The sequence below is a fragment of the Ictidomys tridecemlineatus genome, chromosome 2, assembly GCF_052094955.1.
Source record: "Ictidomys tridecemlineatus isolate mIctTri1 chromosome 2, mIctTri1.hap1, whole genome shotgun sequence".
NCBI classification, from domain to species: domain Eukaryota; kingdom Metazoa; phylum Chordata; class Mammalia; order Rodentia; family Sciuridae; genus Ictidomys; species Ictidomys tridecemlineatus.
In genome coordinates this window covers 107,452,232-107,711,658 of record NC_135478.1, presented here as the reverse complement: position 1 = coordinate 107,711,658, position 259,427 = coordinate 107,452,232, and the positions used below count along the sequence as shown (strand labels likewise).

General features: G+C 40.0%; 2 protein-coding genes, 1 non-coding gene and 7 pseudogenes across 15 annotated transcripts; 4 read left to right on the top strand and 6 right to left on the bottom strand.

Annotated features, from left to right (window-relative positions):
* Positions 1-28,587: 28,587 nt before the first annotated feature.
* On the bottom strand, positions 28,588-29,916 carry LOC144368335 (KH domain-containing RNA-binding protein QKI pseudogene; annotated as a pseudogene).
* A 48,302-nt stretch (positions 29,917-78,218) lies between these two features.
* On the top strand, positions 78,219-97,955 carry LOC144368330 (putative ribosome biogenesis protein RLP24 pseudogene; annotated as a pseudogene).
* Positions 97,956-132,499: 34,544 nt separating this feature from the next.
* On the top strand, positions 132,500-133,790 carry LOC101968949 (MKI67 FHA domain-interacting nucleolar phosphoprotein pseudogene; annotated as a pseudogene).
* Positions 133,791-144,903: 11,113 nt separating this feature from the next.
* Positions 144,904-181,247, bottom strand: LOC101968667 (uncharacterized). Its single transcript, XR_013434949.1, has 3 exons — positions 171,008-181,247; positions 146,428-146,549; positions 144,904-145,222 (listed from the first exon to the last, which is right to left on the bottom strand). It is a non-coding gene; the product is annotated as an uncharacterized LOC101968667 (transcript).
* A 3,377-nt stretch (positions 181,248-184,624) lies between these two features.
* Positions 184,625-191,503, bottom strand: LOC144375294 (uncharacterized; annotated as a pseudogene).
* A 4,241-nt stretch (positions 191,504-195,744) lies between these two features.
* Positions 195,745-200,752, bottom strand: LOC144364774 (zinc finger protein 268-like; annotated as a pseudogene).
* Positions 200,753-201,045: 293 nt separating this feature from the next.
* LOC144368328 (zinc finger protein 124 pseudogene) lies at positions 201,046-202,420 on the top strand (annotated as a pseudogene).
* Positions 202,421-213,373: 10,953 nt separating this feature from the next.
* On the bottom strand, positions 213,374-251,000 carry Znf10 (zinc finger protein 10). Of its 13 annotated transcripts, XM_078039515.1 has the most exons (9): positions 250,749-250,995; positions 245,969-246,103; positions 240,564-240,718; positions 239,836-239,913; positions 234,996-235,122; positions 234,603-234,695; positions 225,638-226,989; positions 224,273-224,372; positions 215,152-216,349 (listed from the first exon to the last, which is right to left on the bottom strand). In XM_078039515.1, the coding sequence occupies exons 4-9, from the start codon at positions 239,866-239,868 to the stop codon at positions 216,303-216,305; spliced, it is 1,752 nt and encodes a 583-aa protein (XP_077895641.1). In that variant the 5' UTR covers positions 239,869-239,913; positions 240,564-240,718; positions 245,969-246,103; positions 250,749-250,995; the 3' UTR covers positions 215,152-216,302. The 13 variants fall into 13 exon arrangements, 7 of the variants coding, with proteins under 7 accessions (XP_077895640.1, XP_077895641.1, XP_077895642.1 ...); XR_013434942.1 differs by lacking the exons at positions 240,564-240,718; positions 245,969-246,103; positions 250,749-250,995 and adding exons at positions 222,371-222,467; positions 240,167-240,515 and having other exon boundaries at positions 215,152-216,515; XR_013434943.1 differs by lacking the exons at positions 240,564-240,718; positions 245,969-246,103; positions 250,749-250,995 and adding exons at positions 222,371-222,467; positions 240,167-240,515.
* On the bottom strand, positions 219,090-220,325 carry LOC110599231 (diablo IAP-binding mitochondrial protein pseudogene; annotated as a pseudogene).
* A 4,514-nt stretch (positions 251,001-255,514) lies between the features above and the next one.
* Znf891 (zinc finger protein 891) lies at positions 255,515-258,927 on the top strand. The gene is given in 9 exon segments (XM_078027151.1): positions 255,515-255,544; positions 258,005-258,067; positions 258,069-258,242; positions 258,244-258,377; positions 258,379-258,411; positions 258,413-258,498; positions 258,501-258,587; positions 258,590-258,641; positions 258,912-258,927. Coding segments are annotated over 9 exon segments (675 nt in total).
* The last annotated feature ends 500 nt before the right edge of the window (positions 258,928-259,427 follow it).

Genomic DNA, 259,427 nt, shown 5'->3' with positions numbered 1-259,427 from the left:
GTCTAACTCATTCCATCATCATTTTTACCCCCAAGACTTCTCCATTCTCCTCCCTTCCCTTTGCCCTATCTAAAGTTCCTCCATTTCTCCCAAGCCCTGCTATCATTATTATGAGTCAGCATCCTCATATCAAAGAAAGCATTTGGCCTTTTGTTTTTTGGAACTGGCTTATTCACTTAGACTTATATTCTCCTACTCCATCCTTTTATTTATAAATTCTATTATTTTATTCTCTTTGGGTTCTTAGTAATATTCCATTGTGTATATAAATAAAAATTTCTCTATGGATTCATCTACTAAAGGGCATCTGGTTTGGTTCCACAATTTATCTAATTGTAAATTGTGCTGCTATAAACATTGATATATCTGTGTCCCTGTAGTATGATGTTTTTCAGTCCTTTATGTCTAAGACAAGGAGTGGGATAGGAGGGTCAAATGGTGGTTATATTCCAAGTTTCCAAGATATCTCCATACTGACTTCCAGATTGGCTACCACAAATTACATCCTACAAGCAATGTCTGAGTGTGCCTTTTTCCCCACATCCTGGTCAACTCTTATTGTTGTCTGTAATCTTGATGGCTGCCATTCTGACTGGAGTGAGATGGAATCTTAGAGTACTTTTGATTTGCATTACATCTCTACCAATGAATGACAGTCTTCATAGAACTAGAAAAAGGAACCACAAAAATAATTTGGAAAAATAAGAGGCCTAGAATAGCCAAAGCAATCCCTCAGCAAGAAGAATAAAGCAGGAGGCATCACAATACCAGAACTTTTAAACTATACTACAGAGCAATAGTAACAAAAACAGAATGCTATTGGTACAAAAGGACACATGTGGAACAATACAAGACACAGAGACAAACCCAAATAGATATGCTTTTCTCATAGTAGACAATGGTGCCAAAAATATACACTGGAGAAAACATAGCTTCTTCAATACATGATGCTGGTCAAACTGGAAATACATATGTAGCAAAATGACCTTCAACCTCTGTCACTTGAGCAAAAATCAACTAAAAGTGTATCAAAGACTGACAGTAGAACAGAGACCATGCACCCAATAGAAGAAAAAGTTGGCCCAAATATTCCTCACATTGGCTCAGGAAGTGACTTCCTGAACAAGATTTCTAAAATGCAAGAAGTAAAATCAGGAATCAATAATGGGATGGACAGACCTAAAAAACTCTTCTCAGCAAAGGAAACAAACAATAACATGATGAAAGATTCTACAGAATGGGAAAAAAACTTTACCACACAGATCTCAGATAGAGCACTAATCTCCATGATATATGAAGAACTTAAAAACCTTAATACCAAAGAGCCAAACAACACAATCAATAAATGGGTTAAGGAACTGAACAGACATTTCACCAAAGAAGAAATACATCCAATCCACACACATTGGAAAAAATGTTCATTATTTCTAACAATGAAATAAATGCAAATCAAAACTACTATAAGATGTCATCTCACTCCAGAATGGCAATGTATCAAAAATACAGGAAATAACAAGTGTCACAAAGGATGTGGGGAAAAAGATGCAGTTCATATATTGCTAGTGGGACTGCAAATTGGTCCAGCCACTATGTGAAGCCCTATGAAGATACCTCAGAATACTTGGACTAGAAGCACCCAGCTATCCCACTCCTCAGATTATATCCAATGGACTTAAAATCAGCATTCCAGAGTGTTGCGGCCACATCAATACTTATAGTGGCTCAATTCACAATAGCTAAACTGTGGAACCAACCTAGATGCCCTTCAGTAGATGAATGGAGAAAGAAAATGTGGTACATATACACAATGGAATATTACTCAGCCTAAAGGAATAATGAAATTATGACATTTGTAGGTAAATAGATGGAACTAGAGAATATCATGCTAAGTGAAATAAGCCAATCCCAAAAATCCAAAAGCTAAAAGTTTTCTCTGATCAGCAGTTGCTGATCCATAACGGGGCTGGGAGGATCAGGCAGAATCAGAAAGGCACTTTGGTTTGTGTTGAGGGGACAGAAGGGAAAAGTGGGGCTGTGGGGGTGGGAAGGACAGTAGAATGAGACAGACATTATTGCTATATATATATATATATATATATGTGTGTGTGTGTGTGTGTGTGTGTGTGTGTGTGTGTGTATGTGTGTGTGTGTGTGTGTGTGATTACACTACTGGAGTGACTCTGTCACATGTAGCACCAGAGGAAAAAGTTGTGCTCAATTTGTGTACAATCTGTCAAAATGCATTCTACAGTTAAAAAAAGAAAAGAAAGAAAGAAAAAGAAGGGAAACCACAACATTTAGAGGATAAATAATTTATTTGTATTCTCAAGGTTTCCTACATCGCAATCCCTAAACAATTGACTCCATTCCTTTGGTCTTGAGACATGGGTGAATATCATGGCAGAGGACTATAGTAGAAGAAATCAGTTCAAGACATGGTCAGGGGGAACTGGAAACTTAAGCTGTTCTGGAATCTGTTGTTTGAGCCTCTAGGGGGCATTCACTGGAGGGCCACTGGTGCAGGTGGCACTGACAGGGCCACTCACCTCTGGGCACCCCACCTCCCCAAGGTTGTGTCTGCTAGTGCCCTCCTTGTCCTGCAGGCCTAGCATGGAGCAGGAGGTGTTGAAGAACCTAAGAACAAACCCGCTGGTTGTTGCCTGGGTGGAGAAGCTGAGTTGTGAGGGCAGGACTGACAAACACTGGAGCCACCACCAGGAGATTTAGCTTCACAACATAGGGACCTGGGCCACATGGGAAGTGCTGCCTCTGCTAACACCAAGAAGCTGTGGACACAAAGAGCTAAAGGATCTGTATAGGAATCAGATCTGGCCTCTGCTTCTGTGAGTACCAGCACCCAGCATATTCATTGGCATGGCTGTCTCCAGAGCAGAGTGATGATTGTAGCCATCTGTCCCAGAGCAACTGACACCAAGACCAGCTGTGTCAACTCAAGACAGTCACAGAGCCTGTAAGAGAGGAGACAAGAGGGTGCCTGAGGATAAAGGACCCATTTCAACATTCCATCCTGAGGGTCTGCCCGGGCTAAGTCAGGGTGTGGGATGGGTCCAGTTGAGGAGTGAGACTACGAACAGGAGTAAGCATGTCACCTGTGCAGAGCATGATGGAAGCAGAATGGGGATCCAGACTTTGTAGAAATTTCCCAGAGCTCAAACACCTGATGTCCAGAGCACACCTGGTCTCCTTGAATCATCTTATGCTCTCTCAGGATTATGGAAGTGACTAGCATTTGGTGATTTTGCAAACTTGCTTCTCTCATGGAGCAGCTGACATAGGAGTACTAAGGAGCCTTCTTGCAAGCATTGATGTTCAAGACAACACAAAGCAGGAGGGTTGAAGCCTCAACTTCCTCCATTTGCTCTTTTGGGCACACAATCAGCCTTAGTCTCCAGGGACCCAGGTGTTGACCCATGACCACTTCCCTGACCCTCCTGGTCTATTGTATGCCCTATGTCCAGCTCAGTAAAGCTGTTGACCTTCATGGAGCCTATTCTGGATGGAACTGGGCAGCTGAGAACACCAATAAAATCTGACTCAGCAGAAGACTCACCTTGTCCTCCTACACTAGGTCACCAAATTAACTTGTGTTCACTGATTGTAATTTTGTTGCAGTGGGACACTGGACATTACATTAGTTTTGTGAAATGAGTTAATAAATGGCATTCTGTTTAATTAACAATCTCCTGCTTTTGTTGATTTTTCACATTACCTAGTGTAATTTCATAGGTGGATTTTGTTCCCCCTCTTTGAGAGCCTCCTTCCCAAAGTAGACTATTAAGGGGCACTGGAAATTCCTTTTTTTTCTTCTCCCATTGCTTCAGTGTTGTATATAATATAGTCAAAATGCAAGAAAATGGACTTGCTTAAGGACTGCATTGAATCCCCATGGGGGTTTTTTTGGGGGGGGGGGAATTTTGTCAGCATTGAGGTTGCACAGAGCTGAGCTCCTGAGGTGAGTAGTCAGGCATCCCTCCAATCAGAGGGATAATGTTAATGTCATGAAACCAAAGAAGCCTCATGATCAAGTATTAACCAGAGGCAGATGAGAGTCCATGTTGCTCTATAGACTGACAACAATCACTTTGACTAAGCAAGGAAACACATGTGGCCTCAGCAAGGATATATGTATATGGTAAATACAAGCCAGTTTTCTGCTGTCCACCAGTTCATCCCACTGCCTGTGGGGGCACTGCCCCAATCAAACCCTAGGTGGCTCAGGGCCTGGGAGGGTGGCCGGATCTGTGCCTTTGCCTGCTCAGGATCTATCAGCAGAAATACTCCAGATTTAATCAACTAAGGTGGCCTGTTTGTGATCTTTTCGTGTGTGTGCTTGTGATGCTTGATTTATTCATTTTTTTTTAAAAAAAAAGTTCTTATGTACAAAACAAGCAGATTTATGTTTCTAAGAGTTAAAAGGAATCTTGGAAAATTAAATAAAAGTCAGAACATGAATTAAATGGAACTGTTTTTTCTCATAAGCACTTAAGTAAGTGAATGCACAACAAGGAAGCTATCACATGCACATTGGGATACTCAGGACTGCAGCTTCACCCAGCAGAGGATCACTGTGGGCAGGGATCTGCACTTGAGCACAGAATTGGGTTCCTGTTTATACTCAGGGGTGCAGGAGGTGTACAAGATTCACATCCATGTTAGAATACCAAGAACATCCTCTGGCTGCAAGATAGACTCTGCCTCACAGCTGAACCAGAGTTGCAGAACTTGAGCTGACTGAAGGAAACAATGTCAGCGCAGCCTGGCCCCACAGTGGCCATGGGTACCTTGGTACCACAGGAAAGAATGTGAGGAAACCAAGACAGTAACACTTGGCCATGACTCAGGGGACCAGAAGCCATAGGCTATTACCAGCATTCTTCAGCCCCAGGAGGCAGCAAGAGGCTTTGACAGCACTGGCTCTGCCACTGGTCATACCCCTAACTGGGCTGCAGCTCCTGGATGACAGGTATGGAGATATGCAAGGCTTTTTCCAGCACTAAAATCTGGCCAAGTCATCTGGGGTCAAAACCACCTAATTGCTTTGCTTTTTTTACTTGTGTGCTTAAATCAAAAAATGGAGAGTTAAAACAGAAAGCATTCCTTCTAAAAACTGGGACAAGACAGGGATGCCCTCTTTCACCAATTCAATTCGACATAGTCAATGAAACTCTAGGAAGAACAATCAGAGAGATGAAAGAAATTAAAGGGATACACAAAGGAAAAAACTCAAAGTATCTCTATTTGCTAAAGACATGCTTCTATGTGTAGAAGATGCAAAAAAAAAATCCCCCCAGAAAACTTCTAGAACTAAGAAATGAATACAGCAAAGTAGCAGGACATAAAATCTATACTCATAAATCAAATTAATTTCTGGATGAAAAAGTAGGAAAACCACCCATTCACAATAGCCTCAAAAAATAGTTGGGAATCCATCCAACAAAAGAGGTGAAAGATATCTGCAATGAAATTTACAGAACACTAAAGAAAGTCATTGAAAGAGAACTTAGGGTATGGAAATATCTCTCATGCTGTTGAAAAGGGAGAAATATATATATATATCATACAACCAAAACTGTTACACAATTTTAATGATATTCCTATAAAAATCCCAGTGAAATTCTCCAAATAAATAGAAAAAGCAAACCCAGAATTCATTTGTAAAAATAAGAGGCCCAGAAAAGTCAAACCAATCCTTAGCAACAAAAGTGAAGCAGGAGGCATCACAAGATCAGACCTTAAACTATACTACAGAGCAACAGCAACAAAAACAGCATGGTAGTGGTACCAAAAGAGACATGTAGAACAATGATACAAAATAGAAGATACAGAGACAAAGCCACATAAATATGGTTGTCTCATATTAGTTGTTAAAAACATACATTGGAGAAAAGATAGCCTCTTCAACAAATGGTGTTGGGAAAATTGGAAATCCATATGTAGCAAAATTAAATTCAACCTCTATCTCTCTGCACAAAAATGCACAAAATCAACCCTGCACAAAAATTAACACAAAGTGGATCAAAGACAGAGAGTAGGACAGAGAATCTATACCCAATAGAAGAAAAAGTAGGCCCAAATCTTTCTCACAATGGCTCAAGGGCCTAATTTCCTGAACAAGACTCCTGAAGTGCAAGAAGTAAAATCAAGAATCAATAAATGGGATAGATTTGCACTAAGTAAATTCTTCTCAGCAAAGGAAACCACCAATAATGTGAATGGAGAGCCTACAGAATGGGAAGAAATCTTTAGCACATGCACCTTGGATAGAGCACTGATCTCCAGAATATATAAAGAACTCAAGAAATTTAACACCAAAAAACCAAATGACCCAATCAATAAATTGGCTAAGGAAGTGCACAAACATTTCTCACAAGAAGAGATGCAATTGATCAATAAACATATGAAAAAATGTCCATCATCTCTACCAGTTAAAGAAATGCAAATCAAATCTACTCTAATATTTCATCACACTTCAGTAAGAATGGCAGTTATGAAGAATACAATCAATAGCAAGTGTTGGTGTGGATGTTGTGAAAAATTTATACTCATACATTGCTAGTGGGACTGCAAATTGGTGCAACCTCTATGGAAAGCAGTATGGAGATTCCTCAGAAAACTTGGATTGGAACCACCATTTAACCCAGCTATCCCACTCCTGAGTTTATACCCAAAATACTTAAAATCATTATGTTATAATGACAGAGCTACATGAATGTTTATAGCAGCTCAATTCACAAATGGTGTATATACATAATAGAATATTACTTAGCCATAAAGAAGAATGACATCATGGCATTTGCAGGTAAATGGATGAAACTAGAGAATATCATGCTAAGTGAAATAATCCAATCCCCCAAAACCAAAAGCTGAATGTTTTCTCTGATAAGGAGATTCTGATCCATAGTGAGGCAGGGAGTATAGGGAAGAATGGAGAAACTTTTCTTTGTGTATCAGGGAGAGTGGGGAGGGGTGGGTATGTGGTGATGGAAAACACAGAAGAATTAGACAGACATAATTACCTTATATATGTGTATGATTACACTCCTGGAGTGACTCTACTGCATGTACAGCCAGAGGACTAAGAAGTAGTGCTTATTTTGTGTATAATGTGTCAAAATGCATTCTACTTTTAAAAAACAAAATAACAAAAAAGATAGTAAAAGACAATAAAAGAAAAATTAGAGGAGGAAAATGTATTTGGATGCTCATGGTTTCATTCTATAAACAGCTGACACCATTCCCTTGGTCTTGAGGCAAGAGAGAACATCATGGTGGAAGAGTGTGGTGAAAGTGATAAAGAGGATGGTACCAATTCAAAAGCTTCTGCATACCAGGGGAAACAATTAGGAGTGTTAAAGAGAACTGACAGAATGTGAATAAGTTTTTACTAGCTACTCTTCTGATGAGATTAAGATGTAGAATATACAAAAGCCCAAAAAACTTTACAGCAAAAAATTTAAAAGCTCAAACAGTAAATGAGCAAATGAATTAAAAGACTCATCTCAAAAGATGAAGTAGCCTACAAATATAGGGAAAAATGTTCAACATCATTAGCAATTAGGGAAATGCAATTCAAAACTACACAGAAATTTTTATCTCACACCAGTCAGAATGGCAGTCATCAAGAGTACAAATCATTATAAATACTAGAGTGGATTTGGAGAAAAAGATGCACTTTTTAACTGTTCATGAGATGGTGTATCAGTACACTTCTATGCAAACCATTATGAAGGCTCCTCAAAGAACAGGCATGGAACTACCATATGACCTAGCTATACCATTCTTCAGAATGTATCCTGAAAAATTAAAGTCATACTATTACAGTGATGCATGTGTACCCATATTTATAACACAAAATTCACATTGAAAAACTATGGAACCAGCCTACATATCCATCAGTGAATGAATGAAGAAAGAAAATGTGATAAATATACACAATGTATTTTCATTTAGTTATAAAGAAAAAATAAAATTTTGTCATTTGCAGAAAAATGGATTGAACTAGAGACCATTAGGATTAGTGAAATAAGTCAGAATCAGAAGGTTAATTATGTTTTCTCTCATATGCAAAAGCTAGAGAAGAGAAAGCAAAACAGAGGTAGGGGTGAATCTCATGAAAATCAAAGGAAGATTAGAAGAAAGGGAACAAGCCAGCAGGTGGCAAGGGAGAAGGGAAGGTCAGGGGAGTGCTATTGACCACATTATATCGTAATACTAACTACAAACCCCATCTGTATATAAAAAATATAATTCACAAGAATGAATTCCTGTAGAATGTTATGTTCTACATATATATGTCAAAATACACTCCACTTTCACATGTATCCAAAAAAAACAAATTAAAAGTAAGTAAATAAATGTGAAAAAACAGTAATGCACCATCAAAAACCTAGAAATGTGGCAAAAATATAACAAGAACTTATGTGGTGAAGGAAACTTATTCAAGGAATCTGGGAAGCTGGGCGGGGACAGATAGGCAGACGGACAGACTAGAGAAATGATAAATCCTTCCAGAGCATTCCATCGCTGATTTACTTGCCCCAACTAAGTCCCACCTGCCAGTAGTCCATTCAGTCATCAATGGATTAATCCACTGATGACGTTAGAGCCCTCAGGATCTAATTATTGCACAAAACCCCATCTCTGTACCTTGCTGCATGGGGGAACTTGCTTTCAACACTTGCACATTTGGGGGAACATGTCAGATACAAACCATAACAACATGGTATATTATTTATTTTAGAAAAAAATCTCATGTCAGTTGTAGAATTTTAAAAGAGTGAAAGGCTTTTCTTTTATCACTTGATATTTTATCTCTGTTTCTGGCCTGCATAGGTTCTGTTGAGAGATCTGATATTAATTTTACTAAGAATCACCTGAGTTTAAGGAGCTCTTTCTTTCTTGATCCTTTCTATAGTTTGTTTTTGTACTTGATTCTAATAGTTTTGATATCAAATACGTAACCTTGGAGATCTTTGATGTGACCTGCTTGGATTTCATTGAGCCCATTGAAAGGAAAGATTAAGATCTTTCCAAATCTTTGGGCTCTTAGTTATTAATTCACAGCACATTTCTTACCACTTCTTTGCTTCTTGTGAGACACACATAATGCATCCATTGCTTTGTTTACAATTGTCCATAGGTTTCTTGCATGCTGTTAATTACTCCATTTCCATCCACTCTACCAGCAAATGCCACAATTTTATTCTTTTTTATGCCTAACTAGAACTCATTTGTATTCCACACCACACTTTTGTGATACATTCTTGATCCATCTGTCTATTGGATGGGCATCTGCTTTGAATTCATAATTTAGCTATTGTAATATGTGTAGCTAGTAATATTCAGGTGGCTGTATCCCTATAAGTGCCAAAACTGTTTCTTGGAAAAGCCAATCTTTTAAACAACCATTGCAGGGAAACTGCATATCTTCATGTACAACAATGAAATTAGACCCCTGCCTCTCACCATAACTAGTTTTGATCTTTTGGGAAAATACCAAGGAGTGGGATAGTGGGGTCATGTATTGGGTCCATTCCTAAACTTCTGAGGAATATCCATGCTGCTTTTCAGGGTGGTTGCACTAGTCTGCAGTCCCACCAAGAATGTACAAGTGTACATTTCCCCACAACCTCATCATCATTTATTGTTGTTTTTGTTCTTGATAATTGCATTCTGACTGGAGTAAGATGAAATTTTAGTGCAGTTTTCATTTGCATTTTCCTGATGGATAGAGACATTGAACATTTTTGTTGTATATTTATTGAATATTTGTGTTTCTTATTTTGAGAAATTTCTGTTTAGTTCTTTTACCCATTAAATAATTGAGCTATTTGTTCTCAGAGTTAAGTTTTTGGAAGTCTTTTTATATTTGGAATATTAATCCTCTATCAGATGAATAGCTGGCCAAGATTTTCTCCATTCCTTCAGCTCCCTCTTCACATTTTTTATTGTTTCCTTTGCTGCAGAATGTTTTTAGTTTGATGGCATCTCACTTATTGACTCTTGGTTTTGTTTCTTGTGCTTTTTGGGATCTGTTAAGGAAGTTGGTGTCAGCATCTCTATGATGGCATCTTGACTCTGTCTTTTCATCTAGCAGATGTAAAGTTTCTGGCCCAAATCCTAAGTCTTTGATCCATTTCAATTTGAATTTTGTGCAAGTGGAGAGACAGGGGACTAATTTCATTTTACTACATGTAACTATCTATTTTCCAAGCATCATTTGTTTAAAATAATGTCTTTTTTCCAAGATATATATGTGTATAATAATATATATTTTTTTGTATTTGAAATTTTATTGGCTGCATTGAGATTGTACCAGGGTATCTGTTTCCACCCATTAGTTCACATTAACAGTCTGTCCAGGTGAGAAAAATCACAAGGAAACTTCATTCTTGGCACAGCCATCAAGTGGCAGTTGGCTTAGAATGTCCCAAGTTCTGAAACAGTTTGTGTGCCCCACAGAACTCTAATGATTTGGGTGGTCAACTACTCATCAGAATGGCTCACTGAGAGGCAGCTGGCAGTGAGAAAATGCTTGGGGAGGATGGCCACAAGTGTAGACTCTACCCTTAACCAACAGCTAACTCTGTTTTATCCCATTTCCTTATTATTTTAATGAAGTCATAATTTTTAAGTTAGTAATTGAGATGAAGAGGCAGGAGCCTGGGTTATGACTTCAACATTTCTCTTTGTATCATTCAATTATCTGCTACTGAAGCCTCTTTCTAACGTGGCCCCAGGGGAGGAGTATTTCAGAAATACTGAGAAGAGTTTTGGGTTCCCGTTTCTAGAGTATCCACTAGAGGACTCAAGTGCTCAGGGATTTCTGGTCCCAGGTAAGTAGCTACATTTCCTCTCCAACGTCCAGCACTCATCAGTAATGTGAATCTGGGCAAGTCACATAAAATCTCCAAATTTCAAACACCAAAACTCAAAATTCTGGTGGACAGACTCTGCTCCACTCATCCCTTCAGGCTGATGAGTCACAGGAGGTCACAGATATTCTCCATGAGCTTTACAGATATCCATCTGTAAAAAAAATGAAGAATAGACTTTCTTCAACCATTGCCCTGGAGGATGATATGTTTCACACCTCTCTGTTCAAACACTGTCAATGATTGAGCTTATTTTCCACACATTTAATTAAGTGTCCTATTTAATGTCCTATTTAATGACCAGTTTTAAAGCTGCCTTATGTGCTCATTGTCAGCCTTATACCATTGCAATCAATCAGATCCACACTTTTGCAAACAACTGAGGGACAGAGGGGTTTATTTAACAGTACAGGTATGTAAGGTTTTCAGGTAGGACTTGAATAAAAGCCACATGACCACAGCCTCTGCTTATGGTCACTGTTTTCTCTGCCTTTCTACGATTCTGCCTTAGTAATTGTGTTTGCGCACACAATATTTGATTGGGTTTTAGACCTCATATGTTGCAAAGTCATCCTAAATCCCAATTTGACTCAGGTGCTTTTCTGCCCCAATGGTGAAAAATGAGTTCAGTAGTGTAAAAGCTAAGAAAATTTTAAACCCTCCTTCAAAATTTATTTTAAAAAATAGATTTTGTTATTTTTTATCATTTTTGTTAGTCATTCATGCACATTTATTTATTTATTTATTTATTTATATGCTATGCTAAGATTCAAACCCAATGCCTCACACATGCTAGGCAAGCACTCTCCAAATGAACCACAACCCCAGACCCAGATTTTATTTTTTTAACTCTACTCACAGACTGTAATAATTAATCAGAACTTTTTTCCTAATGATAAATAGTAACATTGTCTCCACTGCTCGGCTAACTAATATTCTACTCTCACCTTCTATGAGATCAATTTTTCAGTCTCCATGAAAGAGTAATATTATGTAGCATTTGTCCTTCTGTGCCTGACCTATTTCAGTTAACATAAAAAAGACAATAAATATTTAAGTTGCTGTGCATGCTGCTAGTGCATAATATATAATTGAATTCAAAACTCAAATTATACCTTCAGATATTTACAATTATCACTTATCAATTAAAACTGTTTCAACTGTTATTTGAATTACTATTGATGACCCTATGTTTTCTTACTAGCATGTTGTCGACAGCTAACTCTGTTTTATCCCATTTCCCAGGCTTTTGCTGCCCATGTAAGCATTGGAAGAAGTCCAATTATGCAGACGACTTCTGCAGGCCTTGGTACAGATGAGTCCACCTGTGGCCACCAAACAGCATTGTGCCCATGGAAAAGTCCAAAAAGGTACTGTAGAAGTCCTGTCATTGTGTCCATTCTGCAATAAAGATTCTACTTTATTCAGAGTTCCAATTCTTCTTTTGTTTGATGTGTACAAATTTATGTGCTTTGAGTCATTCATCAGTGCTTTAGCTACAGAAGTAAAGATCTTGTTACCTTTTAATTTTATGCACTTGATCCATTCAACTGTTTATAAAAACCTGGATTGATCTTACATTATATTTATTATGAATGCTACAAACATTGAAGTGATTGTATCACTATAGTATGCTAACTTGTAGTTCTATAGAATAAGCAGAGAGGAGTGTAATAGCTGAATCCTGTGGGTTCCACTCGGGCTTTTCATGAATCTCCACATTGCTTTCCAGATTTGACATAATAATTTATAGTCTCACCAACATTGTGTCAGTGTACCCTATTTCTCCTATCCTTGCTGGTATTTCTATGCTTATCCAGTTTTCCCAGCTCTATTTGTTTGAACCATGATGTCCTCTCTAATATATATTTTGGTGACCTTGTCAGGTATCAAGTAGCTGTAAGTATCAGGTGGGTTATCTCTGTGTGGAATATTACATTCCATGGATGTTCATATCTATTTTCAGTCAATAATATACTGTTTTGCCACTCATTTCTGTAGTAAAATTTAAGATTGGGTATTGAGATGGCTTTCAATTTACTTTTTCTTGCTCAGAATTGCTTTGGCAGCAGCAGCATCATCATCATCATCATCATCATCATCATCATCATCATCATCAATTTCAGGGCTGGTTTTTCAATTCTGTAAGGAATATCATTGGTAGTTTGAAGGGGATTATATTGAATTCATTGAATCTATATATTGACTTTGATAGTATGGCTATTTTGATGATATTAATTCTGACTATCCAAGAACACAGAAGTTCATTGCCCCTTCTGAGGTCTTCTTCCATTTTTTTTTCAGCGTTCTATAGTTTTCATTGTAGAGATTTTACACCCTCTTGGGTAGATTCACCCACAGGGGCTTTTTAAGATTATTTTAAAAGGAATGGTCTTCCTGAATTCTATGTCAGTGCCATCAATATTAGAGTATAGTCACAGTATTAATTTATGTGTGTTGATCTTTTATCCTGCTAAATTGCTAAATTTATTAGGACTAGAATTCTTCTGGTGAAAATTTTTGGGTCTTCTAAATATAGAATCATGTCACCAAGTAACAGGATTAATTTGATATTTTCTTTTTCTCTTTGTATCCTTTTAATTTCCTACTTTTACCTGATTTTCCTGACTTCACTCTGAAAATGGAATAAAAGTGGCAAAAGTAGACATTCTTGTTTCTGATATTTGAGGAAGACCATTCATTTTTAACTCTGTTCAGTGTAATGTTGGCTTTGCATTTTTCATATGTGGCTTTTATAATATTGAAGTTAAGTTCCTTCTATTCCAGGTTTTTCCTTATTTTTGAAATGAATATTTTCTCCTTTTCAATCAAGAGCTTTTCTACATGTATTGAGATGATTTTATGAATCTTGTTCTTAATTCCAATGATGGGTATGCTAGTCATCTTTTTTCTTTTCTTCCAAACCCCTTCCTACTGCCTGTGGAATGATCTTTCCATGCTTCCTGGGCTTATTGTCTAGGCAGCTCTTCACAGCAGCCCATTTTTTACACCAGCTCCTTCAAATTCTCAACCCCCTTCAGCAGGTCCTGGGAGGCAGCAGACTTATAGGGGAAGGGACCAGGGCTTTCCTTCACATCTCTGACTTGAGTCCCCCTGGGTAGAATGCTCTCCATGCCTTTTGCTCTAGCTCAGCCAGGCAAAGCCTAGGTCCTGTGACAGATGCCTGTCAGGATCATGCATATATTCCTGTTCAGATCTTCCAGCTCCAGTCTCCTGAAATGGCAGCATCATCTTGGCTGTGTCAAGGTGGCTCCTGCCTTTTTCTCTAGGGACAGCGGGAATCACAGAGTTCCCTTCTTGCACCAGTGAACAGTGCAAAGAAACCGCTTCTTCAGCCAAGGTAAAGCTGCCTCTCTGACCCCAGGATTTTCACACTAAATCTGTCTATTTTGTTTCGGTGCATTTTCCCTTCTTCTGTGATCTAGCAGTGCCACTATTGCTGCTGCTGCTGCTACTGCTGCTTCTGGCGCCACCAGCTTGTATCAAATGTACTCTCTTTTTTTTGTCTTTGTTAAATGTACCCAAGTTTCTGATTCTATAAGACTCCCTGGGTGTCCATTATTGAGTTTTAGTAAAATCCCACTTTTGCCCACCTGAGAGAAGGCATTATTCCCACTGTTTGCATTACAGGTTGTGGAGTTACAAGAAATAAATGTTCTCTCTACCTTAAATTTGCTTCCATCTTGTAATGCATTGTTTATTTTGCTTGAGTTTCTAACTTTATATGACTCTATATTTTTTTTCATTCACTATTAAGTTTTGGTGAGTTCCTTTAGTTCCCCCCGCCTCATTGAGAACCAGTCTTCTTGCCTTCTAAGTCTGGCACTGAAGAACTGCCATGAGTCCATCCTTCCTCCAGTCTGCCAAGTTCCCTTCTCCTGACAGCCAATTTGCACAAGAAACCAAGGAATGTTTAGGGCCAAAATATACTCTATCTTGATGAATACCTCATGTGAACATGAAAACAAATTTTATTCTCTCATTGTTGTATGAAATATTTGTATAAATGCCAATTAGATCTATGTGATTGATAATGGTTTTGGTAAATTCCTAGGGTTGCCATATCTAAGTACCAGCTATTTTGAGTCAAAATAATGAAAGTGTACAATCTTCAAGCTCTATAGCCTAGAAATCCAACATTGACCTGTTAGCAGAACCCTGCTCCTTCTGAAAACTTTAGGGAAGAATTTTTCCTGCCCATTCTTAACTTTTACTGGTTTGGTGGCCATATTTGTTCTGCTTAGTATTCAACTGCAGCACTTTATTCTCTACTTCCATCATCATATGGCTTTAGTCCCTCATGAATGTGCCCCAACTTCTTATGAGAACAGATGTCCTATTGGGAGAATGGGTACATCTCGCTCCAAGAAGATACTTTTAATTTCTAAGATTACAATGACTCTCATTTCAAACCTGGTAAAATTTGGAGGTACTGGTGTTAGGACTTAAACATGTATTTGGGTGGAAGTAATTTGACCTCTAACAGAAATGACTAATTCAATAGTATACTTTTTCTTTTTTCCCTGATGGATCTGTCAAGTGGCTTAAAGGAATGCTGAAACCTTCTAGTTAACAGTAGAATATTTCATTTTTCATTGTAGTTCCTTCCATTTATTGTCTAATTTATTTTTTTCTGGTATGCTCCTTCTCCTACCATTCAGAAACAATCATGTTCCAGCAGGAACTGAGCCTGTGTGTGTTAAACAAGCATCTACATATACTCTAGAACCATGACCACAGTAAGGAAGCCCCTGGAGTGTTTCTTCAGCAAACCAATATACTGACAGTTATACTATATTTCCCTAGATTGCTATGAGTTCATCATGTAAGTGGCATCAATTGATTTGGGAGAAGACAAACCAAATTACATTGATGAGGTAATGTTATCCTTCTTTGTCTAAGATATTAGTGTTGTTTTCCTCTTTTTAATTCAAATTCATGCCTGAAAATATGACAGTGATCATTATAGGTGACTCATACAATTTCTTTTATGGTGGAATTAAAACTATACATCTATTACTTGTGAGAATGATTCAATATGACATGAACATATGACAACAACCATTGTCTAATGAGTATAGTGAGCGTTTTCCTCAGCGGCGCTTTTCCTTGATAGAAAATGAATTTTGTGCATGTCATCAAATTATACCTGAGAAATCCCTCATGCAAAGCTCATGTCTTTTCACAAGTGCCCTCTCTGCCTTACTTTGTGATCTTTGCCCCAATTCCTGTTTCCCATCTAGTTATCTAATGTCACCACAGCCAACAGTAGACTTGTGCAAATGATTTCATGCTAACACCATCTTCCTTTCTGTAACTACAGGTAGTCTCTGCAGCAAATGAGAAATGTAAGTATTCTGAACTCCCTAACATGCTGAGAAAAACCTCTGTATTTAGATATGTCAGACATTCCTTCCAGTTTCTATGTAAAAATTATCCTGGATTCAGATTTCTTTTGGAAATGAGAATTGGGATATGGTGACAAAGTGATAATCCAGTGAAGGATTATGGCCATCTACCATTGTGCTAAAACAGCTATCTTTTTGGTGATGTGCATTTATGTGAATGAGGGTGGGAAGGTATCTCTGACATGTCCATGTGTAATAATTGTGTATGCATTTTTGAGGTTGTGGGAGCTTCCTCAGAAATTCTGTTCTAAAATGGCCAGCACAAGTGTCCATTTTCTAAAAATAAAAACCCACACTAATGCATGATTTGTATGATACAATTTCTTCACACTTTATGACACCCAGATCTAAAATTCTGGTTACTAGGCCTACTCTGTAGATAGAGATGATGCTGAGCCAAAAGACCCAAGTTCCTGACTCTGTAAGTGAAAGAAGCAATAAGAATTTAGGAAATTGTCCTGATGCTTTGGGATAGGGAACTGTATTCATCACTAAGTGATATATCACACTCCAGGGTATTCCAATATATTAGTGTACTCATATCTCCTACTGAGATATGAAATATTTGATTATTTTAAAGTGGTGTCACTGGTCATCTCTATAGACACTAGACATATCTCAAGGGGTATAAAATATAAAACATATATATCACACGTAATTTCAGCCTAGCTTGAAGACCAAAGGCTCTGTTTCTCATTCATTCTTGTTCTTCCCTTTGCTGTATATTTTCACTGCTGTCCATATCAAGAAATGCCCTGAACAATTCATAAGCAATAAATCAGTATACTAATAGTCATTTTGCATCTCCTAGTTTCCTCAAATGGTATGGTGGAGTTAATTCCTGGAGAAAGCATGGGTCTGGAATCAACAAATGGGACTTACTTAAACTAAAAAGTTTTTCTCAGCAAGAGAAACAATAAGAGAGGTAAATAAGGAGCCTACATCCTGGGAACAAATTTTTACTCCTCACACTTCAGATAGAGCCCTAATATCCAGAGTATACAAAGAACTCAAAAAATTAGACAATAAGATAACAAATAATCCAATCAACAAATGGGCCAAGGATCTGAACAGACACTTCTCAGAGGAGGACATACAATCAATCAACAAGTACATGAAAAAATGCTCACCATCTCTAGCAGTCAGAGAAATGCAAATCAAAACCACCCTAAGATACCATCTCACTCCAGTAAGATTGGCAGCCACTATGAAGTCAAAAAACAACAAGTGCTGGTGAGGATGTGGAGAAAAGGGTACTCTTGTACATTGCTGGTGGGAGTGCAAATTGGTGCGGCCAATTTGGAAAGCAGTTTGGAGATTCCTGGGAAAGCTGGGAATGGAACCACCATCTGACCCTGCTATTGCCCTTCTCGGACTATTCCCTGAAGACCTTAAAAGAGCATGCTACAGGGATGCTGCCAAATCGATGTTCATAGCAGCACAATTCACAATAGCTAGACTTTGGAACCAACTCAGATGCCCTTCAATAGATGAATGGATAAAAAAAAAGTGGCATCTTTACACAATGGAGTACTATGCAGCAATAAAAAATGACAAAATCATAGAATTTGCAGGGAAATGGATGGCACTAGAGCAGATTATGCTTAGTGAAGCTAGTCAATCCCTAAAAAACAAATACCAAATGTCTTCTTTGATATAATGAGAGCAACTATGAACAGAGCAAGGAGGAAGAGCAGGAAGAAAAGACTAACATTCAACAGAGTCATGAGATGGGAGGGAAAGGGAGAGAAAAGGGAAATTGCATGGAAATGAAGGGAGACCCTCATTGCTATACAAAATTACATATAAGAGGTTGTGAGGGGAATGGGAAAATAAACAAGGAGAGTAATGAATTACAGTAGATGGGGTAGAGAGAGAAGAAGGGAGGGGAGGGGAGGGGGGGTAGTACGGGATAGGAAAGGTAGTAGAATACAACAATTACTAATTGGGCATTATGTAAAATTGTGGATGTATAACCGACGTGATTCTGCAATCTGCATTTGGGGTAAAATTGGGAGTTCATAACCCACTTCAATCTAATGTATGAAATATGATATGTCAAGAGCTTTGTAATGTTGTGAACAACCAATAAAAAAATAATAAAAAATAATAAAAAAAATTAAAAAAAGAAAGCATGGGTCTGAAGGACACATCAAAATCCATGGTAAGTTTTCTTATCTTCCTCTGAAATACAAGTGTTGCTCTTTAGTTTCTATTTCTATTGTACTATGATATGGTTTCCTGGAGATGACAAACACAATTTCCTGAGTGTGGAAATTCTCATGGTGGTGTCTGTTGTCAACTGAGACCTCACTGAAGCAACATTAACAAGAAAGAGTATCAGCTACACACTGTATGATAGTAAGCTTTGTGCCTGGCTGCGGTTTTTTCTCCTGGCCATTGAATTCCTTATTTAACACCTAATATAGACCTGTGACATAAATTCCCCTAGAGAAACTTATGTCATTTGGTGAGTGTACATTTGCTTTGTCCTTGCCTTTGAGTTCCCTTGACTTGACCACTTTCTCATTGGATTTTCTAATGTCACCAAGTTAAAAAAAAAGACTTGTGCACATAGGACAGAGCATGGCTTGACTTTCATAGTGACTCCTTTTCTGTACTTACAGGAGGATTCAAGAGGAGCCATAAACGGTATGTATCCTGGCCTCACTCTCTTACTGATGTAAAATGTAGATGATGCCAAGGGTTGTACAGTCTTTCTTCCTTTTGTGTTCAGAGTCTCAGTGATTTCACTCCTTTTTGAGAATGATAAAATGAGAATTGAGGAGTTTGTGGTCCAAATTGATTAAACACACACACACAAGCAAAAACACACACATACACACAAAAAAAACTATTGCCATTTTTAATAGTTTCTGGAAGCACCTGTGTGAGTTGAATGATATGGTTAGTTCAATGAGAGATTTATACGTGTTTCTCTGTGTACATCCAGGTCTTGATTCTGAGTGTGCCTGTGTGTTCATTTTTGCACATTTGTTTGTTTCTGTATGTATGTGTGTGTGTGTGTGTGTGTGTGTGTGTATTCACCAAGATGCCAATGTCCACATGTATAAACAAAAAAAAAATTCCATCTCCATTAAATCATGATTTTGTATATGTGTAAATAGAGCAAATGATAAACTTTCCATGCATGCAGTTCATTCCATGCAAAGAATGCTTCAGTTAAAATGCAAAATATATCCCATCAAAACCTGGAAAATTTTTATGACACTAAATAAGGAAAAAGCTAGGTTTCATTCTTGTCACTGAAGCAGTAGCAACTTCATTTAACAACAAACCTCACCTGTCAGGCCCTGTATTTAGTCAGGGTATTTGATTTCTCATAATACTTCACTCATGACAGTTTTTCACATTCATGTACATTTTCTGTGATAGGTGTCAGAATTTGTCTTCCAAAATTCATTCTAAGCACAAAGTTCTGGGCAGGGCCAATCCTTAGCAGTGACCCTGAGGTTCTACCAACACACTGTGCTCACTTATGGTTGGCATGAGACAGAGGAGATGCCCAGGTTCATGTAAGTAAGGAAGAGCTTTGTTTGCATGTTCCAACTGACATTGAAACCGGCCTTATTGGGTAATTTTGAAGACACTACTTTGTGAGAAATATGTTTTAACTGGGGGGACTTTCATGGGGCCTGACCAGTGCAGCTACAGCCCATCTAGTTACAGAGCAGAAGATGGGCTCCAGTGAATGTCAAGCTCAGCTCAGCAGTGGTGTCTGATCCCACAGTTAAGGTCTGTGCTGCTCCATGTGTGGCCTGGGGGATATCACAATTACAGTTTCTCTGATAGGTCTTCACATTTTCAGAGCCAAATGTTATTTAGGTCCTTTTATTTATACATATATGGACATTGACCCAGACTACTCACTGTGATGGTAGAACCACTATGCTCATCATTCCTGCTCTTCTCTTAGCTCATCCCTGGGAGAGTCTCTTCATCTTAGTCCTTATCATCATTTGATGAGTGCCACTCTATGCTAAGATCTTACTTATCCAGCATGTGGTGTTCTATACTGATCCAGTTATCCACCTGGGATCTGACCAGAAGCAGCCAGAATTGGTAGGGAAGTTAAGAAGAGAGCATTGTGTCCAAGCTCTGCACCTGCATTTCACATCAGCTCTAGGTGAGATGTGCATGATCTGGTGGGAGCCATCTGGATCTTAATGTTAACTTTGTTGATGCAGAGTCCTCAGGCCCTCAGAGAGTTCCTGACCCTTTTGCATTAATCCATAGTCTACTTATAAATAAGGAGTGAGTTTAGGCTAGCAAACTGCTGTCCAAGGAAACCCTGGGGAAGGAAATTCATGTCTGCTTCATCTTGGAACTCTAGGTCTTAGCCATCCAAATAATAGTCACTATATAGATTTGCTATCTATATTTAATTTGATATAAATTTTAATACAAAGCTTTCAAAGCCTCATCCCAATTCCACATTTCAAGTGCCAGGTGACCTATATGCATAAGGCAGAGAACATTCCCATTCTTTTATGGGCAGCTGCTCTGATGATGGCACAGTGTATGTTCTGTGAGTTTATATTCCTGAAACTCTTGGCATCACAGTTTGCAAGTCAGCTTGGTCTGTTTCAAGGAGAGAGTGATAATGTGCCAATGGAAAGAAGTAGTTAAAATTTGACTCCTTCAGCTCCACTCTCTTGCTAGAAGGTTGGCAATTGTTTGCAGCATCCTGTTTGAGGTCTCTGACTCCCCAGAGCTCAGCAAGGGTCTGAGAAGCCAGAACAGAGATCACAGTGACCCTGACTATTACTATTAGTATGACTGTGTTTTTCTTGCTAATAAGCAAACCCTTGAGACTGAAGAATTTATGCAAGTGTGTTTAGCTTAAAGTTCTGGAGATACAAGAGCATGGCACAGGCAAACACTTGGCTTTAGTGAATGCCCTCTTAGCTGCACTGCATGATTGCTGGTGTGAGCATGGATGCAGGTGAAGGAGGGAGATATCACATGGGGAGACAGGAAGCCAGCAAGGATCAGATGATTCATTTGCTCTTCTTATATAACCAGGATCTAACAAGGGTTTGAGAAATCTATATTCTTACTTCTGAGTCTCATACCCTCAAATGACCTCAAAACCTCCAAGAAGACCCTTCCTCATAAAGGTTTCACAACTCTCATTATGGCCATACTGAGGATCAAGCCTCAATCACACAATCCAGTGTGGGACAAACAACATCCAACCCTAGCAACCATCATGAGCTTAATTGTGCAGAAGAAAGCATGAGATAATCATAAGTAACACTGTCACTGATGTTTGTGTTTCTAAAGGTTAGAAGTGGAGCAAAGATTATGATTCAAGTAGTGACTAGGAGGAGCCTGCAGGTAGGAACAACCCTAGGGGTATGACAAAATGGGAATGGTTTCCTGGTAGGAGTTGAGTTCACCTACTCACGTGAGAAATGAGGAATGGGTATGAAATAGAAATAAACATAAATATATATTGCTTTTATAAAAATAAGAGTTAGTAGACCTAGTGACTTTGAGCATCCAGTTCATAAGAAGACATTTTTTTGCTTTGCCAGTTAAACACAATCTTCCATGTAAGTCTCCTCTGTCCTGAATTTGCCTATCCTAAGCATCAAGTAGCTTGGACTTCATTGTTGGCTATTTTTTGGCATTGTACATGAAAAAAACTAAGATTTGCACTTTAGGTTTGACCCATGCACTTTAGGTTTGACCCACAATGGAAGGAATCTAGTGAGACACACTTTCTTAGAATCACTTTGTAAACCTATAATCAAAGCTCTCACTAGTGCTAAGCAGTGAATAAAAAGTCACAATTCCCCTCTGCATGTTCTCATAACAGTACTTTCTCTTCTGTGTTTTGTCTACTCCTGGTTTAAAATAAACTCCCAAATGTGGGCAACTTAAATAAAATTCTTTCGGTGCTCCCTGGACAATCCCTTGTGTTCTCCTGTAAAAGAGTGGGGAGAAGTTCCTCCTTGAACATGTTTCTAAGGGGGTCGTGACATCTAACCTCCAGTCTTCATCTAATTCCCAAGCCCTGGTCTAGGAGAAAAATCTGAATTTGCTTGTATTCAAGAGGCCTAAGTCCAGAAAACCAGGAATACTGTGGCTTCCTCTTGAAGGAATAGGATGACACAGACATCCCTACTGAGTACACTGGCAGAATATGAACTGGAAAAGAGCTCTTGGGATCCTAGATATATTCCCCAGTGCAAAGGTGAGGTGATGAAGGCCAGGAGACAGGAGTGCAGACAAGAGGAAGAATGAAGAGCTTTGACTTTGTCTCTAGAACACAAGGAGCAGGAGAAACTCAAGTTCTCACCTTGACTTTAACTCTGCCTTTCCTTTTTCTAAGGCCACATCATCACCATCACAGCCCTGGTCCACAGAGGACATAGAAACTGATCCAGAGTAAGAGGGGGAGGATAAAAAGACCATAAATCTGTAAGTAATTGATTTCCTGTTGGTTTTTCTTATTTATCTTTCCTTCTGTAGAGACTCTCTAGCTTTTCCATGTTTCATCTTTCCCACTTTTTACGACTTTTCTAAATATGCTTTCCTTATCCAGATCTTTGAGGTCCTTGGATCTTCAATGTCTGTTAAATCTCTCTGCACTAACATTCTTAGTCTTTTCCTGGATTTTGACTGCAGGCAACACTACTGAATCATGCTGAGCAATACTGCATGGGCATGCACTGAGCTTGAGTTGTAGGGGGCATCAGAAATTCTGAGTTGTTTGTTCCCTGATGTATTTGACACAAACAGTCTGGCTCTGTTTTAGCAACCACTAAACAGTTGGCTTCTCCTGTCTTTGCTTGCTCAGAGCATGCATGAATTTACCCTTCCTTTCCTAAGTCAAGATTACACAATTGGAAAGTAGTTTCCATAACATGATTTTTTTCCAGTGGCCCTCTCCTGATTTAAAATGTGGGCTCAGTGCAGCAAAGTTCTAAAGCAGTTTAGGAAGATGAAATGTGGGTGTGGAAAGAATGAGAGGGAGAGCAGAGGTCAAATAATTCCACATATTCTCCATTGCTTCCTTAATTTTCTTTGTTGCACTTTATGCAATCCATCAGAAGCAGTTAGAGTTCTGAAGTGGCCCCAGTTCCGTGTGAAGATGGCCATGCAGTGCAAGGTACAATTTGGTTAAAATCAGTGCAAGAAGCTGTCTGAGGATGAAAATACAGAGGGTAGGGCTGGAGGAGCAGGGTCCATTCTCTACCCTGTGTCATCATAGGTGGGCTCCTCAGAGTTCCAGATGTGTGTTACTCAGTCTTTACACCAAAATTCCTAGATAACTCTTTTCATTGCCTTACACATGTGAGGCCATGTGTTTGATCCTAAGCACCACATATAATAAACAAATAATATAAAGGCATTGTGTCCATATACAACTAAAATATTTTAAAAATAAGAATGATGGGCTGGAGTTGTAGCTCAATGGTAGAGCACTCAGCTAGCATATGTTTACTCTCTAGGGAAGCAGCCTCAGAAGGTTCTGAAGGTTAATGTCCATTGGAATTTTCTCCTGAGAACATTCATAGAAACTCTCTGCCCACAAACAACACCCTCAGCTGAGGGCAGCATATCAGCCTCAGTGCTCCCTGCCCAGACCCCAGGAGAGATAAGGGCCCAAATTCATCTTGCATATCCTTAGGACAGTTGTGGTCCTGGTAACTCTCTGTGGCCAGCAACTCATCCCAAGTGACTTTTTATCTGATTCTGTGTTATAGACTCTGTAGGACACCTGGGACAGCAGTGATTTTGGCCCTGGGACACAGGAGAGATGATACTTACAGTGCACAGCAGCTGGAATTAGCCTACAAGACTTGGAGTAGGAATTGTTTTACGGTTCCAAAGACATAACAGTTTACATTGTATAGAATTTACAGATTTATGTATTCTTTGTTTAATAATTTAAATATTAGTACTTCTTACTAAATTTTTACATAAAATTATATTTCCTTGGTAACAGTTGCTTTTTAAACTCATTCTATAAAAGAAAACACATCTTAGGAAAATACACTAAACAGAGGTAGATGTCCCTGAGGTAGATCTCAATGAATTACAAAGCAATTACCCTGGTGACCTCCATCATCATCACTCCTCTCCTCCCATACCCCTCAGATTGCTTTTTTGGTTGTTTTTTAGGCTGATATTTAACGTTCACTAAATTAAAGATGTGGGTGAATGGATTCAATAAACAAATGAATAATTAAATTGCAATCTAAGAAAAATCCCGACTAAATTTCATGTTTAATTAATTTATCCATTTATTAGCTAAGTAAATCTCAAGTCAAGACACCCAATATAAGAAAGGGCTGGGAAACAATTGGCAATTTTTCATTTATTAAAATTGTGATTCTGCAACCTGTACACTCAGAAAAATTAGAAATTATAGCCTATCTGATTCAAATGTATGATATGTCAAGGTCATTGTACTGTCGTGTGTAACTAATTAAAACAAATAATATTTTTTAAAAAATGTGGTTTTAAATTTTGTATCATTTTCTTAATCAAGAAGAATTTTTTGTAATATATCACATACATCTAAAACAAATTGGAAACATGTATTATAAACTTGAAACAATGGCTTTAAATACATTAACTAATATTTTTCATTGGAAATCAATTGGCTTCTGAATATATAGAGCACAAAAACTACTAAGATAATAATAAAGTCTAGACAAAATATAAATGTCTGCTCTATGGAAACATATGAGCATCACTACAATCTAACTATGGTAAAAGTTACATAATACTGTAAAAATGTCTTAAAAACTATACATTTTAATAAGAAATAAATTTAATAAAGAATGATAATACAGGGAATGGGGTTGTGGCTCAGTGGTAGAGTACTCACCTCACACGTGTGAGGCCATGTGTTTGATCCTAAGCACCACATATAATAAACAAATAATATAAAGGCATTATGTCCATCTGTAACTAAAATAATTTAAAAATAAGAATGATGAGCTAGGGTTGTAGCTCAGTGGTAGAGCACTCAACTGGCATATGTGAGGCACTGGGTTTGATTTTCAGCACCACAAATGAATAAATAAAATAAAGACCCATTGACAACTAAAAAAATATGTAAGAAAAAAGAATGACAATACTGAGAACAAAGGCATTCAGATTTAAAAATTCAAGCTTCTTTTCCATTGATCCAATATTTTGTCAACTAAGTTTTCCCAATTTATTCAGAGTCAACATTATTCACATATGTTAATCATCTATTATTTCATACATTTACTTTCCCCAAAAAAGACCTTTGATAAACATCCAAAATACTCATGTTAAATATATTTGAAATGAAGCTGAAAGAAATACTTGTATCATTTTTCACTGTCACCTCAAGTGTTTGAGGTCCCACAAATTATTCAATCAACACAAGAAAATTAAAATCATAATGGCACAGCATGTATTGTAAATAAACCAAAAGAATAGCATGTGTAACACAAAGAGCAGTGGTACATTAAATGAAAACTAGATGAACACAAACAACTGTCTACTGCATAGCATAAAATGAAAATGTTTCCAAGTGAGACAAGGTGATGGAGAGGTGACTGTGAAGGTGCCAACTGATGATTCTGATGACCACTCTTTTCCAGAATGAAAATTTTAAAAAATCATATTTGTAAAAACTTTTGTAGGTATACAATTATCTAAGTAATTTTTTTAAAAAATAAGGATTTCCAATGCATAGAATAAAGTTCCAATTTTGTCTGTCAACTGGTGTTTCGATCACACATAATTTTTACCTCTGAAATCTGAACATAACAACAAAAAGTAGTCCATGATGAAGCTTTTTTAAACTCACTAGTCATATATTAGAACAGTTATCAATTTTTTACAGTATCAAATTTGGCAAATATGCATCAAGGTCATGTGGCACACATCTTTTAATTAGAAGTCTCAACTCATTTGTCCCCTTCATGTCTTCTTTCAAATGCTGGTTGACTGAGTAACATGCAGTACCTTTTATTCTGAGGGAGGAACTACTCTCACCATACATTCACTAAATCACCATAAAGGAAAATAAATACATTCCTTTGTTTAAACCTATTCCAATATGTAAAAATATAAAAACAGAAAGGTAGAAAATACTCTTGTCTTATTTCTTGACAACACCAGAAAGAATCTTTTACTGAAATAAAAGGTTTATTTTTTTCTTGCTTTATAACACATGAAAGAATAAAATGCTACATTTCATACACACACACACACACACACACACACACACACACACACACACATATTTCTGTATCAGGACCCTTGTGTAGTAAAATATCCAGTTTTTGTTCATTTGTTTTGATGAAATACACTTTTATCTACAATTTCTTTACATGTATACAGCAAAAAGGCAAGTATGGGTTTTACATCCATCATGATTTTTTTTCTATTAAAAAAAAGTTTTAAAAAGACTTGAACAGTTTGCCCAGTAATGTGACACATAATGGATGTACCTTGTTCTCAAAATTGTATTGAGGTGTAAAATAAAGGGTTCTGTAATTTTAAATCGAATATCCCCATCATTTTAAAAATAGTGCTACAGTTTTGTTCTTTGCATTACTTTTCAAAATTCTTCTCAAGTGTTTCTCACATGGCACAATCTCCTAGTACTTCAGTGGGGCAGGAAATATGAACAAAAGTTGCATCTTCTGCTTGGAGGGCACTGTATGACTGAACAACACATCAAATTTTGATTACTTGTTGAATCAGTTCATCAGTGATTTTCCTGACCACAGAAGGTTCACAAATGCTGTTCATTCAGCAAGAGTGTGACTTCACTGTGAGAATAAAAGTTTCCTAGATGTCTTTTACAGTTACTCCCTCTGTCACTGTACTCAAGGGCCACCTGTCTCCATGGAAGCCTTTCTACCATTCTCTTGGTAAGACTTTGAAAGATGGTGAGTGCTGTGGAATGACTTGGGCCCTAATACTTTACTACTATTCAGTGCAGGTTTTAGAACCCCTTTCATCCACACAGGGGTGGATGAACTTGCCTGGACTATATATCAGTTGCATGCATTGTGAACTATCGTCTGGTGCAGCGAATTGTGGTACTGCTGGCATATTTTTGCTGATGGTGTCACCAGTGATGCAATTTCCTTGCCAGCGCACCCCATGTTAATTGTGGTAATGCTGGCATCTTTGCTGATGGTGTCACCAGTGACACAATTTTTCCAAAGGAGCCGTCAATTGGCTTGGTGTCGTGGCATTTCTGTATCTTCCTCCCTTCTACTAGTGATGGTCTAAAATTTGGGGGCCAACAGAGGTGAGGCAAGAACCTCACCCCCCCACTGGCACCAAGGTTAAATTTGGGGGCCAACAGAGGTGAGGCAAGAACCTCGCCCCCCCACTGGTGCTTAGGCCTATCCACAAGCATGGCTGAATGCTGGACCAGTAGTCAGTGACGGGTTGATCTGGTTGCAGTGGATTCAACCTAAGACAGGAAACTGACGTGTAAAGGTCAGTTCTCCCATGACGGGTAAGAACCATATGTTGAATTGGACAACCTACCAGGCATGGTCCTAAGCCACATTGCTTGTTGTTTAATTAATCAGAAGGGGGGAGATGCTGAGGGCCATTACCAAGTAGGAATGACGCATCGAAATTTCCTTGCCAAGCATATCCCATGCTGCTTAGAGGACATTTGATGGAACATTGCATGCATGCTTTAATAAGGTGACCTTGCTCAAGGACCAAGGCGGATCCAGGTTTAGAGCTGATCAGGTTTGAGGAAGTAACCGGTTCCTTGAGTTTAAGGTGTTGCCAGTTTAAGATAATGGGTTTTAGGGAAGTTAGAGGTTGAAGATTATTGCTGGGATTAGGGTGTTCCTGCTGCTTGTTCCCGTTGAGTTCTCGTGAGATTAAAATGGGATTTGGAGATAGCCTCGTGGAGTAGGTGAATTGTGCGGGAGATGGCAGAACACGATTGCCCCTGGACCTGTGTGGAGGCGGTGTGAGAGCTGGAATAAAGAATTGCTGTTTGAACCTACAAAGGTGTGGTGGCTCGTGATTCTGGTGCCAAGCCGAGATCTTGGCAGTGGAGTGAGGGACAAAAAGCTAAGTTGGAGGACAACAGTTTCTTTTGTCTTTTGTTTAGTTAGATGGTAAGATGAATGGACAAGAGCCTCAGATTCGTGCACTGACCACAGGCAATCAAAGGCAATGACCTATTAAGGGATCAGCAGAAAATCAATAATTGTCAGATCATTATTGATCAAAGAGTCCAGAGATCAGAAGTTCATAGGTTAGTTGCCAGTGGCAGCTCCACCTTCAGTCTCAATCCTTTAGAAAGGATGGACACACATATTGGGCCTTCGAACTTCAGTAGCCACTGTACCTCACTCACCATTGGGTTCAATAGGGTACTCAAGGGCTAAAGTGGCTAGTACCAATGTGTCAGGTATTTTTAGAGGGTGTAGATCAACCCAGCCTCTGGCCCTGGAGGGGCTATCACAGCAGTAGGGTGAGGAGTTCCTTTTGGCATGACAGAGGTCTGTATTTGTCTGATCAAAAACATTATGGTAGGGTCAGCTGTAAAGGAGAAATCAAGGTCACTAGTGAGAGAAAAGATGCAGCCCCAGTTATAATCCTTGGAGCAGCCTGGGCTGTTGCCACAAGAGAAAATGCAAGGAATGGTGATTTAATGTTGGCATCTCTGCAGGTGTCATTCAGAATCAGAAGCTCCATCAGCTGCATCTTCTTCAATTTGCCCAATACAGTGACACATAATGGATGTAACTTATTCTCAAATTTTTATTAAGGATGGATAAAATTAAGGTTCTATAATTTTAATTCAACTTGAACTGTTTTCCCCTTCTCCTGCAGGTACCAGTATTTGCTTCACTTCTTCAACTTCCCTCTTTAGTTTTATTTTTGCTCTATTCTGAACATCATCTACTAGCTAGAGAGCAACAAGAAAGTAAAAATGATGATCACAGGAATTAGAATACTGTAAGAAAATATTTATTATAATGTAAATGTATTTGAATATGTTTTCCTTCCCCTGTCTGAACATAGTGTCATCTAAAATAGGTGTGATAAAAATAGGTAATTATCCAAGCCCTGATTTCAATCCCTGGTACAAACAGAAAAAAAAAGAGATAGTGAAGGTTTTATTTCAACATTTAATTTATAGGATATCATAGATGGAAAAAAATAAACACACTTGAGGTCAAAAAGTGTATTGTATTCTCTTACTTTGAAAAGATGCACATTTTTTGTTGGAATGGTTTGATGGATCATCTTATTAGATGTAGCCTGGATATCATAATTATCTTTAGGTGGAGACTGAGTGGTCATGGAAGTGGCAATGAGTTCCTGGTTTACACAGGTGGAATATGGTGCCTTTTTTAGTTACAAATATGATAGTTTTGGTGTATTTCTCAAAATTGATCACATGTATATTTCTGGTAGTAGGAGGAATGTTTACTGTTGTTCAAGCTATGGAGGCTATAAGTGAATCCCTTCAATCCTGTGCCTCATACCTGTATATCTGTATCTATAGGACCACTACATAGAGAGGAGGGCTCAGGTTGTTCACATGTTCTTGAATTCACCTCCAGCATGCTTCTCATGCTTCAAGCATTTCATAACCCAGAATAACTAGGACATCTGGCTCTATTTTCATTATGCCAAATGCAAGGAATGAGTGGTACTAGATCTCTAAGACCTCTTTCATTCATCTCTGTGATCTAGTACCACTCATTCCATGCATTTGGCATAATGAAAATAGAGCCAGATGTCCTAGTTATTTACCATGGATATTTACCATGGAATTTAGCAGCCTAGAGCAGCTTTCTGATTATAGAATGTCCTTCCTGGTCCATGATTAGTCAGATATGTTGCTGATGTGATGAAAACCCAACAAGAAGAAATTAGAGGAGGAATTATTTTTTGACTCAGGCTTTCAGAGTTGTCAGTTCATACATGGGCATCTCCATTGTTCTGGGTCCAAATTGAGGCAGAATATCATGGTCGAATGACATAGAGAAGAAAAGCATCTTAAATCATGACAATCAGGAAGCAGAGAGATCTCATTCTCTGAGAGACCAGAACAATATATAAACCCTAAAGTCTCATCCCTAGTGACAACCTCATTCAGTCATACTCTACCTGCATATAGTTACCACCTATATCATTAGATTAAACACAGAGTAGTTTACACCTCACAACCTCTTCATTTTTCCTTTCAAGATTCTTGCATTGTCACACCCATGAGCTTTTGTGGAACATTCTATATTCAAACCATAAGATTCCCTGAATGCTCATGTGGGAGTTATCTCTCTTCATTGATTTCTGTCCTCAAATGCATGGCACAGCGGGGCTCTCTAAGACCTCTTTCATTCATCTCTATATATTTGGGGAAGTATGTGTTTGGTCACCATGAAAATTATGAATCCTCTGGGCATATTACTAATAGGAAGCCACTCAAATCAGCCGTGGGTACAAAAGAAGAGACTGAGGAAGTAGAGGTTCAGCATTCAACTTTCCTCAAGCTGCTTTGGGCAAAATATCACCCTTGACTTTCCTGACCTCTGGTTACAGTCACTTTCCAGGTGTTGAACCTTTTGCCACTCATCTAATTCTTCTGAACTGTTTGTTGTTGTTGTTGTTGTTGATGTTGATGTTGTTTGTTTGTTTATCTTGGCCTAGTTCGGATGGGCTGTTGCCCTTCCATGTTCCTGTACACAGGCATGGCAGCTCCCTGCTGAGAGACCATTGATGATAAGTGACTCAGCATAAGGTCACCATGGACCCTCACATTCCTCAACATCCTCTCAGCAGCTCCATGATGGACTTTGGTTTTATCTTTGGCATTTCATTTAATGTTTATCTTGTTGATATGCTTTTATGCATTTCACATGTTATACATTGTTTGCTTATTCACCACCATCTTTTATGGATTTACTACCAATTTTAGCCTCACACATTGTGTTTGATACATCTCATTCTGCAATGTGCCATTCTTAGCCATGTTTGCTCTTTTTTTTTAATCATCCATGTTTTATGTGGCATGTTTAAAAGCACCAGAATTCAGACCTGATGAACTAAACAACTTTAGGTCCCTTACGGTCTGTGAAGTTCACAGTGTCACAGTTTCCAGGGCTGAGCTCTGAAAAAATGAGTTTTCAAGGATCCCTCTAGCAGGGAGGATCCAGCCTCTCAACCAAGGTGAGAGGTTCCAGGTTCAGGACTATGAGCTGAGGCAGGAGAGAGTCAGTGTCACCCTGAGAGTCTCCTCAAGGAGCATGTAAATGCTTTATGCAGGGAAAAGTGACCAAGTGCCCTCTTCCCTCATGCAAGACTGCATAGGAATTTCTTCCTGAGGAAAGGTATGGCTAGAGGTGGAAGGAAATGCCAGAAAGAACTGTACAGGCATCCTTAGAAGACCCTAGGATAGAGAAGCCTTTCCAGAGATGACTTTTGGACAGTGATAAAGAGTTCCCTGAGATTCAAGAGGCCCATGCAGTATTGGTTGTTCTTGCTAGTGTCCTGGGGTTGACCCTGTGTAAGTCTGACCCTCAGAATGTGGTCACTGCAGCCTGAGATACAATTTAACCTTTCCTGATGTCCTTTCAGAGTCTGAAGTTGGACTTCTCCTGTTGGCTCCCAGGGATGGCCTCACTCTTGAACTCTGTACAACCCCAGCTATTCTCCTGGCTACCTCTGAATGCCCCTCCACTGACCCTTGCTGGTTGAGAATTCACAGAGTAGCAGTCCCCTCCTGGGGACCCTAAAGCCTCTGTCACTGGAGAGCCTGTTGTCAGGATATCCAGCCTCACTCTGTGCCAGTAGTGCCAAAATGTACCCTGTCCTGTGTTTCAAATTGGTGGCATTCACAGTGCATGGAAAGTCATGGCAGGTCAAGTTCCTGTTACCAGGGGCTTTGTTCCTGTTACCAGGGGCTTTGTTTCTGTTAGAAGAGAATCCATCAAACTCAAGCCTATATCCCTACATGCAATAGTTTAGAAAAATTGTGTGAAAACTTCTGCAGATACAGGCATCTGAGGTATTTAGAAACCAAGACTCATGTGTTTCTTCTAATGTCATCACAGATAATGACAGACTTCTGCCAACGTGCTGTTTTCTTCATGTGTTTACCTTCTCTTAAGTTCCTCACTACTCCACTACCAGCTTCCATTGTGATTGCTTTATTTTTTCTCCATCATACCACTTTGATTACCTTTCATATCCTTTTATCTATATTTGAAATTTATTTTCATAGTGGCTTCTACATGCTTTACACCAACTACTTTACATCAATACCAACATAGTTTGCAATGATACTGCCTGAGTTCTATTACAATGTTCCCTCTCCTCCTATTCATCTATTCTTGTTTATGATGCTGTTGTCACAAGTATGATGTGCATGCTAGCATTCTTATGTTCATTTCCATTCTTGTTTCAAAATATAAATATTTTTATTCTGTCTTTTAATTCATATGGTAAAATGGTAATTATTTCAGGGGTTTGTTAGAATGATAGAAAGCTAACAAAAGAATGTAAAACCACAGTCTTATCCCTGCATCCCCCCTCCTGTAGCTTCCCCTGCAGCCTTCCACTGGATTCTAGGCCTCCTCCCTGCAGAAGAGCTTCAACTCTTTCTGGGCTTCAGTTCCCTAGTGGGTCTCTTCTGCCCCCATTGGACTCTCTGTTTCAGGGAGCATTCTAAGCAGTTGGATGGAGAATGTGAAGTTAAAGAATTGAAGTTGCCCTAAACAACACCATCTGGTTCGGGGCTGACTCCATCCCAAGTGTCAAATGTCTGGTCCTCCCAGGTCTCTGGCTGGTACTGGTCAAGTGCCAGGACATAGACTTTACACAAATATGCTTTGTGTCTTAACATGAGAAACCCTTCTTCTCTGTACCCCCACTAACTCATCAATAGAAGGAACTAGATCTTTGCCAGGGTGGTAAGTCTGGTTCCTAAGGGAAAGCTACAGAAAGATCTACGTATCTTACCAAAGACCAGCACAGATGCCAGGGTTCTTAGGTTCTCAGAGGCCTCTCAAAGGGAATTGAATTTACAGAGCTAGTCCCTAACTGAGAATTGTGAGACTCAGAACCATTGTTATGCCTCCAGACAAATACTCAGTCATCCTCTGCCTCAGAAACCCCAGATTTCTTTTCAATGGGATTATCCCTGTTTCTAATTCAAATGAGAAGGGGATAATCCCATTGAAAAGAATTCTGTAGTTCAATAGGTAATGAAATCTTTCCCCAGGATTTTAGGCTGATTGCTTAAAAAACATATGTGAGGACTGTGCTTTGAGAAAGGGTCCCTGTATAAATTGTGATTTGTAGTTGGTTGAAAGAGATAGCCTTGGAAAACATGGATGTAATAGACATGTTAACATCAGAAGGGATCTATGACTTGAAGCTTACTCAAGAAATGTTGCAGTGTATTGCTTTGGCATTTAGCTACCCCAGCAATAGAAGTGTCTTTGAGAAATGAGAGCATGGCCGAGTGTATATTTCTTTACCACATTAGGAATATCCATGATAATTTCACCATTATTTGCTATAGAGTCTTCTGCACCAAAGTGAGAGCATGAAACACAGATGTTCCTCTCACTTTGGACCAATTTAACTGATGGAATGTGGCATTGTAGATTTCATGTGGAAAGCCCTCCCTGTATGCATTCTATAGATGTTACAACTCAAAGAGGTTCCTCCAAACTTCTTGGCCACTTTGTGAAACCAAACCCTACCTAGCCTTCTGTTTCATTGTTGAAATAAGACATAGTACACTTCTCAGCAACCAGACTCAAAATTATCCAATTTCCATGACCTGGTACCACTGAAGCACCTTAAGAACTCCTGTTGCTCCTCACCACTGAATCAGACTTGGTCTTCATTGACTGCAACTCATGAAAATGTTGTTGATAACAGTTCTAGTAAGTTTGAGTCTATGAATCAAGGACCTATGATTGAAAAGAAAAGGTGTTTCCAAGGAATATATGACAAGGCCTTGTATCACTGGCATTGGCTTTTAAATAACATGTTCCTAACAGCATGTAGCTAGTAGACTGGTGTATATCAATGCATCCCATTATGGGTATTGTTTGAGATCTATGCTGAGAATCCAGTTTCTAGCCTGAAATAAGAAAGATGTATGTCATAGTTGTGAGGTTGGTGTTTTTTCTTTCAAATCTTGATTTAACACTTATGATGTCACTCCCTCCAGCAATATGCCTTCATATTTTTTAAAGAAAATACAAAATGCCCTGTGGTGGAAGTTGAAACACTGAAAAACAGAGTGTAGCTCAATGGCTACACAAAGTACAAGGAGACATTCAGCCCACCTTTCCCCATAATATACTTCTAGGAAAAAGATTCAGCTGTGCTACTTCAGGCACAATGAAAATAGAAAAAAAAATATCTTCCAGATCACAATGAAAGAGATTCAGCTGTGGTGGGGTTTCTTCAAAGAAGAACAATATTCCTCATACAGACATCAAGTTCAAGTACCAAAAACTTAGAGACATGCTTTAAAAGATGTGTCTTGTGTAAGAAAAACATTCTCAGGACTTATACTTAAAATTGAATGAATGAACAGCTGCTTCTTTTCTGGATGAGGAAGACGTATCATGGGTATTTTGTTGGTATTCCCACTGAAATTTGGCCACTACTGAGTAGGTGTTGGTGCACATTTGAAAAAGATATGTACCAGCTCTAAGAGTTATGAAATGTTCATCTAATGACGTCATGAAGAGACTCATAGCACCACTTTAAAACTCAGGTATCACTGCTGAAGATAAGTTTTTCAGAGGCGAACCAAGACTGCATACATAAATATCCAAGCAGGATGAGCAATAGAAGAAATTCATTGCCCTAGCTTTAGTCTTGTGAAGAACCCTTCAGAGCTTTTGTTATTTGCTATTGCTCAGCTCTCCTTGGTTGAAGGCTTTCTATAACTCAGTGCTCTCTTTTGTAAAGACTCAAGAGAATCACTTTAGAAATTTGCTTGAATGGGATGCATGTGTTTTTAATTAATAAAGCACTTGATTCAACTGTGTGAGATAATGCTTCAGATACTCAACACTACTTAATATCATTAATTATAATTTATATCCAAAAAACAGCAATATTGTTTAAAAATTATTTGGAGAATCATCATTACATCCTGTAAGATTCCAGACATTCATGAATTTAGAACAATGACCCTTTAGGTTCAATATGTTTTATTTACATTTATATATTTGAAACACTAGAAAACCAGAGTGTAGCTCAATGGCTACACAAAGTACAAGGAGATATTCAGCCCACCTGTCCCCATAATATACACTCTGGTTTCTCAGTGTTTCAAATAAATTTTCTACTTATTTACATAAGTAGAAAGGATGAAGGTCTTTGAAGTTTTTTCTAACTCATATTCACAAAACAGTACAAACATAATTTTAAAAACATAGATATATAGAAAAATAAATAAATATATAAATAAAATGAACATTAGCAGTCACTAAAAATCTAATTTGTTTTGAAGGGTAGTATTAACTCTGGGCACTTAAAACTTCCCTGGTACATAGGAAGGGCATCTAGCCAATTGCCCACCAAGATTTTAGTCAAAGGAGATGCAGGGGTACATTTTTTTGAAAGAATCTTGGACTTCTGTGGGGAATATAACCTCCACCAAGGTTTTTAAGATGATTGCTTAGAAGGATAAAAGATTTGGGGACTTGGAATATGAGAAAGGGTTTCTGTATCAATTGTGATTTATAGGTGGTTGAAAGAGATACTTGGGAAAACCCAGATGTGAGTGTGGTGTGAATGTCATAAAAGATCTGTAACTTGAAACTTACTCAAGAAATTTTGCAGTGAATTGTGTTCACATTTTACATACCACAAGATCAGAAGTGTCTTTGGAAAATAAAAACATGGCCCAGTGTGGATTTGTTTACCACATTAGAAATTCCAGTGATAATTTAACACATTATTTGCTGTAGAGATTTTTTGCACCAAATTGAGAGACTGAAGAACAAATGTTCCTCCCATGTTTGACCAATTGCACCTACTGCATGTGGCCTTGTGGATATGATGGGGAAAGCCCTCCCTGCATGAGTTCTATAGATGTTAAAACTAAAGGACATTGCTCCCCACTTCTTTGCCCCTGTTTCAATCCAAACCTTACCTGGCCTTTGGTTTTATTGTTGAAATATGGCTAAGACAACAGCCTCACAATTATCTAATTTTAAAGATCTGAAAGCTCTGGAGAAACTTAGGTGTTGAGGGCCGTGAATCAAGTCAAGATGGCACCTGGCAGTTTGCCAGGAGGAGTAGTTTGTGAGGCAACACCACAGAGCCATTAAGATGGTGGAGATTCCTTATTGGATGATTGCTGTATCTGAATGATGCTAATTGAGTCAAGCTGTGTGTAATCAGTTAGGTATATATGTACTGCTGTTGTTCCATAATAAAGCAGTTCCCGTTTCAACCTTCAAGTTGCTTCTCACCTCCTGGTTATTTGCCCAGCCAGACTGTGGCACTTAGGAACACTTGTTGCTCCTCAACACGAAGTCAAACTTGGACTTCATTGACTACAACTTACAAAGTTGCTGGGGATAACAGCTAAAGTGAGTTTTAGCCTGTGGATTATGAACCTAGGATTGAATATACAAGGTGTTGGTCAAGAAATATATGACAGAATAATCTAAGAAGGGGAGATTCAACATGGCGGTGGGCGCGGAGAGATCAAGTCTCTGACCTCTTCAGCTGAGCGGGCAAAGGGAGTCTTAAACCATCTAAATGCTGTTTGCTCAGGATCACTAGGCAATGCTGAGTTGATGTGGATCTGGGGCAAACAGTCTGCGCCCCTTGGAACACACACCAAGCCCAGAGCAGGTGAATCCAGGCTCCCGTTTGCCTGTGTCTAGCAAACAAATCGCTGTGACTCAGAGCTACAATGCCCCCGCTGAAACAACTCGTGGGCTCCTCCATGAACCTGTGGAGGTTAATACCAACCAAGCCTTCATAGGCAGTGGCCACAGGATTGAGACAGGGCTTGGGAGAGCCATTCAGGACAAACCCGTTGCATCAGACACCCAGCAAAGGGAACGAACTGCTGAACTGGCACCATTCACATGGGATATCACCAAGGTAGAGAACTGACATCACCAGAATGCAGCAGAGGAGATAGCTTCATTAAAACCGGCGACGGCAGGTGTGTAATCCCCTAGCCCTTCCTCTCCCAGCTCTCCCGTGAGCACGATAGTCAGATGGAGGGAATCAGGAGCGGTGGGGGACCAGTGGCACGGGACCCCCAGCTACCGTCCCATCAGCGCTGACAACTGAGGTCTCTGGCACCAGCTCCCGAGAACGTGGCTACCAGAGGGCAGGCAAAATACACTGAAGGTTCTCAGCCCCATGCTCCGCAACCTTAGGGTGTGAGGGAATGGCAAGCAGGGAGAGTGTGCCAGTTGTTCAACCCCCCGGGAGCATCAGACCTGGAGTGTAGCCAGTATTATGGTGAGCATCACTGGTAAGTGGGGCCTGGCTGGAGGAAAAGTGGGGAAGTGACTAGACATGATAAAAGGCCCTAGGCACTCAGGATTGGAGACCCGCTCAGTCAGGGAGGAGGACCGGCTTCACAATGATTGGTTCCTGCGTATTGAAAGGAGAAGCTTGGCCCAATGGGCACAACTCCACCTACTGGAAGAGAAGTTAATCGAACTCTAAGACTGCATTTTTTAATTTTTTAATTTTTATTATTTTTTTATTATTTTTTAAATTTTTTTCTTTTTTTCTTTTCTATTTTTTCTTTTGTCTTTTCATTCCTTTGCAATTCCCTTATTCCCCTTTCCTTGAATTCTACATATTTACTCTCATTCTCTTTAATGACTTCTTCCCTCCCCTTCTAATACCTTTCCTCCCAAGCATCATGACATAATTTACTAAATATGTATAGGTAAATGTTCTGAGGTGTTATATAGTGCTACCAAGTCCCTAGCTGCTCCAAAATACTCCAGACCATTCTCCTGTTAATATCCCTCTTCAGTAGTGCAACATTCCAAGGTTGCCAAGAAATACCAACCTCAATACCATCACATCATTCGACCTAAATATAAGTCCCAAGACCAAACCGCAGACCACTATATGCCATCAGAATCCATACACAGTTTAGAAAATGAATGAATCTACATTAAAGTTCAACAAAACTCATCATCTCTAGTCATAGTCTCCCATCACAAAAGAGAGACCCCAGAGACACACAAATCCAAATAAATTTATAGGAGTAAACAGTAACTCAGCAGTCAAACAGAACCAGAAGTAACATGAACAGCATGAAAAAGCAAGGAAGAAAAGGAGTACAAACAATTCAGGACAGCCTAAATATTCAGGAGGACCTAGAGGCATCAGAAAAAATGGTCAAATAAATAACTCAAGGAATACCTTACAAAGATGGAACGGAATCTTAAGAGGACATGAGAAAGCAAATTCAAACAACGAAAGAACACATTGAAAATGAATTACATAAACAGATAAAAGAAGCAAATAAGCATCTTTATCAGGAGATAGAGATTATTAAAAAAATCAAACAATAATCCTAGAAATAAAGGAAACTATAAACCAAATTAAAAACTCAAATGAGAGTAAAACTAACAGAGTGGAGCAAGTAGAAGTCAGAATATCAGATAATGAAGACAAAATATCTTGAAAAGAGTCTAGCCAACTCAGAAAGGCTGGTAAGAAATCAAAAGAAAAACATCCAAGAGATATGGGATAACATTAAAAAAACAAACTTAAGAGTCATTGGGATAGAGGAAGGTATAGAGGTTCAAATGAAGGGAATAAGCGATCTATTGAATGAAATAATTATAGAAAACTTTCCAGATATAAAAAAGGAAATGGATGTACAAATTTTAGAGGCAAACAGGACACCACCGAGCATACAAAATCACAGTAGACAAACACCAAGACACATTGTTATGAAGATATCCAATATACAAAACAAAGAGAAAATATTAAAAGCTATAAGAGAAAGGAGGCAGATTACACTCAGGGGTAACCAATAAGGTTAACGGCAGATTTTTCATCACAGACGCTGAAAGCAAGAAGATCCTGGAATAACATATTTCAAACACTGAAAGACAATAGATGCCAACCAAGAATTTTGTATCCAGCAAAATTAAGCTTCAGGTATGACAACGAAATAAAAGTCTTTCATGATGAAAAAAAGTTAAAAGAATTTGCAGCCAGAAAACCAGCAATGCAAAGCATCTTGAGCAAAACACTACACAAGGAAGAAATGAAAAACACTAACCAAAACCAACAGTGGGAAGTACCTCAGTAAAGCAGGGGGGGGGAGCTAATAATGGAGAAACAAACCAAAATTTTTTAAAAAGATAAATAATTAAACATGGCTGGAAGTACAAACCATATCTCAATAGTAACCCTAAATGTTAATGGCTTAAATTCACCAATAAAGCAACTTAGGCTGGTAACAAGGATTAAAAAAACAAATCCAACAATATGCTGCCTCCAGGAGACACATCTGATTGGAAAAGACATAAACAGGCTGAAGGTGAAAGGTTGGGAAAAATTATACCTTGTACACGGTCCTCCGAAGCAAGCAGGGGGGCCATTCTCATATGGAATAAAATCGACTTCAAGACTAAGTTAATCAAAAGGGATAAGGAAGGACATTATATATTGTTAAAAGGAACCATTCACCAACAAGACATAACAATTATCAATATTTATGCACCAAATAATGGTGCTGCCACGTTCATAAAACAAACTCTCCTCAAGTTCAAGAATCAAATAGACCACAACCAATAATTATGGGTGACTTCAACACACCTCTCTCACCACTGGACAGATCTTCCAAACAAAAGTTGCATAAAAAAACTATAGACCTCAATATCACAATTAATAACCTAGACTTAACTGATATATATAGAATATATCAACCATCATCAAGTGGATATACTTTTTTCTCAGTAGCACATGGATCCTTCTCAAAAACAGACCATATATTATGCCATATGGCAACCCTCAGTAAATATAAAGGTGTGGAGGTAATACCATGCATTTTATCTGATCATAATGGAATGAAACTGGAAATCAACAATAAAAGAAGGAAGGAAAAAATCCTACATCACAAGGAAAATGAACAATATGTTACTGAATGATCAATGGGTTACAGAAGACATCAAGGAGGAAAACAAAAAATTCTTAGAGATAAATAAAAACACAGACACAACATCGGAATTTATGGGACACAATGAAAGCAGTTCTAAGAGAAAAATTAATTGCTTGGAGTTCATTCCTCAAAAAAAGAAAAAACAAATAAATGATCTCACACTTCATCTCAAAACCCTAGAAAAAGAAGAGCAAAACAACAGCAAATGCAGCAGAAGACAAGAAATAATTAAAATCATAGCTGAAATCAATGAAATTGAAACAAAAGAAACAATTGAAAATATAGACAAAACTAAAAGTTGGTTCTTTGAAAAAATAAATAAGATCAACAGACCCTTAGCCATGTTAATGAAGAGAAGAAGAGAGAGAACTCAAATTACTAGCATATGTAATGAAAAAGGCAATATCACAACAGACACTACAGAAATAGAGAAGAGAATTAGAAATTATTTTGAAACCTTATATTCCAGTAAAGTGGAAGATAGTGAAGGCATCAATAAATTTCTTAAGTCATATGATCTGTCCAGATTGATTCAGGAGAATATGCACAACCTAAATAGACCAATATCAATTGAGAAAATAGAAGAAGCCATCAAAAGACTACCAACCAAGAAAAGCCCAGGACTGGATGGGTATAGAGCAGAGTTTTACAAAACCTTTAAAGAAGAACTAATACCAATACTTTTCAAGCTATTTCAGGAAATAGAAAAAGAGGGAGCTCTTCCAAATTCATTCTATGAGGCCAACATCACCATGATTCCTAAACCAGACAAAGACACTTCAAAGAAAGAAAACTACAGACCAATATCTCTAATGAACATAGATGCAAAAATCCTCAATAAAATTCTGGCGAATCGGATACAAAAACACATCAAAAAAATTGTGTACCATGATCAAGTAGGATTCATCCTTGGGATGCAAGGATGGTTCAATATATGGAAATCAATAAATGTTATTCACCACATCAATAGATTTAAGATAACATAAAAATCATATGATCATCTTGATAGACGCATAAAAAGCATTCGACAAAGTACAGCATCCCTTTATGTTCAAAACACTAGAAAAACTAAGGATAACAGAAACATACCTCAACATTGTAAAAGCTATCTATGCTAAGCCTCAGGCTAGCATCATTCTGAATGGAGAAAAATTGAAGGCATTCCCTCTAAAATCTGGAACAAGACAGGGATGCCCTCTATCACCACTTCTATTCAATTTAGTTCTTGAAATACTAGCCACAGCAATTAGACAGATGAAAGAAATTAAAGGCATAAAAATAGGAAAAGAAGAACTTAAATTAGCACTATTTGCAGATGAAATGATCCTATACTTAGCAGATACAAAAGGTTCTACCAAGAAACTTCTAGAGCTAGTAAATGAATTCAGCAAAGTGGCAGGATATAAAATCAACACACATAAATCAAAGGCATTCCTGTATATCAGTGACAAATCCTCTGAAATGGTAATGATAACTACCACTCCATTCACAATATCCTCAAAAAAAATACTTGGGAATCAACCTAACAAAAGAGGTGAAAGAACTGTACAACGAAAACTACAGAACACTAAAGAGAGAAATAGAAGAAGATGGAAAGATATACCTTGTTCATGGATAGGCAGAACTAATATCATTAAAATGGCCATATTACCAAAAGTAACCTATAGGTTTAATGCAATGCCAATCAAAATCCCAATGGCATTCCTCTCAGAAATAGAAAAAGCAATCATGAAATTCATCTGGAAAAATAAAAAACCCAGAATAGCAAAAGCAATTCTAAGCAGGACGAGTGAAACAGGTGGTATAACCATACCAGATTTTAAACTGTACTACAGAGCAATAGTAACAAAAAGAGCATGGTACTGGTACCAAAACAAGCAGGTAGACCAATGGTACAGAATAGAGGACACAGAGACCAATCCACAAAATTACAACAACCTTATATTTGACAAAGGTGCTAAAAGCATGCAACCGAGAAAGGATAGCATCTTCAACAAATGGTGCTGGGAAAACTGGAAATACATATGCAACAAAATAAAATTGAATCCCTTTCTCTCACCTTGCACAAGAGTTAGGAATCAAACCAGAAACTCTGCATCTAATAGAAGAAAAAGTTGGCCCTAATCTCCATCTCGTGGGGTCGGGCTCCAAATTCCTTAATAGGACACCTATAGCACAAGAGTTAAAATCAAGAATCAACAAGTGGGAGATACTCTAACTAAAAATTTTTTCACAGCAAGAGAAAAAATAAGAGAGGTAAATAGGGAGCCTACATCCTGGGAATAAATATTTACCCTTCACACTTCAGATAGAGCTCTAAACTCCAGAGTATACAAAGAACTCAAAAAATTAAACAACAGTAAAACAAACAGTAAAACAAATAACCCAATCAACAAATGGTCCAAGGATCTGAACAGACATTTTTCAGAGAAGGATATACAATCAATCAACAAATACATGAAAAAATGTTCACCATCTCTAGCAATGTGGAACCAACCTAGATGTCCTTCAGTAGATGAATGGATTTTAAAAATGTGGCATTTATACACAATGGAGTATTACTCTTCACTAAAAAATGACAAAATCATGGAATTTGCAGAGAAATGGATGGCACTAGAGCAGATTATGCTAAGTGAAGCTAGCCAATCCCTAAAAAACAAATGCCAAATGTCATCTTTGATATAAGGAAAGCAACTAAGAACAGAATAGGAAGGAAGAGCATGAGAAGAAGATCACCATACAGTAGATGCGGTAGAGAGAGAAGATGGGAGGGGAGGGGAGGGGAGGGGGGATAGTACAGGATAGGAAGGGCAGCAGAATACGACAGACACTAGTATGGCAGTATGTAAAAGAGTGGATGTGTAACCAGTGTGAATCTGCAATATGTATACAGTGTAAAAATGGGAGTTCATAATCTGCTTGAATCAAATGTATGAAATATGGTATGTCAAGAGCTTTGTAATGTTTTGAACAACTAATAATAAAAAAAACACTCTAAAATACCATCTCACTCCAGTAAGAATGGCAGCCATTATGAAGTCAAACAATAACAAGTGCTGGTGAGGATGTGGGGAAAAGGGTAACTTATACATTGCTGGTGGGGTTGCAAATTGATTCAGCCAACTTGGAAAACAGTATGGAGATTCCCTGGAAATCTGGGAATGGAACCACCATTTGATCCAGCTATTCCCCTTCTCAGACTATACCCAAAAGACCTTAAAAGAGCATACAACAGGGGCACAGCTACATCGATGTTCATAGCAGCACAATTCCCAATAGCTAGACTGTGGAACCAACCCAGATGCCCTTCAATAGATGAATGGATAAAAAAATGTGGCATTTATACACAATAGAATATTACTCAGCACTAAAAAATAACAAAATCATGGCATTTGCAGGGAAATGGATGGCATTAGAGCAGATTATCCTAAGTGAAGCTAGCCAATCCCTAAAAAACAAACGCAGAATGTCTTCTTTGATATAAGGGGGGGGCGACTCAAAACAGAGCATGGAGAAAGAACATGAGAAGAAGATTACCATTAAATAGGAATGAGAGGTGCATGGGAATGGGAGAGAGAAGGGGAATTGCACGGAAGATGGTAGAAGACCCTCATTGTTATGCAAAATTACCTATAAGATGGTGTGAGGGGAAGAAAAAGAGAGAGAAATGTGTCACAGTAGATTGGGTAGAAAGAGGTGATGAGAAAGGAGGGGGAGGGAGAATAGGAGGGGTAGCAGAATACAATAGACACTGGTATGGCCCTATGTATAAACATGGCTGTATAACCAATGTGATCCTGCATTCTGTACATGTGGAAAAAGAAGATTACGTACCCCATTTGAATCAAATATATGATATGTCAAGATCATTGTAATGTTTTGAGCAACTAATAAAAAAATTAAAAATATATATATGACAGGGCTGTGTATTATGGAATTGGCTTCTAAACAGCATGTTCATAATATCATGCAGCTAGTATACTGTTGTATATCACAACATCCTGTTCTGGATATTGTTTGGGAGCTATTCTGGGAATCAGGTTTCTAGTCAGAAATGAGAATGATGTATGTCATAGTTATCACTTGGTGGTTTTTTTTTTCCTGCAAAGTTGGATTCACCACCTGTGATGTTCTGCCTTGAGCAATATGTGGCAGCTGACCTTCATATTTTTTAAAGCAAATAACAACTGTGCTGTGGTAGAGTTTGAACCACAGCAAAAACCAGAGGATAGCTCAAAACCAGAGGATAGCTCACTGCACAAGGAGATATTCAGCTCACCTGTGCCTATCTTCTTGGAAGAAGATTCAGCTATGCTGCCTCAGGGACATTGGAAATAAGAAACAGTGTCTTTTAGATCCCAATTAAAGAAATCCAGCTGTGGTGGAATTTTTTCCAAGAAGAAAAATGCTCCTCAAACCAACATGAAGTTCAAGTAACAAAATCTTCGAGACAGGCTCTAAAAGATGTGTCCTGACTAATGAAAGTATTCCCAGCACTTATTCTGGCTAATGAATGAATAGACAGCTTCTTATGTTTTGGATGGAGAAGACCTAGCTTGTATGTGTATATAATATAATATAATATAATATAATATAATATAATATAATATAATATAATATAATATAATATAATATAATATAATATAATATAATATAATATAATATAATATAATATAATATAGTATTCCTACTGATATTTGGCCACTACTGATATGGTGCTGGTGGATATTTGTAAAAGATATTTACCACCTATAAGTGCTATGAAACGGCCACCTAATGACTTCATGAAGAGATTCATGAGGACCCCATGTAATCTCAGATATCATTGTGCATGGTGTGTTTTTCAGTGGAGAACCCTGCCTGGATACATCAATATTCAAGCAGAAGGATCAATAAAATGTATTCATTGCCTAAGCTGTGGTCCTGTACAAAACCCTTCAGAGCATTTGTTACTTGCTATTGTTTTGCTCTTCTCAGTTGAATATGTTCTCTGCCTCAGGGCTCTCTATTGTTAAGCTTCAGGAGAATCTTTTTAGTAATTTTCTTGATGGGCTGCATGTGTTTCTCAGTGCTAATGCCTTGCCTCACCTGTGTGAGGCACTGTTTCAGATCCTCAACACCACTTAAAACCATTAGTTATATTTTATATCCAATGAAAAATATATTGTTTTAAAAATTGGGTGGAAAAATCATAATTGCATCCTATAAGATTCCAGACATTGATGAAATTAGAACAATGATCCTTTAGGTTTAATGTGTTATTTTTTACCCTTAAGTAGACAGGGTGAAGGACTTTCAGTTTTTCCTAGCTCATATTCTCACAATTATACAAAAAATAATAATTAAATACAGATATAAATAAATAAATAAAACCATTATCGGCAGACACTAAGCATCTAATTTTTTTGAAGGGCAGTATTAACTCTGGGCACTTTCAACATCCCTGGTTCATAGAAAGGGCATGTAGCTCACTGCCCTCCATGTCTTTAGTCAAAAGAGATGCAGGGGTACATTTATTTGAAAGAATCTTGAACTTGTATAGGAATATAACCTCCACCGAGGTGTTTAGGATGATTGCTTCGAAGAAAGAAGATGTGGGGATTTGGGATATGAGAAAGGGTTCCTGTATCAATTGTGATTTCTAGATGACTGAAAGAGACAACTTGGGAAACCTCAGTTGTCACAGAAAACTTCTGTGACTTGAAGCTTACTCAAGAAATGTTGCAGTGAATTGCACTGGCATTTTACATACATCTGGATCAGAAGTGTCTTTAGGAAATGAGAGCATAGCCCAGAGTGGATTCGTTTATAACAGTAGAATTTCAGTGATAATTTCACACTTTATTTGCTATAAAGCATTGGTGCCAAAATGAGAGCCTGAAGCACAAATGTTTCTGCCTCATTCAACCAATAAGACCGATTGCATATGGCCTTGTGAATATGATGTGGAAAGTTTCCCCTGCATGAGTTCTATAGATGTTAAAGCTAAAGGAGATTAATGCCAACTTCTTGGCCCCTATCTCAATCCAAACCTTACATAGTCTGTGGCTGTATTGTTAAAATATGGCTAGAAAAACAGCCTTACAATTGTCTAATTTCATGACTTTGAACCTCTGGAGCATGGTAGGAATTTCCATTGCTCAGCAGAGAATCAACTCGGACTTCATTGACCAAAATTCACAAAAATGCTGAGGATAATGGCTGCAGTAATGTTGAGCCTGTGGATCATGAACCTAAGATTGACTAGAGAAGGTGTTGGTCAAGAAATATATAAAAAGCTGTGTATTCTGGCATTGGCTTCCAAATAATATGTTCGTGACATCAAGCAGCTAGTAGATTGTTGTATATCATGGTATCCTCTTACTGGCATTGTTTAGGAGCTATGCTGAAACACATGTTTCTAATCTGAAATGAGGAATTTGTATGTCACAGATATAAGTTGGTGTTTTTATTCCTGAACAGCTTGACTCACCACCTGTGATGGTCTCCCTCCAGAATCATGTCCCAGTTGACCTTCATATTTTTTAAAGCAAATGACAAATGCACTGTAGTAGACTTTGAACTGCAGCAAAAAACAGAGGATAGCTCAATGGCTACACACTGCACAAAGAGCCATTCAGCCGACCTTTGCCCATAGTAAACTTCTAGGAAGAAGATTCAACTGTACTGCCTCAGGGACATTGAAATTAAAAACAATGTCTTTTATATCACAATTGAAGAGATCCAGCTGTAGTGGGGTTTCTTCCAAGAAGAATAATGCTCCTCATTCCAAAATCAAATTCAATTTCCACAAGCTTGGAGTTAAGATTTAAAGGATGTGTCCTGACTAATGAAAACATTCCCAACACTCATTCTAGCCAAGGAATGAATGGACAGCTGCTTATCTTGTGGATGGGAAAAATCTACCATGTATATTTCTTTATGAATTCCTACTAAAATTTGGCCAATACTGAAAGGATGCTGGTAGATATTTGTAAAAGATATTTACCAGCTCTAAGCACTATGAAATGGCTGTGTAATGACTTCATGAGAAGACTTATGAGCATCCCATTTAAACTCAGAACCCTGCCTGAATACATCAATATTCAAGCAGGATCAGCAATAACAGAAATTCATTGCCCAAGCACTGGTGCTGTATAAAACCCTTCAGAGCATTAGTTATATGCTATTGTTCTGATTTCCTCAGTTAAATGTGTTCTTTGCCTCAGGACTCTCTTTTGTGAAGCCTCAGGAAAATCAATTTAGGAATTGGCTTCAATGGGCTTCATGTGTTTCTCAGTTGTAAAGCACTTGCCTCAACTCTGTGAGTCATTGTTTCAGATCCTCATCACAACATAAAATTATTAATAACCTTTTATACCCAATGATAATAATATTATTTTAAAAATTATGTGAAGAATTATCAATGCATCCTGTAAGATTTCAGAAATTCACAAAAGTAGAACACTGACCATTTAAGCTCATTGTCTTATTCTTTCTCTTAAGTAGATATGACATTGGTGTTTCAAAACTTTTTTAGCTCAAATTCACAAAACAATACAAACATAAATAAATGAATATATAAGTAAGTATGTAAATAAATAAATAAATCCATCAATCCAACATTGGCAGAGACAAGGCATCTAAGGATTTTTAAGTGTAGTATTGCCACAATCCAGCTAGGCACAAATAACTGGGAGGTGACAAGCAACTTGAAGGTTGAAACGGGAACTACTTTATTGCAAGTTAACTCAGCGGGAACTGAGCGAGAACTCAAAGTAGTGGGCACCCAAGGTAGCGGGAGCCACTTCTCTGCTGGATAGCAGAGGTATATATACTTAACTAATTACACACAGCTTGACTCAATTAGAATCATCTAGATACAACAGTCAACCAATAAGGAATCCTCATAATCTTAATGGCTCGCTGGCATTGCTTCACAAACCACTTCTCCTGGCAAAGTGCCAGGCACCATCTTGACTTGATTTGCATCCCCAATATTTCCTCCCTTTTGTTTTATTAAACAACAAGTATGTGGCTTAGGGACCATGCCTGTTTTAGGTTGTCCAATACTACATATGGACCTTCCCATCATTGGATGGTCTGACCTCAAATCGTCAGCCTCCTGTCTTAGGTTGGTACCATTGTAATTGGATCTTACCCGTCTTTGACTACCGGCCCAATACACTTAGCCATACTTGTGGATAATGACCATAGTGGTTTTTACACAAACACCATAAACAACCTGCTACAAGCAGAAGGAGGAGGATACAAAATGCCATGATATCAAGCCATTGATATCAAGCTGTGAGAAACTTCTGGAAAAACTGTACCACTGATGACACCATCAGCAAAGATACCCTGATACTATTACAATTTGTTGTATCAGTTCATAATGCATATAAGTGATACACAGTCCAGGTAAGTTCCAAAAGCAGCTCAAAGCAGAGAAATCCATTAATATGTCTATTTCTTCTCAAAGCAAATCAACTCTTTGATTGAACATTACTTGTTGAGTTACAGTATTCATTGATGCATCACTTTATACAGTTTGTGTGATAGCTATTGCAGAAGCTGTAGCAGCAGTAGCAGAAACTGCAACAGCTGTGATGATAGCAGTTATAATTCCGAAGGCTCATTTAGTTTTCATTAATACTGAAAATTCTTCTATTTTTGTCTTAAGGTGGGAATTCTGGCAATGATGGCTAAAGAAAATTGTGTAGCATCCCAGCAGGCACTAAGAAAACAATTTTCTAAACAATTTACATTATCCTGAACAGAATTATTAGATATAATGAAAAGGAAAGGTGAAAGTAAACAAACAGATCTGTTAACCTCCTTTTTTGTCCACATATTAAAACAATACCCAATTTAAATTAAACTGTTTAAATCACGTGAATAAAAGATATTTGGATCCATTTTTTCATGAGCTTTCCTGATATATGGACATATGCACATACAGACATACAACACATAACACAAGTGTGCACACATAACACAATAGTAAAGGCCTTGTAGCTTTTCACAGGTGAAATCTCCATTGCAATGTTTTAAAACTCCACAGTTGATTAAAAAATAAAACTGATGAGAAAAAAATTAACCTAGGTCTGTATGAGCTCAAAAAATAAAATAGAAAAATTCTTTTTGTAACTTGCATATGGGTTTGAAGGTATTCCCACAAGTAAGCCTTAAGGTATTTTACAATTGAAATAGGCCTTAATGGTGCTCATTAGCCTCCTGGTGTAGGAGAACCATTATCACAAATGTAAGGATAGCTAAACTGAGGTTCTGGATATCAGCTGCTATGGTTTTGAGCCAAATCATCTTCTTTTTGGTCTTAGAAATCACTTTAGTTAGTCTCTCTGGAATCCAAATTGGCTGCTGTTCTCCCTGTGGAAACACACAAACAGACCCCCGACTCCAGACAATCACTGGGTCAGGACCTTTCCATTGTCCAGTTAGAATATCCTTCCAAAGAACCATTGGCTTATGTACATTTTTAGACACATGTGCCATTCCACAGCACTAAGTCCTGATGAATCCAAATTTTAAAAGTTATTAACATAAGGGCTAGGGATGTGGCTCAAGTGGTAGTGCACTCGCCTGGCATGCATTCGACCCAGGTTTGATCCTCAGCACCACATACAAACAAAGATGTTGTTGTGTCCACCAATAACTAAAAAATAAATATTAAAAAATTCTCTCTCTTCTCTCTCTCTCTCTCTCTCTCTCTCTCTCTCTCTCTCTCTCTCTCTCTCTCTCAAAAAAAATTTTTTTAAAAGTTTAACGTAAAAATGGTTATGTTAAGTTTATCTTTGGGGGATTTATATCCCTTCCTAATTCCCTCCTTTTGTTTTAGTAAGTACATTTTAATAGTTTGATGAGCTCTTTCAACTATGCCTTGTCCCTGTGGATTATATGGGATTCCTGTTTTGTGAGTAAAGCCAAATGATGAGCAAAACTGCTTGAAAGAAGCAGAAGTATAGCCAGGGCCATTATCTGTTTTTAACTGTTTTGGAATGCCCACAGTGGCAAAATTTTGTAAACAATGAGATATAATATCTTTAGTTTTTTCTCTGATATGAAGGGAGACCATTCAATATCTGGAAGAAGTATCAACTGTAACATACAAATATTTTAATTTTCCAAATTCTGGCAAATGTGTGATATCCATCTGCCAGATATGATTAGATATTAGTCCTCTGATTAATTCCAAGATTAACTTATGGTAAAAAGGTCACACAATTTTGACATTGTTTTATTATAGGTCTAGCCTGTTCATTAGTTATTCTAAAATACTTTTGCAAGGTATTAGCATTGACATGGAAGGATTTGTGAAAATTTGTAGCTTATCCTAGTATAGAAAAAATATGTATGTCATGTGTGGTTTTATCTGCTAAATCATTGCCCAAACTAAGGGCTCCAGGCAATCGTGTATGTGCTCTGATATGTCCTATAAAGAACGGATCTTTTCTGTCCCAGATTAAACTTTGTATAGCAGAGAACAAAGAGAAAACAGTAGAGGAAGGGGAAATCCTACCAGCATCTTCAAGAAAATTTATAGCATTAACTACATATAAACTGTCAGAAAATGAATTAAATACAGAATATTTAAACATCACAAAAGCTTATAATACTGCATTAAGCTCTACCTCTTGAGCTGATTGTTTGGGTACTAAAAATGTAAAAGCTTAATCAGGGGTAACTATTGCTGCTGTACCATTATTTGACCCATCAGTGAATATATTTAGAGCATTCATGATAGGTGTTTTTCTTATCATTTTTGGAAAAACTACAGGATGCGAGGACCAAAAAGACAACAAAGGATTAGATGGAAAGTGGTTATCAAATGAACAAATAGATTTGCACATAATTATTACCCAAGTATTTAACTCATTAGCTAATTCATTAATTTGATCCATACTATATGGAGTGATAATTTTATTAGGAGAAATTCCAAACACTCCCTTTGCTGCTTTAATTTTCCTTTGAGTATTAATTGTCCCACAGCCTCAGGATACCTAATAAGAATAGTGTTAGAAGAGTAAGATAAATGTATTCATAATAGTCGACCTTCTTGCCAAAATACTCCTGTAGGAATATTTTTTGTTGGTAGTACAATAAATAATAAAGGCAAACTTATATCAATTCTATCCAAATGCATATTTTCCATATGTGTTTCAATGATTTTTAATGCATTTCTTGCTTCAGGCGTTAACATGTGGGGTAAATTTGAATCCGATGGACCTTTTAGGATATCAAATAAAGGTCCCAACTCTCCTGTTGGTATGCCTAGATAAGGGCTTATCCAATTTATGTCACCTAACAACTTTTGAAAGTCGTTAAGTGATTTAAGTTGATCTACTCATATTTGAATTTTTGGTGGACGGACCATGGTGGAGGATAATAGAACTCCTAAATAATTAATTGGAAAATTTAATTGTACTTTATCTATTGCTATCTCTAGATTATAATTTTTAATAAGTTTGTAAGTGTTGCATAACATTCTAGCAATGTGCTTTTATCTTTGTGTGCTAATAATACATCGTCCACATAGTGAAATATTTGTAGTTCAGGATTTTGATTTCTAAGTGGCTGGATTACTTTGTTAAGATAAATTTGACACATAGTTGGGCTGTTAGCCATTCCTTGAGGGAGTACTTTCCATTTATATCTCTGATCAGGACCTTAATGATTCAGAGCAGGGACAGTAAATACAAAACATGGACTATCCTCAGGATGAATTGGAATTGGGAATCCCCGATTGAGCAGGTCCCATGATAACCATCTCATTATTAATAACTCTTAAATCTTGCAATAATCTCCATTTACCAGATTTCTTTTTGATGACAAAAATGGGAGTATTATGGGGAGATATGGAAGGTTGTATATGTCCCTCCACTAATTGTTGTTTGACCAGATCATGGGCTGCTTGTATCTTTTCTTTAGTCAGGGGCCACTGAGGAACCCATACTGGCCTTTCTGATTTCCAAGTAATTTTTATTATCTCAGTGATCCCTCCTGAAAACCCAATCCATGTTTATCTGTTTTTTGATCTATTTGTATTGGTGCCACTATACCTTGTCCTTGTTCTCCTAATCTTTTTTCTTTCCTAAAACCTTGTCTAGCCATAATAGTGGGCACATTTGAATTGATGTTATTTGTTACTGTTAATCCTAATTGATATAGAACATCTCATGCCCATAAATTTATAGGAAGATGATCCAATACATATGGCTGTATATTTCCTTCACATCCTTCAGGATCCTTCCAATATAATACCATCACATTTCTATGGGGATTAGTCACCACTCCTAGGCCTTGAAGCATTTGAGTGGCTTGTTGTAAAGGCCAATGTTTTGGCCATTCTTGACGAGAGATGATGCTAAGGTCTGCACCTGTATCCAGTAGCCCATTAAATTCATGTCCTTGTATATTTAATTTTAGCATAGGGTGATAATCTAAATTTATATCTATATCCTGGTGAAATTACTGATATACCCTTTGGAGAACTGGCTATAATTTTTATTTCACCTTCATATTCTGGATCAATTATCCAAGGACTTATCATAAGTTCTTTTAGAGTAGAAGAACTGTGTCCCAATAATAAGCCTACTGTTCCTTGGGGAAGAGGTCCTTTAATCCCTGTGGGAATGAATTGAACTTCCATCTCTGGAGTTAGTACTGCTCTGGCAGAGGCACAGATGTCCAACCCTACACTCCCTCTGGTTTTTCTGATAAGGGATATAATGGATAATGTGTCCTGGGCACTACCCTGATGGTGTTGCTGGGTTCCTGCAATGCCCTGTATATTTGTGGTCATGGGCCCCGGAGCATTGGGCCACCCTGTACGTTTTTTTGGCAATGGACTCCAATGTTTTCCTCCATAATATCGTGGGTAAACACCTGGTCCTTGTCCGTTTTTTGACAACGAAGTACCCTCTACAGTAGTCTGAGAATGGCATTCATAAGCCCAATGTCTCCCTCTATGACATCGTGGGCAAATACCCAGTATTCTACCCCTTTGATCATACCCATTTTTATTAAACCCTCCTCCTATGGGGCAATTCCTTCTAAAATGTCCTGCTTGACCACAATTATAACATGTTTTTGGCCTGGCACCTAAAGCCTGTTTTACTGCAGCTGCCAAGACTTGCCCCTTTCATTAATGTCTCTACATAATTTATGTATTTAAATCTCTATGTTTCCATGGTCTAATGGCCTCCCTACACCATCTATTGGCTTGTTCATAGGCTAGCTGTTTTACTAATGGCATCACTTGTTCTGCATCCCCAAAGACTCTGGTAGCTGTTTGTATAAGCCTATTTACAAATTCAGCGTAAGGTTCATTAGTTCCTTGTATCACCTTAATTGACCCTGTAAATCTCCATGTCCTTGTAAAGTTTCCCATGCCTTAACTGCAGCTGAAGCAATTTGTGAGTATATGGCAGTATCATATCCAATTTGTTGCTGCTGACCCTCATAAGGTCCCTCTCCTAGCAGCATATCTAGATTTCTCTGAGGATAACCAGCTGCTGCACTTCGCCTAGCCATCTCCATACAAAATTCCTTGTTGGCAATCTTCCATAGCAAATATTGTCGTCTATTTCACACAGCTTTGCACATGCTAGCCCAATCTGCTGGCATCATGTTCAAGTTGGTAATGGATTCGACCATACTTACAGTAAAAGGTGCTTGAAGACCATAGGTCATCACAGCCTCTTTTAGCTGTTTCACAGTTTTGAAATCTAAAGCATGGTGAATTCACTGCCCTCCTGCCTCCTCAAATACAGGGCATGCTCATCTTCGAGGTCCTTTCTCAAGATCCCATCTATCAACTATATGTTGTCTCCATAGGTGGAGCTGTTGGTTAAATACTTACACCCTCTGGTGATGGAAAAGTGTTAATAGCAGCCTCCTGTTGTAACTTTTTCCCTGATAGCCCTTTCTCCTCTAAACTTTCTTCCTCTATCTGACTAGCTTGAGAGACTTTCTCTTTTACTTGATCTAATATGTTTTCTCCTTCCTCTATCATAGTCTGAACTGAAGGCTTTGGACTAAGCAAAGAAGATCTTATCGACATCCACAATGGCAATGTGCCAACTGGCAGAGTTCCTGGGTTTTTCTTTTCCATCGTCCTTAAATCTTCACCATGATAGTCCCATTGTTATATTTTCAACAACTCCTCCTTAAGAAGCCATGGACTACATTTTTGTATCGTATCAGCATATGCCCTAACTGTTCTTGGTTTTCCTGGGGTGCCTCCTTCCTCTAGCAATTTACTTAATACTCTTTTGGCTTGTTTTTTACTAATTTCTGATCCCATATTTCTGCTACAAAGATAACACAACCCAACAAGATAACACAAAACAAAACGAGACAAAAATGGAACAAAAATTCATTGTATCAGTTTTTCTATTTTCTTGACATGTGCATCTGTGGTCTATCTCTATCTGTTCCTCAGGGGCGAACAACTTTTCTCCTATCCTATTTATTTCTAGGGACAGGCAGCTTGAAACAAAAATGAATCAAAATGAAAGAAGATTACACTGTTTCTTGAAATGGTCACCCATTCTCTCGCCCTGCCCTCAGGGGTAAGCAGTTTACCTTGTCACTTACCCCCAAGCTTCAGGCATTCCCCATACGGGCCACCATATGCCGCAGTTCAGCTGGGCACAACTAACTGGGAGGTGACAAGCAACTTGAAGGTTGAAATGGGAACTACTTTATTACAAGTGAACTCAGCGGGAACTGAGTGAGAACTCAAAGTAGCAAGCACCCAAGGTAGCGGGAGCCACTTCTCTGCCGGACAGCAGAGGTATATATACTTAACTAATTACACACAGCTTGACTCAATTAACATTCTCTAGATACAGCAGTCAGCCAATAAGGAATCCTTATAATCTTAATGGCTCGCTGGCATTGCTTCACAAACCACTGCTCCTGGCAAAGTGCCAGGTGCCATCTTGACTTGATTTGCATCCCCAACATAGTATTAACTGTGGATACTTTCAACTTGCCTGGTTTTTAGGAAGGGCATCTAGCCCACTACCCACCATGACTTTAGTCAAATGAGAAGCATGGGTACTTCCATGACAAAGAATGATGAACTTCAGTGGGTAATTAATACTTTGCCCCAGGTTTTTAGGATGATTTTTTAGGAAAAAAAAAAACAATATGTAAGGACTTGATCTTTGAGGAAGGGTTCCTGTATAAATTGTGATTTGTAGGTGATTTGAATAGGTAGCTTTGAAAATCTCAGATGTAAGAGTCATGTTAATGTCAGAAGAGATTTGTGACTTGAAGCTTACTCAAGAAATGTTGCAGAAAGTTGCGTTGACATTTTAGGTACCCCAACATCAGAAGATTCTTCAAGAAATGAGAGTATGGCCAAGTGTTTATTTGTTTACAACATTAGGAATCTCAGTGATAATTCAACATATTATTTACTATAGAGCCTTTTGCACCAATGAGAGAGCCTGAAGCAGAAATTATCTTTCCATTTTGGACCAATTGGACTGACTGCATGTAGCCTTGTGCATATGATGTAGGAAGCCCTCCCTGCATGAGTTCTATAGATGTTACAACTCAAAGAGTTTGCTCCAAACTTCTTGGACACTGTCTGAATCCAATCCCTACCTAGCATCCTGTTTCATTGTTGAAATATACCTAAGTCACCAGACTCAAAATATCCTATTTCCATGACCTGGTACTTCTGTAGCACCTTAAGAACACATGTGGCTCCTCAACACTGAATCAGACTAGACTTCATTGATCACAACTCATAAAAATTCTAGCAATAAGGCCTCCAGTAAGTTTGAGCCTATGAATAAATGATGTATGATTGAAAAGAGAAGTTGTTTCTAAAAATTATATGACAAGGCCATGTATCTCTGGCATTGGCTTTTAAAGAGCATGTTCCTGTCATCATTCAGCTAGTAGACTGTTGTATAACACGGAATCCAATTATGGGTATTGTTTTGAAGCTCTGATGAGAATCAGGTTTCTAGTCTGAAATAAGAAAGATTTATGTCATAGTTGTCAGATTGGTGTGGTTTTTTCTGCACATCTTGATTTACCACCTGTGATGTCATGCCTTCCAGCAATGTGTCTCAGTTAACCTTCATATTTTTTAAAGCAAATACCAAATGCCCTGAGTGGGAGTTTGAACCACTGAAAAACCAGAGGATAGCTCAATGGTACACAAAGCACAATGAGACATTCAGCCCTCCTGTCCTCATAGTACACTTCTAGAAATAAGATTAAGATGTGCTACCTCAAGAAAAATAGAAATGGAAAAAAAATGTCTTTCATATCACAATACAAGAGATTCAACTGTGGTGGTGTTTCTTCAAGGAAAAACAATCCTCCTCATACCAACATCAAGTTCAAGTACCAAAAACTCAGAGGCAGGCTCCAAAGGATGTGACTTGACTAAGGAAAACATTCTCAGGACTCATACTGAAAGGTAAATGAATGGATAGGTGCTTCTTTTCTGGATGAGGAAGACCTATCATGGATATTTTTTGGGGTATTCCTCCTGAAATTTGGCCACTACTGAGAAGGTGTTGAACTTTAGAAAAAGATATTTACCAGCTCTAAGAGCTATGAAAATGCCTTCTAATTATTTCATGAAGAGACTCATGAGCACCATTTTAAATCTCAGGTACATTGTGGATGGTAGTATTTTCAGAGGAGAACCCTGCTTGCATACATAAATATCTAAGCAGCATGAGCCATAGAAGTTCATTGTCCTATATTTGGTCCTGTAAAGAACCCTTCAGAGCTTTTGTTATTTGCTATTGTTCATCTTTCCTCATTTGAAGGCATTCTCTGCCTCAGGGCTCACTTTTCTGAAGCCTCAGTAGAATCACTTTAGAAATTTGCCTGAATGGGATGCATGTGTTTCTCAGTGCAAAAGCACTTTCCTCTCCTTTGTGAGGCACTGCTTCAGATCCTCAACACCATTTAAAATTATTAATTCTATCGTATATCCAATGAAAAGTAATATTATTTTTTAAAATTAGGTGGAGAATCATTATTACATCCTGTAAGATTCCAAATATTCATGAAAATAGAACCATGACCCTTTAGGTTCATGTATTATTTTTTCCCTTAAGTAGACAGGACAAAGGTCTTTGAAGTATTTTCTAGCTTACATTCACAAAACAATACAAAAATAAATAAATAAAGTGAACACTGGCAGACAGTTAGCTTCTAATTTGTTTTGAAAGGCAGTATCAACTCTTGGCACTTTCAACTTCACTGTTCTGTAGGAAGCGCCTCATGCCCACTGCCCACCATAACTTTAGTCAAATGAGATGCAAGGGTACATTTATTTGAAGTAATCTTGGACTTGCATAGGTAAAATAACCTCTGCTGATGTTTTTAGGTGATTGCTAATAAGGAAGAAGATGTAGGTACTTGGGATATGAAAAGGGGTTCAAGTATGAATCATGATTTCTAGGTGGTTGAAAGAGATAGCTTGGAAAACCTCAGATGTATGTTTGTTGTGAATGTCATAAAAGATCTGTTACTTGCAGCTTTCTCAAAAAATGTTGGAGTGAATACCTTTGACATTTTAAGTACCTCAGGTTCTGAAGTGTCTTAGGGAAATAAGAGCACAACCCAGTTTGTATACATTTACTACATTAGTAATTTAAGGGATAATTTCACACGTTATTTGCTATATAGCTTTTTGCACCAAAGTGAGAGCCTGAAGTTCAAATGTTCCTCCCAAGATGGGCCATTTGGACCTACTGCATGTGGCCTTGTGGATATGATGTGAAAAGCCCTCTCTGAATGAGTTCTATAGATGTTTCAACTAAAGGAGATTGATCCCAACTTCTTTGCCCATGACTCATTGCAAAGCTTAATAAGCCTTTGGTTTTATTCTTGAAATATGGCTAGGCCAACAGCCTCATAATTACCTATTTTCCATGACCTGGAACCTCTGGAGCACCTTAAGAATTCTTGTTGCTCCTCACAACAGAATCAGACTTGAACTTCATTGACCACAACTCATGAAAATGCTGGGGAATATAGCCAAAGTAAGTTTGACCTTTTGGATGATGAACCTAGAATTTAATAGAGAATGTATTTGACAAAAAAACATATGACTAGGTCTTGCATACTGGAATTGGATTCCAAAGACCATGTTTGTGACATCATGCAGCTAATAGACTATTGTACATCAGGGCATGTGTTAAAGATATTTTTGGGGAGCTATGCTGAGAATCAGTTTTCTAGTGTGAAATGAAAAACATGTATGTCATAGTTTTCAGGTGAAGATTTTTTTAACCCTAACCCCTAACCCCTAACCCTAACCCCAAACCCTAACCCTAACCCTAAAACCCTAACCCTAACCCTAAAACCCTGACCCTACCCCTAACCCCTAACCCCTAACCCTAACCCTAACCCCAACCCCAAACCCAACTCCAACCCTAACCCCTAACCCCAATCATAACCTAACCCTGACCCAACCCTAATCCTAAGCCTATAACCCTAACCCTCTAACCCTAATCTTCTAACCCTATCCCTAACCCTAAAACCCTGACCCTGACCCTAACCCTGACCCTAACCCTAACCCTAACCCCAACCCAAACCCTAACCCTAACCCCCTAATCCCCTAACCCTAACCCTCTAACCCTCTAACCCTAAACCCTACCCTAACCCTAACCCAACCCCAACCCCAACCCTAACCCTAACTCCAACCCCAACCCTAACCCTAACCTCAACCCCAACCCCATCCCTAACCCTAACCTTAACCCCTAACCCCTAACCCCAACCCCAACCCCTAACCCTAAACCTAACCTCAGTTACTGGCTCTTCGTGTACAGCCCTTTGGTACTGAACATGTAGTCATTAATAGAATTATAGCTCAATGTCTCACCACATAGATTCCAGAAGTCCTGAATAGTTTCCCATCATAGAACCCCACATTCTTCACTCTCCACATAGAATTCAGCAATTCTGTGAATCCTGAAATCCACTTCCCTGACTCTCCACATAAAATCCAGAAGATCTGTTTACTTTCATCATTAGAATCCCAGTCCTGAGCTATCCAAACAGTGCTCAGCAACACTGGAAGTCATGTCATCAGAAATGCCACTTCTCTGGCATTCCATGTATAATCCTGCAGCCTTACAAGGCTTGTCATCCATATAAATCCTTTATACTAGTCCAAAACATAGAGACCAGTAGAACTCCAAATCATGCCATCAACAGAACCACATATCCCTGGCTCTCCACCAAGTCCATTAGCCTTCCAAGCCCTGCCATCATAGAACCCCGTTACCAGCAGTACCAAAATGTGTGCCATCATAGACTCCCTGTTTTTCACCTCTCCATATGTTGTCTAAATGTTCTGTGATTCCTACCATAATAGTACTCCATTTTCCTTGGTCTCCACCTAGCACTCAGCAGACCTCAGAATCCTGCCCTAATAGGTCCCTGGTTTCCTGGCTCCTCACAAAGTACCCTGCAGCTTTACAACTGCTGCCTTTCTAGAACTCTAGTACCCTGGTTCTCCACAAAGAGCTCAGTAGAAAACCAACATCCTGTTTTTTCACAGAGTCCAGTCTTGTGTTTCCTTCCAATTTAGATACCATGTTTTCTGACTCTCCACAAAATGCTTAGCATTTCTACAAGTTCTGCAACTTTATAAAGCCAGTTCCCTTACTCTTCATATACAGTCCAGCAGCTTTCAGTGTCTTGCTAACATAGAACTAGGGTTCCTCAGATCTCTGAACAGACTCCAGCAGCCTTGGGTGTTCTGACTTAATAGATCTCCAGTTCTCTGGCAATCTGTGAAGAGGCTGCAGTCCTGAACATCGAGCCATAATAAACCTCCAGGTTCACCATGTAGAGCCAAGCAGCCCTGTGAATCCTACAAGCATACAACATTAGTTCCATGGAACTCCACATAGAACTGAACATCCTTGCACATTCTGCCATCACTAGAATCAACATTGTCCACCTCTCCATCAGGAAAACAGAATCCCACGAGAACTGCCATCATAGTACTCCAGTTTCCAGCTTGGAATGCAGAGATCACCAGCCCTTAGTGACCTGTTATCATAAAAACATAACTCCCTGTCACTGCACATAAAGATCAGGATCAGTAAAGTGTTCTGCAATCATAGAATCCCATTTTACCAATTCTCCATGTAGATTACTGTAGCCCTTGTAATCTTTCAATCACAGAAGACAAGTTAGTTCCCTGGCTTCCCATAAAGGGCTAAGCAGACCTGAGCATTCTGCCATCTAAAAATACCATTAACATCCCACCTTTCATACAGTCAGCATCCCCATGAATCCTGAAATCTAAAGTACCTGTCTTCCATGGCTCTCTAAGTAGAGTTCATCGCCCTGGGAATTCTGCCATCCAAAGAAATACTGTTCCCTGGCCCTCTTCCTAGAACCAAGAAGTGCTACCTATCCAGTCATCTTAGAATCCCTTTCTCTTCTCCAGGAGCAGAGAAAATCTGTGAGTCCTGAATTCATAGAACACCAGTTCCTTGGGTCTTTCATGTGAATCCCAGCACCTTGAGAATCCTGAAATCATAGACATCCAGTTTCTTCTTTTTCCAAACAAAGATCCTCAGGATCGCAAAACTTGCCATCCTAGAACCCCATTCTCTGGCTCTCAATGCAGAGCCCAGCAACCCACTGTATCTGGTAAGCATACAGTCCAGGTCCCTGATGATCACACACAGGTCAATACTGTGAGTACTGCCATCATAAAAGTCCACTTTCCTGGCACTCCAGGGAGAGCCCAGCATCACTGGGAGTTCCTCCATCATGGTGTGAGCGGAAGGAGCAGCGGAAGAGCGAAAGAAGCAGTGCTTGTGCCTGTGCCCCCACGGGGCTGCCCGCGAGAGCACTTCTTGCCCCCTGAGCCTCAGGGGCGGGTTCTTTTTCCAGGTTGCACTCTGCGCAGTCCCTAGCCCAAACTGGGTTCCAGGTTGACCAGCCCCTGGCCTCTGTTGCTCACCCAAGTGGACTCCCAGGAAAGCTAAAGCCAAGGCTGCCTGGCGTCCCTGCAGCAGGAAGTTCCATAGAAAGGAATAGACTTGAGCAAGTCGGTAGACCATGGAGTTGGCTCATTTGGGTGGTGCTGCTTGCTGCAGACGGTGCCAGCCTTGTCTGCACACCCTCCTGTGAGCCCAAGCAGAGACACACTAGAAACCACTCACGGAGCCTAAGCAAAGCCCAACACATTGACTGTTGAGCATGAGTTAAGGCTCCAGTGTAACAGTATCACATCTCAGTGTCTTAGGAACTTAATAACCTGTGTTTGCCAAGTACAAGTCCTTGCTAGTAACTTATTAAGATGTGGTATTTTATAGAAGCTGACTATGCTACTATTCTCATTGTTAAAATAGAGAAACGAGTTTGAAAATTATTTAGAAGTGAGATAATTATGGAGGTCTATGTTCTGTGTTAGTAATGATGTGATACTTGGTTTCACATGTCATCACCTAAAGACCTCCAGAGCAGCCTCCTGTTTTGTTTGGTAATTTTAGCAGGCCCACCCCATCCATGTGGCCCGCTGTCTTGCAGAGTGATGCCAGTGTGGTGAGTTTTCTAACACTCATCCTTGAACCTCTCCATGCCAAAGAGCACTTACCTGGTCCTATAGCCCTGTGCAGTCACAGCCACACTTTCCACCTGAACATCTTTAGCAACCTCTTCAGCTTCAAGAGCTCAACCCTGAAATATTACTTTCTTAATTCCTCATTATGTCAAATTTTTTACCCTCCATGTGAAAATTATGTGGTTTTTCTTTTTTGCCACAAAATGTTACCAGGACTCTACTAAAGTAACTTGGAAATTTAAATCATATCTTTCTCCATTTAAAAACATGTGGTGAGGGACTGGTGTTGTGGCTCAGTGGTAGAGTGCTTGCCTAGCATGCATGAGGCATTGGGTTCGATCATCAGCACCACATTAAAATAAAATAAAGATGTTGTGTCCACCTAAAACTAAAAAAATATATAATATAATGTAATACAATATAATAAATAAAAACATGTGGTGAGCCAGTGCTGTAGGGCATACATATAATCCCAGCTACTTGGGAAGCTGAGGCAGGAGGAGTCCTGGAAAATTCAAGGTCAACCTGGGCAACCTAGCCAGACCTTGTGTCTCAAAATAACACTAAAATAAAGGGCAAGGAGAGATAGAGACCATGCCTAGTAGCAAAGCACTTGCCCCTAGGCTCAATCCCCAGTACTGCAAAAATAATAAAATAAAAACAACATAGTGGACTAGGGTTGTAGCTCAGTGGTAAATCACTTGCCTTGATGCATGAGGCACTGGTTTGAATCTCAGCACCACATAAAAATAAATAAAGATATTGTGTCCATCTACAACTAAAGAAATATTTTTTAAAACAACATAGTGACACCTTTTCTAATTCATAAAGCCTTTATTAATGTCAGTATGACTTACAGACATTTTGGGACTCAGTGGCCACCATAAGTGGGAGATCAATATGACAACAATAGTTCCAAGGTCATCGTTCACACATACACCTGGTGTCTCAGACAAACTCAAACATTACCATCAAATGTAAAATCCAGGAGCCCCAATGGCAAAAGAGGCCCTTTCAGAGGGTCCATAAAAAGAAAACTTTTCATGATATAATACATTATTTGCCTTTTTATTCTCATCACTTCATATTTGTATAGCAGAATTTGACCAGAGACTTACATTAACCCAAGACACTGAATGAAGAAGCAATTTTCAAGAATCTGATTTTTTATCATGCTAGACTTTAAAATATTTGCAAAAGAGTAAAACAATACTGCTCTTCTCACTTTTTTGATTATTATTTATAACAATTTTTTGTGAACTTGTAATGCATTTATAACTCTGTGTGTGTGTGTGTGTGTGTGTGTTATGGTACTAAGATGTGAGCCCAGGGATGTGGGCCACTGAGCTATATCCCCAGCCCTCTGTTTTATTATGAAACAGGGTTTGGCTAAGTGTCCCAGGCTCTCCTCAAACTTTTGATCCACTTGCCTCAACTTTCCATGTCCCTAGGATTTATGAGTGTGTGCTAATGTGCAATTAATAAATTACTAATTGCGATAAGCAGAATAATGGTCTTTCAAAGATATATACATGTTTCTTCTGTGGAACCTTTCAATATGTTATCTTAAATGACAAAAGGGATTTTGTAATATATTAAGAATCTTTTGCTGGGCTTGGTGGTGCACATCTATAATCCCAGGGAGCTGAGGTTGATCTTGGGAGCTAGACATCAAGAGAATTGCTATCTGGAATACCTTTATTTTAGCCCTGTAAACTCATCTTAGACTTCTTACTACAGGACCCTAGATAATAAATTTTTGTCATTTAAATCACTATTTGTGGCAACTTCCTTGAGCAGCCATAGGGAATTGACACAGTAACTCAAACTTTACTCAATTTTAATTTCCAAAACAATAAAAACCAACTGATGTTATCTTATGATAAAAGCTCTTTGTGATGAATAATTTTTTTAAAAAATGGGATTGTGCTCTGTTGCCCAGAATTTGTCTCAAATTCAAAACCTCTCAAGTGATCCTCCTGGCTCAGCCTCTGAGACAAAAAATTTAAGAACCACTCCTCTAAATAAATCCTGTGTCTTTCTGACTTGCTACCTCTCTTTTTACCTTGGTTCTTGCTGTTCTGAGTGCCTAGAATGTCCCTGCCTTAATTAATTTAATTAATTAAAATTCTCACCATTGTTTAAGGTCCATCTTACTGTGTACCTCATCATCACTCCAGCCAGAAGTCTCCATCAATCCTGTTTTCTGACATTCTGTGAGGAGGTAACCATCTCTGCAAATCCTGCTCTCCACAATTCAAAGTCTCTGGCTCTTTACATAGACCCCTGCTATATTGCCATGATAAAATCCCAGGTTCTGGATGCTCCACAAAAAGCCAAGATTCCCAGTGAGTATTGCTGTCATAGACTCTAATTTACTAGCTCATCATGTAAATCCCAACATCACTGTGAGTCCTACCATCAAGAGAACCCCAGTTCCATTTTTCTAAACATAGGGTTCAGAGGAACAGAGTACCCTGCTGATACTGCTGAAGCCAGATTTAAAGATAGGTAGTTAGTGTAGTTAGGTAAATTGGGTCTAATATGGAGTAAGATAAAGAAAACGGAGACCTTATTAAGAATGCAGTCCAGGAAACCAGAGCCGCACTTGGGGAAATTGAAATGTTAATGTCCCAAATGCTGGGAACCCATTCTAAGGAACTGTTAATGAAACAGCTCCCAGCAAACAGGGAGGTGTTAATCAAACCACCCCAGGCCCTTCCTGCCCAGATTACTCCTCCAGCCATCTGTCTCCCACCTTTTGGCCTTCCCACCTACATTCTATCACTGCAGGATAAAGGGAAACAAAGGACAGAAATGTGGGAGGAATAAAAGAAGACCTGAGCTATAAAAAAGAGAAGACCTCCCCCTTCCACGGATTCCACCTTTTGGGTTCCCTTCTTTCTCTGGGAGGAAGTCTTTTCTGCTATCCTTTAATAAAGCCTTCCACTTTCCACTCTACACTTGCCTCAGTGTGCTTCTCTGGTGTTATACTTCAATGTTCAGGGAAGCAAGTAAATAGCAATAACACTGCTGGTTATCAGTGATGAGTCCTGCTTCCCCACATGTTGAAGTTTGAACATTAGAGAAGCATGCTGAGGCAAGCATATGAACCAGGGTTTATTTTAAAAGGGGTAACATAGACTTCTCCAGCAAAGGAGAAGGGGGCCATAGCTGGTATCCTGGTATCCCAAGAAGCAAGGTGTTCTGCCCTTTTTATATGTCCTAGGATTCCTTTGTTCTTCTGCCTTTTACCCTTTATCTTTCTCCTTCCTGCCTAGTGACTAAGCCCAGGAATGCCTAGTGGGAGGGCCAAAAGGTGGGAAACTGGTGGGCTGAAGGGGGAAGGGCAGGGCAGAGTAGCCAAGGACACATTAACAACATTATAGCTCCCTGTAAGGAGGGGAAATTCCTGGGACAGGTTACCTTGGCATCAATTGGAGCAGAGGCAGGTTCTTGATAAGGTCCCTCAGGTGACAGTTTCTAACTGCCCATACTCACTCAAATTAGCCTCCTAGATCTGACCTGACTTGATTTACCTATCTACACTGACTGTCTAATTCTGGCTTTACTGCTACCAGAGAAACCCACTTACTTGTCTCTCTTTTAGATCCCAGGAGACTGAGAATTCTTCCATAAATAGAACCTCAGCTTCAATGCTTTCCACATAAAGATTAGCAGAACAGATAGTCCCACCATCCTAGAATTGCAGTTCCCTGTGGAGTTTGTTGTTGTTGTTGTTGTTTTGGTACTGGGGATTGAACTCAGGGGCACTCAAACACTGAGCCACATCCCCAGCCCCTTTTTTGTATTTTATTTAGAGACAGAGCCTCACTGAGTTGCCTAGTGCCTCACTGTTGCTGAGGCTGGCTTTGAACTCATGATCCTCCTGCCTCCTGAGCCACTGGGATTACAGATGTTCTGTACTGCACCTGAAAGTTCCCTGAATTTTGAAGAAAAACCCAGAAGCACTGTATATACTGTCATTATAAAAGCTACTTTTGGCTCTCTGCATGGAACCCAGCATCCCTGCCATCACAGAACCCAATTTCCCTGGCTCTCCACATAGACCTCAGCAGGCCTAAGAATCCTGCAATCATATAACCTAAAGTTATATTAAATTAATATTTCACAGTAATCTGAAATTACTGTGCTTTAGCCTGGTGAGTCTTGCCATTATAAAAACCCAGTTCTTTAGCTCTACACCTAGACACAAATATCACTACAAGTCCTGTCATCATGGAATCCCAGTTTCCTGGCTCTCCAGGTGAATTCTCAGAGGCTGCAAGTATTGCAGTGAATAAAATCTGACTGTAGAAACCAAGATTCTACATTCTCAATGTAGACTTCAGCAGACCTATGTATCTTGTCAATATAAACATCATTTTACTCCTCTCCATGTACAGCTAAGCAGCCATACATTCTCTGACATCATAAAAACAAAGGTCCCTCCTTCTTTAGATAGATTCCAGCAGCCCTGAGATTCCTGCCAACATGTAATCCAAGACTCTAGCTCTGCATACAGATCCTCAAAGCTCTGCCATTCTGCATTATAGAAACCAGTTTTCTTCTCCCCATATGCAGATCCGCTGGCCTGGGTGTGCTGCCACCATAGAAACCAAGTTCCCTAGCTCTCCACACAGGATGTAGTGGTCCTGGGAGATGTGAAATTATTGAAATCCCATGATCTGGCTCTCCACATATAGCCCAGCAGCCCCATGAGACCCACCTTCATAGAACTTTAGTCCCCTGCCGTCATAGAACCAAGTTCCCCCTCTGTCTACATAAAGCTCATTTGAATTGTTAATTCTGTTATAAAATCTCAGTTCCCTGGATGTCCAAATAGAAGTGTCCAGTAATATTAAAAATCCTGCTGAAGCCAGATTTAAAGTTAGGTAGTTAGTGTAGTTAGGTAAATCGGGTCTAATACCGAGTGAAATCTAAAATGGAGGCCATGCTGGGAATGACTCAGGGAAAATGCAGGAGAATTCATGGAATGTTAATGAAGTCCCAAAGAGGCCCTAGTCCAAAGTCCACCTGGAAGAAGTATTAATGAATATCCCCCAGCAGATTTGAAGATAGCCCATCACAAAGAAGTGATAATGAAGTCCTTCCTGCTCAGACTACTTCTTTGGCCCACCTGTGTCCCACCCCTCGGGCCTTCCAACCTACATTCCATCACCAAAACTATAAAAAGGGGAAACAACCACACTTCCACGGATTCCACCTCCTGGGTCCCCCTTCTTCCTCTGGGAGAAGTCTTTTCTTCTGTCCTTTAATAAATTTCTAATCTCTACTCTGACCTTGCCTCGGCGTGCTTCTTTGGTGTTATTCTTCAACATCGGGGAGCAAGAACTCATCACTGGTCAACAACGGTAACACTGCCAGCAATGGAATCCCACTTTACTTTTACTCCACATAAAGCCCAGCAACTCCAGGTTTGCTATAACCACAGAAACAGAGTCTTCTGTCTCTGCATATAAAGCCCATAAGTTTGGGAGTCCCTCCAACAATACAACGCATTTCCTTGTTTGTTTTTTTGTTGTTGTTGTTGTTTTGTTTTGTTTTCTTACCAAGAGCCCAAAAGTACTGAGAATCCTGTCATCATATAACCCCAGTTCCTTGTGACTTCCATCAGAATTGAAATTCCTGGAAACATTTTTAAAAATAGTTCACTTGCTTTATCCATGGAGAACAGCAGTCCTGAGAGTCATACAATCACAGAAACCAAGTTCCCTTGCTCTCAATATACAGACCTGCAGAACTGTGAGTTCTGACATGATTGAACCACATTTCTCTGTTTCTAAGGAAGGCCAAGAAAACATGGGAGGTCAGTTTATCCAACCTGTGTTCCCTGGCTTTCCACATATCTCACAGCAGCTCTTGTGTTTATGCTATCATAGAAAATAGTTTCTTTTCTCTACATAAAGCTCAGTTGTCCTGCTGTCATAGAACACCAGTTTTGCATCTCTCATTGTAGATTCCAGGAGCCCTGTGCATTGTGCCATAAACAGAAAACCTGTTTTGTTGTTGTTTTGGTTCTTTATATACAGCTCAGACAGGATGGGAATTCTACCATCAATCAAATTTCATCTTCATCCCTTTATTCTCTGAATGGACCACAGAAGCACTTTGAGTTCTGTCAACATAAAATCAAGATCTCTCAATTTTCACCAAGAGGCCAAAAAAATGTGAATCCTGCCATAATATAACCCCATTTCCCTAGGACACATAAATCTCAACAACTTTGTAAGTTTTGCCATTATAGTGTCAAATCTCAAGTCATGTGATGATAGAACCTCAATTCCCTGGCACTCCACAAACAGTCCTGCAGCATGGAGATTCCTGTCATCAGTACTCCAGTTCCTTGATGCCACAGTCTGGCTGGGCCAATAACCGGGAGATGACAAACAACTTGAAGGTTGAAACGGGAACTACTTTATTATGGAACAACATTGGTATGTATACCTAACTGATTACACACAGCTTGACTCAATTAGCATCATCCAGATACAGCAATTAGCCAATAAGGAATCTCCACCATCTAAATGGCTCTGTGGCGTTGCCTCACAAACCACCCTCCTGGCAAACTGCCAGGCACCATCTTGACTTAATTTGTGGTCCTCAACACCTTGACTCTCCAAATATGATCATGAAGACTTGCAATCCCTGCTATTTTACTTCTCCTGTTCTCTGGATATCCATGAAAACCTAACATTTCTATGAGTTTTGTCATTATAGAATTTGTCATTTTTTGCTCTCCACAGAGTTCCAAGTAGCTTTGGGTGTCCTGTCATCAAAGAAACCCAGTTCTATGACTCCACATTTTTTGAGGAGGCTTTGGGTACTATAAAATCATAGACTGCAATTGACCAAGCCTCCATGAAGAACAATGAAGTCCTTGAAGTCAGCCTTAATTTAAACCCTGTTTCCTGGATTTCAAAACAAAGTCCAGCAGTCTTCAAATACCTGTCATCATAAAACCCTATCTCCCTGACTCCCAAAGTAGAATCTGGCAGTCTTGCATGTCTTGCCATCCTATAATGCCAGTTATCTGTCTCTAAATGTAGACCCAGCAACAATAATCACATTGCCATCAAAAAAAAAAAAAAACTCAGATCCCTGGCTGGCCACACAGAGTTTAGAAGCCCTGGGATTTCTACCATCATAGAAACCCATTTTTGTGTCTGCCCATACAGCTGAGCAGCTCTGTGTGCTCTGACATGAGAAAAACCCAGTTTCCTAGTTTTGGACATACAGTAAATCAGTCATTTTACTTCTACCACAATCAAACCCTATTTCACTTGCTTTTCACATGGAGACCAGCAGATCTTTTATAACTGCCATCATAAGACACCACTTATCTGGATCTCCAAGTAAAGAGCAAGACCTGAAGATCCTTAGAAAATACAACACAACTTTTCTAACTCTCTTTGTAGATACCAGCAGCTTTGCTTTCTTCCTATCATAGATACTGGTTCCTTTTTCTACACTTAGAGGTCAGCAGATCTATGAATCCTGCCATAATGGAAAGCCAGTTATATGGCTCCCATAGACCCAAGATGATATGGTAGATTTGTCATCATAAATACCAAGAACTATAGGTAGATCTCAACAGTTCTGGAAATTCTAACACAATAGAAACAGTAAACTATGTTCTACATTGTGCTCACCAGGCTTGGTATCCTACCATCATATAAGATGTGTTATATGGTTCTTCACAGAGTTTAGGAGCCAGTGAAACTGCCTATAATAGAAGGAAAATTTGGGGATTGAAAGAAAAGTGACCACAACACTTGGAGCAACCAAGAGATCTTTATTGCAGCAGTGCAACAGAGGAGAAAAGAGAAAGAGGAGAGAGAGAGAGAGAGAGAGAGAGAGAGAGAGAGAGAGAGAGAGAGAGAAATAGCAAGAGAAATAGCAAGAGAGATAGAGAAAGCAAGAGAGAGAGGGGCTCGGCAGGAGGGAGTTTTTATAGCCCAAATCTAATGAGGTATCTGGGTCTAAAAGCTGCCTTGTTGGCACAAGGGGGGTTACGTGTTTGGCCTTGAGCAGGGGGTTGAGTGTTCAGCCTTGAGCAGGGGGTGAAGCACTCAGCCTTGAGCGGGGGCTTGGGCATTTGGGCTTGAAGCAAACAGGTGATAAAGAGCCAGACAGAGGGTTTGAGTGACCAGGTCACCCTGCAGCTAACTTTGTTTGGCATGCCCTGCAGACAGCTTACTCAGCCTATCCTGCACCTAGCAGGGATTATATTACCCACAGTTCTTACGAAGTTTCCAGAATCCTCTACAGCAAGAGAGAATTTCCAATGATTAACTTTCTGACAATTCTAAGGAGCAGAAACTGTTGAGAGCCACAGCCAAAGGGGCCCCAGCAAACTTCCAGCTGCCAGCAAACTTCCAGCTGTCAGCTTATGATTGGCTCACAGAGGCCCCAGCAACATCTAGCTGATTGGCTCCTCTGCGGAGCTACTCATTGGGGGACTTCTTTGGCTCCGCCCATGCAACTCAGCCAATCGGCCTCAAGAGCAGGAGGATTGGGGGAGGTGGAGAGGCTGGTGTGTGGGTGAGAGGCTTGTGGAAGCCAGTGGTGGCAGTTGGGCTCTGAGGGTTTTTTCCTGAGGAGCTGTTTTGTTTGGCGTTTGTAGTTCTAAAAATAAAGTTAGTTTCTTTTGACAAGTGGCTCCTGAATTGTGCCCAGCCAGACTGCGGCATTTGGTGGCTTGCACAGGGAGTGACTGAGGGTAAGTAAACTGCTTGCCCCTGAGGGCAGGGCGAGAGGATGGGTAGCCATTCTAAGTTTCCTCTTTTGTTTTGCTTCATTTTTATTTTAAGTTGCCTGTCCAAGGAGATGAGTGAGATGGAAGAAAAACCGCTCACATCTGAGGAAAAACTATATGCGTCTGAGGAACAGGTAGGGAGAAAGGACGGATGCACATGTCAGGAGGATAGAAAGGCTATAATGAATTTTTTTGTTCCATTTTTATTGCATTCTGTCTCAGTTTTGTTTGGCATCATCTTGTTGGGTTGTATTATAGTAGAAATACGGGATCAGAAATTAGTAAAAAACAAACCAAAAGACTGTTAAGTAAATTGTTAGAGGAAGGAGGCATCTCAGTAAAACAAGAACAGTCAGGGCATACGTTGATACAATACAAAAATGTAGCCCATGGCTTTTTAAGGAGGAGTTGTTAAATATATCAGACTGGGACCATCATGGTGAAGATTTAGAAAGAATAGAAAAGAACAACCCAGGGACTCTGCCAGTTGGCACATTGCCATTGTGGACATTCGTATCTGGTTTGCTTAGTCCAAAGCCTTCAGTTCAGACAAAGGTAGAGGAAGGAGAAGACATATTGATTCCAGTAAAATAGAAGGTCTCTCATATTAGTCAGATAGAGGAAAAGATTCAAGTAAAAGAGAAGATCTTTCGAGCTAGTGAGACAGAGGAAGGAAGTTTAGAGCAGAAAAAGCCATCAGGGGAAAAGTTACAACAGGAGACTGCTAATAACACCTTTCTATCAGAGAGCGTAAGTGTCCAACCAACAGCACCACCTCTACAGGAGACTTCTACTAACAGCATTCTATCACCAGAGGGCATAAGTGTCCAATCAACAGCACCATCTCCACATGCTAGGAGGCTCCCAACCCCCGCAGTTGATAGTTGGGATCCTGAGACAGGATCTCAAGTATTAACATGCCCTGTATTTGAGGTAGGAGGGCAGCGAATTTACCAGGGTTTAAATTTCAAAACAGTGAAGGAGCTAAAAGAGGCTGCAACAACCTATGGCCCTCAAGCACCCTTCACTGTAAGCTTGGTCGAATCCATTAACAACTTGAACATGACGCTAGCAGATTGGGCTAAAATGTGTAAAACTGTGCTAAATGGAGGTCAATACCTGTTATGGAAGGTTGCCAATGAGGAATTTTGCAAGGAGACGGCTAGGCAAAATGCAGCAGCTGGTTATCCTCAGAGAAATCTAGATATGTTGTTAGGAAAGGGACCTTATGAGGATCAGCAGCAACAAATTGCATATGATCCTGGCGTATACTCACAAATTGCTGCAGAGGCGATTAGGGCATGGAAGACTTTACAAGGACATGAAGGTTTACAAGGTCAATTTTCTAAGGTAATACAAGGAGCTAATGAACCTTACCCTGAATTTGTAGATAGGCTTATTGAAACAGCTACCAGAATTTTTGGGAATACAGAACAAGCAATGCCACTAATAAAACAACTGGCTTATGACCAAGTGAATCGTTGGTGCAGAGATTTCATTAGACCATGGAAACAGGAAGATTTAAACACTTATGTTAAATTATGTAGAGACATTAATGAACAAGAGCAAGTCATGGCAGCTGCAGTAAAACAGGCTTTATATACCAGGCCAAGAACATGCTACAATTGTCAACAAACAGGACATTTTAAAAGGAATTGCCCCATAGGAGGAGGGTTTAACAAAACTAGGTATCAAAGGAGTAGAATACCGGGTATTTGCCCATGATGCCATAGAGGGAGACATTGGGCTAATGAATGCCGTTCTCAAACCAGCATAGAGGGTACTCCATTATCAAAAAAACAAACAAACAAGGGGTTTATTTACAATATCGTGGACAAAGGCATCGGGCTCCATTGCCAAAAAATGGACAGGGGTCCCCAATGCTCTGGGGCCCCAAACCACAAATATACAGAGCACTGGAGGAACCCAGAAACCCCATCAGGGTAGTGACTAGGACACATTGTCCATCAGATCCCTCATCAGACAAACCAGAGGGAGCACAGGGTTGTACATCTGCACCTCCGCCAGATCAGTACTAAGTTCAGAGATGGGAGTTCAAATCATTCCCACAGGGGTAAAAGGACCTCTTCCCAAAGGAACATAAGTAGGCTTATTATTGGGACGCAGCTCTTCTACTCTAAAAGAACTTTTGATGAGTCCTGGGGTAATTGATCCCGATTATGAAGGTGAAATAAAAATTATAGCCAGTTCTCCAAAGGGTATATCAGTAATTTCACCAGGAGATAGAATAGCACAGTTACTAATAATACCAAGCCTACATGATAAATTTTCCAGTCATGCTGTAGAAAGAAGTTCCAAGAGATTAGGCTCCACAGGTGTAGATTGGGCTATGCTTTCTTTAAATTTAGATTCTCACCCCATGCTAAAACTAAATATTCAAGGACATGAATTTAATGGGCTACTGGATACAGGTGCAGACCTTAGCATCATCGGTCGTCAAGAATGGCCAAAACAGTGGCCATTACAACGAGCCACTCAAAAGCTTCGAGGCCTAGGAGTGGCAACTAATCCCCATAGAAGTGCAATGGTATTAGATTGGAAAGATCCTGAAGGATGTGAAGGAACTATACAGCCATATGTATTGGATCATCTTCCCGTAAATTTATGGAGACGAGATGTCTTAGATCAATTAGGTTTGACATTAACAAATAACATCAATCAAAATGGACCCACTATTATGGCTAGATAAGGTTTTAGGAAAGGAAAAAGATTAGAAAAACAAGAACAAGGTATAGCAGCACCAATACAAATAGATCAAGGAACAGACAGACATGGTTGGATTTTCACAAAGGGCCACTGAGACAATAAAAATTACATGAAAATCAAAAAGACCAGTATGGGTTCCTCAGTGGCCCTTGACTAAAGAAAGGATACAAGTAGCCCATGATCTGGTCAAACAACAATTAGCGGAAGGACATATACAACCTTCTGTATCTCCCCATAATACTCCCATTTTTCTCATCAAAAAGAAATCTGGTAAATGGAGATTATTGCAAGATTTAAGAGCCATTAATAATGAAATGGTCATTATGGGACCTGCTCAATCGGAGATTCCTCAATTGTCTGCTTTGCCAAAAACTTGGTATGTTTTAGTTATAGATATTAAAGATTGTTTTTTTTCAATTGCAATTCATCCTGAGGATAGTCCACGTTTTGCATTTACTACCCCTGCACTGAATCATGAAGGTCCTGATCAGAGATATGAATGAAAAGTACTCCCTCAAGGGAGGGCTAACAGCCCAACTATGTGTCAAATTTATGTTAACAAAGTAATCCAGCCACTTAGAAATCAAAATCCTGAACTACAAATATTTCACTATATGGATGATGTATTATTAGCACACAAAGCTAAAAACACATTGCTAGAATGTTATGCCACACTTACAAACTTATTAAAAATTATAATCTAGAGATAGCAATAGATAAAGTATAATTAAATTTTCCAATTAATGGCATAGTCGGCAGGATCCAGCACCGAAAGGGTAAGCACCCCGGGTTAAGAAAACGAAAGGGGGACTTTCGGGATTCACAAAATATCGAAAGGTATTGCCCCAAGTTGAAAGAAACTTTAGGGGGAACTTTCAGAACTAACAAATATCGAAAGGTATCGCCCCAGGTTGAAAGAAACTTTAGGGGGAACTTTCAGAACTAACAAATATCAAAAGGTATCACCCCAGGTTGAAAGAAACTTTAGGGGGAACTTTCAGAACTAACAAATATCGAAAGGTATCACCCCAAGTTGAAAGAAACTTTAGGGGGAACTTTCAGAACTAACAAATATCGAAAGGTATCTCCCCAGGTTGAAAGAAACTTTAGGGAGACTTTCAGAACTAACATGGGAAACTCCCAGTCTTTAAAGGAACAATATGTGGAGTTACTACAAGGATTATTGTATTCCATAGGTGTGAAAACATCTCACAAGAGACTCAATTTAAATTATAGAATGTCATTGTCACTGGTTCCAATATCAAACTAAGATCCAGTTAAATTTAGGGGAATAGAAATTGGTTCAAAAAGAGCTCTGTAAGCAGCATCAGGCTGGGAATGTTGTCTTTGAAGATTTGAACATTGTGTAGTGCTATTACTCAAGCATTACAATTATTAGACAGCAATAATAAAAAGGGCTCTCTTTGTAAAAGACAAGTTAATACATCAGAATCTGATAATAAGGTTAACAAAACGGAGCCCAAAGAAAATATTTGTGATACTATAGATGACTCTCCTAAATCAGATCTGAGTGATGAGGAAGATTCAGAAAGTTCAGATAGTGACTCCAGTATGAAAGAAATTATGGAGGGCCTTAGTGGATAATATGAAATTTAAAAAGCAAAGGTCCTCTCTTAAACCTACTACTCCTTCTAATATTTCTCTCTTTCCAATGACAGAGTATAGAGTTAATGTGGGTAGAAAACAACAATGTTTTTCATTTCCTCTTACTATGATACATGATGATGATGATGATCTTGCAGCCCCTCCTGGTTGTTTTGTTGATCCACCACATTTGTTTCCTATAACTAAACAACAAAACCTTCAAAATCCCCCAATGATTGATGTTCACTATACTGCTATGGAATACAAGTTTATAAAGGATTTATAAGCTACAGCCTTTCAATATGGCCCTCAGTCTCCCTTTGTGCCAGGGATGTTAGAAAATTTGGGAACTTCTAAATTACTTATTGCTTTGGATTGGGAGGCATTAGCCAAAAAAGTTTTGGAGGGATCTCAATTGGTTACAATTGAGAAGTTGATGGGAAGATGAGGCACAAAAACAAGCTGGAGAGAGTGAAGCTCAAAATCCCCCGGGACTCAAGGAGGATAAGTTAATGGGGGAAGGTAATTACCCTGCCTTTAGAGACAGCCTCTATATACAGATCCAGATCTTCAACAAGTTTAGAGACAGGCTCTATATACAGATCCAGATCTTCAACAAGTTTGACAGGTTTTCTTAAGAGCTTAGAGATGTGTGATACCCACTGGTCAGGCACAACCTTCCTTTATTAAATCTATACAAGGGGCTACTGAAACTTACACGGATTTTGTTGCAAGACCGCGTACTTTTGTTATGAAGGCAATGGGTCAAGATCAAATAGCAAAGGTATTATTAGAAACATTAATATTTGAAAATGCAAATCCTAAATGTAAGCATATTTTGGGGCCATTAAAAGGGCAAAACTCCTCATTGAGTAAATATGTGAGAGCTTGTGCTGGAGTGGGAGAAATTGAACATCAAAGTTTCTGTTTTTGCTGCAGCCATGGCTGGAGCCCTTAAGCCCAATAAATCAGGAACTTGTTTCAATTGTGGATAAACAGGTCATTTTAAAAGGGATTGTAAAAAATAAAATAAAATATATAAATAAAATTTTATGATACTTTCTAATTACTGGCCAGCCATTTTTCTAGGACTCTTACTTTTTCCTAGATTCTGTATTTTTTGAGCTCATAATTTTGACCCTACAGACCTAAGTTAATGTTTTTCTGATCAGTTCGATTTTTGATCAACTGTGGAATATTTAAACATTACAATGGAAATTTTACCTAAAATAGCTACAAGGCCTTTATTGTGTTATGTGTGCACATTTGTATTATATGTTGTATGTCTGTTTGTGTGTATGTCCATATGTCATGTACATGATATAAAGATTGATATATATGTAAAGAGCACTCATAAAAATTTAAAAAAATGGATCCAAATATTTTTAATTCACTGATTTAAATGGTTCAATTTAAATTGGGTAAACAGATAAAAATAAGACGTCTTTAACATGTTAATGACTGATATGCTTTGGTTCTAGGATTTTTTTTTCAACAACAACAAAAAAAATGGCTAACATGGTTCATTATACTTGTCTAATGTTTTGATAAAATAAGTAAATTAATTAGACATAAGATTATTTGTTTATAAATATTTGTTAAATATCTGATTGATTTACAAGGTTAATATGCTAAATGTTAAATATACCATTAAATGCTTTTAACTCCTTAAATTACATTAGATAACATTATTAATAATTTTTTAAGTTGGTAAATAATATAAATAAATAAATAAATAAATGGTTCTTTTTCATCCCTAATATTTAGACACTATATTTTCATAATATGGTAAACAAATGTGATTAATTGTGTACTACAAATAATAAAATATCTCTTAATAAAAGTTTCTAGATATGGATTTAATAAAAAAAAAATGTGTTTCCAGAAGTGAGTAAATAAAAGGATTTAAACAAGTGATAAAAAAAGGTCTATGTATGTTGGCTATATAGTTTTAAGTAAGTGATAAAAAAGGTCTGTGTACGTTGGCTATATATGTAAATTTTTGAACAAATAATTTTTTAAAAATTAAGGATTATACAGATATGGTTAAACAACAACTGTTATTTTGCAATATTCTAATATGTTATTTCTTTAAGAGCTAAACTTAATTAATATAAAAACATCAATAGTAATTATGGTACTATTACTCTCCTTTGTATATTAAATGTGTTCATATTTTCCAGGTATACAAGTCATTAAGATAAAAGCTTTAAAAAAAAATTACATCAAGCTGATGTTCTCCAAAAGGTTGCATGGTAATTTTAGGCTTATAAAAATAACATACTGGAGAATATTTATATCATTTAATGTTCTATAACTGGGTCTATTATCAATAAGATATATAAAGTTTTATGTTACTTTTTACAACACTGAGGTACAATTTAAATGTATTTTTTAAATTAATGAGAGCCTTATCTACATAAAGGTTAATATTATAAAACACAAGAACATTTTTCTATTTTTCTAAATAAGGCTAAAAGCTTTCAGCCTTTCTTTATTTCATGTTTTAGATGTGCTATCATATTGTGTTAGTTTTTACTCTAATAAACTTAAACAATTATTTATATATAAAATTTATAATATAATATTTAAAAAATAAATAAATAAAAAATAAAATAAACTTTAAAACTACAACACTTTACTTAATTTATAAAGATAGCCCTACTTACCTAAGATAAGACTCTATGTCCTATCTGACTACATGTAAAAATAACAACAAAATTAGTAGGCCAAATTTCAGTATATTTTACTCATATTAAAGCACATTCTACACTGCCAGGACCATTAACTAGAAAAAATCAAAATATTGATTAACTATTATTCCCCTTACAAAAGGCTCATCTAGAATATACTTTACTTCATACAAACACTAAAGGACTTTATAATAAATACAAAATAACTGTTCATCATGTGCTAGGCCACATCAGTCATGGCCCCAAGGTGCCTTCAGTCATGATCCCTTCCCAGGTGGGTTCCAAGTTTACAGTTAGAGTTACTTCATTTTGGACATAGCCCCCAGGGGTCCCCAGCCACAGAATCTCCCTGTATGGGTCCCAAGGAGAAGGAGGCTTTTGTCACCACAGTCAGTCCCAAGGTGTCCAGAGCCATGGTCTTCCCTGGTGGACCACAAGGGTGAGAATTAGGGTGGGCTTTGAGGGTTAGGGTTACCACCCTAAAAAAATCACTGTGGACATAGACTCCAGGTATCCCCAGCCATGGAATCTCCCCTGGTGAGTACTGAGAAGGAAGTTTGCTGTGGGCACAGGACACCCATCCCTGGCAGAAAGATGATTCAAGGGGATCAGAAAAAGTCACTCTGAGCACTCCCTGCTGGCCACATGTCAACACATGCCTCCATGTTGCCAGCCATTACACTCCTGATGTGCACCAGGGAAAGTGAAGGTGAGTTTGCAGAGCACACATGTACAAGAATGTTCACAGGAGCCTTCATTGAAATACCCTAACCACTAACATGCAAATATCATCCATAGAAGGGCAGGAAAACAACTTTCATCCACCCACAGAGACCCAGGTGGCTCTGAAGCATCTGTCTCACCCTGGCAAAGTGACTTCATCTGTGTTCTAATAATCAGACTGTCTCAGCAAGCAAAGCATGTGATGTGGTGGCTGCTGCTCCTTCCTCATATATTAGAGTCTGTAAACAAGTCAGGATGGTGCCTGGCATTTTGCCAGAGAAATGTTAGAGTCCGTAAACAAGTCTGGATGGCACCTGGCAAAATGCCAGAGGGAGTGGTTTGTGAAGTAACGCCAGCGAGCCATTAAGTGTGGAGATTTCTTATTGGTTGACTGATGTATCTAGTTTATGCTAATTAAGATAAGCTGTGTGGAATGTATAAATACCTCTGTTGTCCTACAATAAATGGCTCCCACTCCTGCTGTATCAATCTACACAAGTTCCTTGTCACCCCCCAGTTATTTTGCCCAGCCAGCTGGGCTGCGGCACTCACATATTCCCTAATTCTGTTCTCACTGAGCACCTGCCTTGGGTCCCCAGATCTTCAGCTTCAGGATTAGGGAGACCCCTCTATTCCAGGGACCTAGTCCCTGGTGGTCTCTAGTGGAGATAGAACAAGTGTGGTGGTGATCCCCTCTGCACCAGAGAACCCCAGATTACCACATAACATTCCTCCACCCCACCCCCTGTCTCTGCAACCCTCAGCCTGTTTCCCCAGCCTGTAGACCTTCATCATAATTTCTCCACAGAGGACCCCAGACCACCTCACTCCAGTGTCCACCTTGTTTCTGTGGTCTCCTAACTGTTCCCCACATCTTTGAGGTCTTGGTCTATCTCTCTAAAGAGGACCACAGATTATGCCATCACACTGTCCACCCAGAGTCCTTGGTCATCTCTGCTGCATCTTCAACACTCCATAGCTTTGATGTCATCAACAGCAGATTCTCACCTAGACTGTTCAAGACCCTCCCAAATATGTTCAGAACTACAAGTTGGAATATAAAATCAGGATCTTGATGCTGCTCAGAAATGGAGCAGAATTTATCTGAGAAATTAAATGCCAGGAAGAGGCTTCTGGGGCAAGGATGATCTCAGGAGGGAGTAAGCCCTGCACACCATCTGAAAGATGGGGTGCCCAAATCTGATCTGATGTTTGGGGTGTTCTTTCATTTGAAAGCAAAACTGATATTTTAAAAGATGTAGGCTGGAGGGACTATTAGAGTTTTCAGAGATCCTTGAGAGGACTTCATAGGCATATTCTGAGATGGTAAGTCTATAAATTGGTCAATAGCCAACCTCATGTCCTGAATAAATGCTTATCTAGGCTATGGCTCTTGGGATCTACCTGGTGAACATAAATCAGAAGGCTGTGGTGGGAGCTCTATCACCAGAAAGCTGCCCACCTCTGCCACCTCATTACTTGGGGCTGGACCCTCCTCCAGACACACTCTAGTGATTGCTGCTGCATGGGCAGGTAAATCCTGTAAGCAAAGAAATTCCACAACCCACTAAAGAGAGAAGGGAGCACAGTCCACATGTGGTACAACATGGCCTCAATAGGGAGGCAGACACAGAATCCAGCCCAGCCAGCACAGGCCACCTGAGCCAAGTTTATCACCCCTATGCCTCAGACTCCCTCTCTACACAATGGTCTCCAAATAAGGAAGGAGGGAAACTGAGGAGGAGAGATGGCCCCACTTCTGAGGGAATAACAGCACCTGGCAGACAGTGGCCTTGAAATTGTGTCTTTTCCAGGAGATCTGTGTTGAAAATGCTATAGGCCTGGGGATTCTGGCTCTGTAGAGTAGGATTTGGGGTCATCTGGCATTAATGGTTGTGGTTGAGTGGGACAGGTTCCATTGGCTTTAATGGCTCAGCAATTGGTAGGTTTGGGGATGATGACCAAATCTGAGGGTAACAGCAGACTCCTTGTCTGGTTCTGATCCTGCAGAAATGAAGCTTCATCTCATTCACTCAAATATCCTTCAGTAGGAAACAGGGTCCTTGGTCAGCTGTTCCCTGTGAAGAACTCATCTGAGGTGCAGCTGGCCCTATCACCCCTCATTCACTACATGGTAAGAGCCTCCAAGACTCTGCTTCTCCTCATGTCAGTGATCTCCCTTCTGTCATCCTATGTCACTCTTCTATCCTCTCTTGACTACTTGAATTAACTTGTCTCAAAGTAACACTTCCTATAGTCCATCCTGACCCTGATTATCATTGCTTCACTCTCTTTGTACCTCAATGTCACCCTCAATCTCTCCTAGAAGCACAGTGGGCACCTGCCCCCAGCTTCCCTCAATCCCTCTTTACCCTTCATTCTCCTTGCACCCCAATGCTAGGGAGTTCCCAATGCTCCAAGGATCCCCCACAATAAGCAGGCATATCACAGACAACATTACCCATAATCTGAAGTGGTAGAGGCTGTAGGATCCCATGTAGAAATCAGCAAAGGGCAAATATTAACCCGAACCTAGTGCTTGCACTAATCCTAGCCCTAACGCTAACTGCTCAGAATCCTCAGGGTACCAATGCAAGCACAAGACCTTCAGCTTCATGTGACTACTAGAAGAGATGTGTGGGAAAAACTCAGAACTATGTTAACCACAATGACAAAGGGCAGAAGTCAATGGGGCCTTCCCCTTGCAGTGAAGGGGTGAAATGAAGGACTACATTATCCACATTCCCAAAAGGAAAGAATCTCCTAGGATTACCTACAGTGAGTGGGCTAATAATAGGACTTCATTACCCACAACTCTAAATCATGATCCCTAGGAGATAATTGGCAAAATGCTAAACTTTGCTGCATACCTTTAATCCTAGTGGTTTGGGAGGCTGAGGCTGAAGGATCACAATTTCAAAGCTGGTCTTAGCAACTTAGCGAGGCCCTAAGCAACTTAACAAGACCCTGTCTCAAAATTTAAAAAAATTAAAATGTTGGAGATGTGGCTCAGTGCTTAAGCACACCTGGGTTCAAACCCCAGTACCAAAACAAACAAAAACTAAACCTACCATAGCCCTAATTCTGATCCTACTCTACTCAGAATCCTCAGGGCACCAGGGTATGTGGCTTTCAGCTTCCATGGGACTCCTGACAAGAGGTGAGATGGCAAAACTCAGATCTATATTACCCAGGATGCCAACTGATGGAAGTAACCAGTGCTTCCCCTTCCCTGAGCAGTGAGCAGACAAAATGAAGGACAATATTGTCCACATTCCCAAGGGGAAAGAATCTCCTCAGATCACTCACAGTGATTTTGCTAATGACAGGACTACATTACCCACAATCCTAAGTGGCAGAAGCAGCCAGGATTCCAGCATACAACTTACCAAAGCTAAACCTACCATAACCTTTGCCCTGACTTTATCATGCTTATGCAGAGTAAGTATGAGGCTTTCAGCTTCCATGGGACTCCTGGCAGAGGTGAGTGTGCAAAACTCAGAACTACATTATCCAGACCCTAATTGGCAGAAGCAGCCAAGATCCCCAAAAGACAGCTAGCAAAATGTTAACCCTACTCCAGGCTTTGTCCTAATATTAATCCTAACACTAACACTGCTGAGGATCCTCAGGTTACCGGGGTGAGCATAAGACCTTCAGCTTCCATGAGACTCTCAGAAAAGGTGAGCAGGCAAAACTCAGAACTGTTACACACAATACCAAGAAGCAGACATCTCCTGTTAGTTAGCAGGCAAAACACGGGACTACATTGCCCACAATTCTAAGTGTCTGAAACTTATAGGAACCCCAGCAGACAGCAGGCAAACTGCTAACTTTAACCCTAGGCTTTGCAATAACCCTCTCTCTAACAGTGCTCAGAATCCTCAGGGTACTGGGACAAACAGTTTCCATGTAACTGCAGGCAAAAATACGTAGGCAAACCATGGAACTGCACTATCCTAGGGGGATGAAAGCTCTTGGGTCCCCTACATTGAGCAGGCAAACCATGGGACTATATTATCCACAGTCCTAATCCTGGGACTACATCATCCACAATCCTGGCAAGAGGGAGCTTCAAGGGGTCAGGAAAAGTGACTCCAGTTGCTCCCTGCTCGTCACTGTGGGCAGTGCAAGATACTCACCACTCATGGTTCAGTGGTGACCCTCAGCCCCCTTGTGGCAATCCTAGTGAAGTTCTGGAAATCATTGTTTAGATTATTCTAGGTCATGATTTTAGAAATTAAGCAGAAATACAGCTCAGACTCCCATGCCTTGATCAGAATGGATGGAGATATCAAGAAGAAAAGTATAATGCCAATATATAAAGGTTCTTTGATTTCCTATGTACCAGCAATAATACTTAGGAAACAATAGACTTTGAAAACTACAATAAAAATAAAGCATTTCCATTTATAATAGCATCCTCCAAAACTGAAGTCCTTAAATATGTATTTTTTAGTTTTATATGGACATAATACCTTTATATTATTTGCTTATTTATATGTGGTGCTGAGAATCAAACCCAGGGCCTCACATCTGTGAGGCAAGTGCTCTACTACTGAACCACAACCCCAGTCCCTTAAATATGTTGTAAAGTACAATTATACTTCCAGAAAAACTTAAAACACAATAGAAAGAAATAAAATTAACCAACATCACCCTGATTCCGAAACCAGACAAAGACACTTCAAAGAAAGAAAACTACAGACCAATATCTCTAATGAACCTTGACGCAAAAATCCTCAATAAAATTCTGGCGAATCGGATTCAAATACATATCAAAAAAATTATACACCATGATCAAGTAGGATTCATCCCTGGGATGCAAGGCTGGTTCAATATACGGAAATCAATAAATGTTATTCACCACATCAATAGACTTAAAAATAAGAACCATATGATCATCTCGATAGATGCAGAAAAAGCATTCGACAAAGTACAGCATCCCTTTATGTTCAAAACTCTAGAAAAATTAGGGATAACAGGAACATACCTCAACATTGTAAAAGCAATCTACGATAAGCCACAGGCCAGCATCATTCTGAATGGAGAAAAATTGAAGGCATTCCCTCTAAGATCTGGTACAAGACAGGGATGCCCTCTCTCACCACTTCTGTTCAACATAGTCCTCGAAACACTGGCCAGAGCAATTAGACAGATGAAAGAAATTAAAGGCATAAAAATAGGAAAAGAAGAACTTAAATTATCATTATTTGCAGATGATATGATTCTATACCTAGCAGACCCAAAAGGGTCTACAAAGAAGCTATTAGAGCTAATAAATGAATTCAGCAAAGTGGCAGGATATAAGATCAACACGCATAAATCAAAGGCATTCCTGTATATCAGCGACAAATCCTCTGAAACGGAAATGAAGACAACTACTCCATTCACAATATCCCCCCAAAAAATAAAATACTTGAGAATCAACCTAATAAAAGAGGTGAAAGATTTATATAATGAAAATTACAGAACCCTAAAGAAAGATATAGAAGAAGACCTTAGAAGATGGAAAAATATACCCTGCTCATGGATAGGCAGAACTAACATCATCAAAATGGCAATATTACCAAAAGTTCTCTATAAGTTCAATGCAATGCCAATCAAAATCCCAACAGCTTTTCTTGTAGAAATAGATAAAAGAATCATGAAATTCAAATGGAATAAATAATAAAAGACCCAGAGTAGCAAAAACAATGCTAAGCAGGAAGTGTGAATCAGGCGGTATAGCGATACCAGACTTCAAACTATACTACAGAGCAATAGTAACAAAAACAGCATGGTACTGGTACCAAAACAGGCGGGTGGACAAATGGTACAGAATAGAGGATACAGTAACCAATCCACAAAACTACAACTATCTTATATTTGATAAAGGGGCTAAAAGCATGCAATGGAGGAAGGATAGCATCTTCAACAAATGGTGCTGGGAAAACTGGAAATCCATTTGCATCAAAATGAATCTGAATCCCTATCTCTCGCCATGCACAAAAGTTAACTCAAAATGGATCAAGGAGCTTGATATTAAATCAGAGACATGGCATCTGATAGAAGAAAAAGTTGGTTATGATCTACATACTGTGGGATCGGGCCCCAAATTCCTCAATAGGACACCCATAGCGCAAGAGTTAACAACTAGAATCAACAAATGGGACTTACTCAAACTAAAAAGTTTTTTCTCAGCAAAAGAAACAATAAGAGAGATAAACAGGGAGCCTACATCCTGGGAACAAATCTTTAATCCACACACTTCAGATAGAGCCCTAATAACCAGAATATACAAAGAACTCAAAAAATTAGACAATAAGATAACAAATAACCCAATCAATAAATGGGCCAAGGACCTGAACAGACACTTCTCAGAGGAGGACATACAATCAATTAATAAGTACATAAAAAAAATGCTCACTATCGCTAGCAGTCAGAGAAATGCAAATCAAAACTACCCTAAGATACAATCTCACTCCAGTAAGATTGGCAGCCATTAGGAAGTCAAACAACAATAAGTGCTGGAGAGGATGCGGGGAAAAGGGCACTCTTGTTCATTGCTGGTGGGACTGCAAATTGGTGCAGCCAATTTGGAAAGCAGTATGGAGATTTCTTGGAAAGCTGGGAATGGAACCACCATTTGACCCAGCTATTCACCTTCTCGGTCTATTCCCTAAAGACCTAATAAGAGCATGCTACAGGGACACTGCTACATTGATGTTCATAGCAGCACAATTCACTATAGCAAGATTATGGAATCAGCCTAGATGCCCTTTAATAGATGAATGGATAAAAAAATGTGGCATTTATACACAATGGAGTATTACTCTGCATTAAAAAATGACAAAATCATAGAATTTGGAGGGAAATGGATGGCATTAGAGCAGATTATGCTAAGTGAAGCTAGTCAATCTTTAAAAAACAAATACCAAATGACCCCTTTGATATAAGGGGAGTAAACAAGGACAGGGTAGGGACAAAGAGCTTGAGAAGAAGATTTACATTAAACAGGGATGAGAGGTGGGAGGGAAAGGGAGTGAGAAGGGAAATCGCATGGAAATGGAAGGCGATCCTCAGGGTTATACAAAATTACATATAAGAGAAAAGGAGGGGTAAGACAAGATAATATAAATGGAAGAAATGATTTACAGTAGAAGGGGTAGAGAGAGAAAAGGGGAGGGGAGGGGAGGGGAGGGGAGGGGGGATAGTAGAGAATAGGACAGACAGCAGAATACATCAGACACTAGAAAGGCAATATGTCAATCAATGGAAGGGTAACTGATGTGATACAGCAATCTGTATACGGGGTAAAGTTGGGAGTTCATAACCCGCTTGAATCAAACTGTGAAATATGATGTATTAAGAACTATGTAATGTTTTGAACGACCAACAATAAAAAAAAAGAAATAAAATTAAGCATAAATAAGTGCACAGATAGTCCTTGGTCAGGATTGTTAGACTCAATGCAGTTAAGATGGAATTCTCCCAAGCTTGATCTGCTCATTCAGTGTAATACCCAATTCCTAGAAGACTCTCTAAGCCTAGAAGAGATGACACTGACTGCAAGAGGACAAGCCTAAAGAACTCAGTACCTGGATTCCAGAACCATTCATAAAGCTGAATCACTGAATAAAAGGTTGTGCTGTGAAGGAATACACAGAGATGAATGGAAATTAATGGAGAGCACAACCACACCCATGTACATACAGTTCATAAACTCATTATCCTCACAGTATTAAAGTATTTGAAATATGTTGAGAAGATTATGTATCAAAATTCAGGTGTAATTGTATTTGTTGAATTTTGTTAAAGGAACAAAGGCCTTTGATGGAGAAAGGAATTTCTGCTCCAAAGATGGTGATGAGATAATTGAATACAATATGAGGAAGTGGACAAGGGTAAGCTACAAATTACACAGAACTTCACCCACGCAGTCTATAGACTCATATTTAAAGTGTAAAACTGTAAAACTTCTAGATGAAAACATGCCTGACCATATTTCATGATGAGTTTTTAAATACAGTTCCAAAACAAATCCAGAAAAAATTGGTAAACCTTATAAAGATGTTTACTCCATGAAAAATTTATACATAGGAAATAAAAAGACAAGCCACAGAATTGGAGAAATATTTGGAAAGTACATACCTTAAAAAGACTTGTATCTGAAATACACTAAGAAACTTATTAATAAGAAGCACTCCATTTAAAATTGGATGAATATATGGAGACATCTCACCAGAGAAGATGTGCAGATGGCAAAGCTGCATAGGAAATGATGTGAGCACCATTTTTCATGACCAAGGTAACTAAGACACTGAGATGGCACCAAGTGCCTATCAATGGATAAAATCTACATGTTGCAATGTCAATTGTGTGGAAAAATAGGAATTCACATATATTGCTGCTGGAGGGCACAGTATTTCACTGCTTAAGAAAGAGCTTGGCTGGCCTGGGGTTTTGGCTCAGTGGCAGAGTGCTTGCCTAACATGTGTGAGGCACTGGGTTCAATCCTTAGCACCACATATAAATAAATAAAAAATAAATGTACATACACTAAAAAATATTAAAAATAATTATTGACAAAAAAGAAAGAGCTTGGCAGTTTTCCAGAGTTAAACATGGTCTTATCACAGGGCTCAAAATTCATGATCTTAACAATTGACACAACTGTCTCATAAACATCGGTCTGAAAATGTATGTCTAAATGCAGCATGCAGTTACACACAGCAGTTCTGCTCATAGTGGCCAAGTACTCAAGGAATCAGGAGGTGCTCCCATAGGTGAGTGAATAACAGAACTACCAATCATTTGTGCTTTGGAGGCTCTGGGGTCTCTGAACACCCCCAGGCCTCTGTTCTTATCCGCACCTAGATCACCTGACCTGCCCTTACCCTGTGCTCCACAGTGGGGCAAAGAAATCTCACCTGTTTCCACTGGGCCCATACTGACCCTATAGATACAGATGATAAACTCAGGAGAATGCAGGGACAAAGACCCAGGTCTAAATCTTTACCCATAGGAACCTCCTGGGGAAGGACAGCCAGACATGAAGGCAATTGCAGTAGCCCCCAGAACCACACCTACCAGGAAGAACCTGAAGGCAGTTCCTAGGATCCACCTCTGATCAGCTTGGAGGACCTTGTGCTGCACCTTAATTCCCCCAACACAACTTACGCTTGTTTCTTTCCACAGGTAGCAACTGCATTCTGAGCAGGATGATGTTATTTGTTTGGTATTGCATAAAGAGCTGGGCCACTGCCTAGTCTGGAGGCATAACCTCTGAAATTCACTGTTCTAGTTATTCTACAACATAAGTTGGAACATTTAAGCTGAAATAGAGCCCACCATTCCATGCCATGATCTGAAAGAATGGTGCTTAAAAAAAAAACAGACATAAAAAGTAGAGGTCAAGGATTCAAACCTTGACCTCTACTTTTTATGTTTCCAAAGTCCTAGAGTCCAGAAATCCCAGAGATGCACAAACCACCCCCTTGCATCTTCTCCAGCCCCCTATCAGCCATTCACAGTTTGGAACAGCCAAGATGTCCCTGTTAATCTCAGCAGGAAGGGTCCCTCAGGGAGGCATAGAAGAGGATGCTCCACTTGGTCAAGAAATCTCACCTGTGTCCACTGGGCCCATACTGACCCTTTAAGGAGTAAGAGTAATTTGGCTTGGGGCCAAACCTCTCTTCTCAGGAAGACTGAACAAAGCCAGAAGGAGAGATGAGAATGAAGAGACTGGTTGTCAGGACACTAAGAATGGATACTTCTCCCCACAGGGGTTGAGTACAGGGACTGAGGAGGGACCTCCTGCTTTCATGCAGGGCTTCTGATAATTGCATAGAAATACAATTATTAGAGTTTATTTCTCAGGAGGCCCAGTCCCACTCAAGGGTCAGCTTCAGGAACTTTAGTCCATTTCCCCAAAAATGGGCATGATGCAGCTTGCTGAGTCAGGATTTTGACTTTAAGGACTAGCACACTGCCTGATCACCACAGGTCGAAGCAAAATGTCCTCCCACATCCCATGCCTCCAACTGTGCCTCCCTTACACACTTCTCCTTGCTGAGACTCCAGGCCCTTCTGGCTGCAGAAAAGGCAAACACAGGGATGGCTAGGACTCTGCATGTTTCCTGGGAAAGCTGAGGGCTAGCACTCCCCATAGCAGCTGAAGGCAGAGCAGTCACTGCCTCTGCCTCTTGAGTCTGGGGGGAGGGGCTTTCTGGTGGGGGATGCATGAGCTCAGTCCTCCTGAAGCAGGTAAGCAGATGATTGTTCCCCCAAGTCCACACATTCTGCAAATCCCCTGAGCTCAGGAACTCAATATAGTTTGTGCCTTATGTGCAACACTCCACCAAAACAACTGCCTGAGGAAAGCTCAAGGCTTCCAAGAAAACTTACTATGTCCTAACCAACATCTGATGACAGGCCCTCAACCTCCCTTTCTCCAATCATTTACTAGAAAGGATTTACAATTGACAACATGCATCTCTTGTAACTCAGAAGGGACTCTCTCAGAATCTGAGATCCATTCCTTGAAATGTAATCATTTAGCAAGATAAGTCCTCTCTCTCAGTCTCTGTGGGAAGACAGAATTCTTTGACAACTGCCACAAACACAGCTGGCCTAATTGCATTTACAATGACCAAATCTATTTTTTACTTCTCTGACGCCCATGCTCGTACTCTTTCCCATCCCTCACTTCCCCTTTAAAATACCCAAATTACCTCTGCACAGATCATAAAGGAGCTCATGAAGGGAGACCCTCATTGCTATACAAAATTACATATAAGAGGTTGTGAGGGGAATGGGAAAATAAACAAGGAGAGTACTGAGTTACAGTAGATGGGGTAGAGAGAGAAGATGGGAGGGGAGGGGAGGGGGGATAGTAGGGGATAGGAAAGGTAGCAGAATACAACAATTACAAAAAATTAAAAAATAAAAAATAAATAAAAAATTTAAAAAAAGGAGCTCAGGTACTTCCTCTACCATGATTAGTTACCTAATAAAATCTGTTCCCACCACTTTACCTGATGTCTTGTTGAATTTATCTGTGACATCATTGCAAGTGGACATTCAGGAGAGGAGAAAAGGGAGTCAAAGAGACCACCTAAGCTCCAACCTCTGCACTCAGCCCCTCCAAGCACAGATGCAGCCCATGGAGCAGGAAGACAAAGGAACCACATTCAGCAGGTGCACATGACTAAATGCCCAGTCCACAGGGTGCAATGGACTTATCATCTTTGTGCTCAAGGCCTGGGCTGTAGGTAGAAAACAGAAGATTCCACAGAAGCCTCTGGGAAGTGTAATCTTTGAGACAGTTACTTTGCCAAGGACTGTCTCCATTTTAGGATTATGGCCAGTCAACAGTGGCCACTCTCAATTTGAGGAGAATCTACACACAGAAGTGAAGCGCCCAGAAGACTCTAAGAGCTGAAGGCTGCACATCTTCCCTTCCATGCCCCAAGGATTCTGGATAGTACAGTCCATCCTGCCTGTGACCACCTCCCACTCCACTGCCAAGACTCCTTGGATCTGTGGCCCCTGAAGTTTCTGGGTAATGCAGTTCTCCTGTCACTGCCCCCTTCACTGCAGAGGCTCTGGGGAGCTGTGGGTTCCTGAAGATTCTGGGTAGTGCAGTCTGTGGTTTTACCAATGCAGCCCTCACATTCACCTGGACCATGCTCCCCACCTCCAGGAATATGGAGAGTGTAGTCAGTTCTGACCACCAATACCTCCTCCCACCTTCATCTCATAGGAGCTCTGCACCCCTAAGGAAGCTGGGTCATATGCCTCAGTGCTCTACCAATGTAGCCCTCACCACAGAGGCCTCTAGGAGCCACAGAGGCACATTTATCCAGGTACCTACACAGATTCAAGACAGTGGTAGTCCAGTGTCCATGCAGTCCTCACCATGATGGCCTCTGGAAGCTCCTGCCCACTGCTGATTCTGGGTACTGTACTCTTGTTTCCTACCAATGCAGCCCTCACATTCACTTGAACTCTGCGCCCCCTCAGGGGATGTGGAGAGTGTAGTCTGTTCTGCCCATGAAGCCTCCTCCCACCCTCACCTCAAAGGCTCCTAGGAGCTGTGCATCCCTAAGGAAGCTGTGTAGTATGCCTCAGTGCTGTACCAATGTAGCCCTCCACCACAGAGGCCTCTAGGAGACACAGCAGCACATTCATTCCAGCACCTTCACAGATTCTGCACAGTAGCAGTGGTAGTCCAGTGTCTAGGCCGTCCTCACCATGATGGCCTCTGGAAGCTGCTGTCCCCTGGTGATTCTAGGTAGTGTATTCTGGTGTTCTACTAATGCAGGCCTCACACTCACCTGGACTCTACACCCAGGGATTCTGGGGAGTATATTCTGTCATTCTGCCCACTAATTCCTCCTCACCTTCATCCCAAAGGCTCCTGGGTAGTACACTTCAGTGCTCTACAAACATAACCCTCACCATAGAGGCCTCTAGGAAACATAGGAGGCACATTGACCTGGGCACTCCCAGGGATTCTGGACTGTGTTCTGCCCATGCAGGCCCCACCATATGACGTCTGGAAGATTCAGCCCCCAAGGATTCTGGGTAGTGTAGTCTATCATTCTGTCTATTCAGCCCTCAAAGCATAAGGTCTGCAACCCCAGAAGCTCTGTGCCCCAACCATCTACCCAGCTCCCCCTGGGCTCTCCTGGCAGGCATTGAGGGAAGCTACACCCACTACAGGACACCAGTTGGGACTGAGGTGCAGCCTACGAAGTTTGGTCACACAGTGGGTTTCCAGGTGCTGGGGTAGGACCAGGGGCTATGCTGTCAAGGGGTCTGTTGTGGCCTAAGTTCCGAGGAAACCTGCAAACCAGGGTTGTAGAGGGGAAGCTGTGTGGGAAAGGTCATTGACTGGACTCACAGGTCTGGGTGCACACAATCTTGTGACTTATAGTTCTGGACATACAAGACTTGGTGCATGCTGTCCACCATGACAAAAATCCTGGGCACAAAAGGCAGGGTACACATAGTCCACTATGTCTGAGAATCCTGAACACACAGAGCAGAGTGCACACTGTCCACTATGTCTAAAAATCCTGTACACAGAGGTAAAGGTGCACACTGTCCACCTTGACTGAGAGTCTTGGACACATGGGTCTGGGTGCACACAATCCTGTGACTGAGAGTCCCGGACACACAAGGCTGGGTGAACACTGTCCACTATGTCTGACAGTCCTGAACACCTGACCAAGTACACATAGTTCACTGTGACTGTGAGAACTTACACACAGGAAGGATGCATACTATCCACTATGACTGAGAGTACTGGGCATGTAGGACCAGGTACACACAGTCCACTGCAACTGAGAGTCCTGGCCAGAGAGGACTGAGTGCTCACTGTCCACTGTGACTGAAAGTCCTGAAAACAGAGGGCTGGTGCATACAGTGCACTGTGACTGAGAATCCTGAGCACTGGACCAGGTACACACAGTCCACTATGACAGAATCCTATACATACAAAGCTGGGTGCAAAATATCCACTATGATGGGTCCTGAACACAGAAACAGGTGCATGCTGTCCACTGTGACCCAGTCCTGAACATAGAATCAAGAGTACATTGTCCACTATCATGGAATCTTGGACCCAGTCCTAAGTGGAGATCATCCACTCTAGCTGATAGTCCAGAACATACGCCTGGGTTCAGTGAGGTTTCTGGACCCCCAGGCCTGAAGTGATCACTCTTAGGTGTAAGTTGTTCATGCTCACAGCAGCACTTCCCTCCAATTCCATGTGATGAGGACACCTTCATGAAAGTAAACAGAGTGAAGGGATGCCTCAGAGATCTCTAGAAGCAGCATCCTGGGCAGTGACCATTGTCCTCCCTCCATCCTCCTGGCCTGTTATCCTTCTGAACCTGAATTTTAGACCTCAGGCCATTACCTGCCTGTGCCTGCAGTGGCCATGCTGTGGCCAGCCTCGGGATTCAGCAGGGTTATGTGGGGCCTCAGCCTGGAGAGCCCAAGTATCCTAGAGAAACCAGTGGAAGGATACACCCTCTGCAAGGACAGGCAATGCCTGATTTCTGTAGGTACGATGTGCACCTCCTGTGCTCCAGCTGTCAGCTGATAGATGTCTGGGTAGCTGCAGGTAACCAGAGTGAGTTAAGACAGGCAAAGGAAGAGAGCTGGAGGCCAAGCTCTCATTTTTCTCTTGAATCTTCAAAAGTTTGCAGGAAGGCACTTTGGTAGAAAAATTAGAGAAAAGCCATTTTACTTAGAGGTTTTGAGGTTTGTAACACAATTCACATCCATGAGTACAGCATGTGGGGTTTATTAAAATGTAATAGGAGATCAAATAGGACAGAGACAGGAGCAACAGCAGGTTGATACTGGACAAGGTGGACAAACACAGGGTCTCCTAAGCATCTCAGCTTTGCTAACCTCTGCAGCTTCCCTTCTGGAGTGCCTCAAGACCCATACTGACTAGGGCTCCAGCTGTCACTTGTGTGCTCCCCACGTGTATCAGGAAATACAGAGAGCAGTAGGGGTCCAAGGCATCCCTTCTGTCTTCTCCATAGAAATCCTACAGCCCTTTACTCAAAGCTGAGTTGGGTGACCACACCAGAACCGTAATCTTAGATGGGAGTGTGGCTACTCCCAGCACATTGCTGGTCTCTTGTGGCAAAGCAGGAGGGAATGAGCCTTGAGATGATTTCATAAGTTGCTGTCCCACCCACCAACCCATGAGGACTAAGACCATCTATTGATGAACTCCTGGTTCACAGGTCAGTCCTTCCTGCTCAGGAAATCATGCTCTCCTACCTTAGGTATCCACCTTCCCATCCAACTTGCTTGCAAAGCAGTGGCCACAAAAGTACTGTGAATCATTGGTTTTTGACTTGTTATTTAAAAATTTATCTTGGCTATGTTATGACTTAGATATGAGGTATCCCCCAAAAGCTTGTGTGTGAAGCAATGCTAGAAGTTTCATCAGTGAATAATTAGATTATGAGTTTTTACCTAACTAATGAACTAATCTACTGATGGATTTACTGGGTGGTAACTGTAGAAAGGCTGGAGGAGGTAGGTCACTCGGTATGTATTTTGGGGGTTTATATTTTATTCTTGATTAGCAGAACCCTCTCTGCTTCCTATTGCCAATTTCTGAGATGCTTTCTTCCACTGTGCCTTTCCATCATGATATTCCACCTCATCTCAGGCTCAGAGCTATGGAGCATGATAACCTTGGACTGAACCTCTAAAACCATGAGCCAAAATAAATGTTTCCTCCTTTCATTGTTGTTGTCAGGTCTTTGGGTCACAGTGAGGGAAAAAAATGACTGAAACAGGTACTAGTACAGATACTCATGTGGGTGAAGGATCATTCTCAGCCAGCTAGTCCCATCCCCAAGTCATCCAGTTCCTGTCCTGATCCCTGATGGAAGCCCTTTCTTACTTGTAAACTCACCACTGAGTCCCCAGCCAGCCTCAGCTCCATGTGCAACCCAACTACCTAGGATTCAGTCCCCACTTTCTATGGGTCCAGGTCATCAGATGAGGTATCAGAGGGAAGATGTTTCCAGGATCTGAAAGCATTTTCAATCACCATGGAAATCCCAGGGTGAAACTTTGATGGCCTGGGCACATTTGGAAATGAAGCTGAATCTTGTGACTAGGGAGACTTCCTCAGTTGATAATTGGGTGGCTGGTCCCTACAACTAGAAACAGCAGGTCCCAAGGAAAGAGGGTCCTGGGAGGTCAGGCCTTAGGCTGTCCCACAGATAATCTGGGCATGCTCATAGGCAGGTTTTCACCCCTATAGCCAAATTTTACAAATGCAAAATGTCTCAGGGATGGAGAAGGAGTCAGGAACTGAAGGAAAAGAAAGAGCCTTGGAAAGACTCCTGAGCAGAGACTCAGGAGAGGTAACTTGAGGGAGTCCCCAAAGATTTGAGTCACTTGTGTTGATATTCCAGGGAACTCAATGTAACCCATCCAGAGCCAGGGGACAAGAAATGGGATGTTCAGGGCTGGGTGAGTAGGGCACCCTTGCTTCTCCTGCTTCTGTTTTCTCCTCATGCCAAGCTTCATCCAGAAGAATACCCAGATCTCAACATAAGCTTCAATGTATCTTTTATAGAAGAAGATCGTAGGGAGGAGCTGACCCTGCACCAGAGCTCAGAATTAGGGGTCACAGATCAGCAGAGGCCAACCATGCTTAAGTCCCTATCAGTCACAGGACTACAAGATATAGAAAGCACCAGAACTCCAGAACATTTGCCTCACAGCCATTGGTGTTTTGTAGCATGTGATGTGGGATTTAATCCCTCTGATTCAATGAGGGAGAGGGAGAGGAAGAGGGAGTGCTATGGATATAATATTAGTGTTAAAGACCACAGAGAGGGAGAGAGAGAGGGAGAGGGAAGGAGGGAGGGAGAAAAGGAGGGAGGGAAACCAGGTAAACACTGAGTTGGCAAAGGCATGACAACAAGGTAGTTAGTAAGTGACATTTTTGAATACTTGAACAAAAGCATACACTTACAAAAGTAGTATTTATAGTATCTGAGGAAAGTACTAAGAGTCAACCCTGAAGAAGTAAGCAGCTTGGCCTTTTGAATGCAATAGAACACAAATGAAGAAAATCAAACATTGATGAAGAATCTGGATAACTTATGTTTTAGAATTTAAAGAATTAAATGTAAAGGAAATACCTAAAAAGCCAATTATATGGACAAGTCATTAGAAGACATGGAGAATCCTTAACAACTTCTAGAATAGGTCAGAGTCTCAGGAACACAGTTGAGGTTGGCTGAGCATCCTTTGGAAGGACAGTTTTGTCAAGAGAAGAGGTGGTGAAGGGCTACACAGTAACCTGTAAGATATTATTGTCAAGGGTTACACAGGGGGCTGAGAAAGGAGGTGGTAGAGGGATATATAGGAGATGAGAGCAGTTGGTGAAGGAAAACACAGGAGTTGAGAGGTGTTGGTGGAAGGCTACAGAGGATGGGATGAGAAGAGATGGTGGAGTGCTACAAAGAAGCAGTGAGAGGAGAAGGTCAAGGGCTACACATGAGCCCTTGAGAGGAGGTGACAAGAGAGTACACAGGAGGGGATAAAAGTAAGTGGTAGAGAGCTAAATGGGGAGATTAGAGGAGAAAGTGGAGGGCTACATAGAAAGCTGAGAGGAAGTAGTGAAGGGTTAGACGGGTAGAGATGAAAGGTGCTGGTGGGGTGTTACACAGGACGATATAAGAGGAGAAGGTTGAGAGCTACACAGGATCAGTAAAAGGAAACAGAGGAGGGCACACCAAAAGCCATGTGGGATGTGATACAGGGCTACACAGAAAATTGATAAGTGATATAGAGCCATAGAGCCAGTTATCAGAGGTGGTAGTCAATGTTAACACAGTATGGAGGATAGTATCTCAGGGTTCTGAATTCTAAGGAAGTCTTGGTTTGACCCTTATCCTTACCCCTCTTATCTATTCATAACTCTAAAACACTAACATTATTTCCTGTCTCCTAGCTTTTACCTCACCCTAGAAATCCTAAATCTAAGCCCACAAACCATGTGCTTCTGTTTAACATCTACTCTGTAAACCACCCCCACCTATTCTGTACCCAACATCTGACCACAAACCAGACCATAAATTTTCTCAGGCTCAACCCCAACCATAATTCCCACCCTAACCCTAATGTTCACCATATAATTTTGGTTTTCTGATTTTGACCTTGAGAAGGGCCTAGGCAGGCTTCAGCCTAGCTGACATTGAGAAGGGGATGGTTTCAATGTGGATGACATTTGAAGGCAGGCCTCATTCCTCCATCCAGGGCTGGTTGGTTACATCTGCTCTATTCTTGGAATGTATTCTTTTGGAGCAGGTTGGAGAGATCCTGATTTGCTCAAATGTGAATTTGACCTGAAACAATCAAGCCACTTTTCCCACAGTGATTGTGAATATTGCATCTAAGTGTCACCTCAACCTTTTACTGGGACATTTTCATATCCTGTTAATGGTATTAAAACAGGCTCTCAGCATTCAGATAGCTTCTCTGGGGCAAATGCTGGTAAGTAGGCAAATCCCAAACCCCACTCCCAGCTCCTTTACCATATCTAAGACAAGGAAGGAGGGATCTCCACCACCTTTACCATATCTAAGGCAAGGAAGGAGGGATCTCAGTCATTGACAGGGACAGTGTTCTCTGAGGCAGATGTTGCTTCTGGGGATGGGATACTGTCCCAGGAGCAGCTGAAGTGTAATGAAGCGGGGTGAGGGGGCATTTACAAGGTTTAGTATAAATGTCATATTAATATTCAAGGCTTACATGGCAGCTATTATATTAGTTTTATAAGATATGGTAGGATATTATATTAGAATAAAAGGCCACAAGGCAGTTGTTATTTCTGTTTCAGAGGCCACATTATTACTATTATATTAATATTAAGCACACATAACAGCCTATTATATTAGCTTTAGTTGCTGTATTATGGATATTACAGTAGTATTAAAGACCACAGTGCAAGTATTATACTAGTTTTGGATGCTATAGTATTAACATCATCTTAGTATTTAAGGTCACAGGGCTGCTATTATATTAGTAATATATACTATAGCATGTTTAATGTTAAAGGCCACAGGGAAACTATTATATAATTTTTAAATACTATAGTATGGATATCACATTAGTATTCATTTCCACAGGGAAGCTATTATATTAGTTTCAGATGGAGTGCTATGGATATAATATTAGTGTTAAAGGCCACAGGTCAGCTTTTATATTAGTTTTAGATGACATGTTTGGATATCATAATAGTATTGGAGACCAAGGGCATATATTACATTAGTTTAAGATGTAATAACATGATATCACTTCCTTCCCAGATTATAATCTGGATGGTGGGGTCCCACACAGGTTCAACATACATATCAAGAAGTGTTATTTCTGTTCAGGGCCCATCTACCCTGTCCATGGCATGATGTTCATCTTCAATTATTGCAAGGTATTTAGATTCTGTAAATCCAAATGTCCTAAGAACTTTAAAAAGAAGCATAATCCTCACAAGGCCAGGTGGACTAAAGCATTCAGGAAAGCAGCTGATAAAGAGCTTACAGTGGATAATTCATTTGAATTTGAAAAATGTGGAAATGAACCTGTCAAATGCCAGTGAGAACTATGGAATAAAACTATTGATGCAATGAAGAGAGTTGAAGAGATCATACAGAAACACCAAGCTAAATTTATAATGAACAGATTGAAGAAAAATTGAGCTATAGAAAGTTCAGGACATTAAAGAAGTCAAGCAAAACTTCCATCTTATCTGAACCCCTCTTGCAGGGAAAGGAAAGAAGCTGGAAGAAAAAATGGTGCAGCAGTTATAACAGGATGTGGACATGTGAACATGTTTCTTAAAAATCTTGCTCTCTGTAACCATTTCTATATGTACATTTGAAAATCTCCTTTGGAGACATAGAATTTAATTCTAAGTTATTGATTTTTATATAAGGCCACTGAAGTGAAAGATGATTACAAATACTTTTCCCCTACATTGCTATCTGCAAAGCATCAGATTTGGATGTTAGATTGCACCTCAATGTAACATCTTTATTGATAGATGTGCTTATGTAAATCATGAAAATTCTGTTTATAAATGCACAAGTGGATTGTGGACAGAATAATGGCACTAGGCAGCATTTATGTAGTAACTAATTACAAAAATTTATGGCCAGTAATATATAAAATAAAATTTTCTTTGTATTAAAAAATAAAGATGCAGGGGTTGGGGTTGTAGCTCAGTAATACAGCGCTTGCCCAGCATGTGTAAAGCATTGGGTTTGATTCTCAGCACTGCATATAAATAGATATAATAAAGGTACACTGATAACAACAAAAAAATTTTAAAAGATGAAATAATATGAATATTACATTAGGTTAAAGGCAACAGGGATATTCTTATTATTTTTAGATGCTAAAGTATGGATATTACATTAATATTAAAGATGATAAAGACCATAGAAAGCCTCTATTTTATTAGTTAGGGTACTATATTATGAACATTACATTAGTATTAAAGGCCACAGTGCAGTTTTTATATTAGCTTGAGATGCTGTAGTATGAATATCATTTTACTACAAAAAGGTACATGGAATTATCATATTGATTTTGGATAATATAACTTGAATATTATATTAATGTTAAATGTTACAGGGCAGCTATTATGTTATTTTAGGTGCCATAACATAAATATTCAGAAATATTAAAGGCCATAGAGAAGTTACTATGTTTATTTTAGGTGCTCTTAAATGGCTATTAAATTAATATCAAAGGTCACAAGGCAACTAAAGTTTTAATTTTAGATGCTATGTTATGAATATTTTGTTAATATTAGAGGCCACAGAGTACGTATTCCATCAGTTTTAGATGTTATATTTTGGACATTATATTAGTAATAAAAGTGACAGGGCAGTACAGTGATATAATTTACAATACTATAATTTGTGTAGAGTACTATAATATTATAATAATATTATATATATATATAATATTATATAGCCATGTATTAGTTTTACATTCCATAGATAGATAACCTATTAATATAAAGCCACATGGCATCTATTATATTAATATAAGTGGTACAATATGAATATCACAATAGTACTAAAGAACACAGGACATATAGTAGTTATATATGCCATAGTATGGATAGTATATTAATATTAAAATACACAGGGCACAGTTTTATTAGTTTTAGTTGTTGTACTATGGATGTCACAATAACATTAAAGTCCACTGGCTGGCTATTCTATATTATTTAGAGGCTATATTATGAAAATTATATTAGTATTAATGCCCCAGGGCTAGAATTATATTAGTTTCAGATGCTATAGTTTTGAGATCTCATTAGTATTAAAGGCCACAGAGCACCTATTCATTTAAGATATCATGCTATGGGCGCTGGGATTGTGGCTCATTGGTAGAGCGCTGCCTAGCATGTGCAAGGCCCTGGGTTTGATCCTCAGCACCACAAAAAATAAATAAATAAAATAAAGGTGTTGTGTCCAACTACAACTAAAAATAAATTTTAAAAAAATATATCATGCTATGGATATTATATTTAATGGTCACAGCGCAAGCATTATATTAGTTGTAGATACTATATGCGTACATCCTATTAGCATGAAAAGTGAAATTAAATCAATTACATTGGTTCTGGAGGCCACACTATGGATATTATATTAATGTTAGAGCCTACAGGATAGGTATTATTAATATAATACACAGGGGCTGATAAAAGAGGTGGTAGAGGAATATACAGGAGATGAGAGCAGTTGGTGAAGGAAAACACAGGAGTTGAGAGGTGTTGAGTTGAGAGGCCTGTTTTATAGGCCACAGCATGAATATTGTTTTAATAATAACAGGGCAGTTAAATTAATTTTTGTTACTATAATATTTACATCATATTAATATGAAAGGCCACAGGACCACTCTTATATCAGTATTAGATGCTATACTAAAGATGTTATGTCAGTTTAAAAGACACAGGGCATTAATATATCAGTTTTATTTTTGCTAACTGTATGGGTATCATGTAAGTACTAAATGTCATAGGGCAGCTATTATATTTGTTTTAGATGCTATAGTATGGATATTATATAAAAATTAAAGGCCTCAAAGCAATATCATATTAGTTGTAGATTGTACAGTATGGATATTATAGTCGTGTTTAAGGCTACAGGGCAAAAACTATATTAGTTTTAGAATCTATCATATTAATTTTAGATACCATATTATGGATGTCATATTAGTACCAAGGGAACAGAGCAACTATTATAATAGTTGTAGATGCTATAATATAGATTAGATATTATATTAGTAATAAAGGTCACTAGGCAGATTTTTTTTCAGTTTTAGAAGCTAGAGTATTGTTACGAATATTAAAGGCCATAAGGCAACTATTATATCAGCTTCAGATGCTCTAGTATGGATATCACATTAGTATTTAAGGTCATTGGGCACCTGTTACATCCATTTTAGATACAGAAATGGTACTAGTAAAGGCCACAGGGCTGCTATTGTATTAATTTTAGATGCTGTAGTATGACTATTATAATATTAGTAATGAAGTCCACAGTCAGCTATTTAATATGCAATAATATGGATATTATATTAATGTTCAGAAACACAGAATAGCTATTACATGAGTATTAGAAATTCACTATGGATATTATGTTAGTATCAAAGACCACAGGAAAGTTATTAGTTTTAGATACTAAACTACAGATTTTGAGTATTAAAGCCACAGAACATCTATTATATTAATATTAGATAGTACAGTATGGAATTCATATTAGTATTAAAGGCCAGACTGTAGCTATTATATTATTTTAGACATTATAATATGGATATTATGTTTGGGTTAAAGGGAAGCTTTATACTAGTGTTAGACACTATAGTATATTTATTATTAAATTAACACTGAAGGCCACAGGGCAGTTACTGAATTAATGTAAGATGGTATGGATATTACATCAGTGCTGAAGGCCAAACAAAGTTCAGCTATTATTTTAGTTTTAGAAGCTATAGTATGATATTATAGTAATATTGAAGGCCACAGAACAGCTATTGTATTAATATTAGATGCTATACTAAGAATGTTGTATTAATATTAAAAGCCACAGGGTCTTAATATATCAGTTTTCAATGCTCTCATATCAATATCATGTTAGTTAAATGTCACAGGACAGCTATTATGTTAGTGCTACGTGCAATAATATGGTGTTGTATTAAAATCAAAGGACATGCAGCATCTATTACATTAGTATTAGAATCTTTTTTTTTTTTGTACCAGGGATTGAACCCAGGAGTACCTAATCACTGAGCAACATCCCCAATTCTTATTTATATTTTATTTAGAAATGGGGCTTCCTGAGTTGCTAAGTGCTTCACTAAGTTACTGACACTGATTTAAATTCATGATTCTCCTGCCTCAGCCTCCTGAGTTGCTGGGAGTACAGACATACACCACTGTGCCTGGATAGAATCTATATTACTGATATTATATCAATTATAAATGCCACAGGACAACCATTATATTAGTATTGGATGCTATAATACAAATATCATGTTAGTATTACAGGGCACAGAGCAACATTATACTAGTTTTAAATGTTTACTATGGATATCATATTAGTATTAAATACCTCAGTACAGCTCTGATACCAATTCTCAATTCTACAGTCTAGAAATCATATTAATATTAAAGGCCACAGGTATTATCACCTTTCCATGCTCTAACATAAACATCATCAGTAATGAAGACCACAAGGGCTACTCTTATATTTTAGAAGTCACAGTATGAATATTATAAACTATTATATTAGGATTTGAGGCCAGAGTATGGATATTACATAAATATCAAAAGCCACAGGGTGTATATTTTATTAATTTTAGTTGCTATAATATGGATATCAGATTAGTATTAAAAGCCAAAAATCAGCTATTATATCAGTTTAAGATGTCTTAAATGGAGACTCAACATGATGGTGGGCGGGGAGGCAGTGCTTTCAGTACCTCCTCAGCCAGGTGGACAGAGAGACACATCAGAACATTCAGATTCTACCTACTGAGAAACTCCCAGCAAAATTCCACTGAAGTGAGACCTAGGTGGGGAATTTTGGATTATTGGAGGTGATAGCTTGCCCCGGATGGGTGAATCTCAGCCACCCTGCATGGAGGTCCGGTCCGCTGCTGCCTGGCGACTGACAGCAACTGGCGCCGAGGCGTTTCAGCACTGTGGGATACCGTATGCTGCGGTAGAGACCCTTTGAAAAGGTTGCTAACCAAGCCTTCATGAAACAGCTGACCAGAACTGAAACCAAGTCTGGGACAGACCAGAAACAGGCCAGACCCACCCCTCCCATTGGACACTCCGGCAAGGAGTCTGGGGCCCACCATAGCAGAGAGCTGACATCACCAGAGTTCGGGAGATGGGATCCCTTCCCAGTGAAATTGCTTCATCAGGTGTGTGACTCCCATCCCCACCAGATGCATACAGCTGGGAAACCTCAAAAATCTCACCCCAGAGCTCTGTGGGCGTGACTGTAGGGGCTGAGGGAAGCAGAGGGAGCTCCTGACCCCCCAACTCCCCCTACCACCAGCTGCAACACCCAAGGCCTTATCCACCAGTTCCCGGGGCATGGCCACAGAAGGGGTAGAGACAAATTAAAACAATGATCCTAGATCACCTGCTCCACAACCTTGGGGTCTAGATGACTGACAAACAGAGAAAGTGCTCAGTCATTCGGGAAATAGGGCACTCAGGGGGGCTACAAGTGTAACTAGATCTGTGGAGATCACCTCCAGTAAGTGGGGCCTGGCTGGCTGGCAGGAGGAAGTGGGGGAGAGGCCGGAGAAGAGAAACAGCTCTGGACTAATAGGATTGGAGAGACGCCCAGTAGGGGAAGAGGAGCTGCCTTACAGGGATTGCTGCCGGCACATAGAGGGCACAAGCTCAGCTCAGAGGGCACAGCTCCACCTACTGGAAGAGAAGAAAATAGAACTCTAAGACTTCATTTATCATTTTTTTCTTTTCCCTTTTCAATTTTTATTGTTCTTTCCATTCTCCTTTATTCTACCTATTTTTCTCTCTCTCTTTCTCTTTAAGGACGCCTTCCTTCCCCTTCCCCCTAACTTTCATCCCAAGCATTACAATTTTCATTATGTGTAATTTTCTAAATGCAAATAGGTGAATGTTCTGAGGCTGTCTTTAGGGCTCCTAAGTACCTAGCTATTACCAAATACCCTGATCCATTCACCTGTTAATATCCCCCTTCAGTAGAGCAATCTCTCAAAGTAGCCAAGACATACTAACCTTCATACCATCATAGCCTCCAACCTAAACATAAAGTCCTAAGACCAAATAACAGATCACTATACGCCAACAGAACCTGTAAGCCTTTTATGAATTAAATGAATCAGCTTTAAATTACAATAAAGCCCAACATCTCTAGACATAATCTCCCACCACAAAGGAGAGGCCACAGAGATATACAAAACCAAAACAAATTTATAGAAGAAAACAGAAACTCAGCAGTTGAACAGAGTTGGAAAGTAATGTGAGCACCACGAAAAAAAAAACAAGGGAAAAAGGATTACAAACAATGCAGGACAACTTAAATTTACAGGATAACCTAGAGGCATCAGAAAAATGGACAAAGAAAGAACTCAAGGCATACCTGACTCAGATGGAATGGAATCTTAAAGAAGTCATTAGAGAGCAAGTCCAAAAAATGAAAGAATACTTTGAAAATGAATTACATAAGCAGATTCAAGAAGCAAAAAAAAATGAACTCTACCAGGAGATAGAGATTTTTAAAAAAAATCAAACAGTAATCCTAGAAATGCAGGGAACCATAAACCAAATCAAAACCTCAAATGAGAATATTACAAATATACTAGATGATCAAATAGAAGGCAGAACATCAGATAATGAAGACAAACTTTATCAACTCAACAAGAGTATAGTCGACACAGAAAGTCTGGTAAGAAACCATGCACAAAACATACAAGAGATATGAGATGTCATAAAAAAAAAAACCAAACTTAAGAGCCATTGGGATGGAGGAAGGTATAGAGGTCCAAACAAAAGGAATGGACAATCTGTTGAATGAAATAATTTTAGAAAACTTTCCTGACATGAAAAATGGAATGGATTGCCAAATCCTGGAAGCCTACAGGACCCCAAACATACAAAACCATAATAGACCAACTCCAAGACACATTATTTTGAAGATATCCAACATACAGAACAAGGAGAGAATATTAAAAGCTACAAGAGAAAGGAGGCAGATTACATTCAGGGGTAGACCAAGTAGGTTAATGGCTGATTTTTCACCACAGACGTTGAAAGCAAGAAGATCCTGGAACAATGTATTTCAAATGCTGAAAAATAATGTATTCCAAACAAGAATATTGTATCCAGCAAAATTAAGCTTCAGGTTTGACAATGAAATTAAAATATTTCACAATAAACAAAAGTTAAAAGAATTCACAGCCAGAAAACCAGCACTGCAAAGCATTTTGAGCAAAACACTACATGAAAAACAGCACCCAAAACCAATAGTGGAAGGTAACTCAGTAAAAGGGGGGGGGATAACCAAAGAGGAAAAACAAGCCAAATTAAAATAAATAAATAAATAAATAAACATGACTGAAAGTACAAACCATATATCAATAGTAACCCTAAATGTTAATGGTTTAAACTCACCAATCAAGTGACACAGGCTAGTAACTTGGATTAAAAAAAAAACAGATCCAACAATATGCTGCCTTCAGGAGACTCATATGATAGGAAAAGACATACACAGGCTGAAGGTGAAAGGTTGGGAAAAATCATACCACTCACATGGTCCTCGGAAGCAAGCAGGAGTGACCATACTCATATCAAATAAAATCAACTTCAAACCTAAGTTAATCAAAAGGGATAAAAAAGGACACTATATACTGTTAAAAGGAACCATTCACCAACACAACATAACAATTATAAATATGTATGCACCAAATAATGGTGCTGCAACATTCATAAAACAAACTCTCCTCAAGTTCAAGAATCAAATAGACCACAACACAATAATTATGGGGGAATTCAACACACTGCTCTCACCATTGGACAGATCCTCCAAACAAAAGTTGAGTAAAGAAACTATAGAACTCAATAACACAATCAATAACCTAGACTTAACCGACATATATAGAATATATCAACTATCATCAAGTGGATATACATTCAGCAGCACATGGATCCTTCTCAAAAACAGACCATATATTATGGTCTATTTTTAAGAAGGGCAACCTTTAGAAATTATAAAGGTGTGGAGATAATACCATGCATCTTATCTGATCATAATGGAATGAAACTGGAAATTGACGACAAAAGAAGGAAGGAAAAAATTCTACATCACTTGGAAAATGAACAATATGTTACTGAATGATCAATGGATTACAGAAGACATAAAGGATGAAATCAAATAATTCCTAGAGATAAATGAAAATACAGACACAACATATCAGAATCTATGGGACACAATGAAAGCAGTTTTAAGAGGGAAATTCATTGCCTGGAGTTCATTCCTCAAAAAAAAATAAAATAAAATAAAAAACCACAAATAAATGATTTCACACTTCATCCCAAAACACTAAAAAAAGAAGAGCAAAACAACAGCAAATATAGCAGAAGGCAAGAAATAATTAAAATCAGAGCTGAAATCAACGAAATTGAGAAAAAGAAACTATTGAAAAAATTGACAAAACTAAAAGTTGATTCTTTGAAAAAATAAATAAGATCAACAGACTCTTAGCCATGCTAACAAAGAGAAAAGAGAGAACTCAAATTACTAACATACGCGATGAAAAAGGCAATATCACAACAGACACTACAGAAATACAAAAGATAATTAGAAATTATTTTGAAACCCTATATTCCAATAAAGTAGAAGATAGTGAAGATATCAGTAAATTTCTTAAGTCATATGATTTGCCCAGATTGAGTCAGGAAGATACACACAATTTAAACAAACCAATAACAAAGGAGGAAATAGAAGAAGCCATCAAAAGACTACCAACCAAGAAAAGCCCTGAACCAGATGGGTATACAGTGGAGTTTTACAAAACCTTTAAAGAAGAATTAATACCAACACTTTTCAAGTTATTTCAGGAAATAGAAAAAGAAGGAGCACTTCCAAATTCATTCTATGAGGTCAACATCACCCTGATCCCGAAACCAGACAAAGACACTTCAAAGAAAGAAAACTACAGACCAATATCTCTAATAAATCTAGGTGAAAAAATCCTCAATAAAATTCTGGTGAATCAGATACAAAAACATATCAAAAAAATTGTGCATCATAATCAAAGTAGGATTTATCCCTGGGATGCAAGGCTGGTTCAATATATGGAAATCAATAAATGTTATTCACCACATCAATAGACATAGAAAAAGCATTCTACAAAGTACAGCATCCCTTTATGTTCAAAACACTAGAAAATCTAGGGATAACAGGAACTTACCTCAACATTGTAAAAGCTATCTATGCTAAGCCTGAGGCTAGCATCATTCTAAATGGAAAAAAACTGAAGGCATTCCCTCTAAAATCTGGAACAAGACAGGGATGCCTTCTCTCACCACTTCTGCTCAACATAGTTCTCGAAACACTGGCCAGAGCAATTAGACAGATGAAAGAAATTTAAGGCATAAAAATAGGAAAAGAAGAACTTAAATTATCACTATTTGCAGCTGACAATATTCTATATCTAGAAGACCCAAAAGGGTCTACAAAGAAACTATTAGAGCTAATAAATGAATTCAGCAAAGTGGCAGGATATAAAATCTACATGCATAAATCAAAGGCATTCCTGTATATCAGCGACAAATCTTCTGAAATGAAAATGAGGACAACCACCCCATTCACAATATCCTCAAAAAAAAAATAAAATACTTGGGAATCAACCTAACAAAAGAGGTGAAAGATTTATACAATGAAAACTACAGAACCTTAAAGAGAGAAATAGAAGAAGATCTTAGAAGATGGAAAAATATACCCTGTTCATAGATAGGCAGAACTAACATCATCAAAATGGCGATATTACCAAAAGTTCTCTATAGGTTTAAGGCAATGCCAATGAAAATATCAATGGCATTTCTTGTAGAAATAGATAAAGCAATCATGAAATTCATCTGGAAAAATAAAAGACCCAGAATAGCAAAAGCAATTCTAAGCAGGAAGAGTGAATCAGACGGTATAGCAATACCAGACTTTAAACTATACTACAGAGAAATAGTAACAAAAACAGCATGGTACTGGTACCAAAACAGGTGGGTGAACCAATGGTACAGAATAGAGGACACAGAGACCAATCCACAAAATTACAACTATCTTATTTTTGACAAAGGAGCTAAAATCATGCAATGGAGGAAGGATAGCATCTTCAACAAATGGAGCTTGGGAAAACTAAAAATCCATATGCAACAAAATGAAACTGAATCCCTTCCTCTCACCATACACAAAAGTTAACTCAAAATGGATCAAGGAGCTTGATATCAAAACAGAGACTCTGCATCTGATAGAAGAAAAAGTTGGCTCTGAGCTACATATTGTGGGGTTGGGCTCCAAATTCCTTAATAGGACACCCATAGCACAAGAGTTAAAAACAAGAATCAACAAATGGGACTCACTCAAACTAAAAAGTTATTTCTCAGCAAGAGAAACAATAAGAGAGGTAAATAGGGAGCCTACATCCTGGGAACAAATTTTTACTCCTCACACTTCAGATACAGCCCTAATATCCAGAGTATACAAAGAACTCAAAAAATTAAATAAGAAAACAAATAACCCAATCAACAAATGGGCCAAGACCTGAACAGTCACTTCTCAGAGGAGGACATATAATCAATCAACAAGTACATGAAAAAATGCTCACCATCTTTAGCAGTCAGAGAAATGCAAATCAAAACCACCCTAAGATACCATCTCACTCCAGTAAGATTGGCAGCCATTATGAAGTCAAACAACAAGTGCTTGCGAGGATGTGGGGAAAAGGGTACACTTGTACATTGCTGGTGGGACTGCAAATTGGTTCAGTCAGTTTGGAAAGCAGTATGGAGATTCCTTGGAAAGCTGGGATGGAACCACCATTTGACCCAGCTATTCCCCTTCTTGAACTATTCCCTGAAGACCTTAAAAGAGCGTACTATAGGGATACTGCTACATTGATGTTCATAGCAGCACAATTCACAATAGCTAGACTATCGAACCAACCTAGATGCCTTTCAATAGATGAATGGATAAAAAAAATGTGGCATTTATACACAATGGAGTATTACTCAGCACTAAAAAATGACAAAATCATGGCATTTGCAGGGAAATGGATGGCACTGGAGCAGATTATGCTTAGTGAAGCTAGCCAATCCCTAAAAAACAAATGCCAAATGTCTTCTTTGATATAAGGAGAGCAACTAAGAACAGAGCAGGGCGGTAGAGCATGAGAAGAAGATTAACATTAAACAGGGACAAGAAGTGGGAGGGAAAGTGAGAGAGAAGGGAAATTGCATGGAAATGTAAGGAGACCCTCATGGTTATACAAAATTACATATAAGAGGAAGTGAGGGGAAAGGGGAAAAAAACAAGGGAGAGAAATGAATTATAGTAGATGGGGTAGAGAGAGAAGATGAGAGGGGATAGTAGATGATAGGAAAGGCAGCGAATACAACAGACACTAGTATGGCAGTATGTAAAAACGTAGATGTGTAACCGATGTGATTCTGCAATCTATATACAGGGAAATAATGGTAGTTCATAACCCACTTGAATCAAATGTATGAAATGTGATATGTCGAGAGCTATGTAATGTTTTGAATAACTAATAATAATAAAAAGATGTCTTAAATGTATGATTTTACATTAATAATAAAGGTCACAAGGCAATTATACCACATTACTTTTAGATGCTATAGTATGAATATTATAAAAATATTAAAGGCCACAGGGTAGCTATTATATTAATTTTAGATTGCCTAGCATAAATATCTTATTAGTATTACAGACCACAAGCCAAATATTATTTTAGTTTTACATGCTATAATTTGAATATCATATTAGAATTAAATAGCCTCAGGGCCATTATTATTTCAGTTTTGAAGGCCACAATATTGATATTATATTAATATTTAAGGCTGCAGAGCAATTGCTATACTAAGTGTGTATGGTACAGTACAGATATCCTATTAGTGTTACAGGCCAGCAACATAGCTTTTCAGCTGCCAAACCATGCAGCTGGCCCACTGGTCTCTGTTGAGAAGCAGCAGCCAAGCAGCAGAGCAAAGCAGAGGAACAACAACATGGGCAGGCTGGAGTACAGGTGTCAAGCATGGGCCACAGCCTCAAAGAGTCTGCCAAGCTGGCATGGGGACATGAGGTGGGGTGGATCGATGCCACAAGCAGGCCATGGTGCACTGACCTGTCATCCCAAGATGTCACTGACCTGTCATTCCAGAGGGACAGAGAGATAGAGGAAGTAGGGCAAACCTGAATGGAATTCAGGGCTAACAAACAGTGTTAGTACATTAGCATAATTTTTGGACCAACAGCATTGGTACTTTTTTAAAATGCTGATTAGCATAAGTTTGGACCAATAGTGAGGACCCAAGTGCTGTATAAACCTAGACTGGCACAATCAGATGGCAATCCTTTTCAGGGCTCCTTTTACACTGCTCACACTGTGAGAGTCCTGTTTCTACGCTCACGTGAATAAATCCCACTCTCACACTTATGCATCTGGTCTGTGGATTTCATTCTTCAAATTCACAAGACAAGAACCTAGAAAGAAGAAGAAACTGACAGGGAACTGCTGAGGTCTGCTGTGTCCCTGGAGGGCATGGACCACCATTGAGAGCTGTAACACTTCTCAGCTGCAGAGGGCTGCAGCTTGTGCAGACCCCTCTGCCAGTAGAAGGAAGAAACTCTAGTTTCAGCAGGGCAGTAATTATATTAGTTTTAGATTAAATCATGTGGATACTATATTAAATGCTGCAGTGTAGCTATTATATTGATTTTAGATGCTATATTATGGATATCACATTAGCAATAAATGCTACATAGCTGCTATTATGTTAGTTAAACAGATTATAGTATTAATATTACATTGATGTTAAGTGCCACAGAGCAGCTATGACACTAGCTTTAGAGCTACAGTATGGATATCATATTAGTGTTAAAGGCCTCAAAGGATCTATTATATTAGTATTGATGCTAAAATATGGATCTCATTTTAGTAATAATGGCCATAGGAAACATATTACATTACTTTAAGATGCTTTAATAGGTATATTGCATTATATTAAAGAATGCAGAACACATTTTATATTAGTTTTAGATGTTACAGGATGCATATTTCACTAACATTAAGAGCCACAGGGCATGTATTATATGTTTAAGGTGCTATTATATGCTTAAGGTGATATAACTAGTATTAAAGGCCACAGTGCAATTATCATATTAACTTGAGATGCTATAGTATAGATATTGTTTTACTACAAAAGGCCACAGGACAGTTATTATATTATTATATTTTGAGTGATATAGCATGGATATTAATATTAACAGCTATAAGACCACTATTATATTAATATTAGATACTATCATATGAACATCATGGTAGTATTAGAGACTCAGGAAGCATTATATTAGGGTTAGATGCCATAATACAAATATTACATAAATGTAAATGGCCACAGTAGAATTATTATATTTAGGTGCTATATGAATATCAAAGGTCACAGGACAACTATAATGAGCTATACTACATATATTAGTAGTAAAAGTCACAGGGCAGATGCTGCACTATGTATATTTTATTAGTAAAGAAGGCACAGGAAAGCTTTGGTGTTAGTTTTAGATGCTAAAGTATGGATATTACATTAATATTAAAGACCTAGGGGGAGTTATTTTGTTATATTTAAGTAGTATAGTAAGGATGTCTTGTTAGTATTAAAGGCCACAGGGAAGCCATTATATTAATTTTAGATGCTAAATATGGATATTACATTAACATTAAAGGCCACAGGGCTGTTAATATATTACTTTTAGATTCTATAATATGAAATAGTATATTAATATTAAAGGCCATAGGACAGCTAATATGCTAGTCTTGGATGCTACAGTAAGATCAGTCCATCCATTATAGGTAAAAGTGCAGTATTATTTACTTCTAAATGCTCTAGTAGAATATCACAGTAATATTAAAGTCCATAGGAGAAGTATTATGTTAGCTTTAGATATCATATTGTGGCTATCATGTTAGTGTTAATTGGCAAAGGGCAAGTATTATATTAGTTTCAGATGCTATAGTATTGAAATCTCATTAGTATTAAAGACCACAGCATGCTTGCTTGCTTATTTATTTATTTATTTATTTATTTATTTATTTATTTTTGGTATCAGGGATTAGGCATGGGGGTGCTTAACCACTAAGCCATATCCCCAGCCCTTTTTATTTTTTTATTTTTTTTAAGAGAGAGAGAATTTTCAAATATTTATTTTTTAGTTTTCGGTGGACACAACATCTTTATTTTATTTTTATGTGGTGCTGAGGATCGAACCCAGTGCCCCGCATGCCAGGCGAGCACACCACCACTTGAGCCATATCCCCAGCCCTTTTATTATTTTTAATATGTAGTTTTTAGTTGGAGGTGGATATAATACCTCTATTTTATTTTTATGTGGTGCTGAGGATCAAACCCAGTTCCTCACATGTGCCAGGTGAGCATGCTACCACTAAGCCCCAGCCTCAGCCCTTTATTTTTATTTTGAGTCAAGGTCTTGCTAAGTTGCTTAGGGCCTTGCTAAGTTGTTGAGGCTGGCTTTGAATTTGTGATGCTCCTGCCTTAGCCTCCCGAGTCACTGAGATGACAGGTGTGTGTCTCTGCACCCAGCTATTTATTTAATTTGGGATGTCATGCTAGAATATTATAATATTTTAAAGGCAACAGAAAAGCTATTGTATTAGTTTTAAATACTATATTATAGACATCATATTAGCATGAAAGGCAGAACTTAAGCTATTTTAGTTTCAGAGGACACACTACATTACATTAATATTAAAGGCCACAGGATATGTATTACTTTTCCAGGCTACACTATTGATATTATTAATAATGAAGGTAACAGAGCAGTTATTGTATTAATTTTAGTTGCTACAATATCTATATGATATTAACATTTAAGGACACAGGGCAGTAGTATATCTGTATTAGATACTATATTAATGATGTTATATTAACAGTAAAAGACGAAGGGCACTAATATATTGATTTTCAATGCTATTGTACAGATTTCATGTTAATATTAAAGGTCAGCTATTATATTACTTTTAGATGCTATAGTATGGATATTATATTAAAATTAAAGGTCAGGGGCTGGGGTGATAGCTCAGTGGTAGAGTGCTTGCCTAGCATGTGAGGCCCTGAGTTCGATCCTCAGCACCACAAGCAAATGAATAAATAAAATAAAGGTATTAAAAAAAATCCTTCCTTAAAAAAAATTAAAGTTCAAAGAGTACCTATTATGTTAGCTTTAAAATCTATAATGCTGATATTATATTAATCATAAATATCACAGAGTAGCTATAATATTACTATAGGATGCTATAGCATAAATATTTTATTAAAATTAAATGCTACAGAAACCTATTATATTAGTTTTAAATCTATAATAATGATATCATATTAATTATAAATGTCACAGGACAATTATTATATTAGCTTTGAATACTATAGTATGGATATCATATTCATGTCAAAGGTCAAAGTGCAGCTGAAGCCAAAATTAGACAGGCAGTCAGTAAAGATAGGTAGATTGAGTCAGATCAGATCAAGGAGGCCAATTACAGTTAGTCCAGGATGTTGGAGAGGGATTGAAATACTAATGCCTTCAGAGCCCTTCCTCCACCCTTATCAAGATAATCTGCCCCTGCTCCAACCTGTTGCTAAGGTAACCTGCCCAGGAATTGTCCCTCTCTAGAGAAAGTTGTAAAAGTTGCTAATTAATTCACCCTGGGCCCCCTTCCTGCCCAGATCACTCCACTTTGGGCCCTGCAACCCATCTGCTTCTCACCTTTTGGCCATCCCACTGAGCATATCCTGGGCCTAGTCATATATACAAGAAGAAAAGAGATAAAGTAAAGACAGCAAAAGAACAAAAGAAGCCTAAGACATATTAAAAGGCTCTTGGGATTCCAGGATACCATCTATGGCCCCTTTTTCCCTCCTAGGAGAAGTTTATTAGCCCTTTTTAAATAAACCCTGTTTTATATGCTTGACTCGGTGTGCTTCTCTAATGTTATACTTCAACGTGTGAAGAAGCAGAACTCATCACTGGTATCACAACTATTTTATCAATTTTAGATGTTGTAATATAGATACCATATTAGTATTAAAGGCCACAGGTAAACAATTATACCACTTTAGGTTGCTTGAGTATGAATATCACATTAATATTAAAGTCAAGAGGTCAATTAATATATTAATTTTAGATAAGATTATAGGAATATAGTATTAGTTATTAGCCATAAAGCAGATATTATATTAGTTTAAAGTGCTATAATATGGATATAATGTTCATATTAAATGCCACAGGGCATCCATTTGTCTGTTTTAGATGCTATAATATGGACAAAAAATAAATATAAAAATTGACCAGGAAATTATTATATTGGTCATAGAAATATATACAGGTCATAGAAAGGACGGTATATTAATATTAAAAGTCACAGGACATCTATTACATTGGTTTTAGAGGCTACAATATACATATCATATTAGTATTAAACACTACAGGGCAGCTATTATATTAGTTTTAGATGCTATACTATGTATATCACATTAGTATTCAGGGCCACAGCACAGCTATTACATTAATTTTAGATACTATAGTTTAGATATCTTATCAGTGTTAAAGGCCACAGTTTTAAAAGCATTTAGTATAGATATTACACTAACATTATAGGTCATAATACAGCTATTATGTTAGTTTATAATGCCAAAGCACAAATATTATATTACTATCAAAGTCAATAGAATTGTTATGAAATTAGTTTCAAGAGAAATATTATAATATTTATTATATTAAAACTAAAGGCCAAAGGGCAGATAAAATATTAGTATGAGATTTTGTTGTATACATGTTATATCTATTTGTATTAAGGACCAAAGTTTACCTATTATATTAGTTTAAGATGTTATTTTATTAATATTACATTAACTCAAAGGACAGATATCAGCTATTATATTAGTTTCTGTTATTCTATGCACATAATATAAATATGAGAGGCCACATGTCAGCTATTACATTAGCTTGAGATAGCGAAGTATGAATATTACATTGATGTCACAGGCCAAAGGGCAGTTATTTTATCAGTTTTAGATATTAATATGTGAATAGTACACTAGTGTTAAGGCCACAGGATATACATCATATTAGCTTAGGATGCTATAATAGGGCACTAATTAATATAAAATGTCAAAAGGCAGCTAATATATTTTTTAGATGCTATATTATGAATATTTTAGTACTATAAAGGCCACAATATGGCTATTTTATTAGTATTAGATGTGATGTGATATATATATATATATATATATATTAGATGTGATATATATTAGCTTTAGATAAAATAGTATGTATCTTATATTAGTGTTGAAAGCCACAGAGAAGCTATTACTTTAGGATGCTAGAGCATGGATATTTCCATAGTATTAAAGGACACATGGCAGATATTATATTAGTTATAGATGTTATAGTGTGGACCTCATTTGGTTTTAGAGACCACAAGGCAACTGTTATAATAGTGTTAGCATCTATAGTTTCTATAGAATATCATTTAAGGCCAGAGGGCAGATATTTTATCAATTTTAGATATTATATTAATATAATATAAGGCAATAGTTGCTACAAGGCAACTATTCTTTTAGTTCGAGATTCTATAGGATGGATATTATATTAGTAACAAAAGACATAGGGAAGCTAACTAATGAGTTTTAGAAGACTCTGTAGGGACATCATATTAAATGAAAGGCCACAGAGCAACTATTATATCAGTTTTAGATGCTAAAATATGGATCTCATATTAGTATTAAAGGCCTCAGGATAGCTATATCATTTTTGATGTTATAATGTGAAAAATCATGTTAATATTAAAAGAAACACTATAGCTATTATGTCAGTTTTATATGCTGCTATGGATATTATATGAATATAAAAGGCTACAAGGCAGCTGTCTTTTTAGTTTTAGATGCTACAGGGTAGATAGTATATTAGTAACAAAAGACATAGGGAAGCTATTTAGCTAGTTTTAGAGGGCTCAGTAGGGATATCCTATTGATATTAAATGCCACAGGGCACTATTATAATAGTTTTAGATACTGTATTATAGATTTATATTAGTATAATAATAAAGGTCACAGAACAGATATTGTATGATTTTAAGATGGAATAGTATAGGGCTGGGGTTGTGGTTCAGAGGTAGAGCAATTGCCTATCATGCATGAGACACTGGGTTCGATTCTCAACACCACATAAAAATAAAGATATTATATCCAGCTATAACTAAAAAAAATAAATATTTTTTAAAAGATGGCATAGTATAAATGTTATATTAATATTAATGGCCAAAGGGAAGCTATTAGTATTGAATGCTATAATATGAATATCACATTAGTATTAAAGATCAAAGACTTATATTACATTAGTTTAAAATGTTTTAGAGTGGATATTATGTTAGATTAAAGACCATAGGTTTCATTTTATGTTAGTTTTAGATTCTAGCATAAGTAGTATATTAATGTTAAAGGTCCAGAATATCTATTACATCAGTTTAAGATGCAGTAGTATGAATACTACATTACTATTGATTACCAGAGGGCAGCTATTATATTAGCTTGAGATGGTAGAGTAAGAATATCATTTTGCTAAAAAAAAAAAAAAAAAAAAAAAAGCCTACAGGGCAATTATGACATTTTGGATGATATAGCATGGATATTATACTACTATTAACAGCTACAAAAGCAACTATTATATTAATATTATGTGCTTCCTTATGAATTTCATAGTATTAAAGATTCAGGGCAGTTATTATATGAGCTTTAGATGCTATAGTACAGATATTATATCATATTAAAGGCCAAAGCACAGCTATTATATTTATTTCAAATAGTATATTATGAATATTAGTATCAAAGTCCACATGGTAACTATCATATTAGTTTTAAATGCTATACTTTATATATTATTTTAGTGGTAAAGACCAATAAAAGAAGGTATTATATTAGTTTTAGATAATGCACTATGCATATCATTAGTATTGAAGGCCATAGAGAAGCTGTTGCATCACTTTCAGATGCCACTGTATGGATATAAGTATTAAAGGCCATAAGAAAGCCATTATATTAGTTTTAGGTTATATATTATGAATATTATATCAATATAAAGGCCAAAGGACTTCTGTTATTTAAGATGCTATCATGTAGATATTATTTTAGTATTAAAGGACACAGAGCAGCTACTATATATTCAAAACTAAAGGTACAATATGTTTATTATATTAATATTAAAGAACCCAAACAGCTATTATATTAGGTTTAGATGCTATACTATGGATATCATATTAGTATTAAAGGACATAAGGTATCTAGTATACTAATGTCAGATCATATGTGATTATTACTAAGGGCACAGGACATGTATTAATATAACATCAATATTATATTCATTATTATGATATTAATTTTTAAGGTCACAAGACACCTATCATATTAGTTAGAAATGGTACCATATGATTATTACATTAATATTAAGAAATGCAGGGCATAATATGTTATTAGCTTGAGATGTGATAGAATGAATATATTATTATAAAAAATCATAGGCAGCTAATATATTAGTACAGAATTCTATAGTGTAATAGTACATCATATTAAAGGTCACAGGGCAGCTCTTGTGTCAGTTTTAGAGTCTATAATATGGATATCATAGTAGTATTAAAGAACACAGGTCATCTATTATATTAGTATTAGGTGCTGTAGTATGGACATTGTGTTAGTATTAGAAGCACAGGGACATATGATAGTTTAAGATGCTATATATGAACATTACTTTAATATTAAAGGACACAGGGAATATATATTAGATTATTATTTTTAAGTTAGATTACATAAGACAGTATATATATTACATTGGTATTAAAGGCCACAGGATAGCTATTCTGTTAGATTGAGAGGCTATAGTATGAATATCATATTACTGTAAAAGACTACAAGGCAGCTATTACTTTAGTATCAGATGATATAATATGGATATCATACAAATATACAGACCACATGGCAGCTATTATATAAATTTTAGATTCTATATTATTGGTACTATAACATTTTTTAAACCACATGGCAGCTATTATATTTTAGATATTATATGTTGAATATCATTAGTATGAAAGATTACAGAAAGCTAATATATTAGTATATGATGCTATAGCATGGATATTACATCAACATTAAAGGCTGCAGGGCAGCTATTATATTTATTTAAGTGATGTATTATTGATAGTTTATTAATATTAAAGTTCACAAATCAGCCATTATGTTGGAATTAGATACTACAGTATAGCTATCACATTAATAATAATGCCATAGGGCAGCTACTATATTAGTTTAATATGCTATAGTATTCATATTAAATTGATAATAAAGGCTATAGTGCAGCTATTATATTAGCTTTACATGCAATAGTATGCACATAATATTAGCATTAAAAGCCACAAGGCAGTTATTATACTAGTTTTAGAGACTATGCTATGGTTATACTTAGAATACTATAGGCCAATAAACAGTTATTCTATTATCTTTAAAATGTATATTATATTAGTATTAAAAGCCATAGAACAGTTCTTCTGTTTTCGATGCTATAGTATGAATATTACATTATTATTAAAGACCACAGCAGAGTCACTTCGTTTTATTTATATGGATATCATTAGATAAGAGGAACTAGTCACATTTTATTAATTTTATTACCTTTAGGTGCTATCATACAGATATCATATTAGTATTCAATGTCACAGGCCAGCTATTATATTAGTTTTAGACTGTATAGTATGGAAATCATATTAGTATTAAAGGCCACAGGGCAGAAATTGTATTAGTTTTAGAAGCTATAATATGAACAATATAGTATAGATATTATATTATTATTAAAGGTCACAGGGTAGCTATTATATTAGTGGTAGACTATATAGAATAGAGATCATGTTATTATCAAAGGCCATAGGGCAGCACTTATATTAGTTTTAGAATCTATAATAGGATAATATATTAATTATAATCACCACAGGTGTTATGGTTTGGAAGTGAAGTTGTTACCATTGTTTACCAGTGATGAGTCCTTGCTTCCCCAATGTTGAAGTATAACACCAGAGAAGCATGCTGAGGCAAGGTTAGAGTGGAAAGTAGAGGCTTTATTAAAGGACAGCAGAAAAGACTTCTCCTGGAGGAAGAAGGGGACCAAGAGGTGGAATCTGTGGAAGAGCTGTTGTCTCCCCTTTTTATAGCTAAGGTCTTCTTTTAGTTTTCCCGCATTCCTGTCACATTCCTGTCCTTTGTTCTGTTAAGTGTGAGGCACAGATGTGCCAAAGAAGTACTCTGGGCAGGAAAGACATTTGGGTTAGCATCTCCATGTTTGCTGGGAGCTGTTTCATTAACACTTCTTAGGATGGGCTCTGGGCCTTGGGGACATTAACATTCCAAGAGTTGTTCTGCTTTTCACAGACTTTATTCTCAACATGGCCTTCATTTTGGATTTTACTCAATATTAGACCTGATTTACCTAACTACACTGACTATCTATCTTTAAATCTGGCTTCAAGGTGTCTCCCAAAGTTCATGTGTGAGACAATGCAAGAAGGTTCAGAGAAGAAATTATTGGGCTATAAGAGCCTTAACCCAATCAGTAAATTAATCACCTCATTGGATTAATTGAGTGGTAACTGGAGGCAGGTGGGGTGTGACTGGAGGAAATGGGGCATTGGGGGTAAGCCTTTGAGGATTTACTTTCAGAAAGTGGCATGGGTATTGTTGGTGGCTTTTACCAAGTTTATTGTGATATTCAGGAGCAGAAAGCTGAACAGATTTGAAAAACATGGACTTGAAAGGTGGGAGTAAATCTGGGAAGGAAGTTGCAGTTTTTAAAGACTTTATTATTACTAACATTTTATCATTACTAATATATATTTGTATCTGTCAAGTGGAGATCTAGCTAGCTAGTGAGCTAGCTATCTCCTTTCTGATCATCATGAGAGCTACTTCCCACTGCCAAATTCTTTCACCATATGTACTTCTTCACCTTGAGCTCCAAGGAATGGAACCAGCAATCTGTGGACTGAGACCTCCAAAACCATGAGCCCCCAAATAACCTTCCCTCCTCTATAATTGTGCTGGTTGGGTCTTTTAGTCAGAGCAGTGAAAAATCTGAATAAATTAAATTAGTTCCAAAACGTGGAGTCATGCTGTGACTAACCTCACCATATGGTTCAGAAGCTTTTGGAGCTTTTTTGAAATTGGTGCAAAGAATTTTGAGATGCTCAACAGTTCAAGCTGAAAATGGTTTATACTGTTTTAAGCAGAAAGCTTAATTTCCAATTCTGGTGGGAGCTCAGAAGACAAGAATGCCAATGGGACCATGGAAAGTGAAGACATGGCTTGAGAGGATTCAGAGGAGGATACTATTGGTAAGTGGTCTAGAGGCCATTAATGTTATGTTCTGGCTGAGAAGTTGTCTGCATTTTGCTTATGTCCTGAGACTTTCTGTGAGGCTGATTTTCAAAGTGATGAACATCTTAACCTGGCAGAATAAATGTCTAGGCAGCATAGAATTCAAGAAGTGGCATGGGTATTGTTGGTGGTTTTTACCCAAGTTTATTGTGATATTCAGGAGCAGAAAACTGAACAGATTTGAAAAACATGGGCTTGAAAGGTGGGAGTAAAACTGGGTCTAAGGAAGTTGCAGTTTTTAAAGACTTTATCCATTACTAATGAAATGCAAAAGATTTTGCCCAGAGACAATAAGAAAGATGGCTTGAGGGCATCCCAGGAGCTGACAAGACCACACCCGACTCAGGCTCAAGGAAGTAAAAGTGAAAATTCTCTTGAGGAAAGATAATTGGGAGATCCTTCTTGCACAAGGGGGCCTAGGAAGATTTTTCAACGTGCTTACCACCAGACATTCAGAGGCTGCTGCAGCCAGGATTCCTGAAGGCTTTACCACTCACTGCTTGGGATGGCAACAGACATTGATAACAACCACATGGGGCTGGTTCTGAAGGAATACAGGATGCTGGAGTTAGGGGGTCTTGGAAGTTTCCATCAAGATTTCAAAGGAAGGCCTGGGAGACAAGGCAAAGTGCAGCAGGGTTGGAGTCCATTCAGGCAGCCCCTGAGAGGGCAAAGTGTGGAGGTGTGAGAAGGAAGCCAAAGCTGCAGTGGAGACCCCCAAGATTAAGAAATGCCAGTAATATGAGACATCATCCTAGGAAAGCTGCAAGAATCAAGCAGAGACAAGCCAACAGAAAGCCACTTGGCTACAAACAACAAGGCTACATGGGCAGATCTACACAAGCCCTTTGGAGAGAACATCATGATGCCATGTGCTCCAGATGCTAGCCACAGAACTGCAGAACTTGTTTTCCCAGCTGGATTTCAGTCTTAGTTTGTTCTTTTTTTTTTTTTTTTAAGAGAGAGGAGAGAGAGAGAGAAGTTTTAATATTTATTTATTTTTTAGTTCTCGGCGGACACAACATCTTTGTTGGTATGTGGTGCTGAGGATCGAACCCGGGCCGCACGCATGCCAGGTGAGTGCGCTACCGCTTGAGCCACATTCCCAGCCCAGTCTTAGTTTGTTCTTATCCCTTCTTTCTATGCCCCTATTTTTCTGAATGGAAATGTTTGCTCTACCATTATATATTGAATACTTGTAAATTTCTTTTAATTTTATGGGAGCTCAAAATGCAATATTGCCTTGACTTTGAACTTGAACTTTGAGCAATATTGGAACTGTTGAAACTATGGGGACTCTTTGGAATGGACTATTAAAATCATTAAAGGAAGCACTGTATTCTTTTGCCTATTCAATGCAGCACTGGGAGTGCCCAAGCCCTGGGTGGCTGGCAGCTACCACACTGAACCACCCAGTGTAGTCGCTTTACAGGTTTCACTCTCACTTCCAGGTCCATGATTCACTGCAGATATTTTTCATGTGTGATGTGGTGAAGTATCAGAGTTTTCATCTTTCCAAACCTTGATCCACTCGTTGTACTAAGACTAATCGAAAAGTCTTTCCTTTCCCAAGGTAATAAACTTGAAGTCAACTGACAGGGTGTGCAGGGGGCCTATTCATAGAGTCCACCAATTCCCCACTGCACTGCCTGATTACTCTGGCTGAAGAGTAGTCTGATTCCTCCAGCTGTTCTTCTTCTGCAAGATGAAGACAAGTTTGAGATTTGGGGGACCAGGGGCAAAATGCCCCTGGATGTGAGGTATTCATGTGTAAGACAATGCAAAAGTTTCAGAGATTGGGTTATAGGAGTCTTAACACAATCAATAAATTAATCACCTGATGGGATTACTTGAGTGGTGACTGAAGGCAGGTGGGGTGTGGCTGGAGAAGGTGGGGCATTGGAAACATATCTTTGGGGATATATTTGTATCTGGCAAATAGAAATCTCTCTCTGATCTGTGATCATCATGATAGCTGCTTCCCTCCACCACACTTCCACCATGATGACCTGCCTCAACCTGAGTGCCAAGGAATGAATCCACCTGTCTGTGGCCTAAGAACTCTGAAACTGTGAACCTCCAAATGACCCTTTCCTCTTCTACAATTGTGCTTTTAGTCACAGCAATGAAAAAGCTGACTAAAACAAGAGGGCAGATATTTTGTTAGTCTTGGATATGACATGTGGATGTCATACTAGTATTGAAGTGTGGGAAGACATTCTCGCATGTGATTGGACACCTCCCTGATTGGGTGTGAGACATTCTGGCTAAACTGTGTGGGAACTAATCCCCACCCTCTCTAGGTGCGAGAGCCCATCTGTGTAGGGGTGTGACTGACCATTGTCCCTGAGACCAATCACTGACCCTGACCTTGGAATGCTATGCCCCTCTACCTTCATTGGATGGAATTTTCCCCTGAATTTCTTGTTCCCCAATAAAAGGCCACTCCCTGGCGTGCTCTCCCCTCTCTCCTGCTAGTCTGTGTAAACTTCGCTGCCGCACTGGGTGGCTTGAGGCAGGAGCCAGAGGGGAGAGCTGTCTCAGACCTGGTCAAAGAAAAAGGTAAACTGAGTTTTGTGTGTTTATTTTGATCTCACTAATTAACTTCTATGCTTCAAACTTCTTGTATGAAGCCAGCGTGCTGGTCACGTGGTGAATTAAAGGCCACAGGGCAGCCATTATATAAGTTTATATATCATAGTTTGTATATTCTATTAATATTAAAGGCTACATGGCAGATATGATGTTAGTTTTAGAGGACAAAGTATAGATATTATGCTAATATTAAAGGCCACAAATCAGTTATTTTATTAGTTTTAGAGATTGAAGAATGGCTATAATATTAATATTGAAGTCCACAGTACAGCTATTATATTAATTTTGGATGCTCTAGTGTGGATAAAATATTAGTACTAAAGGCTACATGGAAGATATTAAATTAGTTTTAGATGCAATACTATGGATATTCCAGTAACATAAAAAGTGAATGAGCAGCTATTGTATAAATTATAGAAAGTATAGTATAGACATTATAATAATATTAAAGGCTAGAGGGCAGCTAATCTATTAGTAACAGATTCTATACTATAAACATCAGATTGGTCTTGAGCACCACTGCATAGCTATTTTATTAATTTCATGTGCTACATGTGGATAAAATGTTAGTATTAAGGTAATAAGAAAACTATTGGTATTACATGCCTCACTATGGATATCATATTAATAAGGCCACAGATCAGCTACTACATTCATTTTAGATGCTATGTGTTGCGACCCTCAGCCGGCAAAGGAAGACGCGACACAGGATTCTTCTTTCAGCAGTTTATTCAGGCCTTATCTCAGTCATGACTTCAAGCTTCTTCTCCCCCACCCGTGCCTCCCAGCCTTAATAAAGCACCCCGAGCCCCAATGCAAAGCTGCCACGTGGATCTTTCTCATAGGGTGTTATCTCAAAACACGCCAACTCTCCCTAATAAGGAGTTGTTTATCACTGACCACAGTGGCAGCCAGCGCCATATTGTAATGGTGGCTATGGTCCACAGAAACGGCTCACCACAGCTATGTATGGATATTACATTAGAATTAAAAACCACAGCACAGCTATAATATCAAGTTTTGATACTGTGCTATGAATATAATAACAAGCCACAAGGCAGTACTACATCAGTTGTATATGCTCTAGTAAGGATAGTATATGAATATTAAAGGCCATTGGACAAATATTATATCAGTTTTAGATGATATAGTATACATATTAGTTTTAGATGCTATAATACCTGTTTATGATACTAATATCATATTAGTTTTAAAAGCAACAGGACAGATATTGTATTAATTTTAGATACTTAATAAAAATGTTACATAAATATTAATATATTAGTATCAGATGCTACACTATGGATAGTACAAATAAAAGGAAAAGTGCAGCTATCATTTAGTTTTAGATGTTCTAGCAGGATATCAAAGTAATATTAAAGGACACAGGATTAATTATTATATTAGCTTTAGATACTATATAATAATATTGTATTAGTATTACTTGCCACAGGCCAAGTATTTATTTCAGATGCCATGGTATTAATATCAAATTCATGCTAAGGCCTCAGTGCAACTGTTACATTAGTTGTAGATGCTATTTTATGGGCATCATATTAGCATTAAAGCAACATTGAAGCAATTACATTGGTTCTGGAGGTCACACTGTGGATATCATATTAATGTTAAAGGCCATAGAAAATGTATTTGGATATTATGTTAATAATAAAGAAAACAAGCCAGAGATTTAATTAGTTTTCATTGCTATAGTATCTACATCATATTAACATGAAAGTTAACAGGGCCACTATTATATCAGTATTAGATGCTCTACTAAAGATGCTACATTAATGTTAAAAGCACTACCATATTAATTTTAATGCTATTGTATAGATATCATGTTGGTATTAAAGATCATAGGGCAGCTATTATATTACTTTTAGATAGTATAATATAGATATTATGTTAAAATTAAAGGTCACAGGGCAATTGTTACATTAGCTTTAAAATCTATAATACCTATATTATATAAATTGTCAATATCACAGAAAAACTATGATATTAGTTGTGAATATTACTGTAGGAATATCATGTTAGTACTAAAGGCCATGAGACAGCCATTATATTAGATTATAGGCCACAGTGTACATATTATATTAATATTAAAGACCACATGGCAGTTACTATGTTAGTTTTATAGGCCAAGTAATGCATATTATATTAATATTAAATGCTACAAGTCAGTTGTTATTTTAGCTTTATGGCTAAAGAATGGATATTATATTAATATTAGGGTTAGATGGTCACAGGCCATCTTTTATATTGGTTTTAGAGGCTGTAATATGGATATCATATTAATATTAAAGACTATAGAATAGATAATATATTAGCTATAGAAGTTATAATATGGATAACATAATAGTCTTTAAGGCTACAGGGCAGCTATTTTATTAGTTATAGCTGCCAGAGTATTGATACTCTACTAGTATTGAAGGCAACTGAACAGCCATTATATTCATGTTAGATGCCACACTTTGGATATCATATTAGTATAAAAGGCCACAGCACAGCTCTTGTATCAGTTTTATATGCTACAATATGAATATCATGTTAGTATTAAATGCCACAGGGCAGATATTATATTAAATTTTGATGATACAATTATAGATATATTAGGAAGGCCACTGAGCATGTATTATATCATTTTGAGATGCTACAATTTGGATACTGGATTAGTGTTAAAAGGACACAGGCAGCTATTATTTCAGTTTTAGAGGTCACCATATGGATATTATATTAATATTAAACCCACAGGGAATCTATCAGTTTTTGATGTTCTTATATGGATACCATATCAGCATTAAATGCCACAGGCAGCTATCACTTGAATTTTATATGCTATAATATGAGTATCATATGAGTACTAAAGGCCATAAGGCAGCTGTTCTTTTAGTTTTAGACACTATAGTATTAATATCTTATTATTATAGGCCACAGGGCAGCTATTATATTAGTTTTATATGCTATATTAGTTTTAAAGGTCAGTTATATAGCAGATATTACATAAAATTTAGGTGCTATTTTATGGATGCCATGTTAGTACTAAGGGCACAAGGCAGGTAGTATATTAGTTTTAGAAACTGTAGTAGGAATGCTACATTGATATGGAGGGCCAGAAGAGACCTATTATATTTGTGTATGGATATAATATTAATATAGAAGGCCACAGGTAAGTTATCCTATTGTTATTAGAAGTCACATTGTATGTATGTATGTATATTAATATATTAGTAATACTAAAGGCCACAAGAAAGCTATTTTATTAGTTTTAAGATATTATAGTAGAGAGGCTGGATTTGTAGCTTAGTGGTAGAGCACTTGCCTAACACATGTGCGGCACTGGGTTTCATCCTCAGCACCACATAAAAATAAATAAATAAAACAAAGGTATTGTGTTCATCTACAACTAAGAAAAATATTTTAAAAATTTAAAAGATGTTATAGTATGATTTGCATTAATAATAAGTGCCACAGGGCAGATATTATATTAGTGTCAGTTGTAGCAGTATGGATATTACTTTAATGTTAATGGTCACAGGCAGGTATTATATTCATATTTGATGGTTTATTATGCATATTACATTAGTATGCAAAACCAATGGGCAACTATTGTATCAGTTTGAGACACTAAAGTATGAATATTTATACTAATATTAAAGGCCTCAGGGTAGATATTATATTAGGTGCAAATACAGTTGTATTGATACTGCATTAATATTAATGGCCACCAGGAAGGTTTTATACTAATTTTAGATGCTATAGTATAAATATCAATTAGTAATGAAGCCACTTGGTATCTATTATATTAGTATTTGATTCACTGATATAGATGTCACATTAATATTAAAAGCCACAGTACATATATTAGTTTAAGATGCTATTTAGTTTAAGATGTTAAATTAATACTAAAGTTCACAGGCCAGCTATTATATTAGTTTAAGATGCTATACTAAGGATATTACTTTAGTATTGAAAACTCAGGGTAATTATATTATAGCTTGAGCTCATTAATGAATATCATTTTACCACAAAAGACTACATGAGCTATTACATTAGTTTTCAAAGCTATGACAAGGATTTATATTAACATTAAAGGCCACAGGGCAGTTATTAATTTTGCATGCTATAGTATGGATATTATTGAGTATTAAAGACATAAAACAGCTATTAAATTAGTTTTACAGGCTATAAAATTGATATTACATCAAATTTAAAGGCCACAGAGCAGCGGTTATATTTATTTTAGATGCTATTATAGAAATATTATATTACTGTTAAGGGCAGGTAAATATGAGTATGGGTATCATATTAGGATCAAAAGCCATAGAGCAACTATAATATTAGTTTACTATTAGTTTTAAATGCTATAATATGGAAATTATATTAGTACTAAAGCCTCAGGGCAGATATTTTATCATTCTAAGATGATAAGAATATGGATATTACATTAGTATTAAATATCCCAGTACTATAATTGTGTTACTTTTAGATGACACAGTATGGATAACATTCTAGTATTAGATTTCACAAGGTATTTATCATATTATTTTAGAATCTTTTGTGTGGGTACCATATAAGCACTAAAGGCCATGGTGAGCAATTATATTAGCTTTATATTTTATATTATGAATAACATATGAATACTAAATGCCACAGGGCACCTTTTATGTTAGTTTTAGATGCTGTAGGATGGATATTGTATTAAGATTAAAGGCTACAGTAGAGCAATTATATCAGTTTTAGAGGCGATAGTATAGATATAATATTAATATTAAACCGCATAGGTCAGTTATTTTATTAGTTTTAGATGCTACATTATGAATATGAATGTCAAAAGTACCACAGGGCAGGTATTATTTTAGATTTAGAGGCCACAATATTGATATTATATTAATAATGACAGAAAGCTATTTTATTAATTTTAGATGCTATAGTACAGAAATTAGTATTAAGGATCAGATGGGGGCTGGGTTTGTGGCTTAGTGGTAGAGTGCTTGCCTAGCATGTGCAAGGCCCTGGGTTCAATCCTCAGCACCACATAAATAAATAAAAGAAAGATATTGTGTCCAACTACAAATAAATAAATATTTTATAAAAGGGTCAGGTGGCAAATATTAGATGATCTCTAGTATGGATATCATATTAATATTAAATGTTATAGGGCAACAATTATATCAGCTTCAGAGGATTATAGTTTGGGTATCATGTTACTTAAGGCAAAGAAGCAGATATTTTGTTAATTTTAGATGCTACAGATATCATATTTGTACTAAAGGCCACAGTTCAGCTATTATATATTAGCTTTTGATGCTATACTATGGATATATATTAATACTGAAGGTCACATGACAGCCACTGTATCAGTACTACGGGCCACAGAAGACAGGACAGTTATTTATTCATTTCAGATGCTATAATATAGTCATTATTTTATTATTAAAAGCTTTATGGCAACTATTATGCTAATTTTTGATGCTATAATATACATATCATATTAGAATTAAAGGCCACAAGGCAGTTATTATATTAGATTTTGATGCTATAATATGGATATTTTATTAGTACTAAAGTGTCCAGGGAACCTGTTACATTAATTTGAGATGTTATAATGAGGGTAAAATAATAATACTAAATCTATAAGCAGCTAATATACCAATTTTCAATGCTATCATATGAATAATGTTAGTATTAAAAGATCATGTGGTGGCTATTATATCAGTTTTACATGCAATAATGTAGATATGATATTGGTGTTAAAGGCCACAATGAAGCTATTTTATCAGTATTGTCTAATAATGTGGATAAGATATTAGTATTAAAAGACACAAGGCAAATATTATATAAGTTTTAAATAGTATAATAAGAATATCATATTAGCATTAAAGGCCACACAGGAGAGCTCTTACATCAGTTTTGGATGCTCTACTATAGATATTATGGTAGTATTAAAGGCTACAAAACAATTATTATGCCAATTTTAATTGCTAGAGTGTGGATAATAAATTAGTATTAAAGGCGATAGGCTGCTTTTCTATCAGTTTTAGATGTGATAGTAAAGATATTATTCTAATATTAAAAGTCACATGGAAGCTACTATATTAGTCTTATAGGAATTATATGGATATTATATTATTATTAAATGTCATAGGGCAGCTATTATGTTCATTTTATATGTCATAATATCAATATTATATTAACATCTAAGAGCATATGTTAAAGGCCATAAGGCATATATTATATTCATTTTAGGTGAAATTTTATGGATGCCATATTAGTACTAATTGTACTGGCAGGTACTATTTTAATTCTGGATGTTATAATACAAATATTATAGCAGTATTAAAAGCCACAGGACAGCTATTATATTAGTTTTAGATGCTATAGTATGAATATTATATTAATATTAAAGACCATGATGGAGCTATTATATTAATTTTAGAGCCACATATGGGTATATTAATATTAAATACACATTTTAGTTATATATCAGCTTTAAATGCCACAATATGAATATAATATTAAAGTTCACTGGGGATTTATTATATCAGTTTTGAATCCATAGTATGGATGATAACTTACTAGTATTAAAAGACCACAAGTCATTTGTTATTTTACTTTTAGAGGCCACATGATTGGTATTATATTAATATTAAAGGCCATAGGGCAGCTATTATATTACTTGTAGTTGCTATATTATGGATATCATCATAGTATTAAAGGACATAGTGCAGGTATTATATTAGTTTTGGATGCTATAGTGTGGATATCATAATAGTATTAAAGGCCATGAGGTAGCTATTAAACTAATTTTAGATGCTATACTATGGATGTTATATTAGTACAAAGGGTCAAAAGACCACTCTCATATTATTTCTAGATAGTATAGGATTATGATAGTCAGCTTTTCCACCATTGTGTCTCAAGGTCCTGACAAGAACATTTTTAGAGAATGAAAATTTTATTTGGCACTCATGGTTTCCAAGATTTCAGCCCATAGAAGGCCAACTCCATTGCTGTGAATGAGGAAAGCATATCAGAATGTGGCAAACATGAAGCAGATACGGAGCTCTGTTCATCGGGAACAAATACACCCCCAAAGAATACCCCCAGTGAACCACCTCCTCCAGCCACACTACCTAACTACAGTTTTCACCCACTAAAACTCTATCAGTGGATTAATGGACTGATTGGGTTAAGGCTCTCATAACCCAATTATTTCATGTCTAACCTTTCTTGTGTTTTTTACACATGACATTTTGAGTGACATCTCATATCTAAACCATAATATTCTGCTCCACCCCTCAAAAGTTCATGTCCTTCTCACAATGCAATGTACTTTGAGTCCATTTCCAAGAGTTTAGAGGTTCCAGCATTCCCCAAAAGTCCAATTCCAAAGATTCTTCTGAGACTCAAAACAAAATCACAGTGTGAACCCCTGTAAAAATCAGTATATACATACATCCAATATATAATGACACAGATTAAACATTTCCATTCCACAGGGAGAAATAGGGGCAAATAGAGAGAAGGGATGGGACCAAAGCAAGTCCAAAACCCAGCTGGGCAAACAAGACCTGTATTTCCACATCCAGTATCTGAGGCATATGGCATTGTGATATTCTATCCAAAGTTCCTGTGTAGCTCCACTCCTATCATTTTGTTAGTAGCAGTCTACATGGCCTCTTCTTGGCCTGTCTCTGCTCAATTCCTTGAGATTTCCTTGGCAGATGTTCCATGATACTGGCATCTCTTAATCCCAGAGTTCTTCACTGCAGTTTCAGCTTCCTTCTCACTTTTTCATTCATCAGCCTCTCAGGGGCTACCTGCAGGGACTCCAACCCTGTTACACTTTGCCTAGTCTCCCAGGTTTTCCTTTGACATCTCCATGGAAGCTCCATGACCCCCTTAGTCCAGCATCTTTCAATCATACAGAACCAGCACCACAAGGTTGATGCCAAGTTCCCACCATCTCAAGTAGCAGCCAAGCCTCCTGAGACCATGGTTTCAGCAGCCTCTAGGTGCCTGATCCTCTAAGTATGGTGAAACAACTTCCTAGGCTCCCTTGTGCAAACAGGATGGGGATGGTCTTGCCAATTCCTGAGATGCCTTCAGGCCAACTTTCCTATTGTCTCAGTGTAAAGCATTTAGCATCTCTTTTGTGATTCTAATTTCTTTAACAACCACAACTTAGCCTCAGTTTGCCTACTCTTTTCTGACAAAACTGAAAGTTATTCAAATCTTTCTCCACTGATTTATGATCCTGATTATCACAGTAAACTTGGCCAAAAGTTGCCAGAAATATTTGTGTCACTGCCTGAATGCTATGCTTGCCTTGAAATTTGCACCACCAGAAAGTCTATTTACACTATCACCTTTAAATTCAGCCTCCCAAAAAGTCTCAGAACAAAGCAAAATATACATAACTTCTTAACCAGAATTTAACAAAAATTGCCTCTCATCCTATTTCCAATACAGTTCTCTTCTCCTAAAACCTCAATTGTTACTGTCTATACTCCTATCAGCATTACAGACTTATAGGCTCCCACCAGAACCCCCCATTAAGCTCCACTTACAACATTCTAAAGCTCCAGCTTGCATCTCTAAACTTTTCAAAATTTCTTTCCCCAAAAAAACAGCTTCAAAGGCTTCTGAACCCCATGTGACCATGTGCTGTTATATACAGCAATTAACCCACTCTAGGTACCACTTTGTGTTTTAGTTAGCTTTTTCTGCCACTGTGATGAAAAGACCTGACAAGAAAAAATTTAGAGGAGGAAAAGTTTACTGGGTGTTTATAGTTTCAGAGGTCTCAGTCCAAATATGACCATTGTTTTTGGCCCAAGGTAAGACAGAGCATGATCATGACCAAAGGGTATGGAAGAAAAAAACGGCTCAGGGCATGGCAAATAATAAGAAAGAGATCTCTGCTCACCAGGAACAAAATATAAACCCCAAAGGCATGTCCCCAGTGACCCATCTCTCCAGCCACACCCTAAGTAAACACCCACCCTAAATTAACAGCCTCTGGTTAAAAACTACTTAATCCCAATGTGTGAGTTAATGTACTAATTACGTTAGGTTCTCATAACCAAATCTTTTGACATCTCAACTTTCTTCCACTGTCTTAGGAAGGGACTTTTGGGAATTTCATATCTAAACCATAACAGGTATAGATTTGATATTAGTATGAAAGGCCAAAGCTTAGCCATTACATTTCTTTTAGATGCTCTAGTAATGAATATCATATTAAAGATAACAGGGCAGCATAGATGTTATTATGGAGACTATATTAGTATTAAAGTCACAGGGCACATATTACATCTGTTTTAGATAACAGTATGCCTATTATATGAGTGTTAAAGGCCATATTACAGATATCATATTAATATAAGATGCCATAGTATGAATAACAAATTAATATTAATTGCCATATGGCAACTATCATATTACAATTAATACTCTATTATGGATATTATAATAGTATTAAAGATCAAGGAAACTATTGTGTCACTTTAGATTCTCTAGTATGGATAACATATTAGCATTAAAGATAATAAGGCAGCTATTATATTAATTTTACAGCCCACAGGATGAATATAAAAAACTTAAATGCCACAGGGCAGCTATTATATCAGTTTTAGGTGCTATATATTGGTATCACATTAGTATTAATTTTAAATACTCAAATATCGATATCATATTAATATTGAAGGCCATAGGAAAACTATTGTGTCAGTTTTAGATGATGATATAATAAGAATATCATATTAGTATTAAAGACCACAGCTCAGATATTTTATTAGCTTTAGATTCAATAGCATGGATATTCCATTAATATTCAAAGCCACATAGAAGCTAGTGTATCAGTTTTATATAATAGGGAGCTATTATATTAACAAGTAATATTAGTCTTGAAGCCAAAGTTCAGCTACTATAATAGTTTAAGATGTTATGTTATTAATATTAACTTAATTTCCAGGAGCGCGCCACGTGGAGGTGTGTTGCTGCGGGTCTCAACATGGTGGGGTCTCCGTTCATTGTCCCATCCAGGCCGATTCTTTCGCTGAACCCACAGGAAGACGTCCAGTTTCAGAAGGAGGTGCAGCACGTCTGCCAGCGTGTAACCCAGCAAAAAAAGCAAGAAAAACTTATTCCTGGAGTAATTTTTGTGGGCCATCTGCCTCCAGCACTTTATGAAACCCAAATCAAAGCATATTTCTCCCAGTTTGGCACTATTACAAGATTTAGACTATCCAGAAGTAAAAAGACTGGAAATAGAAGAGGCTATGCCTTTGTGGAGTTTAAGTCTGAAGATGTTGCCAAGATAGTTGCTGAAACAATGAATAACTACCTTTTTGGTGAAAGACTCTTGGTGTGTCATTTTATGCCACCAGAAAAAGTACATAAAGAACTTTTTAAAGAGTGGAATGCTCCATTTTGTCAGCCATTGTATCCAGCCCGTGAAGTGGTATAATCGGAATCCAACATTTTTTCAAAAACTGCAAATGGAAGACGATTTAAAAAGAAAGAAAAATTGCTCAGGAAAAAATTAGCAGCAAAAGGAATTAATTATGATATTTCTTCATTGGTTTTATCATCCAGTAAGACCAAATATCCTTCAGATAAACCTACAAAGAAGAAAAAGTCTTCAGGCATAACAAAGAAGAAGAAGCGGGTTTCTAAAGGCACTGCTGCCACTCCTGAGAAGTCTATAGATAGCCAGAGCCCTACACCACAGTTTGTACACAAACATTGTTAGAGAAACGAAGTGGCGGGAATGGATGATGATAAAGATAATTAAATAGTTTTCAAGCAGCCTGTATATTAAAAAGTGTTCAACGTCTCTAGCAATTAGAAAAATTCAAATCAAAACTACTCTTAGATTTTGTCTCACTCTATCAGAATGGCAATCATCAAAAATACAGGAAACAATAAATATTGGTGAGGATGTGGCAAAAAAGGGAAATTCATACATTGCTGGTGTGCCAGGGACCAAAAGGGAGTTCTCCTTCAAAGAATAGCCTGACAGTTACAAGAAACAGCCCCCTAGGAGACATCTCGCCTGGGAGACACCCTGCAGCCATCCATCTCCCTGAGACACCCTGCAGCCATCCATCTCCCTGAGACATCCTGCGGCCATCTGTCTTCCTGAAACATCCTGCACTATCTCACCTTGTGAAGACTTCTAGCAACTGCCGATAAGAGAGCTCCCCACATCCCCAGCCCATAAATACCCCTGTGTGAACAATAAAAGTTTGCAGCTTGATCAGAACTTTTGTCTTGCTGTCACCCTTCGTGTCTCTTGTCCCTTCATTCCTCCCCATCTAGGTTCGCTGCCCACGTTGATGTGTCCTGCCAGTCGGGGCACTGGTGGGATTGAAAATTGGTACAACCACTATGGAAAGCAGTATGGAGATTCCTCAGAAAACTGGGAATCCAACCACCATTTGACCCAGCTATCTCACTCCTTGGTTTATACCCAAAGGATTAAAATCAGCATACTATAGTGATGCAGCCACATGGATGTAGTAGAGACTCCAATACCTAAATAGTCAGGGAAGAAAAGAAGAAGACAAAAACCAAGCAGTGATTCTGAACTTATTATATGAATATATATCTTCTGACAAAATGTGATGTTTTTTTTTTTTCTTACAGTGCCTGACTATATTTTACAAGGTACAACAAAATGTAACCATCAGTAGACTCAAAAGAGAAAACATACTGTTTGGAAAGCAATCAGTACTTTGGCCTTTTTGCCCCTTTGAAGTACCAGGGTACAGCAGAGTTTGCAGTGGTTGGGCTCACACTGCCTTTGCCCTGGTCTCAGTTTTCCTATCCCCTCTTTATTTTTCCTGTGTTAAAGGATCATTGTTAACTGTACATTTAACAACTAATCTGAAGTTATTTTTATCACCACCAAATAAAGACAGTCAATCCTGAAAAAAAAATATTAACTTAATTCAAAGGCCACTGGGCAGCTCCTATGTTAGTTTAGATGTTATACAATGGAAATATATATTAGTAAGAAAGCCTGTAGTGCAGTTCTTATATTACTGTTGGATACCACACTACAGAAATTATATTAATATTAAAGGCCACAGGGCAGGTATTACATAAATTTTAGATGCAATAGTATGAATATTATCATAGTTAGAAAACCAAAAAAAGGACCTATTATATTAGTTTTAGATGCTATATTTAGATATCATATATGTATAAAATGCCACAGGGCAGCTAATATATTAATATAAGATACTATAGTATGGATATTACATCAATGTTAAAAGCCATGGGCAGGTATTATATTGATTTGGATACTATAATATGGATATCATTTTACTGTTAAAGTATTATAGTGTGGCTATCTTATAATTATAATATTAATTTTAGATACTATAGTATGTATATTAACATAATATCCACAAGGCAGATATTAGTTTTACATGGTATATTATGGGAATAAGTATAGGTTACAGAACACATATTTTATCAGTTTTTGATAGTATAGTAGGAATGTTATATTAGTATTAAAGGCCACAGCATAGCTTTTATATCAAATTGATATGTTGCAATAGTTCTAAATATTAATTTATGAACGTTATATTATTATTAAAGTCCACAAGGCAGTTATTTATTAGTTTTAGATACTATTGAATGGATATTATATTCATATTTAAGGCCACAGGACAGATTATATTTGCTTTAGAACTCACAGCATGAATATAATTGAATGCAAAAATCAGCTATTATGGGCTGGGGATGTGGCTCAAGAGGTAATATGCTCACCTGGCATGCGTGGGGCTCTGGATTCGATTCTCAGCACCACATAAAAATAAAATAAAGATGTTGTGTCCACCAAAAACTAAAAAATAAATATTAAAAAAATTCTCTCTCTCTCTCTCTCTCTCTCTCTCTCTTTACAAAAAAATCAGCTCTTGTATTAGTATTACTTGCCTCAGGCCAAGTATTATATTCATTTTAGATGCCATGGTATTGATATCACATTCATGTCAAGGCCTCAGCACAGCTATTGCATTAGTTGTAGATGCTATCTTATGGGCATCATATTAGCATGAATGCAACATTGAAACAATTACATTGGTTCTGGGAGCCACACTATTAATATCATATTAATGTTAAAGGCCACAGAAAATTATTATATTAGTTTTTCAGGCCACAGTTTGGATAATATGTTAATAATAAAGGAAACAAGTCAGTTTTAATTAATTTGAGTTGCAGTAGGATCTACATCATATGAACACTAAAGTTCACAGTTCACAGGGGTTGCTCTGTGGCAGAGCACTTGCCTTGCAAGTGTGAGGCACTGGGTTTGATCCTAGCATCACATAAAAACAAATAAAAATATTGTATTAAATCCAAAACTTCAGTTATTATATTAGTCCATATACAACTAAAAAGTTTTTTAAATGGTGGGGGTTGGGGGGCTGGGGATGTAGCTCAGTAAAAAAAAGTGACTGGGAAGCCATTAGCAGCTTTTATATCAGTTTTAGAAAATATAGTTGGGTATCATAATGGTATTAAAGGTTACTGGACAGTTATTGTATTAATGATATATTCTACACTATGAATATCATACTAGCATTAAACACCATCATGTAGTTATTTTATTATTTTCAGGTGCTATGGTATGAATACTATATTAGTACTAAAGGCCACAGGACAGCTCTTATGCAAGTTTTAGATGCTATATATTGATATCACATTAGAACCAAAAGCCACAGAACAGCTATTATATCAGTTTTCAATGCAATATTATGTTTAATTTAACATATGATACAAAAGGCCTCAGAACAGGTATATCATAGGATGGACATAATAATAGTATTATGAACAGGTATATCACTATAGGATGGACATAATAATAGTATTAAACACAACAGGGCAGCTATTATATTACTTCTAGATGCTGCAATATAGATATCATATAAGCTATGAAGGCCACAGGGCAGATACTATATCAGTTTTATTTTTATTTTTATTTTTTATTTTTTTGGTACCAGGGATTGAACTCAGGGGAACATGACCACTGAGTCACATCCCAGCCCTATTTTATATTTTATTTAGAGACAGAGTCTCACTGAGTTGCTTAGCACATCACTTTTGCTGAATGAAGCTGGCTTTGAAATTATGATCCTCCTGTCTCAGCCTCCTGAGCCACTGGGATTACAGGCATGTGTCACTGCGCCTGGCCCTATGTCAGTTTTAGATGCTATATCATAGATATCATTTTAACATCAGAGGCCACAGAGCAGCTGTCATATCAATTTTAAATGCTATATTAGTCTTAAAGGACACAGAGCAGCCACTTTATCAGTTTTTGATGCTCTAGTATGGATATCATATCAGTATTGAAGGCCATGGAGCAGGAATTATAGCACTTTTAGATGTAACAGTATGGATATTGCATTAGTATTAAAAGCTATGGGGCAGTTATTATATTGACTTGAAATGCCATTATTTTATTTTATTAATTAATGGAATAATTTTATTATAAAAGGCTAAAATGCAGCTATTTTAATAGTTTTGGAAGATAGAGCATGGATATTATATTAACATTAAAGGCCGAAGGGAAGCTAGTATATTAATTTTACATGCTGTTCTGTATATCATAATAATATTAAAACCACAGGCAGTTATTATATTAGCTTAAGATGCAATAGGATGGATATTATATCAATATTAAAAGCCACAGGGCATGTATTATATTTCTTTCAGATGTTATACTATAGATATTATATTAATATTAAGGGTCACAGGGAAGCTAAGTAATATGTTTTAGATACTATGGATATGACGTTAGTATTAAAGACAACAGGGCATGGGCTGAGGTTGTGGCTCAGTGATAGAGCACTTTCCTAGCAAGTGTAGGGCCCTGGGTTCAACCCTCAGCACCGCATAAAAATAAATAAATAAAATAAAACAACAGGACAACTGTTATATTATTTACAATGATAAAGTATGGATACTACATTAAAACTATAGGCCACAGGGCTTCTATTTTATTAGTTTTAAATGCTGTAGTATGGATATCATAAAAGAATTGAAGGTCACAGAGCAAGTATTTTATTCATTTTAGATGCTATAGTATGGATTTCATATAGTATTAAAAGGCCACAGGGCAACTATCATTTAAATTTTAGGGGGCACAGTGTTGATATTACTAAAGACCATAGGGCAGCTAGTATATTAGCATTAGATGCTATATGTGGATATTGTATTAATATGAAAGGCCACAGGAGAGCTATAATATTACCTAAAGAGGCCACAGTATGGTTATAATATTAACAATAGTGTCACAGGCAGCTCCTACAGTACTTTAAGATGATGTAGTGGGGCTGGGGCTGGGGCTCAGTGGTAGAGCACTCATCTAGCATGGGCAAGGCACTGGGTTTGATCCTCAGTACCACATAAAAATAAATAAAATAAAGCCATTGTGCCCAATTACAACTAAAAAATACATATTTTTAAAAAGATGATGTAGTATACACACTGTATTAGTATTAAAGCCCAGCCAGGCAGTGGCACATGCCTATAATTCCAGTGAGTTAGGAAGCTAAGGCAGGAGGATTACAAGTTCAAGACCAGCCTCAGCCACTTAGTGAGTCCCCAAGTAATTTATCAAGACCCTGTGTCAAAATAAATTTTTAAAAAATCCAAAAAGGCGGGGGATAGAGTTAAATGCCCCTAGTTTTAATTTCTAGTACCAAAAGCAATGTATTAAATCCAAAATTTCAGTTATTATATTAGTTCTATATACTATACTATGTATATCCTATTAGTATTAAGCTATTATAGTCATTTTAGGTACTATAGTTCGGATATCATATTACTATTAAATGCCAGAGCTATAGGCATTTAGTTAAATTATATTAACTTTAGATGCTATAGTATGGATATCATAATAGTATCAAAATTCACAGGGCAGCTATTATATTACTTTTAGAAGACATAGTATAGAGATTTTATTAAATTTAAGGTTAAAGGTCATAGGGCTGATTTTATATCCATTTTAAATGCTGTATTATTGATATCATATTATATGGATATCATAATCAAGGCCATAGAGTAGCTATTATATTAATTTAAGATGCTATAATAAGGATGTCATATTGGTATTAAAAGATACAGGGCAGGGGCTGGGATTATAGCTCAGCAGTAGAGCGCTTGTCTAGCATGTGTGAGGCCCTGAGTTCAATCTTCAGCACCACATAAAAAAATAAATAAACAAAATAAAGGTATTGTGTCCAACTACTTCTATTATATCAGTTTTAGATGCAATCATATGGGTATTACATTAGTGGCTACAGGGCAGATATTATATTAGCTTGAGATGCTATAGCATGGATATTAATTTGGTATAAAAGACTACAGGGCATCTATTATATCAGTTTTGTGCCAATCACCACCCATTCCTGAGTCACCATGCCATTCAGCACCCACCATGTCACCAAAGCAGCCCTTCTTAAGCTGAAGCTTGTAGACTCACCCTGCTGCTTTCTTCCTCTCCTTTTCTGTATTCTTCCTCTCCCTTTCTGCTCTCTTCCTCTCCTTTTCTGCTCTCTTCCTCTCCTTTTCTTCCCCTTCAGGCAGCTCCCCAATAAAATCTCTTGGTTGAATTTCCATCTTGAGTGAGTCACTTGCCTTTCATTGGATATAGTTTGGATATTTTATTAACATTAGAGGTCACAGGGAAGTTATTATATTAATTTTAAATGCTGTGTATGAGTAATGTAATAGTATTTAAACCTCAGGGCAGTTATTATATTAGTTATACTTGCTATAGTATGAATATTACATCAATATTAAAGCCTCATAGCAGCTATTATATTAATGTAGATGCTGTAGTATGGATATTATACTAATATGAAAGGCTAGAGGAGAGCTATACAATCCTATTATACAGCCACAGTATGCATATATTAATACTAAATGCCACAGAGACATTTTTACAGTACTGCAAAATGCTACAGTAAACATACTACATTAGTATTAAAGGCTAAAGTTTAGTTACTAGTTTTAGATACTAAAATATATTTATATAGTTTTATGGATATCATAATAGTATTGGCAGCTATTATATCAGATTCAGATGCTATATTATGGAGAATTTATAAATATTAATGGCCAAAGGGCAGCTATCTTATCAGTTTTAGATACCAAAACAAGTCATCAAATTAGTATTAATGGCTGCAGGACAACAATTATATTAGTATTAAGACCACAGGGGAGATATTATATCCATTTTAGATGATAGAGTGTATATATTGTATCAAGGCTACAGGGCAGCTATTATATCAGTTTTAGATGCTGCACTAAACAGTTTTAGATGTTCTACTAGTATGATATCATATTAGTATTAAAGGCATCATGGCAAATATTTTAGGTGATGTAGTATGTATATTATTTAGTGTTAAGACTACAGTACAGCTATTATATTAATTCAGATACCACAGTATGATGTTATACTAATATTAAAGGTCACAGGGCAGCTATTTTATCAGCTTAAGATGACATAATATAAATATCATATTAGTATTATGTTAAGGTTCAGTATGCTTGTTGAAGCCCCCTAAAGCTCAAGGTTGTGCAAAAGCAGTGGCTGAGACAAAGGTCAGCTGAAGGCAAGCCAAGCTAGGAGGAGAAAATGTTCTCTTCCCCTTATCTTAAGTCACAAGCTTTGCATACCTGGGCCAACAGGGAGAGGCTCTTGGCATACTTAGCCTGGGAACAGTACATAGTAAAGAAACACATGTAGCTTTAGGGGATTAGATAAACTCTATAAAGGAACTCTTGGCTTTACTGTGCAAATAAACAGGAATGATCAGAGTTTAGCTTTGTGTATTTGCTGAAGCATGTTATTAGGGCAATGTGGGCAAAGTGTAACTAAAGAATTGTTTGCCTTATGTCAAGAAGTGTATAAAAGGAGCTGAGAAATAAACGTCAGCATGCAGTTGCATTTGCTGCCTTTGCTCTGCATCCCCTGTGTCCTGATTTCTTCGCGACCCTTACCCAGGGACCCGAACGCACTAGACGTTCACAGTATTATATATATTATATTCTTAAAGGCCACAGGGCAGCTCTTATATTAGCTTTGGATACTATAGGATGGATATTTTGTTAGTTTTTAAGACCTCAGAGCAGCCATTATATCAGTTTTAGATGTGCTAGCATGGATATCATATTAGTATTAAAGGCCCAGGTTAAGAATTATGTCACTTTTAGATGTTCAAATATGCATAACATGTTAGTATTAAAGTCAACATGACAGTTGATATATTAATTTCAATAGCATAGCATAAATATCATTAGTTTAATGGCTACAAAGCAGATATTATACTAGCTTAATGTACTATAATAAAAATATCATGCTAATATTTTTTAAATTTTTTATTAGTTATTGATGCACCTTTATTCATTTATTTGTTTATATGTGGACCTTTATTCATTTATTTTTGTTTATATGAGAATCAAACCCAGTGCCTCACACATGCTAGACAAGCATGCTACCACTGAGCCACAACCCCAGCTAGCATGCTAATGTTAAAGGCCACAGAGTACCTGTTTATCAGTTTTAGATTCTATATCAGGTATATTAAATATTAAAATCCGCCAGAGAGTTATTATAATGCTTTCACAGGTTGTAGAAAATGTGTCACATTCATATTAAAGGTCACAGGATATCTATTACATTGGTTTTAGAGGCCATAATATGGATATCATATTAGTTTTAAAAGCTACAGGGGAGCTATTATATTAGTTTTAGATGCCATAGTATGGATATCACATTAGATTTAAAGGCCACAGCCCAGCTACTATATTCATTTTAGGTAGTATAGTTTGGATAGCATATTAGTATTAAAGGCCTCTAATAGCTCTGATATCTGTCTTTGATGCTATAATATGAAAATTGTATTAATAGTAAATGCCACAGAGCAGCTATTTTATCAGTTTTCCATGCCATATTATGGAGATCATATCAATAACAAAGATCACAGGACAGCTATCGTATTAGATTTAGAGGTCATAATATAGATGATATATTAATAGTGAAGTCTGGGCTAGGGTTATGGCTCAGCAGTAGTGCACTTGCCTGGCATGCATGAGGCACTGGGTTCAAGTCTCAGCACCACATATAAATAAATAAAGGTCAATCAAAGAATATTTTTTAAAAATAGTGAAGCTATAGGGAAACTATTATATTAGTTTTACATGTTATCACAAGGTAATTATATTAATATTAAAGGGCAGAGGGAAGCTATAGGATGGATATAATATCTGTATTGGAAGGCCACAGGACAGCTTTTAAAATAATTTCAGGGACCATAATTTTTATATCATATTAATATTAAAGGATACAGGGCAGGGGCTGGGGTTGTGACTCAGTGGTAGAGCACTTGCCTGGCATGCATAATGCAATGGATTTGATCCTCAGTATCACATAAAAATAAATTTAAAAAATAAAAGTATGCGTTCATCTATAACTTTAAAAAATATTTTTAAAAGGCCACAGGGCAGGCTGGGGTTGTGGCTTGGTGGTAGAGTGCTTGCCTAGCACATGTGAGGCACTGGATTTGATCATCAGCACCACACAAAAATAAACAAATTATGGACTGGGTTTGTGGCTCAGTGGTAAAGCACTCACTTAACACATGTGAGGACCTGGGTTCAATCCTCAGTTCCACCTAAAATAAATAAATAAATAAATAAAGGTATCATGTCCATCTACAACTAAAAAAAAAATTTTAAAGGCCATAGGGCATGTATTATATTAGTTTTAGATGCTAAATTATGGATATTATGTTAATATAAAAGGTCACAGGGCATCTATTTTATTATATTTAAAAGCTATCCTATTAATGTCATTAGTATTAAAGATCATAGGGCAACTATTATAATATTTTAAGTACTAGAGAGCATAACATGTTAGTATTGAAGGCCACAGAAAGCTATTATATTAGATTTAGAGTCCACTGTATGGATATTACCTTAGTATGTAAGGCCATAGTGTCACTATAGTATCAGTGTCTGATGCTGTATTATGTATTTTATATTAAAATTAAAGGCCACAGTGCAGCTATTATATCAGTTTTAGAGGCTGTCATATAGATGCACATTTGAATTAAAGAGCAGAGGTCAGCTATTATATTAGCATTAGGTGCTATAGTATAAACATCATTTTAGTATTAGAGGCAAAAGTACATGAATTAGTTTAAGATGCTATATGTGGATATTACATTAATATAAAAAACACAGGAGATCTATTGTATTAGATGAGACAGTATGTATGTTACATTAGTATTAAAGGCTATCAGACAGCTACTATGTTAGATTGGGATGTTTTGATATAGATATCACATTACTGTAAAAGACCAAAAAGCAGTTATTATATTAGAACTAAATGCTATAGTGTGCATTTTATATTAGCATTAGAGACCAAAGGTCAACTATTACATTTGTTTTGGATATATTTTGGATATTATATTAATATGAAAGACCACAAGACAGCTAATATATTAGCTGTTATATTAAAGGTTTCAGGGAAGTTACTATATGTTTTATGTGCTTGAGTATGAAAATTACATAAGTATTAAAGGCCAAAGCTCAGATATTATATTAGTTTTTAGATGCAACAGTATGTATATCATATTAAGATTATAATATATTACAAGATCACAAGGCAGCTATTATATTAGTATTGAATGCTATAGTATAACTGTAATATTCATATAAAGACCACAGAGCAACTATTATAATTATTTTCAATGCTTTAGTATGGATATTATAATAGTTTTAAAGCCACAAGGATGTCATTATATTAGTTATAGAGGGTATAGTATAAATATCTTTAGTATTAAAACCACTGGGTATGGGAGACCACTCTGAATGATTCATATCTTCCATTCCAGAATAGAGAAGCCTTGACCATCACTGCATCTCATAGTGACCTGGATATTTCCCTGGTCCCAGAAGTTTGAGGATGTGTTTTCAGACATAGGTGTGTCACCCTATAGCCCCTTGGGTCAAATTTATATTTATATATTTGTATATTTAAATATATATATTTATACACTTACCTGTCCTTTGTAACCCTGCCCCTTCTGAACTTTTCTGGATGGAACTTTCTAAGAATAAGGGTCCCCCCAATAAAAGCCCACTTCTAAATGTGCTCACTCTCTCTCATGACTTTTCCTTACTCTCCCATTTGGGGAGCTTGAGGCCAAGAGTGGAGGAGATGTCCTGAAGCTTGTTTAAAGGTAAAGTGTGTGTCTGTATTTTATTTAGTGTCCCTGGAAATTCACATGAGTGACCTTGAATTCAGCTGCAGCAACTGGATACCTATTATATTAGTTTTAGATGCTATAGTATGGATATTATTATTATTAAATACCACAAGGCATCTATTATAATATTTTAGGTACCATAGTGCATAACATATTAGCATTGAAGTCCACAGAAAACTATTATATTAATTTTAGAGGCCTCAGTATAAATATTATATTAGTATCAAATGCCACAAGGCAGCTATAATATCAGTTTTACATGCTACATTATGGGTTTTATATTACTATTAAAGGCCAAAGGGCAGCTATTATGCCAGTTTTTGATGCTATAGTATGAATACAATATTAGTATTAGCAGGCCAAAGAACAGCTATTACATTAGTTTGAGAGGTCACAGTATTAATATTATATTAATGTTAAAGGCTACAAAGCAATTATTACACTAGTTTTACATGCTATGATGTAAATATTATAATTGTTATAGGTTACAGGGCTGCTACTTTATTAGCTTTATATGCTATAGTAAGGATATTACATTAGTAGTAAATTTCAAAGGGCAGGTGTTATATTGGAATTAGATTTCAGCATGTACATATTACATTAGTATTAAAGTCCACAGGGCAGCTGTTATAGTAGTTTAAGGCCATGCATGTATATTATATTAATATTAAACATCAAAGATCAGCTATTATATTAGTTTCAGATTGTATATTATAAATACCACATTATTATGAAAAACCACAGGACAGCTATTACATCAGGTTTAGATGCTATACTATAGAGATTTTTTAGCACTAAAGTCCACTGGGCAGATATTAAATAAGTCTTAGATGCTATAATATGGATATTTCACTAACAAAAGTGTTAATATTATATTAATGTTAGAGGCCACAATGTAGATATTGTATTAGTATTACAGGCCACAGTTTGGACATTGCATTAATATTGAAAATCACAGGGCAGTCATTATATTACTATGAGGGCACAGTGTACATATTTCATTACTGTTAGAGAGTATGATTCTGATATTATATTAGCATCTAAGGCCACCATATGAATATTATATTACTGTTAGAGGTCATAGTATGGATATTACATTAATATTAGAGGCCACAGTGTAGACATTATGCTAATGTTAAAGATGATAGGACTGAATGTAATATAGCTATGGGTACTATATTACTACAGAGGCCACATGTGGACATGTTAGTATCAAAAGTCACTATGGATAATGCATTAGCATTAGAGGCTGCATATAAATAACATGTTAGCACTATCACATCGCCATATCAGTAGCATGTTACCACCAAGTCTGGGAAGGTGACACGCCCTCTGGTGGTGGCTGGGACTCAATTCAGGACACTGCAGTTCAGAGGTGCATTCGTGTCTCCTCCTAGCGTTCCTGGGAAATAGATGAACTTCAGTACTGTATCCAGATTATTCAAGGCCAATTTTGGAAATTCAAACAAAAATGAAACCCATTAAACACTATTTGTCAAAAAGTGGTGATTGAACAAGCTTTTGGAAACTATATTCAGTGAAATGAATGTATATGCAAACCAAAATTTCCACAAAAATTGACTCATAATCTTCATAACTAAACTTTGAAAAAAAATTAAACAGAAACAGAAGAAAATCCATGTAATCTTAGAGAGTGGTAACAGTGTGTGTGTGTGTGTGTGTGTGTGTGTGTGTGTTCATTCTGGAACTGGAGATCAAATGCAGGGCTGCACACATGTTAGACAACCTCAGCTACATAAAACCTCAGCTACATCCCTAGCCCTTGGTGATGTTTTAACACACAATACTAAAAGTAAATTGACAGAAGAAAATATTGATAGCATGGACTTTATGAAATTTTACCAAGTGTGGTGTTGCATGCCAAGAATCCCAACTACTCAAAAGGCTGAGGCAGAGAGATTACAAATTTAAGGCCAGCCTGAGAGATTTTTAAAGGGATGGGGTATAGCTCAGTGGTAGAGCACTTGCCTGGTATATGTGAGGCCCTGGGTTCAAATTAAATTTTATTCTCTGTGAAAGAATTAAATTTTATACTCTGTGAAAGAACAAAAAGAAAAGCTATAGACTGAGATAACTATTTACAATATGCAATTCTCTTGTGCCTCTTGTGAAGAAGCATACCAGATAACTAAGGCAGACAAAGCCATCAAGGAGGTGAAGCTAACTCCCTGATCCTTAAGTGTGGGCCCTGTATAATGACTTCCTCCAGAAAACACAATATGGACATGCATAGAACATTAACTCCACAGAGAGAAACTTGAAAGGCACTACCTCAGCCAGGTGAACCCAGTAAGTACTAACACAGCATTCACCTTGAGGGTCTGAAATGACAAAGTAGCTGTCCACCTCTGTGACCTGCTTCCCTAAGACTCACAGCCCCGGGCTAAACAAGAGAAAAACAAGGAAACATGAAAGGCACTCCCCCAGCCAGCTGAGCACACTCAGTACTAATATGGCATTCACCTTGAGGGCTTGAGATGACAGAGCAGCTCTCCACTTCTGTGACTGCTTCCCCCAGACACATGGCTTAAGTCTAAATGTGAGGAAAAACAAGTAAACCCCAAAGTAGAACAATCTAAAAGATACCTGACAGGTCCTCCCCATGGTACCGAGGTCACTGGAACAAGGAAGTTCAGAGAAACTGTCAGCCCAAGAGGAGGCTACAGAGACATGTTGACTGGATGTCATTTGAGGTCCTGGACAGGGTCCTGGAACAGGAAGAGGCAAAACTGAGAATCCAAAGGAAATACAACTTCAGTTAATTATAGCATACTAGTGTTTATTCTTCATGACAAATGGTCTAAGATGTTAATACATCTGAGATAGTGCACATAAGTCATCACAAGGGAAAAATCAGGTTGAGACTTTCTTTGAAATTTCTGTATAAAGATAAAGATACTCAAGTAAAACTTTAAACGTGGCTACATTTCCAGGCTGGGGTTGTGGCTCTGCGGTAGAGTGTCACCTAGCATACACAAGGCATTGGGTTCAATCCTCAGCACCACATAAATGTAAAATAAAGATACTGTATCCACCTAAAACTAAAAAATAAATAAATAAACATGGCTACATTTTCAGAAACACCTGTTTTTTTAATTATTTGTATAGTTAGTTACTGGTAAATGGCACTATTAGCTAGTTCTGTATTTTATTATGAACACAAATTTATTATAACATAAAAATCCAATAACTCAAGCTAATATTTAATTCAAGACAAGTGCCTCTGTTATGTTCTGTGTTGAAGTAAAAACACGTGTAAATTTGTTATATTTTTATGCTGTCACTAGGTACTTTTAAAAACTTCATCACTTTAGAGGAAAAAATGATATTCTATTTTAGCTCATGGCCAAATTTTATCAAAAGATCCACTTTATAAAAATACATGTTCCAATGGCAAATTGACTCACTTCAACTTTGGATTAGTTATCCCAAAGAATCCTTGTCTCTATTTTGTTTCTATGCATGCACTTTAGCAATAATAAAATAAAATATTTTCCCTGGACAAATAGTCAAATAAAAGAAAAAGGTAACTGCCACAACATTATGTATTTACATATATTTCTTCCAGATTTAGATGAAATTATTCTAAGAAAAAATTTTAATATCAACTATTATATTGCATGATTTCTTTTTTTTACTTTTATTTATTTTTATGTGGTTTTGAGGATTGAACTCAGGGCTTCCCACACACTAGGCAAGCTGAGCCACAACCCCAAATGTTTTTTTAATATTTATTTTTTAGTTGTACACAGTACCTTTATTTTATTTTTATGTGGTGCTGAGGATAAGACCCAGGGCCTTGCACATGATAGGCAAGTGCTCTACCTCTGAGCCACAACCCCAGTCCCCTGCATGATTCTTTTTTTTAAAATATTTATTTTTTAGTTATAGGTGGACACAATATCTTTATTTTTATGTGGTGCTGAGGATTGAACCCAGTGCCTCACACATGATAGGTGAGTACTCTACCTCTGAGCCACAACCCCAGTCCCCCCTGCATGATGATTTTTTTTATAGGGAGAGAAAGAGAGAGAGAGAGAGAATTTTAATATTTAATTTTTAGTTTTTGGTGGACACAACATCTTTGTATGTGTGCTGAGGATCGAACCGGGCCGCACGCATGCCAGGTGAGCGTGCTACTGCTTGAGCCACATCCCCAGCCCTGCATGATCTTAAAATCACTGTAGATGAAGTTTCCTTAGGACTCAAGTCATTACAATGTGTAAAGACAAGTCAATAGCTGAGTTTTGTAATTAAAAAATATTTTTACTAAAAATAAATTTTTTAAACAGACATTTTCTTTTCTACTTTTCAATTTAGAAAGCATATCCCTATGTCTTATTAAAGTTCTACATTTGTTTATTTATTTTTATGCGGTGCTGAGAATCAAAGCCAATGCCTCATGCATGTAAGTACTAGAGTAAGTACTCTACCACTGAGCAACATCCCCAGCCCTTAAAGTTTTACATTTATAAAAAGTTAGTTCTTTTATTCATTGCAAGCAAGGGATTGGGTCTTCTGATGAGCATGATGCTTTGTATATTGCCAGGAATTCTTGTTGGAGAACTCTATTTGTGTTTTGTATCTGTGAAAAGTATCACTTGTTAATATACCATTATGTTTTGAGTTCAGAAATTTGAATTTATTCTTTTGAGGTTATATGTTTATTATCACTTAGAGTTATTTCATGTGAAATGCCATAATTACATTTTAGCCTAATGTTTGTGCCCCTATGTGCTTATAAGTTGGCTTTTAGAGCAGAGTTGAGTATTTTGCATATCTGCTGGGTTTATTAGAAAAGTACATACATTTTTATCATATTTAAAATGTTATCAAGACACATCGCCCAGGTTGGGGGAGGGGCAGAGCCGCCGCATGCTTGCAAGGTAGGTGGACCTGCGACTCACCGGCAGAACAGGCCCAGTGGCAGAACAGGCCCAGTGGCCTGCGGAGGGGCAGAGCTGCCCCCCCCCGCGCCTGCAAGGTAGGCGGAACTGCGACCACCAACAGAATAGGCCCAGAGGCCTGAGGAGGGGCGGAGCCGCCAATGGTGCCTGCAAGGTAGGTGAACCTGTGACCCACTGGCAGAACAGGCCCAGCAGCCCCACCAGCGTGGTAGACACATCACCCCAGGTGGGGGAGGGGCAGAGCCGCCGCCCGCGCCTGCAAGGTAGACAGACCTGCAACCAACAGACAGAACAGACCCAGCGGCCCACACCTCCAAGGTAGGCAGAACTGAAACCCACCAGCAGAACAAGCCCAGCAGCCTGCAGAGGGGCAGAGCCGCTGCTCACACCTGCAAGGTAGGCGGAACTTTGACCACCGACAGAACAGGCCCAGTGGACTGCCGGCATGGTAGGCACATTGCCCCAATTGGAGGAGGGGCAGAGCCGCCGCCCACGCCTGCGAGGGAGACTTTGCAACTATACAAGAGCAATATAAATATATAGGGGAAAATTCAATAACACAACAGTTTCACCAAGCAGAAAGAAACGCGAACAGTATGAAAAGAAAAGGAAAGAAAGGACCACAAGCAATGCAGGTCAATTCAACGTTAGAAGAGGTAATATCTGCAGCAGATTAAATGTCAGATAAAGAAATCAGGATATACATGCTTCAGATGATCTGGAGTCTCAAGGAAGACATTAGACAGCAAAAGCAGACAATGAAAGATCACTTCGACAATGAATTACATAAACAAATCCAATAAGCAAAAGATCAACTATATAGGGAGATAGAGGTTATAAAAAACAAACAAACAGAAATCCTAGAAATACAGGAAGCAATAAACCAACTTAAAAACTCAATTGATAATACTATCAGCAGAGTACAACACTTAGAAGATAGAACATCAGACAATGAAGACAAAGTATTTCAACTTGAAAAGAACATAGACAGCTCAGCAAGACTGTTAAGAAACCATGAGCAGAACATCCAAGAAATATGGGATAACATAAAGAGACCAAACTTAAGAGTCATTGGGATACAGGAAGGTATAGAGGTCCAAACCAAAGGAATGAGCAATCTATTCAATGAAATAATATGAGAAAACTTCCCAACTTGAAGAATGAGACAGAATCCCAAATCCTAGAAGCCTACAGGAGGCCAAATGTGCAAAATCATAAGAGATCCACATCTAGACACATTACAATGAAGATGCCCAACATACAGAATAAGGAGAGAATTTTAAAAGCTACAAGAGAAAGGAAGCAGATTACATTTAGGGGTAAACCAATCAGGATAACAGCTGATCTTTCAACACAGACTCTGAAAGCAAGAAGATCCTGGAATAACATATTTCAAACACTGAAAGAAAATGGGTTCCAACCAAGAATTGTGTATCCAGGGAAATTAAGCTTCAGGATGGAAGATGAAATTAAAACCTTCCACGATAAACAAAAGTTAAAAGAATTTGCAGCTAGAAAAACCATCTCTCCAAAAAATCCTCAGCAAAACATTACAGGAAGAGGAAATGGAAACTAACAATGAAAACCAACAGTGGGAGGTAGTACAGTAAAGGGGGGAAAAATAATCAAAGAGGAAAACAAACCATGTTTAGTAACATAAATAAACAAATATGGCTGGAAGAACAACCCATATCTCAATAATAACCCAAAATGTTAATGGCTTAAACTCACCAATTAAGAGACACAGGCTAGTAGAATGGATCACAAAACAAGATCCAACAATATGCTGCCTACAGGAGACGCATTTGATAGGAAAAGACATACATAGACTGAAGGTGAAAGGTTGGGAAAAATCATATCACTCATATGGACTTCAGAAACAAGCAGGAGTGTCCATACTCATATCAAATAAAATAGATTTCAAGCCAAAGTTAATCAAAAGGGATAAAGAGGGACACTACATACTGCTGAAGGGAATCATACACCAACAAGACATAACAATCATAAATATATATGCCCCAAACAATGGTGCAGCTATGTTCATCAAAAAAACTCTTCTCAAGTTCAAGAGTCTAATAAATCATCATACAATAATCATGGGAGTCTTCAACACACCTCTCTCACCACTGGACAGATCTTCCAAACAAAAGTTGAATAAGGAAACTATAGAACTCAATAGCACAATTAAGAACCTAGACTTAATTGACATATATAGAATATACTACCCAACAATAAGCAGTTACACTTTTTTCTCAGCAGCACATGGATCCTTCTCAAAAATAGATTATATATTATGTCACAAGGCAACTCTTAGACAATATAAAAAAGTAGAGATAATACCATGCATCTTATCTGATAATAATGGAATGAAACTAAAAATCAATGATAAAAGAAGGAAGGAAAAATCATGCATCACTTGGAGAATGAACAATAGGTTACTGAATGATCAATGGGTTATAGAAGACATCAAGGAGGAAATTAAAAAATTCTTAGAGATAAATGAAAACACAGATACAACATATTGGAATCTATGGGATACATTGAAAGCAGTTCTAAGAGGAAAATTCATTGCTTGGAGTTCATTCCTTAAAAAAAGAAAAAACCAACAAATAAATGATCTCATACTTCATCTCAAAATCCTAGAAAAAGAAGAGAAAAACAACAGCAAAAGAAGTAGAAGGAAAGAAATAATTAAAATCAGAGCTGAAATTAATGAAATCAAAACAAAAGAAACAATTGAAAAAATTGACAAAACTAAAAGTTGGTTCTTTGAAAAAATAAATAAAATTGACAGACCCTTAGCCATGCTAATGAAGAGAAGAAGAGAGAGAACTCAGATTAATAGCATACGGGATGAAAAAGGCAATATCACAACAGACACTTCAGAAATACAGAAGATAATCAGAAATTATTTTGAATCCTTATACTCCAATAAAATAGAAGATAGTGAAGGCATTGATAAATTTCTTAAGTCATATGATCTGCCCAGATTGAGTCAGCAGGATATAAACAACCTAAACAGACCAATATCAATTGAGGAAATAGAAGAAACCATCAAAAGACTACTAACTAAGAAAAGCCCAGGACCAGATGGGTATAGAGCAGAGTTTTACAAAACATTTAAAGAGGAACTAATATCAATACTTTTCAAGCTATTCCAGGAAATAGAAAAAGAGGGAGAACTTCCAAATTCATTCTATGAGGCCAACATCACCCTGATTCCTAAACCAGACAAAGACTCTTCAAAGAAAGAAAACTACAGACCAATATCTCTACTAAATCTAGGTGCAAAAATCCTCAATAAAATTCTGGCGAATCGGATACAAAAACATATCAAAAAAATTGTGCACCATGATCAAGTAGGATTCATCCCTGGGATGCAAGGCTGGTTCAATATACAGAAATCAATAAATGTTATTCACCACATCAATAGTATTAAAAATAAGAACCATATGATCATCTCGATAGATGCAGAAAAAGCATTCGACAAAGTACAGCATCCCTTTATGTTCAAAACTCTAGAAAAACTAGGGATAACAGGAACATACCTCAATATTCTAAAAGCAATCTATGCTAAGCCTCAGGCTAGCATCATTCTGAATGGAGAAAAATTAAAGGCATTCCCTCTAAAATCTGGAACAAGATAGGGATGCCTTCTCTCACCACTTCTGTTCAACATAGTTCTCGAAACACTGGCCAGAGCAATTAGACAGATGAAAGAAATTAAAGGCATAAAAATGGGAAAAGAAGAACTTAAATTATCACTATTTGCAGCTGACATGATTCTATACCTAGCAGACCCAAAAGGGTCTACAAAGAAACTATTAGAGCTAATAAATGAATTCAGCAAAGTGGCAGGATATAAAATCAACACGCATAAATCAAAGGCATTCCTGTATATCAGCAACAAATCATCTGAAATGGAAATGAGGACAACCACTCCATTCACAATATCCTCAAAAAAAAATAAAATACTTGGGAATCAACCTAACAAAAGAGGTGAAAGACTTATACAATGAAAACTACAGAACTCTAAAGAGAGAAATAGAAGATCTTAGAAGATGGAAAAATATACCCTGCTCATGGATAGGCAGAACTAACATCATCAAAATGGCGATTTACCAAAAGTTCTCTATAGGTTTAATGCAATGCCAATCAAAATCCCAACGGCATTTCTTGTAGAAATAGATAAAGCAATTATGAAATTCATATGGAAAAATAAAAGACCCAGAATAGCAAAAACAACTCCAAGAAGGAAGTGTGAATCAGGTAGTATAGCGATACCAGACCTCAAACTATACTACAGAGCAATAGTAACAAAAACAGCATGGTACTGGTACCAAAACAGGTGGGTTGACCAATGGTACAGAATAGAGGACACAGAAACCAATCCAAAAAACTACAACTATGTTATATTTGATAAAGGGGCTAAAAGCATAAAATGGAGGAAGGATAGCATCTTCAACAAATGGTGCTGGGAAAACTGGAAATTCATATGCAACAAAATGAAACTGAGTCCCTTTCTCTCGCCATGCACAAAAGTTAACTCAAAATGGATCAAGGAGCTTGATATCAAATCAGAGACACGGCGTCTGATAGAAGAAAAAGTTGGCTACAATCTACATACTGTGGGATCGGGCCCCAAATTCCTCAATAGGACACCCATAGCGCAAGAGTTAACAACTAGAATCAACAAATGGGACTTACTCAAACTAAAAAGTTTTTTCTCAGCAAAAGAAACAATAAGAGAGATAAATAGGGAGCCTACATCCTGGGAACAAATCTTTAATCCACACACTTCAGATAGAGCCCTAATAACCAGAATATACAAAGAACTCAAAAAATTAGACAATAAGATAACAAATAACCCAATCAATAAATGGGCCAAGTACCTGAATAGACACTTCTCAGAGGAGGACATACAATCAATCAGTAAGTACATGAAGAAATGCTCACCATCGCTAGCAGTCAGAGAAATGCAAATCAAAACTACCCTAAGATACCATCTCACTCCAGTAAGATTGGCAGCCATTATAAAGTCAAACAACAACAAGTGCTTGCAAGGATGTGGGGAAAAGTGTACACTTGTACATTGCTGGTGGGACTGCAAATTGGTGCAGCCAATTTGGAAAGCAGTATGGATATTCCTGGGAAAGCAGGGAATGGAACCACCATTTGACCCAGCTATTTCCCTTCTCGGTCTATTCCCTAAAGACCTAAAAAGAGCATGCTACAGGGACACTGCTACATCGATGTTCATAGCAGCACAATTCACAATAGCAAGACTGTGGAACCAACCTAGATGCCCTTCAATAGACTAACGGATAAAAAAAAAGTGGCATTTAATCACAATGGAGTACTACTCTGCGTTAAAAAATGACAAAATCATAGAATTTGCAGGGAAATGGATGGCATTAGAACAGATTATGCTAAGTGAAGCTAGCCAATCCCTAAAAAACAAATGCCAAATGTTTTCTTTGATATAAGGAGAGTAACTAAGAACAGAGTTGGGAGGAAGAGCATGAGAAGAAGATTAACATTAAACAGGGGTGAGAGGTGGGAGGGAAAAGGAAAGAGAAGGAAAATTGCATGGAAGTGGATGGAGACCCTCATGGTTATACAAAATTACATACAAGAGGAAGTGAGGGGAAAGGGGAAAAAAACAAGGAGGAGAAATGAATTACGGTAGATGGGGTAGAGAGAGAAAATGAGAGGGGAGGGGATGGGGAATAGTAGAGGATAGGAAAGGCAGCAGAATACAACAGACACTAGTATAGCAATATGTAAAACAGTGGATGTGTAACTGATGTGATGCTGCAATCTGTATAAGGGGTAAAAATGGGAGTTCATAACCCATTTGAATCAAAGTGTGAAATATGATATGACAAGAACTATGTAATGTTTTGAACAACCAACAATAAAAATTAAAGGAAAAAAATAAAATAAAATGTTACCATATTTAAATTCATAGAAGCAGAAGTTAAATATGTTAGTATTGTGAGCTGAACAAAGTGCAAGTTTACTTTAATTATTTTGGGGAGGTTGATATAATGGCTTCTTCCCTGTTCTATTCCTGCAATGGTTGTCTATGATCAGATGTGTGGCCTGGAGAATTTTTTTTCACACTGAGTGTTGAACTCAGGGCCTTCTATGTGCTTGATAAGCACTTAGCTACATACATCCCCAGTCCTTTTTAAAATTTAATTTTGAGACATGGTCTTGCTATATTGCCCAGATGGGCCTCAAATTTATGATCCTCTTGACTTAGCCTCCCAAGTAACTGGGATGACAGGCATGTGCCTGGCATGTCCTGGAGGAGTTTGATGCCATTATCATGTTTCCAATATGTTAATAATTTCATAAGCTATATTATATCCACTGTTTTCTTCTCAACAGTCAATAAAGCCTTTTTATTTTTTCAATGGTATGCTTTAACACTAACATGTTTTAAGATGTGTCCCTGCTGTTCATGATAGTCTAGTTATGCAATTCACAGCAAGAGTATTTTGATTCTAATAGTCTCAATGGTGTTTCAGGTCCAACATATTTTCCTGGAAGCAGTGATCATTCATTTTCTATTTGATTACACAAATAAGATACAAATTTTTTTATGGACCTCCTACATGTTGGGCAAATACTCTTCCACTGAACTGCATTGACAGCTCCATAGATCCTTTAGTTATGATTAGCTTCATGACTAGCTAGAGAGATAATAAAATTATATAGAAGTTCTACTGAATTTGAAACATTAAAGAGTCTGGGCATCTAATAATTCTTTGTAATCTCTAAAGAGTGAGTGTTTTTCCATCCATGCCTGATCTTAGCAGCATCTAAAATTAGGCATGGATGGAGCTGCCACCTATGCTCCTTGTGTTTCACTATTTCCTTCAGAATGTCATGGAGGAAATGAACCTTTGTGTCTTTTTAAACTCTTCTGCTCACAAGGCAGATTGTTCTCCAATCTTGTTTATCTTTTTCTTTTCATTTATTTGGGCATCTGATAGTTCCTTATGATTTTTAGAAAGTAGAATGTTTTCCCATAACACAGAAGCATCTAAAGTCACTGTTGGGCTGACTACCACCTGTACTTTTCTGGGCTCACCACTTCTTGCAGAGCATCATGAAGATGAACACTGGTGTCCTCTTAAACTCTAATGCCAGAAGGTGTCACTCATGATCACTTCCAATGTTGTGGCAGTTACCTTTTTCTTTTCTTTGACTATTTGTCCAGGGAAAATATTTTATTTTATTATTGCTAAAGTGTATGCATAGAAACAAAATAGAGACAAGGATTCTTTGGGTGAAAGAACTAAACAGATATTTCTCAAAAGAAGAAATACAAATGGCCAAAATAACATGAAAAAAAAAAAGGTTCAACATCGCTGGCAATCAGAGAAATGCAAATAAAATCTACATTAAGATTTTATTTCCAGTTATAATGGCAAGAATACAAAAAAATAACAAACACTGGTGAGGATGTGGAGAAAGGCACACTCACTGTTGTTGGTGGGACTGCAGACTAGTGCAACCACTCTGGAAAGCAGTACAGAGATTTCTCAAACAACAACAACAAAAAAAAAACTAGAAATAAAATCATCACAAGATCCAGCTGTTCCTCCACCATTTTTTGGTATTTATTTAAAAGAACAAAAATAAGTATGCTACAGTAATACAGACATATCAATGTTTAAGCCAGCACAATCACAATAGCCAAGCTATGGAACCATCCCAGGTATCCAACAACAGATGAGCAGATAAAGAAAGCATGGTATATACACACAACAGAAGTTTACTCAGCCATAAAGAAGAACAAAATTACTGTATCTGCTGCTAAATAGATGGAACTGGAGAACATCATGCTAATTGAAATAAGCCAGACTCAGAAAGTCAAGGGTCAAATGTTTTATCTTATATACAGAAACTAGAGATAAGTAAGGAAATATAAAAAGGGGGAGATCCCATGAAGATAGAAGGGAGGTCAGTGGAACAGAAGGGTATGTAGGGGGAAAGTAGAGGGGTGGGAAAAGAGAAGAACTGCAGAAGGAAACTGACCAAATGATGTAAGTACATATAAAACTATATTACAGTGAATCCCACCTCCGTGTATATCTATAAGCCACCAATTTAACAAAACAATAAATAAATAGAAGGAATACCCTAGAGAAAGGGGAGGAAAGGGAAGAAACTGGAGAGGTAAAATAAAAATACTGGGGTGAAATTGAACAAATTATATTCCATGCATGTCTGTATATATCAAAATGGACCCCACTATTATGTATAAGTAAAATGCACTAATAAAAACATTTTCAAAAGAGAGAAAATGCACATATACTGACAATTAAACTGCAATTTTCTCAACCAAAGAAATATGTGGTTCATGAGTTTAGTTCCCATGAAAGCCATAGAATAAAATTTCTTAATATTTTTAGGTGTAGATAAAACAAATACCTTTATTTTATTTATTTGTATGTGGTGCTGATGATCAAACCCAATGCCTCACACATGCTAGGCAAGCACTCTACCAGAAAGCTATAGCCCCAATCCTTGGAATACAGTTTTAATAAATAAATTTGTTACAAATAATATGTTAAACTGAAATAAAGTAGCGGGCAGTTAATATATGTGCTTTTTCCATATTCTTTTCTACTACTTTCACACTACAAAAAAAAAGAACCATTAAAACAATAAGGAGGACTAGGGTTGTGGCTCAGTGGCAGAGAACTTGCCTAGGATGGAGAAAGCACTGGGTTTGATTCTCGGCACTACATAGCAATAAATAAAATCAAGATTCATTGGCAACTAGAATAATATTTAAAAAATAAACAATAAGGAAAACAAGTAATGGAGTCCCTCCTGGGCTTAGAACCCTCATTTATTATTCCTCCTTCATCCCATCCAGGTTCTCCAGAAACAATCTAGGGTAACTGTATTAAGATGATGAGGGGGCTGGGGTTGTGGCTCTGTGGTAGAGCACTCACCAAGCATATGCAAGGCACTGGGTTCAATCCTCAGAACCACATAAAAATAAATAAATAAAGTAAAGTTATTAGGTCCAACTACAACTAAATTTTATTTTAAATTATGGCAAAATATACATAATGTAAATTTAAAAAAAAAAGATTAGGAGGGTCAAAACCTAAGGCCTGCTGCACAGCCAGGCTGAAAGAAATACTAAAGCAGCAGGGCACATAGCCAGGCTATCCTCAGCTCTCAGTCCCAAGATGGAGCTCTTTCTTCACCAATACCACATTTTCCACACCTGCTGATGGTCACTCCAGAAGCTTCTGGGGCATCACACTCAGGCAATTCTAAGGAGAAGGAAGCTTCAGGCATTCCTAGACACATGACCCACAGTGTCCCAAAGACAGGCATCTCCCTGAGGTAGCTCTGAGGAAAAGGGAGCTCCAGGCACCCCTAGAGACATGACCCATAGTGTCCCAGAACCAGGTGTTCACCTGAGGTAGCTCTGAGAAGAAGGGAGCTCCAGGCATCCCTAGAGACATGACCCACAGTCTCTGCAAGGCAGGTGCCTCCCTGAGGTAGCTCTGAAGAGAAGGGAACTCCAGGTGTCCCTAGAGACATGACCCACAGTGTCCCCAACCAGGTGTCTCCCAGCTCTGAGGAGAAGGGAGCTCTAGGCATCCCTAAATACATGACCCACAGTGTCCCCAAGCCAGGTGTATCCCAGAGGCTTCTCTGAGGAGAAAGGAACTCCAGGCTTCCCTAGAGACATGACCCACAATGTCCCCAAGCCAGGCATCTCCCTGAGGTAGCTCTGAGGAGAATGGAGCTCCAGGTGTCCCTAGAGACATGACCCACAGTGTTGCTGAGCCAGGCGTCCACCTGAGGTAGCTCTAAAAATAAGGGAGCTCCAGGCATCCCTAGAGATATGACCCACAGTTCTGAGGTCATAGTGGCTCCCTGAGGCAGTTCTGAGGAGAAGAGAGCTCCAGACATCCCTAGACACATGACCCACGGTGTCCCCAAGCCAGGTGTCACCCTCAGGCAGCACTGAGAAGGGAGTTCCAGGCATCCCTAGAGACATGACCCACAGTGTCCCCAAACCAGGTGTCTCCCTGAGGCTTCTCTGAGGAAAAGGGAGTTTTTCCCTCCCTGAGGGGTGACCACAGTGTCTAGGAACCAGGCTTTCTAGTGTTGGTCCTGAGGAGAAAGCTGGCCTCTCACCTTGAAGGAGGTGGGCCAGCATCAATGATGTGATGAGGCTCCATCCCCTTATGGTCACGCCCCTGATGGCCACGCCTTGCAGGACGCTGCTCACTGCTCAGAGGCGGTGCCAGATTCCTGGTGAATCTCATCCCTTTCTCCACTCTCAGCAGTTACTGTATAAAACCTATTCCCATGGCTGTCACGAGGTCTGGCTCTGTTGTCTGTGGCATCATGGAGTGGAATCTTAGGAGAGGAAGCCCACCTCCCTGTTCACAGAAAAGCAGGGAGCTGAAACTCCAAACCCCAGCTCTTGTATTCCAATGAAGGAAAATTTAAAGTCAGACACCAAAAGTCATGTAGGAGAGGTTTATTAGAAGTTAGGGTGAGATGGAAATAAACTAAAAGAAAAGTGAGGTTAAGCAAAAGCACTCTCAAGGAGGATAGTGGGCATCTCCAGGCAGAGAATTATAAAGGAGGCTGTCCCTGAATTATAAACGAGGCTGTCCCCAAACTTCATTACTGTTTGATGTGTACCAAGGGAACTGGGGACCAACTCTGTACTATGGAAATCAGGTATTCAATTTCTCCTTCATGTTGTGCAGTGGAGTTTTTTACCTTAGCTAGTCCTCTCCAGAACTGTCATGGTGGCCATCCTATTTAGGGGGCTTCATCTACAAGTCAGTCCCATGTTAATGTGGGCACTGGGGTCAATTGCATGTCAGAAGTTACCTTAGTGTAACTGCTACTAAAGGAATCTTCTGTAATGGCACCCCTTCCTCCACAGAAAATCTTAACTAAGTTTCTCCAAAAATCTTCACCATAATTGATTTTAGGACTATGAGCAAAAGAGTCTCTATCTACAAGAGAGTTCAATATATGTAAACTTCCTATTTTCCTATTTCTCTATTTTACTTGGCCACTGGCCTGGAAGAAATCATAACTCCAGGTGCTAAATGACCCTTTACTAGTTTTTCCACATATATTTATCCAGTATAGTAGTTTGTAGAAGGGTGGGGAGTGAATGACCCACACCTTCCAGTCCTGAAGCAAGAGGCTCTGACCGATCATTACATTTGGGGATGACTTGGGTGTTGTCCCAGCTCAGAAAGTCAAAGGCATGTCTTCAGATGTAGGTGTCACCCCTGAGGTTGAGCTACACTCACCAATTCTTTTGTAATACTACCCTTTTACCCTGTTTAGGATAGAATGTTCTATGAAAACTCCCTTTGTGTATCCCCTTCTCTTGCTTTGCTTTTGGGTGTGGCCTTCCTAAATGTCAGTCAACCTGCTGACAGCAGACATCACGAAGCTAGACACAACCCCCTGAAACCTGATCCCTTGCCTCATTTGAATGGCTTCTTTTCAATAAAAGGGTTTAGCAAGTGATCTCTCTCTCTCTCTCTCTTTCTGTGGACCCTTAAGGTCAGAGGAGCCATCATAGGACCCAAAGAAAAAGGTATTTCTGTCTCTTGTGTGATTATTTTGTATAGCTCATTTCACCTGGAATAACCCTGAACGTTTTAGTTATGAGAAACCCTACAATTTGTGGCCCGTACAGAGTGACTCAGGAGGACTTTTAGAAATTTAGTGGGTGTGAAATTTTTCTTCAGAAGTTAAGCATGCTTAGGATTGCAGAGTATTGTGGGCTGAATTGTAGAAAGTAAGTGAATTAGACAGAAGAGAAATCTATGATGCTAAACTTTTTAATATTTGGGAATAGTTTTATAATTCTAGAGAATTATAAAATAATGTAAAGAATTATTAAGATGATTAGTGGGATATGCTGTTAAGTTTGGTCCTCTCCCATGGGAAAAGTGCTTTTGTGGACTTTTTTGGATTGTTTTGTAAATCTTTATATTTTGAAATATTAGGTAAAGATTTGGGGGGTTTATATACTAGAAGTCTGTGCTTGGAGAGTGAGAAAAAGAGAAGGAAAATTTTGTGATGAGACTTAATACAAGGATTCTTTACCTGTAGAGGAGTATGTTGGGAAAACATAATGGCAGCAGCACCCCAGAAAAAAAAACCCAACATGGCATCTAACAACCCTCTTTCTCTGTTTCTTTCACTGGCTCGAAACTTTCCCGCTGGCGCCAATATTCAAACCCTGCTGGTGGGAAGCCTTAGCCCCAATTAGAATTAACTTCTTGGGCTCCGGAACTGACAAATGGAAAAGCTTGCCAATAAACAGGCGACCTGTTATCTACCTCAGCCCTGCTACCTCTCCTTATACCTATATAAACACACAGCCTTTTGTAATAAAGTTGAAACCTCTTTGGTGATCTGTGTCATGTGGTGCGGCGTCTTCCAGTCTTACAGAGTGAATTTTATTTTCCTATTGTTTTTTCGAATACTCAGAATGCTTATACTGAACTCTTTGCTACATTCTTGTCCTACTAGATCAGAATAGCTGGAATTCAGCCCCTGCAGACACAAGACTTTAGCCACTTTTCCCTATAGTGTCTGTAACTAGACCCACCACCAGCAGTGCTTTTAACCCTTAAGCAACCTGGCCTGGGTGCCAAACGCAGACTGCCTTAAAATCTGATAGTAACACTGGTGTCTGCCATTAAAACTCAGTTTTAAAGTCTCACATGCTGCAAGGGAAAGTACAAAATACAGGAGAATACAAGCTGCAAGCCCAGGTCTCAAAGACAAAGCAAGCTGCTATCCACCTGTAGGATCCTGCTGGACAGGGATGGGGCGTTGGGTATACAGACAAATCAAATGGAATGCAACTGAGTAGGGAAGCTCCAGGAGCCTTTGCCCTGACAATGGGCAGGTGGCTCCATGCCTTTTCCATCACCATAGTAACTGCCCAAAACCTAGCATTGGAGTGGCCTTCCTGGTCCCACTTCCTGCATTTTTGCAGGCTTCCCATTGGTTCTTCCACTGTCACTCACACAGGACTTCTGGTCCCACCTTCCAGCCACTAACCTGTACTTCCTGTTTTGGACCTGCTACCAGGAGCTACCCAGAGCCTACATTTTTAAGAATACCCTCCTGTAAATGCTAACAAAAGATATCTTTTTTAGGCAAAATTTAATTCCATAGGTTTCTATGATGCAGCCCTAAATATAAGTTATTTTTTAATTAAATAACCTGACTTTTCTCTATGGTTTTGTTATTAAATAATGCTATTTATTGGTGGGAGGTTTCCAACATATGCTTTTTTATATTTTGCTTTCAATTTTGAAGGTTACAAGGGTGCATTTTCTTGTCATAGGAACAAAAGCTGGCAATGTTCCTGTGATTAACAAAAAAAAATCTTTATTCTCATTCCTAATAATTACAATAAATAAATAAATATAATATACATAAGGATCTTATTTCAGCTACATCATGTCACATATAAGAGTGCACTCCTAGTTAAAAATAAATTGAAATGGATCCAAATATCTTAAAAACCACGTGGCTACATAAAGTTAATACAATTATAACTTATGCCCTTATTCTTAATATATATTTTTCTAGGTATTTGGATAACCTATAGTTATTAATCCATAAAATAATTAGCATATATGTCTAATTGTTTAGTTAATATATATTTATCCACTTGCTTTTCTTCAACAGAAAACCCATCATTTCTGTTGATTTTCTTATAAATGATTTTCTTACAAATGCATTTATCTGATGCTTTGCCTTTTAATTAGATATTTTAGATAAATATATTTTAATATAAATTTGCTTTCAAGAGAGAATACAACCTTCAAGCAATCTCTAATTCTCAGTTATTGTACAAACTTTAAAAATATATATATATATTAGTTGTAGTTGGATACAATACCTCTTTTTTTTAATTTTTATGTGGTGCTGAAGATCAAACCCAGCACCCCACACATGTAGGCAAGCTCTCTACCACTGAGCCACAACTCCAGACCCCGTACAAACTTTTATAAGATGATAAAAAAATATAATTCTATCTACAGAAATATTCAAGGGCTTTAACTATATTTTCATAGATATTTCTTCTTATAAAAGTACAAAATTTATTTAGATTTTAAGATTTTCAGAAATTATTCCAAAGTATAGCCAGGAAAACTTTTAAAAGGAAAAGATGCTTCAACAGAGAGGAAGCACACATTGGAGGTCCTAAGAAGAAGAAAACATCTTTGAGTGAAACAAGGTCTTTATATTCTAGATTTTAATGATAAAGGTATTTTTCTAAACCAGAAAATGTTTATATCATTATCTGGAAAGATGATATAGAAAGTTAAAACAATTTAAAAAAGATTTATATGTACTGGACTGACTATAAAAATTTTAACTGATTAATTCAAGAATATATTAGGCTAATATATTAGCTAATTATTCCATAATTTTATTATGCTAATGTGAGCTAAGATTTTGTCCATATTCTGACATAATAAAAACCTATTAAAATGTTGTTTATTTCCTTTAAGGAAGGTCTTTATTGACTAATGATTCTTACTGTTTAATGTGGTTTTTTAAAAAATACAAATCCTTTAAGAAGGCCTCTGTCCTTGAGCTGGAGCTTCACTGAGATGTCTACATTCCTAAGATAAAAGAAGTTACCAATTGGGCTCCATGGTAAGAGCTGGCAGGGAGGGTCGGGGAAAGAAAGGGGAGAAAAAGCTCTCCCCTTCTCAGTCATAGTCCTTTAAGTGTTAACTTGCTCAGAACAGTGAAAGAAAAAGCTGCTTTTGTGTGAACTTCTGCAGGCTGTGAACTTCTGAACCCCCCCCCCAAATGCAGAGTATAAAGTTCTGAAACTATCTGAACTCAGGGTTCAGGGGGATTGATTGATTACAGCAAAAGCTGTACCCCCTGAACCTGGCTTTAGCCAAATAAAATCTGCTTCCTGTTTGGTGTCTTGCCTAGTCTGTGCCCTGCAACACTTCCTTTACAGACAAATGGAGTCAACATTAGCCATAATTTGTAGCTTCACACCAACTTCAGTGGACAGTCAAAGAGTTAGTCCCATTACTTCCTTTTCTTAACTAATGAAACTAATGTCTTCCCATTAGCTCTTTTGCTTCTGTTTATTTTCTACAAATTAACTACCAGGTTTTCTTTCTTACCTACTTTGGAAGTAGTTTAAATTTGTACTATAAATTTACTTTCAAGAGAGAATACAAAATCTGCCTGCATTTCACTGCTCATTGATAGCTACTACCTAACACCTTCACCCAGCCTTGCACTCCACCAGGCCAACTGCTGCTGTATCCAGGGGACAGGTGGGCAGAGGTGCAGACATGTGCAGCTGCAGGAGCCAGGAAATTCACTCATGCACCCAACAGAAGCCCAGAAACAGGCCACTGCAGAGATCTCGGGGAAGTGTGGTCTTTGAGACAGAGTGACTTAGCCAGAGGCTGCCCCATTTTAGGATCATGGTTTTTAAGAAAAGAAGTTAAGGCTGGATGTGGTAGCACACACCTGTAATCCAAGTGGCTCTGGAGGCTGAGGCAGGAGGATTGTAAATCCAAGGTTAGTCTCAGCAATTTAGTTAGACCCTAAGCAACTTGGCAAGACCCTACTTCAATGTAAAAACTGAAAAGGACTGGGTTGTGGCTCAGTTGTTAAGTACCTCTGGGTTCAGTACCTGGTGGGGGAAAAAAACAGTTTAATCTCAGCCCATGGTGACCACTGTTAAGGTGAGGAGAACTCGACTTCAGATCAAACCCTCTGGTGATTCTGGGAATGCAGGCTTCAGTCCCCTGCCTAGGGACATTCTAACTAATTCTAAATAAATCATTCTAGATAACTCAGCTCTAATCATGGATACCCTTGGGAGCTGCAGGCTACACTTTCATTCAGAATTCCCAGGATTCTTGACTGTAATCTGGTGTTCTGCCCACACAGGAGGATCTGAAAGCTGTGTGCCACGTGCTGGTCCAGGCACCTGGAGGACCATGACAGTATCATCTGGTTCTCTGCAGCCATTTGCCACAGAGGACCTGAGAATTGTGTGCCTTATGCTGGTCCAGGCTCCTGGAGGACCCTGGCATTGTCACCTTGTGTTCTGCCGACACAGCCCTTGGCACAAAGGACCTGAAAATTGTGTGCCCCATGCTGGTTCAGGCCCCTGGAGGCCCCTGGCAGTGTCATCTGGTGTTCTTCCTATACAGCCCTTGCCACAGATGGCCATGGGGGCTGTGTACCATGTGCTGACCCAGGCACACTATAGGTGTCATCTGGTGTTCTGCCCATGCAACCTCTGCCACAGAGGACCTGAGAGTTGTATGGTCCCTAGGAGCTGCAGGCCACATGCTGGCCCTGGTACCCCAAGGATTATAAGTACTTCAGCCAATAAACTGCCCACACAGCCATCAACACTGTGGGACTTGTCAGAGAGCCCACCTCACTAGAAACATACTCACCCAGCAAACTCCAGCATCATCAGGTTTCTTCTAAAAAAAATTGTAGTCATGTAATGGAAAGAAGTCTTTAATACAGCCATGGTTGAAAATAATAACTCTTTAATATATAATACCCAAGTAATACACAAATTTCTCCAGCTATTTCAAATAAATTTTAGACAAAAACAAATCAGGTTCTAATAGAAGCATGCAATGTATTTGATTAATATATCTTAAGTCCTCCTTTACTTGTGGTTAAACTATACTGTAGATCTTCAAGTCTGTGTTTTGCTCCTCTGTTTTGTTTTATCTCATAGTGCCTGGGATGAAGGCACTCCACCCATGATCTATAACCCCACCCACAAGGTTCTTCTTGTAACAGACACAAATACAATATTAAGGTAACTTTAAATTTTAACACATAAACTTCTCAATATTTCTCAAGTACTTAAACCTATAAGAAAAATTAGTCATTAAAACATGAATAAGAGCAAGTGTGAGAGTAGAAGCAAATGTGACTCCATTTTATTTTATGACTTCATCATGTAAAACAACCATGCCAAGTAGAAGGGTCATGACCAAGGCAAAATGTTCTTTTCCTTTTGCTACAGAAACCTTTAAGAACAGGGACTCCCTAATGGGGCATTGTTTCTGTAACTAGGGTAACGGGGCTCTGTTCCTGTAACCGGGGTGACTGGGCTAACTGTGATTGGTTAGGCTTCCCTCTGCTTGACTGCACTCTCCCACTTCTGTAACCTGGCTTGCTTGCATTGGCTAGACCCCTGAACATCCCTTTTGTGGTTTTCAGGCTTATAAGGAGTGCCCTTGCAATTGTTCAGGGCTGATCAGGGGAACAGTTTTATGTTCTGGTTAGTCGCCACTAGTGTGCTTCAATAAAGGCTTGATTCGATTATACATGAGTGGTCTGGAAGCCAGTTTATAAAACCCTGGGATGAAGCTTTAACTATAACACAAGCAATGAGATGCACATTAGCCCTTCCCCTCAGGCCACAGTGGGACTCCAGGTGATGGGCCCTCCCTGCACCATTTTGAGGGGCCATCTGTGTTTCTCCTGCATCCTTGGATTTCTCCCCAAAAAATACACTCAAGCCAAATAAAACACACTGAAATGTCATAATGATGAGCAGCCAAAGCCTTAGTAAGGAATACTGTTGTAAAAGAATTTCTGCTAAAATATTACCTGGGAAAGTAAAGAATATGGCAGAACTTCTTCCTCAGCACACCAGGCAGTGCCCAGGAAGCTTCTTCCTCATGTTTTCCTCACATGTACCTTGTCATCCTGAACACACAATGAGTCTCCATGGGTAGGTGCCAAGGAGAAGGAAGCTTGGTCCTCACCACAGACATATTTCCCAGGCATCCCCAGGCCATGGTGTCTCTCTACGTGGGACCCCAGGATAAGGAAGCTCTGCTTCTCACCATAGATATATCCCCCAGACCAAAGTGTCTCTCCATGTGGGTCCCAAGGAAAAGGAAGTTTTTGTCCTCACCATAGACAGAGTTCCCAGGAATCCCCAGGCCATGATGTCTCCCCAAGTGGGTCCCCAAGATAATGAACCTCTGCTCCTCAACTTAGAGCCCCCAGATGTCCCCAGATGTGGCATCTCCCACGTGTGTCCCCAGGATAAGGAAACTTGCAGAAGGACATAGAACAGGACCCACAAAAGCAGGTGGTCAGAGAAAGTTGTTATGTGCGCCCTCTGCTGGCTATCATGGGCAGCGCAGGATACCAATGCTCACCATTCAGAACTGCCTCTGCACACCCTAGAGCTAGGCAACAATGAAGCTCTGAAATTCATAGTTCTGATTATTTCAGGTTATGATTTTACAAATCAAAAATAAATAGAATGGTGGGGCTTATCTTAGTGGCAAAGCTCTTGCCTAGCATATGTGAAGCACTGGGCTTGATCCTCAGCATTGCATTAAATAAATAAATAAAATAAAGGCATGCTGTCCATCTACAACTATACAAAAATTTAAAAATATATAGCCCAACCTCTGTCTTGATCAGAATGGATGGAGATAGAAAGCCTCAAAGTACATGGCCACTAGACAAAATTCCATTGATTTCCTATATATCAGCAACCATGTAGAGGAAAGAGTGGAATTTGTAAACTGGAATAAGAGAATTCTAAATGTATTAACATTTAAAATAGCACACCCATTGGTTGATTGGGTTATTTGTTTGGTTTTTTGTGTGTGTGCTTATCTTTTTTAGTTCTTTATATACCCTAGAGATTAGTGCTCTATCTGATGTGTGAGGGGTAAAAATTTGCTCCCAAGATGTATGCTATCTATTCACCTAACAGATTGTTTATTTTGCTGAGAAAAAAACTTTTTAGTTTGATTCTGTACTATTTATTGATTCTTGGCTTTAATTCTTGCACTATAGGAGTCTTATTAGGGAAGTTGGGACCTAATCCCACATGATGAAGATTAGGGCCTACTTTTTCTTCTATTAGATGCAGAGTCTCTGGTTTAATTCCACTTAGAGAAGTGCAAATCAAAACTACTCTAAGATATCACCTCACTCCAGTCAGAATGGCAGCTATTATGAAGACAAACAACAATAAGTGTTGGCGAGGATGTGGGGGGAAAGGTACACTCATACATTGCTGGTGGGACTGCACATTGGTGCAGCCAATATGGAAAGCAGTATGGAGATCCTTTGGAAATCTGGGAATGGAACCACATTTGACCCAGCTATCCCTCTCTTTGATCTATATCCAAAAGACTTAAAAAACAGCATACTACAGGGACACAGTCACATCAATGTGTATAGCAGCACAATTCACAATAGCTAAACTGTGGAGCCAACCTAGATGTCCTTCAGTGGTTAAATGGATAAAATATGTGGCATATACACACAATGGAATTTTACACAGCAATAAAAAGAATAAAATAATGGCATTTGCAGGTAAATGGATGGCACTTGACAAGATAATGCAAAGTGAAGTTAGCTAAAAAAAATGCTGAATGTTTTCTCTGATATAAGCAGTCTGACTCATAGTGGGGTAGGGAGGGGGAGCCTGGGAGGAATAGATGAATTCTAGATAGGGCAGAGGGGTGGGAGGGAAAGGCAGGGGCCAGGGGATTAGCAAGGATGGTGGAATCATTATCATTAGGGATATCATTATCCAAACATTATCCAAAGTACATGTATGAAGACACAAATTGGATGTCAACATACTGTATATAGAACCAGAGATATAAAAAATTGTGGTATATATGTGTAATAAGAATTGTTATACATTCTGCTGTCATTTATTTTTTAAAAATCAATAAAAAATAAAATAGCACCCCTCAAAACTGAAATACCTGCTTTCAGAAAATCTTTAAACAGTAGAAAGAAATCAAATGCAATGTAAATACATTCATAGATATTCCTTGTTCAGGTCTCAATGTAGTTGAAATAAAATTATCTCAAACCTGATCTGCAGATTCAGTGCATTCCCAGTGAAATTCCCAGCAAACTGTTTCTGAACCTAGGATATAAACACACCTCAAGAAGGCATACATCTGGACCCCAGAACCTGTCAAAATTGCATTTAAAATGCAAAACTGCAAAACTCTAGAAGACATGTATGACCACATGTTTCATGATGAGGCTTTAAATATAGCCCCCAAACAAATCCATGAAAGACAAAAACTGATAATGTGGATTGCATTAAATTTCTCTATAAAAAATCATATTAAGGAAATGGAAAGACATGTCAAAGACTGGGTGAAATAATTGGAAAGTATGTGTCTAAAATAAACTTATGTCCTAAACATAATAACAACCTCAGCAATAAGAAAGCCCAATGGGTAAAATCTGAACAGACAACTCACAAGAAAGTATGAGATGGCAAAGAAGCATAGAAAGGATTCTTAGCATCACCTGTCATGAAGAAAGCACAGACTAAAACTCTTGAGATGCACTGCACACCTACTAAGGTGCTAAGGTCTTTCCTTAAGTGCAGCATCCAACTTGAAGATGATGAGCAGCCACAGGTACTCTCGTGCATTGCTGGTGGAGCACACCATAGCTCACTACTATCAAAAAGCTGGCCATTTTCCCCAAAGTTAGACATGGCATCACCACATGATCCTACAAACATAGACAACTGCCTCGAAAACAAATCTAGGTAACAGCATGCAGTTACATAAAGCAGTTCTGTTCACAGTGGCAAGATACCTCAAAGGATGTCCCTGCCCAAGGTGGGGGTGGTGTTCAGAGGATTCCCTGCCCAGATGGTGGAGGGGGCTGGGGGCTTCAGAGGAAACACCTGACCCCACATATCATACTCTGCAAAGAGAGCACACCACACCAATCTCCAGTGACACCACAACTACTAGATGGGGAAAGGGGATGACTCATGAAGGGTTTGGGGGAGCTCACTTGCACTGTGTCCCACATTGATCCCTTGTTTGTATGTTTGTTTGTTGGCCTTCTGTTTTGTCTGCTAATAAGTCAAAAGCCCAAGTCCTAGACCCCTTTTCCCCCTTGTCACTGAAGGCAGAACAGTGAGGACCCAGAAAACTCACATGTCAGCTCAGGTCCCCATAGGAATCAACCCCTGAAAAAGCCCAAGCCTGGAAAATCCATTCCTGGCTCTGGAGAGAAGTCTAGGATTTGAGACAGAGTTGGGTCTGGAAGGGAATGCCCTGGTCTCCTGGAAAGTGATGCTTCCTCTGTCTGCTGCCAGACTCCTCTCCTGGTTTCCTCCAATCTGCAGCCTCAAAAGTGCAAGCCAGACAGGGATGTGAGTGTGTACACATATGTATAGGCACACAGAGGTGCATGGGTGTATCATAGGTATGTGTAACAGAGTTGGTGGGGAAGACTGTGAGGGTGTTATGTATGTGTGTGCACCTACACAAATGTGTATACTTGTATTTGTGTGTTTATGCACCACTCCTCCAGGGGAATCTTAGATCCTCACTTTCCTACCTTTTTTTCTTTTTAAAAAATATCTTTATTTTATTTTTATGTGGTGCTGAGGATTAAACCTGGTGCCTCATGCATTGTAGGTGAGCACTCTACCTCTGAGCCACAACCTCAGGCCCCTACCTTTTTCTTTTAAGAATATTAAGAAGTGATGCATTTCTTCTTAAAATTTACACACTTGGTCAAGGCCCAGCCCAGCTTAGGGAGAGCAGAGGGATCATCCATGCCAACTGGATAGGTGTGTAGCTCCCTCTGTCACTACACCTCTTCCTGTGGGGCTGGAGGAGGCTGGAATCAGGCCTCTCTAACCCAGCAGAAACATGACTAGAGTGCTGAGGTCTCCCTCAGAAGAACAAGTTGAGCAGTAGAGGGTTAGAAGAAAGCAATGCCCGACACTCAGGACATGGACTTTGCTGCCCATGGAGGAAGAGAGCTGTTGCTGGTCTTGGATCTGATGTTCATCCCTGAGCTGAGAGCAGCACTTTCACACAGGAATGTTCCCAGGCACATCAGTGAATGGCCTGAGCTCAGAATAGAATTGAGGGGCTCAAAACTGAAACAGTTGCTTTCCTGCCACATACTCTTGACCTTATCTAAGCCCCGCCTGCCCTGTTGTCTTTCAACTCAGCCCTCCAACCAAAGCCAAAACTGCTCCAGGATTCCTTTTCAGCTTCAAATTCAGAACAGTCTCTTTAATGTTGAAGTGATTAGCAAGGTGCTCTGGGAGGAGAAAATATCTTTAGTACAGGAAGAGCCAATGTGTTCGTTTCCCAGCACCAACAAAACAGAGCACAGAAATAAGTGTGAGTTAAAACACAAACCTTCTATCTCACCATTCTGGAGGCCAGAATCCCCAAATGAGGATGTCAGCAAGGCCATTCTCCCTCTGAAAGCTGTTGGGAAGGTCCTTCTTTGTCTCTTCAGCTTCTGGTGTTTGCTGACAATCTTCTGTCTTGCAGCATTAGAGAAATAATTATTCATTAAAGCAAGGGAAGAGAGTTTAATCAGGGCTCTATATGCTGGGAAAGGGGTGTCCTTGCTAAACTGATCAAGCAGGGTGCTTACTGGAGACAGGGTAGCCAGATGTCACCAGGTATGGCAGAGGATGAGGAGCCTGATCAGATACTGGGGAGGGGGTGTCCTTGCTAAACTGACTGAACAGGGTGCTCTACTAGCACTTAATTTTAAAAGGTAGGGCAGCAACAAGCCTAAGGAAAGGGTTCAGGAGTCTGACAGAAGTATGGTCAAGCAGAGGATCTTTGTCAATCTCCTCTTGTTCAAGAAGAGAGATTCTTCTCTCCTTTGAACAATATTAAATCATGTTGTCATTTGTTTCCCTTGTATTTATCAGGGACCAGCTGACTCATCTCTGGGACTTTGTAGTGGAGGATACTTGCTGGATTGGGCCAATAGCCAGGCATTTAATGAGAAGGAATTAATATGAAAGTAAAGAAAACATGGAAAAAAATAAAAGTCACAAGTAAATTCTGTTCCTGGATTGTCTTTGATGGTGCTATGGCTTCAATTTTTGTCATCCAGAATTCATATGATGAAATTCTATTCCCCAAAGTTATGTGGAAACAGTAACGGGGTACTCTGAGAACTGACTGGGCCCTGAACACTCTGCCCTACTGAGTGTATTTACCCATTCATAAATTAATGGATCAAGGGGCTGAGATATAGCTCAGTTGGTAGAGTGCTTGCATCACATATACACAACCCTTAGTCCAATCCCCAGCACCACAAAAATTAATTATTTAATTAATTAGTGGATCAATGAGTTGTCAAGGGAACAGATTTGCTACAAAAGCTAGCTCTCTGGCACAGCTGGTTTTATCATGCAGTGTCTCAGGATACTGCAGAGTCCCCTCCAGAAAAAGGTCTTCAACAGATTTAGCCCCCTGACCTGGGATTCTCTACACACCTTAAAATTAATAATTTTTTCCTTTTGGTGCTGGGGATTGAACCCAGGGCCTATAAGGCAGGCACTCTACCAACTGAGCTGTATCCCTGGCATTAAAAAAATAGTTTTTTTAATGAATGACTCAGTCTCAGTTGTGAAGATATAGCAACTGAAAATAGCCCAAGACAGATGGAAATATCAAGAGGCGAAGCAGATGGCTAGAGGACAAAAGGAAACCGCTGAGGCAACATAGGAATTACTGGAATTTTAATTAAAAAAATAGCATTCCTGAAATTGAAATACTGAAGGATTACTCTGACAAAATATATACAAGTATGCATTCAGAAAACTTTGAAACATGGTAGAAAGGAATAAAAAGAAACATAAATAAATGCAGAGATTTTCCTTGTTCAGGATCAATTCAACCATTGACATAGGAGTGAACGAAAATAGCTCAAAAGTGGGCTGGGAATGTGGCTCAGTGGCAGAGTACTTGCCTCACACATGTGAAGCATTGGGTTTGATCCTCAGCACCACATAAAAATAAACAAAATAAAGATATTTTTAAAAAATAGTTCAAGACTCTACACATCTGGTTACAAGCACTTATCATAAAGCTTCAGTGATCCCAGAGTGTGGCATTGGAAAAGGAATTGAAAATAGACAAAAGGAACAGAATAATGAGCCCAAAAAAGACCCATGTAAAAACCAGTCAAATGGTCCTGTCAAAGGGACAAAGGCAACTTGATGGAGAGAAAAAGTCTGTACCACAAAAGGCTACAGAACGATCGTGAAAAAAAATGAACTATGTCAAACCCATTTGGAATACAATGAACACAATCTTTATGGCTTATCCAAAAAGCTACTCAAAATAATCCATAAAGTTAAATTTTCAAATGCAAAATAATAAAATTTATAGAAAAAAATCTACATAGCCTTGTGTCTTATAAATAGGAGGAATCAGACACAGAAATGCACACAGGAAAAACACCCTGTGGAGACTGGAGCTCTGCTGACAAAGCCAGGAAACTAGGGAGGCTGCAATGACCATCCCAGGAAATGCATCCCACACCTCAATTCCAGAGCTCTGAACTTGAGAGCTCTAAGGCAACAAGACTCTATGTGTTTGTAGTGCTTTGCTAGGCAGCTCTAGGACAATGATACAGGCACATTCTGCCCCACCCTCTGCAGATACTTCTCTCCCCGAGCTCACCTCACATAGAAAGGGGGCAGGAACAGGGCACTTCACAGGCCATGACCACTTCCAGGTGTTCACTTCCCTCCCTGACTGTCTGGGGACTCTGGCCTCAGCTTTCAACCTCCTGCGGCCAGTGGAGGATGAGGAAAGGAGTGGTAAGAGGTCAGCTTTCCTGGAATTGAACACTGAGCCTCCATCTTGCTGTTCCTGGACCGCAGAAAGCACAGAACTAGACAAATCCCACCCTTTACATGTCCTTCAACTCTACCTCCCAGCCATCCATAGCTTGTAAGAGCAAAAATGTCCCTTTTAATCTCATGAGGCAAAGGAGATTATGTTCCACCTGGTCAAGGCATCTCACCTGGGTCCACTGGGCCCGAGCAGGGTGAGGGTAGAACAACCTGGGGGTCAAACAAGACAGAAAGGGGAGAAGGGAATGGAGGGGCTGGTTGTCAGGACACTGAGGATGAATATATCTCCCCACAGAGGCTAAGTGCAAGTGCTGAAGAAGGACCTCCTGCCTCCATCCAGGGCCTCTGATAATTGCATAGACACTCCTTCTCAGAAGGCCTAGTCCCACGCAAGGGTCAGCTCCAGGGACTTTAGTCTGTTTCCCCAAAATGGGCATGATGCAGCTTGCTGAATCATGATTCTGACTTTTAGGAATAGCATACTCCCTGTTCAGCACAGTAGGAGCAAAAGGTCCTCCCACAGCCCAGGCCTCTAACTGTGCCTCCCTTACAGGCATCTCCTTTGTGGAACTCCAGGCCCTTCTGGCTGCAGAAGAGGCCACAGGTCAACACAGGGATAGCTAAGGACTCTGCATGTTTCCTGGGAGGGCTGAGGGCTGGCACTCCCCACAGCAGCTGAAGGCAGAGCAGTCACTGCCTCTGCCCTCTTGAGTCTGGTGAGGGCTTCCTGGTGGGGGATGCATGAGTTCAGTTTTCCTGAGGCAGGTAGGAAGATAGTTGTTCCCTCAAGTCCACACACCCTGCTGGAAGCAAATCCCCTGAGCTCAGGGACTCAGCATAGTTTGTGCCTTATGCCCACCTCCAGCTCCACCACCTCCACCATGTCCATCAAAACAACTGCCTGAGGAAAGCTCAAGGCTTCCAGGAAAACTTACTATGTCCTAACCAACACCTGATGACAGGCCCTCAACCTTCCTTGCTCCAATCATTTAGAAAGGGTTTACAATTGACAATATGCATCTCTTGCATACAGAGGAGCCTCTCTCAGAAACTGAGAGCCTTCCCCTTGAAATGTAAGCATCTAGCAGGATAAGGCCTCTCTCCCAGTCTCTGTGGGAAGACAGAATTCTTTGACAACTGTCACAAACACAATTGGCCTAATTGCATTTACAATGACCAAGTCTATTTTTACTTCACTAACTCCCATGCTCATACTCTTCCCCATCCCTCACTTCCCCTTTAAAATACCCAAATTAACTCTGCACAGATCATAAAGGAGCCCAGGTCTTTCCTCTACCATGATTGTTTACCTAATAAAATCTGTTCCCACTGCTTTACCTGATGTCTTGTTGAATTTATCTGTGACATCATTGCAAGTGAACATTCAGAAGAGGAGAGAAAGGAGTCAAGGGGACCACCTAAGCTCCATCCTCTGCACTCAGCCCCTCCAAGCACAGCTGAAGCCCATGGAGCAGAGGCAAAGGAACCACATTCAGCAGGTGCACATGGCTGAGTGCCCAGTCCACAGGGTGCAATGGACTTGCCATCTTTGTGTTCAAGGCCTGGGCTGTAGGTAGAAAACAGAAGATGCCACAGAAGCCTCTGGGAAGTATAGTCTTTGAGACAGTTACTTTGCCAAGGACTGTCTCCATTTTAGGATTATGGCCATTCAATAGTGGCCAATCTCAATGTGAGGAGAATCTACACACAGAAGTGAAGCTCCCAGAAGCTTCTGGGAGGTGCAGGCTGCACATCTTCCCTTCCCATGCCCCAGGGATTCTGGGTAGTACAGCCCATCCTGTATGGGGCTGCCTCCCACCCTACTGCAAATTCTCCTTGGATCTGTAGCCCCCTGAGGTTTCTGGGTAATGCAGTTCTTCTGTCACTGCCCCCTTCACTGCAGAGGCTCTGGGGAGCTGTGGGTCCCTGGAGATTCTGGGTAGTGCAGTCTGTTGTTCTACCAATTCACCTGGACCCTGCCCCACCAGAGGATATGGAGAGTGTAGTCTGTTCTGCCCACTAATGCCTCCTCCCACCCTCACCTCAAAGGCTCGGAGGAAGCTAGGTAGTAAGTCTCAGTGCTCTACCAATGTAGTCCTCACCATAAAGCCCTCTAGGAGCCACAGGGGCACATTCATCCAGCCACCTCCACAGATTCTGGATAGTAGCAGTGGTAGTTCAGTGTCCATGCAGTCCTCACCATGATGGCCTCTGGAAGCTCTTGCCCCCTGCTGATTCCAGGTAATGTATTCTGGTGTTCTACCAATGCAGGCCTCACACTCACCTGGACTCTGTACCCAGGGATTCTGGAGAATATATTCTGCCATTCTGCCCACTAATTCCTCCCCCACCCTCATCCCAAATGTTCCTGGGTAGTACACTTCAGTGCTCTACCAACATAAACCTTACCACAGAGGCCCCTATGAAACACAGGCACATTCATCTGGGCACACCCTGGGATTCTGGACAGTGTTCTGCCCATGCAGGCCCCACCATATGACCTCTGGAAGATTCAGGCCCCCAAGGATCCTGGGTAATGTAGTCTAGCATTCTTATTAAGCCCTCAAAGCAGACAGTCTGAAGCCTCAGCAGCTCTGTGCCCCAACTATCCACCTAGCTCCTCCTGGGCCCTCCTGGCAGACACTGAGGGAAGCTATACCCACTACAGGAATACCAGTTGGGACTGAGGGGCAGCCTACCAAGTTTGGTTACACGGTGGGATCCCAGGTCCTGGGGTGGGACCAGGGGCTATGCTGTCTCAAGGGTCTGTTGTGGCCTGGTGAGATGACCCCTGGCCTAAGTTCTGAGGCAACCTAAAAACCAAGGTTGTAGAGGGGAAGCTAGGTTCTAGGGGAAAAAATGTCATTGACTGGAGTTCAGGATCTAAGGGAGGGGAGAATGGAGGTCTTCTGTGGGGACAATGGGGGACACAGGTCCACACTATTTTTGAACAAGGCAACTTATAGTACTTGACTTGTTTTTCTTTTAGTGTAATACCTCCCTTTGCTGATTTTCATTGTTGTTTTTCATTTTCTCCTCATGGAATATTTTGCCAAGTATGCTTTGTAGTGCAGGCTTTCCAGTTGTAAATTCTTTGAACTTTTGTTTATCATGGAAGATTTTTATTTCATCATCAAATCTAAAACTTAATTTTGCTGTATATAAGATTCTTGGATGGCATTCATTTTCTTTCAGAACTTGGTATATGTTGTTCCAGGAATTCTAGCTTTCAGGGTGTGGGCTGAAAAGTCTGCAGAGACCCTAACTGTTTTCCTCCTATATGTAATCTGATTCCTTTCTCTTGTGGCCTTTAAAATTGTCTTCTTATTCAGTATGCTAGGCATTTATATTATAATGTGACTTGGTGTAGATCTGTTCTGATTTTGTACATTTGATGTCCTGTTAGCCTCTTGCATTTGATTTTCCAATTCATTCTTCATGTTGGGAAATCGTTATGATATTGTTTCATTACTTTGTAACTCTATGCCTCCCTCAATCCCAATAATTTTTAAATTTGGTCTTTTAATGTTATCCCATAATGCTTGAATATTCTGCTCATGGTTTCTTAGCATCTTCACTGTGTGGTCATACTGCCCCCAGCCAGTGCAGGCATCTAAACTAAGGGTCACTCAAGTGAATTTCCTAAAGTATCAAATAAAACACAGACACACAATTTACCTTTAATTTAAGCCCCGGGATGATTCTTCTGCCCTCGGCCTCAAGCTCCCCAAATGGGAGAGTGAGGAATGTCACGAGAGGCTGGCAAGAGAGAGAGCTAGCCCATTCAGGAGTGGTCTTTTATTGGGGGGATTCTCATTCTTTAGAAATTTTCATCCAAAAAAGATCAAGAGGGGCAGGGTTACAAGGAAAGGTAAGGTAACTCAACCCTTGGGGCTTCTTTCCCTCTGGCTGGGAGCCACTGGAGGAATGTGCCCCATGGCATCTCAGGCCATGCAGCACTCCCAGGTGAGATGAGTGCTCTGCCATCATCTCCCATTCAGAGGCTGGTAGAGGACAGGTTTGAAGCCCATCTGGCCACCTCTAGGTCCTCCTGGTATCAGTAGCACTGATGTGGAGGGGGATCTTGCTGTAACCTGACCTGTCTTCACTCTGCCTTTTCACAATTCTTTTTTTTTTTTTATTGTTGGTCGTTCAAAACATTACACAGTTCTTAATACATCATCTTTCACAGTTTGATTCAAGTGGGTTATGAACTCCCAACTTTACCCCGTATACAGATTGCTGTTTCACATCAGTTACCCTTCCATTGATTGACATATTGCCTTTCTAGTGTCTGATGTATTCTGCTGTCTGTCCTATTCTCTACTATCCCCCCTCCCCTCCCCTCCCCTCCCCTCCCCTTTTCTCATCCCTGTTTAATGTAAATCTTCTTCTCAAGCTCTTCGTCCTTACCCTGTCCTTGTTTACTCCCCTTATATCAAAGGGGTCATTTGGTATTTGTTTTTTAAAGATTGACTAGCTTCACTTAGCATAATCTGCTCTAATGCCATCCATTTCCCTCCAAATTCTATGATTTTGTCGTTCCTTAATGCAGAGTAATACTCCATTGTGTATAAATGCCACATTTTTTTTATCCATTCATCTATTGAAGGGCATCTAGGCTGATTCCATAATCTTGCTATAGTGAATTGTGCTGCTATGAACATCGTTGTAGCAGTGTCTCTGTAACATGCTCTTATTAGGTCTTTAGGGAATAGACCGAGAAGGGGAATAGCTGGGTCAAATGGTGGTTCCATTCCCAGCTTTCCAAGAAATCTCCATACTGCTTTCCAAATTGGCTGCACCAATTTGCAGTCCCACCAGCAATGAACAAGAGTGCCCTTTTCCCCGCATCCTCTCCAGCACTTATTGTTGTTTGACTTCCTAATGGCTGCCAATCTTACTGGAGTGAGGTGGTATCTTAGGGTAGTTTTGATTTGCATTTCTCTAACTGCTAGCGATGGTGAGCATTTTTTCATGTACTTATTGATTGATTGTATGTCCTCCTCTGAGAACTGTCTGTTCAGGTCCTTGGCCCATTTATTGATTGGGTTATTTGTTATCTTATTGTCTAATTTTTTGAGTTCTTTGTATATTCTGGTTATTAGGGCTCTATCTGAAGTGTGTGGATTAAAGATTTGTTCCCAGGATGTAGGCTCCCTGTTTATCTCTCTTATTGTTTCTTTTGCTGAGAAAAAACTTTTTAGTTTGAGTAAGTCCCATTTGTTGATTCTAGTTATTAACTCTTGCGCTATGGGTGTCCTATTGAGGAATTGGGGGCCCGATCCCACAGTATGTAGATCATAACCAACTTTTTCTTCTATCAGATGCCATGTCTCTGATTTAATATCAAGCTCCTTAATCCATTTTGAGTTAACTTTTGTGCATGGCGAGAGATAGGGGTTCATATTCATTTTGATGCAAATGGATTTCCAGTTTTCCCAGCACCATTTGTTGAAGATGCTATCCTTCCTCCATTGCATGCTTTTAGCCCCTTTATCAAATATAAGATAGTTGTAGTTTTGTGGATTGGTTTCTGTGTCCTCTATTCTGTACCATTGGTCCACCCGCCTGTTTTGGTACCAGTACCATGCTGTTTTTGTTACTATTGCTCTGTAGTATAGTTTGAAGTCTGGTATCGCTATACCGCCTGATTCACTCTTCCTGCTTAGCATTGTTTTTGCTATTCTGGGTCTTTTATTATTCCATATGAATTTCATGATTCTTTTATCTATTTCTACAAGAAGTTCCATTGGGATTTTGATTGGCATTGCATTGAACTTATAGAGGACTTTTGGTAATATCGCCATTTTGATGATGTTAGTTCTACCTATCCATGAGCAGGGTATATTTTTCCATCTTCTAAGGTCTTCTTCTATATCTTTCTTTAGGGTTCTATAATTTTCATTATATAAATCTTTCACCTCTTTTGTTAGGTTGATTCCCAAGTATTTTATTTTTTGGGGGGATATTGTGAATGGAGTAGTTGTCCTCATTTCCGTTTCAGAGGATTTGTCACTGATATACAGGAATGCCTTTGATTTATGCGTGTTGATCTTATATCCTGCCACTTTGCTGAATTCATTTATTAGCTCTAATAGCTTCTTTGTAGACCCTTTTGGGTCTTTTAGGTATAGGATCATATCATCTGCAAATAGTGATAATTTAAGTTCTTCTTTTCCTATTATTATGCCTTTAATTTCTTTTGTCTGTCTAATTGCTCTGGCCAGTGTTTCGAGGACTATGTTGAACAGAAGTGGTGAGAGAGGGCATCCCTGTCTTGTACCAGATCTTAGAGGGAATGCCTTCAATTTTTCTCCATTCAGAATGATGCTGGCCTGTGGCTTATCGTAGATTGCTTTTACAATGTTGAGGTATGTTCCTGTTATCCCTAATTTTTCTAGAGTTTTGAACATAAAGGGATGCTGTACTTTGTCGAATGCTTTTTCTGCATCCATCGAGATGATCATATGGTTCTTATTTTTAAGTCTATTGATGTGGTGAATAACATTTATTGATTTCCGTATATTGAACCAGCCTTGCATCCCAGGGATGAATCCTACTTGATCATGATGTATAATTTTTTTGATATGTATTTGAATCCGATTTGCCAGAATTTTATTGAGGATTTTTGCGTCAAGGTTCATTAGAGATATTGGTCTGTAGTTTTCTTTCTTTGAAGTGTCTTTGTCTGGTTTCGGAATCAGGGTGATGTTGGCCTCGTAGAATGAATTTGGAAGTTCTCCCTCTTTTTCTATTTCCTGAAATAGCTTGAAAAGTATTGGTGTTAGTTCCTCTTTAAAGGTTTTGTAAAACTCTGCTGTATACCCATCCGGTCCTGGGCTTTTCTTAGTTGGTAATCTTTTGATGGTTTCTTCTATTTCCTCTATTGTTATTGGTCTGTTTAGGTTGTCTATATCCTCCTGACTCAATCTGGGCAGGTCATAAGACTTAAGGAATTTATCTATGCCTTCACTATCTTCTATTTTATTGGAGTATAAGGATTCAAAATAATTTCTGATTATCTTCTGTATTTCTGAAGTGTCTGTTGTGATATTACCTTTTTCATCCCGTATGTTAGTAATTTGAGTTCTCTCTCTTCTTCTCTTCGTTAGCATGGCTAAGGGTCTGTCAATTTTATTTATTTTTTCAAAGAACCAACTTTTAGTCCTGTCAATTTTTTCAATTGTTTCTTTTGTTTCAATTTCATTTATTTCGGCTCTGATTTTAATTATTTCTTGCCTTCTACTTCTTTTGCTGTTGTTTTGCTCTTCTTTTTCTAGGATTTTGAGATGAAGTATGAGATCATTTATTTGTTGGTTTTTTCTTTTTTTGAGGAATGAACTCCAAGCAATGAATTTTCCTCTTAGAACTGCTTTCAATGTGTCCCATAGATTCCGATATGTTGTGTCTGTATTTTCATTTGACTCTAGGAATTTTTTAATTTCCTCCTTGATGTCTTCTAAAACCCATTGATCATTCAGCAACCTATTGTTCATTCTCCAAGTGATGCTTGATTTTTCCTTCATTCTTTTATCGTTGATTTTCAGTTTTATTCCATTATGATCAGATAAGATGCATGGTATTATCTCTACCCCTTTATATTGTCTAAGAGTTGCCCTGTGACATAATATATGGTCTATTTTTGAGAAGGTTCCATGTGCTGCTGAGAAAAAAGTGTAACTACTTGATTTGGGGTGGTATAGTCTATATATGTCAATTAAGTCTAGGTTGTTAATTGTGTTATTGAGTTCTATAGTTTCTTTATTTAACTTTTGTTTGTAAGATCTGTCCAGTGGTGAGAGAGGTGTGTTGAAGTCTCCCATGATTATTGTATGGTGGTCTATTAGACTCTTGAACTTGAGGAGAGTTTGCTTGATAAACACAGCCGCACCATTATTTGGGGCATATATATTTATGATTGTTATGTCTTGTTGGTGTATGGTTCCCTTGAGCAGTATGAAGTGTCCTTCTTTATCCCTTTTGATTAACTTTGGTTTGAAATCTATTTTATTAGATATGAGTATGGACACTCCTGCTTGTTTCTGCATTCCATATGAGTGGTATGATTTTTCCCAACCTTTCACCTTCAGTCTATGAATATCTTTTTCTATCAGATGCGTCTCCTGTAGGCAGCATATTGTTGGGTCTTCTTTTGTGATCCATTCTACTAGCCTGTGTCTCTTAATTGGTGAATTTAAGCCATTAACATTTAGGGTTATTATTGAGATATGATTTGTTCTTCTAGCCATATTTGTTTATTGATGTTTCTAAACCTGATTTGTTATCCTCTTTGACTATTTTTCCCCCTTTACTGTCCTATCTCCCATTGTTGGTTTTCAGTGTTATTTTCCATTTCCTCTTCCTGTAATGTTTTGCCAAGGATTTTTTGAAGAGATGGTTTTCTAGCTGCGAATTCTTTTAACTTTTGTTTATCATGGAAGGTTTTAATTTCATCTTCTATCCTGAAGCTTAATTTCGCCGGATACACGATTCTTGGTTGGAACCCATTTTCTTTCAGTGTTTGAAATATGTTATTCCAGGATCTTCTAGCTTTCAGGGTCTGTGTTGAGAGATCAGCTGTTATCCTGATTGGTTTGCCCCTAAATGTAATCTGCTTTCTTTCTCTTGCAGCTTTTAAAATTCTCTCCTTATTCTGTATGTTGGACATCTTCATTATAATGTGTCTAGGTGTGGATCTCTTATGATTTTGCACATTCGGAGTCCTGTAGGCTTCTAGGATTTGTGATTCTGTCTCATTCTTCAAGTCTGGGAAGTTTTCTTGTATAATCTCACTGAATAGTCTGCTTATTCCTTTAGTTTGGAGCTCTGTGCCTTCCTGTATCCCAATGACTCTTAAATTTGGTCTTTTGATATTGTCCCATAATTCTTGGATGTTCTGCTCATGGTTTCTTAGCAGACTTGCTGAGCTGTCTATGTTCTTTTCCAGTTGAAATACTTTGTCTTCATTGTCTGATGTTCTCTCTTCTAAGTGATCTAATCTGCTGTTAGTATTCTCAATTGAGTTTTTAAGTTGGTTTAATGATTCCTGCATTTCCAGGATTTCAATTTGTTTGTTTTTTATTACCTCTATCTCCCTGTGAAATTGATCTTTTACTTCCTGGATTTGTTTGTCAATGTGATCTTTCATTGTCTGATTTTGCTGTCTCATGTCTTCCTTGAGACTCCAGATCATCTGCAGCATATATATCCTGTACTCTTTATCTGACATTCCGTCTGTTGCAGCTATTACCTCTTCTAAAGTTGAGTTGACCTGCATTGCTTGTGGACCTTTCTTTCCTTGTCTTTTCATACTGCTCGCGTTTCTTCCTGCTTGGTGCAACTGTTGTGTTTTTGAAATTTACCTCCTATTTATTTATATTGCTCTTGTATAGTTGGGAAGTCTCCCTTGCAGGGCGGGTAGTGGCTGTGCTCCTCCCCTAATTAGGGTGGTCTGTCTACCACTCTAATTGGTCGCAGGTCTGCCCCCACTGCAGGCACTGGTGGCTGTTCTGCTCTGACCCCACTCCAATTGTGGTAACGTAACTACCACACCCTGGGGTCGTTGGTCCTGATCTGGATGTGGGTGGCGGCTCTGCTGTGCCCCCACTCCAATTGGTGTGACGTGTCTACCACGCTGGCAGACCTCTAGGCCGGTGGGTCGCAGTTCTGCACAGCCCCCACTCCCAATGGGGGTACCTGACTACCTCTCCAACGGGTCGCTGAGCCCCCTCCGGACCCAGGCGGCGACCCTGCTCCACCCCCACTCCAACCAGTGTGACGCGACTGCCTCAGTGTTACGTGTCCACCACGTTGGCAAGCTACCTGGCCTGTCTTGCCAGTGGGTCGCTGGTCCTATTCTAAGCGTGGGCGGCTTCTCTCTTCAGCACCAGCTGCATTTGGGGTTTCATGGTACCACGCCGGCGGGTCACTTGGCCTGCTCTGGGCGCAGGTGGAAGCTCCACTCTGCCCCCACAGCACCCAGCAGGACCCTGGCCGAGAAGCAGTCACCGCCGGTTCCCTAGCCTTGGGCCAAAGCAGCTTAGGTAGCAAGAACCCCGCCTTTCCTATCCGGATACACTCTCTCCGCTGGGAGCTGGCCCCAGCGAGCGACCCCCGGGGTTCCCCAGCCCCAGGCCAAAACTGTCTCGGGAGTCAGAACCCAGTCGCCCCAAGCTCAGCGCACGCTCCACTCGGAGCTCGCCTTCACAGGCAGTCTCCGCAGATTCCTCAGACCTGGGCCCGGTTAGCCCTGGGAACCCAAGTCCCGGGAACCCAAGTCCCGCTGCTCAGTGCCCGGCGCACGCCTTGCCAGGCACGAGCCTTCAAGAGTATTCTCCACAGGATCCCTAGTCCCGATCCTGAGCAAGAAATCTGTCTGCTAGACGAAGGCAAATACCAGCCTGAATTCACCTGTTCCGTAGCTGAATGAGCTGAGATCAGCAGAACAATGGGATGATTACATCATCTCTCCAAGATGGAGGCCGCCGTCCTCCGTGGTCAGACCGGTGACTGGAACCGCCGCTTCTCTCCTCTGTCTCAAGCCGGAACTCCGCACCAAGCGCTGCCGATGTATTGCTGGCAGGAGCCCTCCGAATCCGTATCGCTGTTCTCCCTCTCCTCGCTGTTCTCCCGCTCCGGCTCCCTGCCGATTCCCAGCGTGCGCCGCAGACAACCCGCCGCGGAGCTATCAGGCTATGCGACCCTCCGTGCGGAGAAATGGAGCTCCCACTGCCGAACCTCGCACAATGGAAACCTGTCTATTAGATTCTGTAGCGCCTCAATTTCACTGGAAATTCCCAACAAGATATCCTTCAGCCGTTTCATATCTTCTTTCACTGGCTCAGTGATGCAGCGCACTGGGGTGATGCACTCCCTTCGCCGCCATCTTTCCTCCCCCAGTATTCGCCTTTTCACAATTCTGTCCTCAGAGGTGACATGAGAGGGGAGTCAGAGTCCCTTCTCTAGAGAACTGCATCTCTTAAAAGGAGTTGTTGGCTGCCTACCTCACATTGGGCAGGAGAAAACAGTTATCATGTTGTGAAAGAATGACTGGATGCATCTGAATAACAAATATTCGGCACTTTGTTAGCTCAATATTGCATACAAAAAGTTGATAAGAAATATAAGCCCAAGAAAATCAAAGTGCATTATGAAATTTATTTTATTTTATTTTTTGGTACTGGATATTGAACTCAGGGGCAATTGACCACTGAACCACATCCACAGCCCTATTTTGTATTTTATTTAGAGACAGGCTCTCACTGAGTTGCTTAATGCCTTGGTTTTGCTGAAGGTGGCTTTGAAATCATGATCCTCCTGTCTCAGCCTCTGGAGCCAATGGGATTACAGGTTTGTGCCACCACACCCAGCTGCATTGTAAGCTTCTTGAATGTTAAAGATTCTGATTTTGTATTATTCCTAAAGAGCTATAACTTAGATGGTGTACACATGTCCAGTGTACACCTCTGATTTTCCATGTATGTATATGCATGATCACCAATTCCAGGACCCTAAATCTCTCATGTCCACATCCACTCTGCACCCTCCCCCAAGTAGCCACTGCTCCACCTTAAGTCATCCATGACCCTGGGCTGTATCTGTACCTATGTGGGAGGGGTCATCACTAGCATTCAAAATCATGACTTTGGCTGTATCTATACCTATGTGGGCAGAGTTGTCACTAACTCAGAATCATGACCCTGAACTGTTTCTGTACTTAGGTGGGTGGAGTTGTCACTAGCACTCAGAATCATGACCATGGGCTGTATCTGTAGCTAGATAGGTGGGGTGATAACTAGCCCTCAGAATCATGACCCTGGACTGTATGTGTACATAGCTGGGTGGGGTCATCGCTAGCACTCAGACCAAGACAGCTCCTGACAGCCATACATTAGTGCCCCTCGCTGGCAATATACCCCAAAGGCAACCATTGTTTTTGGCTTCTGTTGCCATAGTCTTTTCTTAAATTTCATATAAAGGGAATGATCATACTGCATGTTCTAGAGCCTGGCTGCTTCTGCTCAACAACATTCTGAGATTCATTCACTTATGCTGTTCCAAGTGTCTTTGCTTTTCCTTACTGTATAGAAGTTTGTGGCTTAATGTGCCACAAAATGATTGGGCACTCAAACACTAATACATAAACAGGCTGCAGTGTATCATTAAAGGTACTGTGGACATTCCCCTAATACTTGGTAGCACAGGCATGCACTTATTTCTCTTGGGATATAGCCAGCAGTTAAAATGCTGAATTATACCATGGGCAACTTTGTTTCCAGAAGAAACTGTCAATTTCCCAAAGTAGCTATCCAAATTTATACTCCCTTCAGCGCATGAGTTCCAGTTCCTCCACATCCTTAATGGCATTGGAAACTGTGGGATGTTTTATCCACTTTGCAGGGTGGACTTGTGCATCACCATGCTTTATTGTTAAAGGATTGTGCCCATAAGCACATTTCCATATGCATATTATCGATTTGATTTTCCTTTCTGTGGAGTTTTTACACATATCCTTTGCCTGGTTCATGTTGGATTGTGATTTTTCTTAATTTCTACTTTTATTGCTTTGCTTCTTATAGCTGGAATCCAGGGTCCCATGCATGCTAAACACACCCTACCATGAAGCCACACCCCAGCCAAGCTTGTCCTTTTTTTTTTTTAATACAGTACTGGGAATTGAACTCAGGGCCTTGTGCATGGCAGGCAAGTGCTCACGGAACTATATATATTCCCAGCCTTTTCTGATTTTCTTAAAGATGTCTTGGAGGCAAATTTGGTATATATAATATATATATATATATGTTGTAGATGAACACAATACCTCTATTTTATTCATTTTTTATGTGGTGCTGAGGATCGAATCCAGTTCCTCACGTGTGTCAGGTGAATGCTCTACCACTGAACCACAACCCCAGCCCAGATTTCTTTATTTTAACAAAATCTATCTATTGTGCTTCCTTTATGGTTAACATATTTGCATTCTCTTTGATAGAATTTTGCCTTCCCCAATGCCATAAAAAAATAGTAGTGTGGTTAACTACATTAAAAGACTTCTAACTGTAAACTTTCCAAACATACAACTATCTTCCAAGTACAATCCTCACAAGAAAGGTGACTGAAATGGGCAGTAAATTTCTTATGTGTAAAAGACCTCCCTAGTTCCCAGAGGCAGCCTTTTCCTACTGTACATTTGACTCAGTTTCCCTCAAGACAAATTTGGTTTTCAAGATGGCTCCTCTCTATCAAGTGTTGCAAATAGAAAAGAGGAAAGGTTAAGACACTGGGGCTTTCCCCAGCTCTTTCTCTTCTAGGGGAACTTTCCATTGCATCTTCTCAACAATTTCTATTTCCACTTTATTAGTCAGAACTAGTAACTAGTTTAGAAGCATGGTCACATTTAGCTTCAAGGACAGTGGAGACATGCAGTTTAAGAGCACATCGCCATTCTGAGTAGAGTGATCTGTGGGCATGAAAGGAGGTTAAGTTCACCATTAGAAATCTGTTAAACCTAGTACGTCTTATTTACTTTTTTAGTTGTAGATGGACACAATACTTTTGTTTTATTTATTTATATGTGGTGCTGAGAATTGAACCCAGTGCCTAACATATGCTAGGTAAGTGCTCTACCACTGATCCACACCCCCAGCCCCAGTATGTCTTTTTTTTATTTTTATTTTTGGCCAGGTATACATTCATTTGCTATAATACCATTAGGATGGGGATTGAAGCTAGGGTCTCACACTTGCCAGGTGTGTCTTCTACCAAGTGAGCTATATCCCCAGCCTGAGAATAAGTCCATATTCACAAATATTATTTGCAAGTAATTTCTCTCCCAAATGTCTATTTGATGGCAGTTTGAAAACTGTTGAAATGATCTCTCCTTGGCTTCCCCACACACACACAAACACCCATACAATTATTAACTATTCCTGAAGCTTCTAGAACCTTTGTCTTTACTGTGCTGGGAAGCGATAGAGGGACTTACTAGATGTACAAGCCAGTGGTGGAATTATTGGCTTACTGGTGACAGATCCAGGACTTCTTACTGCTCATAAATGAAAGCTTCATTCCTGTCAAGTTTCAATCATCTGAAAAATTTTTCATTTAAGAACATTTATCCTTAACTCTGTAACACTTCTGCCTTCTATGTGCTGAGGCCACTAGATAAAATGGCAAACTTAAACCTAAGCCTAGTTGGTAGTTACCTGAATTTGCACTTTCTCTTAGGAGCTTGTTCTTATTTGGTACATCAATGACAAAATACACTTTGACATGTGCTAGGCAAGCACTCTACCACTGTTACAACCCCAAAATTTTGAGACTGGATTCTGAATAATGAGTAGAACACCACAAATACTGGGCATTCAGAAATCAATAGCTTCCTCCCCTCCGGGAACAGATCACTTTCCTTCTCAAATAAATAGCACAAAATGGAGAGTGTTTCAGAAATATTTACAGTGCTGAATCCTCCGTTTTCACAGATAGCCCTAATCTGCCAGGATCCTGCTCTTTCCAATCAATGCTCATTCACATAAAGAATGTGCCGAGGTTGAAGGAAAGTGTCTCTGTGAAAGCAACTGGATTTGATTTTCACCATCCTGATTCTACAGCTATACACAAACATCTCAGCTGTACCACTTCTCAAATCCCCTGGCTTGACACACCACCTCAATGGTGGCTCATCATTTCCCATGTTATTGTTGTTTGAAAACTTTCAGCAGCAGCAACTTCTCATTTCCCCCAGAGCACAGAATTATATGTAAGCATGATTCTAACAGTTAGCTTCCTTACTTTATACCATGTGCCAAGTTCCTGCCACAGAACACGAAAGCCTTCCCTCCTACTACATGAAACCACAATTCCCTACTGTCCACAAAGCCTTGCAAGCTTCTGCCTAAACTTCACTCTCTGGCACCAATTCCTGAAGCAGTCTGAGTTATTATGCAATAAAACACACACATTCATGGTTAACTTGCCTAGTGTATTAAAAGGATACTAAATAATTCAACTTAAACACAAGTGATTAGGTAAGAAAATGACACTTATTAAAACTGTTCTGGCAAATCTATACAGAAGGAACTAATTAACAATCACATCAAGATGCTACCACAGAACAAAAGCTCAGGTTGCTTTTCTGTTCTTGAGAATTTTACTGAAAATATGGAATGTTTCAGCAAACCTTAGTTATCATGCAGGGCACTCTGAATGGTGGTCACATCATCATGACTCCTACACTGTGAGGGTTACTTCTCTTAAAAGAAATCAAGATGGGGCCTGGAGTTGGGGCTCAGTGGCGGAGCACTTGTCTGGCATGTGTGAGGCACTGGATCCTAGCACCACATAAAAATAAATAAAGTCAATAAGTCCATATACAACTAAAAAACAAGAAAAGAAATCAAGATGCTCTAGCCAGCAACCAGGCTATACCAACCTATGGGATATGCATCATATTGATTTCCATAACTAACAAGTTAACTGCCAGGACTGCTTACTAAGGGTGAAAATGACAGGAAGTATTTGTGATGTTGCTAAAAATTCATTTTTATTAGCCATAGTTATCCCAAAACCAAGTTGTATTTACTCAGAAACAAAGAAACATGTTGGTATAGAGGGTAGGAACTCTGGTAAGCAATCCTGTATATGCTATCTGTTTCACACATGGCATTTCTAAGTCAAACATCCAACTATACAAAAGCCACATGAAGTAACACAGGAAGATATTTAAATAATTTCTGTAGGCCTTAGGATGTATTTCTTAGTGAAATTCTGATTATAACATTTATTTACACACTAAAAAATTGTATTTGTTTACCATTTAAAGTTGAATATTTCCTCCCATCTTTTCATAAAACTTGGATCATCTACAAAATAATTTCCCTTAAAATTATTTCTAAAGGAGGGGCTGGGACTGTGACTCAATGGTGGAGTGCCTGCCTCACATGTGAGGCACTAGGTTCAATCCTTAGCACCACATAAAAATGAATAAAGATATTGTGACCATCTACAACTAAAAAATATATTTTAAAAAAATATTTCTAAAGGAAATTTTTCCAGATTAAATGAAATAACAGGCATTTTAGAATGAACATTCAGATACCTGATGAGGTGAACCTTACTGCTGAGGTTTTCCCTCATGTGATACATTCAGAAATCTTCACTCCTACATCATCATCATCATCATCATCATCATCACTAGAAGCTGTCCATTTCTAGATGAAGAAACCATAATGGGGCCGGGGATGTGGCTCAGCAGTAGAGCGCTTGCCTAGCACATGCAAGCCCCTGGGTTCAATCCTCAGTACCACATAACAATAAATAAAATAAAGATATCATGTCCAACTACAAGTAAAAAATAAATTTTTTTTTAAAAAAAAGAAACCATAATGTATAGCATGGTCCTCTAAGGTATGGGCTCCTGACTCCTACGTTTGTAATTTTGATAGTTCTGCCATTCACTGGTTCTAATATTTTTCTCTTTAAAATCCCAATAACTAATAAATAATAAATGTCAGCGGAGTCCATTCCACATTCATTTTCTTCACAAAACTTCCTCCATGAACTTTACCATGGACTAAGACAAACTGCCAACACTCATCTCACTCATGGGAAACTTGCGGTTTCCCACAAGTATAGATTGAAGCAAGGTACAGTGGCAAGAACCCACAGTCCCCACTACTAGAGAGAATGAGGCAGGAGGGTCACTTGAGCCCAGATTCTTGAAACCAGCCTGGTCAATAGAGTGAGACCTCTTTCAAAAAATAAATAAATAGGTAAAATAAAAGATCTGCTGCTGAAAACATTCAGAGGGTTTGCTGAATTTTTAGCATCCTGTGTGTAGTTCCTAGTATTTTGGAGCATAAAGAACAGCTTTTGGAGGGCTGGGATTGTGGCTCAGCGGTAGAGTGTGAGGCACTGGGTTTGATTCTCAGCACCACATACAAATAAGTAAATTTTTTCATCAATAACTAATAAAAATATTTTTAAAAAAGAACAGCTTTTGTAATTACTGTGTGGATTCCTGGCATGTGCCAACCATTGAAAACATTTCTGTTTAATATGAGTTTTCTGGCATACAATGAGATGACTCAAATTGAGTTTCTCTTTTATATGATTTTGTTGCTATTCCCTGTGAATTAACTTTTGAGAGAAATTTTCTGATATGAAATGCATCAATATGTATCTCATCTGCATGAGTTCTCTGATGCATAATAAGTTGTGACTTCCAACAAAAGGCTTTCCCACACTCAGAGCATTTGCAAGGTTTCTCTCCTGTATGTGTCTTCTGCTGTGCACTGAGAATTGACTTCTGAGAGAAGGTCTTTCCACATTCAGTGCATCCATAGGGCTTCTCTCCTGAGTGAGTTCTCTGATGTACAATAAGCTGAGATTGCCTAATGAAGGCTTTATCACTCGCTACACTCAGGGTTTCTTTCTATGTGCATTCTCTGATGTATGACAAGCTGTAATTTCCCACTGAAGAACTTCTTACACTGATTGCATTTATAAGGGTTTTGCCCTACATGAGTTCACTCATGTACAAGGAGTAGTGACTTCCAAATGAAGGCTTTCCCGCATTCACTACATGCATATGGTTTCCTTCCTGAATGAGTCCGCATAAATATAATGAGGTATGACCTGCTGCTGAAGGCTTTCCCACATTTGCTACATACATAGGTTTTTTTGCCTCCTTGAGTTTGCTGATGTGCAATGAGCTGGTCTTTCCTATTAAAAGTTTTCCCACATTCCCTGCATTCAAAGGGTTTTTCTCCTGTATGAATTCTCTAATGCAAAATTAACCGTGAATGGAAACTAAATGACTTCCCACATTCAGTGCAGGCATGTGGCTTCTCTCCTGTGTGTGTCTGCATGTGTAAAATGAGGTAAGACTTACTCCTGAAAGCCTTGCTACATTCATTGCACACATAAGGTTTCACTCCTGTGTGACTTCTCTGATGCACAATGAGCTGTGACTTCAAACTGAAGGCTCATTACACCCATAGGGCTTTACTCCAGTGTGTACCATCTAATGTACAATGAGCTGTGACTTGAATGTGAAGGCTTTCCCACAGACATAGGGTTTCTCTCCTGTGTAAGTTCTCTGATGTACCATAAGATTTGACTTTGTATTGAAGGCTTTCTGACATTCACTGCATTCATATGGTTTCTCTCCTGTGTGTTTTTTTTAAATTTTTTTTAGAGAGAGAGAGAATTTTAATATTTATTTTTTAGCTTTTGGCAGACACAACATCTTTGTTTGTATGTGGTGCTGAGGATCGAACCTGGGCCACACGCATACCAGGCAAGCGTGCTACTGCTTGAGCCACATCCCCAGCTCCTGTGTGAGTTTTTTGATGTATAATGAGCTGTGACTTCAAACCAAAAGCTTTCTCACATTCATCACACCCATAGGGTTTCTGTCCTGCATGACTTCTCTGGTGTGAAATGAGCTGGTATTTCCAACTGAAGGCTTTCCCACATTCATGGCATTCATAGGGGCTCTCTCCTGTGTGAATCCTCTGGTGTATAACGAGTTGTGAATTAAAACTGAAGGCCCTCCCACAACTATTGCACTCATGGAGTTTCTCTCCTGTGTATATCTGCTTGTGTATAATGAGGTAGGACTTTCTCCTAAAGGCCTTCCCACACTCATTACATCCATATGGTATCATTCCTATGTAACTTCTCTGATGCACAATGAGCTGTGACTTCAAACTGAAGGTTTTCCCACACTCATTACAACCACAGGGCTTTACTCCGGTGTGTACCCCCTGATGTACAATGAGCTGTGGCTTGAATGTGAAGGCTTTCCCACAGTCAGTACAGACATAGGGCTTCTCTCCTGTGTGAGTTCTCTGATATACCATAAGATTTGACTTTGTATTGAAGGCTTTCTTACATTCACTGCATTCATATGGTTTCTCTCCTGTGTGAGTTCTTTGATGTATAATGAGCTGTGACTTCAAACCAAAAGCTTTCCCACATTCATCACACCCATAGAGTTTCTGTCCTGCATGACTTCTCTGGTGTAGAATGAGCTAGTCTTTTCTTTTGCAGACATTTCCACATTCACAACATTCATGGGGATTACTGCCTGTACGAATCCTCTGATGTGTGACATGTTGTGGAGTGAAACAAAAGCTTTCCCATATTCACTGCTTTCATGTAGTTTCTCTTCTGTGTAGGTTTTATGGCATACAATGAAGTATGCCTTACTACTGAAGTCCTTCCCAAATCCACTGCATTCACAGATTTTCCCTCCCACAGGAGTTTGCTGATGCACTACAAGGCATGACCTGCTGCTATAGGCTTTCTCCCCATGATGCACCTGCTGGCAAATAAGTGGTGACTTCTTGTTCAGTTTTCCCAGATTTGTTATTTTCATATTATGTAATTCCAGTAACAGTTTGCTCATGCTTAGAATAAAATAATAATTCCCCCTGTATGTGAAACCCATTAGGATTCTTTCCAGCATAATTAGTATCATAGTTCATAATTAGTATATCGTAGTTCAACATCTTTCCATATGTGCCACAGTTATGAACATTGTCTTGAAGTATAACTTGTACTGAGAAGACATAATTCTCCAAATGAAGTACATTCAAAGCTTTTTGCCACACTTCCCACCTTGCCTTGGTTCTCCTGTTGCCTCTCTGTATGATCACCAATCTCCCAGATTTTGTCTAGAAGTGAAAATAATTAGTCATGTTATAAATAAGAACATGATCCTGGTATGGTATACAACTGCATTAAAATTACCATGTCATAAGATTTTTAGTTTCAGACATCAGATCTTAAAAGAGAGATTGACTGCTATAAGAAACTAACAACAAATAAAGATGGTTTTGAATTCCAAGTTTTGTATAATGTAACAAAAACAAATCCGCTCAAGGAACAGTGAGCATAATATAAAGAAGTTGTATGGGATCTTTAAGCATTAGTTTCATTCAACAAATACTGTATACATTTTATGTACCAAACATTGTGCTAAGCTCTGTAGAAATGGCAGAGAGCATTGCAGATTAGCTCATAATCCCTTTGGGAATTATGTCCCACAGAACACCTAGATCACATGGACCATCATCATGAAGCTACTTAGGATAAGGAGCAGTTCTTAAAGACTCCCAGAGGAACAACAAAACAAAGTTTCATACAATGGACCAAAAATTAAAATGGCATCAGACCTCTTATTAGTAGTGTTTGAAGACAGAAAACAGAACAACTGACAATACTGAGAGTGAATATTGTCAGATATATAAGGCTCAAAGTGTCTATCACATGCACTCTTTCTCAGGAAGGAAGTGCTACTGAAGAAAGTGCTTCAATAACATACACCAAGAAGCCAGGCAATGTGGCACATGTATATAACTCCAGCAACTGGGGAGACTGAGGCAGGAGGATCAGAAGGACCAGCCTCAGTAACATAGCAAGACTGAAAAAGAAATTAGGAAAACTATCTCATTCACAATATCCTAAAAAATAATATGAAATACCTGAGAATAAATGTAATGAAGGAATAGAAGAACCTCTACCATAGAAGAAGGGGATTGAGGAGTTGAGGGAGAGGGAGAAAAAAATGAGATAAGGGACAATGGAATAAATCTGATCTAACCTTCCTATGCATATTTATGAATACATTACAGTGACTCACCATTATGTACATCCACAAGACACTAATTTAAAAATAAACTGTGAACAAAGAGCAGACAAATCAGTAGACTAGAGCAAAGGGAATGGGAGAGGGAAAGGGTGCTGCCCCCGACCTGCATGAAGAGCTGAAGTTAAGGTCGCCTGTGTGAATTTCTAGGTACACCAAATAAAACACAGACACATTTTACCTTAAAACAAGCTTCTGGAAGGCTTCTCCACTCTCAGCCTCAGGCTCCCCAAATGGGAAAGCAAGAGAAAGTCACGAGAGGCTGGTGAGAGAGAGAGAGCACGTTCAGAAGTGGGCTTTTATTGCAGGAACTCTTGTTCTTTGAAAGTTCTATCCAAAAAAGGCCAGAAGAGGCAGGGTTACAAGGAACAGGTTAGTGTAATTCAACTTCAGGGGTGACACCTACATCTGAAGACATGCCTTCTACTTTTTGAGCTGGGGCAACGCCCAAGTCACCACGAAATGTAGTGATAGGTCAGAAGGCATGGGTCATTCAGAGTGGCTCCCCACAAAAGGGTAAATACTTGGCAGTGAGTTATAGCAAAATATATTCCATGCTTTTATTACTTGGTCAAAATTAACCCCAATGTTATGTATAGTTAATATGAACCCAAAATGGACTAAGAAGGTTTTAAAAGTTACAACACATGAGCAGGGAAGTTGCTCAGTGGTGGAGTACTTGCCTACCATGCACAAGGTCCTGGGCTCCATCCCCAGCATTACATACACACACACACACACACACACACACACACACACACACACACACCCCTCAGAGTTACAACATACAAGAATAAAGGAGGGGCTGGAGTTGTGGCTCAGAAGTGGAGCGCTTGCCTAGCATGTGTGAGGCCCTGGGTTCGAGCCTCAGCATCACACAAAAATAAATAAATAAAATAAAGGTATTGTGTCCATCTACAACCAAAAAAAATTTTTAAAAAAAAGAAAAGAAAAAAGGATACTCAAAGACCCCCACACACATAGAGGAAAGAGCAAGAGAAGACCTGAGGGGAACGAGGACTTGGAGGAACAGCATGAAGACAGGCTCCATGGGATGGGGAACTGAAGTGGGGAAGGGGACAGGCTTCATATGATGCTAGATGTGCTTAGAGGGTGACAGGAGCATGTTAAGGCAACCAGCAAGGCCAACCTAGAAGCCGAAGATTCCCCAACAGTTTACAAAGAGAAAAAGTTGGAACTGCACCTGTTGAATTTAAGCATAAACTGTGTGTGTGTATATATATATACACACAAGTATGCATGCATGTATAAAGGACAGAGAGGAAGCCACGCCAGTAAGCGGGGGAGAGGAACCTTGCTTACATGAGTAATAAAGTGAGAATATCATCAATCAAGCAAGAGGGGAATGGAGGATGCCAAGGAGGAGGTTAATTAAGAGCGTGACTGTGAAGGAGACCAAAACTGTACAGACAAGAGGGTGAGTCACGTGGAGACTCACACCAGCTCTGAGAGAGAGGAGAGAGCACATCACCTCCATCACTGACCTGGGTGGCCTCGACTCAGGCTCTGAGTCTGCACCACACACAGCTCTGCCCCTTTTCTAACCTGAAGACAACACCAGGTGTAGTGTGGATACCCTGTGAAGAGAAAACCATGCACTCAGGCAAAGGTCATTCAACCAATAAACTGAGACTAAGGAAAGCTCTAAGTGAAGCCAACAACACAAAGAGTTCCACAGAGCAGTAGGGGAGGTGGCCTCAGGTCTATACGCACTCCCCTCAGGAAGTGGCACCTACCCAGGGACACCAGATTGCAGTAGTTCTCCAACATCACGCTCCAGTACCGGCACTTTTGCACTGGATCCAACAGCTGCCACTCCTCCCAGGAGAAATACACAAACATGTCCACGAAGGAGAGAGGGGCCTAGCCATCCACTCAGATGGGGTGGGAGGACATTTAAAAAGTGAAGAGCCCAAGCCAGGAAAAAAAAAACTGAACAGACACTGAACACTAATGCTACTGGTGAATCTGAAGTGCCAGACAAGCATGTGCTCACTGGAAACAGCCATTCAATTCTAGCCTGCATTTAAAATTCTTCCTAACAAAAAATGTTGATGATAAAAAGCACTACCCCAGGTAAAATATGAATATGGACTTGTATCAAGTTTGATGTAAACTTTACTATACATGAATCAAAGACTCCCATAGAGATGAAGAGTCTGATTTCTTTTTCCCCTATCCTCAGATTGAACCCAGGGGTGCTCTATCACAGAGCCACATCCCCAGCCCTTTTCATTTTTATTTTAAGACAGGGTCTCCCTAAATTGTCCAGGCTGGCCTCAAACTTGCAATCCTCCTGCTTCAGCCTCCAGAGTCACTGGGATGACAGGCATGATCCATCATGCCCTGAGAAGAGTCTGATATTAATCATTGTAAATATGAAGGCTCTAAAATTAAGAATGGGGGTATAGTCTGATATTCTGCATTTCAAACAGCTTCCAGAACAACACACACCTTGTAAACACACATAAACAAAAGCATACTCTAAAACCGAATAATTTCAAGGTTTGGAAGGAGGCAGCAATCAGATATGCAGACGTAAGTGAATGTATGAACAAAGGTATAAAAAAGGTATGAGTGTACAAAGGCCACATGATGTGTAAAAGGTACCAACCAAAAAGTGACTGAGGCCAGGCATGGTAGTGTTCAAAGCCGGCCTCAGCAAAAGCAAGGCACTAAGAAACTCAGTGAGATCCTGCCTCTAAATATAATACAAAATAGGGCGGAGAATGTGGCCCAGGGGTCAAGTGCCCCTGAGTTCAATCCCTGGTACTCCCCCCACCAAAAAAAAAAAAAGGCAATTGATTCAGCCCACTGACCTAAGGATCCCCAGGCCTCCTCCATGGAAAACAAACAAACAAACAAACAAAAAAACAAAATATAAACGGAGGAAATGGAATAGACAAGCAAGCAACTCACCCAGGACTTGGTGGTTTCTAGCTGTTCCTGGGAAATAAACAGCCACTCTAGGACCTGCTCTGTCCTGGGGCTCTTCTGCCTCTGCCCAGCTGCTCCCAGGAGAGGCCTCTAGTCGGGGGTCCCTTGGAGAACAGGCTCCTGACCTTGATGCTCTCTGATCCCATCACATGAGTGGTCTCCTTCCTGGAGAGGAGGAACCTGTGGGCTCAAGAGAAGCTCACTTCAGCAAAGGTTTCCTTCCGGCCTCACCTCAATCTCCAGCTGGTGACTCCTGCCCACGTGGAGGGGAGGCTGGGGTTCTGTGCACAGTAGTTGGCAGCAGCAGGGCAAGAACCAGAATGCATATATGGAGCCCAGCACATTGATGGCAGTTCCACCAGCTCCCACACAGCCTGAAGCCCTGGAAGTGCAACAAACCACCAGGTTCACTGGATATTTACAGGACTGCTAGGCAGCAAGGTCAATGAGCATGGCTGCCAAATGCTCAGGGGCATCCCACAAGGTGTTCTGGACCACAAGTATCAGTCATGGCCAGCCCCTCCCATCATCTGATGCTGTAACAGTTCACCTCTTGAGGTTTTGGGGGTTTTGTTTGTTTTTTGTTTTTATTTATTTATTTATGAGGTTTTTTTGTTTATTTTTGTTTTATTTTGTTTTTGGTAGTTGCAGGTGGAGAGCATGTCTTTTGTTTATTTATTTATATATGGTGCTAAGGATCTGATCATCTGAGACCACAGGGAGCTGAGAAATTGATAAGCAGTTACTTCCAGAGCACAGATTCTCAGACTTAGGGAAAGTTACTGGAAACAGAGACCAAAATGAAACAGAGACCCAAGAGAGAAAAATAGACTCAAGGGAGGAAGGGAAAAGTAGAGGGGGCTCAGAGTGGGGCACAGGAGAGAAGGAAGAGACAGGATTTAGATAGAGAGAGGATCCAGCAGAGGCTTACCCAGAAACAATCTGAACAACACACAGCATGTGAACATGAGAGAAAATGCACTAGAACACAAGGCACGTCCAGCCCCACAAGAGACAGGATCAGGGCAGGAAAAAGCCTCCTGGCAGGGACAGCCTTCGTGGTACAGACAGAGACAGGAGCCTCTGGTAGTGAAGCAAGATCTGGCCCATTCCAGACCCCAAAAGAACAGCCAAAAAACACCTTATTTAAACTTCTTTGGTTTTAAAAGAACCAAAGAAGGCTCATAGACAGGAAAAACACATCCAAAATATCTGACCCTTTTGCACATGCACATAAATTGTAACCTAGTGTTTCAGAAGTTAAAATTAGGAAAACAAAAATCAGAAAGGACAGTCATAAATAAAGGACCTAGAAGGCAGATGAAGAATGTGAAATAAGAAATATAAGAACTAAGAAATGAACTGGGAAAAAAATGAGAAACTAAGATCAAATTAGGAAGAACAAAGTGGGGCTGGGGTTGTGGCTCAGTGGTAGAGCGCTTGCCTCACACGTGTGAGACACTGGGTTTGATCCTCAGCACCACATAAAAATAAATAAATAAATAAATAAAGAGTTGTGTCCATCTACAACTAAAAAAAAATTTTAAAAAAAGGGGGGAAAAATCCTGCAGAAACCAGAGGGCAGCAAAGGTGAAAGTGAAGAAAGCCTAAAGAAGTAAGGACAGAGTAAAACCATCCAGAGAAGCAATGAAAATGACTTCTACAAAGACTGTTCACAGGTTGGTTTGTTTTGTTATTGCTGCTGTTTTTCTTTTGCCATCCTGGGAGCTCTACCATTGAGCCCCCTGCACTCCCCCTTTTTTACATTTTCGAGACAGTGTTTGGCTAAGTTGCCTAGACTGGCCTCCAACTTGAGATCCTCTGCCTCAGACTCCTGAGCAGGTGTGCCCACAGTGCCAGCATTAGGGTGCACTTTAACTTCCAAGTATATGCACTCTAGTATTGAGAACTCGGTGCCTGGAGTCTAACTGCCTCCGGCAACCTACATGCTGTGAACATAGCAAACCACTTTACCCATCTTTGTTGAAATTTAGCATTAGTACCTTCCTCATGAGGCTGCTGCGAGGATTAAAGTTAATATGTGTAAAGTGCTCAGATCTGGCCAGGTATAGAGGCCACACCTGTGCTCCCAGCTACTTGAAAGGCTGAGGCAGGAGGGTCGCAAATTCCAGGTAAGCCTGGGCAGCTTATCAAGAAAGGCTTACCATTTAGTTCAGTGGTAGTTCAGTGCATGCCTAGCATGCAAGAAACCCTGGGTTTGATCTCCTGCACAAAAACAAGGAAGGGTGCAATGGCAATGCCCTACTGAGGTGGATGGCGTAAGGTGTCCATCCTCTGGAGGAGCGCAGTATGTTTCTGGTAATGGCCTGGTTTGCTTTTGTATTCCTTTGATAAGTATAGTTGCGACTTCTCATATGACCATTAAGTATGAAGGAAAAAACATGACTTTCCCAATTAATGCAACTACTTCTAAAGAATAAATCTGTTTACTCTAAATGCAATGATTTAGCTGTGGAACGTAAATTGTTAATGTTTAATGAAAAACCCCCTGAAGGAAAAACAGTCAAGGAAGTTTTTGAGAAATTAAATTAAAATCTAGAGAAGAAGAATTAATGTTAAGAAGACAGATTAGCACTTAGTACTGGGCAACTTGTTCTTATTCCTGTGCACAATGGTTTGTGCTCTTGCTCTTGTTTGATTAAAATTAGTAGCCTCTCTTTTCAAGTTAACCACTTGCAATAACCGTGGCGCCGATTCTAGTCAGTAAGTCAAGAAAGAATAGTCAAAGTATAGGCCAATAGTCCGGGACATTTTTAACTATTATTAAAAGCTAACTAAGCAGGGGGCTGGGGATGTGGCTCAAGCGGTAGCACGCTCGCCTGGCAGGCGTGCGGCCCAGGTTCAATCCTCAGCACCACATACAAACAAAGATGTTGTGTCCGCCGAGAACTAAAAAATAAATATTAAAATTTTTTTTAAAAAAGCTAACTAAGCAGAAACAGCTCAAAGCAAAACAAGAACTGAAAGTAAAAATGCTTGCTTATGCATAAGCCAAGATTCATTCTTCTTATCTAATTGTAGCTATGTAATATTTTGTTTCTTTGAATGATTCCTGTTTTGTAACCACAAAGTACTGTGAGTCTGCCAAGATGAAAAGTATATATGATTAACTTCACAAGTAAAGATTGAGATTCAGCATCTTCACTTTTGTGTCTGTGTTGTTTCTCCACCCCCTTTCGCCAACTCCTCACCATCCATCCATTCATCTCCTGAGAACCCCTGTTGGAGGTGGACTCCGACAGAAGGGGGCTGGCAAAGTAGATCATAGGTAAAGAACTTGCTTAGCATCTGGGAGGCTCTGGGTTCAATCTGCAGTACTACCACCCCCTGCCAAGAGTGCTTTGACCTTACACTATATATATATGTTGATTAGCATACTGGCATTGTAAAGCTCTCTTTATCTAAGTCTTCTACATATCTTAAATTGAATGCAATTTTATCCTTTTATTTCAATGGCAAGTAACATAACTTCTTTCATATACTTTCTGAATAAATACCATCTGCAAAGAGTAAATCTATTGATTTCAAACAGATTTCATACCATCTTGGTATGAAACCCAAGATCCTGCTGGTTCCCCACAAGCTGTTTCATCCCATCACAGCAGAGCATCTTAACCAAGTCTACGCCACCGTCTCCATTGCCCCAAGTTCCATTTCTGCACCCAACTATGCTCCCCACCCCCATTCACACTTTCATCACCCTCCCCACCTATCATGCACACACACCTGCATTCTTCTCTAGAAATATTACTAGAAACACCACCATCCATCACCACTAAATGCAATTTAGGATTCCATGACCACTGTGGTTTAAATGTTTGTGTTCCTCAAAGTTTCATGGTGAAACTTAATCCTTACTGAGGTGGACTAAAAGGGTAAGCCTTCTGGGAAAGGATCAGGTCACAAGAGCTCTGCCCTCATGAGTGGGACTAATGCCCTGTAAGAGAGCCTTCAGAAAGCTGCCTGCCCTTCCACCTCTCCTGCCAGGTAAGGGCACATGCAGCCCTTTTTACCATCTGCACCACATGAGGACACATTAAGGCTGCACCACCTTGGAAGTAGGGAACAGCCCTCAGCAGACACTGAAATGCTGGCACCAGGATCTTGGTCTTTCCAGCCTCTAGAATCATGACAAAATTTATTTCTGTTCTCTATAAATTACCCAGTCTGAGGCATTTTGCTATAACAGCACAATGGACCAAGATAATGATCTAATATTACTTGATCTCCCTGGGGCAGCTCAGGGAAGCAACCATTTTTTCAGGCTTCCCTTTCTTTAACACTGGAACACAAGTCTCTCCTTATTCTCTCATGCTTCTCTTGGGCTCTGTCTCATCTCCACCACTCTTTCCTTGACTTCCCTTGCTATTGCCCTAAGCACTGTTCTCCCTGAGCAATCAGTGGAACTTTCTCTTGAGATGCACACCTACCCACCAGCAACTGCCACCAGAAATCTAAACACCCCTCCCAAGAAAAACCAAGAGTCTTCCCTTCCACCTGGTCTGGTGCAACCATAAACACAGGCCCACAGACCAGAGCTCCAGCCTCCTTCCTGGCCTTCTGACTCTCTGGCCACCAGTACTCAGCTACTTATCAAATGCAGTACCTTGTGCCCCTACCTCCTCTTCTCAAAACCACTAGTTTATTTAGTGTTCTCTTGCCAGTTGCAGACTCTTCCATCTAAAAATCCGCTGTGTGAAAAGCCTAGGTACTTCTGAGCAGCCTGTGTCCCTGAGATCTGTGGTGCCTGGAGGTTCCTCGAGAAATCACAGGGTCACCAAGGCAGACAAAAATTATCTCAATGACCTTTGAGGATGTGGCTGTGAACTTCACCCAGGAGAAATGGGCTTTTTTGGATCTTTCCCAAAAGAACATTTACAGAGATGTGATGCTGGAAGTCCTCAGAAACCTGGCTTTTATAGGAAACAAATGGGATGAAGAGAACATTGAAGATGAGATTGAAAATTCTGAGAGCATTCTAAGGCACATCACATCTTACTCTGGACAAAAATGCTACAAGCATGAGAAATGTGAAGAGAAGCCATGTGAATTTAAACAGTACAGGCAATCCCTGGATTCTCTCAAAAGTGTTCACACACAAATGTTAACACAAACTGTAGATGGACCATATGAAAGTACAGTACGTGGGAAAGTCTTCAGTTGCTCCAGTGACATTCAAAGGCATAAAGACACTCATACTGGGTGGCAACCCTATGACTATCAACAATGTGATGAAGCCTCTTCTACTCCCACAGGTGTTCAAAGACACATGAGAACACACAGTGGAGGTCAACCTTTTCAATGTGAGGTACATGGGAAAGCCTTTCATTTCTCCTTTTTATTTAGCAGACATGAAAGAACTCATTCTGGAGAGAAACTGTAAATGTAAACAAGGTGGTCAAACCTTTATTTCACACACAAGTCTTCAAATGTACAGGATCACACACACAGGGAATGCACGTTCCAAATGTAAGGCATGTGGGAAAGACAGTGCTTATCCCAGTTTACTTAGAATACATCAGAGAACACATACCGGAGAGAAGCCCTATGAATGTAAGCATGTGAAAAAGCCTTTACTCAGTCCTATGGCCTTCACTCACAGGACAAACTTCATACTGGAGGAAAACCCTATGAATGTAAACAGTGTGGCAATGCATTTGCTAGTTCCACTACCCTTCACAAATATGGAAGAGTACATATTGGGGAGAAGCCCTATGAATGTAAGCAGTGTGGCAAAGCCTTTGCTACACCCAGTCTCCTTTACTTACATGAAAAAACTTATACTGGAGAAAAGCCCTATGAATGTAAGCAGTGCAGCAAAGCCTTTGCTAGATCCAGTGACCTTCAGATTCATGGAAGAACACATACTGGAGAGAAGCCCTATGAGTATAAGCAATGTGGCAAAGCCTTTGCTACATCCACTAACCTTCGGATTCATGGAAGAATGCATACTGGAGAGAAACCCTATGAGTGTAAGCAGTGTGAAAAGCCTTCACTAGGTCCTCAGGCCTTCAGACACATGAAAAAAATTTATACTGGAGAAAAACCCCATGAATGTAAGCAATGTGGCAACGCCTTTGCTACATCCAGTTCCCTTCAGATTCATGGAAGAGCACATACTGGAGAGAAGCCTTATGAATGTAAGCAGTGTGGAAAGCTTTTGCTACTTCCAGTCACCTTCACATTCATGGAAGAATGCATACTGGAGAGAAGCCCTATGAATGTAAGCAGTGTGACAAAGCCTTTGCTAGATCCAATGACCTTCAGATTCATGGAAAAATCCATACTGGAGAGAAGTCCTATGAGTGTAAGCAGTGTGGAAAAGCATTCACTCAGCCCTCTAGCCTTCACTCACATGAAAAAATTCATACTGGATAGAAGCCCTATAAATGGAAGCTTTGTGGCAAAGCCCGTCCTAGTTCCGGTGACCTTCAAAGACATGGAAGAACACATACCAGAGTGTGGTGAGCCGTTCCTGCGGACTGTGGTTGCCATTACATGATGGCGCTGGCTCCGTTGTGGTCTGTGAAGGACAACTCCATATCAAAGAGAGTTGGCGTGTTCCCAGCTCCTTATCAGAGAAAGTTGGCATGTCATTTTCTAGCACCCTGTGAGAAGGGTACACGTGGCAGCTTTGCATTGGGGTTCGAGGTGCTTTATTAAGGCTGGGAGGGGCATCCAATTATTATTCCGGGTAGTAGAAGAATCATTAGAAGAATATCAAGGGCCTGAATAAACTGCTGAAAGAAGATTCCTGAGTCGCGTCTTCCTTGCGGGCAAGGGGGTCGTGACAAGTGGTGCCGAAACCCGGGAGAAAAGAAACAAAGAAACACCCAGGAACCAGAACTTTCAGCAGTCAGGGAGGCGCGCCGGTAAGTCCCAGGTAAGGTGGGACCCGCTGTTAAAAAGCGGAGGCTCCTCTATACATAAAGAGGGAGCATTAAAAGGTACCTGCTCCTCTGTAAAAAGAGAGGGCGTTACATCTCATAGCAATTGCACTCTGTATTTTCGTTTTTGTTTTCTGTGTATGTTCGTTTTGTTTTGTGTACTTTCACTTTCGATTTCTGTGTTTTCTTGTGTTGCGTCATGGGTGCCGTGACTTCAAGTCCACTTCTTCTGGCCTTAGATGGCTTTTTACGTTCCAAGGGACTGGAGGTGAAGCATCGCACCTTGGAAAAATTTTTACAGAGGGTGGATACAGCTGCACCGTGGTTTGCATTTTCAGGCAGCCTCACTACACCCAGCTGGGATAAATTAGGCAAAGACCTTGACTTTGCTCGTGAGCAGGGCATGCTAGAGGGCGGGGTGATACCCCTCTGGAAGATGGTCCGTAGTTGCCTTACGGATGGCAGATGCCAAGAAGCGCTTGTTAAAGGGCAAGAGGTTTTAGAACAATTGCATGAAGAAAAATCAGAAACAACAGAGAGTAAAGTGTCTCAGGAAGAGGGGAGTGTGCGGGGTGTGGAGAACCGGAGGAGACTGTATCCAGATCTCAGTGTGCTGCGCACGCCCCCATGCGAAAGTGGGTCAGAGGTAGAAGATAATGAAGAGGAGGAGCTGGAGACGCTGTCTCGGCAGCTAGGGAGTTTAGGTACAGGGAACAGAGATAAGCAAGGGCTCAAGAACGGGCGGCCTCCCGATCCGCCTCCGTATGGCGGGGGTGTTTCGGGCTGCCGCTGCTTTCCTCTGTTTCTCAGGGCTGGCATATCATTGCTATTGACATTAAAGACTGTTTCTTTTCTATTCCTTTGCATCCTAAGGACTCACAGCGTTTTGCCTTCACCCTTCCCTCGTGTAATCACGAGGAACCAGATCAAAGGTTTGAGTGGGTTGTTTTACCACAGGGAATGTCTAACAGTCCTACGATTTGCCAGATGTATGTAGGGAAGGCACTCGCACCTCTCAGACAACAATATCCTTCCATTAAGATTATTCATTATATGGATGATGTATTATTGGCAGCCAAATTAGAACAGTCAGTTTATGAGGCCTATAAAGACTTGGTGAAGTTGTTAGCTCAGTATGGATTACGTATTGCACCTGAGAAGGTTCAAACAGGGGATTCTATTCAGTATTTGGGAGCAACGATTGGATATGACATGTTAAAACCACAAAAGGTTACTATAAGAACTCAAGATCTCCAAACTTTAAATGATTTTCAAAAACTGTTGGGAGATATTAATTGGATCAGAGGTTATTTACATATTCCTAATATCGTGCTCCAGCCTTTGTATGCTATTCTTAAGGGTGATCCAGATCTTACTTCCCCTCGTACCCTCACTAAAGAGGCCAGAGCGGCCCTTATAAAAGTAGAAGAAGCTATACAACATGCTACTCTATGCAGGCTCCAGAGTGATAAACCTTTCCAGTTATGTGTGCTTGCCACTATGCGGCAGCCTACTGGAGTACTGTGGCAAGATGGGCCTTTACTATGGATCCACCCACATGTATCCCCAGGAAAATCTTTAGAATACTATCCTGATGCTGTTGCAGCGTTAGCACTTAGAGGGATTCAACAGAGCATTCAATTTTTTGGACAAGCACCTTCTTCTCTTATCATACCCTATTCTAAAGCTCAAATTAATGTTTTGTGTGCTACTCTGGACAACTGGGCCATTCTATGTTGCTCGTTTCAAGGGGATATTGATAATCATTACCCTTCTCATCCATTACTCCATTTTGTTAAAGAGCATCCTATCATTTTCCCTAAAGTAACTTCACCCACTCCAATTCCGGGGGCTGTTAATATTTTTACTGATGGCTCTAAGTCTGGAATGGGAGCTTATGTGATTAATGACTCTCCTCCTGTCCAGCATCAATTTGCTCCTGGAAATCCACAATGGGTAGAACTACAAATTGTCATTGAAGTTTTTAAACAGTGTTCTTTTCCTTTCAATCTCATTTCGGACTCCATCTATGTGGTGCAGGCGCTCAAAATTCTGGAGGCTGTAGGAGCTATTAGTGACACCCATGCTGTGTCTGCTTACTTTAATCAGCTTCAACAGCTTATCCGTAGCCGTACTGCCCCTTTCTATCCAATGCACATTCGGGCTCACGCCTCTCTTCCTGGCCCGTTATCACAGGGTAATGCCTGTGCTGACTCGGCAACTAGAAGCCAGTTGGTATGCTTGGCCTCCTCCTTAGAAGAAGCTAAATTGTTTCACCACAACTTTCATGTCAATGCTATGACACTGCGCAGACGTTTTTCCATCTCCAGAGCAGATGCTCGTCAGATAGTATTACAATGTCCCCATTGTGTCACATTTCTTCATCCTCCTACTTATGGTGTAAACCCACGAGGATTGAAGCCATTGGTCGTCTGGCAAATGGACGTAACTCACGTGCCTGACTTTGGTAACCTCAAATATGTACATGTTTCTATTGACACATACTCTGGAATTATTCATGCTTCTGCTTTATCGGGAGAAAAGGCACGTAATGTTATTACTCATTGCTTAGAGGCATGGGCAGCATGGGGTGCACCTGCATCCCTTAAGACTGATAATGGACCTGCTTATACTGGCAGACAGTTTACATCTTTTTGTTCTACTATGGGAGTACAACTTGCTCATGGGTTGCCTTACAATCCTCAAGGGCAAGGCATTGTTGAACGTGCCCACCGCACCTTAAAAGAAACCTTAGAAAAACAAAAAGGGGGAATAGGAGTTGACCACACTCCTAAAGAACGCCTGTCCTTAGCTCTTTTTACCATTAATTTTTTGAATTTGGATATTCATGGCCGCTCTGCGGCCGATAGACATGTGTCCCCTCAGCCCTCTGTGACTGGCTATGTTAAGTGGAAGGATGTTCTTACGGGCCAATGGAACGGCCCTGACCCCGTGCTGACATGGGCACGAGGATCTGTATGTGTTTTTCCCCAGGATCGCACGGAGCCGCTGTGGATCCCTGAACGCCTGACAAGAAGAGTCTCGAGATCTACTAACCAGCAGCAGGAGGTGCCACAACAGTCCCATGATGAGGAGCTTCATTCTGATGAGTGCTCTGGCTCTGATGCTGGTGCCAACGGTACAGATGGCACCAATGCAGTGGTGGGCAGTGGCACGGGCATGGCCAATGCCAATGCCAGTTCATAGTAATTCTAGTGTCCTCCCCACTCTTTTTTCTACCTCATGTGAGATGTCTGCTCCTTGTACCTCTCCTAGAGGGGACATGGAAAATATTTTTAATCAGTCTCAAGTTAATCTCACAGGAGTTTTTTGTTTCAGTCTTGGGAACACTAATTGTATTAGCCTTAAGACTAAAAATTTGACTAACTGGGAGGACCCATTGCGGTCCAGTCGAGTCTCAGGGAGTATTCTTAGTGCTGTATTGAGCCAAGTAGTTTCAGGGAAGCAATCAGGCTCAGGGACCCCCGCAACTAGCTCTGTTTTAAACATAACTACTTTAGCTATTATCTCCGAGGTATTAATCCCAATGCCTCCTTCTTCTAATAGTACTTGCTATGCCACTCATTTCAAGGCCTCTCCCTACTGTACCCCTAATTTTGGTTTTCCCCCGACATTTACGCCTTGTCAGGATCATTCTTGGGAGAAACATCAAGTTGCTAAAGGTTTCTCCTTTTCCCCCCCTCTGAAGAGATATGTTTATAACTTTAACAACAATGCCAACTCCTCTACAGGAACAGGTTGGTCCTGGTTTCAATGGCTAATTTCCAATGAGAAGGGGGCTTCAGCCGATATTTCCGCATTGGCTCAATTACTAGGAGCCAAAAGTTGGCTGGCTAATGTTTCTGGCACTACTAAGGAGAGTGAACGAGGTAATAGGCTTACATCTGTTTCGTTCAACTCTCTGTTACATTATGCCACGTTGCCTCCTGCAATGGTCTGTATCCAATCCCCGTTCCTGTTCCTTTTAGCTAATCACACCTCATCGGGGATGCTGGATTGTTCTATTATTACCTGTTTCTTATCTGAGTGTTGGAATGGTTCTTGGACTGTAGCAGTAATTATGGAAATTCCAACTTTTGTCCCAATCCCAGTCACTGCGGATCCAGATAAATTTCCTATTGTAGAGCTACTTAGAGTCCGCAGAGATTTTGGAATCACAGCAGCTATAGTGACAGCCGTGGCAGCATCTGCTGCTGCAGCGGTTACGGCCGGAGTAGCCATGGCCAGTCAAGTACAAACTGCTGCCACTATTAATCAAGTTGTTCAACAAACGTCCACTATACTTGAATCGCAAAATGCGATTAATCAACATATTTTGTCAGAGATTTTAGCTACCAACCAAAGAATAGATTTTCTTCAAGCTCAGGTAGAAGAATTGGCTGACCTAGTACTTTTAGGCTGCATTGACCAACGTGCACATTTATGTATAACCTCTGTCAGATTTAATGATTCCAGGAATGCTTCCCGCATCATTGGTGGATATCTGGCCGGAAATTGGTCCATGGAAGCGGAAGACATGATCCAGTCTCAACTAACCCAGATAGCTGTCTTGAATAGTACCCGTGTCGATCCCGTGACTCTGGGTCAATTCACCAATTGGATATCTTCTGCCTTTTCCTTTTTTAAAGAGTGGGTGGGAGTAGGCATTTTTGGTGCACTGTGTTGTTTTGGTATGTTCCTCTGTTTGTGGTTTCTCTGTCGCCTTAAGGCTCGTAGTGCTCAAGATAAGGCTATGATCATACAAGCTCTTGCAGCTTTAGAAACTGGCAACTCGCCACAGGTCTGGCTTGCACATCTTAAGCACTAAACTTTTGACATGGTCATTGCACCCCAAGTTATTATAACATTGCACTGGGATTGACATGTCTTTCCTCGTTATTCTCTTAGTGTCAGAAAGCCCTTGCACTCTGCCGGTCTTGCTACCATTGCACGCAGATGGGTTTCTACACTAGTGCCTTTGACATGGTCGTTGCACCCCAAGTTATTATAACATTGCACTGGGTACGACATGTCCTTCTTTTGTCTTTCTCTTAGTGCTGGAAAGCCCTTGCACTCTGCGGGTCTTGTTGCCATTGCACGCAGAAGGGTTTCCACACTGGTCTTTATCTATCACTTTAAAGTCCGTGCCTTTCTTTCAGGGTGCTGCCAACTTGTTTGTAGTTGTACCTCTGCATGGCCACAGTTCAACCTCAGCTATTCCCTCTTACTCACCATCGTCACGATACAGGATGCGAGGCAAGGCACTGCACTTGAGTGATCCATTGAGAAGAGGGACCTCAAGGGGAGCATGTCCTATTGCATGCGGGTTTGACGTGTCTCCGCCCCGCCCCACGAAAAAAGGCGTCGGCTGATATGGTGTCAGGTCTGGGGAAGGCGCCCCCTGGGGCTGGCCCATACTATGCAGCCACTTTTGCACAGTGGGATAGGACCTCTACTCTCGCCTGTATTGTCTTAGTGAAACAAAAAGGGGGAGCTGTGGTGAGCCGTTCCTGCGGACTGTGGTTGCCATTACATGATGGCGCTGGCTCCGTTGTGGTCTGTGAAGGACAACTCCATATCAAAGAGAGTTGGCGTGTTCCCAGCTCCTTATCAGAGAAAGTTGGCATGTCATTTTCTAGCACCCTGTGAGAAGGGTACACGTGGCAGCTTTGCATTGGGGTTCGAGGTGCTTTATTAAGGCTGGGAGGGGCATCCAATTATTATTCCGGGTAGTAGAAGAATCATTAGAAGAATATCAAGGGCCTGAATAAACTGCTGAAAGAAGATTCCTGAGTCGCGTCTTCCTTGCGGGCAAGGGGGTCGTGACACCAGAGAGAAGCTCTATGATTGTAAATAATGTGGAAAAGCCTTTGTTATATCTGCTCAGTTTCACTTACATGAAGGAACCCACAGAGCAGAGAAATCATACTCATAAAAACAATTGGCAAATTCTTCTGTTAATAATGTTTCACTAATTAACATGTAGTAAATTTTCTGGAGAAAAATTCTTTGAATGTGAAATGTGGTAAATCAATATTTCTTGTCAAATTCAAAGAGAAGAAAGTACTAATGTTGGGAGTCGCCCCGGATCCAAAGACTAACTTCCCCATCCCCCAAGAAGAGCTGTCCAATGGTGAGCCCTGCTAGCTCACCTGATCCTGCCATCCAATGGTGAGCCCCACTGGCTCACATGATCCTGCTGTCCAATGGTGAGCCCTGCTGGCTCACATGATCCTTACCCACCAATCAGACTAGCCCTGCTGGCTCACATGATCCTTACCCACCAATCAGAAACCACCCCAGCCAACTGTCAAACCGTTCAACCATTAAACTGTCATAACTGTCATAACTTGTCAAACGGCCCCCTGCTCTATAAATATGCAGAGCTGTTCCTCAATAAACGGGCATTTTCTCCGACGGCAAGCCTTTATCGTTCTTTCAGTACTCACATGTCTGAATCAATAAATCAATCAATCTATCTATTGTACTAGGGATTTAGTCTGGTGTTCCTTTATCACTGAGCCACATCCCTTTTCCTTTTTGAGACAGAAACTTGCAGAGTTCCCTAGTGTCTTCCTAAGTTGCTGATTCTGGCTTCACATTTGTAATCCTTCTGCCTCAGCTCCCTGAAATCTCTGGGATTAAGGGCATACACCACCACATCTAACTGAATAATGCTTTAAATGGAAAAAAAATTAGAAAATCATTCTATTTTTCCTGGTGCCTTCAAAGCTATTTCACTCACACTGGAAAACAAATTCTCAGAATGTGAAGGATTGGATACATCCTGTCAGCTTCCCATCCCACCCCTGCTTTCCTTCTCATATATGAAAATAATTATGGAGAGAAGCCCTGAGAACGTGAGAAATGTGGGAAGTCTTCTAATTTTCCCACTTTTTCCGTAGGACTGGGAAGATTCTTCTTGAAAGATTCATGTCAAATTGAATAAACTGTATGCAAGTAAGAAATACAAAGGGCTTAGGTGTTCTAGTTTTGTTTAGTTGTATGAAAGGACTCATACTGTATAAAATCTTGTGGTTAAGCCATGCGGGGCAGTATTCATCTTTCACAGTTTCCTCTAAAGACTTAAAAGGATTCTATATCATGGAAAACCTTTCTTCTCTTTAAACAATGTGATGACACTTTCACCTTTCCAGGTTCATTTTGAGTATCATGGGAGAACTCACTCTGGAGAAAAGCCTTGTATACAAAAATGTCATGAGATTCTCAGTTGTTTCACACGTACTCATCAAACTTGAGGGAATTTTTTACTTTATTCTCTTTTACTTGTTTTGGTACCAGGAATTAAGGCCAGAGATACTTAACCACTGAGTCATGCAGAGAATCAGATGTGACTGCATTATTATTAATGTCCTTGATGGAGTTTGCCTGCAAACGGGATATTCTGTCAAGGCATAGATAGGTAACAGTGGACCTGCTTGAACGAGATGTCTGCTATCCTTGGGAGGGCCTGCTCGAAAATGAGAGGTTCCTTCAAGGTTTAGATAAGGTAACAGTGGACATGCTTGAAAACAAGGTGTCTGCTGTCCTTGGGAGGACTTGCCTGCAAACGGCATGTTCTGCCAAGTGGGTCAAGTGGGCTAGGAGGGTGCTGAGAAAAATTTTATTATCTGTTCTTAACAAGAGCAGAGCTCAGCATACTCCAGGCCGAGAGTAGATTAGCCATGAGAAGCCATGATTTATTGATGTTGGAAGGCTGCCTTCTTTGTTCACAATACTATAAAAAGATTGCTTGTACACAATAAAGGACTTTTTTTTCTGCTGCTGCTTTGCTTGCTCTGCTTCTTCTTTCTTTTCCCATGCTGACCTGCACATGAATTACTGCAACATTTGGCGTAGTCGGCAGGATCCAGCACCGAAAGGGTAAGCACCCCGGGTATGTGGGAAACTCACTGTATGGACTGGAAATTTCACGTTAGATGTATCCCATTCCTCTCCTTTTGAAATACATCTGCATAATAATCTGACTTATTTTGCTTCTACATGTGTTAAATTCCCTTATTCTCTTATGATTGGAAACTGGGAATGGAATGTAACTTGGGGAACAATATCTTGTATAGACTGTTATCTTACTCAATGTGTAAATAGAATTGGGAATTAATAGAAATTAATAATTATTCTTTAGTTATTGTTAAAGCTCGCACAGAATTGTGGGTGCCTGTTAATTTGACTCATCCTTGGTCTGATTCACTGTCTGTTACTCATTTGTACAATGCTGTTCAAGTTTTGTTACATCGCTCTCGACGATTAATAGGAATAGTTATAGCTTCAATCCTTGCAGTTGCTTCTGTAACTGCCACTGCTGCAGTAGCTGGCGTTGCTTTACATCAAGGCATTCAAACTTCGGATTTCGTGAGAACATGGCATCAAGATGCTCATTTATTATGGCAACAACAAAAGGACTGACTCTCAATTGGCTACAGATGTGATCAATTTACAACACACTGTTTCCTGGCTTGGCGATCAAGTGACTATCTTGGCTACCAGAAGTGTTCTGAAGTGTGACTATAAAAAGATTGCTTGTACACAATAAAGGACTTTTTTTTTCTGCTGCTGCTTTGCTTGCTCTGCTTCTTCTTTCTTTTGCCATGCTGACCTGCATGTGAATTACTGCAACAGAGTCACATCCCGGTTTTTTTTAATTTTTTTTTTCAAATATTTAAACATGGTCCCACTGAATTGCTTAGGTCTTCACTGTGTTGCTGAGGTTGAGTTGGGAACTTGTGATTCCCTTCTTCAGCCTGCTTTTTCACTGGAATTAGTCATGCAATTTCTTCAGCAAAGAACCTTTCTTGTCTATTCAGGGGTAATGAAAATGCACCCTGGAGTGGATGTAGGGACTGTTTCAGCATGAAGATGTGAATGCAACATGTTTCCCTTGATTAAATATCTCTTCTTGTTAGATTTAATTTTTCTGTATTTTAAATTTTTTGCATCTGTAGCCATCTCTCACAAATTATGACATAATCTTATATATACTGTGCCTGTATGTGTGTGCAAAATTTAGTGTGTAGTATAATTTTGTACATAGAAGTGTGTTATAGAATAGTACACAAGATTCATTGGTAAAATGTATCAATCCTTATTTGCAGCATTTTAATTTTTTTTTTAGAGTTTTCATTTCCCTACTTCCCTTGAGTACATTTTTTCTCATATTGTTCTTTTTTTTTTTTCACTAAAGTTCTTACCAAATAAATTATGTAACTCTAGTCTCATAATTAAAAAACTTTTTCCAGGTCAAAAAAATATCATCTGAGAAACTCTACAATGCAATCTACCTCCCCTACAGGATGATAGGCAACTAACTTCTTTTTTTTTTTTTTTTAAAGAGAGAGTGAGAGAGGAGAGAGAGTGAGAGTGAGAGAGAATTTTTTTAATATTTATTTTATTTAGTTCTCGGCGGACACAACATCTTTGTTGGTATGTGGTGCTGAGGATCGAACCCGGGCCGCACGCATGCCAGGCGAGCGCGCTACCGCTTGAGCCACATGCCCAGCCCCCAACTAACTTCTTAATGGGGTTCACAAAGTCCTCTATGATGTGTTCCCTACCTATGGCTCTGGCTTCTTTTTTTTTTTTTTTTTCTTTTCTTTTAAGACAGCATCTTGTTAAATTGCGGAGGCTGGCCTCCAACTTGTAATGCTCCTGCCTCTGCTTCCCAGGCGTACACCACCACATCCGGCCTCACTTCTTAAAATACACTTCCACCACCACCATTAAGCCCCACAACTCTTCATTCCAGCAATCCTAAAGAGCCCAAATTTCACCAACACAGCAGCTCATCTGATGCTTCTCAAATGTGTACTCATGGCTCCCTTCACGAACTGGCTGGTCAGTCCTCTTCCAGCACATTCACCTTCCCAAACTCCGTTCACAAACCTCTTTTCCACTGGGCTGATGGTGCGTGCCAGTCATCCCCGCTACAGGTGCGGATGAGGCAGGGGGACTGCAAGTTGGAGGCCAGTCTGGGCAACTCAGCGAGACCTTGCTTGAAATGAGAAATGAAAATGGAAAGAGGCAATGGGTGGGAAGCCCGATGCCACCACAGGGAAACACGACAGCTCTGCAGCTCTGCAGCACGCCCACACTTATCCGCCGCCGGCTCCCCGCCGAGCCGGCAGACCCCCGCACCCTGTCTCCGTACTCGGCACCTGCCGCGGGCCCACAAACCCAGGACAATCGGACGAGTTAACCGACAAGTACCCAAGACGCAGTGACCGCCAGCGGGACAAGCTGGAGGGCAATGACCATCCGCCAACTAGAGGCTTGGCGGGCGGGAAGCCGACTGCAGGAGAGCAGCCTGACGGCCAGCAGCGCTCCCTCCTCGCAGGCCCGGCGCCTGGCAGCCTTCCCGGGATGAGTGGAAGCCCCACTCACCCAGACGGCGGCCGTGCAGATCCTACCGGCCACGCCCAGGAGGCCGTGGGGCAAGGGCACCCGCGCGGGCTCCGCAAGCCGCACAGCAGGCGCAGGCCCTGGGCGCCCAAGACCGCACAGGGATCCGGCCGCCTGCGACAGGCCCCGCCCTGCCCCGCGAACGCACGGGAAGTGCGTCATGCAGCCCAGCACTCGGGGAACTACAACTCCCGTAGGCTTCTGCGCGGGGCTGCACGGGGGATGCCAGGAGCCTCAGCGGCGATGGCCCGGTCCCTCACCCTGGGATCGCAGGGGTTCTTGACACCCCTCTACTTGTCCCCGTTAGTGACGTTCTCATGGACGAAAAAGCGAAAGACGGCCGTCCGCGAGTTTGGGGAGCGTCGGTCTTCTCGGAGGAAATACCTGGAAGGCCGAGAAGACGCCGGCCAGCCTCGCTCTCAAAACGCCTGGTCTGAATAGACTTCTTTTTCTCCCAACCAGGTCCCTGAATTTTAACAGAGCGAGTGGGCTTCTCTCAGCTTCAGAACCCTGTGGGTGGGCCCGGTGCCGGGCAAGTGCTCTACCATGAAACTACACCACAGCCCCTAGATCCCATCGGCTCTGGAGGCTGAGACAGAATGGCCACTTGGAAACTAGCCTCAGCAATTTAGAGAGGCCCAATCTCAAAAAGTAAAAGGGCTGGGATGTCAGTGGTTGAGGCACCCCTGGGTTCAATCCCCAGTACCAAAAATTTTTTAAAAATTAAAAACCATATACATTAACTTTTCTTCTTTATTTCACTAAAATCCATTGATCTACCTTGCACTTTGGATTCTTCTCATTTATTTTGTAACGTCATGCATTAGCCATTTGGGAAGTACCAGCTGAGTTGACATATTTCACTAAACAATAAAATCATCATCATCAATATCATTGATCTTAAGTATCATGAAACTGAAATTCACAATGGTAGATATAAGTTTCCTGAAATTACATTTTTCAACTTTTTTTTTTTTTTTTTTGCCTTGATGAGGCTCAAACCCAAGGCCTCAAGCATGCCAGGCAAGTGCTCTACCATGAAGCTACATCGCAGCCCCAGAAAACTAATTTTATATTGTCAAAACAATACTAGCATTCTTTTCCTTAAAGTGACAAGTTCAATTGGTTGTTTTAGGGGGAAAAAAAATGTCAAAGTCTGTGGCCTTTTAATGCAAACTTCAGCTCCCAACCGAGGTAACAGTGCCGGTGATTTTACTTGGACAACCCCAGAACTTCAGTACACAACATAGAATGTTCACTGAAATCATAAGAAGGTATGCACTCAAGTGCTGGAATAAAATGAATTTTTACTGCTTCCTTAGGGACATTCTGAAGAGAAACTAGCCACTTTTTTTCCTGACATGCAATTTTACCCTCCACTGTTTTTGCATTATCTATGCAAAGGTTCACAACATAAGTAACAGCTTACATTTGGGAATGTCAGTGGCCACTGTGAAATTCTAACCCCAATGTAGAACCACACATTATCTAATTGTGGTCTCTCTACCATCTCCTTTGAGAATGTTTTATGAACTTATTCTCCACTTTAGCCGCAGGGATGTCATGGAAGTCGTGATGAGCTCTTTTCATTGCATCCTGTGAGGTGAACGGTGGTTCTGATTTTTTGTCATATTGCTGAGGATGTTTGTTACATTGCTGAGAAGTTTGTCACCTGGTTAAGATGTGTTGGTCAGCATCACTGCCTTAAAGTTACTCATTTTCTCCGTGACTAATTAACGTGTCATAGTGAGGTAGCTGAGACTATGTAAGTACCTCATTCCTCACTGAGCATGGAAACTTGGAATAACCTGATGCTGGCTGGTTCTTCACTTCATACCCACAGCCCCAAATCCTGCATTCTAAAAAAGACGAAAGCACTTCTCAGCTCAGTGTCCTGTCCATGATTTTCTTGTAAATTTGCAGTTCTTCAAGTCTGATGAAAACAAGAGTCCATTGTTATGGTGGACAACCCTTGGATGTCAACGTTAATGTCAAGCTGAGCCTCTTAAGGCTCTAAAGTCCTGAATGTGGCATCCCTGTCCCAGCACACAGCAGGAAGCTTCATGAGGTGGTCTCTGCCTGGACTCATTCAAATAAGGCTGCAGAGAATCCAATAGTTCCAATTGTAGTCAATCAAGACCATTTAATTTGTCTCTACTGTGCTCCTTCTGCAGACAGGCCCTACACCTCCACCCCACTCCTGCCACATACCCCAACAACCCTTCTCCCTGCCACCTTATTTAAATTGTAGCAAAAAACACAAGACAAAGATTTACTACCTTAATGTTTCTTAAATATACAATTACTGGTATTAAATGATCTAACCAAGCAGTCCAAAATTTCTGCCCTTAGTCTTGCCTTTATGGTCCATTTTTTTTTTCCTGAGTCTATAACCACAAATTCAGGTAACAAGCAGGGAACACTAAGAATGCACACAGATACAAAAACATTTAAAATCTGAACACAGAACATGGTTCTGCCCTGGCAGCTACCTTGGGAATGGAGGCAGGTTGAGGGAGGGAGAAGCAGCTGCTCTCTGCCAGAATCCCTGCTGCAGCCTGAGATCAGACTTGGGAGAGGATCCCAGGGTTCTGGTAAGTAAACTGCTAGAGTCTTCAGAAGACACTGGTGCCGTATCTGAATCATCCTGAGACTAAGATCTTTTGCCTCCGCCGGGCTGCACAGTGCACAGTGCATGGGTGAGTGCTAGAAATACATCAATTTGTCATGTACCGGTAATGTCAGTAACTGAGGATGCGCGGGCCTTGTAGGGCTCAGGGGCAAAGGCCTGCCCAGCATGCAGGAAGCCATGGGTTCCTTTCCCAGCACCATAAAAACAGACTTCTCTTTACTTCCCCTCTGTCCAGCATGATGGCCAACCCTTCAGATGCAGAGGCAAGGAGCAGCAGAAGAAATGCAGTCACTAGCCCGGGACATGTGGTGTGGCACCCAGCTCCTCTGCTTCTGGTCACAACCCCAGAAGAGTCACTGAACTCAGAAAGCAAAGCTGTCATGGACACTAAAGGAGGCAGCATGTGACTCAAGATGCACACAAACCATGCAGGATGCTTTCTTCATCTGGAGATGGCATTCTAAAACACATCCGCACACAGTACAATAGGGACAGGGCAGTTGGAGTCTGGGTAAGCGTGCCTCTGGGGAGAGCAGTAACCACGAGGGCAGCCTGCACTCAGTTCTGTCTCAGAACAGGTAACTCCAACACCACCCAACTATGGACCAGGGACTACCTTATCACATCTCTGCCACAAGTTTGCTAGTCTTTTTGCTTTTTAAATTTATTTTATTTATATTTTTTAATGATACCAGGGATTGAACCCAGGAGCACTCAACCAAAAAGCTACATCCTGAACCCTTTTTATTTTGAGACAGGGCCTCACTAAGTTGCTGAAGCTGGTCTTGAACTTGCAATACTTTGGCTTCAGCCTGCCAAGCCACTGGAATTACAGGTGTGCACCACTGTGCCTGGCTTGCTAGTCTTCAAATGAAGCTCTCCCATTTCCAAACTTGGTGAATTTGGCCAAATTACTGAAAATTTCCAAACCCTAATTACCTCAAAGTTTCCAAACCCTGTAGAACGGGGTTGGAAGGGTAATGTTAATTCTTTATAGGATTGATTTAAATATGCAGTTACCTGATCATGAAAGGGCCTGGCACATTGCTGCCTCATGTTATGCTATCCCTGGAGCTGCCAACATCAGCACCTATCATATAACTACAACCTTCAGTAGCAGCTGCAGATCTCCTCTTTGCCCTGCAAACCCTGGTTTTCTACACATTTTAAAAATCAATTTTATTGCTGGGCACAGAGGTGCACGCCTGTAATCCCAGCAGCTTTGGAGGCTGAGGCAGGAGCCAGCCTCAGTAAAAGCTGGTTGTTAAGCAACTCAGTGAGACCCTGTCTCTAAATAAAATACAAAAAGGGCTGGGGGTGTGCTCGGTGGTCCAGTGCCTGGGAGTTCAATCTCTGGTACACCCCAAAAATCAATTTTATTGAGATAAAACTTACATATAACAGACTGGACCCATTTAAAGGTGTTGTTCCATGAGTTTGACAAATGAACAGTGGGAACCAACAGGGCCAAGAGAAGATGGCTCTAGTGATTCCCAGATCAAGCTGACCAGTCCCTCCTCACCCAGCCAGACAACCCCTGACAGGTCTGGATCTGTTTTCTGAGACAATGCAGTCCCATGGTCTGTGCTGTTTCTCACTCCCTGTACAAGACTTACCCTCCTGCTGGCTGTGTCCCAAGCCAGGTGTTATCAGAATTCCATTCTATTCAACACCATTTGCTCATTCATTCACACATCCTTATGTCTGTGTCTATTCCTGTTTCAGAACAGTGTTACACATACATCTACATGTTCCTGAAGGGACATATTTTCAATTCCCTTGGGGAAATACAGTGGACTTGATGGTCATACAGTTAACTGTTTAATATTTCGAGAACCTGCCAAACTAGTTTCCAAGCAGATGAGCCATTTTACAGCCCACCACCAATGTCAGTTCTAACCCCCCCTTCCTCCACCCCCCACTTCATCTGATTCTCCTTGGCCATGACACTGGATGTGAAGTGCTAGCTCCTCCTGGTTTTGATTTTCATTTCCCTATGCTGAGCATCTTGTCATGTGTCTACTGACCACTCATGTATTCATTTGTGAAGCATGTGAAAATATTCTGCAGTTTCTAATTGGATTGTTAAAACGTTATTCTCCTTTGGGTACAACAGAGAAACTCAAAGGAAAGAAGAAAACAATGCAGGTGGCATATATTGGAGTAGCAGGTGAACACTCTGTACTCATCTTCATAACTGTCATAATCTCGCCCTTTGGCCTCAGCTGCCCAAAGAGCTGGTGGGAAGGCCATATCAGAGAAGACATTACATATGCTAATAAAGAAATCTTACAGCAAACAGGCTCCCCTTCCTCACCAATCTCAAATTCCTATGGAGGGAACAAATATTAAATCATATTTGAAAATCTGAGCAAGCTTGAAACTGAGGTCAAATAGCTATTGGAACTTAAGGAAATGACTAAAAGACTCCTCTCTGGCCCAATCTGGTAAAATGCTTCAGGCATAGGTAAAAATGAGAGCGACCAGGTATTCTGGGGGGTGGGGGGGTGCAGTGTTAAACAGGGTACATACAGAACCCAAGAACTAACAACCAGGTCCAGGAGAATCTGAGACCATAAGAGAAAGGGACAGGCATTCAACGCTCATCAAGGCTCCTGGCCTGATGAGCCTGTGCAGAGCTGTGCTGCTACTGTGGGAGGGCATCCACCTCTGCTTCCCACTAAGTGGGCAGAAAGGACAGCCAGCTCAGGCCTCAGTCTCCAGCAGGAGGCCTCCTTTCCTGGCTGGCCCTCTCGTCTCCTGCATGTGCATTCCTGCCAGCTTGGTTTCTGCTTTCTGGGAGAGCCAGCACACCTGCACCTGAGAGCTCACCAGTTAGCAGTTCTGGAGGCCTGGTACTCGGCTTTGGCTGCCGTCTCTGAAGACCAACTGCAGTCACCCAAGTGGTTTCCAGCCTCAAGTCCTCTTGTTTGGGCACCATATCAACTCTGGCTCCTGTGACCACCTGCCACACTTCATCTTCCCCTATGGTCTCAGAATTCATTTTCCCAAATAATTTGTTTATTGTTGGTAAAGAGAAATTAAGGTGTAAACAGCCTTAGTATATTCAGTCATTGCTTCGATCAATGGATATGTGGTTTTAGAGAGAAAGGGGGAGGTGCTGTCACCAGAGACCCAGCCCTCATTAATGCTTCATTACTAGAGAATGAGGCTCCAATTTCTGAGCATTAGGAACTGCACACAAGGTCACATCAAACACAGCCACCACCATTTTCTTTTTTCTTTTCTTTTTTTTTTTTGGCCATGGTCTTGTCATTTCTGAAAAAAAGCATTTCCTAGAATTAACTGCGATGGGAACACACTGCTATACCCAGAGGTCCTTCTCAACCCCACTCTGGACCCTCCAGTTGATAGAACATGGCTGTCAGGCAAAAAAAACAGCCCAAGAGACAAGTCAATTGGGTTGTTTTCTTAAGTTATAGAGCTCTTTACATTTGGGATAGAAGTCTTTGTCAGATGTATGTATTGTGACATACTCATGGGTCAGCTTTGTATATTATTTTTTATTCAGCATCCAATTACTTGCATTATGTTAAAAAAAATTCACTGTTAGATTTTTCTCACTCATTTAGCTCCTACTAACTGTTCAGAGCAGTCATTTCCAAGTGGAGAGGTTCTCACTCCAGCTCTCCACTGACCCGTGGGCAGCATGACTTCCTGTTCCCAAGATCTCACAGCAGAACTTGCCTGTTGCCACCAACACCAGTGAGCTTGTAGACACCAGATATTGAGGATGAAGGTGGCCAGCAGGATGCCAAAAACTGCTCCCATCAATGGGCCCCTGCTCAGTCTCCACCTTCTCCTGCTTCCACAGGTTTTTGATGGTCTTGCAGTTCTGGGGATTAAACCCAGGGTTGCCTTACCATGGAGCTACACCCAGCCCTTTTAATTCTGAGACAAGGTCTAAGTTGTAAGGCTGGCCTCAAATGTTCAATCCTCCTGCCTCCAGAGTCTCTGGGATTACAGGCATGTGCCACAACACCCAGTGTATTTGTAATTTTTTTTGTACTAAGGATTGAAGCCACGGGTACTTAACCACTGAACTACCTTCCCAATCCTTTTTAATATTTTTATTTAGAGACAGGGTCTCACTGAATTGCTAAGCACCTTGCTAAGTTCCCAGTCCTTCTGCCTTAGCCTCCCCAGCAGCTAGGATTGGTGTGTGCCACCACACCAAGCCTAACCAGTACTTTTTAAAGAGCTAAAGTTATTTCCATTCTGGGGATGAAACCCAGGGCTTCATGCATGCTAGGAACCGAACCCAGCTCTACCTTAACTACATCCCCATCCCTTTTTTAAATTTTTGAGAGAGGGCCTTGCTAAGTTGCCCAGGCTGGCCTTGAACTTGTGATCCTCCTCCTCCAGTCTCATGAGTTGCTGGGATTACATGGTGTGCCACTGTGCCTGGCTGTTTTTTGGGTTGTTTTTTTTTTTAGTTTTCTTCTATGTAAAACTTGTGATTTTGGTGCTGAGAAATCTTCCCCTACACTATTATCATAAGTATTTTTCCTAGATACCTTCACTGTCAGCTTTCATATTCAGCTCTGTGATGCATTCCAAGTTACTTCTTCTATGTACCTTGAAGTAAGGGGAGTCTTTCTCTGCCCCCATTCAAATACCTAGTTATTTCAGCAGCATTCATTGAAAACTCGTTCCTACACCAAATTATTTGGACACTTTATTCAAAACTGGAGAATCTAGGTGTAGACTGGTTTCTAAACTTCGCATCTTACTGACTTACTTACATACCCAGGCTGATGCCAATAATACACAGTACTACTAACATAGTTCTGTGGTAAAGCTGTGAAATCAGATAGTGCAGCCCTCATATTTGGGGGTTTTGTTGTTGTTCACTCATTTTGGCAGGACTATCTTGAACCAGGTTTCTGCAAGTGCTAGGCAGCACTCCACTCTTCATTTTCAAACAGGGTCTCCAAAGTTGCTCAAGCTGGTCTTGGATCAGCTTTTTTCTTCTTCAGAAATTCTTTTGTTTTTCTAGGCCCTTCTCATTGCCATTTAAATTTTTGATTACTTTGTCAATTTCCATATGAATGCCTCTAAATCTAAAAAGACTATCTGTGGAGCACCACCACACTGAGCTTCCAAACCTTGGCTATGACAGAGACACTCTTCTTTTATGTGGTGCTGGGACTGAGCCCAGGCCCTGCATGGCTAGGCAGGTGCTTCATAGGAGGGCAGCTGGCTGTGCCCCTGCACTTCCCATGCTCACCGTCTGCCTGCCATCTTCTGGCAGCATCCCTCACTAACTGCAGACTGCGCCTGCTCCCTGGGCCCCCTAACCTGCATGCCTCTGCTGTGGTACGTGGACTGAGAGCCGGCTTCCTTTCCTGTGGCCTTGATAAAGTTCCTCATCAAGATTACTCGCAAACATGAGTTTCTGAAGAGAAAAAAAAAATTATATCACTGAGGGGACTGTTTTCCTGATTCTAAAACTAGCTTATGTTCCTCAAGGAGACTTTGTCAAGAATAGAAAAGTAAATTTAAAAGTAGAATGAAAGAAAGAAGAGCAAACTCCAGTTCTCCCAGCAGGAAGGTAAACTTTCCACACACTGGTCGGTCAGGGTGGCACCCTCTGCTGTCTAAGGAGGCGTTCACTTAAGCAGCTGTGCTCGCTCCATGCTGACCCTGCTCGAGCTTTCTTCACAGTGTGTGGCAGCACTGACACTTTCTGATGCAGTCAGACTTCTGGTACATGACATGCCACACCATGGTTATGCCATGTATAACTGTTCTGCTATTGGGCACTTCTTATTATTTTGCAAATAATGCACTGTTGTAAGCAACACTTCAGCTAGATACCTGTCAGGTGCTGTCAGCAGAACTACCCACAGCCCTCACAAATGCACCTACCAGGTGTGGCTTGCATGTCATGTCAGTCCACACAACAGCCCTCTGAAGCAGGTATTAGTAGTATCCTCCTTGAAAGGTTAAGGAACACCAGTCACAGGTATCAGAAAACCCAAGGCCCACTTAAAGGGCTATCTGACATTCCTGTGAAGAACTACAGCCGTAATGAAAACCTCGGACAGGAGCACACTGCGTGTGAACAGCATGGGGAAATGAGCAGCCCTGGATCTGACTGGCTCTGCCACCACTGATGTTCTCCCCACTTTATCACAAAGCACAAGTTATGAGGGGCTATGCTCCTTTACAAGACTCTGATTCCAGCCACCATCCTAGTTCTTCCCAAGAGAGATCACAACCTACTTGTCTCTGCAATGTTATCATTCAGCCATCTGAGCATCGCCTGTGCTATAAAATAGCAAACCATGGTCAGTCCCCACTGCTAACTGAGAAGCACACAGCGACACTGAAGCCAAGGCAACTGTTGCTTAGGAGCAGCACTGCAATAGGAAAATGTGTGTCACAGTAAACTGCAGATGTACTCATGGAGGTGGCAGCAAGGGGAGGTTTTTAAAGGCAAAAACAAGGACACCATGTATTTTGAAAGTTGACTGGCCATAACCATGAACAGCAAGGTGACATCACTCCAAGGCTGAACACAGCCTCTGGGCAGGCATCCCCGTGAAGGGCCATCTGTGTGAAGCCTCGTGGCCTCTGAGTGCACGTGTGGCTCTCTGAGCATCTTATCAAAGTCACTACCAGGCAATCATGCATGATAGCTCTTCCTTCACAACCTCGTGGCTTTATTTTTTTATTAGGGTTGACGCAAGCTACTTCACTTTGATTTTGACACTTTTCACAACACACAAAGATTCATTTATAGAATGAAACAGAAAATTAAAGCAGATCCTATTCCTGAATCTTTTTTGGGTAATGGACTTACCAGAGAATCTGAAAATTGGGGTCTTCCCCCTAGAAGACCTCTGTACCAACAAAACAATTTTGCATACAATATTAAAAGCTGTTACTGATCCTCAGGAATTAAACCATAATCCCAGTAATTGTCAGTAACTTTCACAGGTAAATTCTGACTTAGGCAAAAGGGAAAAGCATGTGTGAGTGGAACTCTATGGCCCCAGAAAATTTAGAATCAATAGGAACCTTGGTCAGCAGGTGGTTGTCAGGACCTGAGAAACCAGGAAGCAACAAGCACATGTAAATTAGGTGACAAGTAACATTCAGTGGGGGAATATATTAACAATCACGGTAATAGTGACAAAGAATTTGGCACACGTGAGGCCCTCTTCTAAGCTGTCACACTCACTCTCAAACACTCACCTCGAAGATCCAAGGTACGTGCTCCCCTCATCTCTAGCTTGCTGGGAGGCTGTCTGCACTTCAGGTAGACAGAAGCCAAGCAGATGCCCACGAACACCAGCTAGTCAGGGAAAGAGGTGGGATTTCACCCTGGGCATTCCAGCTGGAGTACATGCCCTCAGGCAATAAGTCTCCTCTACAAAGGGAAAGGATTCAGCAGTGCTGGGTTGTCTGGTGCACACATGTGCTCTGAATATTGCCCAGGTTCCTGCTCCTGATCCAATGGTGACCCTCCCTTAAGTATCCAAATGCCCAACGATCCTCTAAGTCTCCACATGCAGAGAACTGCTGCATTTTAAAATGCTTAGGAACATTCAGCACCTTTTTGCAAAGAGTGGAACTCTAAGGCCCCAAACAATTTAGAATCAATAGGAACCTTGGCCAGCAGGTGGTCCTCAAGCTTCCTGGATACTGAAGAAACTAGATGTCCTTTCTGAGCACTTTAAGATGTCTTAACAATTATTTCAGCAACACTGAATAGACTATAAAGCTCAAATCCCATAAACTAACACGTCAGTTTTTCCCATTTACCAAGACTTTCTCATCTTTCCACTGAATTCTTGCCCTCGTGGAACTGTATTTAAAAATGAGTTATCACCAGTAGTATAAATGTGTTCTTTACTGTTTGACATGAGAGGCATTTTCCTTGCTGCTAACCAAAGTGTGGCCTAGCCAAGACGTCAACCTCAGAAGTGCCACTGAGCAGCACCTGGCCAAGGGAGTGCGTCTTGCCAGCTTGATGCAGCAGCCCAGCTGTTCTCGTTCTCAGCAAGACACTCCCCACACAGGTACCCTCGTCTCTTCTCCTTCTGAGGACAGCAATGAGGCTGGATCATCCCCAACCACCACCCTCACAGCTCCTCCTCAGGCTAGCACTTTCAGTTGGTCAATAATGCTTCAGAAAATTGGACTTGTGTACTGAAATGAAATTAGTGGATTTTCCTACTCCAGGACCTTTTTAGGGGGGTACTGGGTATGGAATCTAGGAATGCTCTGCTGCACCCCAACCTTTTTAAAGTTATTATTTATTCTGAGACAGGGTTGCACTGTTGCTGAGCTTGGTCTTGAACTTGCAATCCTTCTGCCTCAGCCTCCAGAGTAGCTGAGATCACAGGACTGGCCACCATACCTGACTCCACATATGTCCAAGTGCAGAGCTTCTCTCCAGGTGTTCTGCAAAGCTTTGGGTGAAGGATGCCCTACAGTGACCACACCAGCCCTTGCTTCCTAGTACGCCTTGTCTGGAATGCAGGTGAGAGCAGGGCTTCCTGCAAGCTCAGCCCCACACTGATGGCAGGTAAAGAACTGCTCCCCAGTATGCCCTACCTGATGGACAACACAGGGGGAGTCCTGGCTGAGGGCAAGGCCACACCGCTGACACCTATAGGTCTCCTCTCCGGCGTGGGTCTTCTGGTGCTTCACAAGGTCATTCTTGCGGATGAAGGCCTTCCCACACTGGCAGCACTCGTAGGGCTTCTCCCCAGTGTGGATTCTCTGGTGCACGATGAGGGCAGAGCTTTGGCTGAAGGACTTTCCACAGTCGTGACACTCGTAAGGCTTCTCTCCAGTATGGGTCCTCTGATGTGAGAAGAGATGCGAGCTGCGACCAAAGCACTTCCCACAGTCCTTACATTCGAAAGGCTTGAGGCCAGTGTGGATCCGGTGGTGCACCACTAAGTGGGACCTCTGGCTGTAGGACTTCCCACACTCACTACACTCGTAGGGCCGCACTCGGACATGAGTTCTCTGGTGCAGAATGAGGTGCGTGCTCTGTCGGAAGGCCTTCCCACATTCGGGGCATTCGTAGGGCTTCTCTCCTGTATGTGTCCTTTGGTGCCGAATGAGCCTGGAACTGTGGACAAAGGATTTTCCACACTGACCGCATGTGTACAGTTTGTCCCCAGTGTGTGTCCTCTGGTGGGTGACCAGATGGGAGAACCAGCTGAAGGACTTTCCACACTCTTTACACTCATAGGGCTCCTCGCCAGTGTGCGTCTTCTGGTGCCCAACAAGGTGGGAACTCCGGCTGAAGGACTTTCCACACTCTTTACATTCAAAGGGTTTCTCTCCAGTGTGAATGAGCTGGTGTCTGGTAAGATTGGAGCGCCAGCTGAAGAACTTTCCACACTCCTTACACTCATAGGGCTTCTCCCTGTGTGTGCCCGGAGACACGTGGAGGGATGCTCCGGGATCAAGAGAGCTGCTGCCAGCAGGGCACTTGCAGGGTTGGCCTCCTGTGTGAGCTCTCGCACACTCAATCAGGTGGATGTTTTTGCAGAAGGCCTGGCCACACTCTCCACTGTCACCCACGCAGTGCCCCTGATGCCCCCTAAATGCCAGGTCATGTTTCATGCTTCTCTCATCTGAGCCCCGTGTGTGGAAATACTCCCTCAGCACCAGCTGAGCAGGAAGGAGACAGCTGCCCTCATACTTACCACTCTCACAGACCCTGCCTGGAGGAAAGACTTTCTTTGGGGTGAAGGCCACTTGCCTCAAATGTCTGTCTTGATTCTCCTGATACTTGCCCAATGGGTCTTCACATTTCCACATGTCTTCCAATGACAGATACCAGAGATCCTTCCTTGCCATTCCTTCTACTTTAATGCCACAGGGTTTTTTATCTTGAGAAATGTTCTTACTGGAAACAGGTGATTTCATTTCAACATTAGTATCCAAATCTGAAAGAAATGAAAAGCTCTCTTCAATTAAAGTGCTCAGGTTAGGAATGGTGGGGAGTACACGGAGTCGGAAGCCGTAGGAGTATAGAGCTGCCTTCAGGGTCACGCGGGAGAGAGGAGGTGGGTGAGCAGCCAAGCGCCACGCCACGCACACAGAAGAAACACCACATGAAGGGGAGGTGCAGCTGGTGCACAACCACTGGGACCAAGATGCAGCAGTGGCAGGAAGAGGAAAATGCCTGACGGGGTGCCCCACACTGCTAAGCTTCCCCTTCACAGGGCATGAATCCTGTGCAAGCACGGTCTCAGGGCAACAGCACTTGGAGGTGGCAAAGCCTTGGGAAGCCTCATAGAAGGTCTTGAGGTCATGGTGTACCCTGGAGGGGACAGGGGGACTCGGGTCTCTTCCTGCTGAAGTGGGGCTCTGTTAACCGTTTGCTCCTGCCACAGAGTACCATTCCCCAGAGACAAGACATCATGGGCCTGCCTGGCTATAGATTGGAACCTTCACAACTGTAATTAACTATCTCAAGTGGGTTTTTTTGGTTGGGGGTCTGGGTATTGAACCCAGGAGCATTTTACCATGGAGCCACATCCCTAGCCACTTCCATTTTTTGAGACAGGTGCTCACTAAGTTGCTGAAGCCGACTTGAACTTGCAATTCTCCTGGCCTCAGACTCCCAAATCACTGGGATTACAGGCATGAGCCACTACACCCAACCTCAGGTACTCTTCTATAGTGACAGAAAAATAACACAGACATCAAGATTAACAATTTATATATGATAATCACTAAAGAAAACTAACTCAAGTCTTTCCCATCATCTCCTAGACTTTCTGCCTACCTGCTGTCTATTGATATTAACACAAATTATTTCCCCTATTTAAGTGTGACATTTGTCAATACCTTTTAGGTAAAATGTTTGGTTCCAAATCTAAAAAACAAAACACACTACTTATACAATTCCACTTCTTACACAAATAAGGAGGAACTGTACCCCCTAAGGAGATATGGTTAAGTCCTGATGCCCAATAATTCGGAATGTGGCCTTACTTGGAAATAGGACCACTGTAGATGGAAGCAGTTAAATGAGGCAGTACTGTAGTACATTGGCTCCTAATTCAATATGACTGGTGAGCTTATAAAATAAAAGACCCAGAAACAGACGTGAGTGGCCACCACATGGAGTGGTTCACCACAAGCTTGGGAGCCCCTGGCTGTGAGGCGCTAGAAGAGGCAGGAAGAACCCTCTCCTAAAGGTCTGAAATGCCCCCAATGGCACCTTGATTTTGAACTTTTAAGCCTCCAGAACCATAAGAAGTAAAGTTCAATTTTAAATCACCTAGTTTCTGGTTCAATTTGTGCATCTCTTATCCAAAATCCTTAAGACTCAAAAGTATTTTGAATTTTGGATTTTTTCATATGTTAGAATATCCACACATACATAACAAAATATTTTGGGGATGGGACTATGCCTAAAAACAAAAGTCACTTATGTTTCATATATACCTTACACACACAGCCTGAAGACAATTATACATACATAGGTACATAGATAGATCTATACATATATACATATTTTATATAAATCTATATATATGTATACATATATATGTATGTGAGTATGTATGTATGTGTGTATATGTGTGTGTATATGTGTATATGTGTGTGTGTGTGTGTGTATACACAGGGGCACTTAACCACTAAGCCATATTCTCAACCTTTTTATTTTTTTACTATGAGACAGGGTCTCACTAAATTGCTTAGGGCTTTGCTAAGTTGCTGAAGATGGCTTTGAACTTGCAATCCTCCTGCCTCAGCCTTCTGAACCAATAAATTACAGGTGTGTGCCACAGTGCCTAGCACACAATATTTTTAATAATGTTGTGCATGAAACAAAGTTTGAACACTGAACCATCAGAAAACAAAGGTGTCCGAGAAGCCAAAGCAGGAGTATATCCAAGTTCAAGGTCAGCCTGGGAAACTTAGCAAGACCCTACCTTGAAATGAAACATAAAAGGGCTGGGGACATTGGGACTGAGGTTGTGGCTCATTGGTAGCATGCTTGCCTAGCATGCATGAGGCACTAGGTTCAATTCTCAGCACCACATACAAGTAAACAAAATAAAGGTCCATCAACAACTAAAAAAAAAAAATTTAAGTAAAAGGGCTGGGGCTGGAGAAGGGAAGGGAAGGAAGAGAGAAAGCAGGGAAGTAAGCACAGATGACTGTCTCCACACCCTGGGGACACCTATGGCTGCCTGGCACTACCACTGTCTTGAGTGAATCTGTGCTACAGCAATCATTTTCTTACACTTATTCACATGTAAGGACTTAAGAGTGAAAAATACAACATGTCAATAACACGGTAAAAAAGAACAAAAACAAAAAGGTGCAGGCGCAGTGCATATGGCGGCCGCCTACAAAACTCCCTGGAAAACGTTCCACACCAATCTCTGTTCCCTACTACCAGCACTTGCTCTGCTCATTCTTCAGTGATCTACAGCACTACGGACTCAAGGCGAGGCTGGAGTGATGCAGTCACATTTAGGGAAAGGACATAGCACAAACACTGTTTCTGAGGAGTCTCAGCAAGACAAGCAGCTCGATTACCAAGGAAGCACTAAGGCTTGCAAGAAACCAGTGCAGCTTCCCCAAGGTGACTTGAGCCACTGGAGCAAAATCCTTATGAAATCAATCAGAAATACATTCCTGGCAATCCATGCCTTTTTATTGGCATAACAATGGCCTGGCAAGAAACCGGCTCCTTTAAAACAGGGAGTACTAGAGCTTTCCTCACTTGCAGCAGGTCTGCAGAGAGCTGGGCAAGCTGCTCATCAGCACATCCCAGCCTTGGTTCTGTTGGTTCCTGGGTTCTGCGGGGGCTTCTCATGGGGATAGTAGCATGACAGACTTGTTCTGGCATCAGGATAGTGACAGCTTCCACCAGTGCCAACCTTGGCCAACTCTTCTGTGAATGTCCCCCTGCTTGGGCATCAGTAGATGCTTTATCACTGCCAATCTTTAAAATATATAGCTATCTTTTCTTAATTTCTGCAACCAACCATGAATATCCAGTTCCCCTGGATTTTCAGTTTACTGAGTTGAGCACACTGTCATGTGGCATATGCTCACTGATACTGATCATCTTTTGGATTCTTCTGATATACTGCAGACATTTTAATTTTTAGTTCATGCATTTTAAGTTTTCTTTCTATTTTTCAAGGTTTTTCCTTCTTTTCATCACTTCCAGCATGGCGTTCACCAGTCTATCCTTCTGACCCTTCAGGTCATTCCAACAACGTATTTTTCTGTAATATGTTTCACATTTGAACTGCTGTTCAGTTTCTCAGGCAGCACCTTTTGTGCTACAGAAAGACACAAATGCTTGGGGGGCTAGGGATACAGCTCAGTTGGTACAGAGCTTGAGTTGCATGCAGTAGGCCCTGGGTTCAAAATGAAGAAGAAGAAAGAAAAAAAAAGGAGGAGGAAGAAGAAAGAAGAAAAAAGGAGGAGGAAGAAAGAGAGAAAGGAAGAAGAAAGGAGGAGGAGGAGAAGGAAGAAGAAGGAAGAAGAAGAAGAAGGAGGAGGAGGAGGAGGAGGAGGAGGAGGAGGAGGAGGAGGAGGAGGAGGAGGAGGAGAGAAGAAGAAGAAGAAGAAGAAGAAGAAGAAGAAGAAGAAGAAGAAGAAGAAGAAGAAGAAGAAGAAGAAGCAACAGCAGCAGCAAGAAGAAGAAGCAAGAAGGAAGGAGGAGGAGGAGGGAGAATAGACAGTGGAAAGATACAAATGCTTACACTTTTTCTTATCACCATTATCAACAGGGGCATCTGCAGGCCTTTCGGACATCTTAAGTCCTTTACACCACAGTCCAGAGAGTAAAGAAGACATAGAGTATACAATGGGCACAGATCTTGGCCTCATGTGGGGAACTGGAAACCTGCCATTCATTATCCAGAAAACACACATCTTATTGCACTCTTTGAGCACGCTTGTGTAAGGAACACAGGCACACCTAGAAAAGGTATACCACAGCTGAGTGGGCTGGGAGTCTTTGCTTCCCTTGGGGACTGAAAAATTGTATCACATTCCTTCATATTGACAACAACATGCAGTACACCAAGTAACTCTACACTTTTGACATCATGTCAGTGCTCAGAAAGTCTGGGTTTTATCAGGTGGGTGCAATGTGCATACCTGTAATCCTACCTAATTGCTGAGACAGGACGAATACAAGTTCGAGGTCTGTTGAGAGCCACGGCCCAGTCAGAATGACGCCTGGCATTTGCCAGAGAGAATGTTTGAAAGGTGACCAGTGAACCATTGAGATGATGATTTGAATTAAGCTGTATATAATTGCTGTGATGCTGGATTGATTGTATTGTATATTTGACCTTTACTGGCAATAGGGCGGCTCTTGATGCCTCTGGCTCCCACTACTTTGGAGAGCCCACTACTTTGGAGATCTCGAGGGGATTCCTGGAGACTTCCGCATTGGTTGGGGAAGTGCTGGAGGAGGGATTTCTGGTGGGTGGCCTTCACGGGGTACGGGCAATAAAGGAGTTCCTGTTTTGAACCTACAAGTGCCTCGTGGCGGCTCGGTTATTTTGTGCCCAGCCAGACTGTGGCAGAGGTCAGACTGGACAACTAATTGAGACCCTGTCTCAAAATTTAAAAAGGGCCAGGGATGTACCTAGGTGGTAGAGCACCCCTGGGTTTAATCCCCAGGACTGCGGGGAGAAAAAGAGTTTCAGGTTTTAAGAGTAGTTTGGATCTCAACTTTCCAGATTAGATGCTCAACTTGTACTTTTTCATGGCAGCTTTAGGAAACAAACACAAGTAACATGATCTCTGTGCCCAGCCAGTTCCCTGGGTGACTTCTTTTTAAACGCCCACTCCAATATCCTCATTTTCATGACCATTAGCGTTCCTAGTTTCTATTCTGCCCTGATGATTCTTGGTCCCCTTTCCATTACCCTCAGAGAATCTCACAGTGGCTTTTCAAACTACAAATAGCAACTGCAAGACTCTAAAATGGACATTGATGTGAAGGGGCTGCACACTGGTAAAGAAGAGTCTGAGTGTGGTGTCTGAGCACAAGCGGGGTGCTCTCCATCACCAGTGTCCTAGAAACCCTGACTTACCAGGAAACACTGTTACGCAAATACATCACCACCAAACTGCAGCACCTGTCAGTCAACATTTCTAAAGCATCGTTCATTACACTAATGGTTTTGATGATGAAGTTCATTAAGTCTTGTAGATTTATTTAAATTCCATGTGTTTGATAACATGGAGTTTCAATATTTCATTTGACAACAAATTATCAATAGACATCTAAATTATTTTATCAACAAATATCTAAACTGCTCAATCTAGTTAATGACTGATATTTTTGGAAACTTGTCAGTTAACATCTAGGAAAACTTGCTGAATGAATGAACACAAAATAAAAGAAATAAGAAAAGGAAGCAAGAAAATAGAAAAAGCTTTCCTCCCAGGCCCAAAGCAGTTGACTGATCAAGTTCTTACAAGTGAGCCAAAGCAATCCTCAGTGAGAAAAGTGAAGCAGAAGGCATCATAATACCAGACCTTAAATTATACTACAGAAACAAAAACAGCATGGTATTGGCACCAAAACAAACATGAAGACCAATGGAACAGAATAGAAGACATAAGAGACAAACCCACATAAATATAGTCATTTCTCATACTAGACAAGGTCCTATAAACACACATTGGAGAAAAGATATCCTCTTCAACAAATAGTGCTGGGGAAATGGGAAATCCACAGGTAACAGAATGAAATTGAATCTTTTATATCTCACCCTGCACAAAACTCAACTCTGCGTGAATCAAGGACCTAGGCTTTAGACCAGAGACCCCCGTTCCTACTAGAAGAAAAAGCAGGCCCAAATTTCCATTATGTTGACTTAGGAACTGAATTCCTCAATGAGACTCCTAAAGCACAAGAAGTAAAATCAGGAATCAATAAATGGGATGGTATCAAACTTAAAAGCTTCTTCACAGCAAAGGAAACAAACTAGAACATGAAGAGAGAGCCAACAGAATAGGAGAAAATCTTTGCCATCTGTACATCAGAGCATTAATCTCCATGATATATAAAGAACTCAAAAAACACACATAACTCAATCAATGAATTCATAGGACTCGTAAGACTCAAATATTGAGGCATCGGAAATGCCTTCCAGGTGTGCACATCAGGTACTGGTGAAGAGGTGGAGAAACAGTTCTTTCCAATGTGACAGGAATCTAATGGGACTGGGAAATTAATGTCCCCTGAGAGCCCACGTAGAGCCCCTTGCATGTGAGCTGGCCCTCTGCGTGGCGAGAAGCACTGTACTTGCAGCATGATTCTGACAGCAACATGTGAGATGCACTGAGCTCAGAGCTCAGAAAAAGGACCACTGACTGAGAACACGGGGGTGGGGAGCTGGGAGACAACTTCCTATTTTTTAACTCAGAAGGCCAATTTCTCAGAAATACACAGGGAATTGGGAAAATAAATTACCTTTGGAAGCTACACAACAATTTTCATTTTAGGGATACTAACATTAAAATGAAATATGAGTAAGTTGAAAAACATTAAATACGGAGCTATAGTGGGAAAAGTGGTCCAAGAACAGCACTTCTGGAATGGAGGGAGCCAAGGCAGCAGGAGCCTGCGAGCCTCCGGAGCAGCTTACAAATGACTGGAAACAAATGCTCAGAACACTGGCAGGGGACAGTTCCACTGGCCAGCTCACAGAGAAGAGCTGAGCTCTGTGGAGGGACCACAGGAAAAAAGAAAGAGTTAGGGAGATGAAAAACTTACCCCATGGTAAGTGGAGCTCATGGTAATAATCCCCAAACAGGAGCAGGGCTGAGCAAGGTGTGCCACAGGAAGACAGTCTTAGTGAAGCAGTCAGACACTGATAGACCCAACCTGATCTTTTATTAAAATTGGGTGCCATCTTGCCACAAAGCCATGAAAAGATAATTTCGGCTTTACTATAAATTACTGCAAATTCTGAACCTGCTTGGAATGCCTGCCCGTGCCTTGAACTCACCCATGCCTGGCTCTCTGACCAGATAGCAGCCCTCTCTGAAACTTTAGTGACACCTCACAAATCTTGGCCTTCCCTGGCCAGACAATGACCCTCTCTGAGGCTCTAAGGGTCCTCATAAATTCTGATGTTGGGGCCAGCAAAGAAAAATTTAAACTACCATTAGTGTGATGCTTGTCAGAGTTCTGTTATCTGTAACCCACCTTTGTGTAACTTTCTGGGCTATAAAGCTGGGCAACAAGAAAGCTGCAGTGCTGTCTTGTTCCCACCGTTTTGGGAGGGAGAGGCAGCCCGGCCGGTCAAGATAATAAGCTTGCTTTAATTTGATTTTAATTGGAGTCAGTGGTCTTTTCTTGCATCCTGGTCTAACAACACCTTGGTCTCTGCAAGCCAACGCAAGCCTGCCAGGAATGCAGAACAACTGGAGGCAGGAGACTTTAGCACTCTCTCAGAAAGGAGGACCTATAAGGAGAACCTGAGCCTGTCTCCAGGCTGTGCCCCCTCAGGCCATGTGGACATTACTGTGGCAGCTCCTGCCTGGTGCTCACCTGGACACAACTCTTGAACTGCCCTCTCCACCAGCCAGGGATCTTCCCCTTTCTCCAACTGCAGGATCACCTCTGGTTTAGGAAGCTGGTGCCCTGTTCAGGGAAAGAGCAAGGCCCAAGTAAGCACAGGAGAGCTCTAAAGTAGACAGAGAAGAACTCGAGTTAAACCCACCCCAACTCTTCCACAGCACTGGGGCTACAAGGAGTTAGCAAAAGAAATATGCATTTTTTTAAATTTAGCAATTTTTCCCCACAAAAGTGGGATATAAAAACCCTACTCGATGCCCCAAAGGAAGCGGGTAACTGAACCCAAGCCTACAGGGTCTTAGTCACTAAGCAATGAAAAGCCAAAATCACCACAGTGAGTAGTTTTCAAGCACAGGTTAGTCTTACCCAATGACACCAAGTTCTCATAGTTCTCCAACATCACATCTTTGTATATGACCTGCTGAGCTGGGTCTAGCAGCTGCCACTCCTCTCTAGTGAAGTCCACAAGCACATCCTTGAAGGTCACCAGTGTCTACAAAATCAAACAAATTGCACTGAGCCAGATTAATACATTTGCCCTCCCTTTGGATCCTGGCAAAGGGAGGCTGCCTGCACTGAGTAGGGAGAGGATGGACCAACTCGCTCTAGGAGCTAGCAGTATTTATTTTGAGGTATCTGGGTCAAGTCTCCCAAGGAATGGATCTTAGGTAGTTACTATCCAAAAGCAAAGTCTGTGTCATGCTTTAGATTAGAAACAAACATTTTTATTTAAAACAACTATGGAAGGGAAAATCAGACACCAGAAGTTAACCCGTTTATACCTAAATTCAAGGCAAGAAAATAGGGGGGAAAAGTAGAGGTCGAGCACACTGCATAGCTCAAGAGGCACATCACTCAAGCCATGTTTCATGACCCCAAATAATCACCCAGAACATTTTCCCTCAACACTGATAGGCATAAAAAAGGAGAAGAAAGTCATCCTTTAGTAGTAGCAAAACAATTTAATGAAGGAAACAAGATATACAAACGTAAGGACTGTACTAGCTTCATCAAAAAGAAGTGTTGATTATATGTAGAAAAACTATCTATTTGGAGCTTGGCACAGCAGCACACACCTGCAATTCTAGCAGCTCGAGAAGCTGAGGCAGGAGGATCTCAAGTTCAAAGTCAGCCTCAGTCATTTAGTGAGGCTCTAAGCAACTTAGTGAGACCCTGACTCAAAATAAAAATAAAAAGGTCTGAGGATGTGCTTAGTGGTTAAACTTCTCTGGGTTCAATCCCTGTTACCAAAGGGGACAAAAAATCTACTTGAATGAAGAATATATGCCTGTTTTTAAATGCTGAAAGAAATGTCAAAACAAGATTTTTTTTTTCTTTTGGTGTTACTGAGGATAGAATCCAGGGTTTCACACATGCTAGGCAAGTGCTCTGCCACTGAGCTACACTCCCAGTTCTTTTTGTAAATTTTTCTCTTGATATAAGGTCTTGCTAAGTTGCACAGGCTGGCGCTGAACTTGTGATCCTCCAGCCTCAGCCTTCTGAGTGTGGGATCACAGGAATGTGCCACTGTGCCTGGCTAAGCCAGAATTTTTTCATCTAATGGAAATATCTTTCAGAAATGCCAAGAAATATACATTTTGAAATGAAGTAAAACCAACAAAGTTTGTTGTCAGAAGATCTGCCCTAAAAGATGTGCTACAAGATATTCTTCAGGCAAAAAGTGAATAACGCTGAAGAGAAAACTGAAATTTTAGAAATGAAGGATGAACCATAAAAACAGTAGATATCTGGGTGTCATGGGTTTCTTTCTTTTTTAATATTTTTTTTTAGTTGTAGTTGAACACAATACCTTTATTTTATTTATTTATTTTTTCATATGGTGCTGAGGATCAAACCCAGCAACTCCCATGTGCTAGGCAAGCTCTATACCTCTGAGCCACAACCCCAGCCCAGTGTTGTGGGTTTCTTCCCTTAAACTCAAAAATATATGGGATATAGAGGAAGGAGCACATATAACAATAATGCACATTTCCAAAAGCTAGAAGAAAGGATTTTCAAAGTTTTCACTATAAAGAAATTATAAGTGTTTCAGGAGATAAATATGTTTAAGTTCACTTAAACATTACACAATATATATGTGAATTGAATATTATATGGTACCAATTAATATGTACAAGTTTTATGTACTGGTTTAAAAACTATTTTAAAAACATTAAACTTATAATTATAAAAAAGTATATATATGGTAGTTGAAAGCAAAGCTGCAACATTTTCCGGTGGGGTTTTTCAACATATGTAAGGACACAAACACACATGCACACACACCCAATATGAACTCAAAGGGAGGAAAATCAAGGGATGCATGTGTTTAAAAGGCTTCCAGATTTTAGTTGAAGCGGTAAAAATTAAGTCTAGATTATAAAATATTAGGTATGTACATTCTATTCTCTACAACAACCTTTTAAAAATACAAAAATGCAATGTTAAAGAGTCAAAATATAAATAAAAATGAAATACTAAAAAACACCCATGTAAAGGCAGCATGGGGGTGAGATTGGGGAATATGCAGAAAACACAAAGACACATTTAAATTCAAGTGCATTAATATCAACATTCAGGGGCTGGGGCTGGGGCTCAGTGGTAGAGCGCTCACCTAGCACATATGAGGCACTGGGCTAGATCCTTAGCACCACATAAAAATAAATAAATAAAATAAATGTGTTGTGTCCATCTACAACTAAAAAAAAAGAAAATTTCTTTTTAAACTCAACAGTAGGGGCTGAGGATGTAGCTCAGTGGTAGAGCACTTGCCTCACATGCATGAGGCCCTGGGTTCAATCCTCAACACCATGTAAAAGTAAATAAATAAAAATAAAGATATTGTGTCCATCTGTAACTAAAAAATATATACATTTTGTAAAAACTCAACAGTAAGTAAACAGACTAGTTAAAAACTGAGCAGAAAAAATTAAAACTTTTCACCAAAAATGGTAAATACTCATATGAAAAGATGACCAAGGGTTGTGGCTCAGTGGCAGACCACTTGCCTAGCATGTGTGAGGCACTGAGTTCGATTCTCAGCACCACGTATCAATAAATAAAATAAAGGTCCATTGACAACTAAAAAAAAATTTTTTTAAATGTCCAAGGTCATATTCATCAGGGAAATGGAAACTAAAACCATAGCAAGACAGCAGACACCTATTAGGAAGGGTAAAATTTCAAACCAAACACCAATGAGGATGTAGAGTGACTGCTGCTCTCCACTGTGGAATGGAAAATGCCTCACTTTGGGAAAATGCTGCTCACATTTTCTCAAGTTAAAGTTACTTGCAGCACATAGCCAATGTCATCTGGCTGTCACTCTAACAGAATACATGGGTAATCAACAACAAAAAGGTTTGTTTGGGCTCCCACTTCTGGAGGTCTTAGGCCATGCCAGTTGGCCCTGGGGCAGCACCATGCATTGTGGTGGGAATGTGTGGCAGTGGGGACCTATTCACATTATGGCCAGGTAAGTGCAAGGAAGAGAGGGCCAGAGACAGAGGCCCACAATCCCCTGAGAGGGGCTACCCCAATGCCTTGGGACCTACAGGCCTACAGGCCCCTCCTCTTAAAAGTGCAACTGCCCCCAACACACCAAGCCAGAGAACAAGTCAACACAGGGCCTCTGGGAACACTTAATCTGCCATTCTCTTGGCTAAATACTAGGATAATGAAAACAGGCTCACACCAAAACCTACATGCGAATGTATAAAAACCGGTAAAGGGCTTTATTGAAAGCTGCTCCAAACTGGAATTAACCTAAATGTCCTTCAATAGAGAATATAAAAACAATGTTTATGCCCTTCTTCTCTGACGTATCAAACTACTTTTTCTACTATTGTATATCTGTGGAAATTTCCATAATAAGCAAGGGAAAGCCAAGCATGGTGGCACACACCTGTAATCCCAGTGGCTTGGGGGCTCTAAGACAGGAGGATCATGAGTTCAAAGGCAGCCTCAGCAAAAGCAAGGTGTTAAGCAACTTAGTGAGACCCTGCCTCGAAATAAAATACAAAACAGGGCTGGGAATGTGGTTCAGTAGTCTAGTACCCCTGAGTTCAATCCCCAGTACCAAAAGAGAGAGAGGAAGAGAGAGAGGGAGGGAGGGAGGGAGGGAGGGAGGGGGAGGGGAAAAGATCAAGCCATAGTGATTTCTAATTAACTCACTTTTCAGCAACACAGCCTAGCTTCTCATTCTCAGCAGCACAATTGACATGCAAGCCCCTCAGCACAATCAGCTTGCCAGTTACTGACCTGTGTCTGTTCTGCAGGGCCTTTCCTGAGGGCCTGCAGCGACAGGCACAAGGTCCACACTGCCCACTCTCCCCTCAGAGTTCTTCAAAGAGGCCATGCTTTCTCAAAACTCTGGGTACTCAACAAATCCACTTCCTTCACTTCCTTCATGCTTAGGCGGATAATCATAAATGACTTTTTTTTTTTTTTTGTAGTTGTAAATGGACAGAATGCCTTTATTTATTTATTTTTATGTGGTGCTGAGGATCAAAACCAGTGCCTCACACATGCTAGGTAAGTGCTCTGCCACTGAGCCACAGCTCCAGCCCCATAAATCATTCTTAATGTCTTGGTGTGAATGTCATTTCAGCAAGTTTTCTCCTGAACCTTAAAATTATTTAAATCTCCTTGTGTTCTATGCATACACCAAACTCCTGCCCAGAGCATTTACTGCGCAAGGAACATCTGTTCTGCTCCTGACTGCTCCCCAGATCACCTGTCTACGCCCACATAAAGGATGCAACCAGGCTGCTCTGCTCCTAGACGGTGCATCCCCCTGAGCACTCTGTGCTGTGCCTTGGTAGAGTTTTCTCTCTTTGATAATTACCTGTGCTGCCCTAAGATCCTTCAAACAGGAAATCCCCACGGATGAATTCACACAACCAGCATCACACCAGAACAGCCAGGACCAAGGAAGCCTGTGTGAGGCACCAACACTCTACTTCTTCTGTGGGTTTAATGACTGGTGTGGATGAAAGAGCATTCCACCAACTGGGTCCAATTCCAGCCCAGCTGTTCCACTTGTGTTTGTTTTGTATTAAAGGAAACAAACCTACATCTATAAACAAAGCAGACAAAACACTCCTGGCCTCCTGGATGCAAACTCCTACGCCCCTGGGCAGAGGGCATCAGAACCTTGGTGTAGAGGGGTTCCCAACTGGGCAACAAGGAAAGCAGCCCAACATACCTGGGACCAGGCAGGCAGCAATGCGGCCTCCATGCCCTCCTTGTTCTTGGCAACACTTTCCTGAGCAACAGGAGAGTCCTGAAAACCCAAGTTGGGGAAAAGAGAAACATGAGACAAGGTTGCTGACTCTTTAACTGTGCAAAGGTGTCAAAGACCTACCACACAGAAAAATAACACACAATGCCTGAAACTTCCCAAGATTACAGACAGGGTTACATAAAAGGGACCCCTTAATCTCTGGAGTACAATGCTAAAACTAATTCGGAACTGGATGGTTCTACCTACCACTACAGATCCTCTTTTGAGGTAAAAAAGCAATAAATAAACTGACCTGACATTCGCACTTTAGAAATAAGAAACAAGTCCCCTCCTGCTGGTCACAGAAGGAAGCAGAGGCCTGAAGCACCCGGAGGGAAGTGCAGCATGGACAGGAGTGCAGGCTCCAGGGAGCCAAGGGCAGCATTCGGCCCACAGCCTTCATGGAGGAGGGACAAGAAAATGAACCCTGTCACAGCCTCCAGAGGAGCACTTGGTCCTGCAGGCCCCTGAGCTAGGCCTCTGGCAACCCTGAGTAGAGGACACTGCCACGCGGAGCTGCTGGCCTGCAGAACTGTGAGCAGAGTGCTGTGTGAAGGTCACTTGGTACTTGTTACACAGTAACAAGAAACCCACATGGTCAGCTTCCTCCTAGAAGGACTTAAACCTTAAGGAGAACATCACACACATACCTAAATACCATCACCAGGCTGTTCGCTCCTCTGCTCGGGGCCAGCTCTCCATCTGCTCTCAGGTCCTTCTCCCTGAAGGCGCTCTTCAACATTCGTGGTAAGGAATCTCGTGGTTGTAAATTCTCGCAGCAATTGCTGTGACGTCTTTACTGTACCTTTGGTTTTTTTAAATAGCTTTATTGAGATGCAACTCCTATACAATATAATTCACTCATTTAAAGTTTTCAATTCAATGACTTTTGGTATATCACATAATTTTAAAAATCGCGGTAAAATACAAATGACAATTTGCCAATATAGCTGTGTTCCAGCACACAATTCAGTGGCGTTACACCCACGATGTTGTACAGCCATCACCACTAACTCCACAGCTTTTCATTACTCAAAACAGAAACTCCAATCTCTCAGGCAGTAGCTCCCCATCCTCCCTCTTCAAAGCCCCTAACAACCTTTATCTACAAATTTGTCATTCTAGATAGTTCATGAAAGTGGAATCCAACAATATTTGCCATTTTGTCCAATTTATTTCACTTAGCATGAGGTTTTCAAAGCTTGCCATATTGCAGCATGTATCAGAACTCCATTCCCGCCAGGCACAGGAGCCAAGCCTGTTATCCCAACAACTCATGAGGCTGAGACTAGAGGATCACAAGTTCAGGACCAGCGTGGGCATCTTAGTGACATCTGTCTCAAAAAGTAAAAAGGGCTGGCATGTAGCTCAGTGGTACAGCACTCCTGGGTCAATCCCCAATACTATTTATAAAAAAGAACCTCATTCCTTTTTATTGACCGAATACTACTCTGTTACACATTCCACATTACCCATTCATTTGCTGATGGACACTGGGCTGTTTACAACTTTCAGTTATTGTGAATAATGCTTCAATGGACACTGGCAGACAAGTATCAATCCGAGTTCCCCTTTTCAATTTCTTTGGGAGTATACTCAGGGTCTTCTGGTGTTGTTTAGATTTTTTTGTTGTTGTTGTTTCCTTTTTTCAGTCCTGGAGAGAGAATTCACCAAGAATGTGCTAGGTTAAGAATTCTACCACCGAATTACATCCCCAGGACTGAATCTGGTGCACTTAAACCACTGAGCTACATCTCCAGTGCTTTTTTGAGACAGGGTCTCACTAAATTGCTGAGACTGGTCTCCAACTTGTGATCCTCCTGCCTCAGCCTCCCCAAGCCCATCTTTATTTTTTTGAGATGCAGTGTTGCTAAGTTACCCAGGCTGGCCTCAAACTTGGGATCCTACTTCAGCCTCCTGAGGAGCTGTTCATGTTTTTCTTCCTTACTCTCCTCTCCTTTGGTATAATGACCACAGCCCACATTATCACTTATCAACAGGGATCTGTTCTGAGAACTGCATGTTAGGTGATCTTGTTACTGTGTGACCATCATAGACAACACCTAAGCAAACCTATGTGTAAAGCTGCTGCCAGCTTAGCCTAGCATGCCTTATATTCTTCACCTTTACAAGAAGGTATACTCTCTAAAATAAGAATTAAAAAGAACAGCAAATTCATACTTAGCAAGGTCATTTATTACCAAGTCTCATGCACTATACATCTGCACATGCTACCTGTGTGTATGGTGCTGGGGTCAAACACAGTGTGGGGCCTTGCAAAAGGAAGGCAAGTGCTCTGCCCCCAAGTCACCCCAGCCCACCTGCTGTGTCTCCAAGAGGCGCACTGTGTTGCTACCACAGTGGCACTAGGTTGTCCTATCATTAGACAACAGCCGTTTTCCAGCTCCATTGTATCACACTGTCCTATTATTCGCCATCATTGACTAAAACCTGCTTGTGGGGCACATACATGTTCACACAGTGGGCAACCAGCCATTGTCCACAGCTCAATAAAGCATTCCTTTTTTTCTTTCGGCTTCCTTTTCTTTCTGCATTTCACTTTGGACAGCTTTATTGACATGCCTTTAAACTCATCAATCATTTCTCCTACAAGTCTGATGTGTTGTAATCCATTATATTTTCCTTTTAGATAATATAGATTTTTCTCTCTAGATTCTCGATGTAGTTCTTTTATACCTCCTATTTCTCTTTAGTGTGGTTTTTTGATTTGTCTTTTTTTTTTTAATATAAAGGTGTACTCTCTAGAACAACAACAAAAAAAAAATAGTAAATATATAAAAGTCACTGAAACCAGGCACTTCTGCCACTGAGCTAACATTCCCAGCCCTTGAGACAGGGTCTTGCTAAGTGGCTATGGGTGGCCTCAAGCTTGTGATTTTCCTGCCTGAGTCTCGAGTAGCGGGGATACAGGTGCATCACTGGCTTCTATGACCTTCTTGACAGTATAAAATGACTCTAACAGTTGCATTGCCCTCCTCTGCTGATTCCAGTGTCTGTGTCAATCTAGGTCAGTGTCACCTCATTACTGTCCTAATTAAGGGCCGTGTTCTCCTCTTTGCCTGCTTTGTAATCTTTGGATGGCAGATGTTGCAGATTTTATTTCATTACATACAATATAAATCTTGAGTGTTGTTTTAGGATGCAGTTAGGTCACTTGGAAAGAGCTTGATCTTTCTGGGTCTTACTTTACAATCTGCTAGGAGGAGTCAGCAGTAGTTAGCCAGTGCTGAATATTTCCCACGACTGCAGCAAGACCTTCCTGATAGGCCCTGGCACACTAGGAAGTAGTCTTCCCCTCCTTCCGGCCTGTGTAAACTTCAGGTACTCTCCCTCTGGCCCCTTAGATGAACCTTTCCCTGGCTCAGGCAGTGTTCTCCATTGCATGTAATGACCTGTGCTTGTTGGACACTCAAGGAGGACCTCTGCAGACCTCCCCATTCACTCTGTAGCACTGTTCCTCTGCCAGCAGCGTCCTTCCCTTCCTTGACTCTTGACAAACCCTATCCACCCTGCAAGGTCATACAACCAATCCTTTCTGAGCCACAACCTCATTTCTCCAGGTAAATCTGGTGCTTCTTCCTCTTTGCCCCCATAGCTGCTAACACAAGCAGCAACATGAAGATACAGCCAGCTGTCCAAGGCAGAGGTCTGATATTAGGCTACAGGTCTCACTGTACCTGGTCCTGAACCCTTTGCCCAGCAATGTGAGTAAGGATCAGTCACAACTTGTAGATGACAATAAAGGCAGTGAACACACTAGATGAAGACTCAGATGCGAGAGTAGGTGCTGTGTAAACTCTGGGTGGGTATTATCAGAGCACAGGCTCCTTTGAAAGAGCCACCGTCAGCAGGTCCAAGAAGTGGAATAAGCCCATGTGGCTCCTATATTTCTTCACATCTGATGATGCCCCTAGTGCTTACAACACAGTAGGTCCATCCTAGGGGTTCCAGACCCACCCTCCCTCACAGGCCAGGGCCCAAGAAGGCCATTCTAGAAGTGTGGACTCCTCCCTAGGTGTTATCTGCCAGGAAACATCAGATTTGTGTCTTAAAAATGCTGTACTAGGGCTGGGGCTCCATGGTAGAACACTTGCCTAGCATATGTGAGGCACTGGGTTTGAGTCCCAGTACTACATATGAATAAATAAAGGCCCATTTTTAAATGCTATACCAGAGGGGCTGGGGTTGTGGCTCAGTGGTATAGCGCTCATCTAGCACGTGGAAAGTGCTGGGTTCAATCCTCAGCACCACATAAAAATAAATAAAATAAAGGCATTGTGCCCTACTAAAACCAAAAAAAAAAAAAAAAAAATATATATATATATATATATATATATATAAATGTTATATTAGAGGTAGTTAAATGAAGGATCAGAAGAAAATACAAAGGCTGCAAAGAAGCCAGGCAGGAGGCTGACAGTTACTCAGAAAATGGAAACATGAATGAGGGCCACAACAGGGACATGGGGAGCAGAAAGTTCTGGGAGATGGGTATGTCCTGAACAATGATAGCTGTGGGGTGAGGACTGGCTCATGGCTGCTGCAGGTCCAAGTTGAGAACAGTGTATCAGCAGGAAGAAGTGCTACAGGAATGGAGAGACTGGTTTGCAATGCAGGGAGTGGGCCACAGAGAAGGCACATCTAGGAGGGTCACTTGAATGTGATATACCCTGATGTGATGACTGCCTGCCATGTTTCTCTTCTATAATGTGTACTCAAGTTACCTGGCAACAGACCCCCACCTCTGTGGCCTTTTGTCAGGATTCAAAAGTAACTGTGGACTTCTGCTTTAAGACTCAGATGAAGCAGACCAATGGAAAGGAGAGCCTAAGGGCAGTCACATGTCCCCACCAACAGCCCAACAGCACCACTCACATGACACCTGCTAAGGAACCAAGACACAGGATGAAAATACAGCATACAACAAAAGGCAACCCAAGGAATACACTGAAGAGCCATGATTAAACTATGGAGAAATCAACACGCAGGAAGCAAAGGAGAAAGAGAAGCGAAGCCCACAGAGAAGAACTCTGACAATGAGAAGATACAGAAGGGGGAATTTCAAGGAGGGTAGGATCAAAATAGAGTTGGATAAATCAAGGGTGGAAATATATTAGATCGGTTGGATAAGGATTCACTAATGATTTGGGGAAAGCAGTTTCAATACACTGTTCCCATGATAGGAATGAGAAGTACGGAAATGGCAAAAGAAGAGAAATGGTAGCACTGGAAGAGGTAATGGAGTCAATCAAGTGGACGTGAGTGTATGCAGGCAGGAAGGCATGTCAGACAAGGGGGCTGGCACGGGGAGGGGGAGGGGATGGGATACAAAGCTCTGATGAGAAAGCAGGCCTGCAGAGGAGGAGAGTGCATCCTTGTATGCGCCAGGAAGTCGGGACAGACGGCTTTTGACAGTTCCATAAAAACATTACATAGAACGAAAAGCTGTAAGCTGTGGATGAGAGAGATGGCACTGGCTATGAGCTCTGAGGAAGGTGATAGCCTGGACCACACTGCAGTGGAGCAACAAAAACAGCTGGAAATGGCAAGCTGAGACTGTGGAGAGTGTGCGGGTCACATCCGGCTACCTGGCTGTGATCTCTGGCAAGCTCACTGCCAGGCAAAGGAAAAGGCACATGACTGGATGAACCATGCAGGCTTGGCACAGCCAGGAGCAAGGACAGGATGCCCAGTGTGAGAGGTGTCTGATCATAATACAACCTTCTCTGGGCACAAACACCAGCATCGGGGAAGGAGCTGACAGACTTGAGATGAACCTCTAAGAACCTCTAAGAACAGAATTGGGAGACTCAGACTTGACATGAACAGGAAGATAAGAGGCAACAGGCAGGAGGAAGGATTTTAGAGTTTGAGGATTCACATACTATGTTGCTGGGGTGACGAGAGGAAGACTGAGGCACAGCAGTGGAGGAATGTGCAGAGCCCCCAGGTTGAGAATGTCACCTATAAGGAAGGCTCCACTCATGTAAGAAAGTCCCAGAAAAATAACCCATAGAAGAAAGCTGTTCCAAACCTTCTATTTGCCGACATCCAGCAATACTTCTCTCTTGTTCTGGCTGCAGTAGCATAATGAGTCTTGGCCTTTGGGGAGCAGTCCCCCTTTCCTGGGTCACAGCAGAGAACTCCAGCCCATCTTCTTATTTGGTCACTGGTGTAGGAAACAAAACAAAGATGAGAGGTAGTCCTGATGCTCTAGAATCCAAAAATCTTCCCAGTAAGACAATACACACCCATGAAAGGCAAAGGACAAGTCCCCAGCAAATGCAAAGATCAAAGGCATTTGAGAAGCTCACATGAGTGCCTGAGGGCTTCCTAGCCAGTGGGCTCTTTTTCTTTTTTTTTTAATTTAATTTTTTTTTATTGGTTGTTCAAAACATTACAAAGCTCTTGACATATCATATTTCATACATTAGATTCAAGTGGGTTATGAACTCCCATTTTTACCCCAAATACAGAATCACATCGGTTACACATCCACATTTTTACATAATGCCATATTAGTAACTGTTGTATTCTGCTACCTTTCCTAACCTCTACTATCCCCCCTCCCCTCCCCTCCCATCTTCTCTCCCTACCCCATCTACTGTAATTCATTTCTCTCCTTGTTTTTTTTTTCCCATTCCCCTCACAACCTCTTATATGTAATTTTGTATAACAATGAGGGTCTCCTTCCATTTCCATGCAATTTCCCTTTTCTCTCCCTTTCCCTCCCACCTCATGTCTCTGTTTAATGTTAATCTTTTCCTCCTGCTCTTCCTCCATGCTCTGTTCTTAGTTGCTCTCATTATATCAAAGAAGACATTTGGCATTTGTATTTTAGGGATTGCCTAGCTTCACTTAGAAGCCAGTAGGCTCTTTTTAAGTGAGACCGGAAATGACACAAGGTAAGGTCTCATGCTGAATCATCATAGTAAATGCCATTCTACACAAGGACCTCTAAATTTTCAGAGAGATATTTTTATACCCACCACCTCCAGAAGGTAAAATCTTCTAGGAGTGAGAAACTAATGTGACTCCATTTTTAAAAAATAAATAAATAACAGCAGCTTCTACCTCAAGGCCTGTCCTAAGGAAGGGGGCGTGACCCTGTCCTTGGAAAAACCCACAGAGCACTAGTGAGTACATACCCACCCTGCTGAGTTGTTTGTCTGTAAATAACAGGAGAGGTCTGCGGAGCCAGGTGTCCCTGACTCAGTTAGGCTAGGTGAGGACCATGCAACCCTCCTAGCACCTTCAATCAGAATAAGACAGGGAAAATACCTGGAATGCGAGATGACCCCCAAGTAGTTTATGATGGTTGATAACATATTGGGAAACATGTAATTTAGCACGGTACACTCCTCGTGGCCTAAACCAATCAGTTCAAACGAACCCCCTCTTGTACTAGCCAATCACCCCTACCCAACTTGTTCCTGCCAGTGAATGTGCTAATCAATGTTAAGAGTTATTATTTGATTTTCCCGCGGTATGGAATGATTTGCTGTGTGATGTTGTGACGCATAGAGTATCACCCCAAAACCTATAAAATCTCACTGAACAAAGGACCAGGACTCACTCCCTGAGACCGCTGCATTGGGAATGGTTGCGAGTCCAGGCTCGAGCTTGCAATAAAGACCCTTGTGTGCTTGCATTGGATTCGGCTCCTGGAGGTCTATTGGGGTCCCATGAATCTGGCATAACAGGAGACAAACATGACAAATCTTCAACATTTGGATGTAAATATTATAACAAAGCTACATTTTCTACCAGATGCAGTCACCAAAAAAAGTATTGAAGCCAGGCACAGTGGCATACATCTGTGATCTCAGTGATTAAGGAGGCTAGGGCAGGAGGATCACAAGTTCAAGGTGAACCTGCCTCAAAAATTTTCAAAAGTACTATGGATTCAGCTAATTGACAGAGTACTTGCCTAGCATGTGTGATGCTCTGGATTCAATCCCTAGTACTGCCTCCCTCAGCAAAAACTTTTTGCTAATTTAATTTATAATCATTCTGTTTTTCTTCTGAATCCTCGTCAAAGGACAGAGCCAGAAGACAAGGGGGCCAACCTTTGCACAGGAAACTCATATAAGGACAGAAGGCTATATTAATCAACCACCACCCAGTGGCTAAAAAGAGCACATACTTACTACCTAACAGGTCTGGTCTACATTAGTGTGTGGGTAGCGCGCTCTGCCTGAGCCTCCTGGGGAAAATCCACTTCCTGCCCCTGCCAGCTGCCAGAGGCACCAGTTCCTCCACCACGCTACCAACAACAACCACTGGCAGCCACCCAGCTCTGTGCCTTTGTGCAAGTCACACCCTCCAGCTGTACCTTTGGCTTCCCTCTTCAGGAATCCTGTGATTAGCCCAGGCCCATCAGAATAATCCAGGGTAATTGTTTCCCATCTTAAAGTCCTTTTGAATCACAATTCTTTTTCACCACTTAAGATTTAGGTTCTGGGGACATCTTTGGGGAGCCATTACTTTGCCTACCACATTACTTTGCCTTCTCAAAGCCAGCAAAGGCTCAGCAAGTCACCCTCTGCAGTGCCAGCAGTTGCACAACATAGCTCCAACCAAATTACTTGTCATTCAGCTTCACAGCGCCTACATTCTGGGCGATGACAACTTTTCAACCTGCCCCAGTCTCTAGAACAGGAAAGGTTAGGATGCAGCAGCAGAGAGGGACTATGCAGAGAGGAGCAAAAATACTGCCTTGAATATTTGTTCCAAGTCAAAGCCTAAGACAAGAAAGAGAGAAGGAAGAGCCCTGGCTGACAAGAGAGATGCTAGAAAGAGCACCACAGTAAGCACACTGTCTGCAGAACAGGAACAGTGTGACATTTCATTTCCCTTCAGTTTTTAAAACCCAAAATGCTTTAGTGCTTAAATTACTTGATGAAAAACCACCATTTCTAGGCTTAGTTCTCCTTTAAAGAATGTTTTTCTAGTTAAACTGTTAAAAAAAAAAAGGAATGGACCACTTCCATTATCATTTTATGAGGCAAGAAGATATCAAGGAGGAAAAATGAGCATGGGAGTTCTTTTTAAAATTTCCAGTTAGATTTTGTTGAGAACTGAATTTAATCTAAAAACAAAACTATTTTCATTCTTATTGATCCTTTATTCTTACTTTTTACAGTGTACCAGGGATTGAACTCAGGAGCGCTTGACCACCAACCACTAAAATACATCCCCAGCCCTATTTTGTATTTTATTTAGAGACAGGGTCTCACTGAGTTGCTTAGCACCTCACTCTTGCTGAGGCTGACTTTGAACTCCCAATCCTCCTGCCTTAGCCTCCCTTACCTCAGCCTCCCAAGCTGCTGGCACCACTGTGCCCAGGTGATCCTTTATTCTTATTTCATACCTTCTATTAGTTTTGTTTTCATATACTTAACATATTATTTCTATTTAAAATTAATACTAAGTGTTTTCTTCCTATTGTGAACAGACCTTTGTTTTTTGCAGAAACATGTGCTAACTTGTTACTGAGGACAGTAGTAAAACAATGTGTTAACTTATCTCCTTTTCAGTAACTTCATTAAAAACTTACTGATAGTAAATAAGTCTCCTGCATGCTGGTGACTTAGCTAATTAATGACAGTTTGAGAGTTTGTTTACCAGGACACAAGCCTGGCATGTTTAAATATTGCCTAAGAAGACCATGCATGCAGCATACACTGACAAGCAGTCAATCATCCTGATCTCTAGATGTGTGCCTGAAATCCCTGCCCCTGCAATTGGCAAAAGAAGAGCTCAAGAAGTAAGCGCTGGGGGCTGGGGATGTGGCTCAAGCAGTAGCCCGCTCGCCTGGCATGCGGGCGGCCCAGGTTCCATCCTCAGCACCACATACAAACAAAGATGTTGTGTCCACCAAAAACTAAAAAAATAAATAAATAAATATTTAAAAATTCTTTCTCACCTCTCTCTCTCTCTCTTTAAAAAAAAAAAAAAAAAGTAAGCGCTGAGAGGAGGAATGAAGGAACACATGAACGTTTTAAAAAGAAGCAGGAGGATGTGCAACCCCTCGCCCCTTCATAAGTTTTGCAAGATGAAGGACAATCATGAAGCAGAGGAGGAGCAGTTTCCTCATAAAGAATAGTGAAGTGCTGAGGTGCTCTATAAGGGGGGAGGGAGTTGTCCTATGTGGTCCTCCAGTAACTGCAGACAACATCTCTGACCAGCACTTTCCACTGGCATTCAAGATGACATCTTGTCTTCCTTTTTCCTTTGTTTTAATTAATAGCTGCTACTGACCTGCAAGGAGAGGGGAAATGCTGCACCTTCTCCATACACTTTGGGGAGGATCTATGTGTTCAATTTTGCTACTAACCTTAAGTCTTTCACACATAAAATGCTGGATGACATACCAAACTATACCTAATTTAACAAATCTAGTGTCAAGAAAAAAATGAAAATGTAAAACCAAGTTGTGAGCTGTCCCGGAAAAAAAGTAAGTTAAATACACACACCTTCCAATTAATCTATTTAATTAAAAAAAAATGTAAAGACGCTAGAGACAATGATTTCTTTTTTCTTTTTTTCTTCAGGCCACACACAAACTACTTGATCTTATCTAAAAATACTGATGCCATTCTGGGCAATTTCGACGCAAATACTGCTTAACGTCAATGAGGAGCAAAGTTCTGAAACGCTTTTGCATCAGACGACAAAATAGCCACCCGTCCTTTGCTCCCTGCCACCGCACTGGTGAAAGCTGCCCCGCCTGGCCGAGGACCAGGGTCCGCCAGCGCCCGCCCACGGCAGTGCCTGGAGGGGCCGCCGCGCTTGCCCCGCGTCAGGCTCACCGTGGTGCGTCCTGGCGCCGTGCTCGTCCCGCGGGTACCTCCGCCGCCCCGCCCCGCCCCGGCCCTCAGCCGAGGCGCCCCGTGCGCGGGAAACCAGGCCCGCCAGGAGGCCACAGCGACGGCCAGGCCCGGCGAGCGGGCGCGGGCAGCTGGCCCAGGGCCACGCAGGCCGTCAGCGGCCGCAGGGCGGCGTCCACTGCGGCGCCGGCCCGCCCCGCCCGCCGGGCCCTCTACCCGGCTCCTCGGCCTGCCGTCGGCGCGCCACGCCCCTACCGGCACGCACGCATCCACACCGACGCACGCACGCGCATCCCTCACGTGCCAACGCGCACGCTCCCCCGCGGGGCGCTCTGGGAAATGCAGTCCCGCCGCGCCTTTCTCTTGACGCCAAGGGGTAGGTGAGCGCGCTCGGGCGGAGCAGGATCAGCGCTCTGCCCAGGTCTGGACCATGGGTCCTCCCTGCCCGCGTGCTATGGGCGTTGTTCCTTTCAGGCTCCACTGTACACAATTCGCTAATAAAACACCGGGTGTGATGTGTGCATTTCGGCCCTGGGATTGGCCCAAGGGCTCCACCCGAGCTACTCTGCTACTCTCACCCCGCCCCGCGACCCCGCCTCGGCGCAGCCAGCCTCCGACCCGGCTAAGCCGTGGCTGGTGCACCGCCTCTTCGCTACGGAGAGGCCAGCTGGCCACGGCGGTACCGCGCTGGGCCTGTTCAGGCGATTTCCAGATCGCTGCTTTTCAGGGTGCCGACCTTAGGGGTCACGAAACTCGAGTCCTTGTAGTTTGGCCTTCTGGTACAGCACTTTTTCTACCTATTCTGCTTTCCAATAAATATGTGCATAGGTTTTTAAAAATCAAATGTTTAGCCCACTCCTCTGAACAGAGCCTCTGCTGCCATGGATCTGTTGACTGCGCTGGATGAGTTGGAAAGAGATGCCATTGCCGAGTATGAATTGATAGGACCGATCGCTGACTATGATCCCAGGGAGGAGATGAAAAAACTTCGCGAGCTACTGGAGCCATTCGCAAAGAAGTGGAGTATTTTGTTCTTCACAAAGGAGCAGACGATGATGCTGGAGGACCACTTCCTGAAGGACCCCTTTCCATCCCACTTTACCCTGCTGACCCTGGCCTTCCGCCTTGGCCTAAAAGAGAGAGACCTGCGACACGTGCAGCATTGGTTTTTTGAGCAGCAGTGGATTAAATTCCCCTCCTCCAGGCGCTCACGCTCCTTTCCGGGCACATGGGTCACATTTCCTTCCGCGGAAGGTCCCGGCTCCTGCAGCCCAAGAAGCCCCGGAAGCTCCTGCGTTCAGTGCCAGGCCCCTGAGAACCTCCCGGAGAGTGCCCTGAAGAGTGAGCCCGGAGCAGCCCTTCCCAAGGGGCCCTGCGTCCTGGGGTACACGACGAAAAGCCAGAAGCCGCCTTGAAGAGCCTTGCACGTGACCTTCCAGACGTCCTTGAAGAGGAAGTCAAATGAGATCCAAGAGATTTCTGAGTGGGTGGGGGGTTCTGCACCTTCCCCATCCCACAGGTCCTCACTCTGGCTACTCTCCATCTCTTGTTACCCCCACCTGTCCTTTGAGTCACCAGGAGTGTATCTGGGTCTCTAGGAGTGGAATGGGTGTTCCTGGGTGCACCTCCTTCCCTTTATGCTTCCCCCGCACCCTGCAGGAGGTGAGGCTGTGACCACCTGCTGGCTTGTGTCCTAACCACGTTGTCCCTCATGAATAAAGTCCCATAATAAAGGTAAAATAAAATAAAATAAAAATCAAATGTTTAAAGGCTCTAAATAAAAACAGGAAGTTCCTTTTCTGCATCCATTTTTAGATATTTAAGCAACTCTGACTTTGAACTGTCCTCAGTATTTTTAATTACTTGATTTTTCAGCTGTAGATGGACGCAGTCCCTTTATTTTATTTCTGTGTGGTGGAACCCCGTGCCCCACACATGCTAGGCAAGCGCTCTACCGCTGAGCCCCAGCCCCTCAGCCTTTTATTCATCAATTTGAGACATTGTTTTAAATTTCTTACTATGCTATTGAGAATTTTGTCTGCCTTTCTTCTTACCACATCCCTAACTCACAATGGATATAAGTATGAATATGTAATGTAGTTCTCACAAACTTTGGTTAGGTACATTCAGTGTTTCATTGTAATAACAGTCTTTCCTACTGAGCCAAAGAGGATTCTTTGTACGATTTTTTTTTTTGTTTGTTTTTTAACAATCACTTTTGGGGGGGCTGAAGTTGTGGATTAAAATAAAAGTACTGTGTCCCCCTACAACTAAAAAAAAAAAAAAGTTTTTAAAAAAATTACTTCTTTGAACTGGGCACAGTGGCCCACTCCTGTAATTCCAGTGGCTTGGGAGGCAGACACAGGAGGATCTCAAGTTCAAAGATAGCCTCAGCAACAATGAGGCAGTAAGCAACTCAGTGAGACCCTGTCTCTAAACAAAATGCAAAATAATAATGATAATGAGGAGGAGGAGGATTGGGGATGTGGCTCAGTTTTGAGGGCTTTCGAGTTCAATCTCTAGAGCCAAAAAAAAAAAAAAATTGGCACTAGGGATTGACAACAGGAGCACTTTGCCACTGAGCTATATCCCCTCTAAGTTGCTGTGGCTGGCCTCAACTTTGCTCAGCCTCTCAATTCACTGGTTTTACAGCTGAATGGTCTTAAACCCGAATACACTTCTACTTCCCTCAAGGTCTAATCTGCCCCGCACTGTTAGCGCTTCCTTTTTCCTGCTTTTTCCTGCAGCAGCTGACATCAGGGGATTTTCCTTGACGTCCTGCATTTCTCATCTCAACTATGTTAAATCTTCGGTGTCCTGGAAGTGTTTCTACTCATTTTCTTGGTCAATTTTTATCTTATTACTTTCCACAAAATGGTCTAAATAATCTATATATGTTACTTGTTTTTTAACAATTTGCATTGTTCCTTTGCAAAGTTGGAGGAACAAAAGCTCATTATTTATTTTTAATATTGTTTTTTAGTTGTAGACAAACACCATACCTCTAATTTATTTTTTTTTTTTTAATGTGGTGCTGAGGGTGGAACCCAGTGCCTCAATGTGCTAGGTGAGTGCTCTACCACTGAGCCACAACCCCAGCCAGCCACCACAAGTTACTATGGTCCTAACATTCTGCATAGAAAATTATTTTTTCATTTGAACACTGAAAACCAACAGTGCTAGATAGAAAATGCGCAGTGTTAATGGAGAAGTCTTGCTTCATGCCTATTAATGTTCCTTTGTATATAATTATGTGTCACCTCTTTAGAACTGATTTCTGCAGGGATGCAGTGGTAGAGCACTTGCCTAGCATGTGTGCAGCACTGAAATCGAGTCTCAACAACTCAACAGCTAAAAAAACAAATAAAAGATTTATGCAACTATTTCATGGTGATAAATATTTTAGTTCCAATAGTCTTAAGAAATTATCAATTTGGATCAATTCTTAGATATTGTTATTTTTAGAAATTTTCTCCATGTCTGTTTAATTCTTTCCATTTTCTCTTCTTTCTGGATCCTTGAATAATCTGGTGTTAGAATTTTGAAACTGAAAGAGCATGCTACAGGGATACTGCCACATCGATGTTCATAGCAGCACAATTCACAATAGCTTGACTGTGGAACCAACCCAGATGCCCTTCAATAGATGAATGGATAAAAAAATGTGGCATTTATACACTATGGAATATTACGCAGCACTAAAAAATGACAAAATCATGAAATTTGCAGGGAAATGGATGGCACTAGAGCAGATTATGCTTAGTGAAGCTAGCCAATCCCTAAAAAACAAATACCAAATGTCTTCTTTGATATAATGAGAGCAACTATGAACAGAGTAGGGAGGAAGAGCAGGAAAAAAAAAGATTAACTTCAAACAGAGACATGAGATGGGAGGGAAAGGGAGAGAAAAGGGAAATTGCATGGAAATGAAGGGAGACCCTCATTGCTATACAAAATTACATATAAGAGGTTGTGAGGGGAATGGGAAAATAAACAAGGAGAGAAATGAATTACAGTAGATGGGGTAGAGAGAGAAGATGTGAGGGGAGGGGAGGGGGGATAGTAGGGGATAGGAAAGGTAACAGAATACAACAGTTACTAATAGGGCATTATGTAAAAATGTGGATGTGTAACCGATGTGATTCTGCAATCTGCATTTGGGGTAAAAATTGGGAGTTCATAACCCACTTCAACCTAATGTATGAAATACGATATGTCAAGAGCTTTGTAATGTTGTGAACAACCAATAAAAAAATAATAAAATAAAAAAAAAAGAAACGACCAATAAATGTCAGTTACACTCTAGGAAAAAAAATTTTTTTGAAACTGATTGTACAATTGTCTTACCTTTTTTTTTTTTTCCTTTTAACTCATGGCTTTTTCTCTTGGATCTGTTTTCTAAAGTGTTCCTTTGTTTGTTTGTTTGTTGTTTATTTGTTTTTTAACCAGAAATTGTATCCAAGAGCCTCTACCACTGAGCTACATCCCCATGCCTTCGTATTTTGAGACATGGTCTCATCACTAAGTTGATAAGGCTAGCCTCAAACTTGATGTCCTCATGCTTCAGCCTCTCACGTCACTGGAACCACAGACATGCACACACCATGCTCAACCTTCTTTTACTTTTAACCCTTTTGTTATGATCTTTAATTTCCTAAAATCCATAGCTTCCTATTCTTTTTTCCCCCCATGGGTAAATCATCTCTCTGATGAGTATTAAAATTTTAAAAATACAAATTTATACCATAATGAACACACTTGTATCCATCACCATTTTGGTAAGAAATCTTAGACATCAAATATTATCTGTAGTTATCTATTGTTTGGTAAACTGTTTCGTTTTTTCAATTAGTACTATAACTAGGGGAGAAAAAAGAACCTACAGAGAATGGAGGACTCAACCCACAGCACAATTCATTTTTTTTAATTACTTTTTTATTTTTTAGTTTTCGGTGGACATAACATGTTTATTTTATTTTTATGTGGTGCTGAGGATGGAACCCAGCACTCCATGCATGCCAGGCAAGCGCGCTACCGCTTGAGCCATATCCCCAGCCCAAATCAGGTTTTATATAGTATAAACTATCATAAGAAAAGAAGGGCAGAAATTAAATGAATATTTGTTTCAATGTCAAGACATATGTAGTGGGCTGGGGGTGTGGCTCAGCAGTAAAGCGCTTGCCTCGCACATGTGAGACCCTGGGTTCAATCCTCAGTACCACATAAAAATAAATTTTGCCTCGCACAAGTGAGACCCTGGGTTCAATCCTCAGTACCACATAAAAATAAATAAGTGAAATAAACGTTAAAAAAATGTAGCATTCATGACTCTGGTAAAATTTTCCAGTAGGGTAGCAACTAAACCATCAATTCTGCTCAGCATATGGAAGATTACTCAGGGGGACAAATTATACAACAAAGGTATAGAACAAATAACTTTAAGGTTATTTGCCTTTGTCTTAAGGTAAGACAGTGATGTTTAACAGGAAAATTACTTGTGTACTCCAAAATATTAACAACAAAACAGCAAACTGTACAGGAAATTTAATTACACAACCTTGCATTTTTGACTCCTCAGGTTTAACTTTTTTTTTTTTTTTTTAAATAACACATGCTCCTTTCACCCAGAGCTAAGAAGTAGTCTACCTGAGAATCTAGTACAAATAATCGGGATGGTAGTTCTAGAAAGACTATAAAATGACTATACTACTTGTCAGTAAAAATCCTGGTGACAATTTTAAGATAGCTAAACCTTCCTGAGAGGTGACAGGGAGGGTCTACAAAATATTCTCACCTTGTCCCCCCAAGGGGCCGTACCAACCTTCCTTCTTTTACCTGAACCTGCTCTTTGGCTGCAGGGAGGACACTGGTGAAACACATTCTTCTGAGTAGATCAGAGAAACATCCTGATCTTGCTGCCCTACTATGTAAGTTTGTCACTTCTAGATTCACAAAATGGCAGTCATTGATGTGTCCTCTGCCTGAGCTCTCCCTACACAGGACTTTACCTGTGTCTGCATGAGAAATACTGGGGAGGAAAGAATAGTGGCTAGATTTCTGACAGCCTGGTTACAGGAACCAGTGACTTCCAAGGTTACAGTGATGGAGATCACTCAAGAGGAGTGTATGATGCTGACTCTTAGAGAAGTCTGTACAGAGGGGCAATGTTGGAAAACTAAAAATCTCACCACAGTGGAATATCAATTACATAGACCTTCTGTGAACTCCTCCCAGATCAAGAAGACATGAGAGGGGCTGGAGCTGGGGCTGGAGCTCAGTGGTAGAGCGCTTGCCTAGCATGTGTGAGGCACTGGGTTCAATTCTCAGCACCACATAAAAATAAACAAATAAAACCAAGGTATGCTGTCCATCTACAACTATAAAAAAAAGTTAAAAAGAAGACAGAAGAAGTATTGAAAAGGAGAATTCCCCAGGCCATCTGTCCACACTGGAAGATCAACTTAAAGCCAGAGGGCCAACTCCTATGCAGAATATTTTGGAAGAGAAACCATCCATCCAATGGAGAGCAAATAGGATTCATAATGAACAACTGGTGCTCAAGTGACATATACCCAAAAGGAACCGATATCTCAGGAGAGATTATGTGACTATCATGAGTTAGAATAAAACTCTAAACTTAGATCAGAACTCGTTTTTTTACAGAGTGTTTCCACAAGTAAACATTGCCATAAATCTTATTCAGACAGTGAACATTTGGGGACACAATTCAATTGCAAACAATTATGAGAAAGACTCTCTAAGTGAGAAGCACTGTGAAAGTCATTAATGCGATCAAGCTCTGTGGATCATAAAAAATCTAAAACAGCAAGAAGAGAATGAATACACATGCCGCAAACCTGGTCTGCACTTCAAACACAGTAACATGCTTTCTACACACAACAGTTTTCACATGATAGGAAACTCTCATGAACACATCAAAAAGAAGAAAACATTTTGTCATCATTTGCCCCTTAAGTAACAAGAACAGATTCATACTGGTGAGAAACAATATGAACGTGATCAATGTGGAAAAGCCTTTAAAAGGAAATCCAAGCGAGGCGCGGTGGTACACACCTGTAAATTCAGGAGGAAGCTGAGGCAGGAGGATCACAAATTCAAAGCTAGCCTTGTAAAAATAAGGTACTTAGCAACTCAGTGAGACCCTGTCTCTAAATAAAATACAAAAGAGGGTTGGGGGTGTGGCTCAGTGGTCGAATGCCCCTGAGTTCAATCCCCAGTACCAAAAAAAAAAAAAAAGGAAATCTAATTTTATTTTGCACAAAAAAAGTCACATGGGTGAGAAAAAAATATGAATGTAGAGAATGTGGGAAGGTATTCAACAACTCCTGCACCTTAAGGAGACATGTAAGAAGTCACACTGGAGAGAGACCTTATGAGTGCAGTCAATGTGGAAAAGCTTTCAGTCAAAAACTATCTCTTAAGGCTCATGTGAGAACTCACATGAGTGTGACCTAGAGAGAGACCCTATGAGTGTGCCCTTTGGCGCAGCTCTTACCTCATAGAACACAAGAGAATACATGCCGGGGAGACATTCTATGGGTGCAGTGACTGTGGGAAAGTCTTCAACCCCAGCTCTCACAAGGTTCACAAGACACACACTTGAGGGGCTTTTTTGATGCAGTGACTGGGAAAGCCAGGGGCCTCTCATCCCTCAGAATGCATAACAGGACTCACCCCAGGGAAAAGGCCTACCAAAGGAAGGAGTGTGGGGAGGTCTTACCAGTTCCTCTTCCCTGAGGAGACACGTAGGAATTCACACTTGGGAGAAACCCTACAAATGTATCCAATGTGGGAAAGCTTTCAGAGCCCTTCACTTACTATACACAAGAGACTTCATGATGAGACAGAAACCCTGTATGTGCTGAGTCTGTTGTCATCTTTTTCATTGTCTAATGGTGCACTTCAAAACTCATTATTTGGTCTTTCTTCTCTAAAATTAGCATTTAAGGTTAAATATGGCCCTGAAGACACTCCTTTGACTTTATAACACATTTTGTCCCATGTTAATATATTTGAATATTGTCTACTTGTCATGATATTTTTGATCCTTAGCTATTTACAATTCCATATTTTTCACATGTGAAGTTGCCTTTGTGAGTTCTGAGTTGCTGCACTGGTTCACAGTATCTGGAACACGTAAAGCTACTTTATTGGTGTTTTCTTGAGAGTTGCCATCAGGCCCAATAAGGCAAATATTGCTTCTGGCCTAACTGCTCATCCTTCCTAACTAATGTAGCCAAGGGTGACAACATCCTTCTTTCCTGACCAATCAGAAATAGACTAGTATCACTGGACCCGACTACTTTGTTCTTTTTGCAAAACTTTGCCTTTCTGCCTTCTTTCTTCTGCCTTCAAAGGTACCATTTTTGGAGCTGAGAGAGACATCTATCTTGTGCCCAGGAGAATGACAACTATTGCGTAAAGAAAATGTAGAAGAGCTCCTGCTTCCTCAAAACAGCTTTGAATAGCTGTGCTAGTCCTCCTCCCTGCTTATTACCAGGACTCTCTTTTTTAGGCAGTGCTTGGGATGAAACCCAGGGCCTAGGCAAGTGCTCTATCACTGAACTACATCCCCAGACCAGGACATCTTTATATGTGAGAAAAATTAAATATACTACTTTTTTTAAAAAAAGTATGTGA

Bases quoted from the DNA above. Each gene is read 5' to 3' on its own strand.
- Znf10 (XM_078039510.1), bottom strand. From the start codon at position 240,316: ATGAAGGCTGTGGGCCGAATGCTGCCCTTGGCTCCCTGGAGCCTGCAC. The intron at 226,990-234,602 runs GTGAGCACCAGG...CATTTCTTTCAG, and splicing joins AGTTCAAGAGTTGTGTCCAG to ATTTGGATACTAATGTTGAA. The intron at 216,350-224,272 runs GTGAGTGTTTGA...TGTTTTCATCAG, and splicing joins ACGTACCTTGGATCTTCGAG to ACTTGAAGAACTGCAAATTT.